This window comes from Phodopus roborovskii, unplaced genomic scaffold, assembly GCF_943737965.1.
Source record: "Phodopus roborovskii unplaced genomic scaffold, PHOROB, whole genome shotgun sequence".
NCBI classification, from domain to species: domain Eukaryota; kingdom Metazoa; phylum Chordata; class Mammalia; order Rodentia; family Cricetidae; genus Phodopus; species Phodopus roborovskii.
This window is the reverse complement of record NW_026126646.1, coordinates 1,691,556-1,979,066: the sequence shown is the minus strand read 5'-3', so window position 1 is coordinate 1,979,066 and position 287,511 is coordinate 1,691,556. Positions and strand designations below refer to the sequence as shown.

The following is a 287,511-nucleotide window of genomic DNA, read 5'->3' as shown; positions in this document are numbered from 1 at the left end:
TTTTTTGAAACAGGGTCTCATTATATAACTCTGGCCGTCCTAGAATTCACTATGTAGATCAGGCTGGCCTTGAACTCAGAGATGCCTGTGTCTGCCTCCTGAGTACTGCCATCACCCACTAATGGCAGAAATGGTAATTTTGAAGTGCCAAGTAATAAGAATCTAATCATGTCATATGAAGCTATCTGGGCAGAGTGTTCTGGCTTGTATACAGGAGGGGATGGCTTGATCTATTTCAGAATTTCTGATAAAGCAAACTAAATACTTAATTGAAAACGGGAAATTGGTGTTATCACTACAAAAATTATTTTTCTTTCATACTCTAAAATGTATTTGCTTAAAATTTTTTTATTTAATAATTACGGTGTGTGAATGTATGATCTTTGTATGAGTGAGGGTGGACATATCAATGTGTGTGTGGGGGGGGGGGGGGGGGGGAGTCCAGAGGATAACTTGTATAAGTCCAACACTGATTCCAAGGATCAATCTTAAGGTTGTTGGGTTTGCCTGGCAAATGATTTTACCTTTTCAGCCATCTTTGCTGCCAAAATCAATACTCTAACCAGACATTTACACGAATAGGAAGGATAAGAACATGGAAACACAGATCAATTGTAAAAGGCTGATTTTGAAGCAATGTGGGCCTAACTAAAGAGGAAAAATACAAACCTTTATACCTCTCCTCATGCCCCATAGTCTAATAATGTCCTCAACAAGGACATGGTCCCAAAACTGGCATGTCACCTCAACTACCTGAACTTTACCAAGTACAATATGAAAGGTAGCTACACACAGAGTCAGCTCTTGGGGTGTGGCTCCCAACTGACACAGTTCGCCATCTAGGTATCCTTATCTGTTAAACAGAAAAGTAAGGGCATCTACTTCACTCATGGCATTATTTATTTTGTTTTCTTAAGATGGGGCTCTCTACACAGCCCTGACGGTCTTGGACATAAAACTGTCTTAGCCTCTAACTGAAGAGATCCACCTGCTTCTGCATCTCAAGTGCTGGAATTAAGGGAGTGTGCCACCACATAGCTCCATAGTATTGTTACAGTGGTAAATTTCTCCAATACAATGTCAAGAAACCTAATAAAAGAGTCCAGCGCTCGCACACTCGGCCTATTATTGTACAGATGCCCACTATTATTTGTCAAAATACAGTGACCCTGGAGTGTACCCTCAAAGCTCCCACAACCTAAGTCTTCAGGCTCTGGGCACTAGAGAGAGGCAGCCACTGCAAGGAGCACTGACGGCAACAACCCACCTGCACACAGAGGCCCTGCGATCTGATGGAAGAACAGGAGTGTGGAGGATCCCTGAACCACAGTTGTTCATTTCCTAACTACTCCTAAAGTGAGCATTGTTCCCGGAGAAATCAATCTTTCCTCTCCAATGGTCGGAGAGAACAGGCTCCGCTGGGTTTCATCAGGCTTAGCTCTTCTAGTGGCATCCACAGGAGCAAGTCTCTGGTCCTGGCTTTTCTCCAGCACTTTCTCCTGCAGCCACTACAAACAGTTAAACAATAGGGGAGCTCTCTTTTCCCACAACGTGTATAGAAAGCAGCATGCTTCTGCCAGGCAGCAGCAGGGAGGCTGTCCCCAAGAGGTGCCCCTCACAAATCAGCAGCCTGCACTTCTAGAGTAAGAATGGCAGCTCAGCCTGACCACAAGGAATTCAACTTTCTGAAAAAAGAAAAAAATAATGTTTTTAAACATGAACTTACTTTATGTCCAGATGCAGAATCACCTATGGTAACAAGAACAATGTTCTTAGAGAAAGCAAGTCTGCACTACTGGACTTAGAGATCTCTCTGAGGGAAGACACAAAGAGGAAATTCCATTTTTGCAAAGCTCATGAAGCTCATAAATAACGAGCCTGGCAGTGTTGCTCTCTCTGATGGTCCCTCAACACCACCAAATGTAGACTGTGCACAATGCTCAGACACTGTTGATCCTACAGACAACCTCAGAGAAATCACTTCCTTTACATTTTGTATTTTCACACTAAATCTTCAGGAGTTCTTTCATTTAAAGGGAGAACGGAGATACTAATAATTTAACATCATCTAGTTGCATTAACAGCTCAATACCAAGCTCAGAAGTAAAAGAAACCACAGACCTGAAACACTGTCTATCCCCTTGATTGTACCATCCTTGTGGTACCACTCTCCCAAGAACGTCTTTAAGGATAGTGTAAGATTTTAAAGGACTAGCTTAAAATAATAAAAGGTAAAATTCACATAGCTCTTATTTCTTTATCAAGGCCCAACCTAGAGTAACAGGAGGCCCATTATTATTGTCACCTGTGTGTGTAGACACAGAGTGACCTGGCAATCAGATCAGAAGCAGGCTTGCAGCTGCAAGCAGACCTGGAATGCATTCTTACCAGTGCTGTGCTGCTCTTCCCATCCCACGGTCACTATTTCACGTACAAACCCATTTCCTTTACAGCAAACTGATGGGACCAAAAGAAAGGAAAACATCCCAGACAGTTTACACTGACAATAATTTAAAGTACCAAACAAGGAGAGATGTACTGCTCAGCTGCTCTTGCAGAGGAACTGTGTTAGTTCCCAGGACCCAAGTTAAGGAGGCTCACAACTTGCCTAGAACTACAGCTCCAGGGTCTGGAGCAATACAGCACCATCTTCTGGCCACTGAGGGCATACATGTATGCTGACACAAACATGCACATAAAAGAGAAATTACAAAAACTAGAGTGCCAAACCAAGTTACTATGTATTAGTTTGCTTTCGCACTTATAATAAATACTTGCCAAAATATTTTACTCAAATCTTATTTAAGGAAACTTGATTAGAAACTATTACTGTATATTGTTTAAAAATAATAATAATCTGTCCTGGGCTATTAGAAAGAGATGTAAAGCATATTATTTTAATAGGCCTAAATGAGAAAGGCTCAATATTATTTTAATTTTTAAAGGTCTGTTTATGAAATGCAATCATCTTCCATTAAAAATGCAAGCTGTGCTTCAGCAAGAAGTTGTGTAAATGATTCATAGGAGATGGCTCTCCACGATCACCTCCCTCTCCTGGGAGTTTCCTTCCGCTGTTTCATCAAACCACTCGAGCTATTATTATTAAGGATGCCTCCTTGTGATAAAAGGAGAAAGACAACGAAAACCCCCCTTCTCGTCCCCTTCACACTGCCTCTTTTATCTGAGTGACTTACTCCTTTTTCAGTCAAAAGTAAAATTAGTTCCACATATTCTGCATATTTTTGCAATCGTTTATTTTCAGGGTCAGTTACGATTATTAATAGTATTCAAAGCAAGGAATTCAGATTTTTACAAGTCATAGGTTTTGATCCACTTAACTCTTCTGGTATTTTCTATATGAGAGTTCATTTGGTTGAAATTAAAAGAAATCTACCTTTTACATGGTGGATTTTTAAAGATTTTTAAAATGTTCACTCATCAAAGTCAAGACACTCCAGAATTTAAATTAAATTCCCTCATATTTAAAAACGCTAATGAAAAAGGCTGTTTTAATGCAGAAGCATCTGGCTCATTACAACATTTGGTTTTAACTAATAAATCCTTAATTATTAAATTCTGGTATTCAATTTCTTTCACACAGATAAGCCAAACACATACTGGTACAATTACAAATACCTGGTATAAATTACTTACATGTGGAAAGCCTTTCTCTTGACGCTCTGGCTGTTCAATGAGAGCCCCAGTGTCTCGGTGACACACACATCTCACCATTAAACATCCCAGCTCTGCTACATGTAGGTGCCACACTGACTGACGAGCAAGCATTTGACACTGCTGGGCACTCAAGCATAATACACAGAGTAATATGTCTGCTTGTGCAAATGAGCCAGTTTTGTTTCTCCCAAGCACGTTTTCAGAATAAATGATTCAAAGCAGAATGCAATCATATGCCCTAATTCTGGTGGCTTTCCATAGCAGACACTTCCTCTACCCCAGCTGACGTTTTTATTAAGGTGTTACTGAAGATATCTAATCAAGGTTTAACTGCACATCATGATGTCTATGAGGCCAGAATCCCCGAGAGAACACGCTTGGTTTTAAGCCTTATTATTGAAGGGGGGGGGGGCACTTTTGCACTTCCGCCCCCAATTCCTTTTTCCTTTTTAATCAGCAGCATCTGACGTTCCTGACTGAATATGGTACAATGGAGTTGCGGCGTGTGTGTTCAATCGTTAGGCTTCCCAGAAGATTCATTACAGTTACATTAGAAAGTCAAATCAGGCAATTCTGCAGTCTGGCGAAAGCCAGCATCTGGAAGAAGCTTAATACAAAGAATCCCAGTTTAAATAGAGGACATTTAGGACTTTAAAAAGCAACATTATGATAAAAATTTCAAGATATTTGTTCTGGCATGAACCAAGCTTTACAGGTCTCATTCTGGAGATGTTTAAATGCTGTTCTACGGAAGGATAGGCCCATGGCGGGGAGGAGGCTGTGGGAGCTGGAAGGTCTGCCATCTTAAAGGATCCTCTTACTGAGAACACAGAGAAGGATGTTTTCTAGTCGTCACCCCAGGGAAAGGAGCCTATGCTTCCTGAAAATGCTGATAAATAAAGTGGGGTCAAGAAGTGGCTCAGCGTGCCCATATAAAGCACTCCGACAACATGAAGTTGTTTAAATAAAAGTAAAGGATTTAGCTCCATGACACATTTCTATGACAAAATCAATAGGTTAAATGTTTTCATATACTTGTCTGTGACACACACATATACACATATAGCAGATAGAGTGAAATCTTACCAGACATCATGTTTAACTGGCATGTGTGTATAACAGTTCCCTGTCTCTAGATTTCAGGCTTCAAAAAGCCTCTAACCGATCTTATTTATTTGATTTGTTTCCACTGCTTTATCAGTAACCAAAGATAAAAACTGATTGTCTATTGAAATAAAAGCCTCTTCATTTAGCACGGCTGATTCAGGTTCAACACGAAGACTCACCTTCGCACAAGCAATGAATGTAAAGCCCAAATGCCATGGCAAGAAAAGCTAAAAGCAGTGGTAACAAACATAAAAGGAGGATTCAGAGCCTCTTTTGTCAGCTGTACAGATGGACTTCGCAGGCCACTAGCTGGGCTTAATTTATAATATGAAACTAAATGCAGTCAACACATCTGGTGCACCACTGAAGTGGTGGCTATCACGATAAATTAAACCTGACATTACACAAAAACCCATTCAATATTCTATTTTTATTCCCGTTTCACCTTAAACATAAAACTAAAAATTTACATTTATTTTTGTTGTTCACTTCCTAATTGTAGAAAAGGCAGGTTTTGTGAAATCTTGTTTTTACACAATTTGGAGTGTATACTTCAAGGGTAGATTCAAAAACCAAAACCACAAATCCTTTATGTAAGTTATCAAGGGTCTCATGCAAGTGAAGGCACCTTTGCTTTGGGCTTCATTCACTTGTGGGGAGTGTTAAAACACAATGTAGGAGCTGGGTTTGGTGGTGCACACTTTTAATCTCAGAACTGAGGGAGTAGAAAAGCAGGAGAATCACTGTGAGTTTGAAGTTCTGCCTGATCTACATATTGAGCTCCAGGATAGCCAGGACTGCATAAAGAGATCAAACTCAAAAAAGAAAGGGCTTGGTTAAGAGCATACAGTGCTTTCCAAAAGGACCTGGGATCCTACATGGCAGCTCACAACTGTCTATAACTCCAATTCCAAGGAATTCAACATCTTCTTCTGCCCTCCATGGCACCAAGCACACACGGTACACACACTCATATACATGCAAGCAAAACATTCATGTTCATAAACTAAGAATAGTAAATCTTTTTTTAACAGGCAATGTAAACATTCACCCAGTAGCACACAGCCCTGGGCACAACGAAGTAACTAACACCTGTAGAGGAGAAAACAAAAGCTATTCTAACTGGTTTTCTTGATTTGTCTAACTGACAATCACAGGCTAGACTGAAATTCATGATCTTCCTGCCTCAATTTCTCCTATAATGGGATCAAAGACATGTGCCACCAAGAATAGTATATAATATGGATTTAGAATGTTTCCAAAGTATACAACTCTAAATATAGCAGACAACAAAAACAAGAAGTTAGTGCTAGACACAGCCAATTTACATTAGCTGCAGATCAAGCACAATTTTTATAAACAATTGTTTTATAAGACAGTAAGGTGGTAAGGAAAAGGCTTCGGTTAACCTGAGCAGGCCCCCCCCAGACCACATCAATTAAGGAGGGAGGGAGAGGCCTGGAGATGCATGCTTGTAACCCCAGTGCTCCTGGGCAGCAAGCCAGCCTGCTCATGGATATCAAACCAAGCTAGAGACATTGTCTCAAAAAAACAAGGAGGATGAGACAGCACCCATGTTGGACCTCTCAAGCACACAAAATATGCACACAGAATTAGATCAGCCTTGACTGTTTTCTAATGAAGTCAGAATATCACTTTTGATACAAATTACTGCCTAAAGTGCAATATTCAAATTATTGCACTTTTATTACATTGCTCTGAAGAGAGAATTTTTTATCTGTGCAGGTGCCCATGATCCTATAAACAATCCAAACTCACTAGGTTACAATTTTCTAAAAGAGTAAGAAGAGAGCTGGGGAGGTAGGTCATTGATTTAGAGCATTGCTGCTCTTCCAGGAGACCCAGGTTCAATTCCCAGCACCTACATGGTAGCTCACAACTGTCTTTAACCCCAATTACAGGAGATCCAGCATCCTCACAGACATATATGAAAGCAAAATATCAATGCACAGAAGATAAAAATAAACTATTTTTTAAAAGATAAAAAAATGTTTCTTTGTTTTGTTTTGTTTGTTTGTTTTCAAGACATGGTTTCTCTGTGCAGCCCTGGCTGTCTAGAGCAGGATGGCCTCTCAAGAGATCCACCTGCCTCTGCCTCCCTAGGGCTGAGATTAAAGGTGTGTGCCACCACCACCTGGCTCATCACTGATATTCTCTCTAAAATATTACTCTGTGTTGTCCTAGTATATCTTTCTGAAAGTACTCTGTGAAGTTAAGGATCACTGTGACATTAAGAAAAAAAAATGTGACCTATTAATTTTGCATTGAAAATGTTGTTACAGCTTTAGTAGGCATGAAACTGTGAGAATGACTCCTTTATCTGAAAGCCTCCTGAGTTTTCACTGCTAATTCCAAAAGCACTAGCAGAGGTGACAGATGGGGAAGGACTAGATTTTGAACAAAAGAGCACACAAGCAGGACACCATGATACAGACCTGTAATCCCAGGACTTGGGAACCAGAGGAAGCAAGACCAGCATGGGCCTCCCCAAAAACTGAGTCAAAATAAGCCTTTTATCTGTATGATGCTGAAAAGCTGAGCTGCCAAAATCACACCTCCTTTGTGGCCAGGTCCTCAATGATCTAAAGCCTCCCAGTAAGACCACCTCCTTTCAAAAGTGTCACAAGGTGAGGACTAAGCAAGCCTCTATCTGACACATGGAGCACTAACTGCTGGTGTGGTGAACTCACACAGTAGTGAGTAAGCAAGAATAACCCCAGTGGTGTTTCCTCGGGGTTAGCTTTAGGGAAACAATTCTTTACTAAGGGAGAATTAGAAAAAGAAATTGCTGGTACACCATGCTGGCCCCAAACTCACAAGAATCAGCCTGCCTCCCAAGAGCTAGGAATAAAGGCTTGCACGACCGCATCCAGCTCCCTTTAGTTTTAGAAGCCAAAGTTGTTCCTGACTATGACAGGTAAGCACTCAAAGCCTTATAATTTCTGTCAAATAACAAATGGGGCTATCTTTTCACCTGAACATCAAGACACTACCAAAAAGATATTTAGCACATGGAGTCAAAGAAAGCAGGAAATATTGAGACAGTAAATGTTACATTTTCCCTTCAGAAAAAAATAAAATTAGTATTTTTAAAGTCAATTATTACCTCTTTCTGACATGCTAAAGGAAATTATTAAAGTTAATGTTACACTTCAGAGTTTACTAAAGTAACATAGACGCATTACTCTTCTAAAGACCAGGACGGATAATATAACAAGAAAAAGACCAACAGCACACAAGTCAAATGAACCCGGCACCTCTGTTGACAGGAACTCACACAAGAATATTCTTTCCCACTAGAAATAAGGGACCCCCCAAAAAAAAAAAAAAGTGAGTAAAATGCTCGCCTTGCAAGAATGAGGACCTGAGTCACCCCCACTTGAAAATGCTGGCAGAGTAGTTTATGGCCCATCTGTAGTCCCAGCTGCTTCGGTGGCTGAGGCAGGGAGATGAGCCCCGAAACTGAAGATCAGCCTAGACAATATGATGAAACTCAGTCCATAAATCAACAAAGCTACCCCTACTATTCATGAAGAAAAGCACTACTAAATGGCAAATCCCTTTTCATTCTTAAGTATCACTTACAAATATTTTAACCACATTTACAAATATTTTATCAATCACCATAATCTAGAAGATGGTTTAGAGGAATACCAAACAAAACCTCAGAAGAGAAAGGATCCTGGGTTGACAACATGCTGTTCGCAATGTCTATAGAGTATACATCCAGGACAGTGAGGGATGGTGCCTTGGTTTGAATGGCTGGACATCACAAGGAGGGCAGCAGGAAGCCCACAAATATGTAACTGAATATATATAATTACAGCAGTAACCCAGCTTCAGGAATTTTTATAATAGCAATTATTGCTCCCTTATAGTCTAGATTAATACTAAGTAAGATTCTTTATGAAAACCCAGCTAGCCTCAGCAATACTGATGAAAACAAAGAAATAGATTCTGTATAAACTTCCATTTAAAAAAGAAAAACATGGCTGGACATGGTGGCCAGCACTGAGGAGGCAGAGGCAGGTGGATGTCAGATGTCTGCAGGGCAGGAAGGGCTACAGAGAGACCCAGTATCCACAAGCCAAAAGGAAGAGAATCAGCAGAGCCAGCAAGAACCTGAGTGGTAGCATCAGCTATGAATTATGGAGCATGTGTTCAATTACTCACTGCCTGTCTTAACTCGGTAATGTATAAAGCAAAGATAAGCGTTATCTCTTTTACAGCTGAAAAACAACTGCAGCAGAGAAAAGCATGTGACTAAGATGGCGGCATAGCAGCATGGCACACAGGAAGTAAAGCCAATCTCTCTGCTCTTGAGCTCATACTTGATAGCATTATGCTTTATCAAAGAAAAATAAAAGCTCAAAAAGATTGGAATCCTATGACAGCCTTTCTTCTCGAGCACTCAGCACAAAAATCAAGGTTTTCAGACCAGCAGTAGTGACACAGTCCTTTAATACCAGGTGAATCTCTATGTATTCAAGGACAGCCTGATCTGCAGATTAAGTTCTAGGACAGCCAAGGCTACACAGAAATCCTGCCTTTAAAAATTTCCAGGAATCACATTCTCAGAAAAGAAAGTAAATGGAGCTGGAAAGATGACTTAGCAGTTAAGTAGGAGCCTGCAGAAGACCACCCAAATTCAGTTCCCAGCTTGCAATCATCTGCAACCCTAGTTCCATGGAATCTGATGCCCTCTTCTGGCCTCCCTGTAGTCCTGCATGCACATGGTCCACAAACACTTGCTAGTAGGCACACACCACATTCTGTTTTAAGTTTCAACTAGCTGCATTCTCAGTATCTTTGACTTCTTTGCAGAGCCACTTAAATGTATCTATCTAATAACAAACTCACTCAGATATCTCAATGAAAACTCATGTTTGGACTTGGAAAGATATTTTAATGGATAAAATTACATACTGTGCAAGCAGGAGAGCTTAAGTTTGAATCCCCGTTACACAAGTAAAAAGTCAAGCATGTCTCCATGTGCCTGTAACCCCAGCATTGGACAGGCAGATCCCAAGAATTCACTGGCTTCTCAGCCTATCCAAAGCAGTGAGCTTACAGGTCAGTGAGAGACTATGCTCAAGGCAAAACACAGAAAATGGCAGAAGACACCTGAAGGACTCTTCTGGCCCCCACATGGGCATGAACAAGCACACACACTTGTATACTCATGCCCATGTATGCAACACACACAGGCAAAGATAGAAATTGTGCTTATAACTCTTTTCTAAAATCAACATCTTTCCTTGTATTTCTAAGTTCTTAATGGCATTTCTTATACCCAAGCTAAATGTCCTGAGGCAAGAGTAACAATTGCTCTGACAATTGCCAAATCCAATTGATTTTCACCTTTACAATATCTCCTGTCTGTTGCAACTCATTTCCAATACCCATTAGAAAGGTTAGGCTCATTTCACCTTTCACCCAGTCTCCCATCTCTACAACTTTTGTTTAGTTTTGTTTTATACTTATTTATGTACATGAATGTTTGGCCTGACTACATGTATTTGTAGCGTGTGCACGCTTTGTGCCCGGGGAGGTGAGAAGAGGGGGGTAGATCCCCTAGAACTAGAGTTATGACAGTTGTGAGTCACCAGGTGGGTGCTACGAATCAAATCCAGGTCTTCTGCAAGATCAACTTGTGCTGTTAATTGGTTGCTGAGCCCTCTCCAGCTGCCCTGTGACTTCTGATAACATCCTACAAATCAACCCTTTGCGCAACAATTTTCATATGCACATACAAGCACCTATCCCAACAATCAACTTCAAGGATTCAGAACAGGACCCTAAAAATGGCTTATTGGTTAAAGATCCCTACCTCCCTACAACCTGAGTTCAAGTCCCAGGATCTCCAAGTGAGGAGAAGAAGAGAACCAACCCCTGTAAGTTTTCCTCTGCCCTCCATATAAGCCACGGTACATATGTCCACACACAAAAGCATATATACACAAAATAAGTAAATGTAATTGTTTTAAAGATGTAATTATTTATTATGCATACAGTGTTCTGCCTGCATGTATGCCTGCAGGCCAGAAGAGGGCATAAGATCTTATTAAAGATAATTTGTGAGCCACCATGTGTTTACTGGAAATTGAACTCAGGACCTCTAAAAGAGCAGCCACTGCTCTTAACCTCTGAGCCGTCTCTCTAGCCCAGTAAATGCAATTTTTAAAAATTAAGATTAGCTAATCGGTAGTGGTTCAAGTGTTTAATCCCAGCACTCTGGAAGCAGAGGCAGACAGATCTATGTGAGTTCAAGGCCAGCCTGTGAATTCCAGGATAGCCAGGGCTGTTACATAGAGAAACCATGTCACCAAAAAAAAAAAAAAAAAAAAAAAAAAAAGCTAAATATATAAATAAATAATCAGGTACACTGCCTTCTCTATATAACTTTCCTCTGAACTTTACAACAACACCTCGCTGGCTTCCGGGTCTGTTTCCACCTAATCACAAAAGCCTGTGGAGAATACAAGTGTCACCACCTCCCCACTGGAAGAGCTCCTCAGGACCAGGAAGAGTGTCTGATTCATCTATTAAGTCTCTCACAGACTGATGGGAACACACTATTCACCTGAATATTCATAACATTCCATAACTATGAAAATGGTAGGTCAGCTCTGGGACACAGTATTTTAACACAAAGACTCAAATTTCTGCTTGGTTTTTAAAACATTGTAGCATCTACAAACAACAACCACAATTTTTATGGAACTATTTTTTAAATTTTTATTTCATGCCTAACTAGCCAGGAAAAGAGCTTGTTTGCAGCTGACAGAAACAGCCGACATGAACTCCCACTGTTCAACAAGGCCAAGAACCATCCTCCTGCCAAGAGATGAGGTTTTGGCCTCTCCTCTCAGTGGGGAATCTGTGAGTTTGAAGCCAGTCCTGGTCTGCTTCAGGACAGGCTCCAAAGCTACGCTGAGAAACCCTGTCTCAGAAAGGAGAGAAAAAAAAAGAAGACGACGACAAAGACAGAGAAAAAACACCATTCTCCCTCCCCCAGGCTTCAGCTCTGCTAACCTTGGCAGTTTGTTTTGTATTGTTTTTGTTTTTGAGACAGGATTCTGCACTGTCCCCTAGGCTGGTTCTAAACTTGTGGTCTCAAGCAATCCTCCTGCCTCAGCCTCACACGTAGCTGGGTCTACACTACTGTGTCTATCTACTTCCAGATGGAAGCTCTGTGGGACTTTCTTCTGATAATGCATATATGATTCAAATTGGCTGCACAATTTAACTCTTCGTTTCCCCAAAAACAGCACATGCAAATGTTGTTGTCTTTGTCATGAAACTACCTATTTTCGCCTCCTTTTACACAATGCTGTGGAGAAATCAGACTACATAAAGACTAGCAGTCACCCAAACTCAAGGGAGATTCTTATTTGGTCTTCTAAAGTTTAGTTACACCTTTACCTCCCAAAAAGAAACAATAAAACATTGGCATAATCTTTCAGCTGGTCAAAACCTAGGCCTAGAAGCGCCAAGGAATTGAAAGTCCAGAAAGCTGAGTAAAGCAAACAATGACATCCGTCTGCTAACTATAGCATGATTAGACAGCAAATGCGAAGAACTGTATCTGGACACCCTGCAGGAGACTGACCTCAGTAAAGTCCAACCACAGAGACAATCTACACTCAGTTTAGGTTTGTGCATCCCCAGAAACACACAGAGTGCCATCGACTCTTGGTCTAGTCCACAGAGTGCTTGGACTAGTGTGCTGCCTCAACAGGTAAAGGAACCTACTACCCCAGACCACTTAAGTTCAACCTTCAGGTCACTCCAAGTAGAAGGAAAGAACCGATTCCCACAAATCGTCCACTGACATCAACACATATGCTGTGTCACATACACGTGCACGCATGCACACACACTAAAAAGGCAAAAGAAATCAAGCACCCTTCCTCAAACCCTCCCATGACATTTTCTATACAGTATTAAAAGTATCCAACCTATAATTGAAGAACAAAAAGCACTAGTAAACTGAGAATATTTATTCTCAAGCAAAACTCTGACTCCAAGCCAAACAGGCCTCTGCCACCAGCTGCCAGATACCCATCTTAGGAGTCTGTTTCCCAGAGCTCTTTGCTTCCCACCAACACTGAGGCTCCCTTCTCAGTCTCCCCTTTCCCACACCTGCCTCTGCATGCCCTACTGAACTCAGCCCTGGCCTCAGAGGGCAGACAAGTTTCATCTGTCCTACCTCTAGGGCAGCAGTTCTCAACTTGTGGGGTTGCATATCAGATATCCTACACATCAGATATCACATTACAATTTGCAACAGCAGCAAAATTACAGTTATGAAGTAGCAATGAAAGTAATTTTATGACTGGGGATCACCACCACATGAGGAAGTGTTATTAGGAAGGCTGAGAGCCACTGCTCTAGGGAGGAAATTTTATGCAGCAAGAAGAATGTGTGGCTCACCGGGAGATGGTGGCACACACCTTTGATCCCAACACTGGGGAGGCAGTGGCAGGCAGATCTCGCTGAGTTCAAGGCCAGCCTGGTCTACAAACCCTGTTGGGCGGGGGTGGGGGGGTCTCTTTGTAAGCTGCTGCTCTAGTACCATCAGGAAAACAGGAAGCAAGGATCAAAAGTTAGCCAACATTGCAGTAGGACCAATTAAAACTCACAGAGAACTGTTTTAAAGTTAAATTGTTTGGTGTTGTTTTAAATCAACAGCCATCTATGTATTCCTTTAGTCAACCACGGACCCTGTGTCTGTGCTTACAGTCTGGTAGGAAGGATAGATGGACAATAATGATACAATAAAGCGAATGGTAATAATGGGAACTCTGGAAAGGCTCCATGAAGGGAATTATGTCTACACTGTGCCGCTCAATTTTCCATCACATGACGCAACAACCAGACCTTACAGGGGAAAGGCTGGCAAACGGCACACCATGGTGAGTGTGCAGCACGAAAGGCTGTTCTCTTTACAGTGGCTAGGGACAGACACAGAAGAGGAGAGCAGTCCCAACACTGCTCTCCTAGAAATGTCCTTAATGATCTAACTTCCTTCCAATGGACCCCACCTGAAAAATTAAATAAGGAATAATGGGTCAGGCCAAGAAGCAAGCAATGTTTTCCCAAGTGAAAAATAAAATCAGATTAGTATTCTTAAAAATATCAAAAGATGATAGCAATGCACCAATAAGCATAAGAAAATACAGATTTGCAATGTCATAAGAAAACAAATCACAATTCCAATAAGGCCCCAACTCACACCCAGCAGGGCAAACAGGTAACAAGTATTAGATGATGTGAGGAAATGGAGTCTTCACCCACTCGTGGGAAAGCTGTAGCATGGTCGTCCTGGTTTGCTTTTTGTTATGATAAAACACTGATCAAAACTTGGGAGAGAAAAAGTTTATTTGGCTTCTATTCATAGCACATCATTCAAGCAAGTCAAGGCAGGAACTTGAGAGAAGAGCCTAAAGCAGAGACCACTGAGGAATGCTGCTGACCAGCTTGCTTTTTATGGCTTGCTCAGTCAGCTTGCTTTCTTATTTCTTAGCCCAGGAGTGGCATCACTCACAGTGGAATGGGCTATATCAATCATTTACCAAGAAATGCCACACCCATAGGCCAATTTGATGGGGGCAATTTCTCAATTGAGACCCTCTCTTGCTAGGTGAAACTAGTCTGTGTCAATGGTGGAAGTCACTTTGAAAATCAGTTTTCAAATGCAGAGGCCTAGCATAAATCTACATTTCCCTTGTAGGTATACACCCAAGAGAAATGAAGACACATGTCCACAGCAAGGCTGTTCTGCAAACAGTGTCTTCATCTGTAAGGAGGACAGCACTCATGCCACAGATGGCATCATGATACCTAAGTATGGTTCTGTCACAGGGTTCAGCAACTGACACAGGAGAGGCAACATTGCCGGAAAATATCATTCCCGTGGATCATTCGGGCTTTTCTTTCTCAAGGACACAAACATGCATTTGCCATGCTGTAGAAGCACTGAATATTTTAAACAAACTGCATCTAAATGGAAAGGCCACCCAGTAACAGCAGCACAGGTGTTCACTTAAAACCCTACTGTATACAAGCTCCAGCTTTACATCCTCCTCTTAGAAGTAACGTTCTTACACTGTTAGGAACACACACTTACCCGGGAATCACAAGCGTGTGGTACAGTGGTGCATTGTAATGCACCATTGGAAGCAGGAATGGGGTGCACAGCCCGGGCTACAGAGGTGGGGGTGACGCACTCTTGTCTTTTTACCACTGTCCTCAAGAGTCAACAAATGGCTCAGCCCACGACAGATGAACGGAGATAAAGAAAACATGATACACATACATAATGGAATGCTATTTAGCTAGTAAAACATTGAAATTCTGTTATTTGCAACAACATATATGGAACCAGGAGATTATTAGACTATATTAACTGCAATAAACCAAGTACAAAAAGACAAATGCAGCATGTTCACACTAATTTATAGAAGCCAAGGTAGTTGATCTTACAAAAGTAGAATAGTGATTGCTGGAGGAAGGGAGGGGAGGGGAGGGAAGGGGAAGGAAGGGGGGGAAGGGGAGAGATAAGAGTTGCAAAATGGCTACTAAAACAGAGAGGGGCTGTAGAGCAGTTAAAAGTACTGGCTGCTTTCCCAAAGAACCCAGGTCCAACTCCTAGCACTCAAATGGCATCTCACAATTATAACTCCAGTCCCAGGAAATCCAACACCCTCTTCTGACCCTATGAATACTAGGCACACTGTGGTGTACATGCTCACATACTGGCAAAACATTCATACACATGAAGTGATAAATAAATCTTCTTAAATTTTTTTGTTTGGTTGGTTGGTTTTTTGAGACAGGGTTTCCTCTGTGTAGCCCTGGCTGTCCGCAAACGTACAGAGACCCATGTGCCTCTAACTCCGCTTGGATTAAAGACATGTAACACCTCTGCCCAGCATTAAAGTTCTTTAAAGATTCTTAAGGATTTAAATATTAAATACTAAACTTCAAATAACAAAGCTCAAAGACAGGATAAATTAGAGCTAGTATTCAACAGCACAGCAGAGATGGGGAACTTCCAATTTATACTTACAAAATAAGAAGAGGAGCCCATAGTTTCCCAAATATAGAAATGATCCATGTGTGAGGAAAGAAAAATGTTGAGTCCTGATCTGATCATTATACACTATACTACTATACTACTACTGTTTAACTCTCAAATGCCCAAGCTGACACTTATATTTTGAACTTGCTCCCCAGCTGGAGATATTATTTGGGGGGACTGTAGGAATTCAGGAGGCAGTGTCTAAGTGAACACACCAGGTCACTATAAATAACAGTTAACCCTTTCCTCCTCCTTCCACAATCTCTGCTTCACTGTCATCATGGTATGAAGCACTTTCACCACACATCTGGCCAACATGATCTGTGCTGCCTCAACACACACCCAACCATAGTGAATGAGTCAAAATGCAAACAAAACAAAAAACGTTTCCTCTCTTGCAACTAACAAGCACTATTGTCACAGCAACACAAAAGTTAACTACCACAATATACAAGTGCTGAATGGCCACAGTTCGCCATGTAAGTATCAACAAACATTATGTAAGGGTTAAAGATGTAACCGGGTGGTCGTGGCTCACGCCTTTGATCCCAGCACTCAGAAGGCAGAGGCAGGTGGATCTCTGTGAGTTCGAGGCCAGCCTGATCTACAGAGCTAGTTCCAGGACAGGCTACACAAAGAAATCCTGTCTCAAAAGAGAGTGAGAGAGAGAGGGAGGTTAGGAGATCACTCAATTTCTAACATGCTTGGTGTGTAAGTTTGATTCTCAACGTGAAGCCAGATGGTGGCTCACACCTTTAATCCCAGCAATTGTAAATCAGAGGCAGGCAGATGTGAATTCAAAGCAATCCTGGTGTACAGAGTGAGTTCCACCCAGGACAACCAGGGCTACACAGTGGAAACCCTACCTCAAAAAATCAGAATAATAACGATGATTTAAAAAAACAAAAACCTCAGTATGGTAGAACACAAATCCCAGAGCTTGGGAAGCAGAGACAGGTAGGTCTCTGGGCTTCCTAAGTCAGACAGCCTAGCCAAAGCTGCAAACCGAAGGACCAGTGAGTTATCTTGTCTGAAAGCAGCACGGGTACGGGGTGGGGGTGGCACAGGAGTTAAGAACACCTGCTGCTCTTTCTTTCAAAGGCCTTAAGGTCAATTCTCAGAACCCACATCAGAAGCTCAAAATCATCTTCAAGTCCAGCTCCAAGGGATCCAACATCCTCTTCTAGCCTTCACTAACATTGCACCCACACAAACCCATGCTCACACACACACACATTTAAATTAAAAAAAGAAAAATAGGTGGGCATCTGAGGAACAACACACAAGGTTGACTTCTGACCTCCAGATGCACAGTCACCTGCCTCTGTCTGTCTGTAACACACACTAATTTAATTATTTCTACATGAGAAAACAAAATCTTCATTTTAGGATTTATATATTTATTATGTACCCAGTGTTCTGCCTGCATGCCAGAAGAGGGCACCAGATCTCATTACAGGCGATTGCTGGGAATTGAACTCAGGACTGGAAGAGCAGTCAGTGCTCTTAACCTCTGAGCCATCTCTCCAGTCCCAGGGGGGAAAAAATCTGTAAGTTTGGCAAGCATCAAGCAAAAGAGTTAACAAGATTGCATGCCTAGATCTGGTAAGAATGTTACTTTGGCCTTGAGAAATTAAGAAAAAAACAGGATTTAGAAGGAAAAGGAAAAAAAAAAAAAAAAAACTTATTTACACCAAATGAACAACATCTGGTCTACACCTTTCATTCAGTATCTAATAAATAATAAAAGAGGAATTTTTGTTGATTGAAATTACCGTAAGAAGGTATTAAAACTCTTAAACTCCAAAACTGTTAATATTTGACACCTCAATTTAAAAATCTACAAATCAAACATCTGTCCAAACAGAGATGTTCAAGAAATAGTCCATTCTTTAGCAATAAACTAGAACTGGATTAAATTGTATCCAGATGGTGTGTCTTTCATATGACATTTTATCCACACGAAGCAGATACTGGAAATAACTTGTCATTCTGAAACTCACTAGTAAATGGACCTCCTAGTAAATGAATCTCACCAGTAAATGAATTTCCTCCTACCTCTCCCCGAATCCTCCTTGTCTCCTAGTCCCACCTATCTTGTTTTTCTATTGGCCAACTGTGCCCTATTCATTAACCAATACGAGGAACATATTTACAAAATGACATCTCCCATCAGATGGGCGGACAGATGAACAGATGTGCAAGCACAATATCTCCTTCAGCATTTATAACTTAGCAAATAATTATTTTGTTCACATTTTAGTTTTACATATCCTTTCTTTTTTCATGAAACACAATATATAGATAACTGATAGAGACTACTAAGACAGCATGCATCCACTACTAAGGTTTGAAATGCTAACATACGGCATGTCTGCTTCAGTAGCTGCAGGTATAACTACTCTCTACCTCCTTTTGCTTTTAAAAAAAAATTTATTGAAGGGCCTAGAAGTGCCTAATTGTTTTTAATTCTATGGTTAAAGTTATAACATTCTGAACACACTACCTGGGTGAGAGAGGAAAAAAAAGAGAGAGAGAGAATGTGTATGTGAACATCTTATTTTTCTACACCATGATAAATGCAACTATCATGGTGAGGAGCTTGGCAGCAGACAGGGCATGGTGCTGGAGCAGTAGCTGAGAGCTCACTTCCTGATCCACAGGCACAAGCTCACCCCCAGTGACATGCACACCTCCTCCAGCAAGACCAAACCTCCTACTCCTTCCCAAAGTGTTCCATCAACTGGGGCCCAAGTATTCCAATATGTAAACTTCTGGAGGCTATTGTCATTCAAAACCACTACAGCACTTGTGTCTTTTGCAGAGCTGGGGATTGAACTTGCCATGTAGTCAGGGATATTGTGAAGCCCTAATATCTGTGCCTCCACTTCCTGAGTGCTAAGACTACAGCAGGCATGCACGACCAGGCCTGGCTCCTTCATCTTTTCCTACTGTGGCTACTAGAAAATAAAAATTACATATATGGTTCATAGTTACAGCTCATCTTGTATTTTTCTTAATGCTTCATGAATTTACATGTCATCTTTGTATAAGAGCAATGCTCACATATGTATGTATGTATGTATGTCCAATTTTTAGTATTATCTGCTAAAGCAAACACTCATCTTGTATTTATACTGGAATGCTGTCCTAGATATTGCAAGCAGCACCAGAATAAGTACAATAGCAGAATCAAGACTGAGACAACAGGGCACAATAACATGTTTATAGTCCTAGTTATTAGTAAGGCCTGCAACAGGAGGCTCACTTGAAGCCATCAGCTGCTGCTCGGGCAGAGCATAACCTCTGCCCCCAATTAGGTTCCTAAGACTCACCTGGCAGTTCTCTATTTCCAGTTCCAGGGGATCCAACAGGCACACCATGGTACTACTCACACATGGTGCACACATACGCATGCAGGCAAGAACCTCGTATGTATAAAATAAAAATAAGGTTTTGTTTTTGTTTTTGTTTTTAATATGTAACTTTCATCCCATCACTTTGGATGGCAGAGACAGGCAAATCTCTGACAGTTCTAGGCCAGTCTGATCTACATAGTTTCAGGGACATACAAGAATTGAGGTGCATGTAAAATAGTAAGTTAAATAAAAAAAAAAAAAAAAAGAAAGAAAGAAAGAATTGAGGTGAATGAGGGAGAAATCATATTCTAGAGAAAGGATGCTTCTGGGTTATATTTATACACCAACAAACAATACAAATAATGGTTTCATTTCATTTTCTTTGTGTATCTGGAAAATCACTCTCCCAGTCAGTTCAGTAATAACTTGAATAGATAGAGAACAGACCTAATAAGTCCTTCATTCATCTAATAATTTCTGTTCACTGGGTACTGGGGTGCCATGGAAAACAAGACAACAGCTTGCTTTCTAGTGTGTACAGGGAGGCCTATGAAATAATAAACAAGTTAACAAATGTCATCCAAGAAAGTGCTCTGAAGAAGTCACATGTTTAAAAAAACCAAGAAACAAAAACCGGTAGTCATCTTTCCTATCCAATCCTATCTTTAGCATCAGCTTTTAAGAGTTCTTGGATACTGTAGACACTGAGATTTATTTTAGGGGTGATAAATTCATTATTCCAATGTGTTCATACCATAATCTCATTTTCTGTGTAAATATTTTAACCAAAGAATTCTGGAAAACACATATATAGCTCCAAAGGACTTCACGCAACAAAATGCAAGCACTGTGCCATTGTCCTGATTCTCATAACATAGCGATGCTCTATATGGGTTAATGTTTAATTTGGGGTGGAAGAGAGTCTAAAATAGAAGTCAGTCGCTTTTTATTTTAGAAAGAAAAATAAGAATATCTTGCTAAAAAACAAGGTAAAATGAATTCCAACAGTTAAGCAGCGGGCACTGTCAATACAAACCTGATCGAGGAAGCACAGAGACACAGACTAACCTGGTCAGCTTTTGCCCTTCCCCTGCAAGAAAAGAAAGAGCTCCCCAAATCCTACAATTAGATACACTATTAATGTGTGTGGCCATGGGCATGCTGCTGAGTCAGGCCTCTGTCAAGTCAGGGATAAAGTAAGCCTTTACTCCTGTCAACTCTCAGCACTTCCATACACCAAATCACTACACTCCACTATAAGCCATGTTAATTTAGACACAATACACAACTGGGTGAGGAAATCAGCAGATGTCAGAAATGTTCAATGACAACTGAATTCTGCCAGCAAAGTACAGCAAACTCATACAACAGAATAGTAAATATGATTACAGTACTGAAAATGCACTAAATGACTTGAAAGATGTTAATGTTCTCATTTTACTGAACAGGGTAACTGAAAAACATATCTAGTGTGATGCTATTTCCCAGGTCTACATAATAAGATGCTGATTTAAAAAAAAAAAAAAAGTGTGTGTGTGTATATGTACACACACACACACACACTTTCTGTGTAAGAAAAAAGGTCTCAAAGATTTATCACATCTAACATTAGTTACCTCTGCTTTTTTTTTTTTCTTTTTTAAGACAACTTTTCACTATGCAGCCCTGGCTACCCTTGAACTTGCTAAGCAGACCAAGCTGGCCTCAAACTCAGAGATCTGCCTGTTTCTGCCTCTGCCTTAGTGTTGGAATTAAAAGTATGTACCACCAACTCCTGGCTTACTTTAGAGGGTTGTATTTGTTTGTGTTTTTAGGGAGAGAGGGAGGGAGAGGGGAAAGAGAGAATGAACTTTAAAAAAAAAAAAAACCCAAGAGACTGATATTGGGGGCCAAGCTTCAAGCTGAAGATCAGAGAAGCAAAGCAGCCAAGCCAGTAGATCTTACCTCTTCTACCCAACTGAAACAGCAATCCTGCCTCCATAAATCCTCAGAGGCAAAAGCTCTGAATTCCTGACTACTACTCCTTATATTCCTTTCTCTGCCCAGCCATAGCCTCCTGTCTCCACCTCCCTAGAGCTGGAATTAAAGGTATGTGATTCCAGATGGTGAGATCAGAGATCACCTTTGTGTGAGCTGTTTCTTTTTAGGACTGGATCAATTCCATGTAATCAGTGTGACCTTGAATTAACAGAGATCCCTTCTCCTCTTAATCCTGAGTCCTGGGATTAAAGGTGTGTGCCAACACCTCCTAGCTTCTGTAGCTAAATAGTATGGCTGCTTTGCTATTTTGATCTCCAGTGGCTTTAATAAATCATGAACAATATATAACCGTGTGTGTGTGTGTGTGTGTGTGTGTGTGTGTGTGTGTGCGCGCGCGCGCACATGTGAGTAAATGTCTTGGTATGCATATGGTATGGTATAAAGGCCAAAAATTGACCCTAGGGTAGCTTGCACAATCATTCGCCAGTTGATAAACTGAGATAGGGTCTCTGGCTTGGACCTAGAGCTTGCTGATTCTGCTCGTCTAGGAAGCTTGCTCTGTAGATTCTGTCTCTACCTCCCACATGCTATTGCATTTATTTTACATGGCACTGGAGGTCTGAACTCCAATCCTCATAAAAATGCTTTGCCTGGAGAGTCATTCCCCAGCCCTACTTCTCTCTTTTCTAAGCATGTTTTCTGTTGTCCTAAATGAACATACACAGTCACTCTATAGACTAAGGAAATAAAGGGATTTGTTTAAAGCAGGTTACAGAACAGCACACACACTTAGTATCAATGGTAACTGAAGTCAGAAAGACAGCCAAATCACATGGCTTGGTTCTGTGGGAACCCTTCCTCATCTACTTAAGTCTTCCTCTCAAGAACCTTTTGCCATACTGCAGTGAGAGTCAAGAACACAGTCCTACCTCTATGAAGCACCTCAGCATAGACACACATGCCCATCACTAAGACAGCCCACTCAAGACACTCTTCTTGAGAGAGCACACCCCAGCAAGCCTGAGCCCTGTATACTAGTCTGTTCCTAGGGCCCAAAAGAACCTCCCCTTAATCCTGTTTCCTGTCAGCATCTCTCAGATGTCACTTTTCCTTTCTCTGGCTTACAACTCTCTGCTTATACAAGTCCCCAATTTCTCCATTTGGAAAATTATTTGCAACCTGTACACAAGCTAATTCACTTCAATGACTTTAAAAAGAAGAGTTGAATCAGAGTTGTTCTATCATGGAGATAAGACTCATTCCATACTTTTAAGGGGATACAAATGGAATTGTTTATACATCAGTATTAATCCTTGAATAATCCAACCCTTATCTGCTTTTCCTAAAACTCATTTCATTATTCTAGAAAAGCAGAATTCAATCATGTTAACTGTTTATCTATTCCCCAAATATTTGGTCATATAATTTCCCCTCTTTGAAACAGATCTAGCCTCAAGAAGCCTCATACCCACAATCTTCATTCCTCAGTCTCTCTAGTCTGGTTATAGGAATGTGCCCCAACAGTGGTTTCCATTCTTATCTGCCCATGCCTGAGTTGCCCAGCCTCTAAGTATTTTACAAACAGTGACACAGCTGTCTCCTCACCAACTACAGCATACATGGACTCATCTAATTCCCATAATCTCTTCTAAGACATTATTATAACCATTTTATACTAGAGAAAACTAAGGACCTGGGAAGGTGAGTGACTTCCTCCTTTACCTAAAGTTTCTAGGTGGCAGAACCGAGATTTAAAGTCAAACAGTCTGTGCTCTTAACATTGAGCCACACTGTCTAACCCACAGCAAACTTTTCCTTAGGGAGCCTCTTGATCTACAATGATGTCCTGCCTGCAAGATGCGCTGGTACAATAATGGCACAAAGCTTGTGGGAGTGGCCAACCAATATCTGACTGAATTTAAGATCCATTGCATGATAGATCCCTGACATTGCTCAGGTGGCCAGGAACCTGAGACTTGAGAGGTGAGAGACCTGGGGGAAATGAAATACTACTGTTCTGCTAAAGGAACATAATGCATACTGTCCAGCTGTGGGCCTCTACTTGTTCCCCTCTACTGATGATGGCTAAGCAAGATTCTGACCTATGAGTGCAGAAGAATATCCAGGAGGCGTCATTTTTATTGCTGTGTTCCTTTAGCAGATAGAAACTTTCAGTCCTTCACATGGTTTGTTACTCCTATAGAGTCAGTCTCCTTATGTCTACTGTTCTTCTTAAAATACAAATTGTAGCATATCCGTTCCTTTAATGGCCCCCTACTCGCTCCTACCACCTTCCCAGTATCTTAGGTGAAAGCTAAATATTGATCCTCCAAAAGTCTTGTCCCTGAACTCCTGTAAATGTGTCCCATTTCATAAAGGTTGTCCTTGTACATATAATTACGTCAGGACTAGAGTCCCCTGGCTGGAGTGAGCCTAAGTACAACAGTAAGTGCCCTGAAAGGAGATGAAGAGACAAAGGTGCAGGTATGCCTTCGGGCCTGAGAGAAATGTAGAGCGGACCCCTCCCCGGCCCCAAACAAAGCCGGCCCTGCAGACACTTGCACTTCAGACTCCACTCTTGGCCTTGCTCACTCTGCTGGCATGTGCTGACTTCCCTGTGCCTCCCTTAGGACCTTCCCACTGACCACTCCCTCTGCCTAACGTGCTCCGTCTTCAGTAAGAAAACAGGACCAACCCCCACACCATTTCACCTTTTGCTAAATATGACTCTTTCTGAAAGAGCTCCCCTGATGCCCGTTTAAGCTGCAATTACCTCCCTTCTCCTACTTCTAAATGTTCTGATGTGCTCCATTTTTTCATAATATTTGTCAAGTTCCTATATACTAGCTAATATTTTCATTCGCTGCTTTTTACCTACCAATCCCACCAGAATACAATAAGCTCCAGAAAGCCAGGCTTCAGGGCTTATTTTTGATTTTTACTACTATTTGCTGTTGTATTCCCTATTTTGTCATAGGTTTTTATTCTATTTATTGTATATATGGTGTGTGTGTGTGTGTGTGTGGGTATGAATGTGCCGTGACACACATGTAGAGGCCAGGGAAAACTTTGTGGACTTCGTTCTCAAAACCTTTCCAGGGATTCCAGGGATTAAATTCAGGTTGCCAGACTTGCAAAGTCAACTCCTTTACACGCTGAGCCATCTTGTTGGCCCTCTTCCCTACTTTGGTCATTAATGTATCTTAACACTATAAACTATGTTTGCCAGGTAACAGCTACTTAATAAATATATTTTAAAATTTATTTATTATGTATAAAATGTTCTGTCTGCATGTATGCCTACACACCAGAAAAGGGCACCAGCTCTCATTACAGATGGTTGTGAGTCACCATGTGGTTGCTGGGAGTTGAACTCAGAACCTCTAGAAGAGCAACTAGTGGTCTTAACCTCTTAAACCATATCTCCAGCCCACAACACATCCATTTTTTTTAAGTGAATATGCATGTGTATTTTTCTGGAAAGAGGTCACAGTGTTCATCAGATTAATAAAAGCAAGCTACTAAGGCTTCTAAATCTTCATTCTCAAGCTTTAAATGACTACAGAAAACACGCTTCTAAAAACCCTAAAACTCCATCCCAAAAAATTAATACCGTGGCTGGAATCTTTAATCCCAACACTTGGGATACAGACATTGATGGATCTCTGAATTCAAGGCCAGCCTCGTCTACAAAGTAAGTTCCAGGACAAAGCTGTCATGCAGAGAAACCCTAGGGAGGGGTAAGGGGGCACACAACTAATGCCATAACTTGATGTTTTACAAAGAGCAGGCGCCAAAGGTAGTTTACTTACATTCTGTACTCCCCGCACCAACTTTGAAAAGACAAGAAAGAGGAAGAGGAGGGTGTGAAGGGGGTGGGGACCACTTCAGTTTAATGGTCTAGAATACTGTCATAGCTAGGTTTCTATTGCTGTGCAAAGACACCATGATCATGACAACTCTTATAAAGGAAATATTTATTTGAAATGGATCGCTTACAGTTTCAGAGGTTCAGTCCATTATCATCACAGCAGGGAGGCAGGCATGTGCAGGCGGATGTGGTACTGGCACTAAAAGATTTAACCTCAAAGCCCACCAGCACCATGACCCACTCCCTCCCATAAGGCCACACCCACTCCTACAAGACCACACCTCTTGACAGCGCCACTCCCTTTCGGGGCCATTTTCAACACTTCCACCCACTTTTCACAGCCCCCCCTCTATAAAGTAGCAGAGCTAACTCAACATCTCTCTAGCTAAAGCAGGAAGGAACAGTGGCCACCAGAGTCAAACACTTACATCAGCCAGTGTAGTTCTGCTAGTTCAACACTATTACCCAAGGCCTTTCTCTACATCCATTCCAAAGCTGGGGAACAGACCCAAGAAAAAACATGACCTCTATACCATCACTGATGTGGAATAAACAGATGTTTACTCATAATACAACCTCACTGTTTGTGAGGCTGTGAGAAACCACTGTAGAATGGATCTCGTTTAACATACAGCTTTTGAATGAACCATAAAGCGTAACAATGAAAGGCAGCCAAGCACAGCCCAAGTTGCTAATGGATTTCCATTAACAGCAGATAGGTACCCACTACATTCCTTACTACTGCTGCAGCCTATTCACACTTAATATTAAACAGGTCTAGTTTAACACAATCACACTAAATGCCAGAATTCAGCGTATTACCTAGGCAAGCATACAGTCTACAGACACACCTTTTACATTAAATAAGATTACAGATGAGAAATTTACACAGCTGCTGTCACAGAATCTCCCTTGTTCCATTAGCACTGTGGTTCTCACTCAACCTTCCTAATACTGCAACCCTTTTATACAATTCCTCATGTGTGGTGACCCCAACCATAAATTTCATTGCTTCTTCATAACCGCAATTTTGCTACTGTTATGAACTGTAATGTAAATATATGATAGCAGGTTATCTAATATGCAACCCCTGGGGGGGGGGGTCACAACCCATAGGTTGAGAAGTACTGCATTAGCAGCAGGACTCACAATACACCAAGTCATTCCCTTACCTTTCTTAGTCCCACTACCAAGTTAAGGAATTTCAAAGATACATCATGTACAAACATTCTGACAGAAAAACATTCTCAACACTCATTTATAGTTCCCTTGAGCTGGTTTTAACTAGTAATAAAACTTGCATCTCTCGGTGTGCATCAAATCACAAAATCCAAATCCAACCACTCTTGGTTACTCTAACCGCTGCCACCCTAACCCAAGGCCTCATCCTGTACCACACAGATTACCACAAAGACTTCTCCAAAGTGGTCTCCTAACTTCTACTCTTCAGGCAGCAGCGTAACTACACAGTAGCCAAAGAGGTCTTTGTACCTAGAGGTGAGATCCTGATAGCTGATGTTCCCATTATGTGCAGAATGGCAGCTACAAGGATTAGAGTGGTCCACAGGGACCTCTGCCCTGGCCCCTGCTTCTCTTTCTCTCTCAAGTACTACTGCTCTTTCTACTGCTCCTTACCACAGCAGCAAGCTCCCATCTGGAGACTTCTGCACTGATGCTCTATGCCCACATCTCCACAAGCTTCCTCGCCTGCTTAAGGCCTTCTCCAATGTCACCTCTTCAAGAGCTGCCCGGAATAACCCTCTTAAAGAAGCAAGCCACCCACACTCTGCCACTGCTGCCTTCTCTCATCAGAACTGTAGCCTCATCTTATAATTTGTTTAATCTAAGAAGTGAAGCATAAATTCCCTTATTCAAAATGAAATCTGAGCAAAGTAAATGCTGTTTTGTTTTATAGGCTATTCATTTTGCAGTGAGTCACAACATATAAACAAGCACACCTCCTATAAATATTATGCTTTGCTGTGTGGCCTTCCTATATCATTAATGTAAACTTCCTATATCGGTAATGTACACACATGGACACTTGCTCATGAGTGTGAACACTGAAGCCAGAGATGAACATCGGGTTATTGTCCACCACTGCTCTCTTCCTTATACTTTGAGAGGGTCTCTTCATTAAATCTGAACCTTTCTGTTTCAGATAGACTGGCTGCCCAGCAAGTCTCCAGGATCCGCCTCTCTCTGCTCCATACACACACCACTACCATCCCCTACCCCTGCCCCTACCCCCGCCCCCGCCCCGGCTCCAAGTGCCACAATGTCCAGCTTTGCCATGAGTGCTGATTATTTACTTTAAAGTATCTTAAAAGGTACTATGCATACACAAGAAAGTTTACGATAATGCTGTACATGTAGGAAATACAAATAAAAAAAAAATCCAAGTGCCCAGTGGCAGTAAAACACTGCATGTGTGTCCTCTGGAAAGGGCAATAAAAGCTAGACACGCTACCACAAAAGGGTCAACAGAGAGTAAGACGCATCTCAGTGCTCTCACGGCGCAGCACAACAAGAAATGTCACGGGAAGCACTGGTAGCATCTGAGAGCACCTGAGTGCAGTGGCATCTCGCCCAAGGAAAGACTTTCTAGACGAAATGACACCTAAACTGAGACCTAAAGAACAAACAGCAGACAAAAGAAAGGGTTGGAAGCAGAAGAAAGAGAAACAGGTGTAAATACAATAGAGTGTTTGGAAAGAATGACAAGAGAAAACAGAATCATAGATGGAAAATCTAAGACAAAATAAAATTCTATTGTTTGACTTTGCATAAAATAACATTTTAAAGGGTACATCAGTAATTCTTCTCTGAGCCAATATGTCATTTCTTCCTTTCAACCTCTCCTGTGTGGCCAACATGAGTGGAGCAGAGAACAATTTTAACATGCCACAAGCACTCAGACACCTGCTCATCAGGACTGGTTAGCTATTTCCTTTCCCACAGGAAATTTAGCCACTAATTCGAAAGGCTGACTTACCATCCCAAGCTCTGGCTGAACCCTTACTCTCTTACCTCTTCTCTATTTACTCAGACAATAACAGAAATTGTGCTTAACATTCCGATCCTCTGACCTGGTCTGCCTAATTGACATCTCTGTTCCTGGTTCCAGGCTCTCTTTGCTTGACCTTATACTCTCTTGCCTCAGGCTGACCCATGCTTGCACTCCCAGTCCCCTGTTCAAGTAGTATTCACCTATTCTTAGCTTCTTAATGAATCATTAGTCGGTTTACTTACTTGACAACAATCTCAGGGCTGGGCATATGGCTCAGCAGTTAAAGACACTGACTATTCTTCTTCCTGGGGTCCTGAGTTCAATTTCAGCAGCCACATGGTGGCTTACAGCCATCCATAACTATAGTCTCACGGAATTTTCATGGAATCTGATGCCCTCTTCTGGTGTGCAAGATGTACATGCATGCAAAACCCCCACATATATAAAATACATAACAAATCTTTAATAAAAGTATATAAAGTTAATATGAAGTTAAGCTATGTTATGCAAAACAGCTACATGCTATTTTTGTCCTGGACAGTTTTTAATGTTGCATTTTTGAAGCCCGTTTTTGTTGCCTTTTTTGTTGTTAGTCCAAAAGTAGTATATTTTTCTTATAATCTGCTAACATTAGCATTAGATTTGAAAGATACATATCCAATACCTGTTGGCTGGCTGGTTCTGGATAGAAGTTAGACCAGACAGCATTCAGTGTCCAGCTGCTTTTCTCTAGAACTACAGATTTAAATACCAAAACTAAGGCTTAATTTATATGCTCTTCTGGCACAGTAAGCAAAGCATAGTCACCAATTGCAATGCAGCCAAAGGAAACCCCATTAAAGTGAAAAATTAAGAGAAAAAATGTTTTTGCTTTACTTTTTTGAGACAGGGTCACATGTTGTCCAGACTGGCTTAGAACTTGGTATGTAGTTAAGGATCATGTTAAATTCCTGATCCTCCTGCCTCTGCTTCCCAAGTGCTGGGATTACAGATGTGCTCCACCACATTCAGCCTCAGAAGAAAGGGTGGTGGATGAAAGCAACCTCCCTGAGGATACAGCCTGAAATGAAAGACTGTTGTGATAATGACCAATAGTTCACATTAATCACCTGACTTAACCTCAAAGGAAGATAAGCACCTTCTCACAATTAATATAATACATAAAAATGGTTCTCCCGAATCAGTTTCAAATTAAACATACAATTCTTGAGTATCAGTAGGAACCATATAGGAAAAAAAAAAAAAAAAAACCATGTTACAATCTGCCACTCTTGAAAAGCCAAGCAAAACAAACAAACCAAGAGGGAGTGAACCTGCCCCAAACTAACAGGACATATGAAGCATGCCATATCTGACCAATCCTCCACGAGAACATCCTCAAAAGAGCATAGGGAACTTCACATGGAAAGGCCAATGGGAAAAGCTCCTCTCCGACTTCTTAGAAGCCACCAAGTTCATATGATTAAGTGTAGAACTTTCTCTGTGAAATATACATATAAGGGCGACAGTGGCTCACACCTTTAATCCTAGCACTCAGGACACTCTAACGCTACACAGAGAAACCCTGTCTCACTGTGTATTTAACTAATCACATTCACCATTACTCCTCCTGACCGTTCCTTATAATGACCGCTCAAACCAAAAAGTCCAAGCACTGGTCTCTAAGTCAACAGCAGGTCCTTCTGTGAACAACTGTATCAAATGGCTACAGTTGCTTTTCCACAGCACAGTAGGCTGGAGTAAAGCCCTCCACAGTAATCTCTGTAACAACAGGTCTCATGATGACTGAGACAAGGTACACATAGTGCATACATGGTCACCCCTAAACATCACCTGCCAGAAGACAACTGTCACTATACAAATCAACACTCCTCAGGAAGGCAGTGATGCAATTCAGTGTCACTGCAGCCTTCCAAAGGGAGCAGGAGCACCGCTGAGTGCACACACAAGCTGGACTCCTCTTCCTTTTGCTTTAGCAACGCTCAGCCATCAGCCCTCCCTTTTTAGCAGTGTCTTACACCAAGCATTTTCCCTAATTTAAGAAGGTCTGAAGAAGCTGTGAAGGGTGAGAACATAAAGAAGCAAGGATCTATTTTTACACAGGAGCTAAAAGTGAACTGCTATGGTGAGATGCACAGACAGGGCTGAGGCCCACATTTGTGACAGCTGCATCAGTGGCTGAAGAATCCCAAAGGCACACATGGCAAGCTCTGCAGCTGGTATATCGCCAGCATGTGTTGTGCGACTTTCACAGTGTCCCTAAACTATCCCAAATACACAAAACAACAGTGAGAACTTACACCAAGGCCTCACGAGAACAGGTGATTAAGCAGTCAACTCTCCTCCCTAATTCAGGACAATTCAAATCAGTAAAAAATAAAAAATAATCCGGGCAGTGGTGGCACACACCTTTAGTCCCAGCACTCGGGAGGCAGAGGCAGGCGCAGGCGGATCTCTGTGAGTTCGAGGCCAGACTGGTCTACAAAGTGAGTTCCACGACAGGCTCCAAAGAAATACAGAGAAACCCTGTTTTGGAGGGGGAAGTAATAAATAAAATAAAAATGTAAGGACCTAGTAGGTACCTGAATTACAAATCAATCTTGACTCCCAGGAAGGAGGAAAAAAGGGTTGGGAGCTTCAGTGGCCCCTTCTTGAATGGCTGACTAGGGTGGGAAGGCTCTGAATCTCTCTAGGGGCTATTAACCAAGGCCACATGGCTGTAAGGCTCTATTACCTGGTTTTTCCGGATTCTTGCCCTCGCTGACCTTATAGATAAGTACACTTGCAGGCCCCAGGCTAGCAGACTGTCTCCCTCCACCAGTCTAAAACCACAGACAGCATGAGCACAGTACATGTACAGATGCTAAACGATCATGTGGCATGGGTCCCTCCACCTGCCCTCCTTTAAAAGGTATGGAAAGGGTTCCCGCTGACATGTAGACCTGATCTCTCCTCAAAACCCCCACCACGCTGCCATTTAATGATCATGGATTATTAATAAATCTCCTATCCATGTAACAATCTACCTCAGTGTCCCCATTGAACCCCAAACCTGACACCTTCCAGCTACAGGCTACCTCTGCTCTCTCTACATTTCATGGGACTGGCTGTGGCATCAAAAAGAACTTTTGCCCTATTCCCACTTCCAGCTCAATCTACTGATACCATCTCCCACCATATGTCTCCATGTGAGATACATTTACAGAGTTCTTCCATTAAAACATAGCTGAATTTGTTAGGAGAGACAGTTAAAAGCTTACTACTCTAAGATCCTTTTTTTTTTTTTTTTTTTTTTTCCTCTGCCAACACTGGGAATTGAACCCAGAGCCATGTGCATGCTGGGAATAAGGCACCTTTTAGAAAGCTAGCCATGGTGGTGGGCATCTATAATCCTGGAGTGAAGTGTGAAGCCAAGAGGATCAGTAGTTCAAAGTCAGTCTGGGATACATGAAACACTGTCTCAATAAAAGGAAGTTTGGAATAGAGTAGTTATCGAAGCATGGAGAAGCCCTGGACCCAATTCCCAGCACCACATAAACTGAGAGGGTGAGGGAGGAGGTAAATACATAACCCTATCACTCAGATGAAAGCAAAAGTTCAAGGTCATCCTCAATTACATGCAAGTGCAAGGCCAACATGGGACATATAAAAACACTGCCGCACCTCTTTTCATATCTCTGCTCATAAAATGAAAACAAAAGTCTGAGGAGGGGCCAGTGAGATGGTGTGGGGGTGGTCAAGGTACATTCCACACAAGCGAGTCTGCAAGCTGGGTTGATTCCCCAGAACTCACATAAAGGCAGGAGAGAACCAACCTCACAAGGTTGTCCAGTAGTCTCCATGTATGTGCACATCATGACATAGATGCTCTCACACACACAATAATCTCAGCATTGCAGGCACTGCTGAGAAGTTAAGAACTCATACTGCTGTAGTGAGCTATTCACCCCGCCCACACCAATTGCACTGACCACACTCATGGGGGGGGGGGGGGAGAGGGGCAGACATGACCTGGGAGAACTAGGTCTGGGGTCAGGGACCCCAGAGGCTCTTCTCTGGCTTCCTGGTCAGAGACAGAGAGCATCCAGAGGCATTGTTGGGACGGGAACCTGATAGCAGTCATCTGTCTCTGTTGTTAAGTGATTTTTCCCTGAATAAACATCCATCAGCCTGTTTTCCCCGATCCTTATTTACCCATGATACACTGCTCTTGCAGAGGACACAAGTTCAGTTCCTAGCACTTTTATGTGAGAAATAAAAATATTTTTTTTTGTTTTGTTTTTGTTTTTTGAGATAGGGTTTCTCTGTATTGCTTTGGAACCTGTCCTAGCATTCGCTGAGTTCAAGGCTGGCCTTGAACTCAGAGATCCACCTGCTTCTGCCTCCCAAGTGCTGGGACTAAAGGAGTGTGCCACCAACACCTGGCTCATAATAGTATTTTTCAATTACATCTGGGAAGATGGGTTAGTTGATAATGTGCTTGGCACACAAGCATGACTTTGGATCTCCGGGAGCCGGGCACACAGCTGTTATCCCAGCATGACCAAACGGAGACCAGAAGACCTTTGGGCTTGTTCATCAGTTAGATGGATCAGTGAGCTCCAAGTTCAGTGAGCTCCTGTGCTAAAGGGCCACACGGGGAAGACACCTGAAGTCACTGAGCGCCTCCCCAGCCCATCCATAGTGGTTTCCCTCACCCACACTTATGTACTGATGTCTTCAGGCGGCAGCAGGGACAGCAGAGCACACAGTCATACACCTATACCAGCCCTGCCCAGATGGAAGTGGTCTCTAGCGACCACCTAGGCCGCCCACCAAGGTTCTTTTTGTAATGCCCAGGGGCTATATCATGCTTCAGGACAGTAAACCTTCAATAACACACACAACAGGTATAAAGAGTTTTGGTTTTTTTTTTTAAGTAATTTGGGGCTGGAGAGATGTCCCTGGTTAAGAGCACTCCTGCTCTTGCAGAGAACAGAAGGTTTGAGTTCCAGCACCCACAAGCACTGCATGCACATGGTAACAAAGACATACATGCAGGCAAAACACTCATACACATAAAATGAAATTAAATGTTTAAAGCAGGGGTTTTTGCCAGGAGGTGGTATCACTCACCTTTAATCCCAGCAGTCAGAAGGAAGAGACAGGCGGATCTCTTGTGAGTTGAGGTCAGCCTGGTCTACAAAGCAGGTTTCAGGTCAGCCAGGGCAGTTAGAGAAAGAAACCCTGTCTCAAAAACAACAACAACAAAAAATCTCTAATCAACATCACATCAAACAAGCATGTTATCATATTACACAGAAATTTGTTTTTATTTTGGCCAACTATTGTTTTCTGGATGAGTCAGTAAACCGCTTCCAAATGCAAACAGATATATATACAAATTTACTTAAATACCATGCTGAAGCAACTCAATTGCACATTAGAGTTAATCTATGTAATTATGCCAATGGCCCAAATGTCAATCAGAATCATCTTCAATCTCCCTATGAAGATCTAAAGAGGAGAAGGTATAAGTAAAACCATACCCTTTCCTGCCCCCAACAAGTACAGGAACATTCAAGACATGGCTTCACATATAAGCCATGAGACACTGCTGCTGTAGGGCTAATGGATGTTAACACCGCTTTATAAGAAGTGCTGAAGACTCTCCCTCAACAACACAGCTGCTAAAACTTTAAACAAACACCAAAACCATCTTAGTGTGCTTGCATCCAATTAGGAACCAGTGCATCAAGTTGGTAGAGACACTTTGTACAGAGAACCAAATTAGCCTGATTAATGTTGATGACAACATAACCTAGGGGAATGAGTAGGCCTCTGTAAAACCAATCAAGAAGGGAAACAGCTAATGTATTTTGGGTGCAGTTGTGCAATGGTTAAGAAATAAGAATCTCAGACCAAGCATGTCACCAGTACTTCAAATGCAAAAAAAAATGAACAGACCAATAACCAGTTAAATCAAAGCCACAACTAAAAGGCCAAAGGATTTTGACAGGAAAAAAAAACCTTAAGACATGAATGTCAATAAAGGACAATCAATCAACCATGACTTCCAAGGCACACCTTAAGAGGTAAAGGATGGCCTGGCAGTGGTGGCACATACCTTTGAACCCAGCACTAGGGAGACAGAGGCAGTGAGTTCCAGGACCGCCAGAGAAACCCTGTTTCAAAATATTAAAGGGAAAAAAAAGTAATAATAAAAACGAGGTAAAGGATGGAAGATCAGATGTTGAAGGTTAATCCCAGCTATGTAGCAAATTCAAGGACAGCCAGGGCTGTGTGAAACACAAATACAACAGCAATAATAGTATTTCCAAGGCTCACAGCTGTACTTCCAGCACTCAGGAGGCTAGGCAGAAGGACTCAGATGACTTGTTTGTTTTTGTTTGGTTGGTTTTGGGTTTTTGTTTTGTTGAGACAGGGTTTCTCTATAGCTCTGGAGTCTGTCCTGGAACTTGCTCTGTAGTCCAGGCTGGCCTCGAACTCACTGAGGTCCACCTGCCTCTGCCTCCCAAGTGCTAGAATTAAAGGCATGTGCCACCATGCCCAGCAGGAAACCACTTCTTTTCTTTTTTTAGTAAACCATTTCTAACAAGAGTCTGCAAACATTTTTTTCTTCTTTTTTTTCCCCCCCCCCAAAGACAGGGTCTCATTATGTATGTAGCTCTTGGCTGTTTTGGTAATCACTGTGTACGTAGATCAAACTGGCCTTGAACTCAAAGAGATCCACCTGCCTCTGCCTCCTAAGTGCAGGCATTTCAGTGTGTGCCACCATGCCTGATACTCTCATCTTTCTTCACAAGATCAACATGAAGACTCCCTCATTTGTACAGGATCACTGAGCAACTGACAAGAGCTGCTGGAGGACTCCTTGAGATGTGAGCCAATGCTAAGGCAGAAACAACTGATTCCAAAACCCAAAACATCTCTGTGGCTCACAATGGAAACACACATGGGACAGGCAGCTGTTAGAGGGGGCAGTTTAGTCAGCCCACTAGAAACAAACATTTTACTAGGAACTCAGAAGTCACAAATTTTTAACATAAATAAATAAAAAGGCCAGAGTAACGAGGTACTTAATCACTTCGCCTTTTTTAAAAAGCTAATTTTAAACACTTACCCTATTTTTTTAAAATCTTTTTATCCCAGCTGCCTTCCTTACTTTCAGAAAAGTCCAAGAGTTTTTTATCACTTCTAACAGTTGAAAATCAGTTCAACTATAAATTATTTCAAAGAAATCACTCCCCACCCACTCCCTATCCAGTACCAAAGCACCTCTAAGATTCCAAAGCAGTTGTCACACATAACTCCATTTCAGAACCCAGCCAGGGTGGCTGCCCTCTCCAACAAGAAAGGCCTTAGACAGGAAAACCGGAAGTGGCCAAGGTTGTTTCGGTTCCCATCTGGGGCTGTCATGCTGATGGGTTTGCAAAGAAAAGACCACAGGCACGGTGTATGGTTCCATGTAGTATAATCAAGCAATGGCTACTGTGTTAGTTAAGCTTCTCATGGCTCTGCCACAGAAACCGAAGAAGCAGCAACTCAAGGCAGGGTGTATTTGGTATCAGTTTGAGAAGGTACAGTCCATCCTGGGTCCAGGTGATGGGAGTACACAGTTAGCTGCTCATCTCAAAGTATCAGGAAGTAGAGAGTTCAGGCAGGAAGTAGGTGGAGCTATAACTAGTAAGACCCACCTATGACCTCCTTCTTCCAGCAGTGCCCCACCTCCCAAAAAAAGTGCCATCAATTAGTCACCAAGTGTTCAAACATATAAGCCTATGGAAGACAGTTCCCCTACAAATTATAACAGTGGTCATTCAGGGTTATTTTTATCAATTCCTGATATTGGGTGTTGGAGTTTATTTACTGTTTTTGTTGATTGGCCTAGAACCTTGTACATGCTAAGTACATGTCCTCCCACTGAGCCAACCCTAGCTACTTCTTGAGTGTTTTTAACAAAATACAAAAGTAGCCAAGAATGGTGAAGTATGCCTATACCCACAGCACTCGGAAGATGAAGGCAATAAGATCATAAGTCATATCTATAATAAGTCCAAGATCAGTCTGGGCTCCATGAGACTCCATCTAAATAAATAACTAAACAAATTGATCAGCAGTTCTCAATATCAGATATCTTACATATCAAATGTTTACATTACTATTCCTAACAGCAGAAAACAAAACAGTTTTATGGTTGGAGTCACCACAACAAGAGGAACTGTATTAAAGGGTCACAGCATCAGGAAGGCTGAGAACCCCTAAGATAGATAAATGGTACTCACAAACAAGCACTCTATGTAAACCTCTGTTCTATCAATTAGCTAGGGATTTAGCTGCACTGGTAAAGAGCTTGCCTTTAAATTCTTATGTATAAAAGGATCAACTTCACTCATGCTCAAAGGAATAGAAATTAAGATAAAATACTGCATATAGCCAGGGGGTGGTGGCACACACCTTTAATCCCAGCACTCAGAAGAGTGGCAGGCTAATCTCTTGAGTTCAAGGCCATCCAGGTCTATAGAGTGAGTTACAGTACAGCCAAGGCTACACAAAGAAACCTTGTCTCAAAAAACAAACAAAAAAGAGACAGGGTCTCTCTATGTAGCCCTGCCTGGTCTGGAACTCTTATATAGCAGGCTAACCTCAAATTAGTAATGACCCTCTATCTCCACCTCTTAGATGCAGTTACAGGAACACACCACTATACCCACCTTATTAGCAGCTTTTGAAACAAAAATACACATATTAATTCAAGAAATCTACCTAGAAATTGTTTGTATAAATCTATACAAGTATATAATGACACAGACAAGAGGACAGTAAAAAAAAAAAAAAAAGCAATGTATACAAACACACAAAGTTATTTAAAAATCAAAACATACCTGAAGTGCAGAAGTGTAATTACAAGAACTAAATTGGACAATACGTGCCTGAAATAATAGATGGAGCTGGGGATGCAGCACCATTGATAAAGGGCTTGCCTAACATCCAGGAGGCATTGTGTTCTACACCAAGAACCAAACAAAACACAAAACACCAACCTAAACAAAATGCATTAAATAAAAGCCAAAAGTCTACACAAAAACCATCTGGGATAGTTTTGCAGGAATGAACACACCTATTTTTAATTACATCAACATGAGTATGGTGAATACATATTTTATAACTTGTACATAATTTGAATATGTGCAGTTATTAAGTAAAGTGGCCCACACTTTACTTGAAAGAATTTATATGAATCCAGCCTGTCCTTCTGGTGCTCTAAGTGCTAGCCAGACCAGTTTACATTTCCTTTGAGAAATCAGCCCAAGCAATTCTTTTCCCAAATGCTTTCAACTTGGCTTGAACATCTACCAGCCACAGCTCCAAACATAAATTATCTAAGTTGAAAGAACTATGCCTGCCTGAATCTACTACAGAACATTTTAAAAGAATTTAAGAAGAGAGATGGAAGAAAAATCGAAACACAATTTGATAATCCTCATCACAGAAGCCACCAAAGTACTCAACTCAACACATCCCAGCATTCTGGCCTCTGTGCTTCCGCTTCATGCAATTTCCTGTCTGAAATCCTCTTAGCTACTTACCACTTGTCCAAATACGGGTGATCCTTCAGAGTACAGGTTAAACACCATCCCCCACACCAAATCCTCCCTGACTCCTCCAGAGATTACTCTTCCCTAACCCACAGCATCACCAACTCTCAAGATCGTTCCCTCACCTAGATTCAGTCATATGAAGTCTTCTCTCTCCCATGAGAAAATTCATCACAGGAACAACGATAATGGGCACAACTTAGGTCTTGGTTATTTCATAGGCACCATTTTCATACATAAATTAAAATCCATGTCACTAAATCACACAAAAAGTAAAGGGCATAAACCTGAGGGGGAAAAAAATTAAAGGATCGGTCTTATTATGTATTTAATTAGCTCATGAGTTCCCACCCCTATTTGTGCTGTCTGCAAAGGCAATCACTATGACCAGTTTCTTTTTTTTTTTTTTTTGGTTTTTAAACACAGGGTTTCTCTGTGAATAGCAGCTCTTGCTTTCCTAGAACTCACTTTGTAGAACAGGCTGGCCTCGAACTCACTGAGATCCATCCACTGCCTTACTCCCAATTGCTGGGTTTAAAGGTGTGCACCACCACGCCTGGCCCAATTTCTTATTTTTTAATTTTTGGCTTTCTAAATTTTATATTTCATGTGTATGGGTGTTTTGCCTATATGTATATCTGTGCACCATGTGTGCGCCTCATGCCCATGAAGGCCAGAAGAGGACATCAAATCCCCTGGAACTAGAGTTACAGATAATTTTGAGACACCATATGGATGCTGGAAATTGAACACAGGACCTCTGGAAGTACAGCTAACTCTCCTAACCACTGAGCCCATAAAACCCTGACAAGGGCATCAGAGCTGGAATTAGGGCAGTTGTGAGCCACTGGACGTGAATACTGGGAACTATACTCAGATCCTCACCTCAGCCGGAGCAGTACAAGCCTGTAACTGATGCACTCTCTCCCCAGTCCTTCTGTCTTGACTTTTGAGACAGGGTCTCTCACTGAACCTGGAGCTCTATGATTCTGCTAGTCTGGTTGATCATGAAGTACCCTACCCCATCCCTGCTTCCATCTACCTTCCCAGCAGTGGGATTACAGGTGTGTACTGCCACAACCTGCTTAAGAAGCTGCTGGGGACCCAAAGCAAGGTCTTCATGATTGCATGGCAAGCACTTTGACTGGGCTAGGCCTTGGCTTGCTGGGTTTTCTTTGTGTTAATTTAGGAAAGAAGAGGTATAGTGTATGTGTGTTTTCTTTTTTGTGTTTGTTTGTTTGTTTGTTTGTTTGTTTTTGGAGACAGGGTTTCTCTGTGTATCTCTGGCTGTCCTAGAAGTCACTCTGTACACCAGGGTGGCCTTAAGCTCACAAAGATCCTGTTGCCTCTGCCTCCTAGTGCTTGGATTAGAGACATATACCACCACTGCCCAGCTAGGAAAAAAAAATGGGGGGGGGGGGATTCAAGACAGGGTTTCTCTGTATTGCTTTTGGAGGCTGTCCTGGAACTAGCTCTTATAGACAAGTGCTAGGACTAAAGGCTTGTGCCACCACTGCCCAGCTGGAAAATTATTTTTAAATATAGTTAACACATTTTCATGAAAATATAAAAACGAGGTAATATTCTTGAACATTATACAAATTACAAACCAAAATTAAAAATGGTCATACCTACTCACTGGAAATTAGAACCCAGTCTAGCCTTACTGACTACAGGACCATGGCAGCATCTGTTTTTCCTATGCCGTTGTCAGTGGCTAAGACTGTTGACACTACATCATTAGACAAAATACTACCTATGACAATATTCCTTTAGGAGAAAATAATTTGCTTTAGTATCTGTTCTCAAACATGTTTTCAAGGAAATACAAAAATGAGGAAGGGAGGCAGCCCAAATGTGTGGGCCACACTGCATATTTGGGCCACACTGCATGATGTCAAGGCACAAACAGCTCTCTCTATGCACACACCTCGACCACAGACAGGTCTAATGTAGCTCAACTGACAGTGTTTTCCCATTCTTAGAATAAAAATAATACACATACAGATAACTGATGGCTGATGGCACCTCTGATTAGAGCAACTCTAGAATACATCTAAGTTCAATTGAAGTCTGTAGACTGACATAATACAAGGAACACTCTGCCTTTAAGGGTTTATAACCAATCTAGTGGGGGACACTTAACACCAAAATAAAACATTTTGCTTCTGGTTTTGGTCTGCTTGGTTTTTTTTTTTTTTTTTTTTTTTTTTTTGGGTACAAGATCTTGCTATGGTGGCCTTGGCTGGCCCAGAACTCATTATGTAGATCAGGCTGGTCTCAAACTGGCATCAATCCTCCCATTTTGTCTACCACATGCTAGCACTCCAATGTATGTACCACTACACTGAGCTAAAACACAAATGTTAATATAAATTAAATATTAATATAAGATATAAAGTGGCAAATTTAATAAAATGGTTAAAGAACTTAAGAACAGGTACTTAGAAGCCCAGCATGGTGGTGTGTGTACCTTTAATCCGAGCATTTGGGAGGCAGAAGTAGGTGGATACCTGAGATTGAGGCCAGCCTGGTCTACAGAGTGAGAGGTCCAGGACAGCCAGGACTACAGAAAGAAACCCTGCCTCATGAAGCCAAAAAAAAAAAAGAAAAAGAAAGGAAGGAAGGAAGGAAGGAAGGAAGGAAGGAAGGAAGGAAGGAAGAAAGAAGGAAGAATGGGTACTAAGAATAATGATGAAACCAAAACAACTTCAGCAGGGATTTTTGTTTCTTGGTTGGTTGTTTTGTTTGAGAGGGAGAGGGAGACGGAGAATGAGAATGAGAGGGGGAGGAGAGAGACAGAGACAGAGACAGAGAGAGAGAGAGAGAGAGAGAGACTATGTATGTAAGAGAGCAAGGAGAGAGAGGAGTTTGAGAGCCTTTGCATGCATGTGGAGGTCAGAGGACAACAGGAGTTAATTAATTCTCTGCTTGCACAACAAAAGCATATAAAGCCATCCAAAACTCATGTAAAAAGCTTGGCAGAGCAAGATGACTAGCCAGCCTAGCTAAGTCAGTTAATGTGGGGTCCAGGGAGAGGCTATGCCTTAGAATAAAGTAGAGCGCAATACAGAGAGAAACCTATGGCTCTAGCACATGTACACCAATTGTGCACAAGCCCACAACACATGCAAACACACACCCCACAGACATACAAAGGAATAAAGTAGAAAATAAATGATGCTTCATTCAACCAGGCAAGGGCAGAGAAAAAATGGTGACTAGTGGGATTTTAGTCACTCTCTTCCTATCATCATAAAGCAGTGCTTCACAGTAACCAAGGAGAATGAAGACTTCCTAACCTGCAATTCTGCTTCCTTTGAATTCCTGTGGTAACCTAAATTCACAATTTCTAAAAAACTTTTTTTTTTTTTCAAGACAGGGTTTCTCTGTGGCTTTGGAACCTGTCCTGGAACTCACTCTTGTAGACCAGGCTGGTCACGAACTCACAGAGACTCACCTGCCTCTGCACCACCATGCAGCTTTGGGGGGAGTCATTTTTATTTATGTGTGTTTTGCCTGCATGTATGCCCTGTATCATGTGCATGCAGTACCCACAGAGGCCAGAAGAGGGCATCGCATTTTCTGGAACTGGAGTTACAGTTATGAGCCACATGTGAACAGAATCTGGGGCCTCTGGAGGAGCAGCTAATGGAGCCATTTTCCCAGCCCCTCACAAATTTTTTTGGTGCTGCTCTTTTCAAGAGCTCGCCCTTCACCCCCTTGAGTGTTGGCTCCACTTAATTCCAATTAGTACAATACGGCAGAAGAGATGATATTTTGAGACGTGGCCCACGCCTTTAATCCTGGTGCTCAGTGGGTCTCTGTGAGCAGGAGGCCAGCCTGGTCTACAGAGAAAGCAAGCAAGGCTACACAGTGAGACTATATCTCAGAGGGAGAGGGGATGAGAGAGGGACAGAGAGAGACAGAGACAGAGACAGAGAAAGAGAGAGAGATCGAGATCTGACTTCCAAGATGAAGTCACAAAAATGGAGAGGGCCTATGCTCCCAAGCTCAAAATCAAATGCTATGTCATGAGGTCACTCTAGTAACACTGTGGAAGAGCTCACGTGGCCAGCCCTGGCAGTTCCCTGCCCATTTGAGGAGACAGACATACTGGAAGCAGATCCTCCAGTCCTAGCTAACCTCTTGGCTGCCACCTCAAGAAACCCTTGCACCAGAATAGCTCAGCTAAGCCACTCTCAAGTACAAGTTATTAGGTGCTTTCTATGCAGCCACCATGTCCTGACATTCTCTGTACACAGCAATATAGCTCTATGGTAGTTTGTCCCTAAAACACTTTATGGGCTCACAGTTAGGGTATACCAATGGCCATTATAAACATTAATTCCTAGAATGCTGTCTTCATCTCTATATATTCTTAGTCTTAACCTAATCAATGGCAAAGTCAAGAATTTTATTTGTTGAAAGATTCTTGCCAGTGCCTAGATATTGAAGTGATTAAACTCTGCATTAGAGGAGGCTAGAGAGATAAGCACACCATCTGCTCTTCCTGAGGTCCTGAGTTCAATTCACAGCAACCACATGGTGGCTCACAACCATCTATGAGATCTGGTACCCTCTTCTGGAGAGCAGGTATATTTGCAGGCAGAACACTGTATACATAATAAATAAATTTTTAAAAATCAGGGCTGGACAAATGAGTCAGCTATTAGGAGCACCAGCTACTCTTCCTGAGTTCAATTCCCAGAAACCACATGGTGGCTCACAACCATCTGTAGTGAGATTTGGTGCCCTCTTTTGGCCTGCAGACATACATACAGGCAGAACACTGAATACATAATAATATTTTTTAAAAACTGCATTAGATAAGAAACCTAGCTTTAGGTAAGAAAGTGGGATAAAAGAAAACTAACTACTGATTTAATTGATTGGACTGAGAAATGAAATAAGAGGTAATAGATTCTCTGCCCACATGTAGATCAGAGAGAAAAAAACAGGGCCCTTTTCACCGTGGACACATTGGAGTATGTAAGTTGCTTGAAGAAAAATAGTAGAAAGCAACAAACCACTAAATAGTAATAATCATAATCTCTATTTTTATTTCTAGTCAGGTATGGTGGTTCATGTCTTTAATCCCAGTACTTGGGAGCCAGGTAGATCTCTGAGTCGGGCCACATAAAGAAATCCTGTCTCAAAAAAAGAAGTCTTTCTTATTGGGGAGGGATGTCATAAAGTGTGTGTAGCAGTCAGAGAACTTTGAGAAGCTTGTTCTACCCTCCCAGCATGAGAGTCCTGGGGATTGAACTTGAGTTGTAGTCATTTTTTTTTTTTTTTTTTTTTTGGTTTGGTTCCCCACCCCACCCCACCCCCAAGACAAGGTTTCTCTGTGTAGCCCTGGCTGTCCTGGAACTCACTTAGCTCCACCTTCGTCTGTTGGGATTAAAGTGCTGGGATTAAAGGTATGTGCCACCATCACCCAGCTATCAATTGTAGTCTTGCAGTCACTTATACCCACTAAGATATCTTGCTGACTGACTAACAACTTACTTCTTTGTTAAGGAGAAAAAGAACCTGTCTCAGGTCAAGGCAGGATTAAATTTTACAAATGTATGTCAAAATATGTCCAGTAAAATGACAAGCATTCTTAAATCACAAGGGAAATCCCATACTCAAGAGGCTGAAGCAAAAGGATGACTTTGGAGCCCAGCCTAACCTATACATGAGACCCTGTCCCAGAAAAAGACCCAACTGTATACCATGCCATTTCTAAAGCCTTAGAAGGCAAATGTACATTGTAAATCTACTTGACTGCAGAATGCATACAAGCTTGCAGTTTACTAATATGCCGTTAGTCCAGTTTGGGAAACACTGACCTCAAAAAGCAGGTAAATAGGCAGGCAAGCAGGTGAACAGATTTACAGAAAATAAAGACAAAGTAAGACACACCCATCAACATGATCTCACCTAATGAAGAGATTGTGTGACTAGTTATGCCTATGTAATTTCTTAAAGCAAAGTAACTACTGAGCAGAATAAGCTAAAATCCAACAACAACCCTAACAGAAACAGAAGAAGTCCCCTTCCTAGACCACAGGCTCAGAAAGCCTTGAGCTCCCTGTGTCCCTGCACATGAGCAGACATCCAGATGTGAGGATCTAGCCTAAGTGTAGCCCATCTGGAGGATTGAGGACACTTAGGAGGCAGTCTGACCCTAAGCCCTCAGCCATCACTAGCAATAACTAACCGCCTATCAGATGTCTCTTGGGAAATTTTAATTACAGACAGAGACTGTGGAAACACAACATAACCACACAAAGGAAGCAGAGGTAACAGCCAAGTTAAGGGCAGAGGACTAGGAGGCCTGGATGTCCAGTGCTCCGAGCAAAGACTTCCTTCACTAAAACCTCGAAGTTGGACTACTACTGCCTAACCTGACCAGCTTTACATGGGGACTCTGCCAGAGGGCACAGGATGGCAGGTCAACATGATATCAATCCTTCTGTGACCCATACAAAAAAGGAAGAAACAGAAGAGTGAGGCAGCTGAGGGACACCAAGTCTGGGTTTAAGGAGTGTCCAGGATTCATGCCTAAACACAAGCAAAGCCTGAGTTTCATCACCAGTATCACTGACCTACAGTCAGAGCCCCTGCATCCCATTGCTCATTAATCAGAACTGCTCTAGGGTGGATACATTCCCCCAACACTGCCAGGTTCTGCTACACAGAGAGGTTTCCCAAGCTGCCGCAGGCAGTTTATACATGCAGACACAAGACTGCATTCCTGCCTATTCACACTCACTCTGAACTGTGTGTGCATTCAAGTACACACACACACACACACACACACAGAGCACCCCTGACACAAAAAGGATGTAAGTCTTCAGGGAGACTAGGGTAGAGGCACCAAGGACTGTGATCATACACGCTGTGGTGTGTGTATTATCATGGAGTTTTTCCAGAAGGGACTTTCAAAGCTAAGACGGTCTAGAGATGCTGCATGGCCACACCTGCTCACAGTTCTCTTTCTGTTAGTGCACTACCCCCATAGAGCGACAACCTTACTGCTAGCCACGGCCCTACTTCCAGGGTATGGTTCAACAAAGTGCTGAAGAGACAAAAACATACTAGGTTGCTAAGGCTGAGAGGCTCCACACCCCTGATAGGATTCCAGCCCTGAGAGGCACTGCTAAACCTAGAGTTCTGTTCTTCTGGGAGGGCTGACCTTTAAAAGCTTAAATTTTGGTTCCACCTTTCCCCAGTATGTGAAATGACTTTGTATGTTTTTTATCCCTAGTAATCCCAACATCCTAACCAAAGCCCTTAAAAGTTACACAATAACTAGTTTAAAATTAGGACAAGGCCTTCACCTTTGAGACAGTCTGTACTGATTCCTCAAACAAGTATTCTATGAATTAGAATACTATTTTATAATGTAACCATATAGAGAGATTCCACAGCAAATATATTACTTATGGTTGTTAATATATTAGCAAATTTTATCAAATTAAAAACACTTCTCTAAGTCGGAGGTGGTGGAGGTGGGACGCCTTTAGTCCCAATCCTCGGGAGGCAGAAGCAATCAGATCTCTGAGTTCAAGGCCAGCCTGGTCTTCAGAGTGAGTCCCAGCATAACCAGAGCTACACAGAGAAATCCTGTCTCAAAAAAAAAAACAAAAAAAACAAAAAAAACAAAAGCAAAACCCTTTAACTGCTTGGTGGTGGTACAAACCTTTAATCCCAGCACTTGAGAGGCAGAAGCAGGCAGATCTGAGTTTGAGACCAACCAACTTGGTCTACATAGCAAGTTTCAGGACAACCAAGGATACAGAAAGAAACCTTGCCTTGAAAAACCAAAACAAACAAACAATAACAACAACAAAAAAAAAATTCTAAAGTTGGGCATGTGATGTGTCCCTATAATCCCTGCATTTAGGTGGTTACAACAAAAAAGTACACGCATTCATAGGCATCCTAGGCTACATATGTAGTTTGAGAGTAGCCTGGGCTACATGAGACCCTAAACCCCTTCCCCCACCAAAAAAAAAAAAAAACAAAACTCTTTTTACACTGGCACAAACAGGTCATTAAGCCACCAGGATGACTCATCTGGTAAGGAAACGTGTCCAGTACTCCCTGACAAACTGAGTTAGATTCCCAGGACATACATGGAAGAAAGAACTGACTTCCAAAAACTGATCCTGACCTCCACATGTATACATGGGTGTCCACAGTATCAAGAATGTGTCCCACCTCCCCCACTCCACAGTTTAATAAAACAAACTTTTGCTTTTTTGGAGAAATAATCTCACCATGCAGCCATGGCTGACCTGGAACTTAGCATGTACACCAGACTCACAGAGATATGGCTGACTCTGCCTCCATAAAGCACTGGCATTAAAGGCAGGTGCTACCAAAAATTAATACAATAATTGTATAAAATTTTTTAACCTTTTTTTATTTTATGCACTTGGGTATTTTGCCTACTTTGTATACCTGTGCACTACATGTCAACATGTGTGCAGTGTTCTAAGAGAGTAAGAAGAGGGTATCAGATCCCCTCGGGCTGGAGTTATAACTGGTAGTAAGTGACTGAAGTAGAAGCTGGAAATTGAATCTGGGTCCTCTGGAAAAGCACCCAGAACTCTTAACTACTGAGTCATCTCTCCAGTCCAAAAAAAAAAAAAAAAAAATTTAAAAACTTATATTAGCAGTTTTAGCTAACCTAGTTACCTAACATAAGGTCATGAATTATATCTTAATTACTTGGTACACCAACAAATTATTTATATAAATCACAATTCCAGGTCAACATGGAAACGCACATCCATAATCTCAGCACTTGCGAGGCTACAGCAGGTTTGCCAGAAGTTCAAGGCCAAACTCTGTCTCCAAAATATGTATTAATTAATTAAATTGAAAAATCCAACCAAAACTCCAAGCTGGTAAGTATTTGGGCATACTTGAGTTATTTGTAGTCAGGTGATCAATGAAATGGCATAAGCAATCTTAGTAATACTGTAACGAATACTTAAATGCACATTTCTCACTTTAAAAACACTAGAACCGTGTTAGACAAGAAGCTAAGCACAAACTAACACGCTTGCCAAAAATCACACTTAAATAGGCTATGCAAAGCTTCAACTGTGGAATAACTATCAGGGTGCCAATAATTAATAATTACTCACATAGGATTCAAGACATTTCTGGTGATTAAAAAAACCTATGCTCAACTAGAGTCTAAAGTATAGTGCTATCAGGAAACTTACCCAGAACAACAGTGTAGTTGTGTGTCGTCGTCCCCCACTCCCAGTGTGCAACAGTGTAGTTGTGTGTCCCCCACCCCCCACTCCCTCTGTGTGTATTTTTGTGGGGGGCAGGGGAGATGAAGTTCACAGCAAGGTTATACTAATGATTCACTTAAAAATATGAATTTCCTGCTATCTTAACCTTTAAATCAATTGTAAAAGTAGCTGCCAAGAGCAGTTAGCAGGAAAGCACACAATTCCCAAAAGAACTCAGTATATACAACTTATTTTACAACTTAAATGTTTTACTGATTACTGAGATTTGAACAAGATGTGAAAAATTCAAAACCAATTTTAAAGTAGTGGGCGCTGAGGATGTACACAGTAACATTCACTACACACAGGGTCTTAGGGCGCAGTCACATTCAGTTAAGTCTGTGCTTCCAGCACTTGACACAGTTTCAGCATCAGTTCGATAGCACGCAATGACTGAGGGATCCACTGCCTCATTTAAAAAATAAATAAAACTTGCTTTACTGACCACTAAGTGAAAGAGTACTGGAATATTCTATTTCTTGATTTAGTAACCTTTTTAGCTCAATCTGACTTCTAGTTACATCAGCTTGTTTTCAACAAAATGTTGATAAAGCCTACACTGAAATGAAATTACCTGATTGTATCCCCACTGAACAAATATTAGAACTGAACTGCTATCACTGCATTGTAAAAAGGGGCTGTGCTTCAAGCTTTTGGAACTCTACAGTGAATCAGCAAGGACAACCTTAAGAACAGCCAGTCTGGAATACATGTTTACAGCTAAAACCTCTCTAACTGGCCGTTGCATTAAAACAACTGACATGGGTTAGGACCCATGATGGTAACCCCTGTGAGGCACTTATCAAGCAGCCATTTATGAAATTGCACATTAGCCCAAAAACTGAGGAGGCATCTATCATCTGCTCTGTTAATCTCTATACACAAATTTTTGCCAGCCTCCAGCTTATTTAAAAAAAAAAAATCAAATCCACAAGCCATTCTATCAGGCTTATTATTATAATATTGATATGACTCTCAAAGACAATATAATTCAGCACCAAATTGCTGATTTTAGTGAGATTTCCCCACCCCAACTTCTCTTCAACCTCTCTGTCAGGGAGTGGGTGTTTAAATCCCATAGGAAAATCTCTAATGCTAGAATTTTACTTTCTATAAGATAAATTTATCTTTTCATTGATACTAAAAAATTATTTTAAAGGGCCTCTGGTGAGTATTGTTTCTGACACCTGGCATGCAAATAAAACCTATTTTGTTTACTAGCTTAAAACAAACTAGATTTCTTTTAAAATGAAAGAGCATCAATTCAAAGGAGCCCTTACAAGTCACAATGTGAAAATACCCCTGATAACAGAACAAATTAATGTCAAGACACAGCCAATAACATAATAAGGCTGCAATGCAAGTGCGCCTGTCAAAGGGCATCTGTATTAGCAGCCTGGGGAAGTGGCATTTGCAGAAAGGCACAGCCGCTGTGTTTAAAAGAAAATCATTAAGCCTCAGCCGTTAATCCCCTCCCCCCATCCTCTTCTCTGGATCGTCAAAGCAATTAACCAGTAGAAGGTGCTATTCTGCAAACCACACTAACCTCCATCCTTGGCCCAGAGCTAGATATAGCCAGGTGGACTCTCAGCCCTATCCAGCATTCCAAAGGGCCTCTACCCCTGCCCCCAATCAGAAAACCAGATCTTTCCTTAAAGCACTGTTAGAAACAAAAACAAAAACTTCATTGATAAGTCAAGGGCCATCAATCAATCTCTCTCTTTTAACACACACACACACACACACACACACACACACACACACACACCCCTTGCCAAATATTAACCTCAAATACAATGTTTATCATTGTAACTGAGGCAACCTATTTCCACTTAAAAAGACCCTGGTCACACTCATAAGATAAAAATCAAGTGAACAAATCCCTGTCCCTAACAGGGTCAGAGGTAATGAGGAATGTGAAAGCAGAGAATGGAAGGCCAAGACAGAGTTTATCTTCACACAGACAAAAATTAAATAAATAAAAAGCAGCAGAAAGCAGGACTGCACAGGAGGAGAGGGAGACAGGAATCTTCTCAACATGTCCCAGAGTGTTCTTCAGTTTCCCATATACTCATCTGCCTTGCAAAGACAGGGTGGGGGTGGGGGGCGCCAGACATGAGATGGGTGAAAGAGAGCTGAAAAAGAAAAGCACCTCCCTTCTCCCTCTCCCCAAAACAGCTGTGTTTGTCTGTGCTAACCAAGTCCCAAATATGGGAGAGAGAATGAATGTGTGTATGAAAGAACAATAAGCCCTCAGCCTGTGTGTGTGTGTGTGTGTGTGTGGTGTGTGTTGGGTGGTTGTGTGTGAGTGTGAGGGGTGTGAGTGTGGGGTGTGTGTGTATGTGGGTGGTGTGTGTGAGTGTGGGTGGGTGGGTGGGTGGTGTGGGGGGGGGTGTCTGCCTCTGCCTTTTTTCCCCTTCAACCTCAACAGAGGAAACTGTGGAAGCCAGCTTCCACCCCAGCTAGGCCATCAAACTCAAAAATGGTTTGTAATTTAGAGTAGAATTAACTCAGCAAGCAAATCCATGGAAGGAAATATCTAGCCAAAGATGATTTTATTATTGTATAGATCCATCCTCTCTGTCCCCTCCCCCATCAGAGACTAAAGAAACCAGTGTACACCAGACAAAAAGGTCTCTCTTTAAACGGAAAGCAATTATAAAAGCTGTTTGAAATCTAACCCTGGGATGTATTCGTTTGAGTTACACGAAATGTCTGTCTTGTAGCCACCAAGTCCACCCTCAACAGTTATAGCCTTCTTTTGTGCTTTGGAAAAGGTTATTTCAAGATTCACACAAAACTACTTTCTCAGATCCACCTTAAAATAGCCGCACATGCTGCAACATTTAAAACACCCAGTTTCTCAAGGGCACACTCAGCTTAAATCAATGTTTAAAGTCTGTAATCAAAAAAAAAAAAAAAATGTAAGCAAACCTTGGAAAAGAGACAGAGGATAATGACAATTCAACAATGAATCATTTTATTTTCCTTTCAACAACTTCTCAAGCAAACAGTTTCAAAGGAAACCTGCAATACTCCCTCCAACACAACACACATTCACCCCATTTCTACGTAAAACTACCATCTTTCTATAATCTTAAAAATAAATAAATAAAGGAAGGTACCCTCTCTCCGACAGCAGAACTTAAACCATGACAGAATTCTACGCCTCTGCAAGCGAGATTTGGTTCCATAATTTTGGAGTCACAGAGCAGAGGAGTAAAGACTTGATAACACAAAGGAGGAAATCTCCCTCCTAATGTGAAATGGGACTTTAATGAGACAGTCCCAAGACCACCACATTCACAAACATCCAAGAAACGCACAGCTTCGAGTCCCTCCCTCCCTCCCTCCCACGGATAAGCCGCTGGGCATCTCACAGTTTAACCTGAGACTAGCAGAGAGCGTGCCTGAGGAGCCGCGGGAGAGCAGGGGTCAGGAGGCACGTAGGACAGTCACCTGGCCGGCACAGGACTCAAGCCCGCGTCCGGCCTGTGGCTCCCCGACGGCTCGCCTCCGCTCTCCGCCTTTGCTTTCCCGGCTGGACCCCCCCGGCCTCCCCGAGCACCCGGACCCCGGATCGCGGGGCCGGCGGCGCGGCGCCGCCAGCTCGGGACACTTACCTTCCCCGCAGGCGCTACACCATCAATGGGAGCGGTGGCGGCCCGGCTCCGGGGAAAGTGCTGGGACGGGGAGGGAGGCCGCGGGGGCCGGCGGCGGGCGGAGGGCGGTGGACGCGGGGCCGAGGGGGCCGGCCCGCGGGGACGCGACGCCGGGGGCTGCGGGGCTTCCCTGCCGGGACTTCGACCTCCTCGGGTGGGCCAAGCCTTCAGCAGCGGAAGCCCAGGACCATGTCTGGTTTTGTGGGGTTTTTTCTTTTCTCCGTCCCCCCCGGAGGGCGAGGGGCTCCCACAGGAGGAGGGTGGCTTCTTTCTTCCCCCTTCCCCTCAACTAGGAGAGAAAACGAGGCGGAGACAAGGTGGGGAGCGCGCGAGGGGACGAGGCGCGGGGAAGGAGGCGGGGACCGGGGCCCGGCGTGGCGAGAGGCTGCGGAGCGCGGGGGGCGGCTCGCGAGCGTCTGTGGGAGCAGCGGCACCTCCGCGATGGTGGCGGAGCCGCGGGGCTGCTGCGCCGACCCGCCGCCCACTCCGCGCTCGGGCCCGGCCCACCTCGCAGTATCGCGCCTCGCCATTGGGGCGTCTGGGCGTGACGCAAGCGGGCGGCGGGCCAATGGGAGGCGGAAGGCGGGCCCAGGGGCGGGAGTGTTTGCTCCGGCTCGCTCTTCCATTTTTTTTTTTTTTTAATCCTTTTTTTTTTTTTTTTCCTCTTTTTTTTTCTTTTTAATAAAAGGAGCAGAAGAAAAGGCAAGGGGAGACGTTAAGCTTTGGCGGCGGCGCGGCCGGGCCTCTGGGTGCGCGCTCCGGGCGGCGACCGGAACCAGGGCGATGGACTCCCCGCCCCGGGCAGCGGCTTTGTGCCTGGTCGGCCCTCCCTGGCCGCAGGCCGAGCTCGAGGCCACCAGGCTCTGAGCCGTGACCCTCCAGGGATGGTCTCCCTCCGGTGGGCAGGTCTCCCGGGTGGGCTTGGCGGCTGTCCACTCGCTGTTATTATTACCAAGGCCATAATTTTCTTTTTCAGTCATTTAAGAGACAGATTCCTATCCCTTGAGGTCCAAGGGAAGCTACAAAGTAGGTTCGAAGCATTTGTTTACAGGCTAAATTCTGAAGGGCAGTTTATAAGGTTTTTTTTTTTTTTTTTTAATGCAATGTGATCAAAACTGAATTGGAGAAAAAGAAGAGCAGAGTTGGTAAATGGTGCTGCTTATTTGATGAGAATAATGAAGGTCTCATTGAAGTAGTAAGAACAGGGCTCCAGAGTTGGCACAGTAGGCAGGAGCACATACTGCTTTTTTGCATAGGACCCCAGTTCTGTTCCCAGCACCATCAGCGGCTACAGAGCCTGTAACTGCAGCTCCAGGGGATCCAACACACTCTCATCTGGCCTCCGTGCACACAAATCATACACACGCATGATTAAAAATCAAAACAAAAAAAATCTTAGTAATAAAGAACAGACCATAACCACAAGGTTTTTTTTTGTTTTTTTTTTTTTTTTTTTTTTTTTTTAAAGAGACCAGTATCTGTGCTATGCTGGGGGAGCAGGCAGGTGGACAGTTGCTCGAAGGCATGGTGACTCAGGCCTGTAATCTTAGCACTAAAGAGCCAAAGGCAGGGGGATAGCAATCAATCAGACGCTAAGGCCCACCTGGTGTACAAAGTGACTTCCAGGCCTGTCAGAACTATATTCCAGACTGTCTCAAAAATGCCAACAAAAAGAGAAAAGGCAAAAGCTAACTATCTCATTTGAAAACTATCGCTAGAGTCCTAATCTGCTCAAAGATATAATGGCCATGTCTGCCACATACTACAAGCCTGAGTTGGGGCAAGCCAAATGCTCCTGTTCTGCTTAATGTAATTTATAGAATTAAGGGGTTTGAAATTTTTAATTATAATTAGCAGTTTTTGAAATGCACATCGTGTTTGTTGAGTTCTTTCACGGCCTCTGGCATGAATCCAGGGTGCTTCATCAACCTATTGTTACTTTGTTAATATTCTGTAAATGCTCACTGGTGTCCTTAAGCCATACAGTCTTCTCAGAGGAGTTGAGGTCTGTATATATAGAATAATTAAAGGATAGAGCACAGCTCAAAATAATTCACCCATCTACTTCATATAAAGGGATAATTTTCTCTTTGGAATATCTATTCAGATTATAATTTCCACATCCAAGATCGTTCCTTTGAAGAATAATCTTAACTAACAGATGTCACTGAACGGTGTGACCCAAGAGACCTAAAAAGGAATGGGTCTTTTTTAATTTAACACTTACTTCTTTATAGGGGGGATGGATAGCTTGCTCCAGTGCTCCGGCCATGCTCCCAGTATAGCTTGCTCCAGTGCTCCTGGGACAACCTTCAGGAGTCTTGCTTCTCTGCTTCTACTATATGTATGGGCTGCAGGTTTCCAGTTCAAGTAGTCAAGCTTGGCAGCAAGTACCTACTGAGCCCTCCCACAGGCCCACGAATAAGCTCCTGTCACTATCTTTCAGCAAGAGAGACTGCTCTCAAATGAACCGGGAACTTGGGATTTAGACAGCAGGCTAAGCATTTGCAGAGCCAGGTGGATCCCTGAGTCATGGCCAGCCTGGTCTACACCAGGCACCTGGGGCTACATATAGAGAGACCCTGTCTCAATAAAAATGCAATAAATAAATATTTGCCTCTTGTGTACGTGTGCACATGTTTATGTGTTGGGTATCCACATCCCACAGTGTGGAAGTCAGAGGACAAACTCAGCGTTTCCAGGGGTTCTGGGAATACAGTGGTTTGAATGAGAATGGTCCCATTGACACATGTATTTCAATGCCTGGTCCCCGGCTAGCAGAAATGCTTGGGAAGGATTAGGAGGTGTGGCCTCGTTGGAGGAGGTATGTCACAGGGGGGGGGATGGGCTTAAAGGTTTCAAAGACTCCATTCCCAGTGAGCTCCCTCTCTGCTTCCTACATTGTGGATCAAGATGTGAGCACTCAGCTGTTCCTGTCCTCACACATTTGCTCCACCATTATGGACGCTAAACCTCCAAAACCACAAGCCTAATAAATTCTTTCTTCTATAAGGTGTTGTCATCAGGCGGTGGTGGAGCACACCTTTGATCCCAGCACTCAGGAGGCAGAGGCATGCAGATCTCTGTGAGTTCCAGGACAGTCAGGTCCACACAAAGAAACCCTGCTCGAAAAAGCAAAAACAAGCAGACAAAAAAGGAATTATTAATCCATGGTGGAAAGTTTATTGTGTCCTCAAGCACCATGGCCAGCATGTTACATTCTTTTCCCATTTTCCCACTTAATCCTGACAACAGCCATGAAATGTGTTATTATCACCGTGGCTTTAGAGCTCAAAGAACTAGGACTTAGGAAGTACACCAATTTGTGGAAGGTAGAGAGGTCAAATATCTAGTAAAGAAAATTCCCATAAGGAATTAGAAATCCTTTCCTTATTCTCTTTTCAGCAAGCTTTAGGGATTGGGAATTTTGTTTGTTTGTTTGTTTGTTTGTTTGTTTGAAACAAGGTTTCTCTATGTAGCCCTGGCTGTCCTGGAACCCACTCTATAGACCAGGACCACCTCAAACTCACAGAGTTTTAGTCCCAGTTATGGGATTAAAAAAATGAACGACCACTACTCAACTTGTTTTTGTTATTGAATCTGAAAACATGAGAAGACTTTTGTTGGTATTATAACCTCAGTACAGGCAAGTTTTGTTGTTGTTGAGACAGGGTGTCATAAAACCAAGCTGGCTTTGAACTCCCCAGGTAGCTAAAGATGACCATCACACCCCCCTAAAAAGTGACTTGTAAAGATTTGTTTTTAACTTTTATATGTATGGATGCTTTTGCCCCATGTATGCCCAGACACCACTTGCATCCTGTGCCTGGAGAGGCCAGAAGTTGTCAAATTGCCTAAGACTAGAGTTCCAGACACTTGTGAGCCACCATGTGAGTGCTGGAATTCAAACCAGGATTCCTCTAGAAGATCAACCAGTGCTCTTTTTTTTTTGGGGGGGGGCGGTTCTCTGTAGCTTTGGAGACTATCTGGAACCACTCACTGCCTGACCCACCCAGTGCTCTTAACTGCCATCTCCCCAAGAAGTGTTCTTTTTTTTTTTTTTTTCCATCTATTTGGGATACATAAAAAGTAAATCAGAGGTGTACTCCTACACATACACAGATACACATGAAATAGAAGTAGAAAGGAGACCATTTGGAAAGAGGAGGGGCTGGAAAGATGGCTCAGTGGTTAAGAGCACTTGACTGTTCTTCCAGAGGTCCTGAGTTCAATTCCCAGTAATCACATGCTGGCTCACGACCATCTGTAATGGGATCAGATTCCTTCTTCTGGTGTGCATGAAGACAGAGTACTCATACAATTAAAATATACGAATAAATAAATCTTAAAACAAAATAGTTGGGTGGTGGTAGCATACTTTTTTAATCGCAGTATTCAAGAGGCAGAGGCAGGCATAGCTTTCTGAGCTCAAGGCCAGCCTGGTCTACAGAGCAAGTTCCAGGACAGCCAGGGCTACATAGAGAGACCCTGTCTCAAAAAATTAAAAAAAAATTAAAAAAAATTTTTTTTTGTTTGTTTTTTGAGATGAGATCACACTTTGTATCCCTAGCTAGCCTGGAACTTGCTATGCAAAACAAGCTGGCCTCAAACTCAACAGATAAGTGCCTGCTCCTGCCTCCCAAATGGTGGGGTTAAAGGTGTGAGCCACCCTGTCTGCCTTCTATTTGCATTTTCAACAGAACAGGTTTGGAGTCCATCTGTAGGAAGGGTGACTGCTCAGGCAGCTCACTCCCAGCCCTGTGCCACCTGCTACAAGTCTTACAACCTGACTTTGATCCCTAGAACCCCTGTGGTGGATGGAAAAACTGAAGGCTGTCCTCTGACCTCCACATGTGCACTGTGTAAAATGCCTGCCCCCTACACACACACACACACACACACACACACACACACACACACACGCGCCACATAAAACACATAAAAAGGGTACGTTTGTATATGCTTCAAGACATCCTCATGGAAGCTGCTTCCAATGAGCCCATGGAGCATGGGATGAACGCATGGTGAGCACACAACAGGGATTGACTTTGGACGATGTGAGAGCCTGGTCTGTTCATTTTTTTTTTTTTTTCCTTCCTTTTCATCTCAAGCATGGATAATTTTTATAATTAAAAAAGAAAGAAAGAATGCAAGCTCTTTGAACATATGGCTGGTAACTAGCCTTCGTAATCTTCCAGAAGTACTCAAGCTTTGGAACATGTAAATTATTTTCCTCTAAAACGCCTTAAGCAAAACTGGAGTGATTCGGCAAGCCTCGCAACAGACTGCAGCTCCTTTCCAGGCATTTCCTATGGAACTGGCTTCCAAGCTTATGCAGCGAAAACCCAAGCCAATCCAATCATGCGCCTTCTTTACCCCCAGTTGCACTTTTTCAGGTTCAAACAAGCACAAGTGCTGCCCGCGCTTGCCCGCCCGCCTTGAGTTTATGGGACCACAGAGGGATTTTCTTTCCCTGGTCCCCCTAGCACACAGGCCAGGTAAGGAACCCCTGGACACTCTGACCCTGCCCTGTGCTCAAGGAAGAAACGTGTGTTCACTGTGTTTGCTTCCCTGCTAGCAACGTGGCTCACTGGGAAAAGGCACTTGCTAGCAAGCCTAAGGAACAGGGTTCAACCCCATGGCGCCCACTCCCACTACCCCAACCTGGAGCCCAGACGCTAAAAAGATAGAACCTGCTCTCATAGGGTTCCTTTGACCTCCATACAAGTGTCATGGCAGCATGGTGTGTGGGCAAACAGCGCAGGCAAACAGACACACACACAAATAGACATGTAAAACAAAAATGACAAACCTAAGCTGAGCATAGCAGTACACGCTCGAGATCACAGCACTTGGAAGGAAGAGGATTAGTTCAGCCATCATAGTGAGCGGAAGGTCAGCGTGGGATTACATGGGAACCTAGCTGAAAAGCTAAAAAGAAAATGTTTTTTAGAACGGACCTCAGAAAGCTCTTTCCTTTGTTTGTATGTGACTGGCTGTCTGGCTGTCGGGAGCAGCTGAGGTTCCCAGTTATAGCACAGACTCTGCTGACTTTTATTTTACAGTCTGTTTGCCAGCATGCTCAGCTGGGGTGGCCTGATGCTCTCCCCTCCCGAGTCACATTGGAATTGAGTCACAAGGATGCCCTGTAGATGAGATCTAAGCCCACCTGACCACTTGCGGTTACTAAGAGTCTCAGAGGACTTGTGAAAGAGCTGAGGGGCGGAGACAAGGAGTTTCATTATCTTGGCCCCAATCCAAATTTGATAATTGGGAACCTCCTCCCTCTGTCTTCCTTCCCTTTCAGGGAGCCATGCAATTCCACGCTTCCTGTTAGGAACAGCTGTCCACGTTAACTGAGTGAGCCAAAGAGCAGGAGAATTCCACCCTCGGGGAAGCTGCATTAAAGATGAATATTTTCCCGGTCCGGTAGATTGCTTAGGTTTACCTTGGAAGAAGGTGTTTTCTATGGAGAATGAGGGCATAATAATAGATGCACAAACCCTCCTTTCTCTAAAAGCCAAACAAACAAGACCAAGGGAGGGGCCTTTAAAAAGGGTTAGCTTCTAAAATCATGTGTGAGGGACCCAGAATTTAATGTGAATAACTGACAGGGCAAAACACCTCTCTGATGTAGGAAGAGTGCCAAAATTTGCTTCTGCCAGGCAAGCAAGCTGTAATGTCCAGGCTGGACAGCTCTGGGGCATCCTCTTTCCTGTCACTTAATCCCAACTACAATTCTGCTACTGTGTGTCTCCAGTGTTCGTGTGGGAGTGGGGAGTGAATGTGTAGGTGTGTGCATATGTGTGTGTGTGTGTGTGTGTGTGTGTGTGTGTGTGTGTGTGTGGTGCTGGAGAATGACTTCAAAGCCCCATCCATACAAGCTAAGCAAATGCTTTAACGTCAAGCACTCAGCCAAACATTCGCTTAAATGTCTTTAAATTCCATTTGTTTGTTCTGTGTGTGTGTGTGTGTGTGTGTGTGTGTTGCCTGCATGTGTGTCGCACCACTTGTGTGCCTGGTGCTGGAGTAAAGCAAAAGACAACATGGAATCCTGTAGAACTAGAGATGCTGCCATGCGGGTGCTGGGTATTGAACTCAGGTCGTCTGGAAGAGCAGCCAGTGCTCTTAACTGCTGAGCCACCTCTCCAGCCTCACATTCACTTTGTTTGCTTTTGTTTATTTATTTGTGCATAAGACAGGGTCATACTGAGTAACCCTGGCTAACCAAGATCTCTCTAATGTAGACTAGGCTGGCCTCAAACTCACAGGGATCTGGCTGCCTCTACCTCCCAAGTGCTGGGGTTAAAGACGTATTCCATTCTGCCTGGCACATATATTTATTTGTTTGGTGCTTTTTGTTTTTTCAAGACAGGGTTTGTCTGTGTGACAGGTCTGGTTATCCTGGAACTCTCTCTGTAGACAAGGCTGGATTCAAACTCACAGGGATCTGGCTGCCTCTACCTCCCAAGTGCTGGGGTTAAAGGTGTGGGCCACCACCGCCTGCTTTACCTGGCACATTTTTCATTGATTTATTTTGGGGATTGGCACAAGTGCATGGGAGTGAAGGTGACAAGTTTCAGGAGAGAGTTCTCTCCTTCTGGATCTCTGTCTGGGCTGCAACTCAAACCCTCAGCCTTGGGAGCAAAGGTCTTTACTCAGGGGGCCTTCTCACTAGCCCTGCATTTCTCAAATGGATGGATGGATGGATGGATGGATGGATGGATGGATGGATAGATAGATAGATAGATAGATAGATAGATAGATAGGTTGATAGATAGGTTGATTGAATGATTTGGGGTCTGGTTCATTTTGGTATGTGTTTTTTTTTATTTGAAACTTATTTTTATAATAAAGTTTATGTGGAGAGGAGACACATAGCTCATTTGTAGAATGTTGGTCTAGCATGTGAAAGGCCCTGGGTTCTGTCCCAATACTATTTTTAAAAAGAAGGAGGAAGAGGCAGCAATTTGACTGGTGTGATGATGAACATCTTTTTTTAATTTATTTAATTTTATTTTATGTGTATTGGTGTTTCACCTATATGTACATCTGTGTGAGGGTGCCTGTCCTCCCAGAACCAGAGTTATAGATAGTTGTGCGCTGCCATGTGCATGCTGGGAATTGAACCAGGATCCTCTGGAAGAACAGTCAGTGCTCCTAACCTCTGAGCCATCTCTCCAGCCCCGATGATGAACATCTTTAATTCTGGCACGCAGAGGCAGAGGCAGAGGCAGAGGCAGAGGCAGAGGCAGGCAGATCTCTATGAGTTTGAGGCCAGCCTGGCCTATTGTTCCAGAGTTCCAGAACAGCCAGAGCTACATAGCAAGATCTTGTCTCAAAAGAGAGACGGTGCATGAGGGTGGGGGGTACATCTTTTTACATGTCCTCCAATGCAGTCATTTGGTAGAATATTACTTGACAGTAAACAGGAATGCACCATCAAGTCACGAGGAGGCCCGGAGGAAGCTTAAAGACAACACTGAATGAAAGGAGCCACACTGTTGGATTCAAATTATTTGGCATTTGGTAGGAAGAGAAAAAGGACTAAGTGGAGTAGCTGGGATTCTAGGGGTAAAATTATTCTTTATGGTAAAGGTAGATACAGAGGCTGGAGGGATGTCTCAGCAGTTAAGAGCTGGATGTTCTCAGGGAGAGAGGAGCCCGGAGGCTGGGCCACAGGAAGGGCAAGAACACAGCCAACTCCCTGGGCTGTGGACCCCCAACTCCCGCAGCAGCCTCTTCCCCAGGCAGCCCTCCTGTGAGCCCCAGCCCCAGCTGTCTCAGAGCTTCAACTCCCTCAGAACTGTGTCTTTCATGTGGCCTCTCTTGGCTTCTCTGGTTTTTCTGTAGCTTGTGGCTTGTCAGCTTGAGCTGTGTCTGCCAAATGCCTCATGCCTTGAGAATTGCCTAGCTAAAATTCCTGAAAGGGAGAGAGCAAATCAGCCTAGCCATGTCCCGGCCACTGAAGGCTGTCCTCTGTGCCAAACCAAACTATCTCGAGGCCACTGCTTCTACAAAGAAGGCAAGGCAAGCTTCCCTTAGAGGACTTGGGTGGGTGATGGTGGTGGCAGTGGCGGTGTGTGAGTCCTCTTTCCATTGCTGTAACAATATTTGAAATAGAGCCACTTATTAAGAACAGAGGTCAGGGTTGGGGAGGATGGTTCAGTGGTTAAAGCACTTCCGACACCAGCACTGGGGGCTGGAGTTCCCATCTCCTCCCCCAATCCTCAGCAAACACACAAAACCAGGTGTGATAGCACACACCTGTGAGGCAGAGGCAGAAAAATACTCTGAGGCTCTCAGACCAGCTAGGCCAGGCCATGCAGCATTAAAGAGACCCTGTCTATCAGGCTGGACGCTGAGGACTGCCTCCTGGGGTTGTCCTTTGACAATCATCCACATGCTGAAACACAGTGCACCCACACTCACATATATAGGCGTGCACGCACACACACTCATGCACGTGCAGGAGAGCACACACAGAGATTAAAAACGACTAACAGAGATAGGCTGAGCTCTGGCTTGCCTACCATACCCTGGACAAAGCTGTGGTTTAATCTGCAACTCCGGGGGAGAGAGAGGAAGGGGAGGCAGGCAGGCTGGTTTATAGCTCACAGTTCTGGATTCCAGAAGTCCAGAAGTGTGGTCCTGCATCTGCCCAGCCTCCTGACCTGCTCATGCTGCCTGGGCCTGTGTGGAGAGCTGCAGGGTCAGCACGCAAACACAGCCAGGAAGAGGAAGGGGTGCGGGCAGGGGAGGCAAAGCAGGCCTACCTTCGGGACTTAATGACCCCCTAACAGCCCCACGGGCAGATTGCCTTCCTCTGAAAACTCTGAGTCTGGTCCTACCCTGTGACACAATGGCTGTCCCCCTCCCCACAGCCCTGTTTACTCACACTCTGTGGTCGGCACCGGGGCTCTCACCCTTCTCCACACCCTCAGCAATGTCCTCCTCCTGACACTCCCCGTGCAAAACCACAGCCTTCCTAATAGTTCCAATTGCTACCTAGAAGGCACCTGCACCTGTCACCCCAGTGAGGCTGGCTGCATTCACTTTCAAACCCATGACCACAAACCTCAAGCGGGCTCATAATGCCCTGGCAATCATACAACACTTATCCCGGTTAATTTCTTTCCTAATTTTCCAGCCAGTTATTTCACAACCTCTGCTTTCCGCTCAGCCCTCCCAACATTTCCTCCCGTTCACTCTCACTCTCGGTTGATGGATTTCTTTCCAAGTGCTTTGTGAATATTGACGCAATCAGCAGAGAAATTGCAGGACTCCTCCAACCCCCACCCATGCATCCTTCTCTAAATCCACACTCTGGCTTCCTGCCTGCAATTAGGGATGAATCATCTATGCTCCATCAAAGCCCAGCCCTCTGCTTGTTCATTTGATCCCATCCCCTCTCATTACTCAAGGACATGGCTCAGAAACCCTCCCTCGCCAGGCTCCAGCAGGTTTTTTTCCCGTTTTCTCTGTTGAATCACTCCCATTAGAATACAAATAAGATGGGTCTTACTTCCCCTGGAGTCTTGTCCTTCATCATTACTGTGGTGTGTGTGCACCCGTGCACAGCTCCCATGTGCAGTGCAGGGGACAGTTTTGTGGAGCTGGTTGTCCGGGAGCTTGTGATGGCACAGTGTTAGTGACAAGGGGTCACTAAATGCCGGCTGAGCCATCTCACTGGTCAGTCCTGCAGCCTCTCCTCTTGACATGCTGGACATCTCTTTGCTAACAGTCCAAGGAAAATGACTTTATTCATTCATTTATTTTTATATAGGAGCAGGCCCCCAGACCTTAGCCCAGTTGACTCCATGATGGAAGCACCATGCAGGCCTTGGAACCCAGCACGAAGGCAGCAGCACCTACCAGAGTGAGAGCCAAAACCTAATCCATCAAAGTCCACAGCTCTGGGAAAGCTCCTGAATGTGCTAACCTTGCCTTTAGGCTTCAGTAGTTCTTGCTAACTGAGGTGTGTCAGCCCGGGATGAGAAAGGCTGGGGACTGCACTTGCGTCTTGACCACCCAGTGTAATTGCCAGGCAGCTAATAAAGACTTTCTGTTGCCTCGAACCCATCTGTGTAGTCCTCTCTAGTGTATGCCTCACAGTGATATTTTGAGGCAGGGTTTCATGTAGCCCAGGCTAATGAAGCCAAGGATGACCTGAGACTCACGGCTTTGCAGCTTTGACCTCTTGAGTGCTAGAATAAACGGCCTGCACCATCACTCCCAGCAGAGAAAGCGTCTTTTTTGTGAAGATTTATTTATTATGTACGGTGTTCTGCTTGCACGTATCCCTGCAGGCTAGAAGAGGGCACCGGATCTCATTACAGATAGCTGTGAGCCACCCTGCGGTTGCTGGGAATTGAACTCAGGACACCTGCCAGAACAACAGCCAGTGCTCTTAACTACTGAGCCATCTCTCCAGCCCTATTTTTACTATTTGTAAATTATGTGTATTTGTGTGTGTGTGTGCAGGTACAGATGTGTATGTGAGGCAGGGATATGCTGAAGCCAGAGGTGCTGAATCTTCTAGAACTGGAATTATGGACAATGGCAAGCTGTCTGAAGTAAGTGCTAGGAGCCACGTTTTGGTTCTTCAAAGAGCTGCAAGTGTGTTTTAACTACTAAGACATCTCTCTAGCCCTGAAAAAAAAAAAAAAAAACTTTTAGAGGTGGGATTTGTTTTATGTTTGTCTTAGTCAGTATTCTATTGCTATGAAGAGATACCGTGACTGTGGCAATTCTTATAAAGGAAAACCTTTAATTGGGGCTGGCTTACCGCTTCAGAGACTCAGTTCATTATTATCAGGGCAGGAAGCATGGAAGTACACGGGCAGACATAGTGCTGGAGAGGTCTACATCTGGATCAGCAAGCAACAGGAAAAAGAGAGGCCACTGCTGGCTTGAGCACTTGAAACCTCAAAACCCACTCCCAGTGACACACATCCTCCAACAAGGCCACACCTAGCCCTACAAGGACACCACAGTAGGAATGTCTGAGTAACACATATGCGGTGGCTGCAGAGACCAGCAGAGGGCATTAGATATGAGAACTGGAGTTACAGATGATTATGAACCACCATGTAGGTGCTGGGAATTGAACTGGTGTCCTCTGCTAACATCTCAGGCATCTCCTGGCCCTGGAAAAACCAGCTTTAAAGAACGTTATAAAAACTGGGACTGGTGGTGCAGGTGTGTAAACTCAGCTACTAGGGAGGCTTGTGCCTACCTGCTCAAGGAGGCCACGTGACTGGGCCCAGAGTAGGAGACCCTACAATGGACTGACTTCTTATTAACAGGCTTATTGTCTCAAGTTCTTAGGACCGGACCCAGGACCTGGGGGATGCTGGCCACGCATCCACCACTGAGCCTTTTTAGCCCCCATGCAACTTTAACTGACAGAACAGAGTCTGAGGAGGACACACATGCTGGTGAGGTTTGCTTCCTGGAGCCCTGTGAGGTGTCCACAGTGAAGATCTGAAGAAAGGACTTCATGTCTCTGGTAGGGGGGGCCGGAAAGCAGCCATTTCTAGATTTCACTCAGAACACGCCGAGGTTGTGTTTATTTCCTGTAAAACACGCAAATATTTCCAGAATACAGTACTGCAGTGATTCGGTTTGATTTCTGTTTGGGGTTTTATGATGTTAGAGATCAAACCCAGAGCTCTAGAAGCTAGTAGGCAGGTGTTTCACCATGGAGTTTAGTACCAGCCAATTGTTTATAGAGCAAAAGGTAGTTACAGTCCCCGATCCCAGGAACTCACACAGGCTAGTCCAGCGTTCTAGCTTTGAGCTACGCTCCTAACTCTGTGCTTTCTAACTAGGCCTTTCCACAGGAAATGGTTTCAGACTGCAGAGGTTTCAGCAGTTAAGAGCATTGGTGCTCTTGCAGAGGACCTGGGTTTGGTTGCCAGTGCCTCAATGGTGGCCTTGTACCAGGTCTCACTCCTTTTCCAGAAGTTCTGACATCCTCTGCTGGCCTCCACAGGCACTACATGCACATGGTACATATACACATGTGTCAGCAAACATACATAAACATAAAATAAAAATAACTAAGAACATTTTTTTAAAGATTTATTTAGGGCTGGAGAGATAGCTCAGAGGTTCAGAGTGCTTGCTCCTCTTCCAGAGGACCCAAGCCAGGCTCCTAGAACCCATGTTCACAGGACACAACTCCCTTTAATTCCAGCTCCAGAGAAGCAGACCCCTCTGTCCTTTGCAAGCAACCTGCACTCACATACACATACCCAAATGCAGACACAATACTGACACATAATTTAAAATAATAAAGTCAACATTAAACATTTTCTGTGTATGGGTGTTTTGCCTACATGTAAGTGCACCATATGCATGCAATGCCCTATGGGGCCAGAAGGGGGCGTCAGATTCCCTGTAACTGGAGCTACAGATGGTTGTGAGCTGCTATGTGGGTGTTGGGAATTAAACCCAGGTCCTCTGCAAGAGCAGTTAAGTGCTCTTAACTGCTGAGCCTTCTCTCTAGTCCCTAAAAATAAAGGTTTTTTTTTTTCCTTTAAAGAAATTATTGCAGTGGTGGTGGTGCATGTCTCTAATCCCAGTCCTCAGGAGGCAACGGCAGGTGGAGTTCGAGGCCAGTCTTGGTCTACAGAGTTGAGTTCCATGACAGTCAAGGCTCCACAGAGAAACCCTGTCTGGAAAAACAAGCAAACAAAAAGAAATGATTTCCCTGATGCCTCACTCACCTGGACAAAGTTCTGAGAGGCGCATACCAAGGTCATGAGAGGTACATATGAAGGTCACAGCACTAGCTACAGGCTCACTGTAAGAGGAAGCCCTAATTACAGGGCAGTCGAGCCTGTCTTGTCCCCGTACTTAGCAGCTCATTGCCAGAGGCTTCCTTACCACAGTCCCTCCTCACCACATTCTACACAAAATTACAAGGCACACTGAAAGGTCAGAAGCCGGGTTTGAGGGGACAAACACACATTCCACCAGCTTATCAGACAATGATTATGCTGAAGACTCTTGAAAATTCCAGGGTACAGGCATGCTGGGTGAGTGTTACTTCGAGACCCATTTTGATCTTCCAGCCTTCCCTCCCCTCCCCCCCAAAAAAGCCCCTCTGGCAGAACTGGCTGTGGGTCCAAATTAGGCTCCTCGGTGCAAAGTGGTACCCTTCCTTCAGCGTAACCCAGCCTAAGGCCTGACTTCTGGAGTGGGTTTGTGGTGGGGCTTCCTAGAATCACAGAGCCACAGAACGAATGTGTGGGGGTGGGGACAGCAAGTGGCCAGCACAAGCAAGGCTTCAATGAGTTAGGGAATGTGGTCCCTGTCTGCCTGCTGTGGGCAATGGCATTTGCTGCCAAGAGCAGGGATGTGAGTTTGATCCCCGGGGCCTCACAGGATGGAAAGAGAGAGCTGGCTTGTTTGTGTCCTCCATAGCACATACCTCTCTCCCAACACACCCCATCTCCCCACATGCCATAAATAAATAAATAAATAAAGGCAAGAAACTTAAGAATGTGATCTGCAACTGAGGAGAAAAGAGCAATCAAACCCTTCAGCAGGGTCTGGCAGACATGTTCAACCTCAGGCCTGTGGGTCCCACTCAAAAATCTAAAGGTGTTGGGTTTTTTTGTATTTTGGGAAAGGGCTTCTCTGTGTAGCCCTGGCTGTCCTGACACTCACTCTGTACACCATGCTGGCCTCGAACTCACAGAGATCTGCCTGCCTCTGACTCTCAAGTGCTGGGATTAAAAGTGTGCCCCACTAAGCCCTCCAAAAGTAAATGAAATGTGCACGTGCACACCCACACTTAGAGATGGGGAAGGCATCTCTCCCTGGCTCTCAAAGGAGCCTGTTTTGAGGACAAGGCCATCCCAGCAGTGAGGACTTCCTTCCAGCTGCAGGTTTTGCAATGAGATCACGTCTCTCCTGTGTACAAGAATCTTCCTACAGAGCTGCTAATGGTAGATGGGGTGCCCAGACTGCACCCTTCAGAGATGGGCACAGCTTGGCAGTCCATTAAACAGTCATGTGAAATAACCTCTGACTGCAGTGACCACCAAATGACAGCATGTTTCAGAGCCGGAAGGGGAAGGGAGGTGATAGCAAGACACACAGAATTTCATTGCTCTTTACTCTCTCATCTTGGTCCCAAATGACCAAATCATCACATAGATATAATCTTTCGGGCTGGAGGAAAGCTCTTGCACATGACCTGGGTTCGAGTCCCAACACCCACCTGGTGGCGTTCATGACTGCTTCGAACTTCAGCTTCTGGGATCTGATGCCTTCTCGTGACTCTTGAGGGCTCCTGCACACACCACACACGGTGCACATAAGTACACTCAGGTACACACAAGCCCATATAAATAACTAGCCCATATAAGTGGCATTTACGATTCTAGTTTTCTGTTCTGTTTGCAGTGCTGGAAACTGAGCCCCAGGACTCGTGCATACCAGGCACACCTGAATCACACAGCTAGACCAGAAATTGCAATTGTGTTGTGTACTGGTTTTTCCTTTAGGCTACCAACTAGCTCCCAAACCAGGACATGGAGCTTAGACCCTTTTAAAAGTAACCTGTTTTGTTTTTTGTTTTTTCGAGACAGGGTTTTTCTGTGGTTTTAGAGCCTGTCCTGGAGGAACTAGCTCTTGTAGACCAGGCTGGTCGGTCTCGAACTCACAGAGATCCTCCAGCCTCTGTCTCCCAAGTGCTGGGACTAAAGGCGTGCGCCACCACCGCCCAGCTAAACTGTTATTCTCAATCTACCTTTTGACTTGGGGATTTTTATTTTTTTATTTTTATTTTTTCTTCCTGTATATCTTACTTTTACTGTGCTTGTGTCTGCTGGCCAGTGGCTGCCTGGCTTCTGGCCCTGGCTGGGCTCATTGGCCCAGGGCCTGCCCCTCTCTTTCTTCTCTGTTCTCTTCTCTCATTCCTGTCCAGCCTAGATTTCTCCTCCTGCCAGCATCACCTCTCCCTCTCCTGCCTAGCTATTGGCTGTTAGCTCTTTATTAGACCAATCAGCTGCCTTAGGCAGGCGAGGTGAAACAAATGTAACACATCTTTACATGATTAAACAAACGCAGCACATCTTTACATTGTTAACAAAGGCGGGAGAAACAAATGTAACACACCTTCACACAGTTAAAGTAACATTTCATAGCATAAACAAAGGTAAGTCTTTGCCTGGTTAAAATAATATTCTACAACAGTCTTGTCTGCCTCTTCATTGAGACACGTCTCTCTGTGCAGCCTCGGTTGTCCTGGAACACACTATGTAGATCTTGCTGGTCTGGAACCTGTAGCACTTTTCCTGACTCTGCCTGCTGAGATCGGACAGCACGCGTAGTAAGTCCTCCAAATGTCTCAATTCTTGAACATACATGAACTCATCATGTTGGACTAATGCAAACACAGATAACTGAGGTAGGAGTTTTGGCTTTTGTGGGCTGGGAACAGAGTGAGATAACCCTCACCACGTAGCCCAGGATAGACTCTGAGACTGAAGATCCATATCACCACATTCCAAAACCTAAAACCTTGGGGCAGGAGAGATGACTCAGCAGTGAAGAGCACACATGGCAGCCCCCAATTGTCTGTAACTCCAGTTCCAAGGGATACAAAACCCCTACACACACATGCATGCAGGCAGCGATGCACATAAAATAAAAATAAATTATTTAAAAATAAAATCAAATCTGTTTTTTCCCATATTTCTTAAGTTTAATATCTTGCTAGCCAAGGGCCTCTTTTATCTGCCTTTCTGAATTTGTCCTAATTAGTCAGTTGTACTTCCCAAAGTCATGTTATTGTTGGGTTCTGAGTAATGAAAATTAATAGATTGATTTCTCTTCTAAGTGCTAAAAATATGCAGCATAAAGAACAATTAAAAAATAACTCCAACTGAACAACTGTTGGCTCATCATTTATTTTGGGATATGCCATAGTCCAACAAAAAGATTTTGCAGTCATTTCTGGAGGAGGAAATATATCTTCCAAGAAGTATATTTGTTCGCCTTCTGGTTTATGAATACTGAAACTGCTAATGACCAGCAAAGGTTTCCACCCCTCCACCTCTCCCCGCAGTGGGATTTAATTGCCTATCTCTACCCTAGACCCTTATTTTGTATTCTGTTTATACCCTGCAGCAATAAGACATGCCTCACTCTTAGAATTTATCTGGTAAAATATCACAGTTTAATTAAATTATTTTGGTCTGGGTCCAAAGCTGTCTCTTCTCAATGTCACAGAAGTTACATTTTCTGCCGCATGCCAAGGCTATTAAGACTGTACCCAGGATCATTATGTATCCACGCATTAAGTTCATCCATATTTTACAGTTCATTATTTAACAGTACTTATCTAAAAGGTTACAGTCTTTATGGGATCATTTAGCTGGTTCTTAACTAGGCTGATTTACAATTAATTTTATAATATTTTTGACAGAATCCTGTGTAGCCCAGGCTGGCCTACGTAGCCAAGGATAACCTTGAAGTTCTTGTCGTCCAGTCTCTATCTCCTGAGTGCTGGGATAACAAGAATATACGCCATGCTCAGTTATGATGCTAGAGGTTGAACCATGATCTCATGTGTGTTAGGCCAGCACTCTACCAACTAAACTGCACTCCCAATCCTCCAATGTGCGACAATAAAAGATTTTACACGAAGAAGGAAAACTGAAACAAATTTTAAGTAATATCTTTTCAGGGCTAGGGATGTAGCTCAATTGGTAGAGTGTCTACCCAGGGAATAAGAGGCCTCGATTTTGAGTTGCAGCACCCCATTACAACAGGTATGATAACACAGGCCTGGGACCCCAGAACCCCAGAGGCAGTAGCTCCAGGCCATCCTCAACTACATAGCAAGTCTGAGGCTACCCTGAGCTACAAGAGAAAACAAGACAAATAAACAAAAAACCATGGGAAGTGCTGAGGAGGCAGCTAGGTAGTTAAGAGTTCAAATCCCTAGCGCTTAAGTAAAAAGCTGGGTGTGGTGGCACAGGCCTTTAATCCTTTAAACGCTGTGGTAGAGACAAAGACAGGAGCTTGCTGGCCCCAGCCTAGCTCCTGGTTAAATGATAAACCCTATCTCAGAGCAGGGCACCCAGGGTCCTGCTCCTGGCCTCTACACACTCATGGAGGTGGGTGAGGGGGGCAGAACACACAAAGAGGGATCTTATATTTTCATAATAAAATATTTTGCTTCTAAAATAATCCAAAGAGTTTAAGTGTTCTAAAAGGTCTCACATAAAGGCAATAAATCACCCTAAAGACAAAAATCCATCTCTTAAGAGTTCCCTGCACTAGGAAATGCACAGGGGACAGGCTAGCCAGATCACTGAGAATCTATCCAATAGCCCCTTTGACAATTGGTCCCTTGCAGAGAAATGTAACTTGGGTTTTCTGGCACTCATTAAAAAGAGCAAAGCGATTCCTTTGTTCACATCTGAACTCAAAATTCCATTTGCTAACAAAGGATAAGAACATCAAAGCTGTCGCTAATAATCAGCCCATCGAACAAATATTTATTCCTTTCCTCTGCGTTTTCCAGGGAGCAGAGAACCACTCGGGATTCAGCATGTGCTTTAGAAGCCCCAGGATGCTTTGCGTGTCTTAGCCTGAGGCATTCCTTTGAGGTCCCTAGGTAGGCTATGCTCCATTCCCGAGAACAGGCTCCAACGGGTGTTCCTGAATTATTTTAGGCCAGTGCTGCAATATTACCACTGAAGACATAGGTGCATAGCAGGATGATTAACCCATAAATGTCGTTTGGGACTAGGGGTGTATCCCCGTGGGCTAGTATTTGTCTTTTGAGTGCGAGACCCTGAGTTAAGCTTGAATGGAAGGCCGGAGTTGTCAAGATGGAGCTCCGCTTCCAAAAGGCAGGTCATAATTTTGCCCTGTCCCCCTTTTTAATTTTTTTTCCCTTTGAAATAGTGTTGGTTTCTCTGTGTAGTCCTGGCTATCCCAGGCTGGTCCCAATTTTACAGAGATCCACCTGTCTCGGCCTCTCAAGTGCTGGGATTAAAGACATGCACCATCACCATCCGGCTGCCCTTCCTTTTTAATCTTAAAGCTTACTACAAAGGAATAACCAAGGGGCTGGAGAGATGGCTCGATGGCTCAGTGGTTAAGAGCACCGGCTGCTCTTCCAGAGGACCCGGGTTCAATTCTTCCCAGTACCCACATGAAACCTCACACTATCTGTACCTTGTATTCTACGGAAATCCAATGCCCTCTCTGTCTTCCTCAGGTACCAGGCATGCATCCAGTACACAGATATATATGCAGGCAAAACACCCATATATATTAAATAATTTAAATAAATTGGTTATGTCTGTAGAGGACACTTCAGCAAGTGAAATGAAGGGAGGAGGGAGAGAACTAACCCCCCCCAAAGTTGTCCTTTGTCCCTACACATGTCTTACACATGTCTTCTGTGGTCCACGTGCATCTGCAGTCACTCAAGCATCATACGCATATCACCTTCATTAAGTTGAAAAAATTCTCTTATCTGCCTTGGACAAGCGGAGGTCGGTCCTAAGACTCCCTCTCCCAATGGAGGTCTGCCTGCACCATATCCTGGAGGAAAAAAAATGTTGCAGAGGTCAAGAAGCAGAGGACCTTGTTGGCTTTCTGAAGCCAGCCCCGGTAAATATGTCCAGTCATTTTGATACAGCTGTTCGTGAGTCAGCCATGCCTACACAGTAAAGTCCTTACCCAACCCGGAAAGGACAGGGTCCAGAGCATGACCTGTAGCCCAATGCTAGAGAGCTTGCTCAGCTTGTATGAGGGCCTGAGCTCCATTCTCAGAGCCTTTGGAATGGGGAGGGTCAGATAGCTTCCCTACAGGGAACTTCTGGGGATGCCCCCAAGGAGTCCCATCCTGTGTGTCTCTTTATCTGGCTACTTACCTTTATCCTTATAATACAAGTCCTTTATGGCAAGCCCGGAATTGTAAGCTTAGCATTTTCCTGAGTCCTGTGAGAAGTGGTAGGGAATGAAAGCTACCTGAGGAGGGGACTCTGGGAATTTCCATTTGTAACTGATTGGCCAGAGGTTCTGGAACCCAGGTTTCTGATGGTCTAAAATGGGGCTCCTGGGGGACTGACCCCTCAAACTGTGGGATATTGTCAGAAGTGACCGTTGGGGGGTGGGTTTGCTGGGAATTTTGCTTGCCCAACCCGTGTGAAGCCTTCCTAGAGGCATATTCCCAGTCACCTAGTCACTTCCTACTCTTTTAATTTTTATTGATTGTGAGAAGAGAGACTCATGTCTGGAAGTTAGAGGACAACTTCGGGAGTCTGTTCTCTCCTTCCACCATGCGGGTCCAGGAATGGAAGGAACTCAGGTTGCCAAACGTGTCGGTGAGTGCCTTTTACCAACTGAGCTAGCTCTTAAAGTTCCCAGAACCTCAACGTCCAAATACTGGGCCCAAGCTTCCAACCAACACTAGCACCCTTGGAGGACACACCATCTCACACCCACAGCAGATGGGCAAGCAGGAACCGGTAAACGTGAGCTTCTTGGCCTGCGGAGATCTGACACATGAGTCATCCTAGCTCTCTGTGGGCCCAGAACTTACCATCTGTTTCTGAGATCCACATGTTGGTGTGTCAGGGTAGAGCCACTGTTTCATCCTGCCCACGTGGGCTTGTGGCTTTGGAGGCAGAGGGATGGTGGGAGGCAACAGATGGGAAGCCATAAGATGGTCCCACAGACTCACAATCTGAGGGGCACAGACTGAGTGTGCAGATGCAGGTGTGGAATGCAGAGTCCCACCGTTTACTCTGTTACTTTACAGCCCTCCCTGTACCGGTTCCTCTGCCTCCTCTCCCTTCTCCTCATTTTAATTAACTAAATAATTAATTAATTTTAGGTAGTGTCTCATATATCCCATGCTGGCTTCAAACACCATATGTATCTGAGCGAGATCTTGAACTTTTTCCTTGGTTTGCTTGTTTTTTAATTCTATGTGCATTGGTTTGAATGTCCGGTCCCCTGGAACTGGATTACAGACAGTTGTGATCTGCCATGTGGGAACTGAACCAGGGTCCTCTGGAAGAACAGTCAGTGCTCAACCTCTAGAGCCATCTCTCCAGCCCTGTGTTTTGGGTTTTGTTTTGTTTTCGGAGCTGAGGACCAAACCCAGGGTCTTGTGCTTGCTAGGCAAGCACTCTACCACTGAGCTAAATCCCCCAACCCCTCTGTCTTTTGTTTTTTCCAGACAGGATTTCTCTGTGTAGCCCTGGCTGTCCTGGAACTCATCTATAGAGCAGGCTGGCCTTGAATTCAGAGATCCATGTGCCTCTGCCTCCTGAGTGCTGGGATTAAAGGTGTGCGCCACCACTGCACATGTGGATACATCTTAAACTTCTGATCCTCCATTTCCACTTCCAGAGTGCTGGAATTACATCTCACACCTGGCTTATGTGGTGCTGGGAATGGTACCCAGGGCTCCAAGCACTTTACCAACCAAGTTACATCCCAGCCCTTAGTTTAAGCCTCTTTTGAGTGGCCATCCATGCTTAGGTGTAAGACCCATGAGGCAGGCAGACCCCACATCTAACATCTACACCCTGTTCTGATACTGTCATCATTAATTAGCCTACATCCTTCATGCACTGGGGGTCGCCACCCCAACATCCCTTGGAGCTTCTAATTCAGCAGCATTCACTTTCAACTGTTTTCTGCCCCATAAAGCAGTGTCATCTTTAGAACTCAGCCCCCGGGCATGGGGTACAGCTCGTTGGGGAAAGTGCTTAATTGCTGAAGAGCTCTGGGAATGCAGATTGTTGATGAGATACTGCTGCAGGCAGCCGCAAGCTCTCTTGAATCAAAGCAGCTTCAGTGAGGTAGGAAACACATTAGCCTAGGACATGGTCCTTCGCTCCTACTGTGCTATTTACAGCCATCCTGCTGGGCTCTTCATCTTTCCAGGAAGGAGAAAATTAGACACAAGTGTAACAGAAGCATCCATCTGCCATCTCAAAGGAGTCTGGAGCAGCGGACAGGAAAGGAAAGTCTCCTAAGCTTCCTATCTCCTGAGATCTTATCTTGTCAGCTCAAGGCTGGCTGTTTTCTTACAGTGCCTGTGAAAAAAAGAAAGGAGAATGAGGAAGAGGAGGGAATCCCCCCCTCTTCCCCCCCCCCCAGGCTGTTCCTCCCTGTGCCAGGTATTCAGGATCCCTGCCTCCTGGGTCAGGCCTGATTCTTTCTGCATGACCCTGGACCAAGTGCTGTAGCTCTAGGCCGCTGCATGATGTGTGAGGCGTCCTCCACTCCCAGTTGGGTCTGCCAGAGTGTCTCAGCATGGAGGCCACTGGTCCTGTTAAAACAGGCAGGTGGACTCGTGGCCACTCAGCTTCTGAGAATCAGGTCAGTCCCAGGAACAGGCCTGCCCAGACTTGGTTTGTTTGTTCTCTTGGCGCACGGCTGGCATCCCCAAACACAGCTGTGTTAGAGGAAGGCAGGGCCCAGCTTAGCACCTGGACTGTTTGGCTTCTTCGGGGCTGGCAGAGTTTGGTGGCAGAGCATCTGGATCCATGGTTCGCTCCACGTTCCTTGCCTCCAGCTCTTGAAGGCAGAGAGCAAAGGACGACTGGCAGGGAGGGCGCTGTAGCTCGGAGCTGCCTCCCCACTGGCTGAGGAATCAAAGTGAGCCAAGGAAGAAGTGTCACCTTGCGTCCGGTGGCGCAGTGCCTTGCAACCGCATCTGCGCTAACACTGGAGAAGCTAGGTGTTGACAAGGACATGCTGTCCAGGAATTTTCCTTTATCCAAAGACGGCTCCATTCATCTCATGGAGCTTTGTTCCTTCCAAGCTTTGGGTTGACTTCACCCTGGCTCCGAGCCCCAGCGAGCCAAGGATAGACTCAGTCCAATCCCAGGAAGGGCGAACCTGTGCCAACCGCCTGGGCTACAGGGCAGGGCTGGGAAATGGTCCAGCGCAGGCTAGCCAGCAGGCAGCAGCCTCGAGGCCCTGGGTTCAGGGCGGCTCCATCGCGCCCCCTGGTGGCAAATTGGAGCCTAGGCAGGAGGAACGTCCTCTGGTCCTGGCCTGCAAGGAGGCGCCAGAGCTCTGAAGCTGCATCAGCAGAAAGCTATGAAGGATTTAGGGTTCCTCTGATTGGTTTTCCAGCCCTCAAGTGTTTGAGAGCTTTTAGTATAGGTAGGTGACCGAGGCTTTAAACTCAGCGAAGAGGATTGAACCACTCCAGCAGCTGGCCCTCCTCTCCCCTGCCCTCCTCTCCCCTGGCCTAGCTTCCCCTCCCCACCCTTCTCCCCCTTCCTGGAACTCACTTTGTAGACCAGGCTGGCCTTGAACTCACAGAGATCCACCTGCCTCCATCTCCCAAGTGCTGAGATTAAAGGTGTGTGCCACCACCGCCTGGCTTAAGGCTCTTATGACTGCATGTGTGTCTGTACGTGTGGGAGCCTGGCACCCATGGGGGTCGGAAGAGGGCATCATATTCTCCAGATTTGAAGCTAGATGGTTGTGGTTCCTGTGGGTCTGGGGGTCAAACCTGGGTCCCCTGCAAGATTGGCCAGTGCTCTGACCATTGAGCAATCTCTGTGGTCCCCAGATCCTTTCTTTTCCTTTACCAGTGTCTTACTATTTTATCCAGAGTGCTCACCTTGTAACAAAGGAAGACTAAAGACAGGTGTGTGGCATTTTAGGTGACATTAGGTGGGTCCCCTGGCAGAGAAATGTGCTGCTGGGCCTGAGTGTACATGTACATTTGAGTAGATGGCAGAGGCAGGGGAATCTATGAGTTCGAGGCCAGCTTGGTCTACTGAGGTCAGGACTGTTCCACAGAGAAACCCTGTCTTGAAAAACCAAAAAAAAAAAAAAAAAAAAGTTTCTCAAAGCAGCAATCCTTGATCTAGGAACAAAATAACTTGCAGGTACACTCAGACTCCACAAGGGGTCATGAGCTCCCGGTCACTGAAGTCACTGGCAGAACACACGAGAACAGTTGGAGCTACAGTCTGATGGGGGACGTCCTTCTGTATATGTGTTTCTCTTTCTGGTTGATGATAAAACACTGTTTGGCAAATAGAGGCTGGAAGTATTGGTGGGACCAGGAGCCGAGGAGAATTCTGGTAAAGGTAAGCAGAGGGAACCTGCTGAATGGAGTCGCCACGTAGACCACAAAGGAGTCCAGACCCTTCTCTGGTACGATAAGACCACGTGGAAATACTGAGATTAATAGAAATGGGTTAGTAATTAAGACAGAGCTAGCTGATATGAAGCCCTAACCATTGGCCAACAGTTTTATAACTACTATTGTAAGACCCTCATTCTGAGTGTTTATTTGGGGCTGAGAAGGGCAGCAGGACCTGTCGGGACAAGAAGCCTCCAGCAACAACAGTCAAACCTGGCATCTCTAGGGTCTCAGGATGCATGGTGAACACTTTCAGTGCACTCACTAAAACCCATGACAGCACATACCCGAAGATGGCAAAATGGCAAATCTTATCTGTGTTTTGCCACAGTTAAGGAAAGCCATCAAGAGCTTGTTTTTCCAGTAATGGTTCTGCAACAGTTCAGAGCTGCTGTCCCTGAGGCCCGAGCATACTTAGAAAAGTGTGGCTGTCTGGTGGCCAAATGAGGAAGCTCAAAGGTGACTGTCATCAGTCAGAGCCAGCCTCAGAAGTGGTGGCTGTGCATGGTGACATTAGAGGGTTTTTAATTGCTCCTGAATTAATATGCTTGCTTCTCACCCCTGGGGCGCCCAGGTTTAATTACTGTCTTAGGTCACATATGCAAATGAGCCTGCTATCATCCTGGCCCCCGTGGACAGCAGTCCTGATTACCAAGCTTTGCCATTCTGAGCAGGGATGCTAGGTTTGCCTCCTGGAGAGCCGGCAAGGAGAATCAGCGGAAGGTGGTACCTGACCCACAGTCAAGGCCTACAAGAACGGCAGAGCTCCAGGATGTGTCAGGACTCCTCTCAGCCTTGGGCCCCAGACACCGGCTGTCAGTCGGGTGGAAACCCTGGAGCACCAGTGCTCATGAGTGCTTGGCCACAGTAGAGACAGCAGATGCTCTCCATCTGCAGTAGACCAGGGTTCCAGATCCAAAAGTCTTAGAAAGCGCAGAGAGAGCGAGCGAGCGAGCGAGCGAGCAAGCTGAGAGACAGAGCCCTGCAGGTTTAGGTACCTACTTATTGCAAACCCTGATGACCTGAGTTTCATCCCTGGGTCCACATGTTGGAAGAGAATCAATTCCAACCCTGTGCGATGGCGGACGAACACCTCCAGCACACACAATTAAGCAATTTTCCTTCCCCCCCCTCCCAAGGCCAAGGTTTGGCTCGGCGGTAGAGCATTTGCCCAGCAAACACAAGGCCTCAGGGTAAGTTCTAAGCTCCTGAGGGAGAAAAAAGGCAGAATCTCTCTCTCTCACACACACACACACACACACAACAGAGCCCTCCTGGGCAGGTACTTAAGCAAGGCAAGCAGGAAAACAGGCCCAAAGCTGCCAGAGTAAGTGGCTGGTTATTACCCTCTGGGAATGCAGGACCAGGGTTACCCATTTTCCAAACCAAAGAACCCAGAACTTTTTATTTTCACACGAAATTAATAATAATGATGATAATAGTACTAGTAATAAGTTATTATTAGTTTAGAAAGTTGGAGAGACCACAGCTCTTCTGGAGGACCTGAGTTCAGTTCCCGGTACCCACGATGGGTGGCCCGTAACCACCTGTAACTCCAGCTCCAGAGGACTGAGCGCTCTGATGCACACACATGTGAATGTCAAAGAAGAAAGCCAGGCGGCGGTGGTGGTGCACTTTTAATCCCAGCACTCGGGAGGCAGAGGCAGGCGGATCTCTGTGAGTTGGAGGCCAGCCTGGTCTACAGAGCGAGTTCCAGGACAGGCTCCAGAGCTACACAGAGAAACCCTGTCTAGACAAACAAAAAACAAAAAGCCAAGCAACATAGGCTTCGTGGGGCAGGGCATTCTTCTGAGAATGCTGTGAGCATCATGGCAGTGCTGTTTCCTCAAGTCTACTGGCTCACTTGAAAATGTTTATTTTATGCATATGGGTGCTTCGCCTGCATGTATGTCTATGCACCAAGGGGGGGGGGTAGAAGAGGGCATAGGATTCCTAGGAACTGGAGTTAAAGAGGGTTGTGAGCTGCCACGTGGGTGCTAGGAATCAAACCTGGGTCCTCTGCAAGAGCAGTCAGTGTTTTTAACTGCTGAGCCTTCTCTCCAGCCCTGTGTATTTGTTAAAACATGTCCAATTGCAGTTCAGATGAATACTTGCTATTGAGTGCAAAGTCTACCTTGGTACAGCTGATTGGGGGGGGGTGGAGAAAAGGGGGCAGTGGTAGAGACACATCCACAGCGTCCCAGGGTGCAGAACGGACACCTACTGAGCCAGTCTGCACTTTAGCCAGACCCCTAAGGTCTCACTCATCTTCTTGCATGGCACACAGCATGACTGAGTGGCCCATTTTATTCTAAATGGCAGCCTGAGCTGATGAGACATTGCACTTAGTACTGGGATGACAGGAGCCAGCCCTCAGGGCTGGGGTGGGAGCCATTAGCTTTTCCTTGCTTAGTGGCAAAGCCCAAATCTGGAGCCAAGCACTCACTGTGTCCTTAACTTCTGCTGCAAAATTCGCCTCCGGGAGGCCGGTGTAGGGATCCCTGCTGCTCATTTGGCCTAGCTCAGAATTCACTGCCAGGAGAGGTGTCCCTTCCACATGTCCCAGCTCTGAGGACTCAGCTGCCATCATTCTGCCTCAATGAAAAAACTTCCCATGGCCACGGCGCTCTTGTGGAGGCCTGGCAGATCCATACTTCTGTCAAGGTTTGAAGATCTAGTCCTGCCCAGTCACCAACCCTGGATCCACTCACTTGACATTGAAAGCTTGGCTATAACAAAGACTTGATGCCTAAGGCTGCAGTGGGGGGGGGGAGGGAGGGGGTTTAGGGATGAGGCCTGAGAACGAACCCTGCAGAAGATTCTCACACTGCCAAGTTGGAGAACCATTGCTTTAGACAATTTTGTTCTAAGACTAGAGGCCCAGGAATTTGTGCTAAAACCAAATAGCAACTTGTTTTGGGACAAAAAAACAAAACAAAACAAAAAAACAGGTAAAAACATGGCAGAGAAGCTATCGATTGTCACTGGGACTGTTTTTAGTTTCTAGGCCAGAGACCCCAGGCTTGTGATAAAAGCCTCCCTAATGGCTTCATGGAAACTTGGTAGTCATGTGGGCTGTCCTCCTGTGGACAGGGCACTGGGGTGAGTTCCCCTGTCAGGCATGAGCTTCTAGTGCTAGGTCAGGAACTTAGCCAAGGTTCCCCTCCCATGCTGCCTTGGTGTGCACTGGGCACTGGTTGGTCCAGTCTGAATGGGGATGCCTCAAACACCTGTGTTCCAGTTCCGGATGATCCAATGCACCAGGCACACATACGTACATGCTAACAAAACACTCGTACAAATGAACAAACCTAAAATGATAAGTGCTGTTGTCTGGCAACCAAGAAATCTAGTTAAGCCAGGAAAAAGCCCATTGTTGGGGGGAGTCTGCATAACATAACCCCTATGAGCCAGCTCACAACCACCTGAAACTCCAGCTGGAGGACCAGACACCCTCTCCCAGACTCCAGCTACCAGCAGACAGAACCTCACATAATACATCTGCTTACTATGCAGATCTGAGTTCAAGGTCAGCCTGACGCCAAGCTGGTGATACATGTAATACACCATCCTAAAGAAACCAAAACCCACTGCAATGGTAACTTGCTGTCCAGAGCAGGCTAGTGTCAACACTGCAGGCTCCCTTCAGTGATGGAATTCTCAGGTTCTTAGCTATTGTAAGTCAGCCTTAAATGAACAGCAAGCATGTCTCCGTCTCCCACATGCTGAAGTCACAGGTATGAGCTATAGCAACCAGCTTCAGGACCCACTTTCAGAGACTTCAAACCTTAAAAAAAAAGCTAGCTGTAGAGGGATGGCTGCATGGTAGGTGGTGAGAGTCTGTTATTTGCAAAGCATGAGGGAGGCTTTGGAGGACGTTGTCTAGGACCCCTGACTTCTCAAATGGTGACCAATTGCTGTGGCAGCCAAAACCCACTGCTTACAAAATGCTACCTTGTACTTTATAACCCTTCTCTACCAGCAACCTCAGGCCCTGAGACTTGGTGACAAGCACCGACAGGAACTGGGCTATCTCTGACCGTGTGTGCCTGAGCCTTTAAATAGCTTTAACCTTTTCACAGCAGACAGGATGTCACTGGCTGGCCTTAGACACACACTACCTTTCAATCATGCACCACACAGGAAAGATGGGTCAGGGTTTCCAGGTGCTTGGCCCTGCCCTCAAGTGACTGGAGTTGTGATCCCGCTTCAGGCCCCCTTCTGTTCTCCCGAGGACGGCTGGTTATCTTTCTGTCAGTTGTCTTGATATGTCATGTATAGGTCATCTCTTATGCCTGACAGTGCAGGCCCCTTTCCCCAGCTGTCCTTACTTACAATAGTTGCAAAGGTCTGCAGAGACTCAGAGCTTCCAGGATCACCCACCCTAGATGAGACTCCCGGGAGACACAGCTGGTTTTACCCACTCACAGGCAGCTGAGGGCTCTCACGAGGAGGCTTTTATTGTGTATGTAGAGCTGCTGGGGTGTGGTCTTGCCTGTAGCCACCCTAGAGGTTACACCGGGCTCCACACACTAGCTTGGAAGTAAGGTGACAGAAACAACGACTTAGCCAATCACATAATTACAAAGCTGGGGTTTCCAGCGGGGCTCCAGGTGGTCAGGTGTGGCTTCAAGGATGTCTAAGGAAGCGGTGGCATGGGAGGGACAAGCATTGGGCCGGCCTTGGGCCGCCATGATGACATCAGGGACAGGGTCTAGGCAGCAGGTGTTTCCAGGGATCTCCACCCACATTTACTTGGCCAGGGGGTTCCTGAAGCATCTGCCAGCAAACTTGGCCTTGTTGCCCAGCTCTTCCTCGATTCTTGACAAAGAGGGAAAGAGGAAAAAAGAAAGAAAAACCAAAATCAGTTCCCAGGGCAGAGGGTGTGGTGGCCCATCCTGTTAGCTCTAGTGCATGGAAGGGACCAGCATGAATCTGAAGCCACCCAAACTACATAGTGAGATAATGGTCACACCCGGGGAGGGTGGCACAGCATGCTGTCACTTAGCTTTCCCTGCTGGGAACTTCAAGAGTGAAGTTTTTTAGAAAACCAGTATTAGAGGCAGCACTCAGCTTCTAATGCTGAGACCCTCAGAGGCGAGCCGCTCTGCCCTGCACCAGAAGTCAGCAAGCACAGCCCAGGGCAGGCACCAGCTTCCTGGCACACTTCCACAGCACCTGCGCAGGGTCTATGGCCGCCCATTGTCTCCCTGCTGTCACTGGAAGGCAACTTTACCTAAGGATCTGATTGTACTTGGCCAGACGCTCAGATCGGCAAGGGGCACCAGTCTTGATCTGGAGGGACAAAGGAGAAGCCATTACAGAAGCAACGAGAGACCACCAACCTTCACTCCCACAGCTCCAGAGCAACCCCCCTGCGAACTGCGCCCAGGAACGCGCAGTCTCACCTGCCCAGTGCAGAGCCCCACCACCAGGTCGGCGATGAAAGTATCCTCTGTCTCGCCAGAGCGATGGGACACCATGACGCCCCAGCCATTGGACTGGGCCAGCTTACACGCCTGCAGAGACTCGGTCACAGAGCCAATCTGGTTGACTTTGAGCAGGAGACAGTTGCAGGACTTCTCGCTGACAGCCTTAGCAATCCTCTTGGGGTTGGTGACCGTGAGATCATCCCCGACCACCTGGATGCCTGCACTGGCGGTGAACTTCTGCCAGGCTTCCCAGTCGTCCTGGTCAAAGGGGTCCTCAATGGACACCACTAAAGAAAAGGAGTTGATGGGCGGTGGCCCCAGGGCACCATTTCCCCTGCCCTTCCTGTCTGCTTTGCCTATAACTTGTGACCCTCCCACCTCAGACGCTCCTATGTGCTAGGACTACAGGTGTGCGCCTTGGATTCCTTCCTAAAAGTATGTGTATGGCGGCTCAGAACTGTTCAGGGGCCCCACATCTATGGGAAAACACCAATACACTTTAAATGAAACAAAATAAAGGCGTATGGGGGAGGGGAGATGAGAAGAATGTTGGATTAACCCAATTGGACCCGACCCTATCTATCCAGCTGCAAACGACAGCTCGCAGAGGGAAATAAAGGGGACAGCGGCCCTGGAGCACTCACCTGGATAATCCCGGATGAAGGACTTATACAGGTCAGCCAGCTGGTCAGGTGTGATGTACCTGCTGGCGTCATCAGGAGACTTGAAGTCCAGGTCATACTTGCCAGACCTGAAGAACTCAGAGGCAGCCACGTCCATGCCGATGACGACCTGGTCCGTGTAGCCAGCCTTCCCAATGGCGTTCTTCAGCAGCTCCAGAGCTGGAACGAGATGAGGCAATGGGGGGTGGGGTGTGTTAACAGGGAGACAGAAGGACCTCACTGTATCGGGTGCCAAATGGGAACTGCCGTGCAGCAGAACGCAGCCTGCCCTGGTAGTGGGTTTGGGGCTGTCAGGTATTCATTGTGCTGTGGCAAGCATGGTCCCTTCTCATGGTCAAAGGGCCTGCATTTAGTGTCACAGCAGCCATATTGGCCTAGATACAGCTACCGTGGCCGGCTGAGGTCAGCTGTCCTAAGGACTGGCTTCACTTATCACAGCGAAGTCCATTTGAAACAGGCCACAGAGGCCAGAAAGGGCCAGTGACATGGCTGGTAAAGGTGCTTGTCACCAGACCCGACACCCAGTCCAATAATTTGGGCCAAGGTTGAAGAATTATGTGTATGCGTGCAGATACACACAAAATTAAAATGGAAAACATACATTAACCTGCTGGCTGGAGATGGCTCAATGCCTAAGAGACACGGATATTCTCCCAGTTCAGTCACCCACGGTCAACCACAAGCGCCCACGTGGTGGCTTACTACCATGTATGACTGCAGCTCCAGGATATCTAAGACCTGTCCAGCCAGCCCAATAAAATGGCAGGAGCATACAAAAAACCCAAAGCTTCCACTTTTCCTCCTGAAAGCCTGTCATCAAGAGTCTGCATCCTGACCCCAAAGTGGCAGTCATGAGGGGCCAGTACCACACAGTTCATTGCTTACCTTCTTTGTTCTCCAGGATGTTGGGCGCAAACCCGCCCTCGTCACCCACATTGGTGGCATCCTTCCCGTATTTCTCCTTGATGACATTCTTCAGGTTGTGGTAGACCTCTGCCCCAATGCGCATGGCTTCCCGGAAGCTGGATGCCCCCACGGGAAGGATCATGAACTCTTGCATGGCCAGCTTGTTGCCGGCGTGAGAACCACCATTGATCACATTGAAAGCCTGGAAGAAGCAGAAGGGAGCTTTGCTATCAGGCCAGGGAAGCCATGCATAGCCACCATAGGGTATGAAGCCTGACCAACTGGCTACTAAGTGGTCCACATGAGCCTTGCTGGTGGCGTAAGAAAATTAGCTTTCTGTTATCTGCACTGCTGGGAGTTATAAACAAAGGCACAGGATCCTTGTGGGTCCACATGATGTGACCCTCAAACTTGTAATGGTCAGTATAACTGTCCACCCAACACAATAAAGAATCACATGGGATGAGTCCTACAGAGAGGCACTGTCCTGCTCAGGTTGACTAAGTAGAACCTGACCACCGTGTACAGCACTACTTCCTGTGTTTGGGTTCTGGATTACATTAAGGGTGGAAGTGAGCTAAGTAGTTGCTGTCTCTACCTTCCCAGGAAGGTCTCACTATATACTCTTAACTGTCCTGTATCTGTAGACTAGGCTGGCCTCAACCTCCTGCCTGCCTCTGCCTCCTGAATCCTGGCATCAAAGGTGTGTGCCTCAGCTAAGGACCACAATCACCTTTCTTTTCTGGAACCTAGCAGTGACTTACTCCGCAGATTAAGACACAAGGCAGATTGTGTTCATTTATTTAGACACCACCACTGCCCAGCTACTTCCCTGCTAGGGCGTGCTGTAGTTAGAACCGTGAACTAAAACGTTTTTCTGAACTGGCTGTTTTTTTTTGGAGCATCACACTGCAGCAAACAGAAATAAATGACAAGTTCCAACAAGTCACTCACTGGGACGGGCAGGATGACTTCAGGGTTGCCAGCCAAGTCAGCGATGTGACGGTAAAGGGGTACCCCCTTTTCTGCGGCCCCAGCTTTGCAGACAGCCAGGGACACTCCCAGGATGGCATTCGCACCAAACTTGGCTGCAATGAAATGAAAATGGTGAGATGCCCATTTCTTAGCAGCCGCTTTTCTCCCCTGGCCGGCTGCGCACATGACATCTCCAAGCGAACCCATGCATCTCCTGATGAAGGCCCCACCCCGGCTCCTGCCACTCACATTTATTTTCAGTGCCGTCCATCTCAATCATCAGCTTGTCGATCTTCTCCTGCTCCACAACGTTCAGCTTCTACGGGGAGACGGGAAGGTGAGGCTAAGGCGCCATCACTGGCCCTCCACGCTCACACCAAGCAGCGCTTTAGACTTTAGAGTGTGAGTCTAGGCAATTCTATGCGAAGTCTACAGGCCAAGGAGCTCAGTAGGTAAAGGTGGCTCCTCCGCGCCTGTGGGACTGGCTCAGTCCCCGGCTGCAAAGAGAACTACAGAACAGAGCAGCAGGACACAAACCACATTTGACTTGTTCTCAGGCACAGCTTCAGGCATTTCCCTTGGTCCACAAAAGAGAACAGTCTTGCCAGGGAGTCAAGGTCACACACACAAGGCAGAGGTGTGTGTGGCATCTGCTGAATGTGCTGTGACTATAAACAAGCGTGTGTGCTTGGACAGAAACTAAGCAATAAATAAAGTTTATTGTTCTGTCAAGGAAGCAGATCCTGCAGAGGCTACCTCCAAGGCTGTCCCTTTTGACCAAGACAAATGACAGACACCTCCATTGTCTGACTGTACTTGGGCAGTTCAAGATCACCCATCAAAACATTGGATAAAAATGGGTACTGTGTTGAGCTGGGAGACAGCTCAGCTGGTCAGGAGCACTTGCTGCTCTTGCAGAGAGCATCAGGGTTCGGTTTCCAGAACCCACATGAAGGATCAAAATTGTGAGGAACTCTGGTCACAGGGATCTGATGTTATGTTCTGGCTTCCAATGCACCAGGCATGTATGTGGTACTTAAATATACACAAGTAACTCTCATACACACAATTACATTCTGTTCTGCGTAAGAGAATGATGCTGTGGGAATGTTCTGCCATCTTGCTCCTGGGGCAAGGCACGTCTGAATAAGCCCTCGCCCAAGCAGAGAGCTCCCAGAGGCCAAACTTCACCATAACTAAGCTCAAGAGCGCTCCCAAGAGTAAAAAGTGAGCGCGAGGCCTGAGGACAAAGAACGAGGTGAACGTGTACTAAGGAGCAGCCCAGGGGACTGGAGCAGAGGGCACAGGCAGTTGCAGTGAGCAACTGTCGAGAGACCAGACAAGCAGAAGCAATTACAGCGTAACAAAGGCTTAGCCGGGGACAAATGACAGGACGGTATATAGTGAATGGCAGGGCTTAGCTAGATGCTAAACAGGAAGGACTTGGAAATGCCACAGGAGGATTCTGGGTGAGACTGTGGGCCAGTCCCTTCAGACCAATTCCAGTCTTACCTCTCCTTGAAACACTGTGCTAAATTTAGATTTAAAAAAAAAAATCATACCTATGCCTGAGTGTGTGCAGAGTATGAGGGTGACTGAAGGGGCCAGAGGGCCTTTGGAGGCCCTGGAACAAGGTCAGGGCTGTTGTTGGTCCCCTGATTTTAGTGCTGGGACCAAAGTCAGATCCTCCTGTAGAGCAGCAAGTGATGCTCTGCTGATCCTCCCCCGAATTTGGATTTTTTTTTTTTTAAATCAAGGAAGAGCTCAACTCAGGGCTTGGCACACAGTGTGCAAACAATAGATACTATTGAGGTAGGGTCCTGCCTATCTCCCTAGCACCCAGATCGAAGGCACATGCCACCACTGAACCAGCTTTGTGGTGCTTGGGATTGTAGCCTGGGTTTCCTGCACCCATGCACACTCACCCAAGTCATATCACAGGTCCCAGTCAGTCACCACGCCAATCCAACAGAGCAGTAAATTCCAAAGTCCATGCATCTACCATGGACAGTGTCCCAGGAAGCTGCTATCAAAATCTGGACCATGGCCTCCCAAAGGTCAAGATAGCACAGGGAGCAATACCAAGCTCACCCCCATCCAGTTTCAGGTGCCATCAAAAGCAAGGCCAAGCCTTCCCCCCCAGTTTCAGGTGCCATCAGAAGCAATGGCAACGCAGGCAGCATGCAGGTTAGAACCCTCAACTTTTAAAGCTCTCAGAATAAGCTACCCTGTGATGGAAAAGGGCCCTGGGCTTGGGATTTGCTCTGGTGGCATTGATTGGCAGTAGTTACCAGGAGATGGGTCCTACCTTGCTAACCAGAGCAGGTGCGATAGTTTTATTGATGTGCTCAACAGCCTTTGAGACACCTAGAAGGAACAATTGTGAAATTACTGACAGTGCAGTATGCAGGCTTGAGCAGCACTGCTGGAGCACTGAGCTGTGGGCCCAGAAGCCCACCAAAAAAGACCCTCCACAGGACGCTATCCCCCGACTTCCCCAGGAGGAGGCTTTCTGGCCCAGTCTGAGTGCTCTTCCTTAGGACCCCAGGGGGTTAGAGCCACACGGAGAGCATCAGCCCAGAATGATCTCAGGGACGTTAGTTCAAGACCAAGACCATGCAGCCCCGGGAAGACCAGCAGCACACCTAGGATGCCGGTGGGCGAGTTACCTGAGTGCACAAGGCTGCCGCCAGGAACTCATTAACATACTTAACAGGTCTCGAGACGCCTGCCCGGTAGAGGTGAATAGAGAAGGAAACAGAGGCTCAGGAGAGAACAGACTTCAGAGGAAAGAGTGAGGGAAGAGGCAGGAGTTTCAGAATCCTAACTGCGGGCTTGTCAGCCGCGGGGCCCGGCTGTCCAGCTCTAGTGAGTCCTCTAATAAGGGGCTTCGTGTTGTATTTGAGACAAGCCCTCAAAGTCCAGCGAACACCATCTTCCCTCTCTTGTGGAGCCCTTTCTTAATTCCTCCCTCAACACCACTAATGTGTCAGCGCGAACCACTACATTCCATGGCCCTCAGTTTCTTTAGAAAGACCCACAACCATTTTGCAAGGCTAATGTCGCACCAGGGAGGAAGGCAGGGCCCAATTATGGACGCTCTGCTATATTTTGAGGGAGCAGATTGCATTTACAAAAAGGTGACAGCCACACCAAGGTGACAGGTCAGTCTGCAGGCCAGCAGGACTGGGGCTGGTACACCCAGGCTGTGCCTGTCAAGAAAAGCAGACCACAGAACTGTCTACACGCCTCCCCACGGGAGGTAGGCGTGGTTTCTGGGAGGAAGCGGCATTTACGTATTATAGACCAGCCTTCCTAGTGTTTTCACGCCCAGTTTCCATGCTTGGGAATGTGACTATCAGTGGTGAGCCACCCTGGTGGCTCACCAATGATAGTGAAACCCGGAAGAGGGCAAGAAAGGCGGGCATGTCCAAGAGGGATGTGAGTCCTAGCCTTACCCTTCCCCATGTAGCGAGTCTTGTCATTGTCACGGAGTTCCAGGGCCTCGTAGATGCCAGTGGAGGCACCGCTGGGCACAGCAGCTCGGAAGAGACCTAGGATAGAGGCGGGAAATGCAATTAAGAAATACAGCAACGATCCCAATGCACAGGAGGGTGAGGAGGCACATCTCCCCAGTTTGCATGAAAACAAGTCCTGTGTCAAAAACCAAGCAAACAAAACCAAACAGAAAAAGACCAACAGCTCAGGTCCAAAGCTCCCAGTCAGAGCACGCAGCCTCAGAAGCACTGTGGCTTCCTTACCAGCCGGCGAGAGACCCACCAATAAATAGTGCTCAGGCGCCTTCCAGTGCTTCAGGAACCTGCACAGTAGCCTGCTGGCAGCCCTCCTCTTTATCCACAGCACTCTGGCCTAGGTGACCTTCACAAGAAATCCTTCCATGCCTGTCTCCGGAGCCACGATGACAGGTGGTCACCGCTATACCCAGTTTATGCGTGCAGGGGACTGGAGCTTGAGTCTCATGTTTGAACAACAGGCACTTTCCTAATGTGATCATCCCCCCAGCCGCTCAGAACACACGAAGCTAACCATTGCAGCACACAACCACAACCACAACACTGAAGAGGATTCAGGGTTTGACAACCATGTGGCCTTTACGCAGGAAATCTTATGGCAAATATCAGTAATTATTGTAAATAGTAAAATTATATTAATACAAAAAAATGCTAGCTTTAACCAGTTTAAAGATCTGCAGTTAGATGGCTTGCCTGGCTTCTAGTTTCTTGCTTTTTATTTTTTAAAAAGTCAATTTTTTTTGGTTGTAAAAAAGGGTTTTCTCTCTATTATTTTGGAGCCTGTCCTGGAACTTGCTCTGTGGAGCACGCTGGCCTTGAACTCAAGAAATCTGCTTGCCTCTAGGATTAGGGGCATGTGCCACCAAGCCTTGTGTAAGTGTAATATTTCAACAGCTGTTGGGGCCAGTGCTTGGTATTTAACAGTGATGGAACCCAGCTAGGATACAGCTGAGAGCCCTGCAGCCAAGCCATAGGCTGCACACAGGCAGGCTGTTGATGAAGATTTGAGGATCCTTCTTTTCCAGGCGATGGGAGGATGGGCAGGAAGGGCTGGGCTCTGGCGCTAGACTTGTGACTCAGACAATGACTCAGGTCTGACTGGCATGTCCTGGTGAGCTCTGCAGGACCAGTACTGCCAAGTCTTCCTCAGGTCCCTCTCCCACAACCACCATATGCATCTCTGAATGCAAAATGACCTAGCACAGGGCTCCTTTTCAGTAGTAGACAGGTTTCCACTAAATGTAGCCCAGACTCGTCTCACAACCAGCAATCCTGCAAGTCCCAAGTGTCTTAGCTGCCACACTCAGTCAGCTCCTTCTAGCAGTAAAAGCCTGGAGGGTTTTTTTTTTTTTTGCAGTATTGTAATTTGAACTCAGGGCCTCCCACATGTTAGGCAAGTGCTCTGCCACCTGTACATATATACTCCCAGGCTCTCAGGCTAAGTTAAAAAGACCCCCCCACAAGCCAAGCAAACCTATCTCATCTTTTATTGCCCCCATCTGCTTCTTGGATCACAGCATGCCGCGAAACAAAAGGATGGTCCCTTTTAGGGACAAGGGGTTAAGCCCTCACTTTACTTCTCCGCCCCAATGATCATCCAACCCACATCCTGCCTTAAACACCAGGGTTGGGCATGGTGGAACATGCCTGTAAGCTCACGAGGGAGGGCTGACACAGGAGGGGCACGCAGGTGTCATCTCTCAATGGAACACGGTAGAAGAGACATGAAAAAGTGGGCACACACCTTTTGAGGTGTAGAGATCAACTTCAACAGTGGGGTTCCCACGGGAGTCGAAAATCTCTCGGGCATGGATCTTGAGAATAGACATTGTGAGTTTCTGCAAGAAAGAAACGATTCACATTATACCCCATGAACTGTCACAAAGCGTCTTAATTCATCCGAGATCACTTCTGAGGGGTTTTGGACTTAACAGAACAAGGGGGCTAAGTGTTCCACGTAGGAACTTATCAAAGGGGAAGATGGTGTGGTCTGCTGGAAGGCCTCTAGAACCATTTCTTAAAACTCAAGCCAAGTGGATGGAGGGATGGCTCACTGGTTAAGAACACCCGCTATCCTACCAGAGGTCCAAGTCAGGCCAGGCCGCCACACGGGCCGGTGACAGAACCACTCCTACAGATTTGTTCCTAAACAAGTACACTGTGTTACACCCCAAATAAGTGAAAACTAAGTTTAGGTGCAAAAGCTAAGGCCATGGCTTAGTGCTCACGTGGCAAGCTCATCACCCTGGCTTCAATACAACCCCCAGTGTTGGGCGAGAAGGGTAGTAACAAATGTGTTCCTAGCCATGTTCAGAAAGCCCTGGGTTGGATTCCTCAGCACTATTAGGGTGTGAGGGTAAGAATACAAAAGATGAAGCCTGTAAGCACTAAAAAAAAAAAAAAAAAAAAAACCCACAAACTTTTATTGTTCCCATGGCAACAGTAGCATGTTTCGTTCATTTCATCATCTGTAAGAAACTGAAAGCCAGCAACACCTAACTCCTTCGTCTGTGATCATCAGCATGACACGTTTGGTCTGCTGGCACGTGTCTGCTAGTCTGTCTAGCACGTGGGCGGCCATGGGTTCATTCCCCATCACCATATTTAGGATACTTGCAATAGCTTCTAATTCGTATTTCTTTCAAAAGGGCATTTTATTAAAAAAAAAAGCCAAGAACACCAAAGAGGTTTCCTGGATATTAGACTTCTCATTCGCTATCTTTATCTAGGTGGGCCCCCACATCTCCAATGGCAAGGGCTGAGGCGGCAAAGGAATCTCTTTGTCAACTGTGAAGCCTCCTGTTGCTTTGTCTTGTGTGAGACAATGGATCTTTATACACTAACCAAGAAAAAAAGTATCTACTTTTTACCATCTATGTTACAAAATCTCCATTTCAAACCAGCAGCTACTATGTAGATTTCAAACAGTTTTGTAGAACAGGCTGGGTTTAAAATAACACGTACTCCTTTGTCTTCGCCCACCCCCTCGATCACTATGTAATGCCAGTTATCCAAACTTACAGTGATCCTCCTGCCGCAGCTTACCCAGGGCTGGATTTACATGTGCGCATCACCATTGTCTGGCACAATGGCCCCATAGCCTCTTTTCATCTATTTGGGGTGGGCGCCCACGTGCCAGAGCACACTGGGAAGTCAGACTAACTTGTAAAAGTTGGTTCTTCCCTTACACCATGCTTATGATTCGGATCCGTAAGCTGGGCTGCACCGTCTTAACCCAGGATAAAAATCTCAACCTCTTAAGTCTTTTAACTGGATTGAACGCCGGACCAGGGTCAGAAAAGTGAACCTAGAGGTGAAGGTTTCAGCCCAGGCCGCCTCTGGCCTACCACGAAATCCAAAGGACCACGCTGCGTACGGCAGAGGCAACAGGAAGTTTTCCGAAACCCATCTCAAGTCGCTTTATGGCCTGCTAGTAACCACCCAGGAAGCCCGCAACTCTTGCCTAACTGGGGCGAGGTTTCCTAAGGCCTTCAGCCTATCCAACGGGACTGCGGCAATTTCCCCTAGAATAAGCTTCTAACCGGTCAGGAGTATCCTTGCAAGAGATGGGCTGGATCACTCCCACCCTGTGACACTAGATTGTGGTCCCAGAGCCACAGCCCTAGCAGGAGCTGCGAGGCCCCGTGGGGGAGGGGACGACGACGACGGACTCTGCCTCTTGGGCATCCGTGTTTCAGGCCCTTCTTCATTCTGAGGTTATTTCATGAGCATCAGAAGGTCGAGTCTTTCCCTCAAACGCCTCCCCTCCACTTAGCTACCACCCAGGGCGGCGATCAACCATGTTTTTGCACTTGCTGCTGTCGGCTTGGGAGCCCAGTTAAATTGCAAGCCTGAGTCTGAATACTAACAGGTGGATCTGCACCTTCCCATCCCCCTCCACGTCCTTCCATGAGGCTGACCAAGAACGCTTCCCGGGCCCCCGGCACGCGCCCAGGCCAGGGGGGGTGCACGTGCCCACCGGGTCCCCAAAGCAGAGCTCGTGAGCGAACCGTTCCCAAGGGGCACTCGATCCCTACCTGGCAGTCGGGTGGCCGCGTAGGAAAAGAACAGAGGTTTCTGCAAACACCCTGGAGAGCGTTTAGGAGCGAGGAGCGCGCGACCCTGTTCCCGAGCTGATCGAGGCGCCTCCCACTCCGACTTTGTACGCAGGGTTGGAGGCCCCGCCCCGTTCTCGCATTTCGGGACCGCCCTCTGTCCTCTCCGTCTTGCCATTGGCCCGTCGTGCTGTCACTCCAGAAGAAGAGCGTGACTGAGGTGTCTGCTTGTCCTGCACAGGGTGGGGACGATGGCCCGGGGGCGGGGGTAGATGTGGTTGGCTGGGCCTGTGGCATCGTCGGGTTGCAGGGCGAGCCTCCCGCTGGGAGCCGGGGGCTGAGCTGAGGGTCCGCGGGGCCTGGCTGAGGGCGGGGCGTCACTGCGCGGCCGGCATGCGGGCTCCGCTCCGCCGCACGTACTCCGAGTCCCACACGCACTCGGCGCGGCGGCGCCCAGCACGTCCGGCCCTCGACCTTGTTGGTGACCTTCGCGGCCCGGCCCTTCCGTGGGCCTCGCCCCGCCCCAAGGTGTGGGAGACCCCAGCGGCGTGGAAACGTTAAGCCGCAGCGTGGGAGCCTCACTCGCGTGGAACGGGGAGGGGGTGGGGAGTGGGTAGGACACTGCGCCTGCGCGCTGCGTGTCTGGTGCACCCCCCCCCCACGCGAATCCTGGCTCAGTGGTGCCATCCGCCAAGGTGACCCTGTCCTTTTGTCCTTGCTGTGGACAGCCTCAGACAGAGGCAGCCAAAGGAAAGTGAGCTTCCCCGTAGTATTACCTAATCATTTTATTATTGTGAGCAGGGCATCGAACGCACGATCCCACTGGTGCTAAGTAAAGGCTGCGCCGCTGTGCTACACCCACCCAGCTGCTCCACCCTGCTCTGTAGAACTCATTTCTCCCCGAGCTTCACCTCAGCGTGAATTCATTCTTGAAAGGTTTAATAGCTCTTACCCTCTGGTAGTGAACCGCATCAAACCTACCTGGCTTTTTGAGGTCTATATTTGTGTTTAGAGTTTAGGGGCTTATGTAGGTCAGAAGTCTAGTAATATTCCACAGGAATGTGGCCAATGACCAGAAGGGGTGGGTGGAGTCACTCCATCTTTTTCAGCAAGAAAGTAAACCTGCTGTTTAATCACAGCTCTGCCTGGGAAGGCAGAAGAAGGCTAGCTTCGTCTGCATAATGAGTCCAAGCCAGGAAAGGCAAAATGATGAGACCGTGTCTCAAAGAAAGAAAGAAAAGTACTGTGGTAGAGCCGGTGAACTGCTCTAGGCAAGGCACCTACCATTATGCCTGATAACGCTGAGTTGGAGTCCTAGGCCCCAAAAGTGAAAAGACAGCTCTGTCTTCTGGCACTGGTCCTCTGACCTCCATCCCCCACCCCAAATATAATACTAATAAAAAAGAAAGAAAGTAGCTGGCCTACCAAGGGAGATGATCCCTGACCCCTCCTCAAACACTACACAACTCCGTTGCGATTCCTGGAATGCACACGTCTCCCCACAGGAGGGCTGATGGCTTTCTTTGGGTTGTGTTCTCTGTTTCTCCTGGGCTGTAAGCCTGGGAATCATTGTCACTTGTTTCTATATTTACTGTATTGTCTTTCAGAAACAGACTGAAACATGTTCTTGACTTTGGTTGTTCTATCTTCTAGTCAGCTACAGGAAGTTGCATTTCTCTCTTAGCCCCTAGCATTTTGCTCCAGGAAGTTCCTGACCAAGGTTTCCAAGGTCCTGGGCAAAACCGAAGGCTTATTGAGTCCAAGGAGTTAGGTTTCCCATAGATGAAGAAGCAGGATCTTTGGGATTAAATTCAACAAAGAAGCAACAAGGAACTTGTAAAGTGATTAATTAACGGATGTTAGGAATTTCACAAGCAGTCTGATTCCACCGGTAATATGATGATGTGTGTTGGCTGCATGAACGGAATTTCCCCAGTCCCATGAATCAGCAGCCAAACCAATAATGCTCCCTCTCCCAAACCTTGTAAGAAGTTGGGCACTCTGAGCTCTGTTTTCCGTGTGATTCCAAGGCTATGGCCCCGAGAGGGCACCAGACAACCTCTTTATTTTACACTAAAATGGTTGGAGAGATGAAGATAGAGTAAGACAGCTCTTCCTCCACAGACATGATGACTCAGGCAGGACAGGGTTACCAAGCAGCTGCCTTTGCAAGATTCCTAGAGGTCTCAAAATTCACACTGGGCCACATGCCCTGTTGCCAGGGCTCTCCAGACTTTGTTACAGGCCCTGCTCAAATTTGTCTGCAGTCAGCACAGGGCTGTTTACCTTGTTAAAGGCATTTAGATGTTATTTCTCACTTGCAGACTCTTGTATGGCAGTGGCAGATCAAAGGCACAGGGAGAGGAAATGAGTAACCACGTCTAAAGAGTGCTGTATTTACAGCACCACAGAGTGTCCGGAGCAGCTGGGCAACAGACAAAGAAGGCTAATCAGTGGCCTGTGACCCACCTGGCTGAAACCTCTGGTCAACGGATAAAGTGGCACACCTCTTCATGGATGTGAGACTGGCCGAGTAGCTCAGTTGGTAGAATACCTCTGTAGCGTGCACAAGAGCCACTGCATAACTTGGGGATGGATGGTGGCACATACTACCTGTAAGCCCAGCAATCAGTGGGCAGAAGTAGGAGGATCAGGAGTTCAAGGTCACCCTGGACTGCAGAGCAATTTGCCGGGCTCTGCAGAATACTTGTGTTCGAATTTGTTCTGTGAAGTATCCTTAGCTTTTTATATATATCTGAGAGCTGATTCAGTCTGGAAAAATAAAATAGGGCCAGTGAGCTGGCTCAGTGGGTAAGGGTGCTTGCAGCAAAGACTGGCGACTGAGCTTGGGCCCCAAGTTTCACGTGGTGGAAGGAAAAGACTCTATTTCCACATCAACCTCAGGTTCCTACGTGCAGTGCACACATACCTATGTGCCTGCACACATGTAAACATGCATTCACACATGCATCACACAGAAGTGTTTTTAAAAGTGGAAAAATAAAATCCAACTCTTGGCACTTTTTCTAGAAACTAAATCCCCTTTGCTAATTTTCACCTTCCCAAGTCTTCCACTAGGAAAATAAACACATTTTGTCTCTATGAGCTGCAGCCAAGGTTCTGCCTTTAGGGTGGTTCTGGGGGCACTCATTAGGGTAACAGCCTCACTGGTGTGTTTGTGTGTAGGGTGGGTGGTGGTGAAGTCAGCGGTGGCCTGGGTGTAGCCCAGGGTGTAGTGGAACTCAGCTCCCTCTTCTGTTTTAGCATCCCGAGTTCAGAGATTACAGGCAAAAGCCAGGTCTAACTTGATGAGCCTCTAAAAGGGCTGACTCAAACTATAGGAAGGTGGGGTGCGGCAAGGGATACATTTGGGGAGACAGGCTGGGAAGCACATTATGTTCTTTAAAGGGTCAAGTTAGTCATTCACCAAGGGCCCTGGGTAAAGAATTATGAGAAAGGATTGGTGCTAGAAGCTGTGCAGCAGAAGGTGGCCCCCAGGGAGCTGAGTTCCCTCCCAGGAGATAATGGAGGAGGAAGGGGGGCTGAGGGGGGACTGGACCAGCAAGAGGCCATCGTAGACATTCCATCTCAGCAGGCTCCAGAGGAAAGCCAGCCCATCACGGTGCCAGAGAACGCCCCTTTCTCCCAGAGCTTCTGCTTCACAGAATGCATTGTCTTGAAAATGTGTGTGACACCCTCAAACTTGCAGACCAGGGCTGAAGCTGGACCAGCTCCAGGTGGCCCCTAGCACCTCACAATAGCAGCTGCCTGGGATCATGGATCATCGTGACAGTTTTCTTCCCACCTCTGTGGGATCTCACTGCCACTCCAGCCTCCCTTCCTGAGCCACTGAGAGGTGGGTTGCACCATGGTCTCAAGTGAACCCAAGACAATGAGGAAGTTCTCCCTCTAACTGAGGAAGCTGGATGACCCTTCGAGCACCATGTGTAATTATCACAAAGTCCAAGGCTACCCCCCCATCATCTCTAATTTCTGGTGTGTGTGTATTTGTGTATGTATCTGTGTATATGTGTGTCTGTATGTGTGTGTGTGTGTATATGTGTGTATATTTATGTTTGTGTGCACATTTATATACATATGTCTGTATGTATGTATGGGTATATGTGGTGTGTGTGTATATCTGTGGTGTATGTTTGTGTGTGTGTGTCTGTGGTGTGTGTGTGTGTATGTCTGTGGTATATGTTTGTGTGTGTGTGTGTGTCCATAGAGCTACTCATGACCAACCACCGGGATTTAGATGCTTATAAAAGTGGTTGTGCTGGGATGAAAGGGTGCAATTCAGTCATCCTACCTCCTGAACCCCAACCCTAATCTTTCAACATGAATTCTGGCCTGCTCCCTGGTATACTCAGCATGGAATTTAGTTCATTAATTTGCATTCCTCGCTCAAGACCACAACTGCCCAGAATTAAGAGTGGCAGCCTCAGGGTTTCTGGCTGCTACCTACTCCTGCATTTTGTTTTTTTTTGGGGTTTTTTTTTTTTTGTTTGTTTGTTTTGTTTTTTTTTTGTTTTGTTTTGTTTTGTTTTTTCTCCAGAACAAGTTTGTAGCTAGAAGGAAAAAGTTTGCCAAGCAGAAAGCTGGTTACATTGTATCAAAGTTCCAGTTACCAAATGTCTCCAACCCCATTCCTTATCTGACATTCCTTAAGCAAGGGGTAACAACTCCCAGATTTCTCAGGAGCCCCATTGCAATCCCCTCTGTAGTGAAGGTTCCTGATGAGTCTTGATGTTTTATTGTCTGTTCTGTTTGCTGTGATGAGGGAAGTGTAGGAGGGAGAGAGGATTTCAATTACAGCATTTGTCTGAGTGCTGGGAAGATTCTAGAGGCCTGAGAGAAATTGGTGGTGAATGGAAGAGCTGCCAGGGGGATTTACAACCGGAATGGGTATCTAAGAGGCTGATCTCAATCTCAAAGGCAGGACGCTAGATAAAAATAGCGACTGCAAGCTGCTGAATCAGATTCACTGGCCACTGGAGATCAGCAGGACAGCAGCGCCAGAGAATGGCTGACTCGAAATCTGCACCACCGGGTCAAACAAGGCACCGGTCAGATGAATTGCTTCCCTTTGAGGGCTTTCTGAGGGCCTGCCATGCTTGGTGCTCCATCTGGAAGGTTCACAGGCTTACACTGACCTGAACACAGTTGGCTGGACCAAGGGTCAGCACCAAGGGTAGCCTGTGTGGGGATCTGGCCTGAGAACCCTGCCCGGTACTATCCTTTTAACAATGCAACTGTGGGGGACTGGCCTGCCTAGGGGTTCTGCTCCTTTGGGAAATTTGGGATCCTTATCTACCAAGAGGACACTTTACTGGTAGAAGAAGTCTGTAAGTAGGAGCCACAGGACTGGAAAATCCTGCGGAAACAGATTCCTCCAGGCAGTGGGAGGGAGCCTAAGGACAGCTGGCTGATCTAGTAGGTGGCAGCTCTTGAGAGCTGCAGCACATGCCCAGAGCTGTGGTGACATTTTAGTTGTCAGGAGACCCAGTCTCCACTGCTCTCCCAGAGCCCCTCCTGGAAAGGCCCTGTAGGGGAATTATCTGCTTAGTGCTCTGTTCGAAGAAATCCCAGATCTGATTCAGTGAGAGCCAGAAGAGAAGCAAGCACTAAGGCTCCCACAGGAGAAACAGGGTTTCAAAATGTCACCAGCACTCAGGCAGAGGCAGGCGATCTCTGTGAATTCAAGACCAGTCTGGTCTACAGAGTGAGTTCCAGGACAGCCTCCAAAGCTACAGAGAAACCCTGTCTCGGGGAAAAGAAGAAAAAAAAAAAAATGTACATTGGTGTTTAGCCTGTGCCAAGATGAAAATTTTCAGTTGCCCTAGGTCTCAGAATAGCCTGAGAACAAGCATTCCTGGAAACACAGATGCAGGTGCCAGATAAGGAGCCCAGCCAACAACTGGGCCCAACCAGTCAGGAGCTCGCTAGCCCCTAACCCCAGACCCCCTCCCCTGCTTGCGGGCTCTCTCTCTTCTCCTTTGTGTGGTATAAGTTGAGTCCCAGCAGGCTGGAACCCAAATAAAGCCTCTTGCTGTTTTACATCAAGTGCCGATTTCCGCGGTTTGGGGGTCGATGGATGCATCCCAGGATTCTCGAGTGAGGGTCTCCCCAGTGCGGGGATCCAACACCTGCACATATGTTTGTGTGAGGGTGCCAGATCCATTGGAACTGGAGTTACAGATAGTTGTTAGCTGCCATGTGGGTGCTGGGAATTGAACCCAGGCCTTCTGGAATAGCAAATAGTGCTCTTAACTGCTGAGACTTCTCTCCAGCCAAAATTTTTAAATTTTTAAGAATCATACTATTAGAAAAATGGCTCAAGGTCATCCTCATCTATATAGTATAAGTTTGAAGCCAGCTTGAGCTACATCCTGTCTCAAAAGCCAAGAAAAGCCAGGCATGGTGGCACATGCCTTTAATCCCACCATGCTACTTGGGAGGCAGAAGCAGGTGGATCTCTGAGTTCCAAGCCAGTCCAGGGCTACAAAGTGAAACTCTGTCTTTAAAAAAAAAAAATCAGGCCTAGAGAAAGGTGCACCAAGTAAAGAGGTGTGGGTGGTGGTGGGGTTCGTCAGGACTGGCTTCCTTTACAGACAGAATAAAGCTGGGTTGAATTAGGCTCAGAGCACATAGCTGCCCTCATGCGTGTTAGCACCTGTTAGATCCCCTGCATGAAAAGTGACAGGGAGCAGGCAGGGTTGCTCAGCAGGAAACGCACTCGCTGGCGCTGGCATGCTGAGGAGACCTGAGTTCCATCCGAGACCCACATAGTGGAAGGGCAGAACTGACCCCACCAGCTGTCCCGTCCTCCACACATGCGCTATGGTATGCCAGGTGGCGACATCGGTGACTGCACACACCTTTAATCCCAGCAAGTTACAGGCATGTGGATCTCTATGAGTTCAAGGCTAGCCTGGTCTATAAAGTGAGTTCTAGCACAGCCAAGGCTACACAGAAAAACCCTATCTCAACAAAACAAAACAAAACAAGCCAGGTATGGGGGCATATTATTATCCCTGCGCTGGGGAGGTTGAGACAGGAGAATCCCTAGGGCTTGCTGGCCAGCTAGCCAGCTAGACAAATTAGTCAGCTCCAGGTCCTAGTGAGAGACTCTGCCTCAAAAAACAAGGTAGGATTACACTGTGGTGCAGGGAATGGGTAAATGGCCACATAATCATTTATGGCTCCTGTATGAGAATAAAGCTTAAAAGACAAAGAAGCTCTCAGCCCAGGCTCAGAGCAGGTCAGGGAAGAAGAAAATAGAACAAGCTATTTCTGAATGCAGATCTTGTTCCTGGGAGCTGGGGTTTCTCATAGACCATCTGGGAATTTGGCCTCTGAAGCTACAGTTACGATTTAAGAGTTTTGTAGTGTATCTATAGCTATATTCTTATTTGCCTACACTTAAAGCAAATTGAAATTTAAGTTGTTGTCACTTAAAAGTTTATATGCATGGCTGTTTGCCTGCATCACTTGCATCCCAGCTGCCATGGAGTCCAGGGGAAGATACTGGTCTCCTCCCCTGGAACTGCACTTACAGAAGGTTGTGAGCTGCCCTGGGAGCACTGAAAACTGGTCCGCTGGAAGAGCAGCCAGTGCTCTTAACCGCTGAGCTGTCTCTCCAGCTCCTGTTTTTATTATTTTAGACAAGATCTCACTATGTGGCCCTGCTTGGCCTTGAACTCGCAGAGATCCATCTGCTTCTGCCTCCCAGGTCTGGGATTAAAGGCGTGCTTCACCATTGACTCACTCTTTTGAGATTTTTTTTCAGCAGTTAGGAGCACTGGCTGCTCTTTCAGAGGATCCTGGTTCGGTTCACAACACCCATATAACAGCTCCCAATTGTCTGTAACTCCAGTTCTAGGGGCTTGGACAACCTCACATAAGCATACATGCAGGCAAAACACCTAAAATAAAAATAAAAAGAAATCCCTTGTGAAATCTCAGAGGAGGGGGGTAGGCTGAGAATCATGTTCCCGGGCTCCCATCTCTTGCTCTGTTTAGTACAATCATAGTTGCACTCAGGAGTCCAGCAAAGACAGAGAGGCTTCTGTTCCCTGCCAATTCAAAGTCTGCCCTGTTTGGATGCTCTCCCAGGGATATTCATAGACTCCTGGCGGGAGGTGGTTATGCTGTCACTGCCAAGGTCCTTCTGTGTCAAATCTCCTAATGGGGCCTGGGTTCCCTCACTGCAGACAGCAGCCCACAGACTCCCCCCCTTGGAGGCAGGCCCTTACACTTCAAGGCTTCCTTGTGCTCTGTGTGGGGGTAAGGCATTGGACAGGACCTCATTCATGCTAGTGTGCATGTCCTATGACCACACCCAGCCGCACAGGGCTACCGGTTGGGAGTTGACTCTATTTGCATTCACTGGTATACTGTGCCCTACCTGTGGCAAAGCCGTTTCCTTTATTTATTTTTAACTTCCAAATTTAAAACTTTTATTTATTATTGGATATGGTGGCACACACCTATAATGACAGCTGTTAGGAGTGGAGACAGGAGGATAAGGAGTTCAAGGCTAGCCTCAGTTATATAGCAAGTTTGAGGCCAGTCTGGGCTACACTGTTGAGTCATATGTTATTTTATTTTATTTTTGAGACAGGGTCTCATTGAGTATTCCTAGATGGCTATTAGGCTAGCCTGGCTTTTAACTCATGGAGATCTTGCCTGTCTCTGCTTTCTGAGTGCTGGCATTAAAGGTATTTGCTATCATTCCTGGCCCCAATTGTTGTTGTTGTTGTATTATTATTATTTTGAGACAAGGCCTCAACTATATAATCCAGACTGGCCTAGAATTCATGGCAATCCCCCTGGCCTCAGTTTTCTTATGAGCTGGAGCTACAAACAGGTGTCACCTTGTCTGAGTTTCTGTGCTCTTCCCAAGGGCTGGGCTGAGTGACAGTTTGACCAGCACACCCAGTTTCATTACTGTCCAGATGACGGACATTTCGGTTGTTCCCAAATTCTCCCACTGACATGCAGGACCACAAGGATGCTGAGTGTGTGGGTGTAGCTGCAGGACCAGTCTCAGAATCCATGCCCAAAGCACAGTTTGCTAATCTGGGCAGGATGCCACAGTCAAGATAGCAGAAGCCGGGCATCGTCAGAAATGCACACCCGTAGGAGTGTCTGCCTGTTTTCTGGCTCTCTTCCTTGCACATCTTGAAGGGGCCTGGGTCCTCCAAAACTAGGAACCAGAGCTTCAAAGGGCACCCTGCATCATTTCATTTTTGCTCATCTGTGATCTGTTCTGCTGGTGCCATGAGATACTCCTATTCCTCCAAGGTCACCATAGCTGTCCCCCTGGAGCTCAAGAGCCTGGCTCTGGGAAATGCAGAACTCTGGCTCCTCCCTGTTTCATAGGGAAGGTGCTAGAAACAGGGAGTGACAGCTGTCTTAGTTGTACAGTCCTTTCCTTAGCAGAGTACTATTGGCTTCTGGTCCTCAGAGACACACGGTCAGAAGTTTGCTCAGCATCTCAGAGAAGACAGAGAAGAATTCTCTCCCTCAACAGGCAGCCTTACTTCCTGCCCTGTGAATGTAGAGCAAAGCCATCAGCCAGCATCTGTGGGGAATGTGCAAGGAGAAATACCTGAAAAAGGAAAGAAGTCTCATGTACACTCAGTGTGAGTGTGTGTGTGCGTGCGTGCGTGCGTGTGCGCGCGTGTGTATGCGGTCTCTATACCTGAGTGTGTAGGCTATGTGCCTGTGTGTTCATTTGTGGGGTCGGAGGTTGACATCAAGAGCTTTCTTTCCTCCACCCCTTCTCCACAGTGCTTATTTTTTTATTTATTCCCCTGTGGTTGTGTGTGCACGGGGATGCTCATGTGTGAGGGAGCCCAAAGTTGATGTTCTGTCTCTCCTTGTCATTTTTTTAAAGATCTATTTATTTTTTATGTACACAGTGTTCTGCCTGCAGGTACACCTGTATGTCAAAAGAGGGCACCGGATCTCATTACAGATGGTTGTCTGCCACCATGTGGTTGCTGGGAATTGAACTCAGGACCTCTGGAAGAGCAGGCAGTACTCTTAACCTGAGTCATCTCTCCAGCTGCCCCCTCCCTTTTTTTTATTTGATACAAAGTTTCTCTGGGTAGGCCTGGCTGTCCTGGAACTCTGTAGACCAGGCTGGTCTTCGACTCAGAGATTGGCTTGCCTCTGCCTCCCTTGTGTTGGAATCAAAGGTGTGTACCTCACCTAAAATTTATTTTTATTTTTTAAATTATGTATCCATGTGGGTCTGTATGCTTGAGTACAGGTGCCTGCAGAGGCCAAAAGAGGGTGCTGACCCTTGGACCTAGGGTTATAAGCGGTTGTGACCAGCCCAGTGTAGCTCTGGGAACTGGACGTATGTCCTCTGGGGGAACGGCGATGCCAGTAACCGGGGTTATTCTCGTTTCCTTCTTTTTGACTTTTTGAGACAGGGTCTCGTGTAGCCCAGGCTGGCTTTGAACTCTTTATGTGATTGAGGATGACTGTAACACAAACAATAAAAAAAACGGTGACAGGTACTGGGGTTCAAGCTGAAGATCAGAGAAGCAAAGCGGCCAGCCACCATCTCTTACCTCAGATGGAAATGGGTGCAATGCTCTTCCTGTCTGGAAGCTGAATCTCTCGTGAGACTTTGCTTCTTTTATACCTTCCTAATGCTGAGATTAAAGGCATGAACTCTGTTCTCTTTTAGACTGACTCACTCCAGTGTAGTCCAGGGCGGTCTTGCCTGCCTCTGCCTTCTGAGCCCTGGGATTAAAGGTGTGTGCCACCACCACCTGGCCTCTATGGCTAGCTAGTGTGGCTGCTGGGATTAAAGGTGTGTGTCACTGCTGTGGCTGGCTTTGCATTTTGATCACCAGTGGCTTTATTAAGACATAAACAATATATTACCACAGATGATCTTGAACTCCTGATCCTCCGCCTCCACTGGGCATAAAGGCAAGTGCTAGCAGTTTACTCAGTGCTGGGGAGGGAGCCCATGACTTCAGGCGTGTTAGGTGAGCACTCTACCAAGAAGCATCCCTGCCCCACAGACAGTTTTGACAAATGTGTGAAGAACATGCAGGAAAAAAAAAAGTCTGTTCAACAAATGGTGCTGATAAATTGGATATTCACATGTAGAAGAATGGAATTAGGCTCTTGTCGTAGTTAGGGATCATCTCTCTGTGGAAGAAAAACAAAACAAAACAAAAACCCACCATGACCAAAAGCAACTTAGGGAGGAGAGGGTCTAGTTCAGCTTACAATGCAAAGTCGATGAAAAAGAGTTTCACAGCACTCATCACAAAGGGAATTTCAAATTAAAAACATAGTGGGACATTGCCTTACTCTAGAAAGAACTGGGTTCAGTATCCAGCATCCCATAAACGGATCTGGGTGTATACCTGTGAGCCCAGCACTCCCCAGGAGCACAAGTTCAAGGTCGCTCTTGACTACATAGGGAGTTTGATGCCACCTGGGATACATGAGGCCTTGTCAAAGAAAATAAGGGAGGCATTGTTACCCCAGCAGGTGCAGGTGAGCAGGCAGGTTCTGGGGACCCACCAGCCAGCCAGGCAAGCCCAAATGGCAAGCTTCAGGTTCAGGAGATTTTGGCTCAGAAAACATAGATGGATGGGTCAGTTACAAGGCTCAGTGCATGAAGCATTTGCTTTGTAAGCCCGATGATGATCTCATAGACCCTGAACCTATGCAAAGGTAGAAGGCGAAAACTGACCCCACAGAGTTTTCCTCTGACCTTCACATGCAGAGTATGTACACCACCCCCCTCTCTCTCTTCTCTCTCTTTCTCTCACCACACACACACACACACACACACACACACACACACACACACACACACACTAAATAGAATAAAGTTTCACAAAGAAAATGAAGGTAAAGAGCAAGAGGACCACACCCATATCAACCTCTGACCTCCACGTGAGGACCCATAGCCTCGGGCGCCCCCTTGTGGTAACCGGGATCAGGGCGGCTACTCTGTGACTTTAGCCCCAGCTTTAATCACAAGGAGGTGTAACTTGCTCACTTGTCTGTCTGAAAAGTTCACAAAGGCCCCGACAGACCAGACCAATCAATCAAATTTATTCCTTATTCGAATGAAATAGAAGCGGTCTCAAAGCAGCTCCCCAGGTCTCATCAACACTACCTGCGGGGACCGTAGTGAAGGTGGCTCCAAAACAGTCAGTCTAGCCTCGCAGTGGTGGCACGCGCCTTTCATCCTAGTACTCAGGAGGCAGAGGCAGCCAGATTTTTGTGAGTTCGAGGTCAGCCTGGTCTACAGAGTGAATTCCAGGACAGCTAGGGCTGTTGCACAGAGAAATCCTGTCTCAGACAAACAAACATAATTTATAAAGCTGTCTGGTGTGATAGTATGCTCCAGGTGAGCTTGAAACCACCCTACACTATATAGCAAGACCTTATCCCAAAAACAAAACCACAGACAAGGGAGGGAGGCACGTAGCTGAGTGGTAAGTACTCGCCTAGCATGTCTTGGTTTGGGCTCCATCCATAACACTCAAAAGCCTTCCGTGAGTGTAACTCCTGGTACTGAAAAAAGTTTGGAGAAGTGTTTGATGCATAAGTTAGTTGTGATGCTTTCAGGGCTGAAGAAATGGCTGAGCAGTTAAGAGTGCACACTGCTCTGGCAGAGAATCCAGGTTTGGTTCTCAGCCCCATACTGAGTAGCTCCCAACTGCTTGTAGCCCCAGCTCCAGAGATGCCTGATGCCTCTGACCTCCCCTGCATGCATGTGTGCCCACACATGGCACACCCATAGGTATGTAACTGGAAATAAATCAGGGCTGGAGCGGTGGCACAGTGGTTAAGAGCACGGACTCCTCTTGTGGAGGCCCTGGGTTCACTTCCCAGCACCCACACGATGGCTCGTCACCATCTGCAAAGCATTTGTTTCGGCTGCTATTGACAGCAGGCATCCCTGAACTGTGTGATTTCTGGCATCTACACAGATTTCCCTGTGACCAGAATCAGGATCAGGTGTAATAAAATGGGTATGAGGGATGGAGGGATGACTGTGTAGATAAGAGCACCGGCTGCCCTTCCAGAGGACCCAGGTTCAGTACCCATACAGCTCACAATTGTTTGGAGCTCCATCTCCAGGGGGGTCTGATGCCCCCTTCTGGCTGCTGTGTAGGTAGGTACTAGGCATCATACACAAAAGTACATAAAAATGCATGGTGAACAAATCCTCTTATTAATAAAATAAAGTTAAACGGTGTATTTGGAAGAGCAACGAGGAACGTTTTGTTCCCTGGGGCAGCTTTGAGTTGGGAACTTTGAGGAGAGAACGATCAGAGTGGCCAGAGGTGAGGCCCACTTGGGTTTCCCTCCTTGCTTGTCTTCTCCCAAAGATTCTGAATTGCAATCCAAGGGGGCACCAAAGGGAATTGGGGAGGGCCCTCTTTTATTGGAAAGAATTTGTTAAAAGTTAGGATTTGTTCCTTGGCTATGCACAGGAGACCCTGGCTCTGGAGACAAGGCATGTTCCCAAAGCTCCTCTGACTGTTCAGAAAAAGCTGTACAGAATTTACCCAGAAGGCCCTGGGAGCCAAAGGTCGGGTGGCCACAGGCTGTACAGGACAGAGGTCAGGCTTAGTAAGGAGTTTTTAGTTATTAACCATTAGGTTGCCAGGCAGCTGTAAGGACTGGGCTGCCTCTGCGTTTCGGAATCAACTTAAGCCCAGCTCATGCTTTGAGAGGCAGACTATGGCAGCCCAGGGGACCCAAGTGGATCCAGGACACCTGGGCCGGGGAGGTAGCTTGAAGACTTTGTGTCTAGTAGCCAAGATTGGGTTAATTGAAAGTGTCCCAAAGTCCCAGGATGACTATGCTTTCTGGAAGATCCTTGACCTTTTCAATGGGCCTTGATGGTGCAGGCCTGTAATCCCACACCGGTGCGAATGAGGCAGGAGGATGGTGAGTTTGGGGCCAGTCTAGGCTAGATAGGGAGACTCTGGAATGAAACAAAGAAACAAAACCATCTTATTACTTAGGGTCTCCTCAAATATCATGGCATTTTTTTGTTACTCTTACTGATTGGGTTTTGTGTGTGTGTATGTTTGTGTTTGTGTGTGTGTGAGTGTATCCCCTTCAGGGCTATGTTTCCCTAGAAGTCACTCCCCAGCTTCTAAAGGCTCCATGGTCAGCAGGCCAGAGGCCACTTGGCATCTGGCTAGCATGTGGAATGAGAGCGCTGTCCACGTGGGAAGCGTCTGTCCAGGTTATGCTCCTCTCTGTGACCTGGCAGATCCATTGCAGCCACTCCTTGCCTGTGGAGGAGGAGTCTATAGGCAAGGGTGTGGGAGGTTTGCTGTCCTGGGTCCCTGTGAGTATAGTGTCTCTTAGGAGAGACACTCAAGCCAGTAGTGAGGGCAGGGCTGGACAGAAGGAGAAACTGAGGCAGCAGGCTGAGCCTGCAGGGACACTGGTTCTAAACTGGACAAGGCTGATCCTTTGAATCAAGGCGTCAGTAGGGATTAGTTGGGGCTGCCTGGGCCAGGCAGCTGCCAGTGAAAGGGACAGCTGTGAGCTTTTAGTATGTAGAGGAGGGACGCCACCTCCACGAAGGAGATTCTGGGCTACTTGTATTACCTGGCTCTGGAACTGCTACCTCTGTGCTGCTTGAGAAGGTTGATACCTCTGGCCCTTACTTTGTTCATCTGTAAGATGGGTTCAAAACACCCATCCTTTCAGGGTGTCACAGTGGTTGAGAGTACTGGCTGCTCTTGTATAAGACCCAGGTTCAATTCTCAGCTCCTACATGGCAACTCTTGACTGTTCATAACTCTCCTTCCACGGGATCTGACCCTTTCTTCTGGCTTCTGTGGCCACTAGAGCATGTGGTGCATAGACACACATACATGTAGGCAAAATACCCATACACATAAGATAAATATTAAAAAACTAAGGGCTGGAGAGATGGCTCAGAGGTTAAGAGTACTGGCTGCTCTTCCAGAGGTCCTGAGTTCAATTCCCAGCACCCACATGGTGGCTCACAACCATTTGTAATGAAATCTGGTGCCCACTTCTGTCATGCAGGTAGAACATTATATGCATAATAAATAAAAAATTAAAAAAAACCCAAAACAATTTAAAGCCAGGCAGTGATGGTATACTCCTTTATTCCAGCACTCAGTGAGCAGAGGCAGAGGCAGAACTCTGTGAGGCCAGGCTGGTTTGCAAAATGAGTTTCAGGACAGTCAGGGCTATACAGTGAGACTCTGTCTCAAACAAAACAAACTTTAAGATAACTTTTAATTTATTTTTATGTGTATTTTGCTTGCATACATGTTTCTATGTCACTTGCATGCCTGGTGCCTGCAGAGGCCAGAAGAGGGCATCATATCCCCTGGAAATGGAGTTATAGAAGGTTGTGAGCCACCATATGGTTGCTAGGAATTGAACCCAGATTTTCTGCAAGAAGAGCAAGTGCTCTTAATGCGCAAGTCATCTCCCCAGCTGCCTCAAAATTAAAAAAAAAAAAATTTAAAGCTGTACATGGAGCCCAAGGCCTTCTCACATATGTTGGACAAGTACTCTGCCACGGAGCTACATCCCCAGTCCTTCTCAGTAACATTTTTGTTGTTGTTTTTTTGAGACAGGGTTTTTCTGGAGACAAGGATGGCCTCAAACTCACAGAGATCCTTCTACCTCTGCCCTCCTGAGTGCTGGGATTAAAGGCATGCACCACCACAACCTGGCTAAGGAACATTTTTAATATCAATTAAATATAAAAGGTTATATTTAGCTAAGGATTGACTTCTTGGTCCTCCTGCCTCAGCCTCCAAAGTTCTGGGATTACAGGAATGTGGCAACCTGCTTCTTCCTTTGCTTTCTTCTTCCCTTCTTTCCTCCCTCCTTCCTTCTTTTCTTTCTTTCTTATATAGTCTGGGAACTGGGGATGTAGCTCAGTTAGGAGAATGCTTGACCTGTGTGCACAAGGCCCTGGGTTTCAACCCAGAACCACTTAAACTACGTGTGGCTGCCCCCTGTGATTGGTGTGGGGAAGTGGAGGCAGGGGGATCGGAAGCTCATATTCATCCTCAGTTCTATAGTGACTCTGAGGCCAGGCTGAGCTACATAAGCCCCAGCCCCCCTCAAAGAGGGGAAATGGCCAGGTGGTTAGGAGCAGTAGCTGCTCTGCTCCAGATTCAAATTTCTTCCCCTAGAGGGTTCGATTCCCAGCATCCACGTGGAGACTCACAGCTGTCTGTAACTCAGTTCCAGGGGACCCATGCACCAGGCATTCCCACGGATTCACACTCTTGCACGCACAGAGGCATGCAGGCAAAATACACATACATATAAAATAAAATAAATATTTTTTTTGTTTTTAAAGGAAAACTCAGACAGGCTTGGTGGCACATGCCTTTCTAGAACTTAGGAGGTAGAGGCAGGCAGATCTCTGTAAGCTCCAGGCCAGCCTGATCTATAAAGTGAGTTCCAGGACATCCAGGGTGGTTACACAGAGAGACCCTGTTTTGAAAAATAACCAACCCACCAAAACCCCCAACCAACTAATCAAACAAAAAACACCCTGCAAAAACCATAAACACACCCACCCACCCCAACACAAACCAACCAACCAAGCCAGAGCCCTGCTGTACAGAACAAGCTGACTCTGAACTCAAGATCCTCTGGCCTCGGCCTCAGGTGTTCACCATCAAGTCTGACTTGCTTTTTATTTGAAGAGAGACTTTTCCTGCCTTACCCAGGCTGGTCTTGAACTCCTGGGCTCTCCTGGTGTGTGTGTGTGTGTGTGTGTGTGTGTGTGTGTGTTTACTTTCTAAAAACATGGCTACTCAAAAATGAAAGCTGTTGTTTGGGCTCAGTGGTACACACTATAGAGAAACAGAGGCAATTGGACTCTGACTTCAAAGACAGCTTGGGAACATAGTGAGACCCTGTCCTAGGAAAAAAATAAAACTAGTGTTGGAGAGATGGCTCAGCAGTTAAGAGCATTGCTGCTCTTCCAGAGGTTCAGGATTCACTTCCTAGCACCCACATGGCAGCTCACAGCTGTCTCTAACTCCAGTTCTAGGGGATCAGACACCCTCACACAGACATGCACGCAGGGCAAAACACCAATGCACACAAAAATAAATAAAAACTTTTAAAAACAAGTTAATCACGCTGGGGCTCACTGGATGCTCACTCTGGCTCACACAGAGCGGGAGTGTCTTTAGCCTGTTCTGTGATGGCTCCTTGGTCTCCAACACCACTCATTTCGTCACTGGAAAACTAGTCTCAGCTTTCAGGGTGCCAATTAAAAAGCCACCTGCTATTGGAGGGCAATGAAAGTAGACCCTCATCTAGTCTTCCAAACGGGCTGTAACCACCCCAGGGTTCTGCATTCCCCATTAGGGACAACTGACCGCCTCTGGGGAGTGCACCCAGTGGAAGTCAGACTGGAGTCTTTCTAGGCTCTGCAGGCAGTGGCTCCGCTCCTCAAGCCCTCAGTAGGGCAGAGGGGCTCATGCAGTGTCCAGCAGATCCCTTGCTGGTCATTTCCTCTGCTTAGGAGGCTGGAGGGCTGGGGAAGGTAGGGTGCTTCCCATGAGGGCCCGAGTAGCCACATAAAACAGCTGGGTGTGATAGCTTAACCCTAGGGCTGAGGGTGTGGAGATAGCAAGATATCTAGGGCTTTCTAGCCAGCCTGTCTAGTGAAATCAGCCAGCTCTAGGTTCAGGGAGAAACCCTGTTCAAAAACTAAGGTTTGACCTTTGGTCTACAAATATACAAATGTCTCTCTCTCTCTCTCCCTCTCTCTCTCTCTCTCTCACACACACACACACACACAGTGAGAGAGAGAGAGAGAGACAGACAGACAGACAATCACAGTTTTAGAAAGCTTTTTCTGAAACCAGGTGTGGTGGTTTTAGCACTCAGCAGTCCCAGCAGAGGCAGTAGGATCTCTGTGAGTTCAAGGCCAGCCTGGTCTACACAGCTCCCTCTGTAAGGACAGCCACAGCTACATAATGAGACCCTGTGTGGGTTGCGGGGGTGGGGTGGGGAGCTTTGTCTGAAACTTTTAATGTATATATAATGGGAGCTTCTGGGAGTCAGTTCAAGTTTTCTAGAACATTCATTTATGCCAAGTGGCCTCTTCTCTGTGAGGTCAAATCTGGGGTGTTTGCTATATGCTGCACCCAATATTTCCCCTCACTTGGTTTTCCTTTTAAAGACAACATGGCCAGTTAGTGACCTGGAAGGTTTGAATAGAGACACACTGGAGAAATGTTTGTTTGGAAGGCTGCTCTCTTCATCTTAATTAATTCATTCAGTCACCTTCCAGTTTCCTCTTAGGCTAGAGGCGATCTTCAAGCATAATGTTATGACTGAGGCCATTCCAAAGATTTGGGACAAGCTGTTCCTTTTGCCTAGCTGTCACTCAGGCTAAGCAAATGTTAATGGGAATCTTCAGGCGAATTAACTTCCTCTCAATGGGTCTTTTATCTTCTCTGTCTCTGCATTCGTTTGCATAACTGACCAGTCAGACACACATGCATGAGAGGAACTGCTCTAATAAGAAAAATAGAGAGATTGAGGTCAGCCTGGGCTACATAGTGAGATTTGGTATCAAAAAACAAAACAAAAAGCAAGAGTGGACGTGTCGTGCAGTCGGAAGAACGCTTGCCTGCCATCCAATGAGTCCCTGCATTTGGTCCCCAGCACCACACAGATCAGGTATTTCCCGCACTCGGAAGATAGAGGCGGAAAAATGAGAATTTCAAGGTTGTCTTTACAGAACATGGATGATCAGCTACTTACAGCGTGGGTGGTCGGTTACTTATAGGCGTGTGGTTGAACCCCAAACAGCCACATCACTGGAGTCTACTCCAGCATGGTTGGAAACGTCCCCATAACTGCATAGATGGAGTCTTTCTTCAGTTAACCTCCCATCGCCTCCCGAGAGCATAAAACCACATACAGGTGGACAGAATTACACACGGCTGGGGGGGGGGAGTGGAGGGGGAGGTGCAGGTTAGAATGGCTGGTGAGGCCGTAAGATCTCCATCTCTCCTTCCATAAAAGAATTGTCAACAGGGTTATTTTTTTTTTAAAGTTTTAAAAATTTACTTATGTGTATGGGCAACGTGTGCAGGTGATGGGGGCTGCAGGGGGTGTCGGACCCCCAGGAATTGGAGTTACAGAAGATTGTGAGCCACCATGTAGGTGCTGGGAACTGAACCCAGGTTCTCTGCAAGAGCAGCAAATGCTTTTAAGCACGGAGCCATCTTTCTTTGCCCACAGGCGCAGTCTTGACTGCCTTACATCTCGTAGTCACAGAAGATGGCAATATCTACTACTTATTATCGGTCAGCATTCCACAACAGCGAGTTTGAAGCCGGCCTGGGTATAGATCCGGTCTTAAAAAAACAAAACGATGCTAGGAGGTGGTGGCGCACACCTTTAATCCCAGCACTGGGGAGGCAGAGGCAGGCAGATCTGTGAGTTCTAGGCCAGCCTGGTCCACAAAGCAAGTTCCCGCACAGGAGCTATTACACAGAGAAACCCCGTCATAGAAAATTACTTTAACCATGCAAAGATGTTTTTCATTTGTTTATATTGCAGAATATTGCTTTTACTGTGTAAAGGTGTGGTACATTTGTTTATACTGTATTTGTTTAATTGTGTAAAGATGTGTTGCTGTTTCACCTTGCCTGCCTAAGGCACCTCATGATTGGCCTAAAAAAGCTGAATGGCCAATAGCTAGTCAGAGGAGGGGTAGATGGGGTTGGTAGGCAGAGAGAATGAGAGAGGAAAGAATAAAGGAGGAGAGGGATGTGCCAGCCAGCCAGGCAGACTCCAGCCAGCAATACATGGAGTAGTATTGAAAGGAAGATAAAAAGCCCAGAGGTCAAACGTGGATGAAAGAAACAGGTTAAGTTATAAGTCCTAGTGGGATAAGCATAAGACAAGGCCGAGCACACATAACTATTAGTAAGTCTCTGTGTTATGATTTGGGAGCTGGTTGGGGACCAAAACAAAACCCTGCAAAAAACTAAAAACAACAGAACAACAACAAAATCTATCAGTGGGCCATTTGTGGGAATGCACACCTTTGATCCCTGCAGAGGAGGCAGAGGCAGGAGGATTTCTGTGAGTTTGAGACCAACCTAATCTACATAGTGAGGCCCCTGAAAAAAGAAAATCTAGCAATAGTTTGTGGGAAAAGTTAAACACAGACTTTCCAAAGAAAAGAAAATGGCCATCCTAACCGGTACAAACAGGCTGGTGGGCTGGCTGCCTCGGGTAATGGCACCTACCTTCAATCCCTGGTACTCCCACCATGGAAGGAGAGAACCAACTCCCTCAGTGTGTCTTCTGACCTCCATGTGTGCATACATGTGGCACATGTGGACACGTGGATCAGGATTCACTGGACTAGGCTCAATATAAGTTTATATAATTTTATTCAGGGAGAAGGCCCTTACGCAAGAGACAGATGACAGCCGCAAGTTCCTGCTCCAAGGATCCACCCAGGATGCTCTCTTCGACTGGAACCAAGAGACTCTCTCAGTCACGGCGAACCTGGGACCACGCCCATGAGTTTAAGCAAAGCCATGCTGTATACTGTTACTTTCCCAGCCCACAAACAGTCTTGTGCTGCTCAGGCTGGCTTCCAGCTCCTGAATCAGGTGGTTCTCCTTGGCTTTCCCCGAGGGCAGGGCTGCTGGTGCACACCTCTATGCCTGGCTCAGCCTGTTAATTAGAACTGCAAGATGCCAGTGTTTTATACTAAACTCTTCTACCAGGCCCCGACAGACCAGGCTAAAAAGTCAACATGGAGTAACACTCCAGTGCCACACCACCAAGGAAAATGGACTCTTTGTCTGAGCAAAGAAATCAGGATTAGAGAGATCACAGTCCAGTTTCCCAAACTGGACAGCTGGCTAAGTTCCTCCTGCCTTAATCCGTTCGCAAAAGCAACCTAAAGCAACCTGCTGTCCATCCTCCGCTGTGGTTTCTCCCCATCTCTTGCTGACCCTGCCTAACAAGGGAAGCGTTTTGGAGCCATCAGCCCACGTTCTGTTCTGGGTTATTTACTTTGTGCACCCGTGTGTGCTGTGTGCAGTCCTGTGTGCTTTGGGTACTCAGGCTGGGGTCAGAGGACAACTTCAGGAACTTGTTCGTTTCCTACCACCACGTGGGTTTTGGAGATGGAACTAAGATTACTTGGTTGGGCGGCAGGTGCCCACTGAGCATCTCTCTGGCCCCTGTTCTGTTTTGCTCAGCACTTACCTGTCTCTGAAGGCAGCCCTCTCTCAGAACACTTGATTCTATAGTTATGGAATGAAGCATCACCCACTTCTAGATATGAAAACAAGGCCAGTTACGATCATTCGACGACATTGTCGTTTTATAGGTGGATAACGTATATCATAGCACATTACCGTGAAGCGGGGACACATGGTAGAATGCAGGTATGCTCCCAGACCATGATGAGTGAAAGAAGCCAGACAAAGGCTGCCAGTGTGTGGTTCCATGCACAAAAAACATGCAGGGAAAGTAAACTGTGGCTGTGGGCCGTGCCCCGTTCCAGGTCGAGGGGGTCCCTGCACGCATCATACAAACCCCATGAAGAAACGAGAATGAAAATCTGGTCAGATTGACTCTGCCAACCCAGATCAGGTTTCAGGGATTCTAATGACAGGTGATTTATTCCCAATGTATTTAAACACAGCGTAGCTTGGAAAAAGTTTCCTTGTGCAATGGGGATTGCACAAGGAAGTGTAATTGTGTTGAAATTCAACTCAGGGGAATGTCACGCCCTCCAAGAAGATGGGTTCTAGAGACAGGCTACCGGTATTAGCTTAAGGGCCTAAGGGTCTAGCCTGGTCTCAGGTCATACAGATAGCATAGAGGCCATTTGTGCTATTAGCCATCTCGGGTCCTGGTTGTGGGAACTTGGGGGAGCCTCTGGCTGTAAGGGTCATTTAGATACTAGCCACCTCTGGTCCTGGTTGGAAGAGCTTGATACAGCCTGGCCCACAGGTGACACAGATCACCAGGCTATTAACCACGTCCAGTTCTCAGCTTTCTGGAGGGAAGAACTGGTATTGTCATTCTTCCCATTGGAAAGACAATCCTGTGTGCTTAGGGTTCTCTGGAGATCTGTGGGCACAAGGACTTCCAGTGCTCCCAACACCAGGTCACACTGAGTGTCATGAAACACTTCCAGATTCTTCTTTTCCTCCTTCTACTAGATAAGGTTTCATTATGTCACCTTGGCTGGCCTGGAACTCACAGAGGTCCACCTGTTTGCTGAGTGATGGGATAAAAGCTGTGGCCCACCACCCCCAGTCAATGACATCTTTCTTTCTTATTGTTCATTTTTATTCTTTGTGTATGTGTGAGTGCCTGCATGTATGTGTAGTATATGTATTCAGTGTTTATGGAAGTCAGAAGAGGCATCTGGCCCCCTAGAACTGGAGTCATCAATGGTTGTGACCACCATGTGGGTGCTGGGAACCAAACCGGGGTCCTGTGCGAGAGCAGCCACTGCTCATAAACTTGGAGTCATCTCTCCAGCGCCAGAAAGAGAGAGCGCCTTCCTGGCCCCCTCCGACCTCCTTCCTCAGGTCACCTCCGCCCATCGCTCCACCCCCAATGGGCGTGGTCAGTGCTACAGAAGGACTACCTCACTACACCCAGGGTTATTTTCTTACCTTGGGTTCCCCAGAGCAGAGTGGGAGCCAAGACTTGAGCGATTTCTAAAACAAATGGTAGGGTAGAGGATCTGTGTGGGAGAAAGGAAGGGAAGCCGAGGGGGAACAGGAGGTCCATTTGTCTGCGGCAGAGGGGAAGTGTTTGAGGCCACCTACAATCCCCTCTGAGCTCTACTCTTTGTTTGAGACAAGATCTCTTGTAGCCCAGCCTGACCTCAAACTTACCATATTTCTGAGGATGACTTTGAACTTCTGATCCTCTTGCCTCCACCTTCTCCTTGTTGGGATTACAAGTGTGCCCCACCACACACAGTTTCCGGCATTACCACGGATCTGATCCAAGGTTCTGGCATGCCAAGGAAGAGCTCTACCGACTCATGTCCACCCTCAGCCTCTGAACTGCACTCTTTAAGAAGGTTAATGCCAGCCTAGCGTGGTAGCTTGTGTCCTGATCCCAGCTCTCTGGAACCTGAGGCAGGAGGATTATGGGTTTGAGCCTAGTCTGTGATACCTAGTGAGTTCAAAGTCAGTCTGGTCTGGGTTATACCGCAAGATCCTGTCTCAAAAACAAGCAGGAGGTCTCCTCAGGTAAAGGTACTGGCATGTAGGTCTGACAACTGGCATGTAGGTTCTACCCTCTGGAACCTACATAAAGACGAAGGAGAAGCCTAACTCCACAAAGTTGTCCTCTGGCCTTCACAGACATACCATGGCAGGGGCTGGATCTCCACCCCCATAGCTGTCTCCAGTACCATCAAAAACAACAACAACAAAAGGTTACTGTTATGTTACACAACGCTAATTTCACTTCAATAAAACAGATGGAGGCAGGTGCTGGATGAGCAGAACTCAGGCCTTCCATTTATGCTAAGCACAGGTCCTAACCCCACCCCAACCCCATCAAACAAATTTTTTTTATTGCTTTCCCTATAAACAGGTATCTAATTGTCTGGAATGCAAATTTCTTACATTTCCAAACACCCTTTTCTAGATATCTCCCCACTCACCAGCTAGGCAACCTGAGGTCAGACCTCATCCTTCCGTCCCTTCAGACCCCTAGGGACAGGTTGTCTCTAGTCACAGCCTGGATCTTTCAAGAAACAAAGCCACAAACCCTTTCTGCACGTGCTGTTTCTGGCCACTGGATGTCATGAGTGTGCCATCTCTACTCGGGACAGAGCCACTGCCTCAGGGGCAGTGGCTTCCTGCCATCTGGCTCCCCTTGTCTCTGCAGAGGGGACTGAGGAGTGATGGGCTCACCAGATACTCTTTTCTTTTTGGAAGCACGATGTTGAGCAGTAGATTTCTGAGTGCTTTCCTGAATAGTTCAGGGGAGCGTTCACTGTGTGAGAAAAACAAAAAACCAAGGCAGAGTGCTTTTTAGTTACTTGTCAGTGGTTCTGACCAAGAAAGGGAAATGGCCCAGGACCCTCTGGTCTCAGGCAGCTCACGGTTCCAGTCACCCGGAGGAACTGATGGTCAGCAGGGTGCTAGGGCCACACAAACCAGATGTGGTGAGGCATGCCTGGAACCCCTGCACTTAGATGCCTGAAAACCAGATCAAGGCCAGGCTGGGATACATGTGTGTCTCAAAAACAACTAACTAAATCTCATTATCTTAATCCTCATTGCTTGGTCCTTAATTTGTTGGGAGAATAATGGCCTTGTTGTCATCCCGAATCCGGCCTGTCCTGATCTAGATTCGTGTGATGGCAGGATTCAGGGCCACAGCTGGATTTGGCAGGAGTGGTTCGGTTCCTCATTGATAAAAGCATTCCGTCTCGATCTTTGCTGAGGGCAGTCCAGGGAGGGCTGCCTGCAAGCTGGGACTTGTGTGACAACGACTCGTGAACGTTTATTATGTTTTTTACTTTATTCTGAGATGTCTCACTGTGTCCTTCAGGCCGCTAGCAAACACCTGGACTCGACTGACCCTCTTGGCTGGGCAGTCAGTCCGGTCTGACAACGCTGTCATCCAGACCAGCTAACTTTAGGAGATTTATTTTACTGGGGTTGGAGAGACAGTGGTTAAGTGATTGCTTGTCTTTCAGAGGACCCAAGTTCGGTTCCCAGCGTCCATGTTACCTGGAACTCCACACTCTTCTGGGCTCCACAGACACACACTACCCCCACCATGGCATACATCCACACAGACACATAAAACAAAACAAATCTTTGTTTACCTGATGCATGTTTGTCTGTGCGGTGGGTGAGATGTACGTATACTAATGGGATTGAACGTGTGCGCCGCCACACCAGCCTCTACTGGTTTTTGTTTTGTTTATTTTTGCGATTAATATAATTACATTTCCACCTCTCTTCTGCCCTCCATACTCTCCCATATGCCTCTCCCTGCTCTCCTCTTTGTTAATCGGCGGTAACTGCATGCATAAATATCTGTATCTATTCCTGAATATATCCTGTTCAGCCCATATAATGCTGCTTGTACATAAGTCTTCAGGGCTGACCCTTTGGCAGTGGACAACCAGCTGGCATGGCCTTCCCTAAGTCACAGTCCTCTGTGCAGGGTTGAACCTGGCCTTTTACGGCTTGTTCACGCTCAGGAGGAAGGAGGGGCTGGAATCTGAGCAGAGGGAGAGGGGAGCCAGGAGGCCGAGAAAAGAATACCCACAAGTTTGGCTAAGACCTTTCTTTACTTTGAAAAGGAGTTATGTGTATGCACTTGTCTGCATGTATGTGTGCATAGCAGTGTGCACAGTGCCTGTGAGGTCAGAAGGTGTTGCAGATGGTTGTGAGCCACCGTGTGTCAGCTAGGAGGGCACTGGGAGGTGACTGAGGCATCAGGCAGCTGGACCAAAAGTTCCTAACAAGTAGAGGCTGAAAATTAGGGACGGGCTAGGAGGGCTGGCCGATCATTTGGTCATTCATGATGTGTTGGAATTTTGTAGATGTCTCACTTTATAAGTTCTTTTGCCCTTTGTTAGATTTAGACATCAAAAATATATTCTCTCTAGACAAGGCCATGTTGGTAAACGTGTGGATTCCCAGGCTCCCTCTCTAGGGGCAGCGCTGCTGAGCCAGGCAGCGGCTACAGAGGCAGCGAAGCCACAGACAGTACGTAAAGAGCAGGCTGCCCAAGTTTGGCTCATGCTGCGTGCGGTTTACCCAGCCCTGTCTAGCCTATGGCTTTTTGTCTGTTTTTTTTTTTTTTTTTTTTTTTTTTTAAGTCTTTGGGAAAAATTGCCTCTAATACATCCTCGGTTTGTTTTTTATTCGCAAGAATATATTTCAATTTTTGATCTAATTTTTTAATATCCAAAATTTTAAGTCTTTGTGTGTGTGAGTGTGTGTGTGTGTATGAACATGTGTCTGGGAGCACGTGTAGAGATCAGAGGACAACGTGTGAGAGTTGGTTCTTTTCCTGTTCCCTGTGGGTTCTGGGGATTAAACTCAGGACAAATGTCCTTATCCACTGATCCATCTTGTGGAAAAATACAAGCCAGTAAGCGCCCTTCCTCTGCTCAGTTCCTGCCTCCAGGTTCCAACCCTGAGCTCCAACCTGGTTTTCTTTCCTGCATGATGGACTGGGATCTTTAAGCCAAATTAACTCGCTCCTCTCCAAGTTGCTTTGGGTATTGGTGTTTATCAGATCAACAGAGAAGAAAACCTGGACAGATACCTCCTGGAAGAATGACATTTGGGCCATGGAGCCCCAGCCTTGGGTGCCTCCTCCATCTTCCAGGTCTCCAAAGCTGCTCTAGTCTGGTCAGCTGACTGTCATAGCATAGTGGTCATTGAGAGCTCAGAAAAGTCCTGGTAAAGCTGGGCGGTGGTGGTGCACACCTTTAACCCCAGCAGAAGCAGGTGGATCTCTGTGAGTCTGAGGCCAGCCTGGTCTACACAGAGAGAGAGAGTTCCAGGACAGCCAGAGCTACAGAGAAACCTGTCTCAAACTCCTCTCCCCCCCAAAGTCCTGGCAACTGTGCGTTCTGTGGTTCCTTTTGCTCCTCCACAGCCTCTCCCTCTCCGTGCCTGTGTGCCTCAAGGCATTGCCATCTGCCGTTCTGTCCCCTAAAGTTTGAATTCAGCTTCCAGAAAACCCTGGCTTTGTGTGTGTGCAGGTGCACATTCAAATGTATGTACGTATGTATGTATGTAGATAGATAGGCAGGTAGGTTGGTTGGTAGATAATGTGGAGGCCAGAGGCCATTTTTGGGTGTCATTTCTCAGTGCTGTCCGCTCGCCCCCCCCCCCCCCCCAGCCAAGACATGGTTTCTCTGTGTAGCCCTGGCTGTCTTGGAACTTGCTCTGTAGACCAGGCTGGCTTCAAACTCACAGAGATCCGCCTGCCTCTGCCTCCTGAGTGCTGGGATTAAAGGTGTGTGCCACCACTGCCCAGTCTCATCTTGCTTTTTGAGAGAAAGTCTGTCATGGCACCTCGGGCTCACCAATTGGGCTGGGCTGGTTGGTCAGGGAGCCTTAGATCTTCCTGTCTCTGCTCTACGCTGACACTGCAAGCCCACAAGCCCATAGCACAGATGCCCAGCTTTTCTGGGAATCAAGCTCAGGTCCTTACGTTTGCATAGCAAGTGCCTCACCAAATGAGCTCCCTCCCCTCTCTCCTCACCCCTCCCTTCTCCTCCCCTCCTCCCTCCTCACCAAATGAGCTCCCTCCTCCTCACCCCCTTCCTCCTCTGTTACGAGTAGTCCCCCCCCACCCCGCCCTGCTGCACCACCCCAAATAACACACAGAGACTCTGTAGTTGATATAATGCTGTTGGCCAGTTATTTGTTTCTTATCAGCTAGCTCTGTCTTAATTATTAACCCATTTCTATTAATCTAAGTATTTTCACGTGGTCTCATCTTACCAGGGAGTGGGCCCAGACCTCTGTTCTCTCCAGACTCTCCATGCTGACGCCTCCCTCCATGCTACTTCCTTTCTCCTCCTCATCTCCTAGTCCCGCCTACCTTCCTTTCCTATTGGCCAACAGTGCTTTATTCATTAAGCAGTATGAGAAACATATTTACAGAATGACATCTCCCATCACTCCTCACCCCCTCCCTCCTCCTCACCTCCTCCCTCTTCACCCCCTCCCTCCTCACCCCTCCCCCACCTGCTACCTTAATTTAATGGTGGTTCCTGCCATCATTGCGGTAGGCTAAGTACTTGTCTGATTGCCCTGAAATCTGTGGTTGCTTTCTGCTGTTCTGTTAACTTTCCCCAGGAACTTTAAACAAACATGTGCTCACCGGCGTGGGCATCAGCAACAGACCAAAGTACAATTTCCCTAAGTTCGACTTGGTGAAACCAGTGGATTATTGTGTTTACTTTCAGGACCACGGGTGACCCCCAAACACCTCCATCATGGTAAAGTCCTGCTCCATCTCATATGTCACATCATGGAATCATCTATTCAGTTAACCTTCCACTTTCTATGTAGTCTAGCCTCTCTCAAGATCACTTTGGGGGTGGCGGAGCAAGGAGTAGGAGCAAGAGCTGAAATCCCTCCCTCCTCCCTCCCTCCCTCCCTCCCTCCCTCTCCCTTCCCTCTCCCTTCCCTCCCTCCCTCCTTCTCCCTTCCCTCCCTCCCTCTCCCTTCCTCCCTCCCTCTCCCTTCCCTCTCCCTTCCCTCCCTCCCTCCCTCTCCCTTCCCTCTCCCTTCCCTCCCTCCCTCCTTCTCCCTTCCCTCCTCTCCTCCCTCTCCTCCTCCCTCCCTCCTCCCTCTCTTCCCTCCCCCCTCTCCAGTTGTATCAGTGACTCCATCACTATTACTGTGTTTTGCTGTTCTAGTTGCCATGGCTACTAGGCCACAGCATTTTCTACTCCAAGATGGCATCAGGTAAGGCTAGAGGGAAAAAGACTACATAGAATCTACTAAGGCAAGACTTGAACTTATAGTTATGAGTGAGTTGGAATCTGGGATGAGATTATTGGGGTTATCAGGACAGTGCGGTTTGTAACCCTTAGCAACCTTTATGGGATGGAGGCAGGCGATTCAGGAGGGAGCAGGAGTAGGGGTGGCAGAGGCCAGAGATCTGAGTGATTTAAGAGGGAGACAACAAGCCCACGGGAGGCTAAATATTGTATTTTCTACTTGAAGCCTCTAAGAACTAGTCCAGCTAACACCTAGACATGACCTTGTGATCTATTAGAGAATGTGTCTGTGTCCCTATTTATCTTGTATATGGGGGGTAAATATATATGTGTAGGTGCGTGCACGCGTGCATGTGGGTGTGCGTGCATGCGTGCATGTGTAGATCAGAGGACTATTTCTGGTATCATTTCCCAGGAGTTGGCCACCTTTTATTTAAGAGTCCCTTACTAGCCTAGAGCATCACCAAGCAAGCTAGACTATTGGCCTGGTAAATTTCCAGGGCCCGCCTGTCCTCGTCTCCCATCTTGCTGGAATTACAAGAGCCCAACACCATGCTGGACCTTTTGTATGGGTTCTGGGAGTTTGTGGGCATTTGTGTCAGTGGCACCAAGACACCAAGAGAAGCAAGGCATGAGGGAAAGGTTAGCACTTGCTGTGGGTTTGAAATGGACCATTTGATCAGTGAAGCGGAGACCAGAGAGACACAATTCACTAAACAAATGCAGCAGATCCAGGCTCCATCAGCAACCACCGGTTCCAATTAACAGGGTCCCAGAGGTGTCCACAAGGGTGTGGCTCAGGCAAAGCTACTCATGGCTGGGTCCTCTGTTCTGTATACCTAAATTAATGGTAGAGAAGAAATTTTGGGATGGAAGATCTTTTTTGATGTGGGTTCCTGATACCCACGGGAAAGAATCATGAGTTTATGTGTATATGTTTGTGTGAGTGTGGTTCATGTGGATGTGTGTTTGTGGTATACACTCGCACACACACTTGGAAGCTGACGAGGATGTCGGGTGTTTGGCTCTATCAGTCTGCCCCTTGAGATCCGGGATCTTCACTGAACTTTGTAGATGGAAGTTTCTATGTCCCCACCTGGTCCTGCAGCCATTTAGTCCCAAATAAACATACACAGGCTTATATTAATTATAAACTGCTAACCTATTGCTATTAATCTATGTATCTCCACAAGGCCTTGGCTTACTGGAGAATGCCCGCATCCTATCTTCCTGAGAGTTACATGGCGTCTCCCTGGCAGCTCCTCTTTGCGCTCCTCTTCCCAGGATTCTCTTAGTCTGGTAGACCCACCCATCCTTCCTGCCTGGCTATGTGCTGCCTGCCCATTGGCCGAAACAGCTTTATTCATCAACGAATAAGAGAAACATATGTTCACAGCATGCAGAAGGACCTCCCCCATCAGACCTTGGAGCTGGGCTGGCAGCCAGCAAACCCCAGTAACACCCCCTCCCCATCTCTGGGGGGTGCATATGGCTTTGCAGTTTTTTTATGGGTACTATGGGTACTGGAGATCGAAGCTCATGCTCCCATATTTATTCAGTAAGTGCTCTTATACCCGGAGCCTTCACAGCCCTGTTCTTTTCCGTTTTCTTGAGTTAGGGTCTCACTGCATAGCTCAGGCTGTCCTGGAACTCACCACATAGACCAGGCTGATCCCTTGCCTCCATCACCTGATAGCTGGATGCCGGTGTGTGCTACCATGCCAGGAAGAAGTGTGGATCTGTGCCTGCTTATAGAGACCAGTGGTCTGAATAGTATGACCCTGTTTCCAAATGAGAGGGAGGGAGGGAAGGAGGGAGGAAAGAGGGAGAGAGGAAGGAAGGAAGGACGGAGAGGAGGAAGGAGAGAAGGAAGAAGGGAGGAAGGGAAGTAAGTATACTGGACCTGGGGGATGTAGCTCAGTTGGTAGAGGTCTTACCCAGCATGCCTTGGGTTCAATCCCCAGCACTACATGAATTAGCATGGAGACACAGTTGCTCTTAGAATCAGCACTTGGGAGACAAAAAGATCAGAAGTTCAGGGTTATCCTTGGCTACATACTGAGTTTGAGGCCAGCCTTGGGTGCATGAGACCCTATCTTAAAAAGAAGATGGTTAATTTTTCTCTTGGGTGCTAGGTATCCAATCAGATAAATCCAGTAAATTCACTACCACTGAGCTATACCTCCAGCTCAGGAAAAGCTCAAAAATGTTCCTGTCAAGAGGGTTAAGAAAGCAGGCTTCACCAGGTGTGGCAGCCCACGACTTTAATCGCAGCTCTTGAGAGGCAGAGGTGGGTGGGCTTCTGAGTTTGAGGCTGGCATGGTTGGTCTACCATAGCAAGTCTGAGGGCAGCCAAGGCCACAGAGTGAGTCCAGGAAGCAACTGGGCTTCAGTTGAGGTGGGTTCAACATCTTGGTGCAGAGGACTCACTGTGCAGTGTGGCTCAGCTTTCATGGCTCCTGTGCGCTCACAGCCCTGTGTGAAACAGATAATAGCCTCGCTGTGTTGGGCACAGCCACAAGAGGCACATTCTTATGCAGCCGGAACTACTCTTCAATGTCGGTGCTGTGTGAACCCAAGCAGTGGTTCACTGGGCCATCTACCAGCTCGCCCTTGCTCACCTGTGCTCACCCGTGCTCACCCGTGTTCACCCTTGCTCACCCCTGCTCACCCGTGCTCACCCCTGCTCACCCGTGCTTACCCGTGCTCAGCCGTGCTCAGCCGTGCTCACCCGTGCTCGCCCTTGCTCACCCGTGCTCGCCCGTGCTCACCTGTGCTCACCCGTGCTCGCCCTTGCTCACCCGTGCTCACCTGTGCTTACCCTTGCTCACCCGTGCTCGCCCGTGCTCACCCGTGCTCGCCCTTGCTCACCCGTGCTCGCCCTTGCTCACCCGTGCTCACCCCTGTTCACCCGTGCTCACCCGTGTTCACCCTTGCTCACCCGGGCTCACCCGTGCTCACCCGTGCTCACCCGTGTTCACCTGTGCTCACCTTCCCTGCATGGCTGGATGTGGGCTGAGCACACCTCCCTTCCACCCTGGCGGGTGGAGTCTGTTTACTTGGGCTGCTGTTGCTTCCCGCTTCCATCGCTTCCGTCCTCACCTGGGATGACTGTGCCTCCCTGTCTTTTTCTTCACCTCTGTGGGCAGTCAGTCATAAACCCAAGAAACACAAGGGCTCCTCTCTCACACTTACCTTTCCATTGAGACGAAAAGGATACACCTGTCAGCTCATCTCAGTCAGTGAGCAATGAGCAGTGGAAAACAGGAGTTTAGAATAAAAATAAGCTTCAATGAGGTGGGGGTCTGTTAGGATGAAGGCAGAAGGGACCACAGACAGACAGACACATACACACACACAGGTGTCACACAAACGCAAGAAGCAAACAAAATTCTAAGTTGTTGCATGGAAAATTTTAGGGTCAAAAAGACAATGAGTCAGAAACTAGGCAACAAAATTGGCATTATCTTATTCTGCGCTAAGTAAGTCATGGGGAGGGAGTATGCCACCCAGATGAGGGAGGAGACCCATATCTCATGTGCCCTTGTTAGCAGGTGGCTTCTGGGCTTCCGGAGCTGATCTGCTCCACTCCCTTTATTAATTTATTAATTGAATTGCTCCTTTAACAGGTCAGTACCCAGCAGACCTGATGGATGGTGGGTGGCTCAACCGCTGTAGCCAAGTACAGCATGCATGGGGCCATAGAAGCAGAGGCGGCTGTCTCTCCAGGAACCCGGAATGCTAACTTCAGGGTTGCAGAACCACATTCGAGATGAGGATGGGAGCTGCTGGAGTGCTGAACGTCATGCATTTTGTCACTTCTTGGATCTGTCCTGCCCCAGAAACATTCTCTTCTGCCTCCTTCCCTCCCCGTGGAACCTTGTCCTCCCAGGGCCCAGCTTACTGAGTTCCCTCCGCTCCAGCCTCTCCCATCACACTCCAGATCAACCACCTCCTGACCCTCAGCTACACACTGCTTTCCAGTGTGGATTCTCAAGGGAAATCTGTACACCTTAAATCCCAGCACTCTGCAGGCAGAGGCAGACAGATGTGAGTCCAGGGCCAGCCTGAGATTAAGAGTAAGACCCTGGCTGGGTTTGCGTTTTCCAGTCAGCTTGAAACACGGTGTTGTCTTGTCTGGACTTGGTGGGACTCTGCTTTCCTTTTCTTTAGAGACAGTACCTCATACTGTCCAGGTTGATCTCAAACTCAGTACATACAAGAGTGATTCGAACTTCTGAGTACAGCCGTATGCCTCCATGCCACGTTTATGTGATGGTAGGAACTGAGCCAGGAACTGAGCACGCTGGGCCAGAACTACCAACTGAGTTACACCCCCAACTCTGCCATCTGAGTCCTAACCAGGCCTGACCCTGCTTAGCCTCCAGGGTCAGATGGGATCGGGTGCGCCCAGACTGCTATGGCTGTGGCCTCAGCTCTCAATAGCGTGTATTATCTGTGTGTGTGTGTGTGTGTGTGTGTGTGTGTGTGTGTGTGAGACAATGCCGATGCCCACAGAGGTTGGGAGAGTACCAGATCCCCTGGGTCTGGAGTGACCGGTGGTTGCGATCTGCCTAATGTGGACATTAGGAACTGAACTCGGGTCTTCAGCGAGAGCAGCATTCTATTGGAACTGCTGAGTCATCTCTCTAGCCAGCACCCTCCCTCCCTTTTTTATGGACAGAGTTTCAGTCTGTAGCCCGGGCTGGCCTCAAACTCTTGGCAGTCATCTTGTCATAAACTCACTCTTCCTGCCTCAGTTTCCCAACTGTGATGATACCTATTAAACCCTTCAGCAGAGATTGGGCTTATGGGGCAAATAGGGGGTCAACCAGGTGGCCCTTTGTGCAGGGCCAGGGGCTCGGCAGAGCAGGCAAGAGTGGCTTAGCCGGGAGAGCAGAGTGGATTTGAATTTGGAGAAACTCCAGGATCTGAAGAGCAAGTACTTTGGGACATCTGGTCCTCCTTAACTAGTGGGGTGACAATGGTAGTCACTTTCTTGTCATAAAATGAGAAGTTCAAAAATAATACCAGTTGCTATGTATCAGGCCCCGCTCTGAGCACTGTACATAAACGTATTGCTAAATTCCTGGGTGTGTGTGTGGGGGGGGGGCCGCACTGTCGAGCGCTCCTGTGGAAGATGGGGAAACGGAGGCACAGACTAGTAACTGTTTCCTTGAGATGTGTTGAGTTGTTGAGAATGATGGGTCTAGTACGTTAGTGGGTTGTTCACAGCAGTGGATGTTCCCTGATTAAATGGCAGCAGGGAGCTCTTCCAAGCATGCAGCCCCAGCACCACTCAGACATTTGGCGCTACCATTTTGACATCGCAGCATCTCTTAGGCTGGGGACAAGTGAGCAGGGAGATAAGGGAAACTAACGAGGGGATCTGCTGTCTGTCAGAGTGGATCAATTCTTTGCATGTGACCCACATGTCCTCTGGAGCCCCACCTGCCCTGTGCCTCTGCCTCCCTGAAAGGACATGGGAAACGCTGGCCTGTCAGCTAGACTCTCCTGCACTAGCCACGCAGATGTACAAGGATTAGACAACTCTTTGGTTCAGCGTGGGTGTGCACTGTCAGGACAAATCCCAGGAGAAACATGAGAACTTATCCTTATCTCCTCCACCTCCTCCTCCTCAGTGGCCCCAAGGCATGCGAGAGATGTCACTAAAGAGCCAGGCTCCAAGGTCCAAACTGATTTAGGTAGAGGACAAACCTGTCTCTGCCTCCAATTGGGCTCCTCCATTTCTTGCCCAAAGCTGGAATACCAGACTATCTCCCCAGTGGTGGCTGGGGAGGGAGCAATCCTAATTTGTTAGGGTTATTCTTCTGGCCACTCTGGGACAGACAGGAAATACCACCTGGGATCTGGCAAGGTCTTCAGACTCTGGTGATTCCCCTTAGCGGCCAGGAGAAAGGGCAGAGGAAATGCCAGCCTCCAGGAAGCCCCTGTCTTCAAATGAAGGTGCCTGAGGCTCCTCACATCTCCACGGATCACTCATCACTCAAAGTCCACAATGGCTGCTCTGTGTGTCTCCTGGACTGGGTTTGCAAAGATGTTCAACAACCAGACATGGGTTAATTGGCTATGGTAATGCCCGGGGAGGAGGCCAGACACGTGCAAAAGGCACAAGTCAGAAGGGCCATTGTGGGGAGGTGTTGTTCAGTGGGTGCCACAAGGGCGGATCAGCCAGCTGGGCCTGGTAAATTGTTATTTACGGTTTCTGAGCTTTTAAAAGAGGTGCTGCCCAGAGATCCTGCTGCTTTCAGGCCTTCAGCATCCACCATGAGGGTTCCGGTGGCCTTGGTGGCCTCCTTCTTCCTGAGCATCCAGGCCCAGCAAGAGTGGACCTATTCAGGTAAGCAGACACCTGGCACTTCCAGACAGGGTGACAAGGCAACCCATCTGTGCTGGGCGTGGGTCCTGCTCTTTGGGTTCACATGCGTTTTGCTATCTTTGAATGAACAAACAGCAGATTTTCAGCCCCAATGAAGGAGAAGAGACAGCATTCCCCAGCATCTTCCCGATGCCTATGAGACCCAGACCAAAGCACTTGGTCACAGGAGGGTGTGCCCTTCCTTGATCTTGGCATTTGGCTTCGAAGAAAGAATTGTTTAAAAATTGGTTTGCATTATTGGGTCGTATGGAAAGAGAATCAAGTTCTCTGTAAACCAAGAAGGCCTGACTGCAGCTCCATTCCTACCTAGAATAAGACAAATGCTCACACAAAGCTACCCTTGAAGGGTCCTCAACTGCAAAAGACTGAACAGAGCTGGGCATGGTGATGAAAGCCTCTAATCCCAGCACTCAGCAAGCAGAGGCAGGTGGATCTCTGTGAGTTCCAGACCTGCCTGGTTAACACAGTGAGTTCAAGTGTAGCCAGGGTTATGTAGAGAGACCCTGTCTTGAAAACCAAAACCAAACCCCTCAGCGATGTGGTCCTCTGTCTGTAGTGATTGGCCATCATTCCTCTTGCCCCAGAATTATTAACCATCTCCCAAATGGTAAACTTTGCAGCTCCCTCCCCTCCCCTTCCCATTCTCTTCTCTCTCTCCTTTCCCGCCTCCCTTCCTCCTTCCCTCCTTCTCTCTCTTTTTTAAAAGAGAGTATCTCATTACATTGCCCAAGCTGGCCTTAATCCTCTGGGCTCAGTTATACCTAGTGTCACAGGACTGTAATCCCAAACTCCCAAAGACTGAGACAGGGGGATTGCCACAAGTTCAAGGCCTGTCAGAACAACATAGTAAGATGTCCCATAAAACAGGTTAACACCTGGATTCAAAAGAGCCTCCTGCCTCTAAAAAAACCAAACAACAGAAAACAAAGCACCCTCCCCTCATTTCAGCCCACTGAGATCGGGGACTAGGGATATATCCGGTTGTCTTTGCGCTGCATTCTAAGGCAGGATCGAATGTAGCCTAGGCTGGCTTTGAACTTGGTTTGTGGCTGAGGATGACCTTGTACGTTTGATCCTCTTGCCTCCACCTCCCTGTTGCTGGGGTTACAGGCCTGCAGCACCCTTTTAACAGGGTCCTTCTCAGGGACTCTATCCATGTTGTCACCCAGGTGACGTCTCGGCCTTCCTGTAGGCCCAAAGAAGGGGCTAGAGCAAGCAAACAGCTGCCATTTGGGGAAGGTTCCAGCAGCAGAGGAATCTGGGCTCTCAAGTTCGGGACTTGGAAGGAAAGCTATGTTCTCTGGAAATGAGGTCAGGGCTATTGGTAGGCCCAGGCCCCCTTCAGGGCTTTCATCAGCTGTGAACACTGGAAGGGAGAGGCCTAGGGCCTATCTGTAGAGCAGACCCCTGGGTGTGGTCACCAGCTAAGGGCCTTGTGCCAGCATCTGCAAGGAAGACTTGGAAGACAGCATCCTTCCACACCCCAAGCCAAGTCCTCAGCTTAGTTTAGAGCTGACCCGGCCTGCCCTCTGGAAGCCATGCTTGCTTGCAGAAGGCTGCCCCAGAAGACCCTGACCCCAGCCTGCTAAGAAGGGGGCCCATCTGGGGAGCTGGGAGCTGCACCCCACTCTCTGGTTGCAGGGCCTGGGCTAGTGGAGAGCGACTGGCCGAAGGACTACCCTGACTGCGGAGGGCAGAAGCAGTCGCCCATCAATCTGCAGGCAAGGCTGGTGAGGTTCAACCGGTCCTTGAAGCCGCTGACCCTGAAGGGCTACGAGGATGACAATCTGGAGTTCTCCATGACTAACAATGGCCACACAGGTAAGGGGGCACCGGTGGGCCTGGCTGTCTGTGCGGGGAGCAGGTTGTAGCTCTCGTGCCCGGAGCAGCAGGTACAGAGACCCAGAGCCCAGCTCTTGGAAACCCTGGGGACTTTTCAGAGACAGCCAGCAACTGTCTAATCTCAGACACTTGTGAGCGCCTCAGAGGCACCTGTTTTGAAACCTGAAAACCTGTGTTCAAGTCCCGGGGCCTACACTGTGGCACGAAAGAGCCTATTCTCAGAAGTCGGCTGACTTCCATGCAGGCTCCATGGCAGGCACTGCCCCAGCCCCAAATAAATTAATGATGATGATAGTGATAATAATAACAATAATAATAACACTGTCAGGCATGGTGGCATACACTTTAATTCCAGCATTTAGAAGGCAGAGGCAGTTGGATCTCTGTGAGTCTGAGGCTAGCCTGCACCCCCAAGCTTGGCTAAGGAGGCCCATTTTCAGGTCTCTGGAGGCCACGGCACTAATGGCCCAGTGCCACAGACCCAGGTGCTTGGTTCTCGTCCCTTCTTGGTGCTCAGTAGCATACCTGGTTTCTGGGTGGACCAGTTTATTGTCTGCACAGGTGCATATTGCCCCACTGAGACAACAAAACCAAATTCCAGTTATGGGTCGGGTGACTAGTAAGAGGGAGAACAGAGCCATGTCTGTAAGTGGCCTGGACTTCTGAGATCCACAAACTACCAATAAGCCCCTATCTTTTTGAGGTATTGGGAAGGCTCTGTGTATGCAAAGTCTGTGTTCTAGTTTTGGGATGAATTTATAATCGATTTTAAAAGATTTACTTCATTATTTTCTTTTTATTTACAAACTATTTATTAGGTGTACAGTGTTCTGCCCGCATGTATCCCTGCAGGCCAGAAAAGGGCACCAGATCTCTTTATAGATGGTTGTGAGCCACCATGTGCTTGCCGGGATTTGAACTCAGGACCTTGGAAGAGTAGGCAATGCTCTCAATCCCTGTGTGTGGGTCTGTGCAGGTGCCCTTAGACGCCAGGGGCCTCAGATCCTCCTGGAGCCACCCCACATGGATGCTGGGAATTGAATTTGGGTCTTCTGCAAGAGCAATGCTTGTTAATTACTGAGGCATCTCTCAAGCCCAGCCATCAGTTTCTGTAACATGTGGGGAGGGAGTTCTCCATGTTGTACAGTCTGGTTTAAAACTATGCACAAGTGATCCTTCTGCCTGGGCCCCTTGAGTGTTGGGACCACAGACTTGTCCAGCTTATATATCTTTTATGGTTCCATATCTGTTTAGGTGTTTTGCTGATTTTCAAAAAATCAACATACTCATTTTCTTGTGGTTGAATTTTTTTTTTTTTTTTTTTTTTTTTTTTTTTTTTTTGAGACAGTTTTCTGTCCTGAAATTCTCTCTGTAGACCAGACTGGGCTGGAAATTAGAGATTCACCTTCCTCTGCCTCCTGAGTGCTGGGATTAAAGGTGTGCACAGCCATGCCCAGCTTTATTTTTGAATTTTAAGAGTCCTTTATTTTTTTGTAAATTTTTTTTTGGTGTATGAGTGTTTACCTGGGTGTGTTATGTGTACTACCTGTGTACAGTGCCTGTTGAGGCCAGGAGAGGGCGCTGCTCCTCTGGAACTGGGAATGAACCAGGTTCTCTGGAAGAGCAGCCAGTGCTCTCTGAACCTATGAGCCATTGCTTCAGTCTTGCAGTAGACTTTGATCAGTTTATAAACCCTTTCTGGCGGCATTTCATTTACCTTTTCATTCTCTGGCCAGTGCCTTTTGCAGAACAATTTTGTTGTCATTAATGTTTTCTAGGACTTTTAGGGTTAATAGTTAAAACCTAAAGCCTTGCACATGCTAGGCAAACCTGGGGGAGGGCAGGCTATACTGTCAACCCCCCCCCCCAGACAGGGTTTCTCTGTGTAGCCCTGGCTGTCCTGAAACTCACTGTGTAGACCAGGCTGGCCTCAAGCTCACAGAGATCTGCCTGCCTCTGCCTCCTGAGTGCTGGGATTAAAAGTATGGGCCATCACTGCCTGGCTGACAAAACTGTTTGGAAGGTCTGTGCCAGTGAGATGAATATCTCCAATCATTTGACCCAAATAATGTCCCTGTAGTAAGTCTGTAGGGTGTGAGGGGGAGTGGCCTCTCCCTCCAATGAAACCCTCACATTTTAGTGTTAGAATCCCAGTCAAATTAAGTTCTAAGACAAGCGAGAGCTTGTGTGGTCCTGGTGGCTGAGTAACTTGGTTTCTTGTCTGTTGAGGACAAGTTAGGCCACATCATATGAGATTAGAGTTGGGGATCTATGTACTGAGTTCTTAGCTTAGCTCTGCCTCTGCCCAAGTCACAGCATGACACGGAGTCTTCTCTATCCCAGAGTCAGCTTCCTTGTCCACAAACAGGAGTATTAGAGCCCAGTAGGGAGCCACCTCAGAGCCCAGCAGAGTTGGTTCTCCTATGGGCTAGCTAAGAGGCTGCATGGGGAGAGCCATGAAGCAACGCCTCAGCCTGCAATCCTCCTGCCTCAGCCTCCATGGGCTGGGAGTATAGGCATGTACTTTGGACAGTATAGTTTCTGAGCTTTCCCATTTTCTAGGACCAGCAGGCAGATCTGCTGGGCTGTGGTCCTGCCCTGACTTGGTTCTGACAGAGAGGGGTCCTCCTCCCCTTTGGAGACAGCAGTCTAATCCATCAACAACAGCTTGGGCTGCCTTGGGTGTGAGGTGGGGGATGACCCAGGGGTCTGCTTATTGGCAAGTCTGAGCCTCCCTGTGCTGTGCTGCCCCCTGCAGTGCAGATAGCCCTGCCTCCCACCATGCAGATAACAGACTCTGAGGGCACCGTGTTCAGGGCAATACAGATGCACTTGCACTGGGGCGGCGGCTTCTTTGAGCTCAGCGGCTCTGAGCACACCATCGATGGGATCAGGCGTGTGATAGAGGTATGTGATAACCCCACCAGGGTCCCCTGTCTTTCAAGCTCCCGTTGCTTTTCTGTTTGAATATGTCTTTGCATGTTTGTGTTATACAGGTGTCGTATATGTGTATATGCATGTGAGTGTGTGTGTGTGTGTGGGGGGGGGAGAATAGGGGTTGACATTGTCTTCCTCTATCATACATTCATTTTGTTTATGAGGCAGGCTCTCTCACCGAGTCTGGGTCCCACCTCTTAACTAGACTGGCTGGCCACTGAACCCCAGGGGTCCTATCTGCAGCCACTGCCTCAGAGGTGACTGCCTCAGCGTTGATGGTACAGGCGTGCACAGCTGTGCCCAGTTCCTCCCTGTGGGTGCTAGGATTGAGCCCAATCGCTCATGCTCACACAAGTGCTTTTACCAACTGAGCCGGCGCTCTGGCTCTCCCTCTCTTACTGAAATAGCCGACAGGAGTTTGTGCAATTTTGGTGGAATTGTGGTGGTTCAATCACCCCGTGGTTGAATTTATTTTCAGTTCATTGGGAAATTACTACTGACCACTGATTTGTGAGGGAACATAAATGGGCTCTCTCTCCAGAAACTCAGAGCACCGCAGGAGTCTCTCCCCTGCATGGTGGCTGACATTCCTCTGTTTCAACTGCATGTGTGTGCATGCGTACGTGTGTGTGTGTGTGTGTGTGTGTGTGTGTGTGTGTGCATGCGTGTGTGCGTGCATGAAGAGTTTTAGAGCACCTACCTCTTTGGCCTGCATCCATCCTTGGGCTGATTTCAGGCTTCCAGTTGACTTCCTGAGGGAGGGGTTCACTGCTCACTCTCCTCAAGAGGCCTGAGGGGGCATAGTGGCTTCAGCCTCTGTCAGGAGGGAGGTTGGGTCAAGGCAGACCAGAACTGTTACCTTCCAGAATCTCCTCTTTCCATTCCTGGAGAAGTTGCTGGTCTTGCCAGTTGGGGCTGGTAGGCTTCACAGGAGAAGGGAGGTCACAGCTGTTTGTGAGGGGTCGTCTGAGGCCTCAGCTGGAACATCTTCCTTCCCTTTGCCCCTGGAACCCTTGAGAGTTTGCAGTCAGCATACATCGCCCTCAACCTACCTGCTTTCCTCACACAGGCTCACTTTGTTCACTTCAACTCCAAGTACGGGAGCTATGATGAAGCCAGGAATCAGTCCGATGGGTTGGCTGTGGTTGCGGTCTTAATGGAGGTAGGGCTGGAACTATGGTGTGTGTCTACACGCAGGCTGCTAAGCCCTCATGTCCAGATGAGGCGTGCTGTCTGAGTGACTTTATCTTCTTGTCACCTCTCTCAATTCCCCCTTCAGCTTTCCAAGGGAAGCCCCTCAGTGCAGCACGAACCCCAGGGAAGCTCCCTCAATGCAGCGCGGACCCCCAGGGAAGCCCCTCAGTGCAGCGCGGACCCCCAGGGAAGCCCCTCAGTGCAGCGCGGACCCCCAGGGAAGCTCCCTCAGTGCAGCATGGACCCCCAGGGAAGCCCCTCAATGCAGCATGGGCCCCCAGGGAAGCCCCTCAGTGCATCGCAGACCCCCAGGGAAGCCCCTCAATGCAGCGTGGGCCTTTCTCCAGCCCTTGCTCACTCCTGTGTCATGAACCCTGGGTGATGAGATGATTCAGAAGACCTGGGATTCCAGAAGGGTTGACTAGACCCAAACTACGAGTGCTGGGCTATGTGAAGCCTCCGTGCAGCCAGGCTAAGGCGCCAGTGATGTATTTCTGAGAAAATCCACGTGATGGACTTCAGATAGGTGAATAGGAGCAGGCAGGGATCGGGCTGGAGAGATGGCTCAGGCATTGAGAGCCCTGGAGGAGCCAGGTTCCAGTCTCAGCTCTCACAACCAGTTCCAGGAGATCGAATGTCTTCTCTTGGCCTCTGAGGGCACCAGGCATGCACACAGTACACAGACACACATGCAGGCAAAACACCCATACTCATAAAATTAAAATAAATAAATCTAAAACAAATTTAAATAGCAATCAAATTCTCAAAAAACCTAAACATTAACTGTTGCTCTTGCAGAGGGTGGGAGTTCAGTTCCCAGTACCCACATGACTTCTCATAACCTACTGCGACCTCAGTTTCAATGGGTGTGGTGCCCTCTTCTGGGCTCCGTGGGCACTGCATGCAGATGGCAAGTGTGCACACGTGAACACAGGGACACACAGGCAAACTCTGACACCTACTAAAATACGTCAATGAAATCAACACTCATATGAAAGAATGTTCCAGCAATAGGGCTGCAGGAGCAGTTTGGCCTGGGACATCTTGTCTGCCAGAAGCCCTGAGGACAGAGCCCAGGTACTTACTTGGAGCAAGGAGCTTCATCTTGTCTCCCCAGCCTAGCTGAGCCGGACTGCCCCGTTTTCTTGCTCAGCCTTCCCAGCTAGGGAACCAAGCAGCCAGTGGTGGGGTAGTTATCCCTCGTCCTGAGGGCTCTATACTTCTCCCCAGATCGATGAGTATGCGGAAAACACCAACTACAGCCCCATCATTTCTGAGTTGCTCAACATCCAGTATCCAGGTAAGGAACGCCCACCACAGAGAAGAGGATTGAGTGTGGGATGAGAAGGGAAGCCACGCCTGGGCTCTCTCTTCGGAGGGAGGTTTGGAGCTCTTTGGCTGAGGGACCTTGACCCAGCCCTTCCCACTGTAGGTTTAGGAGGGAAACATACCTCTGAGAAACCTGTGTATATATGTTCTTCTCCAGCCCTTAAATACAGGTTTTTTATTAACGTATATGAGTGCTTGTGTGCTCAGGCGCACTCAGTGGTTCAGAGCACTCGCCGCTCTTGCAGAGGCCCTAGGTTTGATTCCCAGCACCTCCTTGGGGCTCACAACTGTCTGCTAACTCCTGTTTCAGGGGATCTGAAGCCCTCTTTTGACCTCGCTGGGCACCAGGCATGCACACGGTATATACACGTGTGCAGGCAAAAACCCCTCGTACAGATATAATAAAAATAAAGAAAAGTATTCTGTTCAGAGGGGAAAGAGACGACTCAGCAGTCAAGAGTGCGTGTTCCACAGTCACCCAGGACCAGATTCAGATCCCAAGCCCTTCTAACAAGCTGAGTGTCCCAAGAGTCCAGCAGCTTTAGCTCTGCTCCTTGGAGCTGGAGTTCCAGGCAGAGCGATTCTTCTGACATTGGTGCTGGGAGCTGCATTAGGGGCTTCTGGGAGAGCAGGACATGCTCTTAACTGCTGAGCTTTTCTAGTCTCCCCTAGTCACCTGGTTGGTTTTGAATTCCTGGACATCTTCCAGGCCCGGTTCTCTGCTCTATCTCATCTCTGGCGCAGTAAACGGGGGGGGGGGGGGGGACGACAGGTTTTCTGTCACTAGCTCTTTTATTCTGTACCTTAGGGGCAGGGGGGGACTTGAACACTCCTTCCCACTCCATACCCTGTCTTCTCTCTCTTAGGAGAAATCACGACTCTGACAAACATTAACATTCAGGACTTGTTCCCTGGAGACACGCGACACTACTTCGTCTACAAAGGCTCACTCACCACCCCTCCCTGCACAGAGAATGTCAAGTGGTTCGTGTTTCAAGATTCCGTCAAGCTCTCTAAGGCCCAGGTAACAGCTGTACCACTTTGTCAAAGCTTCCCTTTGTCTGTCTGGCTGGTAAAGGAACTTCCAGAAGCCCACCCGCTTCTAAGACAGGATCTGATACTGTCTTAGTTAGGGATATTATTGCTGTGATGAAACATCACGATCAAAGAAACTTGGGGAGGAGAGGGCTTGTTTAGCTTACCTTTCCACAGCACTGTCCATCACTGGAGGACGTCAGGTTAGGAACTGGAGCAGGACAGGATCCTGGAGGCAGGAGCTGACGCAGAGGCCATGGAGGAGTGCTGCTCACTGGCTTGCTTCCCATAGCTTGCTCAGCCTGCTTTCCTATAGAACCTAGAACCACCAGCCCAGGGATGGCCCCACCCACAATGGGTTGGGCCTTCCCCCATCAATCATTAATTAAGAAAAGGCCCCATAGCTGGAAATGGAGGAAATGGAGGCATTTCCTCAACTGAGGTGCCCTCCTTTCAGATGACTCTAGCCAGGACAAATACTCCCCGTCCCCACCCCGGTGGAATTGTGGGTAACCTTCAGCCAGTGAGGTGAGCATGGGTGTTGGAGGCACCAGCTGATCCAAGGAGCTTGGATTCGATGTAGTGAAAGGTCTGGAGTCTGAGCCATGGGAAAGCCATTTGTGAAGCCATTTGTGAAGACAAATGTTCCCAGGCAGGTTTGGCTATGTCCTCACCTAGGTCTTGGGCAGTTTACATTCTAGCATCTCATGAACCCAAGGCCAAGGCCAAGGACTTGTCATGTTAAAACACAGCTTTATATTCTATCTTTAAAAAAATTAGTTAATTTCAGTTTGTATGTGTGCTCACCCAAGTGTATGTCTGTCTCTGGAGTACATCTTTGTGTACCATGCACATGCAGGAGGGCTTCAGAGTCCCAGGAACTTAGACACTGCTATGTGGGTGCTGGAAACAGAACTCAGGTCCTCTGCAAGAGCAGCCAGTGCTCTTAACCACTGACCACCTCTCCAGCCCTGTACTCAGTTTGAGCAGAATTGCTCTATCTGTTAGTTGTCCATTGTCCTTCATAATAATAAAAAGTAGTTCAGGCACACAAGTCAGCCAACTTATCTACCAACCTACCTACCAATCTACCTACCAACCTACCTTTCTATCTACCAACTTACCTACCTATCTACCAACCTACACACCAATCTACTTACCAACCTACCTATCTACCTATCTACTTATCAACCTACCTTACCTATCTACCTACCAACCTGCCTTACCTACCAATCTACACACCTACAACCAACCTATCTACCTTCCTACCTACCTACCTATCTACCCACTAACTTGTCTTATCTACTAACCTACATACCTACCAATGTAAGGAGTATGGTTTTTCCGCCCGCCGCCGGTCTTGTCCCACTACCACGCCAGCCCCAATTAACACACCAAGACTCTGTATTTGATATAATGCTGTTGGCCAGGTACTAGTTTCTTATCGGCTAGCTCTGTCTTAATTATTAACCCATTTCTATGTATTTCCATGTGGTCTTACCAGAGAGCCGGCTGGCGTCCTGCTCTCTCCAGACTCTCCATGTTGACTCCTCCTTCCTACTGTCTTTCCTCCTTGTCTCCTAGTCCCACCTATCCAGCTTTCCTATTGGCCAACAGTGCTTTATTCATTAACCAGTATGAGAAACATAATTACAGAATGACATCTCCCATCATACCAACCTACTTACCTATCTACTTAACAAACTACCAACTTACAAACCAACCTACCAACCTATAAACCAACCTACAAACCTACCTAGAAACCAGCCTACCAACCTACTTACCAACCAACATACCTATTAACCTACCATTCTATCTACCTATATATCTACGAGCCTACCAACCAGCCCGCCTATATACCTACCAACCTAACCTCTTCCTTCCTTCCCTCCTTCCCTCCTTCCTTCCCTCCTTCCTTCCCTCCTTCCTTCCTTCCCTCCCTCCTTCGCTCCTTCCTTCCTTCGCTCCTTCCTTCCCTCCTTCCCTCCTTCCTTCCTTCCCTCTTTCCCTCCCTTCTTCCCTCCCTCCTTCCTTCCTTCATTCCTTCCTTCCTTCCCTCCTTCCCTCCTTCCTTCCTTCCCTCCTTCCTTCCTTCCCTCCTCCCCTTCTCCTCCCCCCCCTGCCTCCTCCTCCTGACAGGGTCTCACTCTGAAATCCTGTCATGGCAATCCTCCTGCCTCATCTTCCTGAATGTTAGATTACAGGCATGAGCCACCTCACCCAGCTCTGAGTGGTTCTTGACTTTAGTGAATAGACAACATCATTTGGGGACATATTATGCATCTGTTGAATTGAATACTGAAGCTACCAAGCAAATCTAATATTCTCTTAGTTTGATTATTTTCCCTCAGAAACAAATATTCCTTTCCCTTAAACTTCATTTCTCTTCTTCAGGAGAAGATAGAAAAGGCTTCCACTAGGTAAGGACCCTCCCCCACAAAATGTTAATTAGTAGGCTGGAAGTGTCCCCAGAGATGTGACAAAGGATGGGCCAATTATCTCTGGAAGAATCCAACTTAAATCTCGATCTGGAAGGATTCAACTAGTCATGTTACTAGAAAGAAGCTTGCTTAGCTCCTCGGAGGCCAGACGGGTTCATTTGCCTCAGTGAAGGCTAAGGCAAGAGGTTAGAGAGCTCTAGGCCAGCCTTGGACACACAGTAAGTTCAAGCCAGCCTGGAGTCCAAATATTTGTTTAAACAAAACAAACGAAACCCCCAAAGGCTCAGGAATACTTGTCCAGCACAACAAGGTCTTAGGTTAGATCCCCAGCACTGTGGGGGAAATCCCAAAACCAAGTCAGGGGATTACCAGTCAAATCATGTCAGAATATCTGATGTGCATAAACACATGAGAGATTTAAACACAGAAGAAATACAGCGAAAGGACAAAAAGTATGAAATGGTCAACCAGACTTGGAGATAAAAAACAAGCAGGATTTTTCGGGATGAAACTGTATTAACCACAACTGGCAATTAAATGGGTTTAACAGCACGTTAGATTTAATTCAAGAGACAATAAGTAAATTGAAAGACAGAGGTGGGAAAATAGTCCAACCATGGCCCAAAGAGGAACAGAGGTAGAAATGAGCAAAGTAGCTGAGATGGAGGGTGGGTAGAGACCTATCAGATCTCTCAGGTTCCAGGAGAGACTCAGCCAGGGTGGGTGGCAGCACCTGGGAGGCAGAAGCAGCAGATCCCTGAGTTCAAGGCCAGCCTGGTCTGTACAGAGTGAGTTCCAGGACAGCCAGGGCTACAAAAATAAATGAATAAATAAAGAAATACACACACAAGCAAATATATCATTCATACATACATACATACATACATACATACATACATACATATGTATTTATATAAAGAGAGTTAGCCATAGCCACAGAGAGAGGGCAGGAAACTCAAACTCCCTCTAGGAGGGAAATAAAGAGCCCAAACTTTTGCATGCAGAAAAAAAAGTACTTCAAGGATGTAGACAGAATACGTTTTTAGAAAAGCAAACACTGAGCTTACCTTACCACTTGGTATGTTTCTACTACCTATTGCCTTTGTTCTGTTCAGCAAGTACTTATATAAGAAGACAAGGCACGAGACACCTGGGAAGATGAACGGATGGATGGGTAAGAGCCAGAGTAAAGGCTGGCTGACCACTCAGGACCGCTGCACTCGAGGTTGTCTGGCTCTGCCAGCATCATACACATGGGAGCATCTATCCAACCACTAACCCAGTGCTCTTACATTTCCCAGAGCTTTCCCCATCATAAGTCACTTGGTGTTGCCTGCAGGTATTGAAGCTGGAGAATACTATTAAGAATAAGAACAATGAGACCCTTCATAATATCTACCGTCAGACCCAGCCCCTCAACCAGAGAGTAGTGGAAGCCAATTTCCCACAATTTACTGATAAGTGTAAGTGACATCAACTCTTACTCCTTTTGTGTGACTTGTGGACCTCAGTGTTCTTCCCTTCTCTGGCTGGTCTCTTCTAGCAATAGAGAGGGAAGGAATGCCATTTCAAGGCAGGAATACTCACATGGTCAACGTGGATGGGCAGGGCAGGAGAAGATGGCCAGCACTTGTCCCTCCCATCTCAGTGGGTACCATCTCTTGACTATAGTTGGAGGAGGGAGAACTGGGTGACAAAGATAACCCACAAACTCTTGGATGTGTGTATCCTCCTTAGCTTTACCATGCCAAGTGAGATTGTCTCTCAAGAACCTCTCCCTCCCTTCTCCTGCATTACAAACCCACTCCCAGACCACTTTAAAAACCACAGCTCTACCAACCCACATACAAATTAAGGCCCATTTTAACCCCCGACCCACAGCCACAGCAAAGCATTGCCAACTGCCCGGTGTCTGGATCCACTCACCATCTTCTTCCAGGCTCCCTCCAAGCACTTGGATCTCTTCTCCGGCTCTGTCCTCTACAGTACACACACATTGCCTTCTAGTTCCCAACATCATCCTCTCCATTGCTGCTTCTGTTTACGATGGATATCCCACGGTAATGGCATCTCCAAAATGCGGGGGTCTCTGCTGCAACTGGGCTGCACTTTCACCAACAGCCTCTCATAGGGTCTCTGCATGGTGCCAAGGCTCAACTACTTTGCATTATTTTCAGTCCTGGGCCTTCAACTGCCCCTGAGGCTGTGCCTTCACCAATGGCCCCTCCTGGCCTCTCACAGTGCCACGCCTCAGCGGCTCTCCATGGCCCCTTCATGCCTTCAAAATCAGCACCACCCAGGTGACTCTTACACATGACCAAGTCTAGCTGCCAGCATGAAATACAACCTTGGCCTCTGGAACACAGCTTCTCTGGGTTCTCAGGAAACGCTTTCCAGAAGATTTCACCTCAGCGATGCTGGTCTCTTATTAATCACCGCTAATTTCTTAGCTCCAGCCAACCAGCATTAAGTACCCTAGCAAAGCAAAATTTTGCCTTAGTAGTTCTGGTATCTTGTTAATCACAGCTGATTATCCCAGCTATCCTGAACCGCAGGATCTTAATTCAAAGTAACAGATGGCTCTTTTGTCTTTAAACTGCATCTCTCTCAATATTGTTATCTTCCAAGCTCCAACATAGCATCTCATTGAGGCCCCAACACTCAATGGCTTTTCTAGCACAAAGTTCCAAAATCCTTCCACAGTTCTCCCCAAAACAGGTGTGTCCCAGCAATACCCCACAATGCTGGTACCAATTTGTCTTAGTTAAGATTTCTATTGCTATGATGAAACACTATGACCAACAGGCAGGCTAGGGGAGGAAAGGGTTTATTAGGCTTGCCCTTCAGCATTGCTGTTCATCACTGGAGGAAGTCAGGAAGGAACTCACACAGGGCAGGAACCTGGAGGCAGAAGCTGATGCAGAGGCCATGGAGGGAGCTGCTTACTGGCTTGCTTCCCATGGTTTTCTCAGCCCACTTTTCATTTTTTTCTGCAATAGGGTTTCTCTGTGGCTTTGGAACCTGTCCTGGAACTCACTCTGTGGACCAGGCTGGCCTGGAACTCACAGAGTTCCATCTGCCTCTGCCTCTTGCTCCTGAGTGCTGGGTTTAAAGGTGTGTGCCACCACCACCTGGCTGCTGTTGTTCCTCCTCCTCCTTTTAAGATTTCTTTGATGTGTGGACCTGAGCATGTGTATGTGCCCATGGAGGTCTTTCAGGAGAGGGGCATCAGGTCCCCTGGAAGTGGAGTTATAGATGGTTGTGAACCACAATGTGGGTGCTGGGAATTGAACCCAGGTCCTCTGAAGAGCAGCCAGTGCTCAGCAGCACCCCCAGCCCACCTTCTTATAGAACCCAGGACCAATAGTTCAGGGATGGCTCCATCCAGCATGGGCTGTGCCCTCCCCCACTGATAACTAAATGAGAAAACACCTTACAGCTGGATCTCTCTGAGTCATTTACTCTACTGTGGCTCCTTCCTCTGATGACTCTGGCTTGTGTCAAGTTGACACACAAAAGCAGCCAGTACACACTCACAACTTTGACATCTATTCCTAGCGTGATGTCTGACATGTGGTTCACGCCAATGAAGGTGGACCAGAGAGCGATTAGACTCACTCACTGACCCATCTCTTTGTTCCATCATTTCCCAGGGTTTCATTTTCCTTGTTAAAAATTTTCACTGTTCTTAACTTTTAAATTTTTATTTAATTTTCACTATTCTTGCAACATGTACCAAGAGACCGTTTGGCATTCTGTATCCCACATCTCAAGCACTTTCCATGGAAGTCTCTTTAACTTGCCCTCAGGAGAGAGTGCACATGCCCTAGATTCTCACCCAGACCAGGGTGCTCCCTGGTGTCTACAGGCCCACTTTGCAGCAGGGGCCTCACTCCTCACACCCACCCAGGGGACCTCAAGAATTGTGCCCTGTGCTGATGAAAGTGCAGAGGACAGGTAACCATTTTGCTCTTCCTTCAGACCCAGACTCCTATATAGCCATGAGCAGGTCCACTCAGCCATGTTGAATGGCCCACACGGCACTGCACGCTTCTGTGGAATTGCATCCTGCTTGATCATATGAACTGATAATACCATTTCATGTGATCATTTCTAAACCGACCATATCAAGGGATCAGGTCGCAGGTCAGAGGGCTTGGGATGTGACTTAGTGCTCCTGCATGCTACACACACACACACACACACACACACACACACACACACACACACACAGAGGGAGGGCTAAGACCAGCCAGCTCTGCATCCTCTGTTTCCATGAGACCCTTCCAAATTTGATCATTTAAACCTAATCTCTTTTAAAAGTGTGTGTGTATGGTATATGTACACACGTGAGTGTGTATGTATGTGTGCGGTATATGCACACGTGTATGTGGGTGTGGTGGGTGTGGTGTGTACACATGTGAGCTTGGGTATGGAAGCCTGAGGTCATTCTGAATGTGTCTTTAGTTGCTCCTCATCTAATTTTTTCAGACAGGATCTCACCATGTAGCTCTGTGTGGACTGGAATTTGCTATATAGACCAGGCTAGCCTCAGACTAAGAGATCAATATGTTTTTGCCTCCCTAGTGCTGGAATTAAAGGTGTGTGGCACCATGCCTGGCTCTCCACCTTTTTTTTTCTGAGATAGTCTCTCACTGAAGCTGCACCTTGGCTAGGCTGGCTGTTTACATCCCGCTAGTGCCCAGGCCACTGGGTCACAGCAGCAGCCACAGCAGCCAGCTTTCCATGAGTGCTGAGGAGCGGGGCTCAGACCCCAATGCTTGCATGGCAGGCCCTTATTTTGGAGAGCTGAGAAATCCTTGAGTGAACACGTAAGGAATGGATGAAGCCCTGAGTGGATGTGTGTTGTCTCACCTGGGCACAGCTGTGTCTGATAATCAAATCCTCAGAGCCATGATGACAGCAAAGCCTTCCCCAAAGTAGGGTCAGAGGACGGCACAGCCTTCCTCCGGTCTGCGTGTGAGTGTTGGCGGAGTTGTACAAGTACTGCGTGTTTATCAACAACTGACCAGTGTATGAAAACGCTGGCAAAGGCAGCTTCCTCCTCCAGATGTCCACAGCCTGACCCTGCTCCCAACAGACCTCTTGCTGCTGACCCTAGCTACTGCCTCCTTCTAAGCTGACTGTAATGAACACACTGAGAGTCTGGGTTGTGCGTAGAAGGTGCACTCCACCAGAGTGAGCACAGCTCACACAACCCCAGCTTTCCCCTGTGTTTGTTCTGTCTTCCTTCTCTTGTTGCTTGGGTCAAGTTTCCAGGGCCAAGCTGTGCAGGACCCAGCACTTTACCAGCTTGTTCTCTCTGTAAGCCTCTAATAATTCTCTTCTTCTCCCCCTCCTGCTCCTGAGAGACTGTGTTTCTTTACATGCCTCTGGCTGTCTTAGAACTCCCTCTGTGGACCAGGCTGACCGCCAAGTCTGAGGCCTCCATGCCTCTGTCTCCCAAGGGTTGGGTTTAAAGGCATGCACCACCAAGCCCTGCTTAATTCTTCTTTTTTAATTGATATGTTCTAGTCCACGGTTCCCATTGGCATAAAAAAGGGACTGATGAGAAGCTCTCATACTTGAAGAGAAAGCGCGTTTAATGACCTGGGATTGTCACACTGGCCCTAGGGGCTCACCTGGCCTGTCTCTAAGGAATCCTGGAATTGGGTCTCCTTGCTGACTGCAGTGAGGGTTTCATTAACTCAGGGGGATTACCAGCCATAAAAGGAAGTGAGCTACATCCGATGGAAGAGAAGAGGCGCAGGTGACATCACTGGCGGAAATGGACCCGGACATGAAAAGAATCAAGCCTTTGACAGCCTCCTGGAAATCACTTAAATCTGGGGGCTGGGGACACTGCTTAGTGACAGGGTGCCTGCCCTGACCCTGGGTTTGGTCCCCAGCACCGAAAAAGAGAAAATCATTTGCTTTGATCTAAGTTATGAATCAGTCAACTTCCCTTTAGAAAGCAATAAAGTGATTTTGGAAATTTTCATTTTTAAAAATTCTGTGTTACTATTCTTTTGTACCTCTTTATTTTTTAAAAATTTCGTTTGTGTGTGTGTGTGTGTGTGTGTGTGTGTGTTTTTTGCCTGTATGTGTCTGTGTGCATGTTTGTAGTGCCCCAAATGGCCAGAAGAAGGCAGCGAATACCCCAGGCACTGGAATTACAGCAATGTGGACACTAGGAATCAAACGCTGTCCTTTGCAGGAGCCACAAGAGGCCTTGACCACCAAGCCGTCTCTCCAGCCACTTTTTCACTTTAAATAGCCCTTCTTTGCTATATTCTGAGGGACATAGTTGAGGACACGGAGGTTGCAGAGGGAAATATATCAATTTTTCTTGCTTTCCCTTAGAAAAAAGATTTAAAAAATGTACATTGGTTTTTGCATGCATGTGTGTCTGTGTGAGAATGCCAGATCCACTTGGACTGGGTTTACAGACAGCTGTGGGCTGCTCTATGGGTGCCGGGAACTGAACCCAGTTCTTTGGAAGAGCAGCCAGGGCTTTGACTGCTGAGCAGTCTCTCCAGCCCCAGGGGGAAGTGTATTTCAAAGACTGACATTAGGGAAAAAGACCCCGCTGCCCCACTCCCCCCCACCCCCACCGCCCCCCTATCCCCTTGCCCCACCCCCTTGCCCCACCCCCTTGCCCCACCCCCACTCCCGCTGCTCCACCCCTGCTGCCCCTCCCCCCCACATCTGTAGTTGTTTTTCTCTTTGGAGGCTTGCCACCCAGCTTCCAAATAAATACACAGAGACTTTTTCTTACTTATGAATGCCTGGCCTTAGCTTGGTTTATTTCTAGCCAGCTCTTCTTAACTTAAATTATCCCATCTACTTTTTGCCTCTGGGCTTTTACTTTTCTCTATCCTCTATCTCTTTCTTCCCTTCCTACTCCGTGGCTGGTGGTGTGGTTGGGTGGCTACTCCTGGTATCTTCCTCTCCTCCTTTTCTCTCCTCCCTCTTCCTTCTCCTTTCCTCCCCCTGTTTACCCTCTCTGCCTGGCAGCCCTGCCCATCCCTCTCTTGCCTAGCTAGTGGCCATTCATGTCTTTATTAGACCAGTCAGGTATTTTAGACAGGAAAGTAACACAGCTTCACAGAGTTAAACAAATTTAACATAACAGAATGCAGGGCTGGAGAGATGACTCAGCGGTTAAGAGCACGTGACTGCTCTTCCCGAGGTCCTGAGTTCAGTTCCCAGCACCCACATGCTGGCTCACAACCATCTGTAGTGAGATCTGGTGCCTCCTCCTGGCCTGCAAGCACACATGCATGATAAAAATCTTTGTAAAAAGGAGAGACCTGACTTCCTCCACAAGCTGCCCTCTGACCTCCACATGTAACTCTTGACAGCCATCCTCTCAATCCTCTATCTCCACAGCAGACGTTATCACTGGCCTCTGGCCTCTGTGGGAGTGCCATAGTACATGTGCCCCTCCCCCACAAATGGATAAATGAGGAAATGTGAGGAAAAAGAGAAAGGAGAGAGTGACAGAAGACAGCTGTTGCCACCTCTGGTTTCCACATGAGTATGCATGATTGCATCATCACACAGAGAGACAGAGAGACAGAGAGAGAGACAGAGACAGAGAGAGAGAGACAGAGAGACAGAGAGACAGAGAGAGAGACAGAGAGACAGAGAGAGAGAACAGAGACAGAGAGAGAGAACAGAGACAGAGAGAGAGACAGAGACAGAGAGAGACAGAGAGAGGCAGAGAGACAGAGAGACACAGAGAGACAGAGACAGAGAGACACAGACAGAGAGAGAGACAGACACAGAGAGAGACAGAGAGAGATAGAGAGAGACAGAGAGAGACAGAGAAAGACAGAGAGAGATAGAGAGACAAAGACAGAGAGAGACAGAGAAAGACAGAGAGACAGAGAGAGACAGAGAGAGACAGGGAGAAGGGGGGAGGGGGAGAGAGGGGGAGAAGGGGGAGGAGGGGGGAGAGAGAGACCATGACAACACACACTCTCTCTCTTTCTCTTTTTATAATTTTATATGCATTGGTGCTTTGCCTACATGTATGTTTGTGTGAAGGTGTCAGATCTTGGAGTGAGCTGCTGTGTGGCTGCTGGGAATTGAACTCAGGTCTTCTGGAAGAGCATTCAGTGCTCTTAACCGCTAAGCCATCTCTCCAGCACAAACATCAACTTTTATATAGCAAAGCATTTAACTGGGGCTGGCTTAGAGGTTCAGAGGTTCGGTCCATTGTCACCATGCTGGAACATTTGGTGTGCAGGCAGATAGGGGAAGGAGCTAAGAGTTCTACTTCTTGAATTGCAGGCAACGAGAGAGAGAGACCCTGGGCCCAGCTCAAGAGAGAGGGGCCATATGACAGAGCTCATGTGGAGGGTATTATTGTTTTTTTGTTGTTGTTGTTTTTGTTTTTAATTAAGGGAATGGGAAAAAAGGGAGGGGAGGGGGGAGACTGGCCTCTGGGGACACGAGCAGCAGAAGAGCAAAGAGAAGCAGAAAGAAGGTTAGGAGAGACAGAGAGGCAGAGAAGGAGGGAGAGGGAGACAGAGAGAGAGAGAGAGAGAGAGAGAGAGAGAGAGAGAGAGAGGAGGTGAGCAGGGCCCTTTCCAAAGGGAACATGGTTAATGTGCACAGGTGGTGCTCTTAGTGACTGCCGCTGAGGGCATGTCCTGTCAGAACCCCGAGGACGGGCCAGCGCAGATGCCTGGAGACTAACAGCTTGGGCATTTGAAATCACAAAGCCCATGCCCAGTGACATACTTCCTCCAACAGGGCCATGCACCCTGATGCCATCCCTGAGCTGTCAAATATATGCGTGTATGGAGGCCATTCTCATTCAAACTGACACATTCCTCTCCCTGGTCTCCATGGGCTTGTAACAATAACACAACGCAGAAACGCACTTAGTTCAACTTCGAAAGCCTCCATAACCTCAAATTAGTTTAAAAGTTCAGTCTTTCTGAGACGCATGGCAATCTCTTGACTGTAACCTATAAATACAAAATAAAAAAGCAGATGACATACTTCCACCATAGAGTGGCACAGGATACGCATTACCGTTCCCAAAGGGAGGATAGGGGGCCAGACTGAAAAGCAGGCGGGCAGACTCCAAGCTTGAATCTCTAAGTCTGACGTCCAAACACCCTTCAGATCTCCAGCTCATTCTGCTCTGTTGACCGCAGCACATTGCTCTCTCTTGGGCTGGTCCCACTCCGTTAGTGGCTCTCCTCGGCAGGTATCCCACGATTCCGTCATCTCCAGCATCTTGGGATCTCCATGGTAATCCAGGCTTCCCTTTCAACGCTTCACACAATGGCCTCTCTAGGCCTCCATTCAGGGACACCCCTGACATATTCCTGGCCTCAGTCGCTGTCCTTAGTTGTGGAGGGAGATTCCATAACCTTTTTCTTGTGTCCTTGACTCTGAAGCCAGAACCACTTGACCAAAAGCTGCCAAGTTCTACCGTTTGCTGGGGCAGGACATTGGCCCCCTAGTTCAAATAGGTTTTGCCAGCTTTTTGTTTTCCATGGTTTCCTTCACTGACCAAGCTTGGCTATCCCAGAACTTGCTGTGTAGCCCAGGCTGCCTTTGAACTTTGCAGTACCCTTTTAGGTTGGCTAACACTTGTTTGTAACTCCAGTTACAAGAGAAATGATGCTGCCTTCTGGCCTCTGAAGGTACCTGCAGGCACGTGGTGCATACACACACACACACATGGGCATACACATGTATTCATAAAATATAAAAGTCAATCTAAAAAAAATTCCTTTTGATATAAGTCCATATTCACAGGTTTCGGTTGACCTGGCTTTTGGTGGCCATGCTTGACCATCTGCTGTTGGTGAGGTTGATGCATTACCAGCTAGTGGGTTCAGAAGGCATTCTTCACAACCTCCCTGACAGCGCAGACTCAGGTCAGGGTTGATACTGGTGGAAGACTGATAGGGTCATTGTGTTATGTATAATAAGAGAGTGTCAGATGTGCTTATGTGTGCATACATGACGCTGTATGTGTTTGTGCAGGTGCGTGTGTAAGCACATGCATGTGAGAGCCACTGGTTAACCTAGGTTCTAGGGTGTCCTTCCTCAGGAGCTGTCCATCTTGTCTTTTGTCTTATGTGTGTGTGCCCGAGTGAGCACTCCTCAAGTGTAGAAGCTCTTGAAAGTCAGAAGAGGACATTATATCTCCTGCCACTTGAATTACAGATGTTTGTGAACTGACACTTGGGAGCTGGGAACCTCGAACCCAGGTCCTCTGCAGGTCTGAAGAGATCTCTACCACCGAGCCACCTCCCCAGACTCCTGCCTTGGTTTTTGACACAAGGTTTCTCACTGGTGTGAGACTTGGTTAGTCTATGCTGGCCAGCCGGGGAGTCCCAGGGACCCACCTATCTCTGCTTTTCCAGTGCCGGCATAAAAGTGTTCCACCACGCCTGGCTTTTTATGTGGGTGCTGGCTGGGGCTCAGTCAGGTCTTCAGGCTTGAGCAAGCACTTTGCCCTCACACACAACAGTTATCAAATGTCCGGCCCTCAGAGCAGTATTTTGTATAATTGGATATTAATGGGAAAACTCTACTGTTTGTCAAGAGGCTAATACAACATAACATAATGATGCTTCATAGATAACATTAGACACATCAACAGGGCAACAACTAATAAAGGGATGGGATTGGACACATGAACAGGGCAAAATCTCACAAACGGTGATGAATGACAGACACAGACAGCAAGAAAACAGCATTATCTTGCTTGTAAAGTGTTCAGCAATACAATATCATCTATACATAATTTTAAGGTGGCAAAATACATAACAAGGTAATAAAAAATACCCGAGGCAGAACAGTGGTTATACCCATTAAAGGATGGTTGGGTGGCGAAAATTCAGGGCTTTTGTGTTTGTAGGGGTCTATTGCTAAGAATGTGTAGTGGAGGGGTGGGTATTCATCACTCTTTATTGCTATTTATTCCCTTGAAATACAAACCTAATCATGTCATTTTCCCACTGAAAACCCTCTAGTGGTTTTCCATTACATCGAATTAATTCCAAAGCCTTAATTGCAGGCTGCGTCATTGGGCCACTGGTTTCTTTCCAGACTGTCATCTTTTACTGAGTCCCCTTTGATCACTGAACTCTGGGCCATAGTGTTCCAATCTCAGGATGTTGGAGTATGTGTGTGTGTGAGTGTGCATGTGTGCGTATGTGAGTGTTTAAGTGTGTGTGAGTGTGCATGTGTGCGTATGTGAGTGTTTAAGTGTGTGTGTGAGTATGAATATGAGTATGTGTGTGCGTGTCAGTGTGAATGTGTGTGAATGTGTGTGTCAGTGTGTGTGTGTGTGAGTATGAATATGAATATGTGTGTGCGTGTCAGTGTGTGAGTGTGTATATGTGAGTGTTTACGTGTGTTGTGAGTGTGATTGTGTGTGTCAGTGTGTGTGCATGGGTGTGTGTGAGTGTTTAAGTGCGTGTGAGTGTGTGTGTGTATGTGAGTGTTTAAGCGTGTGAGTATGAATATGAGTATGTGTGTAAGTGTATATGTGAGTGTGTGTGTGATTGTGTGTCAGTGTGTGTGTGTGTGTGTGTGTGTGAAGCAGGAGTGTGGTCTCAGGTGTCTCTTCATGTTTGTCATTGTTAGCTGGCCTGCGAGCTTTCAGGGATTCTCCTGCCTCCTACCTATCTCACTGTGAGAGCAATGTGGTTGGAGATAAAACCTCTGCCTGGCTTTGCATGGCTTCTGGAGATCTGAACTCAGGTTCTCATTCTTGTATGATTGTTTGTGGAATAATCTTTTGTTTACTGTGAAGATTTGTCACTTGGATTTGTTTAATAAAAAGCTGAACAGCCAATAGCTAGATGGGAATTTCGGGGCAGAGCGGATGCTAGGAAGAAGGGTGGAGATGAGGAGAGCCAGCAGCCAGAGATGGAGGAGGCAGGAAAGCAGCCTGGGCCACACAGAAGACAGGTAATAAAGCCACAGGGCAGAAGGCAAATGAACAGAAATGGGTTCATTTAAGTTATAATATCTACTTAGGAACGAGCCGAAGCTCTCTGTTGAGTTTTCACAATTAATAAGTCTTTGAGTTGTGATTTGGGAGCTGGTAGAAGGGACAGAAAAATCTGCCTACACATGGTAAGTAGTTTACCCACTGAGCCATTGCCCTGGCCCTGATGAATATTCTTTCTGGAAATGCTTCTGCAACCACAGCAGCGTAAAGACTATGGGAACATCTGGTTCACCCCAGAGGCTGACGGTGGCCTTGACATGAGCACCTGCTCCCTCCAGCAGCAAGGGCAGAAGTAGACGACGTGGGTCAGGAAGAAGGCCAAGTGCCCAGGCGGGAGACTTCAGAGAGATGGTCCATTGCTGCCCTGGCCTGCCAGCCCGCCTGCCACTACTGTCCTGGAGGTCGGCCTTCCATCAGTCCTCGGCCCCCTCAGGAGCCACTGGAGGGGCTGGGCCTGGGCAGCACCATTTGAGACTTATTAGGGAGCCTGGATAGAATGGAAGAGTTCATGCCTCCCACCCCAGGAAGGAAATACTTGAGAGCAAAGAGTTCAATTTAAAACTTTTAAAGCCTTTTCTTTTAAATATTTATTTCTTTTCTGTCTTCTTTTTTTTTTTTTTTTTTTTTTTTTTTTTTAAATTGGGTCTCACAGTATAACTCTAGGTGGCCTGGAACTCAGTGTGTAGACCTGGCTGGCCTTGAACTCACAGAGATCGGCCTGTCTGTGCCTGTTGAGTGTTCAGATTAAAGGCGTGTGCCATTATGCTCACAATACCTATTTGTCTGTCTGTCTATCTACTTATTGTGGAATGGCACACATGTCATAACATACATGTGGAGGTCAAAGGACAACCACTGGAGTGGGCCATCTCCTTATGGCCCGGGAACAGAACTCGGGTTACCACCACTCTTGGCAGTAGGAGCCTTTTCCTGCCCAGCCATCTCTCTATCCTCTGAGATCTTTAGTACATTTTAGCCAGTAAGGCTTGCTTAGTTCTGAAGTAGCTAAAACTTGGCCATTATCTGTCTTATTTGGGGGAGGGGGCTATGAGAACAGGTCTGAAATTGTGTGTGTGTGTGTGTGTGTGTGTGAGCATATAAAAAGATATCCAGGATGTTCCACAGCAAGAGTTAAAGAACAGTCTTCCTATGGTTGGGTTAAGAGTATAATACCCTACAAATAGCACTATAATACTATAATACTAAGAAGCAAGCAGTAAGCGCTTAAAATTTCTGGGCTGGTGGGATGGCTCAGTGGGTGGCGGCACTTTTGGCTAAGTCAGACAACCTGAGTTTAAGCCCACAGACCCACACGGTAGAAGGAGAAACCCTGACCCCACAAAAGTCGTCCTCTGCGTCCCGCAGGAGCGCTGTGGCATGAGACCCACACTTACTGGTACCCCTCCCTCTCCCCCAACACTAAATACGTGTTAAAATTTTTAGGGGGCTGGCAAGATGTCTGTCTCAGCAGAACCATCAACACTATTTTGTGACTTCTAGGCAAACTGACTGTGGACATAACTGTGTTATAACTGTTAATTTATGATTCCTGCTTGCCCTGTTACAAACAGAGTAGAAATTGTTTGAGAATGACCCAAACGCCGGCCAGGGTGGGGTGTGGAGCGGTGGGGTGGGGTGGGGGCGTCTGGTGCTAATTTGAGGTAAACACTTTACCTTTTCAGACATTTTTTTGACGTCAACTTTGTTTTCTGAAAAATGTTCTCGCAGGGGCACCAGGGCGTCCGTTCTGTAAGGTCAGAGGGAGGGAAGTCACCGGGCACCGCCTCCTCCAAAGGGATAGCCTGGGGCACAGGGGACAGGAGGGCCCGGGCGGGCCCCGAGGTTGCAGCGTTCGGAGCTGGCTGTGGGAAGCTCAATTGCGCGTTAGAGCAAGTGAGAACCTGGCCATTCTTCAGAAATAGCCAGGGCTCTTCCAGGGCACACCGAGCGCATGCTCTAGTCACAGGAGCCAGAATCTTCTGAAAGGCTTCAGTGCAACTGAAAACAACAAGGTCCGGCCTGTGGCTGGAGGGGAGGGGCAGCAGACCCAGCCGCCTTTGCCGAGAAGGTGCTGCCCTCCAGTGGCCACCGTGGGAGATCCGGGTCTGCGCACGCAGGACTTTTGAGGCCTAGCTAGCTCCACCCACAGTGCGTGCGTGCACAGTGCGTGCGTGCGTGCACAGTGCGTGCGTGCGTGCACAGTGCGTGCGTGCACAGTGCGTGCGTGCGTGCACAGTGCGTGCGTGCGTGCACGCACAGTGCGTGCGTGCACAGTGCGTGCGTGCACAGTGCGTGCGTGCACAGTGCGTGCACAGTGCGTGCGTGCACAGTGCGTGCGTGCACAGTGCGTGCGTGCACAGTGCGTGCGTGCAGAGTGCGTGCGTGCACAGTGCGTGCGTGCACAGTGCGTGCGTGCACAGTGCGTGCGTGCACAGTGCGTGCGTGCACAGTGCGTGCGTGGGGAGGGCACGGCGCATAGATTTACTAGAATGAGATCCACATCCTTATGGGTGGCACCGGTTCACGCACTTTAGAAATTCTCTCAGGCATGCCCACACACGTGTCTCCTGGGTGAGTCTAAGTCCTGCCCGGTTATCGGTTAATAACGGGATAGACAGAGGAATTGCGTGGCCGCGGGAAGGAAAAGCCTTCACCCGAGTCTGGTCGAAGCCTCTTGTGAGCTGAGAAGCTAGAATTACAGCACAGTCAACAACATCTGGACCGGCAGGATGGCTCAACACAGGGAGACCTCAGGCTTGACACTGCCCCAAATCCTACACATGGCCACTGTACACCACAGGCAGCTGCAGATCGCCGTTTGGGGAGCCCTCTCTCACGCTCTCCAGTCTGTGTCGGGTTCTCCTTTCTCTCAATCCTCACACCCAAGCTCATATTAAAATATCACAATTAGGGCCTGACCCCGATTCATAAAGTAGATAGACCTTGAGTTCTTTCTGTATTGAAACCACAAATACTATTCCGCCCGAGTGGAGGTTCCTGAAAGTGGGCGGAACTCCTCAGGGTACTGCATTGGACAGTGGGAAGCTCTGCTTCCTGCCTTCCCAAACACTCACCGTCCTGGTTAGCTTTTTGTTGCTGGGTTAAAGGTTAGAACCAACACCAGCTGTGGGAGGAAAGGGTGTGCTGGGCTGATAGGCTCTAGTTCATCAAGAGAAACCCAGGCAGGAGCAATCATGCTCACTGGCTAACTTCCTGCTTCTGCTCACTTCGATCCTCCCCCTCCCCCCCCCACACAGGGTTTCTCTGTGGCTTTGGGGCCTGTCCTGGAACTAGCTCTTGTAGACCAGGCTGGTCTCAAACTCACAGAGACCCACCTGCCTCCGCCTCCCCAGTGCTGGGATCAAAGGCGTGTGCCACCAACTCCTGGCCACGTTCTATTATTGAGCTCCATACACCCTCAGCCTCTGTCATGACTGTCCATCTCAATGACAGACTGAGGAACAAGGTGGCCCACAAGCATTCATAAGCAACATCTGGCCCTCCTCTGGTTTCTGGGTTCAAATTCACACAGCTACATAACTCTCTCCATTCCCCCCCCCCCCATGCTCTCCAGAAAAAGAAAAACTCAGCTCAATGGCACCTCCTGGTGTCTCACAGGCGCAATCACAACACTCCTTGGGGTGTGCACCTCTGAATACCTACATAAGGTGGATAATATTAGCAATAACCAAAACATTTGAAATGTTTAATACAGATACTATTCATATATAAAACATTTTTATTTTAAAATAACCAGCATCAGTTACTTAGATTTGAAAAGTCATGATGTCTGTTGCTTAAAATATTTCAGCCAATCCTGAGGATGGTGATGCATGCCTGTAATTCCAGCACTTGGGAGACAGGGTTGGAGGATCAGAGCCCGAGGTCGTCCTTGGCTACATAGTGAGTTCTAGGCTAGCCTGGACTTCAAGAATCTGTGTCTCTCATACACACAAATCACCTAAGGAAATGGAGGAGGAGGAAAAGAAATCCAATAAACTTTTGTTTGTCTTTTGAGACAGGGTCTTTCTGTGGTTTTGGAGCCTGTCCTGGAATTAGCTCTGTAAACCAGGCTGACCTTGAACTCCAGACATCTGCCTGCCTCTGCCTCCCGAGTGCTGGGATTAATGTTGTGAGCCACCAATGCCTGGCTTCCAATAACCCTTTAAAAACATTCCCCCTAAAGATTTGTTGCTGAAAGCAGCATGTAACCCCATCTCCCCGTGTGTGTTTGCATGTGTACATGTGTGGGCCTTAGGTTCCCCATGTGTGTTTGTACATGTGATGTGGTGTCTTCGGTCAACACTGGGTGTCTCTTCAGTGACTCTCCACCCTAAGTTTTGAGACAGGGTCTCTGACGGAACCTGAGCTCACCAACTAGGCTAAGCTTCCCGACCATCGAGTCCCACGCATCTTTCTTGTGTCTCCCTGCTCAGCAAAGAACAGGTGCCCATAGTTCCTGGCTTTTATTTTTTGGTATCTTTTACTTAAAAACCCTTTCTTATGTTTTGTCGTGTGTGTGTGTGTGTGTGTGTGTGTGTGTGTGTGTGTGTGTGTAAGCACATACGGGTGAGGGTGTGCTGTGGCATGAGTGTGTAGGGTCAGAGGATAAGTTTTGGGAATCAGTTTTCCATTCACCCTGTGGATGGGTGCTGGGAGGTGGGGGTGTGGGGAGGCTTGAACTAAGGTTCTGGGACTTGGTAGCTGGTGGCTTTATCCACTGAGCTGCATCTGCAGCCCATGCCTGGCTTTTATATGGGCACTGGGGCAGAGCTCAGTTCTCATGGCAAGCACTGTGTTGACTGAGAAAGTGTGCTTTTCTTATGGGGAAGTCCACGAGAAAGATGCTGGCGCCTTTCAGTTTGAGAATGGGATCTGGGGACAGAAGCAAGTGAAAAAGGGGAGTGGGAAGCGGGCTTCAGGACGCCCACCTACTCTGCTGTTTCCCCTATGGCTGATGGGACATGACCCTCCGAGACTGAAGAGAATTATGCAGGAATTCTCAGCCTTCCTAATGCTGCGATCCTTAGCACATGTTGTGCTGACTCCCAACTGTAAAATTATTTTCATTGCTACTTCATAACTTTAATTTTGCTACCGTTATGAATCAAATGTTAAAGATCTGGATATCTGATATTCGAACCCCGAGGAAGGGTCATTTCACCCCCCCCCAGAGGGCTGGAGACCCACAGGTTGAGAACTGCAGAACAAGAATCTGATCTCCCTGATGGAGAACTACAACTCTATTGTAGGAACCACAGGTCAGGATGTGCTAGCTAACCTGTCTCAGCCTTTGTCGAAAGGCTGTGCAGACTGTGCTTCAGCCAACGTTTATCCCAGCTGCCTGTGCATGTGGGACTCCCTCCAGCTGGATAACCACTAACCTTGGCTTCTGTTGAAACTGTTTGCTTCAAACTGAGTACTCGGTGACGCACCCCCTTCCCACTCCCTTCCCTGTCCCCTTCAGCTGTCAAGCTAGATGCCTGGACTACTTCTCTCTCTGCCCTTAAAAACCCCGGGGCCATTGGTGGGTGAGGTCCCTGCTGGCTGAAGCAAAAACTTTCCCTTGCTATGCCCTGTGTCTGAGTATTCATCTCCTCGTAACAAAGGGATGCCTCTAAGAAGGGAGATGTGGCTAATATTGACTGTCAGCCAGGGTTTGATTGGATCTGGAATCCCTTAGGAGACACACGTCTGTACCTGCAAGTTTCTCTCCCCCACGCAAGTTCTGAAATAACCATTCTGAGACTTGATATTAATTATGAAGTGTTTGGCCTATTAGCTCAGGCTTACTATTAACTAGCTCTTATAACTTAAACCAAACCATTTGTCAATCCGTGTATCTCCCCGAGGCCCGTGGCTTGTTACCTCACATCTTGCTTCTTGGCATCTCCCAGACTCCGCCTTCTTTTTCCCTGTATCTTTGGTATCTTTGCTTGGATTTCCTGCCTGGCTCTATTCTGTCTGTCTATTGGCCAAATCAGCTTCTTTATTAACCAATGGTAATAAAACATATTCACCACATACAGAGGGGCATCCCACCTCTGAGCACGTCTGTAGGAGATTGTCTAGATCAGGTTAAGTGGAGTGGGAAGACCCTATCCCTATGCCAGACTAGGGAAGCACCAGCGGCCAGCTCTGTCTCCTGATGGAGGATGCCCCGTAGCAGTCGCCTCCAGGCTCCTGCCCCTGGGACTTCTCCAGTAGGGTAGACTGCACCCTCAAACCGTGGGCCAAAGCAAAACCCTTTCCTTGGGCTGCTTTTGTCAGGGTATTTCTATCACAGCACCAGGAAGGGACACTAACACAGGCCGTTTAGGGAGCCACCCAAAGAGAGTTTTACAGCGAACTGCCTGCAAGGACCCTAATGCAGATCACACTGAAGATTCGCTCCTCAACACACTGTCATGCAGGCTGGCGTTGGGAGTGGCCCACCACTAACTCCTCGGTGGGAGCCTTTGTGGGTGACTCTTGGCCTTACACAGACACAGGGGCTGTCAGGAATCTTCAGCTTGTGACTACCAGACCCCAGACCTTGGGGACACTGCAGGCAGCCAGCCCCGACTCCCAGCCCCTCACCCTTCTTGACCCCCAGGTCATCTGCAGGCCTCTAGGTGGCCCAGGCTGTTGGTCCTCTGACCTATGGAAGCTCCATACCCACAGCCACGTCTCTGTAGCCCCTGAGCTTGGGCAAAGGGCAGAGTCCGAGTCTCCAAAGGAGATATGGATGCCAGCCCAGTTTGGTCCCCGCTCTCAGGGCAGCATGCCGTTGAGCCCATGTGAGGAGAGGCTGCAGCTGTTAGAACAAGGAGTCACCGGACCCCACAATGAAACCCCTCGAGCGACACTCAGAGACACCCACTTGCAGGGCAAGTGCTTGCAGGGCATTGAGCTAGGTACCCCCAGAACCTTGACCTCAGAGGGCGTGCACCTGCGGGAGGGGCCGCTTTGGGGAGCTGCTGTCTCTTTCCACCTTACTGTGGCTCCCGGGAACCACACCAGCTGAGTCATCTTGATGGCCTTGATAGTGAACTTTTCTGTCAGCACAGATTATCTCACATTTTCTGGGCCAGTGAGATGGCTCAGCAGGTAGGGGGCTTGCTGTTAAGGTCTGGGAAACTGAGTTCAATTCCCAAAACCGGCACTAAGGTGGGAGGAGAGAACTGGTCCACAAAGGTGTTGTTTGATTTCCACCCCACTCAAGATAAACCAACACAAGTTTTACATTTTTTAAAGTTCTTGTTTTTTTTCAGCTTGATACAGTTGTCCCAGGACATTGTTGGGAAGTCTAGTCTTTTGTCTCTTATGGCTCTCAAATGTTTGTTTATTGGCTCTCAAAATTTAATTGTTAATGTGTGTTTGGGCTCACCTTGTTTTTAAGGGGGACATCAAGGGACCTGCCATGGAAGTATCTCCTTGGACCAGTGGTTTTCTAAAATTGGCTGTGTGTGTGTGTGTGTGTGTGTGTGCGCGCGCGCGCACGCACGCGCGCTGCTCTCAGGGAAGGGATACTGGAGAGATTGCTCATCGGTTAGGAACAGAAATTGCTGTTGTTCCCAGCACTTACGTTGGGCAGTCTGCCACCACCTGTAGCTCCAGCTCCAGGGCGATCTGATGCCCTCTTCTGGCCTCTGCAGACATGCATGTGCACGCATACAGACACACAGACACAGACACATACACACACACAGAGACAGACACACAACACACACACTAAACATTGGCTGTAGGTCTTGCTTCTTTGTCCAGCTGCAAATGGGGTGCATAGTACACAGCTAAAATCACTGGCTAGAATAGTTACATGGCTTCCAGTCACAGATGGGAAAGGGAACTACCTCATAGGGAAGGAGGAGACATCTATAATCTTGGTTTTTAGTTCCTTTCCTTTGCTAACCAAACACTGGAATTCAGGTCTCTACAGCAATCATTTCTCTGTGTGTGTGTGTGTGTGTGTGTGTGTGTGTGTGTGTGCATTTCACATGTGATCAAGTACATGTGCATTTGTGTGTGAACACATGTGGAAACCAGAGATTGACCTTAGATGTCATTTTTCCTCAGATGTGGTCTACCTTGTTTTTGGAGACAGGTCTGCCACTGGGACCTCGGGCTCCCACTTCAGGCGAGGCTGGCACACCAGTGAGCTTCCGGAACCCTTTCCTGGACCCTTCCACTGGGATGTGTCATATTTGCCAGAGGCCTAATGTTGTGGGGTCCGCACAGTCTTGGACTGGAACCTGAGGAACAGGAGTCCAAAACATCTTTTTTTTTTTAATCAGCTAGTTGCCCCAGTTATTCTGTTATAGTAATATGAGCTAAGACCCTGCATTTGTAAAGCTTTAGCTTAAAAATGCATCCATACCTGATAAAAGTTTTGGAGTTAATATAGAACCAGAGTCAGCTCCTATCCATCTACATTGTCCCTCTCGGGTTAGTCTTGGAAGCCGACCACTCATCAAATAAAGCAGCGCTGTGGTTTCCAAGGACTTCCAGTTGCCACGGGAACACCAAAGTCTCAGAGCTGTTACCCTTTCTGAAGACCTGGTCCCCGAGTGTCCTTCTCAAAGAAGGAAGCCAGAGTCCGCGAGGGTCTGCAGAGCCATCAAAAGGCCGTTTGCTGGGCAGGGAGAGAGGGTGTGTGAGGCTCGGCCATCTTGGCTATCGTCACTTGACTCCCTTCTGGGAACTCCACTCCATTTCTCTTGGCAAAAGCACAGTTAATCTCCACAAATGTCTTGCCCTTGGTCTCAGGAATTACCACATAGATGTAAGCAGCGGTGAGGAGGCAGAGTGTGGTAAAGACGAGAAAACTGTACGCCCCGATGGCCACCTAGAGCGGAGAGGAGGCGCACGGGAGGGAGACCCTTCAGACAACACACTTGGCACTTCTGTGAGCCACAGGGATTTTCTTCCTGGTCAATTTTATTCTACTCCTAGAGGAAACGTCAGTGGGTAACAGGGGCCATCCCAGTCCTCCAAAAGGGATCTTTAGTGTTTGGCTCCCGGGGAATTCACAGGCTCTGGGTTCTTCCTGCACTGCAAGTCTGGGTCCGGCTGACTCAGAGGAGGGAGGTAGCAGGGTCGACCCCTCCTCTGACACTGTCATTTTTGGTCTTTAGCAAAAAGCCATTTCCGACTCTGAGATGCAAGCCCCTTGGCTTACTAATGGATTTCACATTGGGTGCTGTGGCATGTGCTTCTAATCCCAGTACTATGGATGCTGAGGCAGGAGGATTCAGAGTTCCAGGCGGGGCATACCTGCAGTGGGAGGGTATTGCCTATCATGCATGTTGGGTTTGCCAGTTCAGGGAAATAAGTAAATACAAAGAACTGGCTGAAGCAAGTCTCACATGCAGCACCCGAGGGCTAATCCTGGTAGCTTCTAATTGGTAGCTGTGTTTTGAGATCAGAGTTCACATACCAGGTTGGCCTCAAATCTCTATGTAGCTAAGGGTGGCCCTGAATGTCTGATCCTCCTGCCTCCACCTTCCAAGTGCTGGTTTTACAGGCCTGTACCACCACCATATGCAGTTAATGCTGTGCTGAGAACCCTCTGTGCACGCTACATGGAAACCCAACCACATCCCTAGCCTTGGGGAGGTTTTTCCTAAGGGAGGAAGCACCCACTGCCTTGAGGCAAGGCAGGGCACGAAGGACCACTCACCTGTATGGATGGGAATGCCAAGCCCACGATGAAGTTGAAGATCCAGTGCACAGCCCCATCTACTGTGAATGCAGCTGTCCGAGAGGACTGCAGGACAATCTCTGTCCTTACCACTGAGGGGACAGGACCTGGGCAGAAGGAAGGTTCAGAGGGCCCTGAAGGCTGCTAGGACCTCAGTTTGAATCCCAGATCTTTTGAGCACCTTCCCTTCCCGTGTGGACCACCCCTGCTGGGCCTGGGAATTGAAAAGATGTCCATCTTTACCCCCAACTGCAGCAAAGGCTAGGAGTGGCAGCCACACTGTCTTCAGCTGGATGCCAGTGAAGGTCTGTAGCAATCCAGCAGATGGAAAGCTTCCCGGGGTCCCACAGTGCAAATCCTCTCCAGCCCTTTTTGAAATTCAGGGAGTTGCTAAGCCCCGTGAGCTCCTGGCTTGCACATTGCTGCCCCCTGTGGGCACGACAGTGCCAGTCCTTTTCAGCTGTCTCCTTATTCTCCCATAAGGAGGCTTGCCTCAAACTGTAGCACGTTTTCCCCTAATTGCTACCTCCATGAAAAACAAAGTATTTTTTAGGGGCCTGTAGGATGGTTCTGTGTGTAAAGGTGTTTGCTGCCAAACCTGGTAACCTGAGCCGACCCTGAGACTCACATAGTGAAGAAGGGAGAGCCACCTCCCACAAACTGTCCTCTGACTTCCACATGCGCACTGGACAACATGCAAGCATATGGAACTACAGATATTGAATAACGTGTAAAAAATAAATCTGGCTGGGCAGTGGTGGTGCCCTATTCAATCCCAGCATTCGGGAGGCAGAGGCAGGCAGATCTCTGTGAGTTCAAGGCCAGCCTGGTTTGCAGAGCAAGTTCTAGGTCAGGTAGGGCTACAAAGAGAAACTTTGTTTAAAAAAAAACAATAAATAGACAGCTAGGAAATTAAATGTATGATTTAGACAAGAGCTCGTTTATCTCAGGCAGGCTTTCAACTCACTTTGTAGCAGAGGATTGTGTAGTCCTGACTGGCCTGGAACTCATCATGTATATATACATGAATGAAATAAATAATACACTTTAAAAAACAGAGTCGGTCTAAAGCTGGGCAGAGTAATGCACAATTGTAATCCTAGTACTTGGTGACTGAGGCAGGAGGGCTGTGAGTTCAAAGCCAGCCAAGGATGTACAGTACGGGCCAGATTTAAAAAAACCAAAACAGGCCAGGCAGTGGTGGCACACACCTTTAATCCCAGCACTCAGTAGGCAGAGACAGGGGGACTTCTGTGAGTTCAAGTCCAGCTTGGTCTACAGAATGAGTTCCAGGAGAGCCAGGGCTACACAGAGAAACCTTGTCTTGAAAAACCAACCAAACCAAACCAAAACGAATAAAAACCAAAAGTGAAGAAAGAGCATGGGCTGCATAGGTCAGAGGCTGAGCTGTTTGAAGGGTTGCGGTAGGTCAGAGGCTGAGCAGTTGCGGTAAGAGGGAAGTGAATGAAGGGCAGCCACCCTTTCCCATTCCACAAGCATCTACTGAGTGCCAGCGTGTGCCAGGCTCCAGAGACTGGCATAGGCAGAGGAGGTATGCAAGAACTCACTGGGCCCTATGGAATGTCCCACGATGTAGGCGAAGACACAGATGATGCCGAGGTAAGACAGCTCAGGGACTGTGCTCTGTAGGAAAAGCAGCGCTATGAGTCTCAAGCCAAGAGCCTTAGGGGAATCTGAGTCCCCCTGTGGCTTCCACCCTCCTGCTGCAGAAATTCTGAGGCCACGAGGATAAGGGTGGAGACAGAACGGCCCCATTCATCAAGGTTTCCGCATCCTTACCTGATGGGGATGGGGAGAGCTGCCTGTCCCTTATTTGAATCAGACTGACTGCGACTTATCTTCATGTAACCTTCTCTGAGTGTCGATAGCATTGTTTCTACCCCACAAATGTGGACTCAGAGCCCACAGATCCCTGAACACAGACCAGGAGGACCGCAGCCCCTCAGGGACAGAGCAACAGAGGGTCACAGTCTTGAGGTGACTGGGTGGGGATTTCAATTCATTTGACAATTGTCTGGTGCGAACCCTTCCAGGGGCTCCCAGGGCACCTCCCTGCTCTCAATGACCAAACAAAACCAGGTTAATAGGCTTAAGCCAAACGGAATGGCAGGCTCCAAGCTAAGTAGCCTGCTAGCTAATGAGAATCATGATGGATGCTTCAAGAGAGCCACCGATGGCATGGTGGATGCCATAGATGGTGGACAGCCAGGGCTTCTGACAGAGGGACACCATCTCTCCCCTTCTATTATTTCCTCCTGCTTTATACGAGTTCCTGGCCAGCCAGGGCTACATAGTCCCCAAATATGTATTTATTAGTATTTTTTTTATGGTTTTTTGAGACAGAGTTTCTCTGTGTAGTTTTGGCTATCCTGAACTCACTCTTGTAGACCAGGCTGGCCTTGAACTCCCAGATATCCTGAGTATTGGGATTAAAGACATGCCAGCACTTCCCAGTGTCCCCAAGTATTTTATAGTACCTATCGGAATTGTTTCCTTTCCAGGTTCAACTGGATCTAGTCTTCAAGATATTTTGAACACTGGGACTTAGCATTCTTGACATCTGGCAGAGTCCAAGAGGGGAGTGAGGGGGTCTGGGCCCAGGTGTCCCCATTGCAGGGGGTTGCCTCAACTGCACTTATAAATCAGAGCCCAGGGGCTAGAGAGATGGCTCGGCAGTTAAGAGCATTTGTTGCTCTCCTAGAAGACTCAAGTTCAATTCCCAGCATGTACCGGAGGAGGTTCACAACGGCCTGTAATTCCAGCAACATACTGAGTCACAGGCCTGTGTTTGTGGGCCATTGGAGCAGAATCACTCATGAACTCCACGCTGGGAATGGGTTTTATGAAGGCAGGCAGCTGGAAAGGGCGGAGACCCTCCCATGCAGTTGGGACCTCGAAGCCCCTATGAACCCCTCCCTCACCACCCAACAGAACAGCACAAGAGAAAATGACCTGAAGGAGGAGTGCCACAGTCAGTACCACACAGGCAGAGCCACAGATGCCATAGCCAGACAGCAGGAGAATCCGCCGCCCCAGACGCTCCACGGCAACTGCCTGCAGGGGAGTGGTTGAAGGGGAGGCTCTTAGTGGAAGGGTTGAACCTGAAACCTCCACCCTCTCCTGCTTGGCCCTTGTTGCCCTCTGTTACATTAGGTGTCATATTTGGTGTAAGTTACACCTTGGGATGTGATTGTCGTCATTTACAGACTCCTATAATAACCACATTAAATTTTCTGTGTGGATACGTGTGCCTGCTTGACTTATAATGGACACTGTGTACGCAGTACCCTGGAAGGACAGCAGAGGGAGCAAGATTTCCTGGAATTAGCTACAGTGGGTTGTGAGCTGCCCTGTACAGCAAAAGCTTGTAACAGTTCTGTCTGTCCCCGGAGACTCAGAGTCTGAGAGCAGTATCAGAGATGATGTTGTTGGCTTCACTCTCCTACTTCCTCTTTGGTTCCCCGGGATCGCCACAGTGCTCCAGTCTGACCTTTTCTGGGCGGCAGCGGTCATCTTTGTGGTGCCGGTGAGTTCTGTGTCAAGTTGACACAAGCTAGAGTCATGGGAGGGGGAAGGCTCAATTGAAAAAATGCCTCCATGAGACAGGGCTGTAGGCAAGCCTGTAGAGCATCTTCCTAATTAGTGATTGGCGTGGGAGGGTCCAGTCCATTATGAGTGGTACCAACCCTGGGCTAACGGTGTTATAAGAAAATGGCAGAGCAAGCCAAGATGAGCAAGCCAGTAAGCAGCTCCTCTCTGTGGCCTCTGCATCAGCTCCTGCCTCCAGGTTCCTGCCCTGTTTGGGTTCCTGTCCTGACTCCTCTGGATGGTGCACTGTTATGTGGAACTGTGAGAGAGATAAACCCTTTTCTCCCCAAGTTGCTTTTGGTCATGGTGTTTCATCCCAGCTACAGTAGCCTAAGACACCAACACATTCTTTTGTGATATCATTATGCATCCCTAGAAACATTTTGGTTTCTCAGGGCTAGAGAGATGGCTCAAAGGTTAAGAGCACTGGCTGCTCTTCCAGAGGTCCTGAGTTCAATTCCCAGCAACCACATGGTGGCTCACAGCCATCTGTAAGGAGATCTGGTGCCCTCTTCTGGGATGTAGGCAGAACACTGTGTATAGGATAAAAAATACATCTTAAAACAAACAAACAAAAACCCAGCAAAACCCATTTTGGTTTCTCTCCATCCTCCCCAGCAGCCAGCTCAGCCAGGACCTTGCAGTTAACACCAGCTGATTCCAGTTCCTGCAATGGGCCTGCAGGCAGGTGTTCTAATTAGCATCCTTCTAGTCAAGCCTGCCCTACAGGCTTTCCTACAGCCCAGAACTCTGGAGGCATTTTCTTAATTGAGGCCTCTCTCTCTCTCTCTCCCTCCCTCCCTCCCTCTCCCTCCCTCCCTCCCCCCCCTCTCTCTCTCTCGTGATTCTAGTCTGTGTCAAGTTGACAGAAAACTAGCCAGCACAACTGAGTCCTTGTCAACTTGACACACAAACACATCGCTGTTAAGCCACAACCTTTCCGTTCTTGTTCATCCCCTAGATGGCACAGTAATGAAGACATCACAGTATAGACTATTTCACAAGCCTGAAAAGCCCTGGTCTTACAGATTCAAATACTTTAAAAGTCTCTTTAAAAATACTCAGTCCCAGCTGGGCATGGTGGCACACACCTTTAATCCCAACTCTCAGGAGGCAAAGGCAGGCAGATCTCTGTGAGTTCAAGGCCAGCCTGGTCTACAGATCGATGCCTATACAGGGAAAACCGCCTCAAAAAACATGAAACACAAACAAATATCCAGTCTCTTTTAAAACCCAAAGTCTATTTTCTTACTTCAAAGAGGAAGAGGCGGTCTGCAGTCCCAATCGGAAAAAAGACACCTGAACTCCAACCCTGTAAGTCACTCGGTGTCTAATGTCTGAGATTCATGCATGACCTTTGTCCCTCCAAAGGGGTTGGGTCTCTTCTCTGTCTCCGTCCTCTGAGGAGCACACAGCCTGCTTTCTAAGCCTGGGCAGGCTCCACTCCACATCCGCACGGTCCTTGGTGGTCAAACTGGCACCCCCACCAAAACCCTGGGGTCTCCTGCTGCGCCGTGCCTTCACCAACATGCCTCCCGGGCTGTCCTCATGGTGCCTCAACCCTGCCCGGCCCCTTCAGTGCTAGCGAGGCTAGCGAGGCTGCCCTGCACCGTTGGCCCTTCCTGACTTCAAACCTCAGCTATTCTTCAGGGTCCCTTCCTGCCTTCAGGGGCAGAACCACCTGGGTGACGCCTACACATCACCAACTTCAGCTGCCGGCTGGAGGTACAACCTTGGCCTCTGGGACATAACCTCTGCGTGCTGACCCCGAGGAAACACTTCCAGAAGGTTTCCCTCACGGATGCTGGTCCTTCCTCAGTCACAGCTGATTCCTCAGCCCCAGCTGACCAGAAAGAACCACAGATTCCCAACTCAAAATAGCAACCAGCCCTGAGAGAGCTGTTAGGTGACTCACGAGCTTCCTTCTGGAAATTCACAAGCCAGGCCTCCATCATCGGCACTGCCTTCTCTCAGCATTTTTAAAAAGGTTATCATTATGTAGTGTTCTACCTGCGTATATGCCTGCAGGCCAGGAGAGGGCGCCAGATCTCATTACAGATGGCTGTGAGCCACCATGTGGTTGCTGGGAATTGAACTCAGGACCCCTGGAAGAGCGACCAGATCTCTTAACCTCTGAGTTATTTTTCTATCTCTGCTCTCAACATTCTTATCTTCCACAAAGCTCACCAACCTTTGAACACTCAATGGCCTTCCTAGGCCAAAGTCTCAAAGTCCCTCTATAATCCTCCCCTAAACAACATAGTCAGGTCTGTCACAGCAATACCCTACTCCTGGTACCACGGTTTATATTAGTCAGGGTCCCCTAGAGGAACAGAATGAATATATATGGATTTATTATTGAATGATAATATAATTAGTTGAATGAATATATATTAATGAATATATATATATATTAGAGTGGCTCACAAGCTGTGGTCCAGCTAGTCCAGCAATGGCTAATCTACCAACAGAAGGTCCAAGAATCCAGTAGTTGATCAGTCTATAAGGCTGGATGTCTCAACTGGTCTTCCGTGTATGCTGGAGCCATGAAGAACTAGGCTCTAATGCGAGTGAAGCAAGAGTGAGAGCAAGCTGGCAAAGAGAAAAGGCTTCCTTCTTCCATGCCCTTTTCATAGGCTGCCAGCAGAGGTGTGGCCAGATTAGGGGCGGGTCTTCCTGACTCAAGATCTGGAGTAAGAGTGGGTTTTCCTACTTCAAATGATTTAATTAAGAAAAAAAAAAAAAAAAAACCCTTACATGTGTGCCCAGCTGCTTGGGTTTTAGTTAATTCCAGATGTAGTCAGGCTGATGAGCAAGAACAGCCATCATATGTGGTTTTGGAGCATTTGTTTGGTTTTGAGTCTCATGTTGCCCTGGCTGGTATTGAACTCATTATATCATCAAGGATGACTTTGAATTTATGATCCTTCTGCATTTACTTCTCAAGTGTTGAGATTATAAGTATGAGGCATCAGGTGTAGTTTGACATAAGTGCTGGGGATTGAACCCAGGAACTTGTGCATGCTAGGCAAGCACTCTACCAACCGAGCTACACACCAACCCTTGACCAAGGTTACTCAAATTGTTAGTGCCTGCAGGACTAGGGTCACCTGCATGCTACCTGGCCTGAGGGGCATCTCTATTCCATTTGGGGGGATTGTTTGGGGAGCCCTGCAACAAGAGAGAGGCTGCTCCCCAATAACTCACCGAGACGATAGTCATCACCAAGTTGATTACTCCAGAGCCCACTGTCACGTACTGGGACTGGGTGGGGTCCACACCAGCCGAGGTGTAGATGATATCTGCATAGTAGTTGACCTAAAGCACAGACAGAGCTGTGAACACAGGCCTGGAGGGAGGCATGTCACTGGAAGCCTGGGTTGGGGAGCCTGGCTTGGAATGGACACAGAAGGTAGTGGCGAAGTTAGGCTCCTGGTAGATCTGACTCTGCTGAGTTTAGGCTGTGCTGTCTCTGAGTCTTGGCTTCTGTGCTGTGTAAAATGGGAGCATCTTTCCTCATGTGACTTTACACCTTGCCAACTCAGGCTCTTCCTTGTTTGGGGCCAACTCTGGCCCAGTCCCAGGGTGATCCCCACTGAGTGGCTCCCAAGATTACTGGCCAAACAATTCAACTCTGGAAGGCCAGGTGTCACCTCTTCCTGTTACTTTTCTTAGACACCAGCAGGGTCACCTGTCCTTTCTCCAACAGCTCCAGAATGGACATTTGAGATTCTCTAGATATTTGCCCATCCACAGGTAGAGTGAAAGCAGCCTCCACAGAGCATGGCGTCATATTTCCACAGCATATCAGCCTACCAGGGCCTCCTCACCCGGGATGGACCAATCTGTAGCCTTCCCTGGAGCTCGTGAATGGGACCAGGTCCCTCACAGAGAGAGTAAATAACTACATGCAGGAGACTTTCTTTTAGGGACCAAGGAGCAAAGAAGAAATGTACATAGCAAGAACACTGTGAATGGCAGGGAGAGGCTCGAGAGGGTCTGAGCTGCCTCTTTGCCCTGGATGTCCTGTCCTAGCTCCTCAGGACCATGCTTGTGGCTGAATTACCTTAGTGCAGCCACCAGTTTCTGTAAATAAGACCTAGTTTTGCTTTCTCTTTCTGGAAGGATTCTCTCTCTCTCTCTCTCTCTCTCTCTCTCTCTCTCTCTCTCGCTCTCTCTCTCTCCCCCCTTTTTAATGATGTACTTATTTTTATCTTATGTTCATGAATGTTTAGCCATGTGCTAACATGTGTCAAGGCATATGTGGACAGTTGCCATGCCTGAAATCCATCAACGAGAAACCTCTATATGAGTTTGGAGGTCCCCACGACACTGTCCCCCTCAGATGATATTCACATTATCAGGAACATCATAATTTCTCTTGGTCCAGCTCATAATGCTTGGTTTTATCCCCTGCCATTAGCTCTTGGTGATAGACAAGAGCCACTCTGGGGCGCTTGTTGCCATTGGCTTACCAGCCACTGTGTGTATTGGCTTGGCTGAGTTTCATCTTTATTGCATTTATTTATCACTCCCCCCACCCTGTGTGTGTGTGTGTGTGTGTGTGTGTGTGTGTTTCTCTCATTCCACATGGTGGATCTCAGGGATCAAACTCAGGTTGTTAGGCTTGGTGGCAAGCGCCATCATACTGAACCATCTTGCAGGCTTAAGTCCTGTTTCTTGTAAAGGAAACACCCAGAACAATACCATGCACTATGCTCCCCGGGGACCTCTGCACCCAGCACCAACTTTGCAGCTCATCTCTCCTGGAGGTCAGACTGAGCCTCTCAGGAATCAAAATGCAAAATATTACTTCCGAGCTTTCTATAAATTCATTTAAAAAAGACCCAAGGGGACCAGAACTCTGGGGAGAGGTGGCATCTCGCACCGCGTTGATTCCGGACAGCTGCTGGCCGGCCATGAGCACGATGATGGAGATGAGCTGCCAGCGCAGGGGCCGGAAGGTGAAGAGGTTGAGCACGGACAGGCGACCCTCCGCTTGCTCCTTGCGTTCCTCCTCACGCATTTCTTCCATCTCGGCCTCCACGTCATAGTTGCAGCCTCGCAGCCTCCGTAGGGCTGCAGGGCAGAGAGGCGGCACGCTACACTCACCCTCTGCTTCCATTGGACCCTTCTCCAGAACCCAGGCCTCACCCCGGTCACCCTGTGCACCCAGCGCAAGCTCTCTGCTCTCAAACCCTGTCCACAGTGACCCTGACCCCGATCGCGATCTCACCAGGTGGCACCTGCCCATTCCGTGCTGTCTTTGTGCACTGGGGACTGTGGTTGAGTAGCCCGTGTTCCATACCTCGCCTTGCTGTCTCTTCGTCCCCTTTCTCAATCAGAGTGTAACGGGGGCTCTCGGGGAAGAAAGGCAGCGAGAGAAGCTGAATCAGTGCAGGGACCCCCGTGAGAGCCAAGAGGATTGGCCAACCTGGACAGGACAATCATGACGGCTCGAGACGTGAATCTGCCGCAGGGGCCCAGGTGTCTTCTCCTGCTTTCCCTCCCCCCCTTGTCCAACCAGGTGGTAGCCAGAGTGGTGGGCACCTAGTCCTTGCCAAGATGCGGCTGCCCACAAAGGGCATCCGTGTTAAAAGAGAGGAGGGTTTGGGGGGTAAGAACTCTTGTATGAAGACCTCAGCTGACTCCCCAGGACCCACCTAAAATATTGTGCCAGTCTACACCCATGGCCCCAGCATTCTGCCGGGAGGTTGGGGATGGGGTGGGGTGGGGTGGGGTGGGGTGGGAGAGCATTGGCAAGCAGGTCCAGGGAGCTCATTGGCTGGCCGGCCTAGCCTGGCTTATCTCTATATCCACAAGCTGACCTACAGGTCACCAAAACACCTTCTTCCTGTTTAGACCATTGGTAAGTTCGGGCTCAGCCACGCACTGCCCCACCCTACCCACGCATGTTGCTGGTTACCTGTGGCATTGCCCAGGATGGCCTGCAGACTGAAGATCTGTGCCAGGAGGATGCCAACGATGACAAATACCTCGGTCATTGTTGCTATGGCACCCCTCAGGTTCTTGGGAGCCAGTTCTCCGAGGTACATGGGGAGGGCGCTATAGGAGATGCCTGATTCAGACAAAATGGGAATCAGGCTCATCAGAAGCAGGCACCTGGTTCTCAGAGCAGTGTTCAGTGTACTCCACCCATCTCTCAATCCTGGAACTGCAACCACAGTCTCTCCGACCCTCCCCTTTCAGCCCTGCTACAGTGTGAAAATGGTCTGCCAAGAAATTCTTTTTCCCAAAGTCTGGCTTTTAGACAAAGGCAGGCATTCCCTCAGGAGTGTGAGAAAACAGTACCAAATGCTAAAAGGGGTCATTTCTGTCTCTGGCAACAGGGACCTATGGCTCCTCCATTAATCTGTGCCTGTGGTACATAAGGTCTAGGCTAGCCTTTAGGCTCCATCAATTGGTACTCACAAGCACCTGTTATAGACTTCAAAGCCCTGCACCCTAGTTCACAGGTTCCTCTCCCCCCATTCAGGTACCTACTCCCTTAAAACCCTAGAAATGTCTCACCCCCCACCATTACTATACACCACCACCACCATCACCATCACCACCACCATCATCATTATCATCACCATCACCACCATCATCACCATCACCACCACCATCACCATCACCACCATCACTATCATCACCACCATCACCACCACCACCATCACCACCACCATCACCACCAAAGCCATTATTACCACCACACACCTCCACCACTACTTTTCTCTGCTTTCCAGAGAAAAAGCCTTGACAGTTTGGGGTAAACTTTCCCCTCTTCAGGTACAGAGTAGCTATTTTGGTTTCTTTACTGCATCATTCAAAAATGATACTGTTACCTTCCTGGCTCCTGGGCCAGACTACTCTTGAGCAGAGGAGTTACACTGTGGTAACTCTATATGAGCTTCAATATTAAAGCCTTATTTTGATTGATCTGTTATTTCTTAAGCGCTAGTCACTTACATAGTCTTCGTTTCGTCTTGCTTGTGGTACAATGCATGCTAGGTAAGTGCTCTACCTCTGAGCTATACCCAGCCCTTTCTTTCCTTATTTTCTGTGGGTGAGGCTCTGTGCATTGAACCTAGGGATAGATACACACACACACACACACACACACACACACACACACACACACACACTCACGGTAAGCACTCTACCACTGAGCCACATACATTGCTAGCTCTAGCTCTCTCACTTTTTAAAAATAAGAGGAATCCTAATGGCAGCTGGGGGTTGGTGGCACACACCTTTAATCCCAGCACTCAGGAGGCAGAGGCAGGAGGATCTATGTGAGTTCAAGGCTAGCCTGGTCTACAGAGCTAGATCCAGGACAGGTTCCAAATCAACACAGAGAAATCCTGTCTGGAAAAAAACAAAAGACAAAACAAAAACAAGCAAACAAACAAAATTTTCAAAAAAAAGAATCCTAATGGCTGCCTGAGACAGAGACACCGGATTCTCTACTCTTTGCTCTCGAAGCCATTCGGTCTCAGTTTAAACTGTTTGCCCTCCTTGGCACATAGCTGCCAAACTGGGCTGTTAAATGTTCTCACAGTAAAATGTCTCCTTCCTCCCAGCTCCTTTCTGTCTTCTGCTTTCCTCCCTGCCCCTTCCCTTTCTCCCTCCCTCCCTCCTTCCCTCCCCCTCCCTCTTTTCCTCTTCCCTCCTTCCTTCCCTCCCTCCCTCTCTCTCTTCCTCCCTTTCCAGACAAGATCTCATGATTGGGAGATCTCAAACCCTGGAGAAATGGCTGAGGTTCCTATTTGATATCTCAAAGCAGACTCTGGCTGCCAGATTCTCCCAGCATCCCTCAGTCCCTACCTGTTAGAGAGTCCTCCTGCCTGGTGTGCATACATCCTGCCCTAAATGTCTGCAGCCCAGGGACTGGGCCAGGCTGCTGGTCTCCCAGCATCTCTTCCCTATACAACAGTCATTGTGGTTACACTGCTCCTTTTTACCTTTACCCTCCTGGCGCCTGGCGCTTGGCTCTGTCCTTGCCCCTCCTGCCTGCCCTCGCATGGTCCAGCTCAGGGTCATGTTCAGTCTGGACCTTTCCAGGTACCTCTGGTTATGCCCTCCCTGTTATCTAAAATAAACCTTCTCCTCCACCATACTTGAATCTACAGCAACCCACTTGCCTCTGCCCTGTATGTGCTATGATTCCTGGAAGGGAGGGAGGGAAGGAGGGAGGGAGGGAGGGAGGGAGTGAGGGATGCAGGGAGGGAGGGAGGGATGCAGGGAGGGAGGGAGGGAGGAGCTAGAGAGCATGGGACTTGCTAGGGCCTAGGACTGGAAAATGGATGACAGCTGGGGAGGACAGCTAGCAGATAGCTAGACCCCCGTGTCTGGCCTTGGCCCTTGGTGCTGGGCGCCCATGTTTCAGAGCTTCCCCCTCACCAGTGCACACCAGACCCACCCGGGTCTCGGGGACCACTCCGGGTACCTGCACAGATTCCCACCAGCACTCGAGAGAAGATGATCAGCTCAAAGGCCCGGGCCACTTTGCTGACTCCCATCAGGATGGCAGGGGTCACAGCGAAGACATTGTTGATCAGCAGTGTCCCTTTTCTGCAAGAGAGTGGGACCCAGAGGACAGGGGTGCTCAGAACAGGTCTTTTCACACCAAACCCGGTGTTCCAGGCTGTCCCCTTGTTCCCTACAAAGGGGCTGACAAGTGCTGGTGGGTGGGGCTGCGTGCTGGGGTGTCCCCCAGGGTCATGCTTGTGCAGCAATCCCCGCCCCTCAGGGCCTTCAGATGACTTGGTGGGCCTGGTGGTGGGAGGGGCACTCCTCAAGACGGGACCAGTCTCTTGTGACATGTACGGCTCTTTCCACACAAACAGAAGAAAGCCCAAGCTGGCCAAGAACAGGAAACAGTAGGGAAAGTGTGTCAAAGTTCCAGCCAACAGGAGTGGCGGAGGGGGCGTGTACTCCCCACACTGAAGCTTCTGGGGGGGGTTGAGCTTCTGCTGGCTGGGTTAGTCAAGTACCCCCCCCCCACTAGTGATGTCTAAGCCAGACCTGATGCTGGCCAAGGATGCTGACCAGATAGATTCCATGACAGATGGGTGCCAAAGGGGACTGTAATAGGAACAATTAATAAAGTCCGTAGAGGGGGAAAGGGAATTTCTGATCTTGAGCACCCTTAGACAAAACAAAAGAAGAAGCTGGAGAAAAGAATCTGACCCCGACCCAGGACATGAAGAGAAGCCTGGAGCCCAGCTGTGTAAACATTCCTTTGTCCCAAAGAAGAACAGATACCACCCATCAACAGCTGTAACCCCACCCCCAGCAAGGGGGGGGGTAACTAACAAACTCATGACCAAATGTCCCCTGCCCTTTCCTGTTCAATTGCATTTTGCTTAAGCATATAGTCATTGGTTTACCCTGTGTAATCATGGAAACTTTGTAGTCCTGAGACTTTCAGCTTTATTACCTTTCCCCATAAAACCCCCTTAGCCGTGAAGAGGCATCTCATTCACTCTGGAAAGGGCGAGATCCCTGATGCAGCTTGATTAATAAAGAAACCTTTGCTTTTGCATTTGCTGAGTCGTCTCCTTGGTGGTGGTCCTTTCCGGGTCCCTCTGACTGGGCCTAACAGGACTAGATGTCCTCTACAATGAAACCCAATGGTATGTAAAGTAGCCCCCAGCTTCATGACCTCCAGGCCCGGGATTGGCCTCACATTTGCTTTGTAGCCAGTGCTCCAGCCTCCACCCCCAAGGGCTAGATCCCAGCTGAGCTCTGCCATAACCACTCAGGAGGCTGCTAATTGCTCCCTATCTTCAGACCCGGAGCTGTCAGTTTGAGGACACAGCTCCTGACCTTTGCAGGTGCCAAAGGGCTGGAGGATCTCCATGAAAATGTCCTCTGCTCATCAACACTCATGAGTGCTCCCTGGATGCCTCTGGCGACTCTCCACTCCCTAGGGCTGCCACAGGCCTGAAGCTTCGCCCTGGAGCCCCTGAACACCCACGAGGGTAGATAGCACATACAGTTCTATATTCCTGGTACCCTCTTACCGTCCTGATCCCCAAGAAGCCTGCTGGCCTCAGGGAGGCTCAGGCTGATAGGGACTGCACTAGCAGGCTGAATCTATTTCAACCCCTAGCTCCTCATTTGCAGTATGAGTCAAGGGATGCTCTCTTTAAGAGTATTACCCTTTAATCCTAGCACCCAGGAGGCAGAGGCAGGTGGATCTCTGTGGGTGACAGGCCAGCCTGGTCTACAGAGTGAAGCACCATCTCAAAAAAAAAAAAAAAAAAAAAAAAGTCTTTAAGTTTCTTCCACAACCAAAGTTTCATCCCTGAGGAGGAGGAAGAAGGAGCTTGGGTTCCTACAATAGTCTAGTGGATATTTGTAAAGCGATAGCGTACATAGCCTGACCTGCAGCATGATTCTTTCTTCACTCAACTGCTCAAGAAAGGACAAATTCACTGCCCACCAAGTATTTACCAGGGGAGGCCTCTGGGTTCACTTTCCATAAACAGACAACTTCCAACGGGTAATATGTTCCTTAATGCATGAAACAGAGACTGCCATGCTTCTAGGGTAACCTTTCATATAGGCTCTTCACTCCCCACCCTCACACAGCCTGCCTCTGTGTGACAAGTTCAAGTGAACATGGTCTGGCTAAGCAGAATGCAGCTGGGCCTCACCCAGAGACCTTAACTCAGCCTTCCCCTTCCTGGGGACCTTGACCTGCACTGCCCTCCTTATCTTCAGTCATGCCTGTGTACCCTGGGCCTGTGAGTAGTCAAAGGGCACAGACCGGGCACACGTGGTGACTCATGCAGCCCTGTCCCCAACTTCAGGACACCTGCTGAGCCCATGTGAAGAGTGCTGTCAGAACCAGAAGCCATCTGACTCCAGAATGAATCTCCCTCAGTGGCATTTCTGAACACGTGTCACAAGCGCTTACTTCTCACCAAGCTAAGTCCCACTAGAACCTTGACCTCAGAGGGTGTAGCACCTCCAGGGTGGGTGGTGGAAGGGTGCTTCTCCTATGTTGCTGCCTAGGAAAGAGATCCTGAAAGGTCTGGCTAGCTTGCACCCTGATGTGCGTGGCGATGTGGAAGCTTGTTTTCAGATCTGGTCTCAGGGCGGACTCAGCTACGTAGCAGGAGAGCCTGTGGCTTGCTGTGACGAATTTCAAGTTTGGGAATGATATCCACTATTTACCTGCCCCACTTATTGACCATTAGGCCAACAATCAAGGACCCCAACAAGCCTCCCAGAGGGAACATGGAGACCGTGCAAGACCACAGGAGTAGCAGGGAATTCTCGTCCATGGACTTTCCGTGCCTCTCAAAGTACGTGTCATTATAAAACGACTTGAAGACCTGAAAGACAGGGCCCCATCCATTGCTCAGCATACTATGCGACCCACAGAAATGTGGATGTAAGTGTTCTTAGCTGCTCCCCGCCGTCTAGTAGAATACTATTCCTGCCTGTACCCACAGGACACTCTGAACCTGGTGCCGCCCTGTTGGCACCTGGGAGCAAAATAAACACTCTGTGCAAAGGGGAAGGGATGGGAAGCCAGGCTCACAAAAACGGTTAAACACTCACTTTCGTGGCCTTATTCTGCCGGAAGCAGTGTAGGCAAGAGTCACACTAACTGGGTGGCTTTGGGCAGCGTGTCAACCGCTGTAGTGTTAGTCTCCTCACCACCATAGAGTACCCAGTGCTGGGATAAAAGGCCTGTGCCACCACCGCCTGGCCGAAATGTTTTTCAATTATTTGCATTAGTGTTTTGCCTGCATCTAGATCTGTATGAAGTTGTTATATTCACTGGAACTTAAATTACAGACAGTTGTGAGCTGCCATGTGGGTGCTGGGAATCCTCTGGAACAGCAGCCAGTGCTCTTAAACATCTGAGCTGTCTCTCCAGCTCTCATGCTATCTTACAGCTCTCAGCTCACACCTTCAGGGCAGGAACCGAAGGCAGGATGCTGATGCAGAGGCCACGGAGGATGCTGCTTACCTGCTTGCTTCCACATGGGCTTCTCAGCCTGCTTTTTTATACAACCCTGGACCACTTGTCCAGGGATGATCCCACCCACAGTGAGCTGCAATCTCTCACATCAGCCATCAATCACGAAAATGCTTGCCCACAGGCCAATCCAGTGGGAGTATTTTCTCAAGTTGGGTTCCCTCTTCTAAAAGGACTCTAGCTTGCATAAAGTTGACATAAAACTAGTCAGCACATTAATTATAATTGTGATGGCACGTTACCTGTGTCATCCTTAGATGAGATTGCCCAGGGCTGGGCAAGCAGTTCAGATGGTAGAGCACTTGCCTGGTGTGCAGGAAGCCCTGGGTTTCTTCCCCAACCCAGAATAAGATCAGCTGTGGTGGTGCACACTTGTAATCTCATTATTTGGGAGAGGTAGAGGCAGGAGGGTCAGAACTTCAAGGTCAGCTTTGCTACATATAGAACTAGATTCTGCCTTAAAAATCAGGGTGGAGAGGGGAGGCTGGAGAGATGGGTCAGAGGTTAAAAGCACTTGCTGCTCTTGCAGAGGACTGGAGTTTGTTTCTATCACTCATGACAGATGGCTCACAATGCCCTAGCTCAGAGGCTCTTCTAGCAAAGTTGGGGCACGCACGCGTGCGTGCACACACACACACACACACACACACAGGGATCCCAAACTGGGGGTGTGGTTCAGTGGTGGACTACTTGCCTATCCTTCCAAGCTCTGGGGCCAGTGAGGGGAAAGACACTTGCCCAGCATTTTGATGGTTTCCTTGTATATTCTTTATTCTGTATTCTCCATTCTATTCTTATTTCTATCCAGAAATGTCCCTTCTGTCTCTCTTGATGATATCCTTCAAACTCTTCATTCTTTCCCTTATAGCTTATACCCCCAGCAAAATCCTTCAAGCAATATAGAAATTGCAATGTGGTTACATTCCATTTTTCAAGGGAATGATTACAATGAATACAGGTAAAAAAAAACAGCATTTTTTCCATATCCCTCATATGACTGAACATTTTATGGATTATAGGTGAAAAGCACATTGTCCCAAGAACCCACATACATTCATACCCGAGCAATTTGTTATAGATTAACAGAGTATGAGCAAGCAAGGTATTTTTCTCAGCCAGTTCTTTTGCTGGCAGGCTGAATAGTGTGGTTACAGAACAAATCAGTCACTTGATTACTTATCTTGAAAGGTAATCTTAAAGGAATCACAAACCTAGACTTTTATACAGGAAAAACAATCAATTATTCCTCACCATTGACCACTAATCGGTACTAGCAAGGAGAGTGTGTCAGCTGGTAATAACTGGACTGTGTTGGCTTTTGGTCCCTAACATAGGAATCTATCCCTCTGCTACACATCTTTGTGAACTTCACACTGCCTTTTAGGGGTTTTCATCTCAAAGCTGCTACCACAACATCTCAGTCAAACCCAGAGTCATTTTAAGGCTTTGTTTCAGCTGCGTTGCACACGGAAATCCATGACTGCATCTTTCAACATCAAGATTTAAAAAATTCAAGCCAGCCTGGCCCCTGGGACTCAACTGTTTTTCTTAATCATTAACCTTAACTGTGATCTATCAGTTCCCTAGATTTTCAATCATCAATTGAAACTAACATTGTTATTATCAGTTAGAGAGTGCAGCTTAGAAAGAAATCGTCTTCATAATAACCCACAGTCAAAATGCCCACTAGAATGGGATGTTTCCATGAGGTAAGCACACTACATTCCAGGCAGTGGGGATCTCCCCACACCCATTCACACTATGCCAGATGCCAGAGAAAGATGGCAGGGGCAAATAAGTAAAGGCACAGCAGAAGCCAGAGACACCCTGGTGGGCTGACACCTCGGACTTCAATTGCCAACTGTTGCACCTCGGACAGGGCTGCCAGCAGTAGCTCATGCCTCTAATCACAACACTGGACAGACTGAGGCAGGAGGATGGCTCAGGGCCAGCTTGATATATATATATATATATATATATATCTCAATAAGCCTAGGAATGGGAGACATGGGATGGCCCAGTGGTCACTCAGCTAAAGCTGATGGCTTGAGTCAGACCTTCAAGGAGAAGCAGAGAGAGGGTTCCTGTAAGTTGTCTTCTGACTTCACACACTCACTGTGGCAAGTACATGCCCCACACATATTCAGACAAACTCGAGGCAGACTGAATAGGCATAATTAAATGCAATTTTACATGTATATTTCTCTTCTTTTTTTCTTTTTTCTTTGTTTGTTTCTTTTTTTTTTTTTTTTTAGACAGGGTCTCTCTTGAACTCACGAGATACCCAGTGCTGGTATTAAAGATGTGTACCACCATGCCTAGTGAAATAAAATATTTTTAAAGACAATAACCTGGCTAGGGATGTTGCTCTGTGGTACAAATACTTTCCTAGTATGCATGAAAGCCCTGGGTTTGCTTCTCAGCACTGCAAAATGTAATACCACTGAAAACTTCATGAGATCAGAGCTGCTGCGTCAAGAAAATAAGTAACTAGTATCTGTATATGTAATGCACATAAATGCAATTCATATCCGTACATATTCACATTTGTATATACACCGCAGGTAACTACTTGCTTTTCCTCCTATAAACAATAGCTGTAAGTTAATGACAGTTATTTATTTATTTATCCATCAAGTTTTGACGCAGGGCCTCACTGAGCCAGGTGGGGCTCGAACTCTCAATCCTCCCTTTTCACTTCCTCAGCATCTGGGCTGACTGATGAGCACTGCTGTGCCTGTCTTCTGTGACACCAATTTTTTTTTTAAATAATACTGCTGAATTTACACACTTAAGTGAATTAACCGCCACCCAAGGCCCTTGTCCCCTTTGCTCCTTCAGGGACATCTTTTCCGCATCTGTCCTTGTGAGTCTCACTTGGTTGCTCTCTCCCTCTGTACCTCAAATCTCCCATCCAGAGACACATGGCGCCTGCTACGTGAAACCCAAAGTAGGCTCCTCATTATGCCCCTATTAAACTTCCTTCTTGGACTCTCTCTCCCACATAGCAAAATCATTTTACAACTGGGTTTGCCCTGCCCAGGTTTCTGCTTTACACCATCTGTCTCCTCTTGGACTCATCCCAGTCCAAGTTTATCTCTGATGCTTCTCCTTGCCACAACCACAGTCCCTAAATGCTGCTAACGGAGACTCTGTCATCTGCACGTGGCCCTCCCAGGTGACCAAAGTGAGGCCAAAGCCCAAGGTGCCTAAGCACAGACTCCAGGTCCCCTCGCCTAGCACTAATGTGTCTAGAAAAGATGACATTGCCTGGGAAAATCCCTCTGCTGCCTCTGGTCCTCAGAGGTGGGCATCTGGGAGTCTAGGAGAAGACGAAGGTTTCAGAAGCAAAACAGTATCTGACTTCTACCCGTGGGACCCCCCGCCTTGTGCCCACCTTGTGAGGTGTGTTGATCACAGAGATGTTGTAGCCATACTGGAAGGCTGAGCCAAAGGATGCACTTAGGGTGGTCAGGGCCAGTGTGGGCTTGAGGCTCTGTATGAGAGATTTCCAAGGTCAGGGACTTGCTCTTGTGGGGTTGGTTCCTGGAGCTTCTAGGATTGAGGGTGGGTGAGGTGAGGGAGGCTAGGCCTCCTGTTCTTCCTTAGATGGAAAGGAAGATCTGTCTGGAAGCTGACTATCATTCTGGAAGGAGGGGGAGGGGGCTGTTTGGGAAGGTGACCCAAGCAGTTGCTGTCAGAGCTCTGAGGCCCCCTTTTCCTGTTTCTAGGCACACATTTGTCCTGCCTTTGCCATTAGGGGTGAAGGGACTGTGTAGAGGAGGGTTGTGAAGCAGGAGCGCCATCTGTCCCTCCCCCAAAGCGTCTCTGGAGTATGCTTATTCTGAGCCATGGGGAATGGGTGTGGCAGCCTCCCTGTGACCATCCGGGTAGGCGCTCCCCTCCAAGCCCTCCTTGACAGATTGATTCCAGGGCCCTTATCTGCATACAAAGGTCTCCAGGTTCGTGGAAGAGAGGCAGTTTCCATAATTGGCACTTACTCCTTTCATGTGTGTCGTGGGCAGAGGTGTCCCTGTCCCCTTCTTCTCCATCCTCATCCAGGTAGGCGAGCAGGTTTACTCTGCCTCTCAGATGCTATGGACCCTGCTTGTTCTGTACTGGCTGCTAGCTGGATGTGCCGAGTTTCTCCAAGGCTGGCTGGCTTAGTATATGAGCCTCTTGCCCTCTGGACCTTAATGGCTTTTTGCAGGAGCCCATTCTCCTTGACAGGCTGATAAGATATGCCTTGATGCTTTGCTAGTAGCATCCACACGCAGAGGGGCCACATCTTTGCACCCTACAACCCCCAGCCAGCAGCACCCCCACTAGGAGGGAAAATATACTGGCTGGTCCCCAAACATGAGTTTTGGAAATCAAAGGGCCTTCGACCTCGGAGCCTGGTCTTGTGTTCTTTCTCCAGATGTGCCTCCCGAGTGCACCAGGCTAATTGTCTATTCAGAGGAAAGAGTTTTTTCTAGTGCAACTTTGCTGGCCATGGTGGCAAACTCCTTTAATCTCAGCACTTGGGGGGAAGGGACAGGAGGACCATGGGTTTGAGGCCAGTCCAGGAAATACAGTAAGAACTTGTATTTAAAAAAAAGACAAAAACAAAATCCAAGGACTAGGACGTGGCTCAGCGGCCATCAGCTGCTCACTTCACATAAAATTTTGGATTTCATCTGGGCAGTGGGGGTGCACACTTTTAATCCCAGCACTCAGGAGGCAGAGGTGGGCAGATCTCTGTGAGTTCAAGGCCAGCCTGGTTCCAGGATAGCCAGCACTACACGGAGAAACCCTGTCTCGAAAAACGAAACAAAACAAAAATGAGACAAAACAAAAGGCTCTAGATTGCATTCCCAGCAGTGCAAGACAAGACGAGACAAGGCTGTAGGAGAGACTGCGGCAGTCTACCCAGGCTGCAGCCATCCTGCCCAGGTGCCCAGGCCAGCCGGAACGAGCATGCGCGGCAGACACTTGCTCCCTGAGCCAAGCCTGCCTCTACGCCCAGAGACTGCTGCTGAAGACACACCTGACCAGAGACACCAATGAGGAAAGGACACACAGCAGAGTCAGCGCCTGAGCCAATGGCACCTTGGGAGGGGGGGGATAAAGGCGGGTCTGACTTCCTCAATAAAGCGGTCTGCAGCACGCTCTGCTACTCCCTGACTCCCTGCCTGGGTGGTCGGGCTGCCGCTTCTCGTCCCCTCCCCCAAGGGTGTCAGAGCAGGGTAACCCGCAACACAGGGCAACCGTTAAAATTTTACACTTTAATTAATTAATTAATCATCATTAATATCACTGTTATTTTTGTGTACGTGTGGGGGTGTACACGCGTCACAGTGCGCACGTGGGGTCAGAGGACAGTGTGCAGGGGTCAGTTCTCTGCCACCGTGTTGTCACTGGGCTTGAACTGAGGTTGTCTCTGTTAACGGGATAAATAAAAGGACCCAGAGACTAATGTTGGGGTTCAAACCTCAAGCTGAAGAACAGAAAAGCTAAGTAGGGGGCCACTAGCTCTTACCACTACCTCAGGCTGAATGGGCTGCTCCTGCGGCCTCTCCTCAGTGTGTGTGTGTGTGTGTGTGTGTGTGTGTGTGTGTGTGTGTGTGTGTGACTTGGGACATGCACACAGAGGACTCAGGACAACCTCAAGTGTCAACTATCAGCTTCTACCCTGTTTGAAATATGGTCTATTATAGCTGTTTGCTGCTTCATCTGCTAGGTTGGGGTGGGGGGCTACCAGCTTCTGGGGATTTTTCTGCCTCTGTCCCCCAACTTGAACACTGGGATTTGGGTCCAGGCTGCCATGTCCAGCTGTGACATGAGTTATAAGAACTCAGTGTGGCAAGCGTTTTACTGACCGAGTCGTCTCCCTAGCCTACAACTTTATTATTTCTAGTTATACTGGGAAATTCAAGTATTAGAAATAATGACTGGAATGAATTAGTAAATAATTGTAACTGGTTTAGATCTTTGATACCCCAAAAGCGGTGTATTAAGGACTTGAGCCCCAGCTTGTTGCTGGTGGGATGTGGTGGTGGGAAATGTTGGGTTGATGGGATGTGCTCTTGGAGAGGATTGTGGGATGCCTGTGTCTTCCTTTCCCTTAACGTCCTGGCTATGAGATGAATAAGCTTCACCTGCTGTGTGTCCTCATCATCATGACAATGCTGACTCACGATACAAAAGCAGAAGGACAAACTGACCATTCAGCGATGGTTTCCAAACAGAAATAAGTGCATTCCTGTCTTAAAGGTGATCATGGGTCTGGCAAATGGCTCAGAGGGGAAAGGCATGGACTGCAACTCTGATGACTGGAGTTCAATCCCAGGAACCCACTAGATGGAGGGATAGAACTGATCTCCTTTACCAAATGGCGAAAGCTGAATAACACTTAATAAGCCAGTGACACCTCGAATAACAGGATGGAATTCATGTCAGAATTATCTCTGTTAGGAAAGGAAGAGAGGAAGAAAGGAAGGAAGGAAGGGAGATGGAGGAAGAAAGGAAGGAAGGAGCAGGAGGAAGGGAGAGAGGAAGGAGGAAACAGTCTTAGTTTATTTCCCTTGCTGTGTAGAGAGAGATTCCACAAAGCCATTGCATCTGGCTTGAATTCCTGAGTGGTAGCACCTGGGCTTTGAACTCCCTTTTGTTGGAAGTCAGGTGTAGACGGTAGTTTCTGTTTGTGCCCAGTCCCACAGCTGTTCAGTCCCCAATAAACACACAGAGGCTTATATTAATTATAAACTGTTTGGCCCATGGCTCAGGCTTATTACTAACAAACTCTCACTACTAAAATTAATCCATAATTTTTATCTATGTTTAGCCACGCGGCTCGGTACCTTTTCTTAGTAAGGCCTTCTCATCCTGCTTCCTCTGTGTCTGGCTGACAACTCCTCTCTACCTTTCCTCTTCCCTGAAATCTCCTAGTCTGGCCGACCTGCCTGTACTTCCTACCTGGCTACCGGCCCACCATTGTTTTATTAAACCAATAAGAGTGTACAGTGTACAAGAGCCTCACCCCGCAGTCAGGGGTGGTTACCTTTTGTTTAAAGTTAGGGATCGTTATCTGGGTTGTTGCTCTTTTAAAGGAATTCCAGAGCCTTTAGTCTTTGGGGATCTGGTAAACCAGGAGGTCTCACAGTTCCTTCAAACAACTCCAGATAAGAGGTTTTGGTATGGGAAATTGACTTGCTGGAGGTGTAATCTGTGTAACAATAAAGGAGGCTTTAGCAAAACCAAGAGCAGTGAGCTCATCAGAAGCTGGCTCCCCTATGGCTGTCATTGCTGAGCTGAAACATGAAAAAATAAAAGAACCTATTAGGAGTAAGGTTTTTCCCTGCAGGCCTGGGCCTATTGCTGTGCCAGCCCCAAATAACACACAGAGACTTTGTATTTGATATAAAGCTGTTGGCCAGTTACTTGTTTCTTATCGGCTAGCTCTGTCTTAATTATTAACCCATTTCTATGTATTTCCACGTGGTTTTATCTTACCGGAGAGAGGGGCCGGCGTTCTGCTCTCTCCAATCTCTCCATGCGACTCCTCCTTACTCCTTCCTCTTGCCTCCTTGTCTCCTAGTCCCGCCTATCTTGCTTTCCTATTGGCCAACAGTGCTTTATTCATTAACCAATAAGAGAAACATATTTACAGAATGACATCTCACTCCTTCCTCTAGAACCAGTGACTGATATTTGGGTTCAAACTTCAAGCTGAAGATTGGAAAAGCAAAGCAGCTGGCCGCCAGCTCTTTGCAGACTTCTGTGAGTTCAAGACCATCCTGGTCTTCAAAGCAAATTTCAGGCTAGCCAGGGATGCATAGTGAGACTCTGCTCCTCCCCCCCCCCACACACACACAAAGACTTCTAGGCTCTCTTATAGGCCCTAACTTCCTGGGTCTCCTAGACCAAACTATCAGGGCTCCCTGAGCAGAATGTCTTACTTGTATTGAATCCTCACTAACTGGAGAACCATTGTATTCTGTACATCTTCATCACCCTACTCTCATGCCTCAGACCTCTTGCTATATAACCACTCACACAAGCAGAGTTCTAGACATCTCTATGTATAACTGTGAGTCTGAAACTATGCAAGTTCACGCCAAGGTCTCTGATTCTATCTATTGCCACTCGGGGTAATCCAGGACCCCATGCTGTCTGTGCTCTCCCACTGCAGTGGTGGGATGGTTCCCACCTTCTGCATCCACTGGTGTAATTGTTCTAGCCCTGTGTGTTTCCCTTGTGGGTTTATGTGGTCTTGAGATGAAGGTTCATCCCCAAGCATATCAACCCAGCAGAGAGTACCAAGCATGCACCACGGAGCTAGATGCTACAGACACATGAAGTCATATAGTTCCTGCGGCAGCCACATGGGATGTGTCCTGTTTATTCCTCTCTTACTTGAGGTACAGAAAAGCTAAGTAACTTGGGATTTTGCATGGTTAATAAATGGCAGAACCAAGGTTTGGGCCAGAGAGACGATTCAGAGCTCCCTGGCTCCGGGCACTCCTGTTCCTGTGAGCCAAATAATGCACAATGGTCCCACAGTCCTTACCAACAATTTGGACACCACCACTCCCTGGCATTCAGGGAGTCCATCATTGACTGGTTCTCTGCTGATCACATGTTGCAGTGGGATGGCGCATGTACTTCCTGTGTGTCAGACTGCTCTTGTCGGTTGCATGATTTCATGCCTGTAGGACCTCTATTCTGTATCTGCAGCAACTGCTCCTGACACCCATAGCTGTACCGTCAGCCTGACCACTGCCATTCTAACCTTAGGAGAAGACAGCACATCCCACAACCAATTTAGCACTTCCTTCTACTCACCTCAAGGTTTTCTCTAGACTTTTGCAATCATGCTCACACACCAACACACACACACACACACACACATACAGACACCATACACACACTACACACACATACACACACCACACACATAAACACACCACACACAGACACACACACCACACACACGCACACACACACACACACACATACCACACACAGACACCAGACACTACACACACACCACACCACACACACACACCACACCACACACACACAGACACCACACATACCACACACACCACACACACACACACACACACACACACACACACACACATCCCCATGTCTCTAAGACTCCAGTCCTGCGGTGTTGATGTGAGGGGCATTCCACCCTCCCCATGTCCCTTTCCTGCAGCTTTCCGGCCCCCTTGGTATTCCCCAAGTAACTGCAGGCACGCAGCACCCTCCCCCTCCCCCTCCCCCAGGTTTATGCATATCACCTCACAGCTTTGCAGCTCCCAGCCCTTCTCTCCATGCCTGACCCTGCCCTTAGGAGACCAGCAATCCTCAACAGTGGGGTAACCCCTCAGCCCTCTTCTGCTCACAGAGAACTGGTGTCTTGGTGAAAAGTGATCAGATCTGTTTTATTGGCTATACAGAGGTGATTTCGTGTTCTACTAATACTATCATTTACAGTTAATAATTCATGCTCAGTGAATGTCTTCCCATGGTCTGTTCCCCAGCTTTGTGACATTTCTGGGTCAGGAGAGAGGATGACTTTAATCCTGAGCAGACACACCAGTGGCCCCGAGGCATGTGGGAGTCCCAGGAGAGTCACCTTCGTTGGTATAATGTGACCCTCGCATCTGGCCCTCAGTAACTGGTTTTGTTAGAGAAGCCATGGTACAGTACCCCACCACAGTCAGCTCAGCAAAGGTGAGGGACAGTGTTGCATGTGACTGAGAGCCTGTGGCTGGCCTCTGTGCTCAGAGACAGCAAGGAGGTCAGATGTCCCCACCGGATAGAGGCTGGTGATGCGGCTGGCATTTCCTGCCAGGTTAGGCTCACTTCCAGTGTCCCAGACAGTAAGAAGCCAGAGCTAGAGTCCAGAAGACAGGCCCACGCAGGCCAGCTCTCCTGGCTCATGGACTGGGTCCGCTGCTACTAAGAGATGACAGCCGGGAGGTCTTTGAGCTCCTCCTTCTCCGGACATACATCTGACACCTTGTTCTTCTTGGCGAAGATCTGGTTGATTTCAATGAATGACCGGCCCTTGGTCTCTGGGGTGACCAGGAAGATGTAGATGGTGGTGAGGAGACATATGACCGCAAAGATGATGAAGCTGTAGGCGCCGAGGCCCACCTGTGGGAAGAGGGATCAGTGAGGGCAGTGGTAGGAGTGAGGATGCGCTAGAAGGTTCTGGCTCAGTGGCTTGGGGATTTGGGTCCCACTCACTTGAATGAATGGGAAGATGAGCCCCACGGTGAAGTTGGAGAGCCAGTGGACACTGCCCCCGATCATGAAGGCGGCCGGCCTGGAGGACTGCAGGAAGATCTCAGTAATGAGCAGGGCGGGGATGGGACCTAAGAGAGGGAGGACAGGGGGACGACGGGAGAGAAAAGAGGGACAAGTGGAGAGAGGAGGGGACGACAGTTAGGTTGTGACTCAGGGGCCCTGGCAGTGAGCGTCTCTGGGACACAGGACTTTGAGGGGCGGCTGAGTGAGGAAACAAGTGCAGGGACATAAAGATGCTGGGTGTTCTGGGCGACGGAGGCTGCCTGTGGAGCTCATCCTGCCAACCTAACACGGCAGCGCCACTTGGGACACACCCACCCTTCCTGGGGATTCTCAGAGAAAGCTCGTGCAGGACCAGGGTGTGGGCTCGGAAACTATCAAACCAGCCCAGGGATACATACTGGGCCCCAGGGCATGTCCTATGACGTAGGCGATGACACAGATGATACTGACATAAGGCATCCAGGAGACAGTGTCCTGTAGGGTGGGAAAACAGAGTTAGTGTGTGGCAAAGCACTTGGGGACCGCAGAGCTGAGATGGTTCTGCTGGGTCTGGAAGGAGCCTGCAGTGGCCAGCAGCGACTTTGCTATACCACTTGATGGGACCTTAGAAGTCAGCCGAGAGGAGGCTGGATTTGCTGAGAGAGGGGCACATGGTCCCTAGACATCTGACAAAGACTATACTTGCTAAAACAAACTCATTTTGGTGTCTAGGCCCTTCATTATGGGGGGGAAAAAAAACAAAAAAACAAAAAACCAGGTTGGGAACAATATGGTGTTGTTCCTGAGGAAGGCCACCAGCGGGGCTGGTACCCGCTGTGGGGATCTTTTTCTGAAAGTACTTCCGGCCTTCAAAAGGGGCTGAACTTCTGCTGAGCCCTGCAGCTAAGTTGCTAAGAGGCCTTGAGATCGCTGATGGCTATACACTTAAGCTGCTCTACCACTGTGTGTACTCAGCCTGTGTAAGCTTATTCTTCAATTAATACAGCGGTGTAAGCACCCAGACTACACCTTGACTTCCTGTACACTCGGCTCTTAATCCTAAACTGAATGTACAGCTTTACTCTTCAGTTACGTTCTCTCCCACGCCCTGTCTTTCCATGCTTGTGTGCACATGCTGGTGTGTGTGTGTGTGTGTGTGTGTGTGTGTGTGTGTGTGGTGGCAAACATTTGCTGAAAGCAGCCAGCAGGTTAAAAGCAAACTTGAACAACAAATATTTCGCATGGAAGTAGCATGTGGATAAAATGTGTATGACTTTGAATGCTAGTCTTGGCCGGTTGGGGGATCAGTAAATAATGTCTTCCCTTAGAAAATCTGTTAAAAATTTCTGCAAAACAGCCGAGTGGTGGTGATGCACACCTTTAATCCCAGCACGTGGGAGTTCAGGGCCAGCCTGGTCTATATAATGAGTTCCAGGAGAGCCAGAGCTATGTAGAGAGACCCTGTCTCAAAATTAAAAATTAAAAAAAAAAAGTATCCTTCATCCCTTTCCAATCTCACAGCGTTTATATGCTGTTTAATAAATATAATAAATACAGACCAAAGCCCTTTGTCTGGGACACAGGTATCAGTCACACACAGGCCACAGGACACGAACTGAAGACAGGCGGAAGACACAGGGGGAGAAGTGGGGAGTTCAAATGTGGGTTCACACTTGGTTTAAAGTACCGGAAGAGGAGGTCTCCCACCCCCACCCCACCCCCACCCGCCTCCATTTCTTGGTGTGACTCGCTGCACTCCAGAGCCTCCTCCTCCGAGGCCTCTCTAAGTGGGTCATTGTTGAAGCTCTCCTTACCTGCAGGGCCAGTGCGATGGTCAGCACTATACAGGAGGTGAGGCAGGTGGCAAAGCCCAGGAGGAGCAGAAGTCGCCGTCCCCAGAGCTCTACCACAAACACCTGGAGGTGTGGGAGGGAGGGAGGGAGGGAGGATCTAGAGCCTGTGTGTGCCCTGCCTGCCGGGGGCTGCCATCATGGGGACACCCTCACTATCCCTCAGTCAACTTTTGAGGGGTAGGGAGGAGTGTGTAGGTAATCGTACACGCATGCACAGAACGTGTGTCCTTAATTGGCCGGTGGAGAGGTCCCGCTGATTCACTAGGGCCCCAGGTGTCCCGTGGCTCTAAGCTAAGGCCTCCTGCAAGGACGAAGCCAGGCACTGGCGTAAACCTGAGAGGTTCTGCCCTGTGGAGGCCTGGCTGGCTGTACCCTCTGACCGGGCGCAACCTAAGCAGTGAGTCATGGACCACTGAGTGACCCTGTGTAGAGACCCCCCCCCCATTTCTGCCATGCTGGGCAGCCCTGGATGGAGGAGGTCAGAGCGGGGTCACTGCGTACAATGGGAGCACCTGGAGTAGGGTTTAGGGGTCCCCCGCTTTTAGGGGTTATGGCTGCTCCCCTCTGGTGTCAGGGATATCCTCACAGACGAGTTTTGAGGCTGGGGCATCAGAGCCCAAGGGGCACATTGCATACCTCAGGCCCCAGCTCCCTCCAAGGCTGGGGCCTTCTCCACTCACCCAGGTATCACTCCACCCTTGGTGGCTGATGGGACCACAGCCTCATGGACACTCACTGTGACGATGGTCATGAACACGTTGACCGCCCCTGTCCCAGCAGTCACGTACTGGACGTCATTGCTTTTTACACCTGCGCTCAGGTAGATCTTGTCCGCGTAGTAGTAGATCTGGAAGGTTTGGCAGAGGGACTCAGATGTAGGGTGACCAGGGGCCACTGCACCCCGACCCCTCAGAGCTCTATGCAGGAAGGATCATTTCCAGCACCTGGTCCCCCTCTGCCTGCTGCCCCTAAGCCCACAGGCTGCGAGCGCGTACCGCGTTTACTCCTGACAGCTGCTGGCCGGCCATGAGGACGATGATGGAGATGAGCTGCCAGCGCAGGGACTGCATCTTGAACAACTTCCACACAGAGATCAAGCCCGCAGCCTTCTCAGCGTCATCCTCCTTCTGGATCTCCTCCATTTCTAGGTGCACATCGTCCCAACCTCGAAGCCTCTGCAGGGCTGGGGGAGAGAGGAGCAGAGGGTGTGAACCCTGAGCTGAAGAGCTGGGGGGGGGGGGACCAGGGTCAAGAGGAAAGAAAGCACATCATCCTCACCTTTCTCCGCAGCTGACTCGTCATTCTTCTGAATCAGCAGGTAGCGGGGGCTCTCGGGGAAGAAGGGCAGGAGAAGGAGCTGCAAGGCTGCGGGGACTCCAGTCAGCCCCAGGAGGATGGGCCAGCCTGCAAGCAAGGGTCTACTGTCACAGAAGCCTAGGGACCTGTGCCCCTCTCCTCCACCCTCTGCTCCAAGCGTCCTGAACCATCACCCGGAGGCAGGACACAGCTCTGTGAGGACAAGGCTCGACGTTTTCCGGTGGTTATTTAGTGGTTATTTACACAGTGGCTAAGGCATGACCGACCACTGCACACCTATGAGGTAGGCAGACAAGAGCATCTGATAATGCCAAACGTGGGCAAGAACGTGATGCAAATGGATACGGACGTCTCCCTGTGTTACCACAGAGACCTGCACTGTCCTTCAGGGGCCAGATGGCTGGAGCAGATCCCACCCCAGGCATATGTCCAGAGAGGCTTGTGCCGGGGACACAAGGACACCTAGACTGGAGTGGTCAAAGCCACACTGATACACTCAGAAACAAAACCACAATGCAAATGCCCGTCATATTCCTCGCAGAATGGACACAGCAGAGGCTCTGTGGTGCTAGAATGTTATTCAGTACTGCGATGAAAAGAGCAATGACCCGGAAAGATCTGTGCAATATAATATGGAATACAAAAAGTCAATGTCCAATATGTCCCTTACGTCAAGTTCTGAAATCAGCCCTACCATCTCCAAAGGTGATGAGCCTGGACGCAAAGAAAGCAAACAACACAGGGAAGCGTCAGCACAGCGCCAATCCCTCTGGGAAGGGAGGTGTCATTGATGGGCACACAGCAGCTCTGCGGGGCGGGGGGGGGGGGGACTCTTCACCTGGGAAACGGTCAAGTGTCTGGTTCCTTCCTCCTTTCTTTATGTTTACTGGGAATCATGCATGATGTGCTCACAATAAAAATAGGTAAACAAAGGGGCTGGGGATGGCTCAGTGCCTCAGAGCATTTGCTGCTCTTGCAGAGGGTCTGGGGTCCATTTCTTGCTGTGGAATATTATTTTAACTGGGCAAAGGTGTGCTACATTTGCTTACGCTGAGGAAGATCACTTGGCCTGTGTGAAGGTGGGCTACGTTTGTTTATGCTGCGTTTGTTTAATGACATAGGGATGTGTATTTGATTGTGCAAAGGCGTGTTGCATTGTTTCAACCTGGCTGCCTAAGGCAGCTGATTGGTCTAATAAGGAGCTGAAGGCAATAGCTAGGCAGGAGAGGGGGAGGCAAGACCAGCAGGCAGAGAGGATAAACAGGAGAAGGAGAGGAGAAGAGAGAAGGGAACAGGTAAGGGAGGCCCCAGGGGCCAGAGGCCAGGCAGCTGCCAGCCAGCAGGCAGGAGGGCACTGAAAGAAAGATACACAGCAGTAAGGAAGCTCCGAGACGAGAGGCAGGTAAAGAGACAGGTGAATTTAAGTTAAGAGAGCCAGCCTAAAATGAGCCTGCGCTAGGCCGAGCATCATAACTAATAAGAAGTCCCCATGTCATAATTTGGGAGCTGGTTGGTGGCCTACAAGAAAAAAGCCTGCTACAGTCTCCAGCACCCACACCCACACACAGCTCAGTCCCGGGGATCTCACATCTCTTCTGGCCTCTGAGGGCACCGGGCATGCACCTGGTGCACAGACAGACATACACGTATGCAAAACACCCATTTTCATATAAGGATAAATGACTGTAAGAGCAAGCAAACGATTCTGTCCCCTGCTTGGATACTGTCTCTGGCTCTCTGCCTTTTATCCTGCTCTGGCCCAGTGACGTCATGATCATCAGAAGGCACCATTCGCTTGAATTGGAAGAACCAACCTCACTGCCTGCCACAACATTAACTCATGCCCTCCTTACAGCACCCTATGGGGTGGGTTCCAATTACTGGCTTTTTTTTTTTTTTTTTTTTTTTTTTTTTTTTAAGAAAATAGAATGTAGCTCAGGCTGGCTTCAAACTTATACTGTGTCTCAAGCTGACTTTGAATGCCTGAGTCTCCTTCTTCTACCTTCTGAGTTCTGGGATCATAGATATGTCTAACTCCCCTGGTCTTTTATAGTTGATTCCATAAAAGAGGAACAGGCCAGGGGTACCCTCATTTAGCTGTAATCTTCCTCAAGGTACGCGTGAACCTCTGAACATCCCAAACCCATTGTTCCTGGCCTTGAAATTGGCTTCTATCTTCCAGAATGTGAGTCTTATCCGATGTCAAGTTCAGTGTCGGCCTCAACACTTTCTAGGCCGGAGCAACACCTTCCCACCACCCCCCTGCTGCTGCTTGATCAGAACCAGGGCCCAGGTTATCCTGGGACCCTGTGCCTATCCCCTGTCCTGTCTGTAACAAGTGCTGCTGTCCTCATCTCCCATGCAAGCCATAGTCAGCAGCCTCTGGGCCCTTCCCCCCAGGCCCTGTACTGCAAGGACTCTCCCACTGGGTCACCAAAGATCCCCGGACGCTAGCGAGGATTCCATCTCTCATCCTCAGCATGGGGTGTGTGTGTGTGTGTGTGTGTGTGTGTGCGCGCACACACACACTTAAGGGACATAGGCCCTTCCTGTTCGGTTGAGACGCCTTGCCATCTGCTGGGAATGTGCCACCATGTGCTTGTTCAGGGCCTGCAGCGTGCTTGGTGGCCTAGGGACAGGGCATGGCACCAAGGACAGTCTTCACTGGACAGAATGGGGGACTCACAGGCGGTAGATCCCAGTGATGGCGTAGGAAGGGCTTGGGGGTTAGAGAGCAGGGCCAGGGCTCTGTTCTTACCTTCCTCAGTTGCCAGGAGACTCCGAAAGCCAAACAGCTGGGCCACCAGGATGCCGACGGTGATGAAGAGCTGGGGTACCACCCCGAGAGCCCCGCGCAGGTTTTTAGGGGCCAGCTCCCCCAAGTACATAGGGACCACATTGGAAGATATCCCTGGAGGAGAATTGAAATAAGAATACAGGCAGGAAGGAGTGTGGGGGAAACAGACTGAATCTTCAGGGACTCACCCTACCTTACCAAACTCTCTCTAGCCCAGCCCTCCCTTAAAATGGGGACAACTCAGTTGGTAAGGTACTTGCTCTGCAGGCCTGAGGGGTACAAACTGGTAATCCCAGTGTAGACAAACCGTAGTCTTTACAGACAAACTACGGTTTGTCGGGGAGGCAGGCAGACCTCTGGAGCTTGCCGGCCAGCCTGGCTGGCTTAGTCAGTGAGCTCCAGGTTCAGTGAAAACGCACTGTGTAGAGCCCCTGAAGAATGCCATCTGAGCAGGACCTGTAGCCTCCACTCCCGTGTGCACACACTCTGGTATGCACATGTGCGCATCTCACATGTGCCTGTCATAACACAAGGAATGAGTGGCCCTCGAAAACACATCTTCTAATTTTCCGTTCCTTAAACTTCGAGGAAAGGAATCGCGTCAGAGATGTTCCTAACAGGAGTATTTGCTTCTTGACTGGTGTTGCCTGGGGTGGAGCCTGGCTAGGCCCTGTGCCCTTGCTTCTGATTGGCTGGGGTCTCTGGGAGGATGAGGGTTAGACATGCTCCTCTCCTTTGCCTCAGGGAGAAAAAAAAATCTGTCACTAAAGGGCAAAACAACATCCCTGCTCACCAGCTCACTTTCTGGGGACAGCAAGCACATTGCACAATAAACCTCTACACAGAGCCTTCCACACACACTGCACAAACTATGCCTGTTAGCCTCTAATCTCTGCACCTGGGGAGGCTGAGGCAGGAAGGCTACTGTGAGATACAGGCCAACCTGGGACTCAAAGGGGCATCATGATTTAGAAAAGCTTCAAATGGCTGTTCCAAAGGACCTGGGTTTGATTCCCAGCACCTACATGGAGGCTCACCACCTCCTCAGGCACCAAGCACAAATGTGTTACAAAGACATATATGCAGTACACTTATACACATGAAATAGTAAAGATAAATATAAAAGAAGCTCACCTTTAATCCCAGCACTTGGGAGGCAGAGGCAGGTGGATCTCTGTGAGTTCAAGGCCAGCCTGGTCTGCAGAGTGAGTTCCAAGACAGCCAGAGCAGTTACACAGAGAAACCCTGTCTCGAGAACAAAACTAAACCAAACCGAGAAAAATCTTAAAATGTAAAAAAACAAAAAGCACAACAAATTTCAGTATATATCGTTGAAGATCTGCATTTCTGGGATTTATGTAGTGCTGAGGATGCGCTAAACCAAAAAATTTATTGTTGTTTTTAGTAGCGTGTGTGTGTGTGTGTGTGTGTGTGTTCATGGGTATGTTTACATGAACACAGATACACAGATGAGACAGATCCCTCAGGAGAAGGATGTTGTAGGCAGCTGTGAACCTCCCGTCGTGGGTGTAGGAACTGAGCCATCCCTCCAGATCCCAACTATTTAATCTTGTAAAATTTCCCATCATATCAAACTATGAGTCTTTTAGGAATAGATGAGGTTGGTGGCTGGTGAATTGGCTCAGTGGATAAAGGCGCCTGCCGCGAAGCCTCATGTTCTGACTTCAATTTGTGGGCCACACATGGTGGAAGGAGAGAGGAACATGCCCGCTTCCTCCCACAATAAACAAACAAACAAACAAACAAACAATACATAAAAGAACCCTGAGAAATAAAAATTAAAGAGCTGGAGAGGTGGATCGTTAGAAGAGCTGGCTGCCCTTGCAGAGGACCTGAGTTCTGTTCCCAGCACCCACATCAAGCGGCTCACAGCCACCTGTAACTCCAGCTCCATTGGCTCTGACGCCGTCTTCTGGCCTCTGCAGGCGCCTGCACTCATGTGCGGTCCCCGCCCACCATCAATAGTAAAATAAATATTTAAAAAGAGAGAGAATAGGTGGGGGACTGGAGAGATGGTTCAGAGGTTAAGAGCACTGACTGCTCTTCCAGAGGACCCTGGTTCTATTCCCACACGGTAGATCACAACTGTCTGTGACTCCAAGATCTGACAGGACACCCTCACACAGACATCCATGCACATAAAATAAAAGTAAATAAATTATTAAACAACAACAAAGGAATTGACAGGATGCTGGGAGGATAGTTCAGTGGTGGAGTCCTTGTCTAGTATGCACAAGACCTCGGGTGACATCAATAATACAAAAGTAATTCTGTAACTTAGCCCAGCACTGTGGTGTTTACCTCTAACTTCAGTACCAGAGCATAGAGAGCTGCAGGTTCTAAGCCAGCCTGGTCTATATAGCAAGTTCTAGGTCAGCCAAGGCCATGCAGTAAACCCTGTTGCAAAAGCCAAAAGAGGGCCGATAAGATGGTTCATTGGGTAAAGGCACTTGGTGCAAAACCTGACAACCTGAATTTGATTCCCGAGACCTACACGGTGGAAACAGAGGAATGACTCCCGCAAGGTATCCTCTGACCTCCACAAGCTTGGAGTGGCATGTGTGTGCTCCTCAAATACACATACATACACACTCAATAATAAATGTGAGAAAATAAAAATAACAACAACAACACAAAAACAAACACAAAAGCCTGATAGGTGTAGCTTCATTAAGACACTAACAAGGTGGGAAGCAATCTCTGATTTGCATATTTTGGGGGGGGTTGCTATGTAGCTCATGCTAGCCTCAAACTAGAGCTCCTTCTGCCTCCGGCCTCCAGGACTAAAATCACAGGGACAACCACTGGCTAGCTCTACTGGGTGGACCCAAGAGTTGGATCTGGGAGTTTGTAATGTCTGCATTCCTTCTGGCCAGTGAAAGCCTGCAGTCTTCTTGCCAAGGAGGTGATCAACAACAAACCGGTGAACCGTGAACCTCCGGTAGGCAAGGCTCAGCTACCTTTGCTCCTCGCTCACAGCGGGGCTGTTTACTTGGTTCTCGGGGTGAACTATGTGGTTGGTGTCGGTGACCCAAGCAGCAGGAAGCCTGGTCACACCATACTGTTCAGGTGTGAGTGAGAAGCTGAGTCAACCTGGGATGGTGCCACACCGCTGAGTCCAAGTGCGAGCCGAGGACCTCCCCAGGGCGTCTCTGAGGTTGAAGCTACTTCCCTTACTTCCCTTACTGTCTCCAGGCATTCTTTTCCCTTTTCCTTCTTGAACTCTCTGGAGCACAGTGGAGTTTTCTGGAAGCCACTTGCCATCTGCTATTACAACTCACTGAACTCGGGCAGATTTGAAAGTCCAGCCGGGCCTGCGATTATACAGCAGATCACACGAGGCCTTCTGACTGAGGTCCCAACTGTAGCCATTGGGCGCCTTCCTGCCATGGGCCATCCAGCACTTATCCCTGTCATCTGCTGTGCTGGGCATGAGGCCGCTGGCCACTGCTATGTGTACTGCATGTGCCACCGTGCCCTTCCTGAACACGCTGGAAGAATTCACCCCGGTGTTTCTCAGTCTCAGGGATGGTGGTCAGCTTTGTACTTTGGCTGACTGTACTCATTTACTGTATAAATATAATTTATCATTTGTCTCATGAAAAAAAGAAAATGCAACTGTCTACTGCTAAGACAGACATTAAAGTGGTGTGCAGGGATGTGGAATAAGTCATTCTTCTTACAGAACTTGACTTAAAACATAAACTACAATTCTTTTTGAGGCAGAATCTTGGGTAGATGAGCACACCTGGCAGTTGTTTTTCCAGCTGATTATATTTCATAAAAACTCTGTGTGTGTGTGTGTGTGTGTGTGTGTGTGTCTATACCACATGCATACTGTGCCCAGGGAGGCCAGGGAAGGACCTTGGATCCCCTGGAACTGAAGTTATAGTTAGTTGTGAGCCACCCAGTGTGGGTGCTGGGAACTGAACCCAGGTCCTCTGCAAGAGCAGCCAGTGCTCTTTAACCTCTGACCCATCCCAAGAGCCCCAGTTATGTTAAGCATGATAAGCCCTGAGACTAAAAACCACGGGCCAGTGAGACGGCTCCGTGAGAAAAGATGGTTGCTGTCAAGACTCCCAGCCTGATGTTGTTTGGAAACAAAGACTGATTTTGGTCACAAACAAAGGAAGGAGAAACGGACTCCCGTGAATCATCCTCACATCTCCACACGTGAGCCAGGCACTGAGTGCTGCAACCTCAAATAAATACGGAAACAGAAAAATATGAGATGAGCTGTTGATAAAAGTATGCTTTTGAAGCATAAAGGTTGGGGTCCCCCCTCAAAGGTCTTGGTCAGGGATGCTGGTGCATGCCTAATAATCCTAGCACTCCGTTTCCGAGTCTGATGCAGGAGGATTGCTAAAAGTTTGAGGTCAATGTGGGCTACAGAGGAGACCTTGTATCAAAAGCAGATACGAACAAATGAAAAAAAAAAAAAAAAAAAAAAAAACAACCAAGATCTTGCCACGTTTACACAGTCCAGGCCTCACACTGGTAATCCTCCTGCCTCAGCGTGTTGAATGTCAGTATAGTTAGGAGCCCCCATCTCTATAGGTGAGAATTTATTTGTGTGAGGGTTGTGAATGAACCCAGGGCATGATCTTGTCAGGAGAGTGTTCTACCACGGAGCTACATTTCAGCCCTCTTTTATTTTTTGTTTTGTTTTGAGACAAGGTATGCCCAAGCTAATGGAGAACTCATTCTGTGATCCAAGTGGATCCAGGTGTCCACCCTGCTTCTGAAGGTCCCTGAGAACTGGCAAAGCCACTCCTGGCTGGACACTGGGAAAGGCTGACTGTTGGGGAAGCCACAAGTGTGGCTTTAAAAGTGTCTCCATTTCTAAGCTATTAGGGGAGAACTTTCTAAAACTAAAGCACATATCCCAAGCAGCCTGGGTTGAGAAGGCAGAGGGGGTTACATGCCAGTTTCACCCCCATCCCAACACGTTTTCTCTGTGTAGCCCTGCTGTCCTGTTCAGTATGACCTGGAACTCACAGAGATCCTGCCTGCCTCTGCCTCCCGAGTGCTGGGATTAAAGTTGTGCATCACCACCACCCAGCTCAAGTGCCACACCTTTTTAAAGACCACAAACCACAGCTAACGAGCACAGAAATCTATTGTTCAGCTTGGCTCTCCCACAAATGCAGGGATGAACAATGACTGAAACGAAATTTCATGAGACCTTCCTGTTCTCGTGACATAGGACAAAGCACGCTATCAAACAAAGGTGCTGCTCTCCAAGTAGACGACACTATCTCCTACTGACACTACTCTCTGACCAACACTGCCCTCCGGCAGACCACTATCTTAGCCAATGCTGAGATGCTGGAAGACAGGATTAGACTGGAAGGACCCTTCTAAGCTCAAGATTTATAGTGTATTCCTACAAAACAAAACAAAACAAACAGAAAAACAGTTTTCTTGGGCTGGGAATTGTGGCTCAGAGCTAGAGCACTTATCTAGCTTTCACAGTGTCCTGGGTTCAATCCCAGTCTTGGAATAAACAAAGCCAAAGACAGTTTCCCCTGCAGGAAGCAGTGCTGTGGAGGTCTGCCCACTGCCCACCGAAGGCGTGGAAATCAGGACTCTCCAGACCCAGTTTAAGTGAGGTGGTGTTCACTTGGGGCAGAGAACTTACACAGAAAACAAGCGGCCGTCGCGGCGCCGCAAGGATGCAGACCCTGCCACCCAAAGGCCTCCCTAACCTTTCCCTTTGACCCTTCATTTCTGCCCCTGCAACCAGGCCCAAGAGGCATGGTCACTGTTACAGGCGTGGTGGTGAATATATCGCTACAAGCCACCCGTGAGGATGGGGCACAGACTCAAGTCCCCGCATAGGGTCTGCTTCTATCTCCACACTCCCGAGGTCCCAAACCGCATCAGATCCCTGGGAGCCAGTTCCCGCCTCCTCGTGCCGAATGGGCACAGTTCCTTACCTGCACATATTCCAACTATAAGTCTGGAAGCAATTATCAGCTCATATAACTTGGCAATTTTGCTGCACCCCATCAAGATGGCTGGCACGATGGAGAATATGTTGTTGAATAGCAAGGCCCCTTTTCTGTAGATGTGGGAAAGTCAGGTTAGCTTGAGGATTCATTCATTCACTTCATCATTCACTAATTCATGTAGCGGACAAAGCACTCCTTAACGGGACGTGTGGTCGGAGCAGAGTCCCCTAGTTATAGTAGCGTGCTTCTGTGGGACCCTGAAGCGGACAGATTGTATCTCCTGCTGCAGGGGCAAAGGGCAGAGGGCACTGGTGACAGCAATAGAGGGAAACGGAGTCATCCCAAGGCACACGGAAATCAACTGGTCTGCTGTGGTGTCCGTGGGCTGTGGCTGTAGTGCTCAGAACCCTGGGGTGTGTGGATGATGAGCCCAGCGGTTCAAGCCAAACCGGTGGCACACTTAGTCTCAATGTGGGGTGGAGAGATGGCCCCATGGTTAAGACACTTTGCTCTTGGAGTGGACCTGAGTTCAGTTCCCAGCACTGACATATGGCAGCTCGCAACCACCTGCAACCCAGTTCCAGAGGGGCTGTTACCCTCTTCTGGTCTGCAGGCAAACACCCAGACACACAAAATAAAATGAAGAATAAAAATCTAAAAACCCAGACAAACAAATAAAAATGAATCTAGACACGGATTTTATATCCTTCACAAACAGTAATTCAATAAGAGACAAAAAATATAAAACTAACAAATTCTGGAAGTATAAAATCTAGGTGGCTTCTAGATACAACACCAAAGTATAATGCATGAGAGAGAGAATCGATGCTTAAAATAAAGATAAAAAAGGGTTGTAAAACATAAGAATTAAAACAAAAGGCAATATGGACAAAAAGAGAGATTACACAGTAGCCCTAAGAAATGCCAAAATATCAAAATATCATTGAGTGCCTCAGAGAAATCCTGTCTCAAAAAAAAAAAAAAAAAAAAAAAAAAAAAAAAGGCTAAAATATAAACTGATGCAAAGATTTAACAAACTCCAGGCTATTGGAAAGACACAAACAGAGCAGGCCATAGTGGTTCATGTCCTAAACTCCATAATCCCCCATTTTAGGAGGCTGGGGCAGGAGATTGCCATCTAAAATTTGCCTTCAAAAAACAAAGCCAAAGGAAGCTGGAGAGACCTCAGTGGTTAGGAGCACTAGCTCTTCTGTGAGACACAGGTTCGATTCTTGGAACCTATGTGGTGGCTCACAGCTGCCTCTAACTCCAGTTCCACGGGATCCAATGTCCTCTTCTGATCTCTGTAGGCAACAGTCACACACATGGGACACTTAAGTACAGGCAGACAAAACACTTGCATGCATAGAAAAATGTGACAAAAATACTGTTTGGGGAAAAAAAGACAAAACAGTAAAAACAAAACCAAAAACAAACAAAGTTAGATAGGGCCTCCTGTCCACAGAGCTTTCAACATAGCTTTAAGGTACATGGACACATCCAGCTCTGTGCTGAAGATGTGGTCAGCAATGGAATGCTTGTTTGGCCTGCACGAGGCCTTGGTTTCCACCACCACAACCTCAGAACCAATAAGACAAGCAGAAAAAGGCCAACTAAAACATGTATGTGTGTGTGCATGTGTGTGTGCATGTGTGTATGTGCATACATACTTGATAAATTTTTTTTTGTTGTTTCGTTCTGTTTTGTTTGAGACATGGTTTCTCTGTGTAACAGCCCTGGCTGTCCTGGAACTCTTTTTGTAGACCAGGCTGGCCTCGAACTCACAGAGATCTGCCTGCTTGCCTCCTGAGTGCTGGGGTTAAGGGTGCTTAGAAACAATCTCACCTAGGGCCCTTGTATAGCTTCCCAAACATTACTCCTAGTCCAGTTTCCTTGAACGACCCCAATAGGAAGTAAAATTTGCCACCCTGGTTATTGTGTTCATGTCAGGGTAAGGGCTTCAGCTTTAGGCTCATGTTTAAAAACTGATGGTGGATATCTGTAAGTTTGGGGTTATAAAAATCTACCCACCATAATGGGCATGCTGGCACATGACTGCAGTGCCATTCACTGCGAGGAAGAAGCAGGAAAATCAGGGGTCAAGATCACCCTTGCCGACATAGTGAGTGTGAGACCAGCCTGGGCAACAGGAGACCCTGTTTCAAAAACAAAAGCAAAGGCTGGGGAGATGGCCCCCCGCAGTAAAATGCCCACTGTGCGACCTTGGGGCCCAGCACTCTGATCCCCAGAACACGAGGCAAAGCGGTGAGTGACTACAGCCCCAGCAATAGAGGTAGAAGGGCTGGGGGCGGGGCGGGGCGGGGCGGGGCAGCGGGAAGGGGAGGCGCCAAGACTGGCAGGGCTCTGATGGACGGTGAGCTGCTGTCTTAAAAAATGAAGGTGGGGCCCATTGTGGGAGAATGTCTTTAATTTCAGTACTTGGGAAATAGAAGTAGGTGGGTGTCTGTGAATTTAGGTCAACCAGGGCTACATAGTGAGACCCTATCTTTAAAAAAAAAAAAATGAGGAAGGGCTGGAGAGGTGACTCAGCCGATAAAGGATAGGCCCACGATCAAAAAATAAATAAATAATATATATATGTATATATATATATATACATATATATATATAAAGAATTCTTGCTATTCTTGCAGAGGACCTGGGTTCTATTCCCAGCACTTCATGGCAGTCCTTAACTCCAGTTCCAGGGGATCCAGCGCCCTCTTCTGGCTTCATCAGGCACCAGACACATGGGCAGTGTTCATGCATATATGCAGGCAGCACACTCACACACAGGAAATAAAAACAATAAATCAAAGGGTTTTCTTTTTTTTAAGGTGAAAAGCAGTAGAGGAAAAACACTCAACATTTACCACTAGCTTCCACAAGCACACATACATGCTTGAACTCGCAGTAGCAAGCTTACATGCACATACCAACACTAGTAATTACATACACCACGCACACACACACACAAACACTCACGCACGCACACACACGTGCACACGCATGTATGTACACGCACTCCAAGCCAACTCCTCATCTCTTACCTGCCCATTTTATTCACCAAGGGGCCGACCAGGAGAGAACCTATAAAGCCTCCGAAGGGGAACATGGACACTGTCACGGACCACAGCAGTGTCAAGGACACGGAATCCATGGTTTCCTGGGTTCTTTCATAGTAGGTGTCATTGTAAAACTGCTGCATGAACTGTGGGAGGAGGCACAGACCAACACAACGAGCCGAGCTCATATCACAGAAAGAATCAACAGGGGCATTTAGCTACTGGATGGGGACAGCCCTACTGGAGATAGGGACAGAGCCGCCTGGGTAGTGTGTGGGTCGGAACCCATGGGAAGAACTCTGGCAGGCCTGAGGTGTTTCTCACACCCCGACGTGGCTACAGCCTTCCAGATGGTGTGGCCGCTGCCCCCCCCCCCCAGATGGCTCCACACACTGCCAGGCCACAGAAGGTATGATCGTGAGAACGCACGATCTGAGGACTTGGTCATTCACCTGGCCTGGGTCCCAAAGGGACTTTCCTCTCCTTTCCCTTAAGGGGTGGGCTGCGTTTGCTCTCCGGGGGACCACGGGCACCTCTAAGCCCCTCTCTATGTCAGCAGCTGGCGCTCACTCACCACAGTGACCTACCTACCTCTGAGGGTGAGTTGACAACAGCCACGTTGTACCCATACTGGAAGGAGGAACCGAAGGCAGCTATCAGCGTTGCCAGGGCAAGCACCAGGGTCAGCTTCTGTGAGAGGGTTAGGGGGGTGTCAGGGTGGGTGTGGGGGGGCAAGGGAGGGGCCAAGGGAGGGGCCAAAGGGAGGGGCCAAAGGGGAGCCAAGGGAGGGGCCAAGGGAGGGCCAAAGGGAGGGGCCAAGGGGAGGGCCAAGGGAGCCAAGGGAGGGGCCAAGGGGAGGGCCAAGGGAGCCAAGGGAGGAGCCAAGGGGAGGGGCCAAGGGAGGGGCCAAGGGAGCCAAGGGAGGGGCCAAGGGGGGGCCAAGGGGGCCAAGGGAGGGGCCAAGGGGGGGCCCCTGATGTACTGTCAGCATGCACAGGCCATTCTCATGGCATCCTTGGTCTTCCAGGAACTCCCTATCCAAAGACTGACGCGCTGAGGCTAGAACAGGCTCTCACCAGGCATTCCTCCAACCCCCTGTGTTATCCAGATTTGCCAGCTCCTCAGCCCAATCCTCCTGCCTCAGCCTTCTGAGTAGCCAGGACTTCCAGCGAATGCCTGTGCAGCCAGCTCACTACAACTGGCTGGATACAGCTGCAGCTGGCCCTCTGTGGTACTTTCCCAAGGGTGCCTCACATGTCAGGGGCACCAGTGTGTGAGTCTGTGTGTGTGTGTGTGTGTGTGTGCACCAGGGGCACCTGTGTGTAGGTCAGTGTGTGTGTGTGTGTGTGTGTGTGTGCACGCACCAGGAGCACCTACCTGTATGTAGGTCTGTGCATGTGTGTGTGTGCACCAGGGGTGCCTGTGTGGGGTTGGTTCTGTGTGTGCACATGTGCCCCAGGGCTGCATGTGGACAGCTGTTGAGGAGTTGGTTCTTCTTTCCCACTCTCACATGGGTTCCAGGCATCACACTCAGGCCAGCAGGCTTGCCTGCCAAGGGCTTTTACCTTCTGAGCCATCTGGACAGCTTGGTCCTTCCCCTCTTTACAGACAAAATCAACAGCTGCAGGGAGGGTCTTTTATCAGCTTTGCTCACCACTGTATAATCAGCACTTAGACAGATGCCTGGCCTAATGGGCTGCTGGCTGGCTGGCTGGGTGGATGGATGGGTGGATGGATGGATGGGTGGATGGATGGGTGGGTGGATGGATGGATGGATAGGTGGGTGGATGGATGGATGAGTGGATGGATGGATGGGTGGATGGATGGATAGATGGATGGATGGATAGGTGGATGGATGGGTGGGTGGATGGATGGATAGGTGGATGGATGGATGGATGGGTGGATGGATGGATGGGTGGATGGATGGATAGGTGGATGGATGGGTGGGTGGATGGATGGATGGATAGGTGGGTGGATGGATGGATGGATGAGTGGATGGGTGGATGGATGGGTGGATGGATGGATAGGTGGATGGATGGGTGGGTGGATGGATGGATGGATAGGTGGGTGGATGGATGGATGGATGAGTGGATGGGTGGATGGATGGGTGGATGGATGGGTGGATGGATGGATAGGTGGGTGGATGGGTGGATAGATGGATGGATAGGTGGATGGATGGTGGATAGGTGGATGGATGGGTTGGTGGATGGATGGGTAGACAGAACATTGTATGGTCTTGTACATGATAATCAAGCTTCCCACCACCACTTAGGGGGGTTTGTTTTATTGTGTTTTGAGACAGGTCTTGTTAAGTTGCCCAGGATGACCTTGAATTTTTGGTCACCTTGTCTTAGCCTCACTGAGTTCTGGCATTGTAGGTGTGAGCTACATGCCTGGCTGGCTCTCTCTTTTTCCCTCTCCCTCTCTCTTATTCTTTCTCTCTCTCTCATTCTTTCTTTTTTCCCCTCCACCCTCTAGGACAGAGTCTCCAACAGTCTTGGCTGTCCTGGAACTCACTATGTAGACCAGGCTGGCCTTGAACTCACAGAGATCTGCCTGCCTCTGAATCCCAAGTCCTGGGATAAAGGAGTGCGCTACCACCGCTTGGCAAGAACAGGGTATTGATGATGGAAAAGTTCTTACAAGAGCTCCAGGCTTTTATATCTCCGTCTCCAGCTCCAGAGATTTCTCCTCAACCTCTAAGAAGTGAGCCACATGGGCTGGTGACCCTCAGGCAAGGCTATCACCCACTTCCACAGAAGTAGGTCCCCAACAGTCTCTGCCTTTTTAGATAAGGGCCTAACAATGGATGCCACAAACCAAAAGAAAAGTCACCAAGTCAACCCCATGAGCATTGCTGATCTGCAGCTTTTAAAAGCTAGATTTATAGCTGGGCAGTGGTAGTACACACCTTTGGTCCCAGAACTCGGGAGGCAGAGGCAGGCAGATATCCATGAGTTTGAGGTCAGCCTGGTCTATAGAGTGAGTTTCAGGACAGCCAAGGCTACAGAGAGAGACCCTGTCTCAAAAAAGGTTAGATTTGTTTTAATTATGTGTATGTGTGTGGGTCTGTATGTGGGCATGCGCACACAAATATAGCTGCTCAAAGAGGCAGAGGCGTGGTCCACTGGAACTGGACTGACAGACAGTTGTGAGATGCCCAGTGTGGGTGTTGGGGACTTGAACTTGTGTCTTCCGGAAGGGTAGCCAGCACTCTTAAGGCTGGTAGCTTTTTAATTCTCAGATGAGGAGTGTAAGCCACATCCCACTTATGATACCTAAACTGAACAGGTTTTGCTCCCACGCTGGATCCCTCCTCTTTTTCCCTCCTGGAACCACAGGGCCAACAAGACTGAGCAACAACTAGCAATCCAAGAGGTTTTTATTCTTGGTCAAAAATAGAAGTGGGGGAAGATTTACAAAGTAACCCCCTTTACCTTTTATTTTGAGATGGGTGGAGGGTTTCATTAAGTTGCCCAGGCTAACCTTGAACTCTCTCTCTGGAGCCCAGGGTTCCACTGAATTTGTGGTCCCTGTGGCCCAGCCTTCCAAACATAGGGCAGGTCTGGCCTTTCTTTATGGTGTGTAACGTGGTGTTTACACACACTGTGAAAAGATTAGTACAGTTTAGCTCATCGATATACCCGACACCACCTGTGTGTGTGTGTGTGTGTGTGTGTGTGTGTGTGTGTGTGTGTGTAGACATGTAAGATGTGCTCAGTGAATCCCAAGTACCCAATGCGGCTGGTGTGCTGCGCGCATCACTGCATCAGGAACGGCAATCGCAGACCCTGACGTGTAGCTCCAGGGCTTGCTCGCAGACCCTGACGTACTGTAGCTCCAGGGCTTGCTCACTTCCTCATCCCACCAATAGAAACTTTGTAACTCCTGAGCAGCATTGCCTATCCCCTCTTCCCCAGGTCCCTGGCAACCACTCTTCCGGTTGGTTGGAACCGAGTGTGATAACATCGCTTGTATCTTTCTGTACCTGACTCTGCCACTTAGCATGACCACCCAGGCAGCAAAGCAATAGGGCTCCCTTCATTTTTGGGGAGTGATTAATTGCATCTATACATAATTGAATCCTCTATCTCGTGAGTTGCAGTCTCGCCTCAGCTTTCTTTCTTTTTCCTTTCCCTCCTTTCAAGGAAAGGGAGGGGGAAAATGGGACTAGGACATAACTCAGTGGCAGGGCCCTTGCTGAGCACGGACAAGGTCCTAGGTTCCTTCTCTAGCACTCCACTATCCCCAAATTACTGGGGAAACATCTTGAGGCTTCAGGGAAATGCCCACCATTGGGGCTGACCCTGTTGGGTGTGATTCAAGGATGCAGGGGAGGAGGGCCCCCAACCCCAGCTGATCTATAGTAAGTGTCACACACGGGTGGGCTCATTAGTCAGTTAACACAAAACAACAACAGTGAGAACCTAGGGACCCAGGGCAAGAAACTCCACCCAGGGCATTTCACAAAACATGTCTTCATCGTCGAAAGCACTATTTTGTAGGGAAAAAAAAAAAGGCAATTGTATTCAACATTTCTTAAGTGTTTGGAGGCCTGAGCCGCACAGCTACCAAGGGACTGTTGGACCCAACTGTTGTCTGGCATCTTCCTAGAAAAATCACACAACCTCTGCATCTCCGGCTCTTCCTAATCCCCCAGACTCCATGTCTGGCTCCATGCCTGGACATGTCCCATGCTAGTGGCTGTCTGAGTTGTCCCCCTCCACTGGCTGCTCCTCTGCAGAGCCTACTGTGTGGGATCATCCCCATTCTTTTCCGTGCTCCTTGAGCAGTAAGCACAGCATCTCTTGTGACCTTGAACATTCAAGTTATTAGCCTCAGGTTCCTTCCTGTCAAATACAGGGGATGGCACTTGACCTGTCCAACACTTTCTCAGTGATGACAATCCCAGATGGCTGCATGGTGGCACAGGCCTGTAATCTCAGCCACCAGGGAGGCTGAGGGAGGTGGACCACAAGTTCAAGGCCAGTTTGGACAAGTTAGAGAGCCCCTAGTTTAAACTGAAAGGGGAGAGTGACTGGGGGTGGAGCTCAGTGCAGAGTGCTTGCCTAGCATGCATGAGGCTCTGGGTTAAGTCCCCAGCACTGAAAAATCAACAGACACAAAGCAAAGCCAGAATGAGACAAGATAAGGCCAGTGGAGTCCCTGGGTAAACGCTGAAACAGTGCTTCTGGGTCCAAGGAGGGAGGGGTCGATTCTGCCCTCTGAAGGACATTTGTTTATCACACCAGAAATAAAGTGGGTAGAGGGTGGGATATTCCCCATCACTCTAGACAGCCCCAGACATATCCTGTGCCCAGTGTCAATGGAGAGGTGATCTGCTTCATAGGTTTAAGCAGTAATCCCGACAGGCACGCTCCCTCCTGGCTAGATACTTCACTAACTGCATTGTCTAACTGTTCTGGCACCCAGGAGAGGGCGTGGCTGTCAGTCCATTTAGTGGACGAGAAGACACGAAAAGGTGAGATGGCATACCCCTACAGTCCTAGCATCTGGGAGGTAAGAGCAGGAAGATCAGGAGTTCGAGGCCAGCCTCGGTTGCACAAACTGTCTCAGTAGCTAAATTACTGCAATTAAATATAAACTCCTTTCCCCTCTACCTCCCCTACCTCCACGCCATACCTGGCTTGAACCCGGGACTTCATGCATCCTAGGCAAGCACTGTGCAAGATGAACCACCCTCCAGCCCAGTTACAGGTACAGCTGTTCCGGTGGCATGATTCCTAGCAGGCACCGTTTATAAACGTCACACCCACAACTTAAAAGCCCAGCTGTTGGCTGCCCTCTTCCAGGCAGCCCATGCCGCTGAAGGCTGGCCCTGCAGCACCAGGGCTCCGACAGTCCCTAGCACAGCTGAGCAGGTCCACAGCTGTGGCTGCTGTCGCTCACACACTCACCCCTTCCCTCGCCTCTTGAGCTTTCTCCATCGTTGCTCTGCACGGGCAGCCTGCGGCGTCACCTCCTCAAAGTGCCAGCTGTGTCTTGTGGAGAGGGGAGACATTTAGGTTGCACTTTGGTCATGCCAACTCCTCCCAGCCAATTGCATTTTTATTGCCAGTCTAAATCAGAATAACCCTTTCGGGCACCGGGAAACTGGCCCTTCCTTTTGCTTCTGCTTTTTGACTTAAACATCTAGAGTTTGGCCAAACCAGTGTGTCCTCTGAAATTGCAGGCTCAGCACCGGTACCCAGGGGAAACAGCCCCCAGTGTCCCCACTGCTCCAGTCTCCACTTGAAGAGTTCTTGAAGAGTGACTAGAAAGGTTATTTCTGTCTGGAACGCATGAACACGAGCAGCTGTCACTTGCACATTAGATAATGGGGCAACAGATGGGGCCGTAGAGACTTAGCGGAGTGCTCTACAGCCAAGTGTCCCCAGTGGAGAGTCAGTTATTGCCCAAGTAACCATGCCAAAACTATCATTTTATCAGCTTTACTATTACTTTACTATTATTGGTGCTGGAGACTGAGCTGAGTTCACAGGCTCCAATGCTGAGCTAACCCCTGGCACCCAAGTAACACTTTTCGAGGAGAAATTGTTTATTTTGTCTTTTTAAGGAGCTCTGGGTGACCCCGAGAGATGCGCTTTTCAGCACAGGGAAAGCAGTGAATACCTGTGTTGTTCCTTTGACCGGCAGGGTAAGTCACCGGAGGCTGGTCTGAGTCCAGCAGTCTGCCCACAGCCTGGCCACGGCCGGCTCCTGCACTCAGCACGTGTTCAGCTGCCACCGAGCTGACCAGGCCAAGTGGCCAAAACCCAGAGCAAAGTCCCACCAGGCCCGCAGATTTTCGTCCTTGTTAGGCATGCTCTTTGATTTATTTTCTGTGGCTCAAGTCCAATCAGCGGACATCTTCCTCCCTCTCCTCCACCCTGCAGCTGTTCATTCCAACCCAGGAATGTGGGTCCACTCAGGTGACAATGGACAGTGGGGGCATCGCCTTTCAGCAAAACTTCGCTGTTAGCAAAACTTCTCTGTTTTCTTCCCACACAACTCCAACACAAGCGTCTCCAACTATGGCATGGCAGGGCCAGAGCTTTCCATATATTTCAGAGTTTAAAAAAGACCCTCCCCCCCAAAAATGCATGTAAATTACGGGTGGTTGGTGGTATCGCTTACTTGGGGGGATGGGAGGTGAGCTAGGGGTATAAGAACGAAAAGAAAGGTCAAGTTTGCAGTCTGGGGCACACAGAGACCAAAAAGATCGGCTTCTTGGCCCCCCAGCTATTTCTCTTCTCTCTGCCTGTTTTGCTTTATGGAGGGATCCGAAACCTGAGGGTTCAATCCCTGTCTCGGCTTCCCCAACCGGGCAGGCGCAGGTCTGTGTTTAGACCCTGAGAGAACATCCAGCCAGTATCTGGTTACTGCGCAGTCGCAACTTTGCGTGACCAACGCTCATCCTCAGTCTCAAGGGCACGCGGCCGGGCTGAGCCGGCGAAGAGGGGATATGCAGCTGTACCCGGTGATGGAGCTTCTGTCTGTCTGGCCCTCCCCATTTTGAACGGTCCTTTGGGCCACAGCCGCAGCATGCCCACAGGAGCCAGGGATATTGCCCCAAAGCCACCTTGAGGGTACTCCTGAAGGCTATTCTATGTCTTTTGTGTTCTCTGAAGACCTGTCCTGAGTCTCTGGACCCAGCCATGCCACAGCCAAGCTAACAGGCTTTAGGGCTGGAAGGAGGGCAGTGGGCACTCTTGGGGACATAGCACCCCGGTTGCTTCCTGCTTGGGAGTGCATGGGTCTTCGTGGTTTTCAGACTCTCCCCCCCCCCCCCTTATCCCGCTACTCTCCATGATCAGGGGCAGATGGATTCGGCCTGCTGAGTTTTCCAAGGCCATCATCCTTCCCTTGCTTCTGTGGCTTCTGGATGAGAAAGAAAATCCGTCGCTGTATTTTAGCTTTGGGATTTGTTTTTATGCTTTTATTTATTCATTTTTGTTTCGAGACAGAGTCCCATTCTGTAGTCCAGGCTGTTCTGGAGTCCACTATATAGCCCAGGCTAGCCTTTAACCTGAGAGGATCCTGCCTCAGTTTCCCAAATGTTGGGATCATCTATAAGCCTGAACCATCAAACTGTCAGCTTTGGAGTTTTAAAAGGTCTTAATAAACACCATCGATGAACACACAGACATTTTGGTGAATTACACACTACAGTACGAGCCATGTGGAGGGAACACATAGAGCTAACTACTAATATTTCCAGTAACTTGACCTGTGTTTCAGAGCCGTCTCTGCTAAGGGTTAGAGGGTTCGAGAGAAAAAGTGGTGTGGTTCAGGCAGTACCTGGGCTGAGACCAGTAGGGCCACCTTTGACACCCTCCTCTCCATGAGGCGGTTTTGATCCACTGTGGGGAGCAATCTACGATGCCCAAAGACTTTAAGTTGTTTCCATACTGTTCTAAAAGACTTTTTTCATTTTATGTATGTGAGTGTTCTCATGAGTTTGTCTTCATGTATGTGCGTATACCATGTGTGTGCCTCGAGCCTGCTAAGGTCAGAAGAGGTAGACAGATCCACAGGAACTAAGGTTAGATGGTTAGGGTCACCACGTGGGTGCTGGAACCCAAACCTGCCTCTTCTTCAAGAAGAAGAGGTACTCTTAACTGCTGAGACATCTCCCCAGCCCCTTAAGTTGCTTCTAAACTGGGGAAAGAACTTGCCAAGGGTTCTGGGCTGGAGATTTAGGTCTCAGATCTCAATTCCAGAACCACCATTAGTGACACAACACAGAAACTGTGAGCACGGTTTTTGAGTAAGAGGAGTCCTGCCTGGTGTGGTGACACAGCCCATAATCCCAGCACTTGGGAGGTGGAGGCAGGATGCATCAGCTCAAGGTCACTCTTGGGTTCACAGCCTGGGCTGTGTGAGACCAGATCTAAAACAAATGGCAAGTAAGAAAGGAAAGGAGGGGGCGGGGGTTTGGGGGGCTTAGAATTTGGGAGCTGCCCTTTCTGGGCTGTGAGCTTATGTATGATTTTCCTTTTAGTGTTTTTATTTACTGGGCCTTTTGTTATGCCAAAGAGTTGAGGTAATGGGTACAAAAATAGCTCTGGCCTCTTGGGGCTCAGACTCTTCATTGAGGAAACAGTCTGTCCTAGTTAGCTTCCTATTGCTGTCTTAAAGGCCATGACCAGAAGCAACTTAGGAAGGAAAGGGTTTATTTCATCTTAAACTCCTGATTACGCCGCCCTTCAGAGAAGCCAAGGCAGAGCCTAAAGGAGAAGCCTAGAATAGGAACGGAAGCAGAGACTGTGAAGGAACATTGCTTACTGCCTGGTCTCCGTGGCTTGCTTTTTAAATACATCCCAGGACCACCTGTCTAAAGGTGGCACCACCCATAATGGGCTGGGCTCTCCCATGGCAATCATCATTATTCAAGAAAATGTCCCATAGACTTACCCACAAGCCAATCAAATAAAGACGTTTTCTCTCTTCCCAAATCAACTGACAAAAACAAACTAGCGTGCAGAATATAGTCACATGAACGTGTTGAGAAACTGGGGCTATTAATGGCTCTTGGCAGGGGAGGGGAAGTCGGGGTGAAGTTGAGCATGGAAGTAGGGAAGTAGAGAGTGTTCTGTGCTGGTGGGGGACCCTGTGTTCTTTGCCCTGAAGGGATTGCAAAATCAGCTTGTCTGACATGCATAGAGGGGATCGGAAGAGACAGCTGTCAGGGCTCGTAGCCTGGCTTCATCTTTTTGTTTTTAAGACAGAGTCTCTCTAAATAGCGCTGGCTATGTAGACAAGGCTGGCGTCAAGCCGACAGATCTCCGACTGCCTCTGCCTCCTGAGTTCAGGAGCTTGCATGTTTTTTTAGAACACAGAGCATTAAGACTTTGGGGGAAGCTGGGGTCCTGGTTCCTTTCTGTTGTGTGATAAAACACCCTGGTCAAAAAGCAACTTAGGGGAGGCAAGGGTTTATCTGGCTTACACTTCCAGGTCACAGCTCATCACTGAGGGGAAATCATGGCAGGAACTCAGTGGAGAGAAAGAAGTGCACCCAAGCCACCTTCTGTCCCTGTGTTTCCCTTTAGTGCAGGGACTCATGCCTGGCTGGCGAATGGTGTTGTCCGCGATGGACTAGGATTTCCGGTGCCAAGCAACAATCGACACGATGCCCTAAAGACGTGCCCACAGGCCTGGCCCGGGCACTGCTTCAGCTGAGGCTCTCACCTCAGATGATTCTAGGTTGACACAAGTTGACATAAACTAACCCTCACCCTGGGCATCGTGGTATATACCCATACATACCCACATCCCAACAGTGGGAAGGCTGAGGTGGGAAGATTTGAGTAGCAGCCAGTCTGGACTATGTGCTGAGGCTTTGCTCTCAAAGGAAATTGTGTGGGGAGGGCACGGGGAGTGTAGTGTAGGTGCCCATCATGAAGGAGGCCCTGGGTTTGCCTGCAGCTCTGCAAACCACGAAGAAAAGGTTTAATGCAATGATAACAGCATACGACTACTAGTGGAGGTTGTTTTTTGTTTTTTAAGATTTTGATTTTTTTATTTAATTTTTATGTCTATGAGTGTTTGCCTGCATGTATGTATGTGTGTGTGTGTGTGTGTGTGTGCACCATGTGGATGCCTGATGCCTGAGGAAGCCAAGAAGGTATCAGACCCCTTAAAATGGGAGTTAAGGGGCTGGAGAGATGGCTCAGAGGTTAAGAGCACTGGCTGCTCTTCTAGAGGTCCTGAGTTCAATTCCCAGCACCCACATGGTGGCTCACAGCCATCTGTAATGAGATCTGGCGCCCTCTTCTGGCATCTAGGTCTTCATGCCAGAACATTGTATGCATAATAAATAAATCTTTAAGAAAAAACAAGCAAAAAAAAAAAAAAAAAAAAAAAAAAAACGGGAGGTAAAGATGGTTGTGAGCCACCATGTGGGTGTTGGGTCCTTTGGAAGAGCAGCCAGTGCTCCTAACTACATGATCCATACCTCCAGTCCCATGGTGATTACTTCATGTAACCCAGGTTGGGCTAAAACTCCGCATATAGTGAGAATGATCTTACACTCCTGGTCCCCCTGCCTCCACCTCGGAGTGCTGGGATCACATGTCTACCTAACCAGTGGTTCTGGTTCTTCCCTGTTTGGCTTTATTTCCCATCCAGGTGCAGCACGCGCAGCTCTTACCACTGAGCCGCACTGCCTCCCTCCCCTTTAGTAGTCTCCTGGCTGTGAGTGGCCCGAGGACTGCGGTGTGCTGATGGATGCAGATGGAGGTTTCTCGGTTTCTACCTTATCACAATTGCAGTCGCTTTAGTTTGCGCTCAAACTATGTAGCAGTCTAGTCAGCTCTCCTGTCCATGCGCTGTTATCTTTCTATGCCATGGGGCAGCGTGTACACACAGCACGGAGGAAAGCCCTGGATGCCTGAGGGCACAAGCTGAGGTGGGCGGGCGTGGGCTGGAGGCTGCTCTGAGGCAGGGACTGGCAGCCATCATGATAAGGAACGTGTCACAGCGAGGTTCAAACAGGCATACTCTGTTCTTCCAGGCTCGCTGTTGGGCTGCACCTTGTCTAGAGAGGGGTTGACACAAGCCGTCCAAAGTCCAGCGCCTGCCCTACGTGTCTTCTGTCGTCTGTGCCCTGTCCCCAGCTCTACTCCACAGGGGTGTGTCCCCTGCCTATGAGAACCCAAGTCCAAAATGGTGGTGAGTAGTGAAGGCGGGGGAGAGGCGGGTACAGGAGTCAGCACCTTAGCACCTGTCCACGCCTCTGACCAATGTCTCCAAAGTAGGGAGGCTGTGGTCCCCACACTGACTCAGCACCCGGAGTGGAAGTTCAGCTTGCCCTGTTCTTTTCCTCCGAGAACAGAATTTGACCTTGTCTATCACCGGGTACAGTGGACGGTACAGTACAGAGGGGTGTGTTCCCCAGAGTCACGGGCCCAGAGCACGAGAGCCTCAGAGACAGGCATGGCTTCTGGCGATCAAGCATGGCCCCTTTGTTGCACATAGCCATTCCCTTTTCCTTTTAAGATGTATAGTTTTTGGTTTTACTTGTGTGTGCATACATACATGTCATGTGTGCAGGTGCCCTCGGAGGTCAGAAGTGTCTGCTTCTCTTGGGGCTGAAGTTACAAGTGGCTGGGAGATGCCTGACATGGGCGTTAGGAACCCAACTCACGTCCTCTGGAAGGGCCGGAGATACTTTTAACCTTCTGAGGAGGCCAGACAGTGTCTCACTGTTCAACATGTGGTTACAAATACGGAAGGGCTACACATCTTAGTTATTTAATTAACTTCTTTCTTTGAATGTGTGTGTACATATCCTGCGGAGGCCAGAAGACAACCTGGGCTAGTGTTCTCAGAGATACTGCCCAACTCCTTTGACAGGAAGCATCTCATTTGTCTGGAGCTCACAGCTTAGACTAGACTGGCTGGCTAGCCAGACTCAGGAATCCTCCTGTCTGCGCCTCCCTGGTCTTTTACAGGAGTTTGTGGCTTGAACTTGGGGACTCATGCTTGCAAAACAAGTCCTCAGTGACTGAAACATCTCTCTAGCCCTTTAGCCTTCTTCTGGTTATGCTGGGGGATAGAACCCAGGGCTGCCTGGACATGTTTAGGCAAGTGTTCTGTCTCTGCGAGACAGCTGCTGCTCTTGCTTTTTCGAGCGGGGGGTGGGGGGGTGGGGGGGTGGGGGGGTAGGGGGGTGTGTCTCAGGGTGCACCCCAGCCTGGTGTGAAATCTCAACTCTCCAGCCTCCTCAGCCTCCTCAGCATTGGGATTACAGGTGTGTACCACCCCAGCCATCTTAAAACACTTTATAAATTTTTTTTATGTGTAAAGGTGTTTTGCATGCATGTATACCTGTGTGCCATTGAGTGATACAGGGCACCGGATCCCCTGGAACTGGAGTTACAGATGGTTGTGGACAGCCATGTGCTGTTGGTAAGAGAACCCCGGTCCTGTAAAAGAGCAGCCAGTGCTCTAGACCTCTAAGCTATGGCTCTGGCCCCACCTTAACTGTTTTAATTGTTCGTTTCAGGGATGGGGATGCTGCCTTGCCAAGCATGTGTGTTGCCCGGGTTTGATCCCCAGCACTGCAAAGCAAATTGTCATTATTTGCTATTGGAGGAAGGCTGAGGTAGGAGGATCAAGCAAGTTCCGGTCCTGTCTGGGTGAGCTGTAGAATGAGTTCCAGGTCAGCCTGGGTAACTTAGTGAGACCCTCTCTGAAACTGTTAAAAGAGGGAATGTCACTCAGCAGCAGGCACTGGCCTAGATGTGTGACTCTAGGTTCCCTCCCCAGTACTGCGACTATGCCTGTAATCTCGTCTCTAGGAAGGCTGATGTGAACCTGAGACAGCCTAGATTATATAGTAAGGCCATGACTGTGTGTGTGTGTGTGTGAGAGAGAGAGAGAGAGAGAGAAAGAGAGAGAGAGAGAGAGAGAGAGAGAGAGAGAGAGAGAGAGAGAGAGAGTCTAATCTGGGCTGCAGCTCAGTGGTGGTACTCTTACCTGTTTGGTCCTCCAGCTCCCGAATGCTTGGCTACGAGACAAACAGATCTGTGAAGGCTTCATTTCCGCAGGTCTCCAGGTGCTTAAGACCGAGTCAAGCACCTGAGAAGCGTTGCCCTCTGTTTTTCCTGAAAGCCATCCATCAGTAATTCCAACTTGGCTATGGTGGTGCAAGCTGGTAATTCCAACACTGGGAGACCCCGGCAGCAAGATGAGCAGGAGCCCAGGCCTGCCTGAACCATGCAAAATGGGACCCTGATTCAAAATATACAAAAGGGCAACCTCCCAGATGTATGGGCAGCCCACGGCGACTCACTCTCAAGGTTCTCCTCGATGCTCCCCCAGCAGATCATGCAAGGACTCTCTTGCCTGTCTGTGCCTCCTCCTGGGATGGCAGCCAAGGGAGTGATGAAGGGAAGAGGCAGGTCTGTTCCCCTCGGGCCAGTGAGTGCCTCTCCCTGGCATCGTATCTGCATAACAGCAGACCTGAACAAGAAAACATAACTGTCTTGCACCTCCACCCTGCACCCTACACAGAGGAAGACTGCCAGAGGCTGGGATGCGGTGGTACGTGCATGCCTGGAATCCCAGCATCAGAGGCAGGAGGATTCTTGATTCTGAAGCTTGATTGAAATCCAAGCAAAACAACGGAAAAAAAAAAAAAAAACAAATGTTATCTGGGTATAGTGGTGGACACCTGGAATCTCAGCTCTGGGGAGGTAGATATAGAGAGATTGTTAGTTCAATTCCATCCTTGGTCAATAGTGGGTTTGAGGCCAGCCTGGGCTACAGGAGAGCCAGTCTCAATAACTGTGCTTTAGGGTTTCTATTGCTGTGATAAAACATGACCGAAAGCAACTTGGGGAGGAAAGGGTTACCTCATCCTCCAGCTTCACCCTCCATCGTGGTGGGTCATCAGGGCTGGGACTCAAGGTGGGAACCTGGCATCCTGGCTCCTTTGGCACCACCCACACTTGAGTTGGGCCCTCCCACATCAATCATTAATTAAGAAAATGCTGCACAGACTTGCCTACCGACCAATCTGATGGAGGCGTTGTCTCAGTTAAGGCTCCCTCTTCTCAAGAGCCTCTAGCTTGCTTCAAGTTGGGAAGACAAACAAACAACAGCTAATCGGGTCAGTTACCTTGGTGAGGTGTGCACCTGAGAAAAGACTACTCAGACGCAGGTGTACGCCAGTACAATCTTTATTTGCCAGTGGGTGACTACACCGGGTGCTCGGGATCCCCACATAGCACCGAGCCTTCCTCAGGATGAACTTTGAGGCACACCCAAAAACCAGGCTCTGGGTTGGCATACTTCTGTTAGCAAGAGCACGTAGCCAGAATTGGAGCCACAGAAGCCAAAAAGCAGTTCAGAGACTTTCCCAGAACCATGGACTTTGATGGGTCAGCTCTTTGTTCTCATTCTGGCTGAGGCTGCTGCCTGCATGCTGAGTTTTGCAGCCTGAATGGTGTTTCCATCATGGAATCAGTTGCACTAAGGTCGTCTGGGGACGCTAAGGTCTGGGGCCACTATAGCCTGTGACCACTAAGGCCTGGGGCCTGCTAAATTACCAAAAACAAAACCTCAGCAAACTAAGCAAAGTAGCCCTGGGTCTGGAGTGTGGCATTTGCCCAGTGTGTGAGACCCTGGATCCCAGCCATAACAGCAGACCTGGACGTACCCTAAATATAATGTTTACAAGCTAGTTCCTGCCTCCAGGGGGCACTATCGCCCACAACCATTTCATTCCCGAATTCTGTCTACTTGCCATTCTCCTCTACTGAAAGAAATACAGAAAGGTTGTGAATTAGGCTGGCCTAGTGGGTAGTTTCATGGATCGCCTTTCTGATGGAGATATTCTGTAACAACTCTGTCTTTGTCAGTTTGTTCTAGCAAACCTTGGAATCTTTTGGCTTTGGTGACTATACCCTGGCACAATGTGCCCAGGCAAGCCCATGGCTCTGTGTTCTGCCAGCAATAGAGAGGACCAGAGGGCGGGAAGACCTGCCTCCTTCTCCGAAAGCATGGGTGTAAGAAATTGCCAAGAATTCTTGCATGAATAGAGGCACCAACAAGAGTAAGTATTAGGCTGGAGAGATGGCTCAGTGGTTAAGAGCACTGGCTGCTCTTCCAGAGGACTCAGGTTCAATTCCTGACACCCACATGGCAGCTTACAACTCTCTATAACTCCAGACCCTGGGGATCCAATGCCCTATTCTGACCTCCCCTTGGAGCAGGTATGCAACAATGACCAGACATATGTATAGGCCAAACACCCGTACACAATAAAATAAATAATTAATTTTTAAAAAGTAAGTCTTTGTTGAGGCTGGGGAGCTAGCTCAGAGGTTAGAGCACTGGCTGCTCTTCCAGGGGCCCAGGTTCAGTTCCCGGCACCCGCGTGGCAGCTCACAACTTCCTGTAACTCCAGGGACCTGACCCCTCTTCTGACCTCCAGGAGTGCCAGGCATGCACATGGACATACAAGCAGGCAAAACATGTGCACATAAATAAAACATTTTAAAATTAGCCAAGTGTGGCAGCACCTACCTTTAATCCAAGCTCTCAGGAGGCCGAGGCAGAGGCAGGCAGATTTCTGTGGGTTCCAGGCCAGCCTGGTCTACGGAGTGAGTTCCAGAACAGCTAGGGCTACATAGTGAAACCTTGTCCTAGGAGTATCGTGGTTAAACAAGGATCAGGATAAACAAATAGGCCGAATAGATGTTTATTCAGGGAGAAATAACTTACAACCTAGACAGATGAACACCAGGAAATTCAACCCGATCCTCTCCTGTCCGAGTCACGCCAGAAAGAGAACCTTTCCTGGCCCCCTCCGTCCTCCTTTCACAGGTCACTCCGCCCATGGCTCCACCCCCAATGGGCGTGGTCAGTGCCACAGACGGACTATCTCACTACATAGGAGGGAAAAAAAGTTCTCTCTTTTGGGGTCACCCCTGATGACCATGGCTGTGCCTGGGCTCTCAACTGTGATGTTGTCTATGTAGAGTCGGCAGGAAGTAGGATCTTCAGGATGGCTTCAATTATCCAAGACAGGCTGAGCAGCAGTGGAGGTGACAACCTGGGTCACAGGCTTTCTCTGGGGGTCTTGGTGTGACGTGCTGGACCCATTTTGGTCTCATTGTTACATAGTTACAACAGCCGGGCTTGGGAGGCATTGACTCCCGGTGGTATAAGGGAGGAGGCTGTGCTTGGAGTCTAGTTCTCTCCAGAGGCTCGCGGCTTACTGGGAGCAGGAACTAACCCTCTTTTCTGTTTCCCCTTCAGTGGCCTGGGACCTGCAAATACGAGGAAAATGCTCCACGCTGAACCACACCTCCAGCCCTTGCCTGCTTTTCACTCCCATCAGTTTCTTCTCTTTGTGAGTGTGTGCATATGCGTGCATGTATATGTGTGTCTATGTGTGCACATGTGGGTGCTTGTGTGCAAGTGTGTGTATGTGTGTGTGCACATGTGGGTGCTCGTGTGCAAGTGTGTGTATGTGTGTGTGCACATGTGGGTGCTCGTGTGCGTGTGTATGTGTGTGTGACAACATCTGGTGTCATTCCACCAGTGCCCATCTACCTTGTTCTTTTGAGACAGAATCTTTCACTGGAACCAGGCCTTGCTGATTAGACTGGCTGTCCATTAAAACCCAGGGTTCCTCCTGTCTCTGCCTCCCTAGTGCTGGGATTCTAGGCACACACCATCATGCTTAACTTTTTCAGTGGGTGCTGAGACTTGAACTCTGGTCCTCATAACGAGTCAGCCAGCACTTTGCCTACTGAGACAGCTTGTCTGTGGGGAATTATCTTGCTTGCCTTAAAAGATGCGTGTGAGCAGTGCCATTCCCCAGCTTGGGTCCTGGACTGTTGAAGATTATTAAGTATGTTTGCATTCACCTCTCTCTGCTCTTCTGGGACATGATATGAGCAGCTGACTTGAGTTTCTGCAGTTCTGAGTTTCCTGAAATGATGGAACCTGAATTTTTAAGTTAAAATAAACCTTTTTCCTATGTTGCTTTCTGTTTTGTTTTGTTTTTGAGACACTATGTAGCCATGGTCTGCCTGGAACTCTATGTAGACTAGGCTTGTCTTGAACTCCCAGAGATCTCCCTGCCTCTACCTCCCAGGCACTGGGATTAGAGGGGTGTGCCACCAGGCTCAGGCCCTAAATTGCTTTTTGTCAGGACATTTTATTAGAGCAACAGAAACGAAACCAGGACACAGACACACGCTGGGCCGGTCCCTGGAACACAGTCCCAGAAGAACATGTAGTGTTTAGAGCTCTTCTGGGGAACCTGTGGGCACAAGAGGTCATCCTGTTAGGTGTCCATTGGCTAAGGGCAGAGAGAGGCCACCAAGCCCAGGGACAGTGCAGTGCAGGGAGGGACAGCAAGCTGCATTTCCTGCTGAGAGAAGGTTGGAGAGAGCTTGGGAGACAGGGAAAAGCACCAGGTCAGGGAGCCTGGAATGCCACGGCCCGGGGCTGGATGCATGGGCCCTGCACAGCTGGCTTCCCTGATGCCCACCTCCTTGTGCTCACACAAAGAAACCCCAGTGAATCAGGAGGCAGGGTATTAAGTCTGTGATCCCAGCAATGAGAAGTTGAGGTTCAGACTCACGGTCTGGATGGAGTCAGGTGCTGCAGAGGACCTTTTAAGCAGGGAAGGAGACAGGAGGTGGTACAGGATGAGCTTGCCAGTCAGGTCAGGTGGGAGAAATGGGTGGGAAGGGAGAGAGGTGTGGAGGGTCGGGGAGGGCAGGGGAGGGTGAGGGAAGGTCAGGAGAGTTATGAAGAGTCACAGACAGCCAGAGAGGGTCAGGGAGAATCAAGAAGGATCACAGATGGCCAGGGAGGGTCGTAGAGGGTCATGAAGGATTGTGGAGGGTCAGGGAGGGGAGGGTAAGAGAGGGTAGGGGAGAGTGAGGGAGGGTGGGAAACACAGTATGAGAATCAACTACCAAAGGTGGAAGGTTCTGGAGGCTGGAAGAGGAGAGTGAGGGAGTTCAGGGTTACAGAGTACGACTTGCCCAGGACTTCAGGACAGAAGCTAGACAAGAGGGTAGGAGGAGGTCTGCAGCCAATAAAAACTTGTGCCTGCACCTTGGCAAGTGTCTGTGTGTGAAGCCCAAGCCTGTGGCCAGTGGTACACATCTTAAAAGAAAGGGCTCTCCAGGCCTCGGCCACCACACCTCAGGCCACTCAGCCCTTCCCCCATCAGTGTGGAATGAACTTAGCAAACACACAGGAGAAAAATAATTGATTCCTTTAATTTAAAACAGCAAGAGTTTGGGCTTTCACCCAGCCAGGGTTAAACATCAGGCTTCCAGAAAATTTCATGCTATGCTTAATTATGCCACAACTGTGATTTCACAAAACCATGAGGAGGGGGCTGGAGGCATGGCTCGGCAGTTCTTGGAGAAGACCCAGGGTTAGTTTGTTACCCACTGTAACGCTGGCTTCTGGGGGTCAGACTCCCGTCTGTCCCCCCCACTTACACACACAGAAACATTCACACATGAACAAAGCCAAGACAAATGAAGGGTTCCATCTAGGCTTTGGACACATAACAATCTTTATTTGTTATTCTTTTCAGAGAGACAGAACAAACTAAAAGGCTCCAGAGAGTTGGCTGGGTTTGGTGGCATAGGCCTGTAATTCCAGGAACAGTGAAACTGAGACAGGAGGGTCTCAAGTTCGAGGCCTGCCTGGACAACTAGTGAGAACCCTTGCTTCAACACTTAAAAGAGAAAATAAAGGGCTGGGGAAGTGGAGAAATGCTAGAGCACTTGCGTAGCATGCAGAGGCCTAGGTTTAATCCCCTGGTATCTCAAAAAATGTGTGTGTGTGTGTGTGTGTGAACAAAACAAAAACAAAACCCCGCCCCAGATGGACAGAGGCAGAAAGCAGCTGGCAACTGATTAGGAAACCTGGAGTCACAAAGTGCTGAAGGAGGGTGATGGGGGGGGGGGACGGACACAACATGGCATGCTCTGCAACACCCGTTAGGGCTGAGGTCATATTTGGGTGGCTGAGGGGCACCGACAGATAAATATGAATAACACTAATAGAGACAGAAAGCCACCAGGCAGAGCAAGGCATAGAGGAGCCAGCAGCCTCTAGCGCCCCCCACTGGGCACTGAGGACTCACCTTCCTCTAGTTCCAAACTCTGAGCACCTGCTGGACCCACTTGGCTCTGAGAAGAGCTCACAGGGCTAGAGACAAGGCACCAAGCCTGGGTCACCACCATTCACCTGCAGTGACAAGGCATCGTGGGAAACAGATGGACAGAGCCAAAGTGTGGAGCCTGTGGAGGGTTTTACAGACAGCAAGCCTGGCAGATAGCATCAATCATCAAACAGAGAGCTTGAGTGAGCCCCAGGCTCCAGGACCTCCAACAGCTAGGGCTCCACAATGCCTGCCCAGCTGGGTTTATTCCAGCATCATTTCCTCTGTGGTACTTGGTAGATATTTTACTCCTCTGCGGGAAACAAATTCCTAGAATTTCTGCTCCATTTTCGAAGCCAACAGCGCACAAAGTGGCTGTAATGTCTTCACAGGACCTCAGCATGCCCTAGGCCCCCTACATAGGCTGTTTCTATAAGCAGACAGCCCCCTGCCCAGGGGCTTCCTTTGACTCCCAAGAGGGAGCTCACCCCTTGTAGATTTTCCTAAAGAAACGCTTTCCAGGGAAATTAGGAAAGGAGACCTCTGGGCGACTATTCCTTTCCTGGCAGAGACATTGAGAACAGAATGGGAACGGATGGCCCAGTGCGACTTTGCACTCACCCTGCGCCGCTTTATGGGGCTCTGAATCCTCTTAGCTTTGTGGGGTACTGACAGAGTCCAAGGGCGCTACCTACAGGTACAGTAGAACATTTCCCTCTCTGGCTTGACCGTGGAGGTCACACTGACCATTCTGAGTGCCCAAGACTCAGCCAATACCGTTCTCTGAATTGAGGAAAATGTTGGTAGAGCCACTGAGTAGAAACGGATGCACAGCTCACTTGCACCCTTCTCTGGCTGGGCATGGTGGAGCTGGAGGCTGTAATCCTAGCTTCCTGGGAGGTCGAGGTAGGAAAAATCACAAGTTCAAGAACAGCCTGGCTCATTGACAGTTCGAGGCCAGTCTAGGCAACTTAGTGAGACTCTGTCTCAAAACAAAAAACAAAAGGAAGGCTCAGGGTAGAACCCAGTGGCAGAGCACTTGCTTAACAGGCACAAGGCCCTAGTACAGAAAGAACACAACAAAACCTTTTTTTTAATGTAATTATCAGGAGGCAGAGGCAGGTGGATCTCTGTGAGTTTGAGGCCAGCATGGTCTACACAGCAAGTTCCAGGCCAGCCAGGGCTACACAATGAGACCCTGTCTCAAACAAAATAGAATGTAATGACCTCAGAACCCTCTTTCTATATTCCACAAAAAACTACAAAAAAATAAAAACAAAAACCAAACAAACAACAACAACAACAAAAACCGGAAAGAAAAAAAAAAAAGAAAGAAAAAGAAAGGAAGAGGAAAAGGCTTTTTTAAATACTTTGGTGCAGTGACCAACTTGGAAACTACCACTGAGCTCAAGGCCGAATCTCCCCTTTGGGGAGGAATCAGTATTTGGACCATTCACCAACTCCCTGATCACCTTTCCTACAAAAAACAAACAAACAAAATATGACTAAACAAAGTGCAAAGTCAGACACCCTCCCAATCCACCCCTAAAGGCGGGTATATGAGAACATCAGGTAACAGTGTGTCAGCCTTAGAGGCTGGAGTGCGGCTGCCCTCTTCCTGGTACTGGAAGAGATCTGAATGCTATGTGATTGACTAATGGGCAGGACTCTGGACACTGACCTGTGCTGAAATACAAATGCAATAAATATTGAGGGCTGATGGCACAAGCAGAGAATCTGTGAGACGCCATGAGTGTGTGCGTGGGTGGTTTGGATCAGTGACGGAGCCTCCTGTGACCTCAGTGGACCTGCTTGCTTTATGGGAACCCGTCTGTGCTGTTCAGCTCTAACTACTCCAGGCTCTCTAGGGAATCAATATCCTGGCAAACCTGGGCCTCATACTGTGATGTCTGAGAGGGGATGCATAGCATGCCTGGGAGGGGTCCATCCATAGGCATGGGTCCCTAAAACTGTAAACAGTGCTGGTGGCCACAGGACACTGAGAACCAGTGCCCTGACAGGTTCCTGCACACCTGGTTTCCCCGAATCCCATGTCTTTGGGCTCACACAAACAAACCCCACTGAGCCAGGACACGGGTGTGCAGGGGGTGCGCGTCTGCCTGAGAGTCTAGGAGGTAGAAGAGGCTGCGCTGATGGCTGTCCCTTCGCAGGGGTCCGAGCTTCCCGCGTGCATGACCCTGTATCCGGTGGCCACAGGAACCAGGAGGACAGTGAGGAAAGTCAAGGCTCAGGTGCTGGGAACTTCTGGGACCCGTCTGGATTCCCATGACTCTCTCATCTTGGGGGGAGTAGGCGCCCCAGGAGGGTTCTGGGTGGAGGGCCGCGGACAGCAGGGGCAGCAGAGGAGAGATAAGAGCCTTGTGCGGACTGCACGGGTGCAGAGGACGAACATGATGCAGTTGGCTCCTCCCTGGAAGGTGTTCCCGATGCCCTGGGGAGGGGGAGTCAGTGGGCTGCTATGAAACCATGACCTTTCCGTCCCTGCCTCTAACTGCCATGGGATGAGCTCCGCTGTGAGGCCTTTAGCAGAGTTCTGGACAGGCCTGAACTGGCCACCTAGCCAGAACCGCCTTTAGGCTCCCTGCTGTGAGACGGACCAGTCAGCTCTCCCGGGCTTCTCTAGGTTGCTAAGAACAACCACAGATTTCTCCCATCCCTTCTTACAAAGCCACCCTTGCCTGGGGACAGGGGAAGGACATTAAGCTACCCCTGCTTCCCATAGGTGCACCCTGGCCAATACCCTGGGGCTGAGACGTCTGTAGGTCTGTAGGGAAGGGATCTGACCTTGTCACTGTGGGGCAGCAGGGCCCACGGGGACAGACATACGTACATGCAGAACAACCAGTACAGGCGCCTGCACGGCCGGCGAGCCGCAGAGGGTCAGGACGAAGCGCACGGTGCTCCAGACCCGGAGGCAGATGAATATGAGCGGGATCAGGATTAGTTTCTTATCAGCCATGGAGGCAGAGGAGCCTTGCTGCAGCGGGCGCACCTCGCAGATGGGCCGGTACTCCGAGAGTGCCTGGTGCTTCGCAGAGGACAGGGAGCAGAGACCTGAGCCAGGTGGGCCTCTTACCACACCCACCCATGCACATCCACACATCCACACCAGCCCAGGAAGGCAAGAGCGGGTACTGTTGCCCTGCCCACGTGGACACTGAGGAGGCCTGGAGTCTATCAGACTAAAAGCCACTCCCCCAACACACACTCCAATTCCCAGATCGGATCCCCTGCATACTCCACAGGAGTGTCTCAGAGATGTCATAAACCCTGCCCAGGATGAGCAGCTCTCATCAACCCTCAAGCCCACTGCACATTCGTCTCAGCTGAGTGACATTTCATTCTTCTGTCACCTGGGTGATGGGCATCATCTTTTAGTCCCCTTTTCCCGGGACACACCTGCCCTACGGGCAAGTCCTAGAGGCCCCACCTGCAGAACAGACCCAGAAACGGGATGCTTGACCTACCACCATGGCATGACAGACATGCCTGCTTGGTCTCCCTCCTTCCGCTACAAACTCAGAGGCAAGTCCTCAGAGGGTCTAAGGCAGGTTTGGCAAGCCCTCCACTCAAAGCTCTCGGTGGCTCCGGTTCATGCCGTCCTTATGCTACCCCATCAGGTGAGCCCTGGCTCAGTTCTGGGCTCAGTCCCATCCTCCCTTGCTCACTCTTCCAGCCACATCACTCTCCTCCAACCCCAGGTCTCAGCTGGTCCCTGAACCTGGGGGAGCACGCTCAGTTATGTGCAGCTCCCTCACCCTCAAGTCCTCATTCGGGGTCACATTCTGGATGAGGCCCACGAGAAGCCATCTTTCAAACAGCCCGAGCCCGCTCCAGCCATGGGCTGCTGTCGGTTTTCCATGGTTCTTCCCAACCTTCACCCTCTCCCATGTCACTCACCCTTGTTGCTCAGCTTAGCCCTGCCACCACCCTCCCCCTCCACAGTGCAAGACCCCCAGGGCGCAGGCTCGCCCAAAGAGGAGTTGAGGGAAGGAAGGGGCCAGCCTTGGCTCTTGCATTCCCGAGGAGGAACGTTTGTCGGGGCAGGAAGGATACTCAGTTTGAAACCACAATCAAGTTTGTAAAACCAATTGACCTGGAGGAGGAGAGGTGTCAGTTTGAGCCTGGTCATGTGTTTAGAGCACTGAAGCCTGGTGAGGGTGTAACCACATGCCTGGCATCTGAGTGGCAAGCTTCAACAGCTCTCCTGGTTAAAGGACCTCACCCTAAGGGCCTGGGGCAGCAGCCCAGGGAGCAGAGTGCCCGCCTCACACAGATGGGGAGGGTTCAACCCAAGGTAGTACAGCTTGGAGAGCCTGGACCGGCTGGGCTGCTCCTCGGGACCAAGCTCGCCTCCCCATTTATTCCCAGCTCTTCTCCCCACCTCCAGGTAGGAAATGACTACGTTCTCACCTCCTTGCCCAATTCATTCCTTTTCTTTTCTGAAAACCTCTGGCAAACTGCCAGAATTAATTGTCCAGAATTAATTGTCACATGCAGGGGCCAGCCTGGCAAGCAGGGGACTCCCACCCTGCTCTAGAAGGGACAAGAAGCACACAAGACAGTTGGAGCCTGGTAGAGCTGGAGCAGAGGGGAGCGTTCATTCTCCAGGAGCAGCCTCCATCTTCCCAGGTCAATGGCCAGAGAGAAGAGCATCAGGAATAGGTTGGCTGTTGGTCTGTGTGGGACCCACTGCCCACCCAGCCAGGACTCCAGTGGGGCCAGTGAGGACACAGGGCATATTTTGTTTTGCAGTGCTAGAGATTGAACCCAGGGCCTCTGCCTGTTTAAATACTCTACCACCGAGCCACGCCCATGGGTTCTTCTGACTCTGCGGCTCCTTTGTTCTTTCTTTCTTCCTTTTTTCTTTTTCTTGAGACAGAGTCTCACTGTGTAGCCCTGGCCAGCCTTGATATCACAGAAATCCACCTGCCTCTGCCTCCCCACTGCTGGGGTTAAAGGTGCGTGCCATCACACCTAGCCCTGATCGGCCATCTCTGAGTTAGGATGCTCCTTGCAGGCATCTGTGTCCTTGGACACCTCATCCCAGCCCAGCACTTACACCCCTGTCTCCTGAGACTCCGGTTCTCCATGCAGCTGATCTCCACCTGCCCTGCTGTGTGTGCCCCAGACTTGGACTGTGTATCTGAGGACACCTCTAAACTCCTGGTCCTCCTGCTCTGCTCTGGGGCTAAAGTACTCACTTAGCACATGTGAAGCCCTGGGTTTGCCCCTGGCCCTGCAGAAACTGGTGTGGTGGTGTAGACCTGCGATCTTAGTGCTTGAGAGGCAGAGGCAGGAGGATCAGAAGTTTGAGGTCATCCTTGACTGTGTAGTGAGCTCCAAGCCAGCCTGAACTACATGTGACCCGAATATCAACAACAAAACAAAAGCCTCAAAAAAAAAAAAGTACATATAAAAAAGAAAGGGAATGGGATTCTCACTGCTGGGGTTGAATTCAGGGCAGAGAGTGCTATGATTGCTTCAGCCACTGGCCGGTGTATCTTTGAGCATGATTGCTTAGGCTGCACCTCTCTGAGGACCCGGCCCCCCTTTCTGGATAGCCCTATTGACTTATGATCTCCTGAAAAGCCTGACACTTGGGACACAATTCTGACCACCAAGGGTAGGTGAATTTTATCTGTGGCCATCGACCTTGCCTTTGAACTCTTTGGTGTAATATCGGGGCTGGCCACATGGGGGCAGTGCAGGACCACACTGGAGAATGCAGCTCTGTGATCCAGCTACTCTACCTCTGAGCCCCCTCAGCTTCTGCCTTGCCTATACCAGGACCATTCAGCGCCTCCAAGTCTATTCACAATCACAAACCCAGTCCAAGCACACGGTCCCTATGGCCTGGCACTAGTTTGGTCCCTCGGAGAATCAGCCTGTCCCCGAAGGGCTAGCACATCAGACACCTACCGCTCTGTTAATGTGCTTCCTGACCAGAAGGTAGAGCAGAGGCAGCAAGACATAAGCCAGCATCTCCCACAGCTTCCCAGTCAGCAGCATCCACATGACACGGTCCTCAGCCTCCAGGTTGATCCAGCACCAGCCCACGGACACATCTGAGGCATCATAGCCTATCTTCTTTAGAGAGACGGCTGCCACTGTGATGGCCAGTGGCACACCCCAGCTGAAGAGTAATATGAAAAGAGAGGCACTGAGGTTAGCCCATAATGCCCTGCAGTGTTGTCATGGGCAAAAGCGACTGGGGTCCTCTCTGCAGGGGACAGTGACCCCCAAACCAGCATCAGATAGTGTGCCCCTGCAGATCAAGGGAGGGCAGGAAGGCACGGGTAGCCTGCTCTAATAAAGGGAGGGCAGGAAGGCACGGGTAGCCTGCTCTAATAAAGGGAGGGCAGGAAGGCACGGGTAGCCTGCTCTAATAAAGGGAGGGCAGGAAGGCACGGGTAGCCTGCTCTAATTTAGAAGTTCATTACTTTGTGGCTTGGTCAGGCCAGCGATTGCCTGGCATGAATGAAGCCTGGGGCCAATCGCTAGCGCCACAGAAACTGGGCATGGCAGCATAGGCCAGTAACCTCAGTGCTTGGAAGGCAGAGACAGATAGATCACTGTGATTTCCAGGACAACCTGGACTACATAGTGAGATGCTAGCCTGGGCTACAGAGTGAGACTCTCCCCAGTCTCCCAGATGACACAACTCAGTGGTCAAGATCACTGGCTGCTCTTCCAAGGCCCAGATTTGATTCTAAGCACCCAAATGGTAATTCATCTGGGGCTGAGGGGATCTGCCTTCCCAGAGCCTCTGATCTCTCCCCTCCAGATCCAGAGAATCCATGGCCAACCCCAGCACCCCAAGCTCTCCCAGGCTGGACACAGATGCTGGTGTTTGCAGACCACTGGCCACAGTTTCAGGGGACCCCTCTTCTGGCATACATGTGGTAAACAGACATACAAACAGGCAAAGCACTCACATTGAAAAATAAAATAATTAAAAAAATAGAGGTTCAGTGCTCCTCAGAGAGGGGTGCGGCCAGACAGATCCAGCTCTTACACGCCCGGCCCTGGCTTCTCTCCGGATACCAACAGGGGTGTGGCCGCCAGGATGCAAATATCAGCGTGCATGTCTAGGCTTCAGGATTTACACCCTCAGTCAGTGCCCTGGCAACTTGGGGGATCTTGGGGTTGCAGGAGTTGGGAGAATCCAGGGTACAGAATCATAGGCTAGGCATAGGCAAATGCCCTTGACCCTGACACCTCCTTTCTTATGTGGAGGGAGTGTAGCCTGGCAAGGGTCAGACCCTCTAGAATGTCTGGTGAGGTAGAACAACCCACTGCAACACAACTGGAATTAGGCCCAAGTCCTGAGTCGCCCCTCCAAGAACTCCTGCCCAGCCCCCTCCCAAAACAACTTATCAGAGGGACACCTCATAGAGGTGACACAGGATTGAGAACTTTGGCTTCAAGCAGTGGGCTGGGTCCAGATTATCACTCTTTGGCCACTCAGGCCAGTGGCTTAGCTTTGGCAAGCCAGACTTCTCACAGGGTGGGGGTGATGACTGACGGCACCGTCTGAGGAGAAACCAGGTGAGCACTCATGCGGCTCACACAAGCCCAGGCAGCCACACGTGTGCCAGCTGCTGAAGACTGTGATTAGAGGCAGGCGTGGCAGTGCACCGGCGCCTGTGACCCCAGCACTTGGAAGGCAGACACTGAGGCCAACCTGGGCTTCGAGTCGAGACCCTGTCTTGCTGTAGCATATCAGGGTTCATCAGAAGTATGCAGGTGGATGTGTATCGTGCACACACACACATCCATACATTTATGTACACGCCACGGACAGGAGGAAGTGAAACACACAGCTCTAGCTTGGAGCCTGGGTACATTAGCAACATCTATCTCCTCCCCTAAGGTCCCAAACTGGGACATGATTCTAACGGAGTTCCCTCTGGAGAAACAGTGAATTTATTGGAGCTTCTTTACAGACCATAGATGAGGGGTTACTTATTGGGGTGAGTGCTCCTCCCTAAAAGGCTGCATCATGAAGCCCTTCCTTTTGCCATCAGGGATGAGGACTTCCCCATGGGCCATCTAGATGGAGAGCCCCCCCCCACCCCTTAGTCTTCTTATGTTCTCTAGCCCCTCCCTAAGGACAGGTGTGAGTAAGGCAGAGGTATACACAACAGGTGACAGGAAGCAGCTGGACACGCAGGTGAGGGTCTTGTGACGTTTCCACCTCCTCATGAGGGGATGCTAACAGTCCAGCTGGCATAAGTAGGCTCAGAGGACAGTCATAATAACAGCCTATAAGTGATACTAAAATATATACAGTACTGGGGCTGCTGGAGGGGCTTAGTGGGTAAAGGCACTTGCCACCAAGCCTGCTGACCCGAGTTCCATCTGTCTCCCGGACAGACTGACGCCCACATGTGTGCCATGGCACTTTTGTGCCTACCTCTCAACAATAAATAAATGTAATTTTAAAAGATGCACAGGCACAAACACATAATTCTATTTCTATACTAAGTAGAGGTGACGCCCACCCAGCCAATGGACTCTCCAGGGAACCCTGATAGTACTGACCATGCTCAGGCATTGAGAGTGATCCCATCACATAAGGCAGCTCATAACTTTCCTTTTCTGTAACATCTAGGCTTGTAACCCCATCACTAGGGAGGCTGAAGCAGGGGGATTACCAGGAGTCTGAAGCCAGCCTGGGCTACGTGGTGAGCCCCTGTCTGAAGAAACAGAGAGCACAGAGAATATGACAGCCTGTGCTTTCACCAGACCATGACTAGGGGACTAGTGTTCCCGCGAAGCTTTCTGTTTTAAAGATTTATTTAATGGATATGGTGTTTTGCCTGCATGCGTGGACTCATATGACATGGAAGCCAGGAGAGTGTCAGATCCCCTAGAACTGGAGCTCCAGGCCGCTGTGAGCTGTCATGTGGGTGCCGGGAACCAAACCCAGGTCCTCTGCAAGAGCAGCCAGTGCTCTTAATGGCTGAGCCATCTCTCCAGCACTTACATTTTTTTGAGACAGGGTCATGTGGACCAGGATAACCAGAGTGGATGAGGCCTCGCCTCTCCAAACCTCTGCTTCTGAGGCCGGGGACCTCACAGATGAGGGTCTGTCTAGCTGGGAAAAGGCTAGCAAACCACACCCCTAGCAGATCACTCACTTGGCACCAACAGCACCTCCACACCTCCCAGCAGTGCCTGGGCCCCTCGTTTGTGTTTGCCCGGAAGCCAAGGTCAGGCTCTGCACTGGCTTCCTCTCTTCTCAAGCAGTTAGAGACTGAACTGTGCTCCATCCCTGATCTGTCTCTCGAAGCCCCAACCCTCAGAACCTGAGGATATGTCTTTGGAGACAAGGTCCTTTAAGGGTTAACTAAATTTAAATGAGACGGGCTGCCAGAATGGTTCCACATCCAAGAGCCTTGTAGGGACAGAGTTTGACACGGACAGGCACAGAGGGGCATCCTTGTGAGGATCCAGAGAGACAACACCATCTATGAGCCAACAATTTCCATGCCCACACCTTGAACCTCCAGCTCCAGTCATGAGGGAAGACATTCAAGCTGCCCAGGCTGCTTATTGTTGGTACGCCATGCAGAACCACCATGCATGAGGTCACCACCCCAGTCCCAGGGGACAGAGTCAAAGGAATGAACTAGAAGGGCTTAGGGGAGCGAAAACTGAAACAATGCCACTTGGCTTCCTCCATTCCCCCCCCCCAGGGTGCTCTTTATCTTCCAGTTTTAAATCCCCAGGAAAGTGAAATCAGAGGCAGTTGCACAGGAACGAGGCAAGCCACCCTCATACAAGCCACCCTCATACTAGGAATCCCCTGGCATTCATATGATGGCCTCAGGCAGGTGGCTGTCCTCAGAATAGCAACATGCTAGATGCCGGCTGGAACCGGGCCCCTCGGGGATCCCAGCTCTGCCCATCTGGGGAAGTTCTGTTAGAGCGAGACATTCTCCTTCTCAGAGTCCAACACTGCCCACTGCTTTCCCAGGAGCATTTAAACCCCTGGCCCAAGCCCCAGCCCATCCCACTAAGGGCCCAGGTTGTAAATGGGCTGCAGGCATCAATTATACCACCAGCTACTCCCACAACTAGAGTCTGTTTCTCAGTTCCTCCTGCCTTTGGCGGTTGGCAACTGCTGGGTAGGAAACAAAGTGGGTGTGGAGGAGGGGGGGAGGTCTTCCTTCACCTCCTGTGTGTCAATTGCCAATTCCTGCTTTATGGACCCTGTGGCTATGGACAGCCTTAAAATGTTAACATGTTGGGAAAATAGAGGAAACTGTCGGGCAACAATGTTCCAGCTTAGAAAAGCTCTGGGGCGGAGCCAGAGGGAAGCCCAGCTGAACGGAGAGAGCTAGGCTGCAGAGAGGCAGCTTCCCCAGGACAATGGCTTACTTATTGTCCCTCTCACTGGGCAGGGCTAGGACGTGGGAGAGGTTCAGGGGGTCAGCCTCTAGGAAGGCCACCATGAGGTCACTCTGTGGCTTCAGCTGTGGGAGGGGGAGGGGTGTCCTGTGCAATGCATAACACACCTGATGACGCTGTAGCCCCCAGCAGACACCCCTGCCCATCTGGGTGCTGAGGGAAAATAGTTTGTTCTATCAAGGGTAAATTCTGGTGCTGTCCCTAGAGCCCTTGCCCTGGGTTTCCCACTGCTAAGATTTTACCATATAATCTTGGAAACAAACATTGAGTAGAACAAACACAAGCCATTCCCAGTTTTGGGGGGCACTGATGCCCTGGCATGCTGTTCAAAGGTGGCCTGCCCAGTGTCAGATCAGAGGCCACCCCTGTGGACTGTAGAGGAAATCACAGAAGCCTTGCTTCCTATCCAATGTCTTCACTGAACTGCTAAACTCCTAGCACGCAGCAGCTCCAGGATAGGGTGGCGCAATAAGATCAGCTTCCTGAGCTACAGTCTTTCCAGTGCTTTCACACAATGACTAAACTCAGGGACAGAGGCTCCCCACTCCAAAGGCTATAAGGGATGTCCTTTGTCCTGTGGATTGCTCTTGGATCGCCTGTGCCAGCCCCTGCTTTGAATGGCTGGTGGTCCTAGAGATGCTTCACCTGCCACCCCCCTCAACACCTCTCTGCCAAGCCAGGAAAGAATCTTTGTTGTATAAAATACTTAAGGATGAGCAGCAGGATATGGTGGCGCATGACTTAAATCCCAGCACTTGGTGGGAAAAGGAAAGAGTCTAGCCAATCACTGGGAGTTCAAGGCCAGCCAGGACCTGTCCCTCAAAAAACAAACAAACGAAACAAAAAAAAAAAAACAAGCCACGAGAAAGAAAATGTGGAGATCAGACATCCTTCACTAGAGCCTACTCCTCCCCTATCAGCTCTACAAGCCCTGAGTCTCTAGACCCACAGCAGCAACTGAGCAAGAGGTGAGGTGGGCATGGCACTTGGAAGGCAGAGAAAAGGAGCCAGACTTTAACTCAAAGCCGGTCTACTGGGCTGCACGATGAGTTCTAGGCCAGCCCGGGCTACAGTGTGAGACCTTGTCTAAGACAAATGCCAAGGAGCGAAGGGACCAGGCTCTCACTCAGCCCACTGCGTTAGCAGCCATGACAGGCTGCAGAAAAGACCCAGCAAGATGCAGGCCTCTGACTCAGCACATGTCGGACCTTGCCAGACCTGCCCCAGTCTCTAGGAGGTCAGATACCCTCCACATGGCAAGGAACCAATCAGAAGTGAGCTGGTATGCTCTGGACATGCTTTATGGTAAAAGTGGTGTGCAGAGCATAGCAACCACCCTGGGAGGACTATAGCCCATAGAGCCAGTTGACCAATCTCAGAAGCACCAACCCTGACACCTTTGTATGCCCCTAGACACTCCCCTTGTTCTACCCAATAAATTCCCTGCCTCCTCGAAGTCCCTTCGGGTCCTTCTAGCCCTGACCCACCACATCAGAGGGATGAAAGAGCCGAGTTAATACAGTTAGCTCATTAAATAATAAAGACTCTTTGCTTTCCCATCAGAACGGGTCTCTTGGTGATTTGGGGTCAGAACTTGGGCACAACAAGCGGCATGGGGAAGCACACCTGCTACCCTTGCACTTGGGAAGTGTGCAGGAAGGCCAAGAGTTCGAGAGAGTACTGGGCTACAGAACAAGTTAGGGTTCAGGCTGAGCTGAGACTCTGCCTCAAAAAAAAAAAAAAATAAAATTCTCTCTCCTCCCTCTCCAGCACGAATCTTGGAGAGGACACTGGGACATGGCAGGCAGGAAGAACCCCAAACTCCAGCTCTGCCCCTGAACTCATGGCAACCCCACCCCCTCAGCCTCCGAAGCACTAGGATTTCAGTCTACTACTATGCTTGGCTAGCCCTACCTTTGTTCCGCTTTTCACTGTGGTGGGACTTCCCACTCCCCACACAGCACAGTCTTAGGGTCAGCTTGGGGCGCAAGACTCTTCCTCCATAAACCTGAGGGAGCTCCTGAGGTGGGTGAGAGAGAAGGCAACACAGTTGTCACATTCGCTCGTACCCAGAAGAACAGCCAGAAGTCCAGACAGCATGCTGGAGGCCAGCTCAGGCAGGGCCCTTACCTCTGACCCCTAGAGACAACACCCCACCCCTACTGACAGGACTCTAAACCGATATGGTAGAACAGGAGTAGGGGTGAGGGTGGCTAGCATCTGCTGCTGACTTTGAAGCCCTTGCCCAAGAGGAGGGTGGAGGCAGGGTTATCTCAGGGTGGGAAATGACCCATTCAGGCAACTCCAGCCCTGGCCTCAGGGGCACCGTAAACAAATGACCACAGAGGAGCATGCACAAAAGACACTACCAAAGTAAAAGCAGGGCTGGAGAGATGGTGCAGTGGTTAAGAGCACTGTTGCTCTTCCAGAGGACCCAGACGCAGTTCCCAGCGCCCACATAGTGGTTCTAAGCCATCTGTAACTCTAGTCCCAGGAGATCCAACACCCTCTTCTGGCCTCCTTGGGCACTACAAACATGTGGTTGGTACCAATATTCAGGCAAAACACCCAGGGACCGGGTGGGGGGGGGGGAGAGACCTATACCACACCTGGCAGATGTGACCCTACCCATGCCAATTCCAAAGCGCTTCTGAAACCTGCCAGAGTTCAGAATTTGAAATCCTGTGAAGAAGCACCAGACATACAAAAACTAGGGGACATTCTACAAATGACTATGCTGTACTCTTCCCAATGCCAATGTTATAAGCCAGGTGTAGGCACATATCTGTAACCCCAGCAATCAGGAGGCTGAAGCAAAGGGTTTGCCCCGAGTCTGAGGATAGCTTGGGCTACAAATTGAATTCCAGGCTAGCCTAGACTACATACTAAGGCTCAGCCTTAACAAAATACAAATAGGAGCTGGGGTATAGCTCAACACCTCATAGACTGGGTATAGTGAGTGACATACACACCTATGATCACCACACTAGGAAAGAGGATCCGACTCAGAAACAAAAACAAAAATAAATGAACGAAATAGTGAAGGCTGGGCTAGCAGACGGCTCAGGGGCAAAGGAGCTCGATGTCCAAGCCTGGTGACTGAATCCTCTGAACCCACGGAAAGATGGAAGGAGAGAGCTAAGGCCACAAAGTTCTCTTGTGACGTCCACACACAGGTGCCTGGGTGCACGTACCCCTCTACCAATAATAATAAGTAAAAATGAAATTTAAAGTCAGTGTTATAAGGAAGATTGATGGGGAAATAGAAGATTTAGAAGGGGATAAAAAGACATGAAAAACAGGTCAACACATAGTTCAGAATTTCCCCCTAGAGGACATGGTGAGATCACAGTCAAAAGTTCAGGGAAGTCCACTAATCAGGTGACAGTGCCATTCTGTGAGTTATGTGTCGGAATGTGTACCTCTGCAGGAAAGCCACAGACCTAAGCATGCATTCATGAGGCAGCATTGTGTTTATTAAAGAACAGTAATGGGGGGGGGGAGCAGAGAGATGGCTCAGCGGTTAAGAGCACTGGCTGCTCTTCCAGAGGTCCTGAGTTCAGTTCCCAGCACCCACATGGTGGCTCACAGCCATCTGTAATGAGATCTGGTGCCCTCTTCTGGCCTGCAGGGATACATGCAAGCAGAACACTGTATACATAAAAAATATATAAATCTTTCTTTAAAAAAAAAGGAAAAGAATGGGAGAAGATAAAATGCTAACAATTGCAAAGTATAAAAATGTTTTGTTAAATTTATTGTTATCCCAGCCAGGTAGAATCATAAACTCTGGGTCAGAATTAGCATCTACCACTTGGGCCATGTCTTATGTGAGTGATGGTTGGACTACTGGTGATCTATGATCTAATAATGGGGTAGTGCTTTGTAAAGGCTTCAGGAGACAGATGATGAGGCCTCAGCCGTCCTCCAATGGGGAGAAAAGTCACTGGGAACGGGACCGTGTTAAGTGCTAACAGGAAGGCTCTGAGCCCACATGGTTGCTTTCCTGGGAACTTGTGTGTGTGTGTGCGTGTGTGCGTGTGAACAGGACTCTCCGGATTCTGTGTTTCATGTCTGTAGTTGGTTTTAGAGATAGGATTTCTCAGGTCTGGGGAGGTAGCACCAGCTTCAATCCCCAGCATTTCCAGAAAAGAAGTAAAAAAAGATTTCCTTCTCATGTCACATTCTATTATACCGTTAAAAACATGATTTGGAGCGTTGGCCACCCGCATTGACAGCTCTACAGCATTTTGAATAGGAAGGAGAGGAAGTCCCTTCACTTACTGCTTCCCCTATTGTTGGACTTTGAAGGTAGCTCTGACTTTCCCTATGGCAACTGCACCTCAGGAAGTCCTGAGTACACACAGCTTTGTGGGAGCTTTGCATTTTCTTCTCAGCCCAGGCTCCAGGCAATAGGATTACTGGATCGGAAGGTCTGAACCAAGTGCTTCCTTCCTACAAGGATTCCTCTCCTGTTTACAAACCAATAAAGCAGGCATTTCGGCTTCTCTAACATTTCCTTCTAATTTAAGGTGAAAATGCCACTCCATTATTCAATCAATTCCAGTAAACTTCTTGGGGGGGGGGGGCGTCCCAAGCAGCCCAGGCTGGCAGGCTCACCTGGAGTTTAAGCAGAGCTGGAGCAGATTTTGAACCTTGATTCTACTGCCTCTACCACCCCTGGGACTGCAGGAATGCGACATCAACCCCAACTGATCTTAACTCTTTACAGAGATAGTCACCATTTGTGCTGTCAACACCTAAAAATCCTTTCTAGGCCGTAAGGCTTGAAGAAGAGGCCTGACTTTTAGTAGTCAGTGGGAAAGTGGGTGTGGTAGCACACACCTTTAATCTCAGCACTCATGTGAAGAGGAGGTTCCAGGCCAGCCAGGGCTATATAGGGAGGCCTTGTTTGATAACCAACTAAACAAACACATAGTGGGTAGCCAGGCAGTCTGTGTCCAGGGAGCAATAACCTAATACACCAAGACTATATTGTACAGAGGCCTTAGCAACTGTTATGGGAGGATCTGGGTCATAAAAGAACCTGTTGGGTAGGTTCTAGCAAGCCTCTTGAACGCAGCCTTCCCTAGAAAGACTCCCCCAAACATCACAGAACCTTCTTGGACGATCCCTGATGAGAACTGGGCAGAACATTCCCAACTCTGGTTGGCTAGAAGAAGCATCTTCTGTAGGGGCTACAGAGAAGGTTCTGTTCCTTTGCTTAAAAATAGACTGTACTCGTCAGGTTTTAAAGAGGAGAGGTTCTTGCAGAGAAAGGCCCAGCCTTGGGCCCCTTTTCAAGTGCCAGTGACCACCCATGGAAGACTCCGGGTCTCTGACACAGCTGGTGTCTGGTGCGTGTCCCAGGGGACAGAAACTGCAGTCCCCTTTTAGTAGGTCCCTGCAATCAGAATGACATGGTACAAAGATTTTGCCTGAGCAGCTAAGAGGTGGGCTTCTTCCGTTTCTTTGGGACTTTCTGGTCATCTTCCAACGGTTACAGGAGCAGGAGGTCAAGTGACTCTTCCCACAGCTCTTGCAGCTTGTCTCAGCACGTGACAACCAGGTGACCTGTCTCTGTCAAAGTGCTGAGTCCCCTCTCAGCCCTTGGAAAGGACCTATAATTAGGGCAGACTCTGGGGCTTTGAGCTCGGGCAAGGAGACAAGGAAACAGCCTTAGGTTCCTGCCCAGGGCTCAGCAGTGATACTTTCTTCCTGACAATCTTGAACACAGGTCAGGGCAGGGCAGGGCAGGGCAGGGCAGGGCCCTGGTTTCCGAACTCTCAGAGACTCCAGGTGGCTGACAGCCCTGATCCTGACCAGCCCTTTGCCACTGACCTCAATTTTGAAGATCCTAAATTCTAGGCAGCCAAGTCCTCCTACAAGGGGCTGGAGGAAAGGCGTGGTGCCGGAAAGCACTTGTTGCTCTTGTAGAGGATCTCGGTTCCATTTCTAGCACTCACACGATGGTTCACAACCACCTGTAACTCCAGGTGGGGGGGGCTGGTGCCCTCTTATGACCTTCGAGGACACATGTATACATACATACATGTGATGCACACACATACATGCAATCAATACTCACACATAAAATTAATAAACCTTAAAAAAATAAACTTAGAAGAAAACTTCTGGTGACTGGGGCCCAAAGTCTATAAATGGCGTGAGAAACTTAAAATGCATACCTTTGTGTATTTTATAGTTGAGACATTGAAGTCTGGGAGTGGCGGGGTGCACCATGCCCACTGTGGTATAGAATTGGAAGTTGTGGGCTCTTCTTCGGCCAGGACAGACACCTAACTCATCTCCCAGCCTTTTCTCCACAGGCAGCAGAGACTGCCAGCCAGGTCACAGTGAAGAAGGAGGCAAAAGGCACAGTGTCGTCACCCCAGGTTCCTTTCTAGGTTGCAGGGCTCACCTTTGTGGGAAAGCTCTGCACCCACCCCCACCTTGCCTGAAGGTTCCAGCTGGGGCAGACAGTGACCACCCTCTTTAGAGCCACTCAGACAGGTTGGCTCCAACCTCTTGGGCAAGCCGGGCATCCTTCTAAGGTTCCGGGATGCCTGGGGGCATGACTGCCAGTAGGACAAGCCACTTTGCCACCTAGATGGAGGATGCAAGGCCAGGGACCAGTAAGCCTGGGTCTGGGGCCTGGAGGCAAATCTACATCTCCTACTCACCTGACGAGGTGAAAAGCCCAGAGTAGGTGTTCCGTGCTCGGCCCGCGCGCAGCTCGGACGATGCTGAGGTACAGATAGAGGGCGATGGCCACCGTCCAGAAGAAGGAGCTGGTGTTGGCAAAAGTAGAGAGCGCGCCCTGAAGCACGCAGTCCCACGAAGGGCCCGCAAAGTCCTGCAGCACCCCGTAGAAGTACGAGGCAGCCGAGAGCAGGTCCGCCAGCGACAGGAAGAGTAGCAGGCGCCGCGCCCGGCTACGCAGGTCAGGCCACAGGGCGTGCGTGGCCACCAGGAGGCCCGAGCCCAGCGCTGACAGCACGCACGACAGCAGCACCACGGCGCGCTCCCACGGCAGCAGCTCGGTGGGAGGCGCGGGGGAGGGCATGGCCGGTTGGGGACCAAAGGCAGACGGCCAGAAAGCACAGGTCCAAGGGTAACGAGAGGTCGAGGCCAAGCCGAGCCCGCGGTCGCCTCTGTCTGGGCATCTAGGCGTCCAAGGCTCGCGTCCCCACGGGTTCCTCTTGCGTCCCAGCCCCGCCCAGGAGTCTATCGACTATCCAGCCACCAGTCTCATCCCGATGCCCTCCACGCCCTGCCCCTGAGCTCTCTAATCCCCGCCCCTGAGCTCTCCCGGTTCCACCCCTGCTCTTTCTAATCTCCGCCCCTGCGCCCTCCACGCCGTCCCCTGAGCTCCCTAATCCCTGCCCCTGAGCTCTCCACGCCCCACCCCTGGCTTCCTCATCCCCGCCCCTGCGCTCTCCAAGCTCAGTATCCCGGAGTCTGCCTCCTGTCTCAGCGCTGTCTTCCACACTCCGCCCCGGTAGCCTCAGCATCCAGCCCTGGCGCCCGGCCCTGGGTCTCCTTCCTCAGAAACAGCCCCTACACCTTGCTCCTAAATTCTCCACTTCTGACTCCCCACGCTCTAGAGCCCAGCTCCTGCGTCCTGCCCCTGCCGGCATCCTGCCCTCGTTTTACCCCCGCCCCGCCCCCGAGCACTCCACGCTCCGCCCCTGCGCACTAACACAGGGAGCTCCGGGCTCCAGAGCTCCGCCTCTGAGCTCCCTACGTCCCGCCCCGTGGCTCCAGGGCACCGCCCAGCCCTTTCAAGGCTTCTCTCGTGATTCCCCACCCGCCCCACTCGCGCACTGCTCCACCCGAATGCTCATTCCGCACCGCGCTCACATGCTTTCCCACGCCTCTGCATCCCTACACCTCTCTCCTCCCCGGCAGCTCCCGGTCTGGTCCCAGTCGTTGCCTTCCGCCTCCCACAGCTGCTCTAGAAGGCTAGCAAATGGCTAGGACATCCCGCCCTGGCGGGGAGAGGAGAATGACATCTTTAGGGCTACTGTTACTTTCCTCGGGGTCAGCCTGCTTACGTGTGTTGGGACCGGGAGGGGCGATTGTTGGAGACATTCTTTCCGATGGTGGCAAAATCAGGTCCAGAGTGTGACCCACATTCCTGAAGCCTGGGTACGTGAAGTGTTCCCAAGGTCTGTCTGTGGTGGTGATTTGGAGAAGTTTCTAACTTTTGTTACAATGAACGTATTGTTTTTGTGGATCTGGGAATGGAACTCAGGGCTTCACACATCCCAGTGAAGTGTTCATCTACTGAACTTTTAGTTCCTAGTTATTCTATATAGCTTATTCGGTGCGATTTTAAGAATACATTTTATTATTTTACATGTGTAGATATTTTGTCTGCACGGATGTCTGTGCACCACGTGCATGCAGTGCCTACAGCGGCCAGAAGAGGGCATTATACCCCCTACACCTTGTGGGCGTTGGAACTGAACCCAGTCCTCTGGAAGAGCAGCAAGTGGTCATCTCTCTAGAGGTGCGATTTTTAAGGAATGAAACATTAGTGCCTGTGAGGTGGCTTTGAGTAGTGGCCCTGGCAAAACAAGACAGATGGGGTTTGATTCTCAGGACCCAGTTAGAAAGAGATCCACTCCTGTAAGCAGTCGCCTTACCTCTACACATGCGCATAACACACTTCTCCCACACCCCCACTGGACACATTTAAAAACAAGTAATTTAAAAAATGTAAAGTGAAAAGAAGAAGTAAACGAAACATTAGATCCTGGCTTATAGAGTCTTTTTCTTGTTTGAGTGTTTTGTATTTTTCAGGGGTGGAGATACTTTTACAGAAGACCCAGTTTTCGCTGCCAGCTCCTATGTTAGGTGGCTCACAGCCGCTTAGCTCTTCAGGGGCCTCTGGACTCTGAGGGCACTGTACTCGCCTGCACATAAGCTTGTGTGGACACACACACACACACACACACACACTCTGGAAATAAAATAATTTTTTAAAATGTTTGCATCTTTAATTGTCATAACATTGCCCCTTAGCAGGGCAGTGGTGGCGTCAATCCTAGCACTCTGGAGGCAAAGTAAGAAAGGTATCTGTGAGTTCAAGGCCAGCCTGGTCTACAGAGCCAGTTTCAGGACAGACTCCAAAGCTACAGAGAAACCCTGTCTCAAAAAACAAACAAAACAAAACAAAAAACCATTGACCCTTTTAGCCCTATAAGTCAATGGGTCTTAGTACATTTGCGAGTTTGTGCAACCATGGTAATTATCTAGTTCTACAGCATTTGCTCACCCTCAAGTACTTGGTCCGGAAGGATTGATCAGCAATTAAGAGCACTTGCTGCTCCTGCGGAGTGCCTGGGTTCAGAACCCAGCACACACATGGGCTCACAGTGACCGGGGGTTGGAGGCCTCTTCTGGGCTCCTCCAGCCCTGCACACACAAGGCACACATGAACAAATGCAGGTACACTCTCTCACACACATAGAATGCACACACACAAAGCCTGTTCCTTTTTGAGGAGAGACGGAAAGGGAGAGGATCCGGATGGTAGGGGAGGGGTAGCGGACTAGGAAAAGCAGGGGGAGAGGGAACAGAAACCAGGACATATTGTGTGAGAAAATCCTTTTTCAGAAAAAAAAATTATAGTAGATATTTGGGAAGCCAAGGAATAATCCTTTATTAATATTCAAAACCACTAAATGGCCACTTAGAACTGTGAAACTGTGCATCCATTAATTTTCATAATGTGTCTATGGATTTGCCTACTCTGGAAACGTCTCATGAATGGGATTACATAGTGTGTGGTCTTCACTAACTGACTTCTTCCCTTGCTGTGTTTTCTAGATCCCTTCGCTGTAACGTGTCTGTACTCCTTCCCGTGGTGAAGGTATTCTGTTGTGCGGATCCACTCCTCAGCCGGTGTGAACCCCTTCTGGTTGTGATGAATATGCTATGTGCACTATGTTCAGTGCTTTTGGGTGTGGACCTGGGCATGGAATTGCTGGGTCCTGAGGTAAAGAGCTCTACTTGCCTTTGTGAGGGATGTGTGGCCTCTGTCCAGAGAGTCTGCTCTGTCTTCTTCTCTAGCAATGCAGGAAGGACAGTTTTGATTTCTCCCAACATTTTTTTTTTTTTGGGACAGGATCTTCTTTTTCTTGTCCTTTTCCCAGGTGCTAAGATTACAGATTTGCATCATGGAGCCCTTTCTTTAAAAAAATAAATAAATAAATAAAATCCTATTTATTTATTTAGCTAGCGTGCTGGCTGATTTTATGTCAAGTTGACACAGACTAGAGTCATCTGAGAGAAGGGAGCCCCAACTGAGTAAAGGTCTCCACAAAACTGAGCTATAGGCAAGCCTGTAGGGTGTTTTCTTAATTAGCGATTGACTGTGTGTGTGTGTGGGGGGGGGGCTGTCCAGCCCATGGTGGGTGGTGCTGGTGACATTTCTGGGCCGATGGCCCTGCGTTCTACAAGAGCGCAGGCTGAGCAAGCCAAGGGAGGCAAGCAAGCTGCACTCCTGCATGGCCCCTACATCAGCCCCTGCCTCAGGTTCCTGGCCAGTTAATTCCTGCCCTGGCTCCCCTCAGTGATGGCCTATTACCTGGGAGTATAAACTGAAACAAACCCTGTCCTCCCCAAGTTGCTTTGGTTACAGAAATAGTAACCAGGACAGAAATTGGTACCAGGAGAGTGGGGTGCTGTTTCGACAGACCCACCACGTTGTTTGGGAGAACTGCGAAGGACTTTGGAACTCTGGGCTAGAAAAGCCATTGAGGATGGAGAGCTCAGTGAGCTGTTCTGTGGGAACTTGGGAGGGAAGAATATTGAAAGCAGTGAGGATGACGGAGGCCTGGCCTGTGAAGTTTCACAGGGAAGCAAAGATGGCAACGGGCCCTTTGTGTGAACAATCTGTGGTGTCTGGTCAGCTGAGGCTGAGGACTCAGCCGTGATTAACAAGAGACCAGAACCACTAAAGCAAAACAGTTTCTCATTTATTAATTTCTTAAGGGCAAATATAGCTCTTTGCCTTACTGATTTAATACTTAAGATTTTATTTTGCTTTGCTGGGACAGTTGATGCTGATCAGCTGGAGCTGAGAAATTAGCAACACCATCTTCTGGGAGGTGTTCCTCAAGGTCAGCAAAAACTGTTCTAGATGTGGCCTAGGTTGTATCTTGAGCTGGCAACCAAACTTGGTGGTGTAAGAGTCACCCAGGCATGAGAGGTCATGGAGAGCAGCTGAGCCTTGGCGCCGTGAGAGGCCGGGAGGGCCCATTGGGGGTAGCGCAGCCTTGGTGGCAGTTAAAGGCATGGGATTGAAGGGGTCATGCTGAAGACGGTGGACACCATGAAGAGAGCCCAGGAGAGGCTTGTGGTAGTTTGAATGTCCCATCAGGAGTGGCTCTGTCGGAGGAGGTGTGGCCTTGTTGGGGGTCCCTGTGGGGGTGGGCTTTGAAGTTTCCTGTGCTCAGCATACTGCCCAGTGTGACAGTCAACTTCCTGTGGCCTGCATATCAAGATGTAGCCAGCGTCACATCTGTCTGCACATGCCACGCTCCCCACCATGACGATAGTGGACCGAACCTCTGAAACTGTAAGCGAGCCACCTCAGTTCAATGTTTTCCTTGTAAGTTGCGGTGGTCATGGCGTTTCTTCACAGCAATAGAAACACTAATTAAGACAAATGACATGTAGTTGGTTTGGGACATTTGGGCTGTTTCCAGTGTTTAGTTACTTAGAGAATGAGCATATACTCTTTTATAATGGAAAAAAAAAAAGCTACTAAAAGCAATTTTTAGTATCGTCAGCAAACCTATTTATGGAGCTTGTTCTCAGAGAACCCAAGGACAGCTGCTGTCTTTCCCAGTCACTTTGAATTGTCCAAAAGTGCCCCAACCTCCTCCTGAAGGTTCCTTGCCACAGATTAACCCTGGCTAAGAATTGCCATTGAATTCCCTTAGCTTTCTGTTGTCTGGTTTTGTTTTTGTTTTTCTGGTGTGAATAGTATTGTGACCAGCACAGGGTCTTGGCATTATCAAGGGCATGGGCCTGGAATGTTCCCTGTGTTCAGATCATGGCCATTTAATCCTTAGGGCATGTTGGGATGCGGGTGGTTGTGGTGGTGGAGTGAGGCAGGAGAGATCCGAGCGCCTAAGACATCTGTGGATGAAGCTTGTTTGTGTTTTCCTGTTGTTTGCTTTGCTTGTTTGGGCCAGTCTCTTACATAGCCCAGGCTGGCCTTGAACTCCCAGCTTTCTGCTCAGCCTCCCCAGCACAGGCCAATGCTGGCTACACTTTTCCTGTGTTAAGGAGCTGTAAGCACCGAAGCAATACCCTGAGGAGCAGCCTGGCTCTTTGCATCAGGAGGCTGCTTGGTCGTCTTGGGAAACAGCAGGCCAACAACTCTTCTAGGGAAAATTGCTGAGATGTGCCACGGTGTGCTGAGATTTGAGCTTGAAGCAGATCTCCTCCTTTCAGGCCGCCGATGCCTAGTCAACGGAGGATCCTGGTTCCCAGCTTGCTGGGTGATGCTAAGCCATGAGTGTGGCCTCCACCTGAGAGCCAGGAATTAACGGCCCGGGTTTCTGAGGTCCTGCTTCTCTTCGGCTAGCCTGAGAAGCACAGGCTCGCAGCTGCTTCCGCAGCCCCAATCCTCAGCGATCTGGCTCACTGTCCCTGTGTTGGGCCCTCAGTTTGTCAGACCCCAGCCTCTTCTTGTCATGGAGGCACTCAGAGGACTTGACCCTGAGGTGATTCTCCGGTGGCTGTGCTGACAGCAGACAGCTGTCCATTGCTCTATTTCCAGCATCCCCAGGGCCCATGGCCAGTGTCCTGCCACCCCGTCATCACCCCTTGTAACCCAATTGTCCAGCTTGAGAGCTGCAGGTCCAGGCCCAGAAAAGCCCTACCCCTCAGGCTAGCTGCCCCAGAAGGATCTCAGCTTCCCTCTGCACTTCCTTACAAACCCCATCCCGAGAAGAGACTCTACAGTCTCTGCCTCCAGGGCAGCAGGGTGTGTGTGTGTGTGTGTGTGTGTGTGTGTGTGTGTGTGTGTGTGTGTCAGTCTGTGTGTGACATCTCAGGACCTCTAAATTGGAGGAGCTCTGAGTGATTTTCTGACATAAAAGCCACATGTGTGGTTCTTGAAACTAGAACAGAGAGGGACTTTCCTTGTGTCCCTGGGAGAAGCCACCATGGCCACCTGTCCCACTTCCCCATTTGAAGGTGAGCAGGACAAAGGCCCTGCCCTCATTAGGACTTGAAGCAGCTGTTTCTTTCCCTCTACCCATGTGCCTTACCTCAGGAAGAGGAAATAGGACCTAAGGGCCCCTTCTCCTACCCTCTCCTTCCTCCAGCGTCCCCAGGGGAGACTGTGACTCAGCCAAACCTGGCCATTGCATTTCTGGAATTGGGGGCCCTGTTGGGAGGTGAGGGTGTCGAACCCCACCCTCAGAACCTGATGCTACCCTTACCTCTACCTTTCACTTAAGGCTATTGCTCCCACCTTGCTGAGTACCAGCCCACATGCCTGTACAGAGGCCCTGGTCCTCCCAGGCCCAGCCATTGAGGTAGTTCTTGGAGTGGCCACTGCCTCTATGTTCCTCTATGCATGGGTCAAGGAGAGCTGGCCAAGTTAAAAACTAGCCAAGCCACCAAACAGGGAAGGTTGCTCCTTTAGTCAGGGTCTTGTTTTTCCAGGTAAGACTCTCTTAAGATATAGTCAGGAGCAGAAGAAAGGTTTAAGGTATGGAGGAAGACCCCAGCTCTGGCTCCGCCCCTCTGTCCTGCCCATGTTTTGTGGGCTAGATTTTAGAGATCCACCCTGCTCCTGGCTAACCCTGCAATCCCCTGATTTTCAGTCGAATAGGAATGCAGGAGGCTGCCTTCAGCAGGCAGAGCTGATAAGACTTACAAGGATCGTTTGTGATTATAAGTAAGAGATGCATAAAGGGAGAAGGTTCTAGACTTCTGAGATTACAATGCTAGGATTACAAGGGTATGTCAACATGCTCAATTCAAGACAGCAGGTTTAACAGGAGGCAGTAAAGTTTTCTAGGGTCAGGAACATTATATTTCTAGTAGACAAACAAAGGGGGTGGTGTCTAGAGCTCTGCAGGGGTATGGCATGAAGTTCTGAAGGGACGGGGTGGGCACCTCCCTTCTCTGCTACTCATACATATACAATAACTCTATAAATAGAAATTTAAAAGGATATGTTGGGTGAGATAATGCACGCCTTTAATCCCAGCTCTCAAAAGGCAGAAGCATAGGGATCTCTGTGAGTTTGAGGCCAGCCTGATCTATAGAATGAGTTCAAGGACAGCCAGGCTGTCTGTTATGTAGAGAAACCCTGTCTCTAGAAACCTAAAACATATATATATATATATATATATATATATATATATATAATAATCACATAATCTGCTATTATCTGACTTATTTGCTTATTTTGAGACAGGGACTGGCCTCTAACTGGCTATGTAGGTGACAATGACCGCAGAAGCTCCAGGGTTACAGGGCACACCATCACATCCACCCAGCTTTTTAATATAACGATTCCTCAGCAGACAAAGCAGCACTGTTTCATGCAATGTCTGTCTGTGTTGGGCAATGATCACCACTATCTATTTCCAAAAGGGTTTCATCACCCCCAACAGACGTTTTATGGGCCTTAAGCAACAGGTCTCCATCGCCCCTCCCCTGCTGGACTTTCTGTGACCTTTGCCTCTTGACATCTGGCTTTCTTCACCTTGCCAGGTCTTCCAGGCTCACCCCTGCTGTGGCATGTGTCTTTTTGTGGCCAAACAATATTATAATGTATGAAAAGACCACGTTTTGTTTGCGGGAGTTTTCCTTTGTTTGGTTTTAAGATGAAGTCTTACTGTGTTGCCCAGGCTGGCCTTGAATCTCAGGGATTACTTCCTGCCTCATTCTCCTGTGTATCTGGGACCCTAGAGATATGCCATTGTGCAGCGAGGACCACATTTTTACATCTCTGCATGGTCAGCAACACTGTGGTGAGGAAGCGACCCTACCTCTCTGTTTCTTGAGATGGGATCTCTTGTAGCTCAGGCTGGTTTTGAACTCCTGGTTCTTCTGCCTCCACCTCCCAATGCTGCGATCATAGGCCACTGCACCCAGCTTAGAGCTTCAATATGGGTGTGTGGGGGAGATAAAAGTTGTCCTTGGGCCCTCCAAAATATTCCTGAGAATGTGAGAGGTTTTTGTGCCTCTGTGTGTGTGTGTGTGTGTGTGTGTGTGTGTGTGTGTGTGTGTCTGTCTGTCTGTCTTATAAAAGAGGACACGGACATGGGCTAAACTAGGTCCAAATTCCTGCCTTTAGGGCAAATGGGATTGAAAGGAACCCTTCAGTTGTTTATAGTTAATTATGCCCCTACCATTGTAGCACATGATATATCCAGTTGGATATTTCCCCCTGCATGTTCGGCTTGTAGAACCTGTTCCATATGTTTCTGTGTAGGGACAGGGGCCTCACTGTCTAGCTCATTTGTCCCTACATCAGTATCTATGGGATAAATGGACAATGCGGGACAGCCAGATGACATGAAATACAGCTGGCCTGGGTGCCTAAGGGCATGCAGCCTGGCAATCTAAAGGATGCCACACACTTTTATTTTACCAAGTTTCTAGGCATGGAGCATTTCCTGTCTTTAGCAAGACATTGTTTCTTTGTATTTTAGCAATACTTACAGTTGTGTTAGCAACAGACACCCTAAGCTGGGGGCAATGGCATATGTCTATAGTCCCAGCTCCTCTGATGGCTGGTGGAGTCGGGATTAGCCTGGGTAATTCAGGGAGTTACTTCCTTAAAAGTATATAGAAAAATTTTAAAAGAGCAATAGATACTACATATGTTTCATGTTAAGTCTTAAATTCTCAAAAGTCACTAATGCTCATCGCTATTTTTATTTATTTAATTTATTTTTGGAAACAGTCACTGTGTAGCCCTGAAAGGCCTTAAACTAACTATGTAGACCAGGTTGGCCTCAAACTCACAGAGATCTGCCTGCCTCTGCTTCCTGAGTGTTAGAGTGGTGATGAGAGATGCCATTCTGTAAATATGTGTTTCGTATTGGTTAATGAATAAAGCACTGTTGGCCAATAGGAAAGCAAGATAGGCGGGACTAGAAGACAAGGAGGATTGAGGGAGACATAGGAGAAGATTCAACATGTAGAGACTGGAGGGAGAAGAAGGTCCAGACCCTTTCTCTGGTAAGTCAAGACCATGTGGAAATACTTAGATTGATAGAAATGGGTTAATATTTAAGACAGAGCTAGCCAATAAGTAACGCTAGAACAGGCCAACAGCTTTATATCTAATACAGCGTCTCTGTGTGACACTTGGGGCTGACAAGGCTCTAGTACCAGGCTGGCGGGAAAATTGCTTGTAACAGTGATGCTGGTTTTGAACTAGCATCTCATGTAGTTCAGGCTGATCTGGCACTATGTATCGGTGGATTGCCAGATCTCCTGATCCTCCTGCCTGCCCACCTGCCAAATGTCGCCATGTCTGACTCATCACTATTAGACTGGCAACTTCTCTGGCAAGTGGTGTGTCAATGAGACATGCTGCTGTACAACAAATTTATTTTCATTGTGTGTTTGAATACTCATTCACTGTAATCACTTAGTTGTGTAATCCCATGTATTTTTCTTTTTGTTCTGGGCCTTGAACCCACAGCGTCACCTGTATTAATTAAGCAAGCCCTCCACCACCCAGTTATACCTTTTAATTTACACCTGACCTTAGCCAAAAGGCCGAGGTGCAAAATAAACTTCTTTTTCTTACATTTATGTAGCATTATCTTGGGGTTTGTTTAGTTTTTGTTTGCAGTTGCTTTTGAAGCAGGGTCTCACTATGTAACCTTAGGCAGCCGGAACCTGCCTGCCTCAGCCTTTGAGTGCTGGGATTAACAACATGCACCACTGTGAATTATTGATTTTTGTGTGTGCATGCATGTGATGGTGTGTGCACACGGAGGCCAGAGAACATGTTTTTGGGAGTCTGTTCTGACCTCCCACCTCATGGGTCCTCATTCACAGGGCACCTCACAGTTCTGACATACTTTCAATCTTGAGATAGCTTGCGCTGACCCTTAACTTGTGGGCGCCTCAGACTCCCACAGGAGTACACCGCCACACCTGGCTTCCTGCATACTTGACCTTTGTTTCAGGGGTCCATAGGATTCCATAAGCCTGCAGAGGGGCATGAAGTAAAGGCAAGGGTAAGAGTTGGCTCTGGCCAGGTGTGATGGCGAGGGCCTGTGATCCCAGAACTTGGGAAGTGGAGGAAGGAGGCCCAGAAGAGCAAGGAGTTCCTCCAGGGCAGTCAAAGCCACACACTGAGGTCCCATCTCAGGACGGGGAGGAACCGGGAGGGAGGGTAGGAAGGACAGAGAATATGATTATTGCTTTGAAGTTTGGCATGGTAGTGGGTGTCTGAAGTCAAATATTCAGGAGGCTGAGGCAGAAGGGTCATGATACTGGGTTTCATAGTGAGAATCTGTCTTCCTTCCTTCCTTCCTTCCTTCCTTCGGGAACAAGGAAGGAAAAGAGGAAGAAGGAGTGAGCAGAAGCATTTGGAAGGCAGAGAGGCATGTGGATCTTTATTAGTTCAAGGCCAGCCTGGTCTATACAGAGTGTTCCAGGACAGCTAAAGCTACATAGAGAGACCCTTTCTTGCTCCGAGGGGCTGGCTTCTGGCGTTCCCAGCAGCCCCTAGGACTGAGCCTGGCTGCTCAGGGGGTGCCAAGGCTAGTTCCCTCTTTTGTGCTGGCAATGCTCTCTGCTTGCCAGCAGGTGGCGACACTACCCCCATGTCAGAGGACATGGACCATTATCCTCCTGAGCAGAGGTGGGGAGGGCGGGGAGGGGCGGGGACCTGGGCTCCTGGGCCTTTTTTTTTTTTTTTTTTGTAAAAATACGTGTTATGGAAATTTCACGCATGTACAAAGCATATGAGCCCCAGGGAGCCAAGACCAACCTACACCCTGCCTGTTGAGCATTCCAGCTGTCGGGCCTGGTCCTACCTCCCAGACGTCCACACAAGGGGCCCAACATGATCCCAGTCTCCTTACCTGCATCTGGCCCGAATGCTCCAGTGCCGCTCATTTCCTCTTGCTCCGCCCCTCGGGGACTCCCCGGGCTGGCTTTCTTCGGGTGGCATCTGAAAGCCAGGATGAATTCCAGCATCCTCATGCCCTTCGCACCCACCATTGTCTGTCAGAGACTCACAAGACCTCTTCCCGGAGCTGGAGACAGGCCCCGGGTGGGCGGCTGGCCTCAGACCGGAAGCATACCGCGGAGATATTCCAGATAGATTATGAAGTGGAAGGATCCTGTCCTCAGGGTGCCTGCTCTCCGGGCACCTGCCTCCCAGTGCGACTGGAGTTTTTCAAGAGGCGATTAGATTAAAATGAGGTCATTGGGGCAGGCTCCTATTTAACTGATGCCCTGTTTTGTTTTGGTTTTACCTTAAAAAAAAAAAAAAAAGGACTTTATTTGCCAGGCAGTGGTGGTGCATGCCTTTAATCCCAGCACCCAGGAGGCAGAGGCTGGTGGATCTCTGTGAGTTCAAGGCCATCTTGGTCTACAAAGTTGAGTTCCAAGACAGCCAGGGCTGATACACAAAGAAACCCTGTCTCATGAAAAAAAAAAAAAAAAAAAAAAAAAAAAAAAAAACTAAAGGACTTTAAAAAAAAGAGTAAAATTTTAAAAATTTTATTTATGTGCATTGGTGTTTTGCCTGCAAGTATGCATTGTAAATATTAATTATTTTAAGCTGTGTTATTTTTGTTTGTGCTGTGGAATGTTTGTTTTAGTGATGCAAAGATGTGTTGCAATTGTTTAACTCTGTGAAGCTGTGATTCTTTGCCTGTCTGAAACATCTGATGGTCTAATAAAGAGCCGAACGGCCAATAGTGAGGCAGGAGCAAGGAATAGGCAGGGCTGGCAGGCGGAGGGACTAAATTGGAGAAACCTGGGAAGAAGCAAGGAGAAAGAAATCAAGGAGCCAGAAAATAAGGAGCCAGCCACAGAGTAAGAGTGAAAGCAAGATATACAGAAGTAAGAAAAGGAAAAGGCCCAGAGCAAAACGTAGAGGGGATGATTTAGGAAAAGCTGGCTAGGAATAGGCCAAGCTAAGGACCTAAGTTCAATTCCCAGAAACCACATGGTGGCTCACAACTGTCTATAATGAGATCTGGTGCCCTCTTCTGGCCTGCAGGCATACATGCAGGCAGAACACTGTATATAATAAATCTAAAAAAACAACGACAAAACAAACACACAGACACTCATTTTTGCTTTTAATAAACATTTTATTTCAGAACAATCTGAGCGCAAAGAACAGCACAGAGCTTGCGCCCCTGCCTGCTCGCTGCCCAGCTTCCTTTGGTATGAACTTCTTACGCCAGTGCCAACTGTGTCAGAAAAAGATGCTACACAGGGACCGGAACTCTGCACACCGGGGGGCACAGCTGCTTAGCACGACAGAGCCCTGCAGTGCACCCAGTCACACTAGCATATTCTAGCACTTTACCTTTCTGTTGTTTCGTCCATGTGTTGGAATTACACGTATGAGCCACCCCACCAAACTGCCATGCCTGAATCCTTATTACCTGAAAGGGATAATTTTTTCTTTTTTTAAATAATTTATTTTTATTTTGTGTGCATTGGTGTGTTTTGCCTACATGTATGTCTGTGTAAGGGTGCTGAATCCTGGAGTCACAGACAGTTGTGAGCTGCCATGTGGGTGCTGGGAATTGAATCCAGGTCCTCTGGAAGAGCAACCAGTGCTCTTAACCGCTGAGCCATCTCTCCAGCCCCGACAATTCTTGTTGTCCTATTGGCATAAATAAAATCCAAGCTGGGCTGAAAGAGAAGTTTCTTGAAAAATGACTTTACTTGAATTCAAGATAATACATACCAGAAGCCACTGTGGCCCCTTTAATTTACAAGTCCAGGGCTGGTCAATTGCTGGGGGGAAGAGGGGTCAGACATTCTTGACTTCTGCGGGGAAACTGAAAAAATGTGAAGATTGTGTTGGGAGGTCCTCTCATGTGCGGCTGCAGGCAAACCTCCTGGAGGGCTCTGAGGTTCCTGTCACTGCTTGGCATTCCTGGCATTTCATCAGCCTCACTTCAGCCCACGCCTGGCTCTGCAGTCCTGGGGAGCCAAGGGAGTCTGTGGTGGAGCAGTCATGATTCATAGTCCATCCACCAGCCTGACCACAAAGGGGCCCTCTCGAAAGGTCTATTGAGGGGCAAGAACAAGTCCTGTGAGGAGGGGCTTGTTGAAGCATGTGGCTGCACACCTCTCCCTTGACATTAGGAGAAGGGGAGGGGGTGGGTGTGGTGACATGTGCCTGCCATCCCAGTACCTGGGAAACTGAGACAGGAGGATTGCTTGAAGTTCAAGGCCAGCCTCGTCTGCATGACAAGTTGCAGGCTGACCAGTGCTACACAGTGAGACCTGTCTCTAGAAACAAGAGAGCCACAGGGTAAAAGGTTCCTGCCACACAAGCCTGACCAGCTTGCTGACTGGTCTGGAACCCACGTAAAGGTGAAAGAGGAAAACTTACTTCATACAGACGCCCTCTGACCTCTACACATGAGCAATGGCACATGGACACATTCCCATACATGCACAATAAGAAATAAGTAATGACTGGAAAAATACCAGAGAGAAAGAAGAGAGGAGTATCCATCTCCAGGGTGTCCAGTCTAAGTTTAGACCCCAAATGGCAGAGGTTACCCCCAGGACCTCAAGGCCATCAGCATTCAGGGACTGGCTTTGGATGAAAAGGAAAACTTGTATCGGGTACTTTTTTTGAGGGTTTCACACTGTAGCTCAGGCTGACCCTCAAACTCATTATGAGCTCAAGCTACCCTTCAGCTGGTGATTCTCTTGAATGCTGGGATTACAGGTCTGAGCCACCACCCTGACTCATCCAGGTTTCCTGAGATGCATCTTAAATATGCCCATGAGTGAACATGGGTTCATTCTCAAGGCAGATCTGAGCCCTGGACCCATCTCCAGGGACAACAGGTGAAGGCTTGGGCTCTGTCAGTCCCTCACTATGACCTCCATGGTAGCCTTTCTGTTTGGACCGTTTGTGTCTCTGTGAGACAAATATCTATCTCAGCAGACCCCTTCTCTCATGAAATACAGCTGGGCACTCAGCATGGGGCTTCACAGCTACTAACATTATTGCTAAAATTCCTTCGCAGGAGAAGACGGAAGCAACATCTACCCCACCGCCTATGGTCACAAAGACAAACTGAGGCACATTGTGGCAAAGCTGACTCTGGAGAATGGGTTTACTGGGCACCTAGATGAGGGGTTACTTTCAGGAGTGTGGGTGTGCCTCCCCAACAGGTGGCATGTGGAAAGCCTTTACTCAGCATGGGCTTTTCTGTAGCTGCACGATGGCAGCCTGCTCCCCTAGTCTTCCCCAGCCCCTCCCCGAGGCCACGTGCACTTGAGGAGGTATTGCATAGAGCAGGTGGAAGAGAGAGGCTGGGCAGTCAGGTGAGGGTCTTGGAGTCCTCCTCAGCCCTCCTTGCAGTCAGCAAGCCCAGCTGGAACAACCCTTTGGCAAGGGGTGCAGTTGAATTCCCAAGATGGCAGCTGCCTGGTTAGGAGGACAGATGTAAAACATACACACCCCATAAATGCTGCAATTATTGTGTCTAACACGCAAACTTCTCTCAGCTGGAAGTGGCTCACACCCCGGCCCCTGTGCCTCCCCAGCCTCTCAACACCCCTGAACTTGCTTCTCCTGGGGTGGCGATAAAGCTCCCCCAGCAGCTCTTACCCACCGGATCCCAAAGTTCTGGCTCCTCTGGAAGATCGGAGCGTCCCTCGCCCTTTTCTTGCTTCTCGGCCTAATAACGTGCAACACTTCTAGGGCAGTATACTCGCTGATTGCTTCCTTCACTATTACTCACAACAACCAGCTAAGACACTGCCAAAGAAGCACTCACAGCCGGCCGGCCGGGCTGCAGATCGGTGGACAGGCAGGAAAGGAGATGCAGAAGGACGGAGAGGCTGTGGGAGAAAACCGAGCTGTGCAGCAGACGCTACAACCTATTACAGGCTCCTCCAGCACTGGCACGGGGTGGGGGCAGACGGGGAGCAGCAGGCTGTACTAGAGCCTCCCTATCCCAGCACCCAAAGAGAACATTCTACTTCGTTCTGGAGATGTTCAGTAGTCCTCCCGACTTCCACTAGGAGGCGGAGTCAGGAGGTTCCTTTGAGTTCAGGGCTTTGAGACGAGTCTGGGCAATAGAGAGTCTAAAGAAAACAAGAACAAGCTGGAGAGGTGGATCAGTGGTTAAGGACACCTGCTGCTCTTGCAGAGGATCGGGGTCAGTTTTGAGCACCCACAAGGCAGCTCACAACCATTTGTAACTAGTCCCAGGGACTCTGATGCCTCTTCTGGCCTCCGAGGGCACCAGGCACACACATAGTGTACATACATCAGGCAGCACACTTACACACATTAAACATAAGCCAGCGGATCTCTGTGAGTTCGAGGCCAGCCTGGTGTATAGAGTGAGTTCCAGGACAGGTTCCAAAGCCACACAGAGAAACCCTGGCCTGAAACAACAACAACAAAACATAAGTAAAGCGGTAGGATAGGTCAGCGGGTAAAGGCACTTACAGCCAAGCATGATGACCTGAGTTCCAGTCCCAGAACCCATATGACAGAAAGAGAGAACTAACTCCTACAAACTGCCCTCTGACCTGCACACACACACACACACACACACACACGCATACACACACACACACACACGCACATGCACACATACCATGACATTCGTGTGCACTACCCCACCCACTCCCACCCTCCAAAATCAAATAAACAAAGAAATGTAAAACAACAGGAACCTTCCCCCAACCAAACCCAAATAACCAGTAGGGCTGGTCAGCCTGAGGGGCTGACACTGGGGTCAATGGGAAATGATTTGTCTCCAGAGAAACCTCACAAACTCCTTAACTGATTAGATGAAGCCCACAGGAAGCTGAAGTCCTTCACCGCAACACTTAGGCCACTGTTCGGGTGTGTCTCCTTGGATTCCAGCCTCCAGTTACACAGGAAACTGACCATGACCTACCGGCTGCCTTAAGATCCAGCGACTGGGCTGGGGCAGCAGGTTCAGCTGGTGGAGCCCTTGCTTGGCAGCTTCCAGACCTTGTGTTTCATGGCCAGCACTGTAGACAGAAAGGTCTAGATTAGTTCATCTTTCAACCCGTCAGAGAAGCTGCTTTTGTGGTGGGTGGAAATTAACGAAGAGGCCCACAACTGAGCCCTGCTTAAGAGAATAAGGCTATGGGTGTTCAGCTCTCAATGTGACCTGTGTCACAGTCCTCCTCAAGGATAGCCAGCCAAAGCCCCAGTGTGGCCTGAGTCCCACCTCAGCTGAGGACTTGTTGGCAATCCGTGGCTGCTGGAAGGGGGTGCCATCAGGTTCTTCGTGGGTACAGTTAGTCCCTGGGAGTTTACCAGTGCTCCCATGAATGAGCCTACAGCCTTGCATGTACCGACACTGACGGTCTCAGTAGGCTTCAGTAAAAGTCACATGGAGATGACTCTCCATGAGGGGAGTATGAATGAGCAAGACTCCCCCAGCCCCCACAGCTTGGGCCATGGCTCTCGAAGGCCCTGGGCGTGGCTGCCTTCCCCAGTCCCACTTTGTCCCTGGCCTGTGGGTCACTATTCCCTGAGCTGTCCCTTGTATTAACCCTCTCTCTACCACCCAGCTAGGGAGGATCTGGCTTGGAGAATGTGGGGTCCTTCCCATCCCCCACACCACTCAACGTAATCCCAGACAGAGTGGAGTTGAGCGCACGCACGCACGACTGCACCCCAAGGGTGTGACTGAGGTGAGAGGAGCTGGAGACTGAGGTCAGCCTGCTTTCAGCACCAGGGCTCTGTCTCAGGGAGGGTGTTTGCAGCCACGCTTGACAGCTGCATTTGATCCCTGGGTCCACATGCTGAATAGAAAGAACCAACTCCAAGAGCTATCCTCTGCTCCCCACACATGACCCACCCACATACACACATACACACACATGCACTCACCCACACACATACACACATGAATACACACACACACACACATGCGCTCACCCACATACACACATGAATATACACATACACATGCACTCACCCACATACACACATACACACACACACATGTGCTCACCCACATACATACATACATGAATACACACAAAGTGACAAAGTGAATGAGTGCGTGAGTGAATGAATGAATGAATGAATGAAAACTTAAAAAGGAACCTAGCACAGTGTCTCACAATTGTCATCCCAGCGCTTGGGAGGCAGAGGCAGGAGGACAGCCTCAGTTACACGAGACTATCTTTAAAAACCCAAAACGTTAAAGCGAAATAAAGCCTTCACATGCGGGAGGAGCCTGGTGGGTCCAGCAGCTTAGTTGGCGCAGTCAGTGTGAGAAACCGAAGCCTGTTAGACACTCCCACCCCCACTCCGGCAGCCTGAGCGTGGGAATACAGAGGACACATGGATGTTCCCTAATGGGGCTTGGCTGGGGTGGGGTCACAGTGGTGACCTCCAGCAGGAAGGCCACGTTCGTGTGCGCGCGCGCGTGCATGCGTGTATGTGTGTGTGTGTGTGTGTGTGTGTGAGAGAGAGAGAGAGAGAGAGAGAGAGAGAGAGAGAGAGAGGCTGGGCTATGGCCTTCTCTTTAAAGTGTCTCTAGGGAGCAAGCTCCTTTCCCTTACTCTGGGACCCAAAAGAATAGGAGCTCAAAGCACCCAACCTGAAGGGACAGCACTGGGCTCTGACCACACTCACCGCATCCTCTTGGGCTTTGCCAGGACAGAGCTTGAAGGAACTGCTCTGTCTTTACACAGATGTCACACAAGATGGGAAAGTGGTGGTGGCTGAGGGGCAGAAACCAGGCCCACGGCTGTAGCTCACCCCCTTCCGTTCTGCCGGAGACGACAGACAGAAAGAAGCTTGGCCCCCTGACGGGGCATTAGAGGAGGGCCTCAAGAAGACCCACTTGGAAGGTGCGAACCTCAAACTTTCCTGTTAGTGGGGCTGGAAAGAAGGCTCGGCCGTTAAAAACTTGTGTTGCTCTTGTGGAGGAGCTGAGTTCGGTTCCCAGCACTCATGGTGGCTCATAACCATCCTGTTCTAGGGGATCTGACACCCTTTCCTGACCTCTGCAGGACATACTGTCAGGAAAGGCGCATGTATTAAATAAAAAAATAAATAAATTGAAAAATCGGGGTCAGGTTGGGTGTGAGAGCACAATGCTAACACCCAGAATGGGGAAGCAGGAAGCTTGTGACAAGTTCAAGGCCACTGTGAGCCTGGCAGGGTGCTCCAGGCAGGCAGAGACCCATTTAGAACAACGAAGACCCTCGGGTTACCTTCCTGGAATGAGCCCTCTGAGGAGGCACCACCGCCTGCTGCCTAGACCAGGTACAGTAGGAGCTGTCCGAGCTTCCCCAGAGAGAGGAGCAACATCTACCACTCCACAGTTCCCAAGGACGCCCTGGCAAATGGCAGGTGACTTGGTGGCTTCTGGGGTGCTAGCCAGCCGCTTGTGGCCACTGCTCTAGGGGAGCCGGGCACTGCCAACATACTGTTTAGGATACCACGTGTTCCTTTACTGACTCTTTCCCAAACATTTCTGTGCATTCAGTGTTTTGCCTGCATATGTGATTGTATACCGTGTACATGCAAGGCGGAGGCCAGAAGAGCAGAACCCTCTGGAACTGAGCTTACGATGGCGTGAGCTGCCACACGCGTGCTGGGAACCAAACCCAGGTTCTCAGCGAGAGCAACAAGAGCCCCTGACCTCCGGACCAGCTCTCCAGTCCTTACTGGGTCTTACAGATGGAGTTCTGAGCAGCCAGCCCTGGATGGCGTCAAAGGAAAAGCAGATGCAGAGGAAAGGAGGGACCGGGAGAGGAAGAGAGCAAAGGCCCTTGTGGGAGGGAGCGGTCTCTCTGGCAGCGGAAGATGAAGGGAGGCTAGGGTGTGCTGCTATCATATGAAGACGGAGCTGACACTATGGAAATCAGCATCGAGGTTCCTCAAAAAACTAAAAATAGAGGTCCCATATGACCCAGATACATACCCAGAGGGCATTGCCCAAAGCACTGTACCCTGTCAGAGACAGTCGCTGCCATCCTATACACAATAACAGCCAGACCGTGGAGCCAGAGTAGGTGTTCACGCACAGAGAAATGAGCGGGTAAAGGAAAAGTGCTCTACAGAGCGAGCTCCAGGACGGCCAAGGCTACACAGAGAAACCCTGCCTTGAAAAACCAAAAAGGAAAACAAGAATGAAAGAAAGAAGGGGAAGAGGGAGGGAGTAAAGGAAGAAAGAAGGAAGGGAAGGAAGGAAGGAAAAGAGAGGGAGGGAGGAAGGAAAAAGAAAATGTGTTATATTTACATGGATTTTTTTTTTTTTTTTTTTTTTTTTTTTTTTTTTTTACAGGGTTTCTCTGTGTAGCCCTGGCTGTCCTGGAACTTGAATTCACAGAGATCCTCCTGCCTCTGCTTCCCAAGTTCTGGATTAAAGAAGTACACCACCACACCTGGCTTTACAGGGTGATTTTATGCAGCTATCAGGAAAAAATGAATCATGACACTGGCAGGAAAATGGATGCAACTGAAACCATGATGTTAAGCAAAATCAGCCAGACACAGACAAATACAGCTTATGTATAGAACCTATATTTAAATGCATTCATCCGTCCGTCTGTGTGTGTGTTGGGGGGGGTTCACAAAGCTAGAACGGGGATCATAAGTGAGGAGGAGACCTTAAGGGAGAAAGAGAGACAGCCATGGAGTATACCACGTAAAAAAGCAGAAGGGGCTGACCGAGAAGGAAGACCAAGAGCAGGCTGGAGGGGGGAGGGGAGAGAAACCGAGACATAGGTGTGAACAGGCAGTGAGTAAAATCACCTTGTATGCGAACCTAAAAAAACTAATGAAAAAACAAAACTCACAGGCTCAGTGGCTAAGAGCCTTTGCTGCTCTTCTCGGGGACCCAAGTTCGGTTCCCGGCTCAGGTGTCACGCAGTTCACAGCCTCCAGTGCCTGGGGCTCTGGCAGATGCACACCACCTCGGCGCTCACACTCACACTAGTCACACCTTCCCTCCACGCTGATGGGCTTGGGACTGGGTGTGAAGTGTAACTCCAGCCAGTGAGATGTACGGAACGGTCTCTGGACTTTGGAGACAGGTTTCCACCTATCCGCACAAAGAGCAGAAAGCACCAGAGCTGGGTGAGGTGCGGCTAGCGGCAGTGACGGAACTTAAAGATGTACGTCTCAAGAAGCCGTCACAGAGTTGCCCTCCTCCTGGGCCTCTTGTTTTATGAAATGAATGTGTAGGCTGGGGGTGTGGGTCAGTGGTTGAGCTAGCATGCCGGAGGCCTCAGGTTGGGGGCGGGGTAAAAGAAAGAGGGAGAGATTAGTTTACCCCAAGCACAATGCTGTGGACCTGCCTACTTACCACACAGCTACTTTTTTTGGAGGCTAAGGTGGGAGGATGGACCTGAACCAAAACCCAACGAGACAGACCACATAGTTAGCAAAGCTTTGTCACAAAGGGCTCAGCAGGAAAACGAGACCACAAAACAAAAAACTAAAACCACCTCTGTCCTATCTGCGGCATGAGGCGGGTGAGCTTTGAGCATCTCTGCTCTGACTGACACAGTTGTGCACACCTGTAACTCCAATTCCTGGGAGACTGAGGCAGGAAGGCTGTCACAAGTTCACGGTTAGCCTGGGCTACCGAGTGAGTTCCAAACCAGCCTGAGCTACAAAGTAAGATCCTGTCCTAAAAAAAACAACCCAAACTCACCAAATAACAACAACAGAAGCCCAACATATGTTGTTAGTGTCGAACATCACATCACTAAGAGTCTATCTCCCTCACAACTTGGCCTGAGGATGGGGATGCACCACGAAACTGGCAAAGAGGGCGTGACCCACTGAGAGAAAGACCATAAACACAATCCCAGTGTAGGATCCCGGCAGACACAGCCATTTGGTTTGGGGGGGGTGTGGGCACTTGAGCTAGTTTTCTGCTGAAACGAACCCCCCACCCCCACCGCCTGTCCTCAGCCCAACATCGCCATAGACTGTGTCTGGAGAAGCAGAGATCGCCTGACATTTGGCCTTCGGCAGGGAGGGCGTTGGGGAGTCACCGGAGAGGAGATACCACAACCCGGAACAACAGCAAAGGCACATGAACAAGGTGAAGGATGTTTGAACGCTGTTCGTGTCTGAGGAAGTCTAACCCTTCCCCCCACAGCTACCCAGGAGCAGCCAGGTGCTGGCACAGAGCAGAGGCAGCTCCCCAGGGAAGTAAAAGACCCTGTCACCTAATCAACCATCCATGAATTCTCTTCCAGGGACAAATCCCCCTGAGGCCTGTGTCTCTCCTCAATCTGTCCCCCCTGTGAAATCTACATCTCAGAAATGCTTCTCCAGGACCAAGATAATGAATGCTTCTACACTTGAACTCAGCCAGTGTCTCTCCAAGCAAATTCATGGTCCATTCCCCACTCCGGGAGCCCTCTTCAGATGCTGTAAATGGTCCCCGAGTGCCAGGGAACTTAGGCAGTGGAAGAAAAGGGTGGATCTCTGTTCAGTTACCCAACAGAGGCCCTGTGCGGCTGGGGATGGGCAGCCAGGCCAGCAGGCTACACCTGTCCGACCTGCTCAGCTCACTGCCCCCTCAGGCCCGGCAAAGCTGCTGGAGCTGGGCCCACTGCCAGGAGCTACCTGGGCCCCTCCAGAGGTGTGCCCTCACCTGTCCCCTGCCCCTCCCCCCACTACTCCTATGCCCAGGGAAGCAGGCACTAGAACACCTCCCATGAGTCATCTGGACGCTAAGCCAAAAGCCAGCAGAGGAGGAATGGAACAAAGGGAAGGGGGAGGAGGGAGAGAGAGAGAGAGGAAAATCCCCAGTCCCCACACCTGAGCCTGCCTGTCCAGTGGGCCGTGGGGGTGAGGCTGGGTGGGGCCTGGAGCAGGGCCTGACGTGGTCAGGGCCAAATCCCAGGCCTGCCTTATCTCTTTCTCTATTTGGAGAAAGCAGTTTCACTGTGTCCTCCCCCAGACTCTGCTCGGAGCACAGGGCCCACCTATCCCTCTGCTCCTAGCTTCAGTAAGAATGCCTGGGTTCTTGGGGGCTGCCAGTTTGTTACAGGCATGGCTTGGTTTCATGGATTCACCAGGGCGCTGACGGGCATAGCCGGGGGCAGGGACACCAGGGCCGTTTATTCAGGACCAAGAGGCCTGAGCAGGCAGATTTCTCTTCCCCTTTGCCCTCTGGCCCCTACGCCTGGCAAGCCTAAGTCAATGGGAGCATCTGAACACACAGCCCTGTCTGGGTGAAAGGTCACGACACGGTGTCTGCAATGAATCGGGCTGGACATCTGACGCTTGGGTTCTGACCATGTGCTTCTGAGCTGGCCACGGAAGGGGAGTCTTTGAGAATCCCAGCAGAAGAGACACACTGAGGGTCATCGGGGAACCTGTAGACACATGCAGGGCTTCCCACTAGATGCAGGGTGGGTTCCAAACTATAAGATGCAAACCGGAAGAGCAGGCCCCGCTTTGCTAAGGTGGCAGAGGCAGAGAGAGGAGCAAAGAGGAACCCTGGTGGGATTCACAGGGCCCTGGCAGCAGGAGGTAGCCGCCTGCTGCTGGGCGTGGCCCTGCAGGTCTCAGACCTCAGGGTGCGCCTGTCTTCCAGGGAATACTTTACAAAGCCTCAACTAAAAGCCAGCACCTTCCCTCTGCTACCCCAGGAGGAACTGACGAACACATCAGACCTTGTTCGGGGAGCCAGGGGTCTGCACTGGGTCAGTACCCTGGGCTGAGTGCTGGTGGTCCATCTGGGATTGTGACCCCTCTTTTCTCCTAGTCAGGCTTCTGCCTTCCTCTCACCCCTCTCCCTGGATCAAAGGCCTAAAAGAAAACCCCACAATCACTACCAACTCCAGACTTTCCTGGCTCTTACATCACGCACCAGTCCCTGGGCTAGGGTACGAACCAGTGAGGTCAAAATGCTTGCCAGCTGCAGAAAACCTCAAGGCAAAGGTACAGTGCAGTGTACCCTTATTAGCCAAGGAAACATTCACCAGGTTAGGCCAAAAGAGAAGTGTGTGTGTGTGGGGGGGGGAGGTGTTTACTAGCTTCAATTTAGAAAAAACTAGAATTATGTATTTACATACTAAGTCCATGATAAGTCATCTGGGATCCCCCCAGTAGGAAGGCTGCCTGTGGTTATAGCTGATGACTCAATGAAACACCCCACCAAGCCAATGAGCTCAGCTTTTTGGGTAGGAGAAAAGGCAGCTGTACAAAGTAAGTGGCTACTTCAGGCATTGAGCGGCAGTCCCAGAAAGGCCATTGCTGAAGCCTCTGACCCAGAGTTGTCCAGCACAGGAAACTTGTCTCCTAAGGGGCTTCGGCAATGCCTGAATATATATATACCTGTTTGCACCACTGGGTGGGGGCTGGTGATGCTCAGCATCCTAGCACGTGGGACAGTCCCTCACAGGCATCTAAATGTCAACTGCCCCGATCCTCTGAAAACCCCTTCCCTTCTGTAGAATTCACCTACAGTTACTCATGTGACCCTCAGCTTGGAGGGTCCTTGGCCATAAGAGCTCCTCCCTGTAGCAAAGCCAGGCCTGTGGGCTCAGTGTCTCTGGAAGGGCACACACCCCAGCCGGGGGTGATCTGCCAGGCCAACTTACCTCCTGCCACCCAGCTCTGAGCATCCATGGTTCTCACCACCATCACCCTAATGACCCCACAGCTGGCGGGTGTCCCAGGAGACATTCTTTGTCTTAAGAGACACGTGCATCTCCTCTCACTGCATCAATTTCTCTGCACTTCTGACCAGTACCATAGTCAACCTGTCAAGGGTAGGAAGCTGTGTCTGCTTTCACAGCAGTTAGAGAGGAAGAAAACAGAGATGAGCACTCTCCAGGGCTGCAGCGACAGTCTACAGCAGGGTTAGGAGGAGGCTGGGGTGCTTCGAGTCACTCCGGCCTCAAGAACTCTCAAAGCACAGAACTGGTGCAGAGACAAGGGCAGTCTGTCTGGGCCTGGAGCAGATGGCGCTCCTGAGTGTCTGTGGCAGGCCCCTGCTATGGGGGCCTAGTCGTAATGAGTCTGAAGTTTGGAACCCAAGACAGGCATCATGCTCCCTGGAGGTCTGCCTGGGTTGCCAAAGACTCAGCAAAGATACACAAAAACCACACTATGGATAAGAAGGACCGACATCCAGGATAGACAGCCGTCTTGGACACTTGGGGCCGAGGAACAGAAATGGGCCTAGCTCATGACCTTCATTTACCACGAAACTGTTTGGTTTTTGTTTTGTTTTGCTGTCTCATGTAGCCTAGGTTGGCCTTGACCTCTGATTTGCTAGGCAGCTGAGAATGACCTTGAACTTCTCATCTTCCTGCTTGCAACTGTCGGGAGTACAAGTGTGCAGTCTACAACTAAACCACACCCCCAGCCTCAGAGCATCTTTTTACTAGTACTGTAATTGACTCCATAATTTTAACAAGATATCACAAAGGAGGGGGAAGCTGGAGAGACGGCTCAGTGGTTAAGAGAACTGGCTGCTGTTCCAGAGGACCCAGGTTTGATTCCCAGCACCCACACGGAGGCTCACATGTAACTACAGTTCCAGCTGATCCAATGTGGTGGGTCTTTAAGGACACTGCATGCAGATGGATGCACAGACATACACGCAGGCAAAACACCCACACACATTAGAAATAAAATAACAAGGGTTATGCCATACGGGGAAATAGGGCTTCTCTTGCTTGGGGAAATCCTCACAGGTGTTTTGGCTGAGAAAACATGCATCATTGATCCTGGCCATCAGATACTAGGCAGCTGCCCCTAAATGATACTGTGAGAGGGCCAAAGGGCAGAGGGGAAAAGAAACAGCACCTGGAGCAGGGCAGTCCCTTATCTCTAGCTAAAGCCAGCCTCCACCTGCAGGAGCACGAGCCTGTACACCACAGGACAACTAGGAGAGGGGGTGCTGGCCACTCGGCATCTCCATATCTACAAGCAAGTGGCCTGCCACCACAGCCTGTCCCTCAGATCAAGACCTCGCAGTAGGAGAAGGCCTTAGTGGGGAAAGCCCAGCTTTCCACCAAGCCCAGCAGCACGTCTGAAGTTCCTTTTTGGGGTACAGGCAAATAAGGGAGGCAGGCCTTAGCTCCCAAGGCAGGAGGCAGGAGTTGAGACCCAGGCATGACATAAGCCACTCCCCAGTGGCTTAAGTGTGGAGCTACTGGCACACAGGAAGGCTTGTGAGGTCCTTCTAGATCCAAGCTCGCCTCGCAACAAGGTTGGTGACAAGGAAAGTCACTGCTGCCATGCTTTGCCCACCAGGTCCTTGTAAGCTTGGCCCCTCCTCACCACCCAGTCTGCTCTCACAACGCAGGAAGAAGGATTCTCTGACCCTCCCTTGTTGACAATTGCCATACTCGCTGCCATGTTCCGAACACATCTGCCTTTCTAACCATGCTCTCTCACCCCAGCTTCGGACTTCATGCTTGCCAATGCTTCTGCTGCTGGGGGGGGGGCGATGTCAGGGGAGTTCAGACACCCCTCCCCTGCTCAGTTACCCAGTGGGCAATACACAGCCATCCTCAGAGCTGTCCACCCGTGCAGGCACTCAGAGCTGGGAGGCTGGTCTGCAGGGCAGCTCTGAGCATGCTCTGTCATTATGAAAGGCTTTTAGTGCCCCTAACATCAATGGTACATCAAGAAACACAATGGCGTGGGCATGAAGATGTCACAATCAGATGATACCGTGTAGTAAGTAGGGTAGGGAGAGAGGAGAGAGAGGGAGAGGAGAGAGAGAGGGGAGTGGAGGGAGGCGAGAGGGGGGGAGAGAGGGGGAAGAGGGAGAGAGGAAAGAGAGAGAAAAGAGAGGAGAGAGAGGAGAGAGAGGGAGAGAGACAGGAGAGAGAGGGGAGAGGGCCTAGTTAAACATACTGGCTGCAAGAGCAAAGGACCTGAGTTTGATTCCCAGCACCCCCATGACAGTTCACAACCATCTGTAACTGTAGTTCCAGGAGATCTGACACGCTCTTCCGGCTCCCACAGGAACTGTGTGCACACGTGCACAGCCATACAGACAGGTAAAGCATCCATATACAGAAAACAACAACAAAACAGAACAAAAACAAATACACCCGTCAGCAGCAGCAACCACAAAAAGACCCTGGAGCCTGTGTCGGTGAATCTTAGGCTCTTGAAATGGCCATCTAGGATCCATGGGAGCCAACGCAGTAACAAGCGTCCTCGTGGACAGGCAGACTGAGCCAGCTGTAAGGGAGGCACACAGGGTCACCTGAAGAGACAAACCTATGAACCAGGCAAGAACCTACCTCGGAGACTGCAGAGGGCACAGACTGCGCTGCATTCCAGACTGAAGCCTCCCATGACTGCGAGAGAATACATTGCTGTTGCCTTAAACGCCAGGTGTGTGGTTATCTGTCTGAACACACTCCTGAAGTCAAGGGCAAGTTCATTTGATGACTGCAGGGGCGGATGGGGTGTGTGAGGCAGGGGAACAGTCTCTGGTCGCCCAAACTCCTGTCCCTGCCTTTGCTCAGGGTGTCGTCACCCCCACAGGTGGACAGACACGCTCCACTCTTCCCAAATCTGCAGCTAGCTGAGACTCAGCGTTCAGGAGATAACGCGCTCCACACTGAACGCATCTGAGGAATGTACGCATCCTGACACCACAGGTGAGCTCTACCCCACTTCACACCGTTCCCTACTGCACTGGACCGCACTTCACACTTGGAGGCAACCCAACCAGGAACCAGGAAGTGCTGACTGACCCTCAGTGACTCAGGCAGCCACAAAAGGGAAGAAGATGGCCAGGCCGGCCGCTGAAATTGCATTCACTTTTGAGACCCAGGAAGGAGGCAAAAAGAAAAAGATGAGATCAACCGAGGCAGTGAAGATGTTTCGGAGATCATGTGGGCATGTGTGAAGAGCTCCGTGGCCCAAGGCCAGGCCGTCAGGCTGCTCACCACACCTCAGCCCACGACAGCCCAGTGCTCCTGTTAGGTCCCGCTCGGGGAGGAGGTGATTTTATGTTTAACCTAATAGAATTTTTGTTTTGTTTTGTTTTTGTTTGGCTTTTTGGAGATAGGGTGTCAAGTAGCCCAGGTTGATCTAAAACTCAATATGTAGCCAAGGATGACCTTGAATCTGGATCTTCTGATTTCCTTCTCCTTATCCTGGGATTAGAAGTGTGTGCCATTACGCCTGGCTTGTGTGGCTTTGGAGACTGAACCCAGGGCCTGTTCAGACCAGGCAAGCTCTCTACAAACTTAGCTCCACCCCTCACCTCCTTTTTGGTGGTAGTCTTCATATTCTGTAGCCCAGGCTAGCCTGAATTTATTATGTAGTCTAGGCTGGCCTTGAACTTATAGCAATTCCCCTGCCCAAATCACCCAATCGCTCAGATTATAGGCATGGGCCATCACACCCAAACCATTTAGACACAAGGGATGATTCAGTAACAAACATCTCCACTCCCTGCTCTCCCTCCCTGAAGGTAGAGAGCAGGCCCTCAGCGTTACAGCTATGTCTGTATTCATGAATACTCGTCCCTTTGCCTGCCTGTCCCTGAGGTGCACTCTGCCCTGGATGCAGGGGGCACATGGCCATGCTATGTGAGCCCCCAGCACAATACTGACACACAACACACAAAAAGCGTATCACATCATACTAGATGTTTGATGTTCTTCTAGCCCACAGAACGTGGCACAGAAGGCAGGCACAGCTCTACATTGTCCCAGCACATACGAGTCTTTCTTTGAGGCTGGAGATGCAGCTCAGTGGTAGAGGGTTTACTTAGTATGTGTTGGGGTTTGACCCCTTCCCCCAGCAGCCAAGACCAAACTATGACAGCCTCTTGCTGGGCCTGGTGGAAAATGCCTGTGATTTCAACACTCAGGAGTCTGAAGCAGCAGGACTGAATCTGAGTTCAGCTAGCCCCTATCTGAAAAGCAAGCCACAGCTCCCTCCCTTGCTGGGAGACTGACGCTAAGACCTTCTCCTTGTCCACTTTAAAGAAAAGAAAGGGATGACTTTTGGGAAGGAAGGGTTACACGGGGTCTGAGGTCTCCAGGAGAACCGTGGTCGGCAGCGTGGAGGGAAGCCAGTGACTTCAGCACAGCTGAACGTATGAATTCCGCCAAGCAGCTGGGTGACCTTGAACACCCTTCCCCAGGTGAGTCTGAGTCACTAGATAGGACCTTGATGACAGACCTGAGCAGGACCTGGCGAAGCGGTGCCAGGACTCCTAACCCAGAGGAGTGAGATGACAAGATGTGTTTTTAAAGCCACCCAATTTGTAGTGACCTGATAAACAGCAAGAGAAAACTAACACAGTCCCCATGACGACGACAACCATGGTGGCGGTGATGATGGTACCCACCAACCATGTGGCCTGAGGTCCTAGGTACCTTCACCCATTGCAGTCCCTTCACTGAGTCACATGACGCAGAGCCAAGCCAGATCTACTATGACCACACTTACTCCTGATGCTGTACGGAGCAGGCTTGCCTCTCAACATCATCACACATTCAAACCAGGGACTCATTAGGGATGAGGACGCCACTGCAGCATCAAGTGAGGTAGTATCTGCTCCGTGCTTGGCAGTGCCTGTTAAGGAACTCAATAAAGGCTCGCTCTTCACACATCACCTGGGCCTCTGCCCACCTGACCGACCACATTCTAAAGTTTGTGAGGCACATGCAGCGCCTTGTCTTTTGTGAACCTGGAGCACAAAGCTTGGATGTGGGTGGGTGGGGTATTTGGGAATGAGTAACTTTCCTCATTCCAACCCTACTAGCAGCTCTAAGAGGGAGACCAAATGGGATGATTCATTGCCATACAAGTGGAGCAGTTGAGAGATGCTGAGCTCTGGCCCAGGGTCCCTCAGGAAATGAGGGGTACAATGGGACTGTCTCACACCCAGGCTATGCGCTTTAGGACTATTCCACAGACTTAAGGTAATTTGGTGTGTATTTGAGGAGAGACAGAAGTGTTAACCCAAGCACATTAGGCTTATGTGAAAACAATCCACATAAATGAAAATAATTAGCAGTTTAAGTGTTCTGTCTGAGGGCGCATTTCTGGACGCTTTGGAGAGGTGTGATTCTTCAGAGAGAGAGAGAGGGAGAGAGGGAGGGAAGGAAGGAAGGAGGGAGAAAGAGGGAGAGGGAAAGAGAGGGAGAGGGAAAGGGAGAGGGAGGGAGGGAGAGAGAGAGAGAGAGAGAGAGAGAGAGAGAGAGAGAGAGAATGAAGACAGAGGCAGGGAAGGGTTGCTTCTACCCCACCCCAATTCAGTGTGGGATGATGTGGCTTGTGAGCAGCTTCAACAGAATGGAAATGTTGCTGTACTGGGGGTTTTCTAGTCCTGGGGGTTGAACACAGAGCCTGGTACATGCCAGGCAAGTGCCCTATCACTGAGCTACAACTAAGCCTCTTAAACCCCTTCTACACACACACACACACACACACACACACACACACACACACACACACGCACACGCGCACACACACACACACACACAAGGTAACCAGGCTGGCCTCAACTCATAGACATCCACCTGCCTCTGCCTATAGAGTACTGTAATTAAGTATGTGATCTACCACATCCAGCTATTCTTAAGTTTTGGACATAGTCTCTAGCTCTGGCTGGCCTGGAATTTGTTACACACTCAAGAATGATCTTGAATGATGGGCATGGTCTCTGTATCAGCGCTGGGGAGGCAGAGATGGCTGTATTCCTGTGAGTTTAGGTCAGCCTTGTCTACATAAAGAGTCCCAGCCTAGCTAGGCTACAGAGTGAAATCTTACCTCAAAATAAATCAATACATAAATAAAGTAAAATAACGGAAAGGAAGAAAAAGATAAAGAAGAAACAGAATGACCTTGAACCCCCGACTCTCCGACTCTACCCTGACTCCTGGGATTATAGGTGTGTGCCACCGCATCCAGCTCATGCAGGGTTAGGGACCAATTGAACCCAAGGCTTTGTGCGTGCCAGCAAGTACTCTACCTATTACATCCCCAGCCCCCAAATAGTTTTGAGGGCATGACAAAATCCTCAGCAGATACCAAAGTGGGGGCTTCCTTCCACAGAGCTACTGGTCCCACAGGGCAGCTGGGCAGTGGACAAGGTGCTGCACATGTGAGAGCAAGAAGAGACCGGACTGAACATGGCCTCTACCTGATCCTCGAGAGGCCACCACACTGCCTCTCCTAACTCTGCGGGGTCCGTTTGTACCCAGAGCAGAGCAGAGAGAGCAGGAGGGAACCAACTGTACTTTCAGCACAGCCCTGAGCTGCGTTCCCCAGACATGTCTCAGGAACCGATCCTCTGGCCAGGAAGATAGGGTGGACCTGTCTGTGACCCTAGCCAGGTAGGAGTCAGAGCTGGAGGATGGGAAGTTCAGAGCCGGCTTGGACAACTTAGGGAGACCTTGTCTCAAAACGAAACTTAAAGGCTGAGGAGATGGCGTTAGTGGTTAGAGCATGTAGAGAGCAAGCTTGGGGACAAATGCGAGCTGGGCGTGGCACACCACCTGTGATTTCATCTTGGAAAACAAAGGCAGAGATCTCAGAGAAAGCGGACTGGCAAGAGTGGCCATACATAAATGTGTGTGAGCTCTGAAGTTGATTGAGAGTGCCTGCCCATTGAATAAGATGGATGAGCCATTGAGGATGGCTTCCATATACACCCTTACACGTGCGCTCACATGTATGCAACAGGTATATACATACACATGTATATAAAAATGAAAATAAAAGATAAAAAGTAAAAAGAGGGTGGGGGTGTAGCTTGATGACAGAGTACTTGTCCAGTATGTGTGAGGCCTTGACCCTGTAATGGAGGTAAGGGACTTGTTTGCTTGAAGCAGGGGTAGAAGCATCTGCAGACCTTCCGGGGACCGGTGGGGCCACGTGATCCAGGATCCTAAACTTGCTTTATCGCCTCGCTGATGGGATGGTGGTGGGCACAGCTGCCCTTACTACAGTAGAATAAAGTGGATATCTTACTCCGATGCCATTCCAAGTCTGTTTTAGTTAATAATATTGCAAGATGAGGTGACTATCTGAGGAAGCTTAACTAACACTGGGATTAAGAATCAAGCCAGGTGTGGCGCAGGCTTTAATCCTAGCACTTGGGAGGCAGAGGAGGATGGGTCCCTGTGAGTTTGGGGCTAGCCTGGTCTACATAGTGAGTTCCAGGTCAGAAAAAAAAAAGAGGAAAACACTCAGTCAGGGAGCCAGGAAGCCAGGGAGAGTGCCTAGGGCACTACACTCACCTACAATCCCTGTCTTGTGAGGGATGGAGACAGGAAGCCCCTGGGGTTTTGATGGCTGGCAGGCTAGCTCCAGGTTCTGTGAAGAACCCCATCTCAAGGGAGAGTGTTAGAAAAGGAAACCCAAGGACCTTTTCTGGCCACAGCATGCTCACACAGGCATGTATGCACACATGTTCAAATACATGACAAACCATGATAAAAACAAAAGTCAGTTAACTTTTAAAAGAACAAAGCCAAGACTAAGGATGAACCAGGTTCAAAAAGTCAACTAACACCGGGCTCCTAAGCCCACACACACAAACAGAGGACCTCTACATAGATGCTTCTTTGTCTTTTTTTTTTTTTTAATGCCAACTTGGGGCGTTTTACTTCATTTAAATGAGCAGTAACTTTTAGGAAGGGGAAGACAGAAATATTTGTAACACAAAATAATTTTTAAAAATCTATCAATCAATCAATCAATCAAACAAACAAAAACACTCCAAACCTACTAGATTCTATCAGGGAGGATGCGTCTTCTGTCTTAGTGAGTTCATGGAATACGGACACAAGCCAAGAGCTTTGTCACTGATGCTCTGCCCACACCCACGGGTACCCTGCTTGATGACTATATTCTATAGTGCTACTCCACAGAAACATCCTAACGTAAGTCTGATACATCTTCTCTCTCCTCTCCCTCCCTCCCTCTCTCTCTCCTCTTCCTCTCTGAATCAGGGTCTCACTCTAGAGCCCAACTGGCTTCTGACTCTTGGTCCTCTAGTATCAGCCTCCCGAGTGCTAGGACCACACCCAGCTCAAAGTCTAATTTCATGAATGAGACAAATGACCAAAGCCAAGAAGGCCAGTTTCTACTTCCAGATCCACAAAGCTAATGACAGAGATGGGGAGGAGAGACTTACCTGAGCCTAAAGTCGTGTCTAGAGGGGGATGCTGAGGCTCCAAAGGGGTCCTGAGGTTCCCTGGGGAAAGAGAAAAGTGAGCGGTACCAGGGGCACAGGTACCTGTATGGTGCCACCTCTTAGGCTTCCACTACAGCAGCGGTCCTGCAGATCTGTGGAACCATTGAGCCTGCAGGGTTGAGCTGTGCTGTCTGGAAGGAGTGGGTCTTCCGGCTACAGCAGCCTCCAGCCTCACAGCTTCCTTCACACTTCTCGAATACACTAGATGCTGGGCCTTTGCCCATGCTGGCCCTCCTGTCTACAAAGGTCCTGCCTTCCTCTCTGTCATCCTCGGTGACAGAGGATGTTCTGCACACAGCAACCGGCCAGTAAAGAAGCGATTGAGTCCCTCCTGCCTGTTTTCGTGTGCACCCACCTGATCTACTGAATTCCCTAACCACAGTGGCCTCTTTTACCCTGGCCAGTTAGTTGCCAGTCACCAGGGTAGTACTGTATAACAGCAGGGTACCGTATTACTGGGAGGCATTGCCTGGATGCCATGAGGAGACAATGTCTAGGGGGACTTGCCTAGGTTTAGCATCATTGATTGGTAATGTGTATCAAAGATTCGGGGTAAGAGGCAAAATCTGTCCTCGTGGTTGCCAAGAATGGCCAGTCACTCATACTCAACATCGGATCCCAGTAGGTCCTAGGGTGGCAGTTGGTCCTGTCCCAAACAGCCCAGATGAATGTCAAGGTTAATATTCAAATGCATTCGCTCCCCTCTCCTCCCTCGCACAGACGTGCTGCCAGTTACTGTGGAGTACTGTGTCTCAAGAAGCAGCCATTTGTCCCCGAGTTCTCTCAGAACTGCAGGCAGAGGCAGAACTGGCTGCACATAACCTAACACTGTGCCACTTTGTCCCTGCATGTGACATTTTATACAAGAGGCCCAGTCATGTCTAGTTCGTGAGCCCAAGCATAGATTGTCAGGAGACCGCAGGTCTGGGCAGAGCCCTCTCCTATAGCCTGCCAGGCGCGGGGCTGGGGGAGGTTTGGCAGCAGGCCTCTCCCTCAGGTGCTGCTAGGTGGTCACCTAATGTTAGGCAGCTAGATATCAGGGGCTTATCGGCCCCCTTCCTGTTTCCCTGGTAATGCTACAAATGGAAACATTTAATCGCCTCCTTAAGATTTAAAATGCCAAGTAAAAGGATGGAGGCTCATTAAGGGAAAGCTAATTCCTCCTGGTCAAGAGAATAGAGTAGAAAGAAGCTCCACCTCTGCCTAGGGGTGGAGATCTGACATCCTAAGCTACCCCAAAACATGACTTACTCTTGTCTCCTGCTTTTAACAGTTAATTCAATGGGGCTTGTCAATCACCTTGAGGAAGTCTATCCCCACCCTCCCCTCAACACACACATCCAGGGAACCTGATTCTCCTGAAGACTAGCTAAGAAGATGGGAGAAATAATTATCCCCCTAAGGAGATGATGCGCTTGTCCTTCCTTCCTGGAAACGCCCTTCTCCATGCAACCTCTGGCTGCTCTGAGTTCGAGTCCCAACACGGAAAAGCAGGTACTTTTTCTTTGGGATACTCAAGCCGGCTCTCTCCAGCCCCTGGTGCTTCTGTGCTCTCTGAAGCCCCTCACTCCTGCCATGCATCCGCTTCCCACCTCCACTGCAAAAGGTGTGACTCACTCTTCTGCTCCCCCCCCACCCGCTCCCTCCTCCTGGCACCCACCAAGACTCACAGCTCGCCTGCCTTGTTGTCGTTCTCACATTCTAATAAAACTGTCCTTGAGCTGCCCTCCGAGTCCATTCTTAAATTCATTTATTAAGGACGCTAAGAGCCCAAAAGGAAAACCTTTAATATTAGCCTGGGGAAGGGGGGGGCGCCTGGGGCTTTGGCCCTGCTACTCTGGGATGGGGCGGGGAGCACTAAGGAATAGTAAAGCACTGTGTGGTGGGGTATGTGGTACTCCTCCCAGCAAGGGCACTCACTCACTTGGGGGTTTGGGGGTGGAGGCTGAAATGCCCCTGCTCCATCATTAGAACACTAATCTACACGCAGGAAGCTGAGACAGGAAGATGCCTCCAGCTCAAGTCCAGCTTAGGCTACATGGTAGTACTTTGTCTTACACACACACACACACACACACACACACATCATCTAAACACTAACCCTCATACAGAGTACAGCTTCAGTGACCCAAGCATTTTGCTTCTTCCCTAATAAAATTCTCAGTACAATTCTGGGAGACAGAGTCACTGCCCAGCTCGTGCTTGGGGAAGAGGACCTGGGAGTCAGGGGGCTTTAGCTCTCTGGTTGGTCAACACAGGGGCACCAGAGCCTTTCTCACACCCAAGACAGATCAAAGAAGAAAAAAAAACTGCCCCAAGCAAACCTCCCTCAAAGGAATCTTTTCTCTCCAGAGATGAAGATATCAAAGGACATTTTGTTACTTCTTGGAAACTGTTTGCCTTCCAAGGGCAACCAGCAGTTTTTTTTTTTTTTTTTTCTGTAATTATCACTAAAGTATTCGGCCTAGTTCCTGCCTCCCTTGAACACTTTCAGATAGACAGGAGGACCCAACTAACTCATTGGTTACCTGAGCTCCGCAGCGAGCAGGTGCGCAGCCCCCAGGCCCCTGTATCCCCGGCTTTGGCTTCCAAACTCTGGCAACGGCTCCAAAAGCCCCCGATCTGAGCAGCTCCCAGAGGGGAGCAGCCCCGCTCTGAACAAGCCCAGGCAAGCCCAGGCACAGCCACCGCTCGATCCTCCCCCAGGCACTTCGAGGCTCCGGGGATGGAAGACGCCTCTCCAGTTCCGCATCACGGGAGTTAGGGGTCGCTCCAGATGGTTGGTGCGGCCACATCACCGCCACCTGGAGAGAGAAAGGGGGTCAATGTGGGCAAAAGGCAAGGTGCCAGCGAGCGCGGGGTCCCCGGGCGGCACTGCGGGAGCAGGGTCACGCTGGTCTGTGCGCTGGCCACGCTGGACGAGAGGTGGCCGGGGCACCAACCACAGAGGAACCAGGCAGCCGGACTGGGGTCCTAATGCGCGAGTAGTAGACTCTGGGGTCCCGAGCCTCCGCCTCCGCTCTGCCGGGGTTGTCTTTTCCCCAATGAGAGCTCAGAGTTTGCGCAGCGCCCCTCGCCCCAGCTCGCCTGGCCAGTCCCAGGGCGTGCCACCCTAGGGGCCATGTCAGCGTGCACCCCGGCCATGACGATCCTTCCCGGGAACCCTCGCGACCGAAGCCCGAGTGGGCCTATAATAAGCAAACAGAAACCACAAGGACACTCGCCACAATGCCCAGCCGGGAAGAGGGCAGAAAAGTCCCATCCATGTTCATGTCACTAAAGTATGGAAGCGTCCTCTCTGAGACATTGCCAGCTCAGAATGTTCGGATATCCTAAGCAGCCCCAGGTTCTAAAGGCAGGAACAAGCACCCTGCGGTGGCCACCGCCCATTTGACCTGCGTCCTGTCCCTGTCCCCATTCACCGTGCCCCCAAGTTCTGGCACCCCCAGACGCTGGGCCGACCCAGCTCTGCACTCACGCCTTAACTCGGTGAGCTGGTCCCAGGGGTGAGGGAGACTCTGAGTGCCGGGCGCTCTGGAGCCGGGAGTGCAGGGCAAGAGACCCGAGTGGAGCATGGCTTTTGTACTGAGACCGAAGTACCGAGCTGAGAGCCTAGGGAGGAGTCTGGGCAACCAGCCAGGCACGCGCCTCCCATTTCTCACGGTTTCCTCTCCATCCAGTGCCTAAGGCGCAGGACCCCCTTGAAGTTGGGAGAGGCGCAGTGTGGACAGCCCCGAGGGCTGCCCTGCCCTGTGGAAGGGAAACTCCACCTCTCATCCTGTCCCCAGCCATTATTATGTATCCCAGGCTCAGCTAGGACACTCCAGAGACAAATTAATTGCTCTTGGGTCGGCGGCGCTCAGGTACTAAGCAGCAGGCTCACGTGACTCCTGTTATAAAAACCTCTGCCTTAGACAGAAGCCCCTGGGCAGCAGCGGGTCCTCCTGGCAGATTCACACCCATGCACGCGACCTCCAGCTCTCTACACACTTGGAATTCACACTTCAGAGGGGCTCTGCGAGCACAAAACACGAACACGGAAGCTGTCCCCGGTCAGCAGAGAAAAACTGTCTGAAGTGAGATGGAGAGACGCCACGCCTCCTTCGTGGGAGGAAAAGGGGTTCTGGGGAGGAGAGAGGCAAACAAGGACATGTGGGCAGTGCCACTTGAGCTGTCCCCATTTCACATAACAGGAAACTGAGCTCACTGGGATGCGTATGTGCATTCTGTTTCCCCAGGCTTCTAGTATCTGGGAGATCTCAAGAGACCTAGAGTGAGCCCAGAAACCCATGACAAATGACAGGCACAGGTGAATCACTGCTGAGCAGGCCCAGCCATTGTAGTGGTGGCAGGAGTTCCACCCTCCCTATAAAGGTCTCCAGAGTCCCTGTAAAAGGAGGCTGGAGGGCCATAAAGGGGTGTTTGTTTTTTAAGACAGGGTCTTTCTATGGAACCCTGCCTGGCCTGGAACTCACTGTGTAGACCATGTTGACTTCAAATGCACAGAGACCCGCCTGCTTCTGCCTCTTGAGCACTGAGATTAAAGGGTGTTGCAGCACACCCAGCTAGGGCAAGGTTTTGTGGACAGGCAAAGTGGGTTCCCCTTCTGACTCACAGTGTGACCTTTGGTGCTATGAGTTCAAACACACACACACACACACACACACACACACACACACACACTTGTAGCACGGGGCATCATCTTAACTCTCCCCTGGAGATTTTGGTGAGCTTCTCAGAGAATCTTTTGAGATACCACCAGTCCTCTGTAAATTATAGGAGAGGACCAGAAAAGTAAAACTTGCCCTTGTTGCAGTGGGGAAGAGAATGAATTAACATATGAGCCCTCCCCTGGGAAGGAGGGCGAGGGGAGGGAGGGACTGCGGTCAGTTCTGGCAGGCAGCAGATATCCCCTCCCCTGCTCATCTTTTTGGGCTCTGGGAGCACCTACTGTGTCATAGGCTTGCAGAATACCCTTCACTGTCTTCTCCATAGAGATAGACCCATGGGAGCACTCGTATCTGGGTGCTCCATCCCCACAGGCTCTGTACCCTACTTTTCTCTGAGAACTACCGTCTCGATGTGGACAGCTAACAGTCAGATAGACACACTGTATAGATACTGTATTCCACCAAGAGAAAACTAACAAAGCCCAGTCCTTAGCATTTTCCATCCTTGGAGGCTGCATCAGTCTAGGCCTACTGTTTTTCTCTATAACGTCACTGTAGAAATAAGATTCCCCCCCCCCTCTTATTGTAGGGAACAAACCCAGGACCTTGTTCCTGCTAAGAAGCAGACCCTCAGTTCTTGGTTTTGTTTATTTGTTTTTGTTTTTGAGGCTATGTAGCATGGACTAGCCTTAAACTCATGGTCCTCCTGCCTCAGCTCCCTGCATGCTGGGATGATGAGATATGCTTTGATATTTGGCTAAGGACTGTTTTAGGGAGGTCTCTCTGTTAGACAGGTTCAGTCCTACCTCTCCCTAGTTTTTCTTTAGAACCTCACAAAAACCTGAGCCTCATACTTGGCCTCCAGGCAACATCAGCGGTCTCTAGAGGGAGGGAATTTCAGAGATGCGTGAGTCCCCAGGCACACCAGCCCATGTCCCCAGACACAGGTGTCATATGCTGCTCCAAGAAACCTTGGTGTCTCCTATGTGCCCACTGATGCCAGAAGTGTTTATGGCTACTGCACACTTTCCTCTCCAACATGAGCTATAGAATGCTCCAGATGTTTCTAGACCTAAGTCATCCAGGAAGTCCAGGAGCACTGAGCTCTTATGACGAGATCTGGAATAAAAGGGAGAATTTTCAAAGGAGTTAGAAAATGTTCTAGAATTAAAGAAAGTGATGGTTGTATGGTGTGGTGGTTTGGATGTAGTATTTCACATAGTCTGGGGACAGTTCAATGTTTGGTCCCCTGTTTGTTAGTGGCATTGTTTGGGGGAGGTTGCACACATCTGTAGTCTTAGTGTTCCTACAGTGAGATGGGAGAGGGAGACAGAAGAATTCCTGCAAGTTCCTGGGCCAGGAGCAAAAACAAGAGGCCCCGTGTCTCAAACAAGGTGGAAGGCAAGGACCTGAGATTGTGTGTGCGTGCATTCACGTGCACGCGCACACACGCGCGCACACACGCGTGCACACACATGCACACATATGAGCACACACATACTCACACAATCTCTCTCACATACACACATGCGCGCACACACAGACACTCACATGCATGCATGCCTGCACGCACACACACGGACACGTGCATACACACATACTCACACAAACTCTCACACACACTTAAACATACGCACGTACGCACGCACACACACAGGCACGCACGCATGCGTGCGCGCATACACACACACATTCACACTCACACACATACACGCACGCACATGCACATGCACACACACTCACACACTCTCTCTCACATACACACACATGCACACACACATACAATCTCTCTCTCACACACACACACATACACACACTCATATACACACATGCACAAAGACTGAAAAGGAGTAACAAAAGGGGCTTATCAGTAGTCTACTTGTCCAACATCAAGAAGCCCCATATTCTTTCCCTAACATCAAAAGGGGAAGGGGGACAAAGCCAAGTTTGCATTCTTCCCAACCCAGCTAGGTCGCTGACTGTCTACCCACTCCCCTAGCCTAGAACCTCTCTCATCTGATGGTGGGTGACAAGAAGTCAGGCATCCTATAGCTGCAGCTGATTTGAGGCCAGAGTCAAGAGATCTGGGCAGCCTGTTTCTTCCCCTTCTTCAGACAGGATTCCAGGGACACCACCCCAAACTGTAGAAGAATAGTGTCTTGGGAGAGAGGCTTCCTTGACCACTGCCTCACATCAGAGTACCGTTTGACGGGGAGACACACAGGCCATGCTTGTGTTTGTGTATGTGTGCACATGCATATATATGTATGGCATAAGACGGGTGCTCCACGGTGCCTACAGAGTACATAGAGACCCACGGACGTCATTGAGCACAATTCTCCAGGCTTTGTCTCTGATAACAAAAACATATTGACTTGGCTTTGCAAACAGATCACAACAGATTAAAAACCAAAATCAGCTGGCCCATTGTGCCAACAGTACTCCCAGCGCCGTTGACTGGACACCAGACTTTAGCAGCATGAAGGTCCTGCCAGTTTGCCAGCTTCTAAAGCTGTCGTGTGGCTCCTGAGTCAGATCAGCCTTTCTCTCGTCAGGGACCAAGGAGTGCCTTGTTCTAAGACAACTGATTATCAGCCGGTAGCTAGATGGACAGTTGTTTCATCAGTAACCATACAGATACATAAACACCACTGGTCGAGACTGTTCTGTGTCTGAGAGTCTGGATCACATTTGTTCCCTCGGCAGCTCTGTGCAGTCCCTAGATCTGGGCTGACAAGATAGCTCAGTGGGTAAAGGGGCTTGCTACAAAACCTGATGACCTGAGTTTGATCTCTGGATCCCACATGGTAGAAGGAGGAGAGGACCAACTGGTATAAGTTGTCCTTTGACCTCTGCACAGGCTCCTCTGAATTCCTGTGCTACTTGCAGCCATGGATGGAGGCTGAGGCAGGAGGATTGATGGGAGATGTAGTAGAGAGAAGAGTCAAAATGTAGGACCAAGAGGAGTAAGAGTTCCGGACCCTTTCTCCGGAAAGCCAAGACCATGTGGAAACACTTAGATTAATAGCAATGGGTTAATACTTAAGACAGAGCTAGCCAATAAGAAACGCTAGTACTGGCCAACAGCTTTATATCTAATACATCTTCTCTCTGTGTTATTTGGGGGCTGACATGGCTCTGGGACCAGGCTGGTGGGAAAAACTGCTCCTAACAAAATGGTGCCCAACGTGGGACCTAAAAACTTCCACTTAAAACTTAACAAAAGCTTAAAAAAAGGATTTTAAAAATAAAATAACAGAGACAAACAAGTGTTCTTGATAGCAACATTTTTCTCAGGTGGGCTCTATTTTGCTAGAGACAAGCAGAAATTTGCACAGCTTCTTTAAGGGAGATTTCCCGACCCAGCATAAGGGACAAACCATGCTAACAACTTAATGGTGTGTACGAGAGCTAGCGATGGCAGTGATCACATCTCCAAGTCAACAACATGATGCTAGATGGCATAGACCAAGGCTGTGAGTCCAGCTCTCGCTGCTGGTGGTAAATGTACCCCTGCCATCTTGGATAGACCCTAAGACAGCTGTGGCTTTAATTTTAACAATGTTGTTTAGCAGATAAAAGACTCGTGGCCAAGAAAAAATAAAGATTCACAGTAAAGACAGATTTAGATAAAGAAAAACTCTAACAGTTTACAGTGTGTTTTAAAATATACTAGGCATGGGGAGAAAAAGAAATAGGAAAAAGTGGTTAAAAAAGAAAAAAAATAGAGTAGCTGGGTGTGGTGGCGCACACCTTTAATTCCAGCACTTGCGAGGCAGAGGCAAGCAAATCTCTGTTATTTCAAAGAACCTGGTGTACAGAGTAAATTCCAGGGCAGCTAAATTTATGCAGAGAAACCCTGTCTCAATAAATAAAAAAATAAAAAAAAATAGAGTAATAAAAAAGCCACGTAAAAATAAAAAATACACGGAGAGTCTGGATACTGTATGCTATTGTGTCGTCTTTGTATCGTTTGACTGCTGAGGAAATAGCAGCAACTGTTAAAAGAAATGCTGCTGGATTAATCCAATTTATATATTTTAAAAATACTTTGACTCCAAAATTTAAGTCTAAGGACAGGTAACTGGGGGAAAAGAATTTCTATTTTTTTTTTCCCACAGAAAATGAAAAGCTGTGGATTCCTTCCAGACTAACATGGTTTGATCAAGCAAGACCCCCTGAAGCAGTGTCCCAGTTGATCCAACATTCAAAACAGCTGGGACAAGGCAGCCTTGCAGACTACAGCCAGGATTTCTGCATCTTCTTAGGATCCCCCATGACAGCGCCCCCTACCAGCAGGAAGTATTTTGGAAAGAATGATGCCCAAATTCCCAAATATTGTTTACAAATGTTTGTTTTCATTTAAATGGGGTTGGTTATAAATGATTAATGACCACAACCGATCTCTTTTTAAAGGCAAAAAGGGGCTTATGGAATAGAAATGAATACTTTGTTTTAAAATGGATTTTCATTTATTAAAACAATTTAAGATCAATTTTGTAATATGTATATTTCTCTTGTTTAGGATTGTGTATATATAGCTCATTTTAAAATATAATGTATAATTTAGTACAGATTATATATAGACACCTATCATAGTCAAAACTTATAGTTGTTAGGTTTTCTAGATATACAAAAATATATTTCAAATGGATACACATTCTTCAAACCTTTCAAAGACCTACAGAATATGACATTTAAAATGGTTTAAGGTTTTTTGTTTGTTTGTTTGTTTTACCAGTGAGGCAGAACTGCTCCTGACAACACTACCTTTGTCAAAAAGGAAGATAGACATAGAAGAAACTCGTTATGGAGTTTACTCCATTTATGGCAAGACTAGCCATTTGGACAAGATACTGCTCTTGTCTGGACTGTTTGACTTTATGCTGATAAACTGGACATGCAGGACTCACAGAAAAGTGACTGCTGAAACAAGATGGACATTGCTACAGAGTTCCTGCTTCATGGAAGAGTCTGACAGACATTCTGCAGGACACAGAGAAAGGTGACTGACAAACTGCCAACACAGGTGGACAGTTTAAAGTTTCCCGATTTTCTGAGGAGTCTTCCAGACACACTATGGCCTATAGGCTAAAGATGGAACATTACAGAAGAACTTTGGGTGACTGACCAGGTGAGTTGTCTCTGTCATTTCTAGAGTGTTTATATATTACCCTTCTGTAGTCTTTGATGGAGTTAAAGACAGATAGTTATGGTTATAGTTTTCCTTAATTAGGATAAAAATTAAGTACATATAAGACTTTAGACTCACAAAAATAGGATAGATGATAAAATGTTTTCTTTAATTCTTGATAATGTTAATGGACTAAATATTAACTGTGGTTCTTAGTTGATAACTGTTTTGTTACATTTTGCTATATTACTATATTGCTATATTAAGGTTAAAACCCTTCTTTTTATTTAGACAGAAAAGAAGAGATGATGAGAGTTGTCATTCTGTAAATATGTTTCTCTTATTGGTTAATGAATAAAGCACTGTTGGCCAATAGGAAAGCAAGATAGGCGGGACTAGGAGACAAGGATGATTCTGGGAGATGTAGAAGAGAGGAGATTGGAAGTATATGACCAAGAGGAATAAGAGGTCCAGACTCTTTCTACGGTAACCCAAGACCACATGGAAACACTTAGATTAATGAAAATAGGTTAAGAAGCCAATAAGAAACATTAATAACAAGCCAACAGCCTTATATCTAACATAGCATCTCTGTGTATTATCTGTGTATTATTTGGACAATATCACCTGTCATTCACTGGTCTCTTCTGCTGGTTCCTGCTCTGAACTTCTCCTTTTTCCAGTTGGCAGATGCCAGGGATTGGCCCTTATTCTACCTCCCTCTCTCCCCCTGATGATACTGTGTACTGTGGACTTTTGGTGTTGCTTATCCACAGACACCTGAAACCATTCACCCTATCTTCTGACTCCAAAATGCAAAGTCCCAGGATGTGTACAGGAATCACATGTAAAATTAAGGTCCCATCTGTACTCCACCTACACACAGTACTCCTCTCAAGTCATCCCAGCTCCAAAGGCAGCACTCCCTCCTTCCAGACACACACACACACCACACATACATACCAGCACCATACACACATCACACGCACACACACCACACGCACCATACACACCCATACACATACACACACAGACATACACACACACCACACACACCATACACATCACACACACCACACATACACACCACCACCATACACACATCACACGCACACACCACACGCACCATACACACCCATACACATACACACACAGACATACACACACACCATACACACCATACACACACACACACACCATATACACATCACACACACACCACACATACACACCACCACCATACACACATCACACACGCACACACCACACACACCATACACACATCACACACATATGCACACACACCATACACATCATACACACATACACACACGCGTGCACACACACCATACACACACATACCATATACACATCACACACATATGCACACACACCATACACATCATACACACATACACACACGCGTGCACACACACCATACACACACACACACCACACATACACACCAGCACCATATACACATCACACGCACACACACCACACACACTATACACACCCATACACATATACACACAGACATACACACACACCATACACACCATACACACACACACACACACCATATACACATCACACACACACACACCACACGCACCATACACACATCACACACATATGCACACACACCATACACATCATACACACATACACACACGCGTGCACACACACCATACACACACACACACCATATACACATCACACACACATACCACCATAACACACCACACACACACACACACCCCATACCCATCATACACACACACACACACACACACACACACACACACACACCACAGGCCATCCCATCCAGCTGCCGAGCCTGCTGCTTCCCACCAAAGCACACCTCGGTCAGGACTCCTCTACCTTTCTGACACACATTGCTTCTGATCTCTTCCAAGTCACTCAGTGCTCCTGCTCATGTGACAGTCATGGTGTCATACCGGATTTCACTTGGCCCTTGCTCACCAGAGTCCAAGTTCAACACAGCGAGTCTCTAGGAAGGGGCAACTCCCATTATTCCTCTATGAAGAACCTCCCCGTGGGTCTTCATCACACCTAAATGAAGGTGCCCTCAACTAACTCCAAGCCTTCTTTCTTTCTTTATCTTAAAAAAAGAAAAATGTTTCTGGAGCTATAGTCTCAAATGCCAGGCTGGCCTCAAATGCACTCTACAGCTCAGGATGACCTTGAACTCCTGACCCTCCTGCTTCTGCCTCCCAAGGTCTAGAATTACAGACAGGCACCATCATGATGATTTCCTTCCTTCCTCTCTTCTTCTTAGGTTTACTGATTTATTTTATGGTGGGTGTGTGTGGTGTGTGTATGTGTGGTGTGTGTGATGTGTATAGTGTGTGTGTGGTGTGTATGTGATGTGTGTGTGTATGTGTGGTGTGTGATGTGTGTGTGGGTGTGTGTGGTGTGTGTGTGTAGTGTGTGTGTGTGATGTGTATAGTGTGTGTGTGGTGTGTATGTGATGTGTGTGTGGTATGTGTGGTGTGTATGTGATGTGTATGTGGTATGTGTGGTGTGTATGTGATGTGTGTGTGGTATGTGTGGTGTGTGATGTGTGTGTGGTATGTGTGGTGTGTGATGTGTGTGTGGCGTGTGTGTGATGTGTGTGTGTGGTGTGTGTATGTGTGATGTGTGTGTGTGTGGTATGTGTATGTGTGATGTGTGTGTGATGTGGTGTGTGTGTGATGTGTGATAAGTGATGTGTGTGTGGTGTGTGTGTGGTGTGTGTGTAGTGTGTGTGTGTGGTGTGTGTGTGTAGTGTGTGTGTGTGATGTGTGTGTGGTGTGTGTATGTGTGATGTGTGTGTGATGTGGTGTGTGTGTGATGTGTGATATGTGATGTGTGTGTGGTGTGTGTATGTGATGTGTGTGATGTGTGTGTGGTATGTGATGTGTGTGTGTGGTATGTGTATGTTGTGTGTGTGTTGTGTGTGGTATGTGTGGTGTGTGTGTGGTATGTGTGTTATGTGTGGTGTGTGTGTGTATGTGTGTATGTGTATGTGAGATGTGTGTGTGTGTGTGGTGTGTGGTCAGAGGACAACTTGCAAGTGTATATGGCTATCAGAGAACTTTTTGCAAGTCAGTCCTCTCCTTCTGCTCACTTAACTGCTTCACAGTGACCTTTGAAAGATCTGTTGAATCTTCCTGACCCGCGTCTCCTCACTTGTTATGAGCAATGCCATATCTCAGCCTTTGTTCACATGTCGCCCCCTCCCTCCCTGAATGGGCAGCACACCTTACTGACACCACAGTGGTGACTCTGAATGCAGATCCTTCCTCAGTCCCCAGGGTCCCTGTATGGAAGAGACAGAGACAGACACCCCAGGACAGTCACCACATAAATGCTCATTTATACAGCCCACATGTGAAAGTCGCAGGACAACGTGCACATCAATTCTCTCCCTTATCGCGTGGGTTGGGGACTGTTTGGCGGCAAGAACTTTTTTCAAAATGTGCGTTGGTGTTTTTGCCTGCATGTGTGTCTGTGTGAAAGTGTCGGAACTCCTGGAATTGCAATTACAGACAGTGGAGAGCTGCCATGTGAGTGCTGGGAATTGAACCCAGATCCTCTGGAAGAGCAGCCAGTGCTCCTGACTGCTGACTCATCTCTCCAGCCTTGGCAGCAAGCAGTCTTGCTGATTGAATCATCTTGCCAGCCTCAGGCTTCTTTTGTTTTGTTTTGTTTTTTGTTTTGAGACAAGGTCTCTCTTGTAGTCCTGACCATCCTGGAGCTTGAAATATAGACCAGGCTGGCCTGACTCAATGAAACCACTCTGCCTCTGCCTGTCAAGTGCTGGGACTAAAGGCTTTTGCCACCACGCCAGGGCCTTCTTTTTCTTTTTGCCACATGGTTTCATGTGGTCCAGACTGACCTTGAACTTCTGACCCTTCTGCCTCTGCTTCTTGAGGCCACTGTGCAGGCTCAGTCAGTGCTGGGATGCAGCTGGGACTCTACACAGGACTATGTAAGCACTCTATCATCCAACGACACCCAGTCCCCGGCCCCACCCAGCCTCCTCCTCACCCCCCACCGCACTCATATTCTTTTCTCTCCACCACAGGGCCACAGAAGGCACACGGTTCTCTCCTAGCTCAAACATCCATTCAGACACCCGGTCGCTCATGTATGTCCCTGTAGGATTCCATCATTAGTCAGGGATGGGAGGGGGACTGTGCCTGGAGGGACTTGGGTTTGTTCTGCAAAACAGAGGGTGACACCCTGGCTTTGAGGACCCGGAGTCAGGGGAGGAGGGAGATGTTGTAGGGGCGCCTAGAACAGAAATAGGATACTCACTAAAAGATTGCCCACACAAGGGGCAGTAGAGACCCAAAGATCGGGCCAGAGATGACAGCGCCAGATCCTAGGATGGAATATCTCCAACAAGAAACCATCAGGGAAGACTTACAACTCCCCAGGACAAGGTCTTTCTGTCCTGCCTGCTCTACCACACATTCTGCTGACAGAGAGACCTGCAGAGTTTCCGGGCATTCAGGAAGCTGCAGGCTTAGCCTACCCTGTCTTGTACAAGTAGGAAGAAGGTTAACATGGCTATGGGGAAATCACACTCATAAAGCATCCAGATTCCCAGCCAGAGAGATGAGAGCACTCACCAGGGCCAAAGCTGCTGCATGTCTCTCCCTCTGCAGGCACCCAGTGGGACAGAAGCCACTTTGGGCCACTAGGACCTAAAGAAACAAAAGGGTATCACAGTTAGCAAAGCTCACCTTGTCCCAAGGCCAGGTGCACATCAAGATGACTACGTTTGGGGCTCCTAAGGATATACCTCTCCACACTCCCACCTGGAGGAATGCCTCCTCCTTTCAGTTAAGGGGCTGCAGTCTTGGGATGTCACTGAAGGACCCTGCACCTTACCAATGACACGAGAATACCAGATGTGTAAGGACAGAGAGGTGCCTCAGAGGTGACCAAGCGACCAAGCATGGCTCTAGGGCGCTAAGCTGAGTGCTGTATTCCTTCTGAACCTGTTGGGTGGCCTAGGTGGCCCCTGGGTCAAGGACGGCACAGCAGGAATGTCACAGATAAGTCCCCACCCTTTTCGCAATCCTTACTTTACTTTTTTCCCAGAGGTTAAACCCAGGGCCTCTCACATGCCAGCCAAGTCTGCACCCACTGAGTTACATCCCAGCCCTGTACAGTTTTCTTCTTTTTGTGTTTGTTCTTTTGGGGTTTTCCGGTATTGAGTCAAGAGTGCACAAAGTTGCCCAGGTGGCCTTGAACTTTTGGCCCTCCTGCTTCGGCCTCCTGAGTAGCTGGAATCTCAGGCATGTACCCGCTCCGTTATGCAATTTTATCATGAGGCAGCCCTTTCTGACTCCCTTTGGAAGAAAAGCCATGCTTAGAAGAAATTGCTTATGCTGCTTGTTGATGTGAAATAACTAAAATTTGCCCAGATTGGTTTCACACATCTTTAATCTCAGCACTTAGGAGGCAGAGGTAGAGGCTGACAGAGTTCTGTGAGTTCAAGACCAGCCTGGTCTATATAGTGAGTTCCAGACCAGGAACTACATACCATGACTGTCTTAAACATGTGGGGCAGCCTAGACTCTTGGAGACTCTGAATTCGCCACTTGGGTTGCAGGACAAGGTGACCTTTAGATCTCAAGTGGGAGATGGGAGAGTACCATATTTCAGACAACACGAGGCATCGAGGCCACTGCCACGTCTTAGGGGACTTGAGATGTTACTAAAGAAAGAAATGTCAAAACAGCATTAGAAAGAAAGTGCATGATTTGAACATTGCAACGGATTGCTTTTTTTCACATACAACCGCAGTGCATGTGATTGTGCCTTTTGCACGAGTGCTGTAAAACACACCAGGCCCAGGAGAGCAGCCCCACCCCCAGCAGACAGCCCCACAGCAAGATGCTCAAGGACACAAGGCTCAGGGGTGGCCTCAGGAACTGAGCGAAGGGGAGCTGAGCCCCAGGACTGGACCTGCTGGCCATCAATGCCTCCTACCCAGTAAATGGACCAAGAAGGAGAAGGAGCTACCCCAGCCCTGTCATCCAGAGCAGACTTGGTCCCCTTCTAGTGATAAAGTACAAGGCTATTGATCCTTACACACACAAATACACACATACCACACACATACACACCATACACACACACCATACACACACCACATACACACACACACCACACACACACACACATACACACCCCACATACACCATACACACACCACACACACACACATACACACCATACACACACACCATACACACACCACAAACACCACACACATACATACACACACACACACTACACACACAGCACACGCGCTTGGTAAACAGTAGACTACCCACTTGCTGTTGACTAGCTTATTTTCCTCTTTTGCAAGAGTCTCACTTGCAGTTCTTGATGACCTTGAACTTCTACGTAAGACCAGCTTGGTCTAAGACTCACAATCCTGACAGGCATGGAGGTTCAAGCTTGTAATCCCAGCTGCTCAGGGGGCTGAGGCAGGAGAACTATGGCTCAAGGTTTGCCTAGGATACACAGTGAGTTCAAGGCCAGCCTGGGCAACTTAGCTAGATTCCGTCTTAAAATAAGAATAAAACGATAAACAAAGGTCTGGAGACATAGGTCAGTGCTAGCCTAGCGTGTGGAAGCGCACCGCTAAACTCTCCATCTCCTCTTTCCTCTCTCAAATGCTGGCATATGGGAATGGTCCACCAACCTCCTTCCATCCCTGTTGACCCAGGGTCTTGTGCAAACTAGAGAAACACTATCAACTGAGCTACACTACATGCCTAGCCTTCCTCCCTGCATCGACTTAGACATTTATTTATTAGTTATTTAGTGTGACTATGAGGATGCTACTGTGCTGTGGGTGTGGGAGTGGGGGGGAGGGGCCACTTGTGGGAGTCAGTCCTCTCCTTCCAACATGTGGGTCTTGGGGGTTAAACACAGGCCAGCAGGCTTGGAGGCTAGCGTCTTCACCTGAGCCACCCCTCTCCTGTTGACTTTAATTCCCCCCCCCCCCCCAGGGCTTTGGAGCCTGTCCTGGAACTTGCTCTATAGACCAGGCTGGCCTCAAACTCACAGAGATCTGTCTTGCTCTGCTTCCTGAGCTCCTGGCTTTGAGACCTTGCTTCCCTTGCATACTCCCGTGTATCTCACAACAGCAGACACAAGCCGATTCTTTCTTTCTTCTCTTCTCTATTTGGTGCTCGGGGTTGAACCCAAGGCCTCCTGCATGCTGGGCAGGTGCTCTACAGAGGTAGGACCTCAGTCCCCAGCAAATTCTTTGTGTTAAGCTGAGTTGCTAAGAGGGTACAGCTGAGTGTTGGTGACTCATGCTTGTAATTCTAGCACTCAGGAGGTACACTTTCTTCGTCTTTTTCGTTTTTTCTTTCTTTCTTTTTTTTTTTTTTTTTCTTTTTGGTTTTTGAAGACAGGGTTTCTCTGTGTAGCTTTGGAGCCTGTCCTGGAACTAGCTCTGTAGACCAGGCTGGTCTTGAACTCACCAAGATCAGTCTGCCTCTGCCTCCCAAGTGCTGGGAATAAAGGCGTGCCCCACCACCACCGGGCTGAGGTATGCTTTCTAAATCATGAAATGGTTTAGAGTTCAAAGCCAGCAGCTTGTGCTACAGTGTAAACCTTGTCACAAAGATTGAGGTGGGATGGAAGAACTCTGCGGGAGATGTAATGGTTTGCACCATTGGTGAATCAGACTGGACCAGAGAGATGGCTAAAAGTACTTGCCACTAAATTTGACTGGCGACTTGAGTTCAACCCCTGGAACACTCTGGATAGAAAGAAGGCTAGAACTGACTCCTTCCTGCTGGCCATCTTCTGACCTCCATGCATGTGTGTCCCTACTCGAACAATGAATAAAAAAATATATGTATACATATATATTTGAGACAGGGTTTCTCTGTATAACAGTTCTGGCTGGCCTGGAACTAGCTCTGTAGACCACGCTGGCCTCAGAGATCTGCTTGCCTCTGCCTCCCAACTACTGGGATTAAAGGTGTGCCACACGGCCACCTGGCAAAATATATTTCTTAAAAGGACTTCAAAAACAAAAACCACCTTAAACTGGTTTGCTTATTGGTCCCATTTAAGGTGACTCTGTTCAAGTTTCTTGGTCGTTTCTCTGCAACACCGTCAAGGTCACCTAAACGCCACCTAGAACTCAGCAGGGGTCTGGCAGCTCTCCTGCTCTGCAGGACACACAGGCCACCTAGAACTTAGCAGGGGTCTGGCAGCTCTCCTGCTCTGCAGGGCACACAGGCGACTACAGTGCAGGCTCCTACTGCAATCTAAACCGGAAGTGGCAGAGACGTGACCATCCAGCTCAGACACTCACAGTCTGCAAAGTGTGTTTCATCACACAGAAGCAAGACAATCCGACTTAAGCAAATGGGCAGATTTTTAGAGAATCGCAGTAATTCAACCCCTCCACGCCCACGCACAGCATCATCAAGTTGCGTGGAAGATAAGGGACCAATTGAGAGAAACGGACCTCTCCGGATACAAGAGTGAGCCGAGACTCCCAACAGGAGCTCCCAAAGACTGGAAGACAGGTCCTTGAGGCAGAGGCTGATGGGATAAAAACGACATCAAAGCCTGGGACAGATTCCTGTGTGGTGTCCTTGTCTGCGCTCCTCTGTCTTTGGTGATATCCTACAAGTCTGGGATAGACAGAACCCTGCGGGGGTGACCGGGGTCACCAGAAACTGAGTTCAGGGCCTGCTTTTGCCGGCCCCTATAGAATGAGAGACCCTTCTTGGGAATACTGCTAAATTTCCAGTAATTGCTGATACACAAATGATCAGCTCTAAGAAACGAGAACAGGCTATGAAATCCCCACCAATAAACACTCTGTATTGCAAAAGTAAGACTAAGATGGGCTCAGAAGATGGCACAGATACCAATATTGCCCCGGAAAATTCAAAGCGAACTTCTTGATCTTATTAATTGAAAGAAAAATTTGAAACAATTGTCTACTTCAACTCACCCGACCATGGAAAACTGAAAATCTCTTTCTTGGGAACCGGTCTGGCCAGGCTGAGCGCCGGCTCCATTTCCTTCCCGTGTCCTTGGGAGCCACCTGCTGGATAAAGTCTGAATTACAGCACTAACAACCAGACAGAGAGCCGCCAGACCCAAGTGGCCCTGATTTTCCAGAATCGCAGAGGAGGAACTATAAAAGCAGCAGAATGGCTTCTCCCGTTGGCGCGTTGCCCGGTGACAGTTGTAAACCAGGGGCGCTGCAGAGGCGCTCAAAGGGAGTGAAGCAGAATTGCCTCGCATCCACTGGGATTTGCTCACCGTTCTTAGGATCCCGGGCCAGAGTCCTCTCTAGATCCCCGATGATTTCTTTACCTTGTCCTAGTTCACCACTGGGGCACCTGGTGGGTCCAGCGCTGATGATCTCATCCTTACCCCATATGCCGGGTTGGAACATGTCCTAGGGG

At 48.4% G+C, this 287,511-nt stretch overlaps 5 protein-coding genes across 7 annotated transcripts; 1 reads left to right on the top strand and 4 right to left on the bottom strand.

The window, feature by feature from the left end:
* Positions 1-73,199: 73,199 nt before the first annotated feature.
* On the bottom strand, positions 73,200-236,132 carry Gpr157 (G protein-coupled receptor 157). Of its 2 annotated transcripts, XR_007833631.1 has the most exons (5): positions 235,511-236,132; positions 224,331-224,544; positions 221,239-221,436; positions 219,427-220,839; positions 73,200-73,211 (listed from the first exon to the last, which is right to left on the bottom strand). XR_007833631.1 is itself a non-coding variant. In XM_051173799.1 (4 exons), the coding sequence occupies exons 1-4, from the start codon at positions 235,891-235,893 to the stop codon at positions 220,636-220,638; spliced, it is 999 nt and encodes a 332-aa protein (XP_051029756.1). In that variant the 5' UTR covers positions 235,894-236,132; the 3' UTR covers positions 217,462-220,635. The 2 variants fall into 2 exon arrangements, 1 of the variants encoding a protein (XP_051029756.1); XM_051173799.1 differs by lacking the exon at positions 73,200-73,211 and having other exon boundaries at positions 217,462-220,839.
* Eno1 (enolase 1) lies at positions 79,253-90,426 on the bottom strand. Of its 2 annotated transcripts, none has more exons than XM_051173798.1 (11): positions 90,408-90,426; positions 88,115-88,208; positions 86,296-86,391; positions 85,146-85,204; positions 83,087-83,156; positions 82,817-82,950; positions 81,842-82,064; positions 80,918-81,115; positions 80,250-80,560; positions 80,078-80,136; positions 79,253-79,662 (listed from the first exon to the last, which is right to left on the bottom strand). In XM_051173798.1, the coding sequence occupies exons 2-11, from the start codon at positions 88,197-88,199 to the stop codon at positions 79,593-79,595; spliced, it is 1,305 nt and encodes a 434-aa protein (XP_051029755.1). In that variant the 5' UTR covers positions 88,200-88,208; positions 90,408-90,426; the 3' UTR covers positions 79,253-79,592. The 2 variants fall into 2 exon arrangements, with proteins under 2 accessions (XP_051029755.1, XP_051029754.1); XM_051173797.1 differs by lacking the exon at positions 85,146-85,204 and adding an exon at positions 85,507-85,565 and having other exon boundaries at positions 90,408-90,425.
* Ca6 (carbonic anhydrase 6) lies at positions 125,260-141,755 on the top strand. Its single transcript, XM_051173881.1, has 8 exons — positions 125,260-125,332; positions 127,013-127,192; positions 129,972-130,120; positions 131,220-131,312; positions 132,575-132,644; positions 133,540-133,697; positions 137,489-137,612; positions 141,685-141,755. The coding sequence occupies exons 1-8, from the start codon at positions 125,260-125,262 to the stop codon at positions 141,753-141,755; spliced, it is 918 nt and encodes a 305-aa protein (XP_051029838.1).
* Positions 156,695-177,491, bottom strand: Slc2a7 (solute carrier family 2 member 7). The gene is made up of 12 exons (XM_051173796.1): positions 177,441-177,491; positions 176,837-176,935; positions 172,626-172,786; positions 169,888-170,012; positions 167,362-167,514; positions 166,744-166,869; positions 166,324-166,514; positions 164,643-164,753; positions 160,800-160,901; positions 159,395-159,470; positions 157,806-157,933; positions 156,695-156,971 (listed from the first exon to the last, which is right to left on the bottom strand). The coding sequence occupies exons 1-12, from the start codon at positions 177,489-177,491 to the stop codon at positions 156,744-156,746; spliced, it is 1,551 nt and encodes a 516-aa protein (XP_051029753.1). The 3' UTR covers positions 156,695-156,743.
* Positions 183,260-204,970, bottom strand: Slc2a5 (solute carrier family 2 member 5). Its single transcript, XM_051173793.1, has 12 exons — positions 204,652-204,970; positions 199,325-199,423; positions 198,719-198,879; positions 195,654-195,778; positions 189,655-189,807; positions 186,858-186,983; positions 186,575-186,762; positions 186,316-186,426; positions 185,541-185,642; positions 184,146-184,221; positions 183,685-183,812; positions 183,260-183,591 (listed from the first exon to the last, which is right to left on the bottom strand). Exons 1-12 carry the CDS (start codon positions 204,679-204,681, stop codon positions 183,394-183,396), a joined length of 1,497 nt encoding a protein of 498 aa, XP_051029750.1. The 5' UTR covers positions 204,682-204,970; the 3' UTR covers positions 183,260-183,393.
* Positions 236,133-287,511: the final 51,379 nt, after the last annotated feature.

What these genes read in the sequence shown, in the direction of transcription:
- Slc2a7 (XM_051173796.1), bottom strand. Translation starts at nt 177,491, where the DNA reads ATGGAGAAGAAGGGGACAGGGACACCTCTGCCCACGACACACATGAAA. An exon ending in CGAAGAGACAGCAAGGCGAG is followed by an intron (nt 166,515 to 166,743) that starts GTATGGAACACG and finishes TCTGCCCTGCAG; the next exon opens with CCCTACGGAGGCTGCGAGGC. An exon ending in AGCTGTCCGGAATCAACGCG is followed by an intron (nt 164,754 to 166,323) that starts GTGCGAGATGCC and finishes TCTGTGCTTTAG; the next exon opens with GTCAACTACTATGCAGATAT.
- Eno1 (XM_051173798.1), bottom strand. Translation starts at nt 88,199, where the DNA reads ATGTCTATTCTCAAGATCCATGCCCGAGAGATTTTCGACTCCCGTGGG. An exon ending in CACCTGCTCTGGTTAGCAAG is followed by an intron (nt 83,157 to 85,145) that starts GTAGGACCCATC and finishes GTCTCCCCGTAG; the next exon opens with AAGCTGAACGTTGTGGAGCA. An exon ending in TGGGGCTCTGCACTGGGCAG is followed by an intron (nt 80,137 to 80,249) that starts GTGAGACTGCGC and finishes TTGTCCCTCCAG; the next exon opens with ATCAAGACTGGTGCCCCTTG.
- Gpr157 (XM_051173799.1), bottom strand. Translation starts at nt 235,893, where the DNA reads ATGCCCTCCCCCGCGCCTCCCACCGAGCTGCTGCCGTGGGAGCGCGCC. An exon ending in TGGGCTTTTCACCTCGTCAG is followed by an intron (nt 224,545 to 235,510) that starts GTGAGTAGGAGA and finishes ATTACTCTTCAG; the next exon opens with CTGGGGTGTGCCACTGGCCA. An exon ending in CTGTACTGGTTGTTCTGCAT is followed by an intron (nt 220,840 to 221,238) that starts GTACGTATGTCT and finishes CCCCCTCCCCAG; the next exon opens with GGCATCGGGAACACCTTCCA.
- Slc2a5 (XM_051173793.1), bottom strand. Translation starts at nt 204,681, where the DNA reads ATGGAGAAAGCTCAAGAGGCGAGGGAAGGG. An exon ending in TTGTCAACTCACCCTCAGAG is followed by an intron (nt 198,880 to 199,324) that starts GTAGGTAGGTCA and finishes CTCCTCCCACAG; the next exon opens with TTCATGCAGCAGTTTTACAA. An exon ending in TCTCCTGGCAACTGAGGAAG is followed by an intron (nt 186,984 to 189,654) that starts GTAAGAACAGAG and finishes CCTTGCTTGCAG; the next exon opens with GCTGGCCCATCCTCCTGGGG.
- Ca6 (XM_051173881.1), top strand. Translation starts at nt 125,260, where the DNA reads ATGAGGGTTCCGGTGGCCTTGGTGGCCTCCTTCTTCCTGAGCATCCAG. An exon ending in GCAAGAGTGGACCTATTCAG is followed by an intron (nt 125,333 to 127,012) that starts GTAAGCAGACAC and finishes CTCTGGTTGCAG; the next exon opens with GGCCTGGGCTAGTGGAGAGC. An exon ending in GGATCAGGCGTGTGATAGAG is followed by an intron (nt 130,121 to 131,219) that starts GTATGTGATAAC and finishes TTCCTCACACAG; the next exon opens with GCTCACTTTGTTCACTTCAA.